The sequence below is a fragment of the Dipodomys merriami genome, unplaced genomic scaffold (genome assembly GCF_024711535.1).
Source record: "Dipodomys merriami isolate MVZ:Mamm:240054 unplaced genomic scaffold, mDipMer1.0.p SCAF_6, whole genome shotgun sequence".
Classification (NCBI taxonomy): Eukaryota; Metazoa; Chordata; class Mammalia; order Rodentia; family Heteromyidae; genus Dipodomys; species Dipodomys merriami.
This window is the reverse complement of record NW_027206179.1, coordinates 10,087,319-10,365,390: the sequence shown is the minus strand read 5'-3', so window position 1 is coordinate 10,365,390 and position 278,072 is coordinate 10,087,319. Positions and strand designations below refer to the sequence as shown.

The 278,072-nt window shown below is 48.9% G+C and overlaps 9 protein-coding genes across 21 annotated transcripts in view; 2 read left to right on the top strand and 7 right to left on the bottom strand.

Annotated features, from left to right (window-relative positions):
• Window positions 1-960: 960 nt before the first annotated feature.
• On the bottom strand, window positions 961-45,725 carry Pip5k1c (phosphatidylinositol-4-phosphate 5-kinase type 1 gamma). 6 transcript variants are annotated; one of them, XM_070002450.1, is made up of 19 exons: window positions 45,541-45,725; window positions 27,085-27,116; window positions 26,337-26,429; window positions 24,742-24,872; window positions 22,864-22,981; window positions 20,260-20,412; window positions 19,562-19,861; window positions 17,627-17,832; window positions 15,263-15,346; window positions 14,742-14,790; window positions 12,929-13,013; window positions 12,326-12,487; window positions 11,184-11,322; window positions 10,585-10,617; window positions 10,151-10,255; window positions 7,391-7,514; window positions 6,355-6,432; window positions 3,804-3,887; window positions 961-3,528 (listed from the first exon to the last, which is right to left on the bottom strand). In XM_070002450.1, the coding sequence occupies exons 1-19, from the start codon at window positions 45,638-45,640 to the stop codon at window positions 3,526-3,528; spliced, it is 2,079 nt and encodes a 692-aa protein (XP_069858551.1). In that variant the 5' UTR covers window positions 45,641-45,725; the 3' UTR covers window positions 961-3,525. The 6 variants fall into 6 exon arrangements, with proteins under 6 accessions (XP_069858551.1, XP_069858553.1, XP_069858555.1 ...); XM_070002452.1 differs by having other exon boundaries at window positions 45,547-45,725; XM_070002454.1 differs by lacking the exon at window positions 6,355-6,432.
• A 4,973-nt stretch (window positions 45,726-50,698) lies between these two features.
• On the top strand, window positions 50,699-78,934 carry Tjp3 (tight junction protein 3). Of its 2 annotated transcripts, none has more exons than XM_070002446.1 (21): window positions 50,699-50,865; window positions 62,731-62,787; window positions 62,882-62,991; window positions 63,961-64,063; window positions 64,865-65,192; window positions 67,192-67,295; window positions 69,298-69,457; window positions 69,653-69,761; window positions 71,215-71,273; window positions 71,446-71,512; window positions 71,746-71,902; window positions 72,816-72,924; window positions 73,148-73,385; window positions 74,043-74,254; window positions 75,131-75,226; window positions 76,147-76,217; window positions 76,532-76,742; window positions 76,837-76,937; window positions 77,829-78,101; window positions 78,248-78,294; window positions 78,630-78,934. In XM_070002446.1, exons 2-21 carry the CDS (start codon window positions 62,740-62,742, stop codon window positions 78,730-78,732), a joined length of 2,706 nt encoding a protein of 901 aa, XP_069858547.1. In that variant the 5' UTR covers window positions 50,699-50,865; window positions 62,731-62,739; the 3' UTR covers window positions 78,733-78,934. The 2 variants fall into 2 exon arrangements, with proteins under 2 accessions (XP_069858547.1, XP_069858546.1); XM_070002445.1 differs by lacking the exon at window positions 50,699-50,865 and adding an exon at window positions 58,676-58,839.
• A 306-nt stretch (window positions 78,935-79,240) lies between these two features.
• Apba3 (amyloid beta precursor protein binding family A member 3) lies at window positions 79,241-84,001 on the bottom strand. 3 transcript variants are annotated; one of them, XM_070002447.1, is made up of 11 exons: window positions 83,854-83,999; window positions 82,781-83,371; window positions 82,652-82,691; window positions 81,592-81,737; window positions 81,418-81,504; window positions 81,174-81,335; window positions 80,381-80,560; window positions 80,085-80,297; window positions 79,873-79,992; window positions 79,617-79,757; window positions 79,241-79,329 (listed from the first exon to the last, which is right to left on the bottom strand). In XM_070002447.1, the coding sequence occupies exons 2-11, from the start codon at window positions 83,342-83,344 to the stop codon at window positions 79,258-79,260; spliced, it is 1,725 nt and encodes a 574-aa protein (XP_069858548.1). In that variant the 5' UTR covers window positions 83,345-83,371; window positions 83,854-83,999; the 3' UTR covers window positions 79,241-79,257. The 3 variants fall into 3 exon arrangements, with proteins under 3 accessions (XP_069858548.1, XP_069858550.1, XP_069858549.1); XM_070002449.1 differs by lacking the exon at window positions 80,381-80,560 and having other exon boundaries at window positions 83,854-84,001; XM_070002448.1 differs by lacking the exon at window positions 79,873-79,992 and having other exon boundaries at window positions 83,854-84,000.
• Window positions 84,002-85,257: 1,256 nt separating this feature from the next.
• Mrpl54 (mitochondrial ribosomal protein L54) lies at window positions 85,258-87,472 on the top strand. Of its 2 annotated transcripts, none has more exons than XM_070002443.1 (3): window positions 85,258-85,408; window positions 86,098-86,263; window positions 87,153-87,472. In XM_070002443.1, exons 1-3 carry the CDS (start codon window positions 85,291-85,293, stop codon window positions 87,283-87,285), a joined length of 417 nt encoding a protein of 138 aa, XP_069858544.1. In that variant the 5' UTR covers window positions 85,258-85,290; the 3' UTR covers window positions 87,286-87,472. The 2 variants fall into 2 exon arrangements, with proteins under 2 accessions (XP_069858544.1, XP_069858545.1); XM_070002444.1 differs by having other exon boundaries at window positions 85,297-85,442.
• Window positions 87,473-94,551: 7,079 nt separating this feature from the next.
• Window positions 94,552-104,044, bottom strand: Matk (megakaryocyte-associated tyrosine kinase). Of its 4 annotated transcripts, none has more exons than XM_070002440.1 (13): window positions 104,026-104,044; window positions 102,876-102,934; window positions 102,457-102,570; window positions 102,225-102,340; window positions 101,876-102,095; window positions 101,427-101,520; window positions 99,647-99,712; window positions 96,712-96,811; window positions 96,522-96,606; window positions 95,781-95,854; window positions 95,484-95,679; window positions 95,059-95,145; window positions 94,552-94,976 (listed from the first exon to the last, which is right to left on the bottom strand). In XM_070002440.1, exons 2-13 carry the CDS (start codon window positions 102,882-102,884, stop codon window positions 94,737-94,739), a joined length of 1,401 nt encoding a protein of 466 aa, XP_069858541.1. In that variant the 5' UTR covers window positions 102,885-102,934; window positions 104,026-104,044; the 3' UTR covers window positions 94,552-94,736. The 4 variants fall into 4 exon arrangements, with proteins under 4 accessions (XP_069858541.1, XP_069858540.1, XP_069858539.1 ...); XM_070002439.1 differs by having other exon boundaries at window positions 102,876-102,932; window positions 104,022-104,040; XM_070002438.1 differs by lacking the exon at window positions 104,026-104,044 and adding an exon at window positions 103,980-103,992.
• Window positions 104,045-111,120: 7,076 nt separating this feature from the next.
• Window positions 111,121-199,093, bottom strand: Zfr2 (zinc finger RNA binding protein 2). The gene is made up of 21 exons (XM_070003298.1): window positions 199,035-199,093; window positions 155,136-155,331; window positions 154,619-154,768; window positions 151,948-151,999; window positions 148,520-148,714; window positions 132,289-132,384; window positions 131,079-131,386; window positions 128,315-128,488; window positions 126,635-126,794; window positions 124,512-124,675; window positions 123,832-123,951; window positions 122,184-122,326; window positions 121,529-121,661; window positions 120,875-121,065; window positions 118,719-118,878; window positions 116,514-116,652; window positions 115,846-115,943; window positions 115,391-115,486; window positions 114,507-114,618; window positions 113,931-114,028; window positions 111,121-112,239 (listed from the first exon to the last, which is right to left on the bottom strand). Exons 1-21 carry the CDS (start codon window positions 199,091-199,093, stop codon window positions 112,063-112,065), a joined length of 3,021 nt encoding a protein of 1,006 aa, XP_069859399.1. The 3' UTR covers window positions 111,121-112,062.
• A 4,136-nt stretch (window positions 199,094-203,229) lies between these two features.
• On the bottom strand, window positions 203,230-217,089 carry LOC138814293 (vomeronasal type-2 receptor 116-like). The gene is made up of 6 exons (XM_070003297.1): window positions 217,043-217,089; window positions 209,354-209,642; window positions 207,517-208,323; window positions 206,342-206,569; window positions 205,282-205,405; window positions 203,230-204,143 (listed from the first exon to the last, which is right to left on the bottom strand). The coding sequence occupies exons 1-6, from the start codon at window positions 217,087-217,089 to the stop codon at window positions 203,230-203,232; spliced, it is 2,409 nt and encodes an 802-aa protein (XP_069859398.1).
• Window positions 217,090-232,902: 15,813 nt separating this feature from the next.
• Window positions 232,903-237,035, bottom strand: LOC138814292 (vomeronasal type-2 receptor 116-like). The gene is made up of 4 exons (XM_070003296.1): window positions 236,649-237,035; window positions 235,733-235,960; window positions 234,719-234,842; window positions 232,903-233,819 (listed from the first exon to the last, which is right to left on the bottom strand). Exons 1-4 carry the CDS (start codon window positions 237,033-237,035, stop codon window positions 232,903-232,905), a joined length of 1,656 nt encoding a protein of 551 aa, XP_069859397.1.
• A 37,497-nt stretch (window positions 237,036-274,532) lies between these two features.
• LOC138814290 (vomeronasal type-2 receptor 116-like) overlaps window positions 274,533-278,072 on the bottom strand; it is a 4,203-nt gene continuing 663 nt past the window's right edge. The window contains exons 2-4 of the mRNA XM_070003295.1: window positions 277,433-277,660; window positions 276,370-276,493; window positions 274,533-275,446 (exon numbers count right to left, since the gene is read on the bottom strand). Coding sequence (XP_069859396.1) covers window positions 274,533-275,446; window positions 276,370-276,493; window positions 277,433-277,660 — 1,266 coding nt within the window. The remainder of the gene's footprint in view (window positions 275,447-276,369; window positions 276,494-277,432; window positions 277,661-278,072) is intronic.

Here is a 278,072-nt window from a genome sequence, read left to right as displayed (position 1 = left end):
GAACCGAAAGAAGGCGTGGTCTAAGGGGGCGTGACGGGAGGTGTGCCCTGTGACGAGTGGGCGTGGCCAAGAGCAATGCCTGCGGAGGCTGTAGGGGGCGTGGCCATGGGGGATACAGAGGGGTGGGCGGGGTCTCGAATCAAAAAGAGGAGTTTGAAAAGGCCATAGAGCTGGTCACGCCTGGCATCCTAGCTACTCAGGAGGCTGAGATCTGAGAATGGAGGTTTGTAGCCAGCCGGGGCAGGAAAGTCCACAACTCTTACCTCCAACTAACCGTAATAAAAAGAAGCCAGAAGTAGAGCTGTGGCTAAAGTGGTAGACATTAACCTTGAGCACAAAACAAAAAAAAAAAAAGAGAAAGAAATGAAGACACATTACAACTTTGAAACACTAAATACTGGATCCTGCTGGCCCCGGGCTGTGACAATGCCCCAGGCCTGTGAGACCCCAGGAAGGAAGCATGCACTTCAGGAAGGTTTGCTCCTTGGAGTCTGACTGCACCACATCACGGGCTTTGAGATGTTTTCTGAGCTGAACCAGATCCCCTGGAGGCCACAGCTCTTCTAAATGTGCTTGGGCCTTTTTCATAGCAGTACTGGAGTTTGAACTCAGGACTTGACAGGTTCTAGGCAGGTGCTCTACTACATAAGCCATATTCCTAGCAACCCCCACCCCCGCTTTCTTTTTAGCTAAGGTCTATATTGATCCTTCCACCTCTGCCTCTTTAGTAGCTGGGATTACAGACAGGCACCACTGTCCAACCTACTTGTTTCAATTCTGTGGTGTCTAGTTTTTTGAGATGGGTGTTTTACTGTGTTGTCCAGCCTGTCCCTAGCCTCCTGGGCTCAAGTGATCCTCCTGCTTTGGCCTCCCTAAGTGCCCACCTGGGACTCAGCCCATCCTCCAAACTCAGACCCCAGGAACTCTCCCTTCGCCCCCACAAGAGGCAAGCAGACAAACTGATGTTTATACCCGATTTATTAGAGATCTCTTCAACGTAAAAAGGATTGTGGCATGGGTGGGTGGGCTGCATACATGTGTCTTCTGGAGCCAGCAGTAGCTGGACTATTGGACGTGCCCATGGTTCTGGGTTGGGGGTCACGGCTTCTTTGTGGGAGCCAGGGGCAGCCGTGCCCTGGATTGTCACACACCAGACCACAGGGGCTGAGGACCAGGGGGACCCCCCCCTCCCCAGTGAGATTTAAGACACACGAGGTTTGCAGTTTTAAGAATTGGTTCGGCCATTAAAAACGAGATTGGGAGATGCAAATTTTAACCACCAGAGAAAAAAAGGTCGGTGGACATATGTCCTGGGGTGGGGGGGGACCAAGGGGCGGTGGAGACAGTACCATGGCTAGGGGTCCCCAGGGGGACGGAGTAAGTATTGCACTGAATCAGGTGTGGGGTGGATAGGGACAGAGGCCAGAGAGGACACCTGGAGATTCCACCTTGTCAATCAGAGAAAAGGAAACGTCTCTCCGATCTTACAGTACAGGATTTCGGACACTGTCCCTGACTGGAGTGGTAGCAGCCATCGGAGAAGGATGGGGATGGGTGGGTGGAAGTGGCCATGAGGGTATTTACAGATTTCCTAGGTGGAGGAAGAACAGTCCAGAACCTTCCTCCTGGGGGCTAAAGAAGGGTGAGGAGTGCCAAATGTTATAAATAGGTCTTGCCTTTCCACTCCGTGTCTCCCAAATAACAATGTGGTCCCTTGACACAAAAGGATCAAAAAACATAGGTCTCCGAAGGAGTCTCCAGGACTTGACACAAAAAAATGTCAGGACATCCACAGTGGGAACCATCCTTGCCTCGTGACCCCCCACGGCACAGGATTCACTGAGGACCAACTGGATGTGGGGACCCTGGCCCCCAGGGGTCCAGGAGTGGCCATGACACAGCCAGCCATGATTGTCACTCAGTCTTAGACAGCCCCTTTAGATCTGTCGCAGTGTTCCCCACCCCCCACCTCCTTCGGTAGAAGGGCAGTTGGACAAGAGACCAATCATGGCTGACCAGGTGCCTGTCTGGGAATCAGGGTCAAGGCCACTTCCTAGGTTGCGACAAACCCTCCCTGGGCAGGGGAGGGAGGACCCTGCTGTGTCCCCTCGGGCCCTGTGAAGCCTGGTCTCAGGAGTCCTGGGTGGACTGTGGAGTGTGGGCTTGGTCCCAGCAGCTGGGCTGGAGGGGCAGGCTAGAGGCTTTCTTGAAGTCGGGATGGAACCAGGAGGGGCTGGCCAGGCCACAGCTGTGCAGCTTGGAGCTTCCAACAGAATTTGTGTGTGCGCACACGTGCATGCGTGTGCACGCCAGTACTGGGGTTTGAACTCAGGGCCTGGGTACTATCCTAGCTTTTCTGCTCAAGGCTGGTGCTCTACCACTTGAACCACACTTGCACTTCCTCCAACAGCGGAACAAAACCTGATTCCTGGCTGACCCAAGGTTAAGCTTCTTCCCGAAGGTGTGTCTTCTCCTGCCAGGGCTTCGTGGCTAGGGGAGGAGTGCTGACGACAGTGACCCATTTCACCTCCAGGAGTCCTGTGTGGTGATGATGGCCGCAGCCTCTGCCCTCTGGACTGGTGAGGCCCGGTGGCCCTGGATGCTCATCTGCCGAGGTGTGCCGGTCACTGTACAGATGTGCCCATCCTGGCCTGGAAGGGCACTCCCAGGCTCTGGGGACAGTGGCCAAGGGTAGCCACCATGGGGTGGAGTGGCTGAAGGTCAGCCCTGGTCGTCTCCAGGACTCTGCTGTCTATACCCGTCCTGAGGCCAGGGTCTCCTGCCCAAGGTTATTTTACTTGGAGTCCTTTCTGGGCATCATGTGGCCCAGAGTCCCAAGCTGTACCAAGATGGAGTGGCACGGGCACAAGGTCCCTCCTGGTGCGGGTCTGATTGTTAACATCTTGGCCATTCTTGCCCATAGTGCACATGGGTGGTGGGGCATCCCTCCTGGCGTTAGGTGGGTGTGGGGAGGGAGGGGCAGAGGGTTGGGCAGGACCACCACCGGGGATGCCCATCCTGCACAGAAGCCCCCAAACCTGAGTCGAGGGCGGGAGGCGCTGCTTCGGGGTGTCTGCTCCCAGCCCAGGTCCCCAGGTCGGTGAGACTCGAGTGTGCAGGCTTTCCCAGGGCCACCGGGCACGGGCGCCGGGACACATGCAAATGCAGCAGAGACCCACCCGGGGTCTCCTGCGCTTTTGTGTGTGTCTTCTGTCATTTTTCGTAGGAAAGCACATGCGTGCTTCCGTCTCTGTGAAGGAAGGGCCCCAAATAAATACACGACTGCTGCTCCACAGGTCGCTGCTCCACGGGCCTGGATACTGGGGCGGACCCCGTCGTCCCTGGAACTGTCGGTGGGGACGGGCTCGCTGTCAGCATCCATCAGGGGAGGACGAGGACGAGGTCCGGCCAGGGGTGGCCCGGGCGGCCGGTCGCCGGGCACGTGGCCTCCGCCGGGCGGGCAGCGCCTCCAGGAAGCAGCCGGGGCGAGGCGGGCGCCGGGCTCGGGTGGGGACTGCATAGACATTACTGCAAAGGTGAGGGGGGCAGGTGGGGGGGGGGGTCCTGGGGGTATGTGGACCCCCCCTGCCAGGCCTCCCGTGGCCAGCCGGACCTTGCCTGAACCAAGCCGGGTGCCAGCGCCGGGCTTCCCGGGCCCCCGGACCGAAACAGGCCCGGAGATGCTTGGGGGTGGCCACCTGGGCGCAGCTGGGGCTGCCTGCGCCCGCCCTCCCAGCCTCAGTCTCCCCGTCGGTCGCGGGTCCCTGCCGGGCATGGGCCTGGGCCTGGCCCGCCGCACTTACTGTGTCGCTCTCGCCGTCGGAGGCGGGCTGCCCCTGCGCGCAATAGTGAAGCGGGGAGTACACCCAGCTCCTCTCATCCGTGGGCTGCGCGGCCGGGGGGCGGGCGTGCAGGAGGGGCGCAGCAGGGAGGAGGAGGCGAGACAGCGGAGGCAGAAGGAAGAGACAGGAGAAAATAAAAAGAGGGGACCCACGCGGGCGAGCCCTCCGGGCCGGGCACGGGCCCCGAACCCAGACCCTGGGCGCAGCGCGGCGCGGGAGCAGCGGGCGGCGGTTAGTGTGGTCCAGGCGCAGGACAGGAGGGAAGGACAGAAGGAGGGGTGCGTGGGGACGCTCTGCGGCGGGACCCAGCTCCTCCCGGCGGACCCCGCCCCCCAGCGCCTCTAACCCCGCCCACCGGGCCCCGCCCCACACAAGTGACCCCGCCCATGTGGCCACGCCCACCGACCATTCCACCCCACCTGGAAGCCCCACTCCTCTAACTCCGCCCCACTCTATCCCCGCCTACCAGAGGCCACACCCATACACGAACGCCCTATCGGGAGGCCCCACTCTAACTCCGCCCCACCTGGAGGCCCCGCCCCCAACCTAACTCCGCCCACCCCTCCAGTGCCTCTGCAGACCCCACTCCCCTAACTCCGCCCCACCCGATATGTTGCCTCTGTCCCCCCAGCTTTTTCCAACACCTGCTGACCCAGGGCCCATCTCTGTTGCTTCTCCACCTTCCAGCTGCTTCTCCACCCACTGACCCTGCCTCCTCCCTCCCTCTGCTAGCTGCTTCCCCTCCCCTGCTAGCTCCTCCTCTTGCTCTTCTTTGACCGACTTCCCCTCCTTCCAACCCTTGCCGGTCGGCCTGAGCTGGATCCTGGGTCCTTCCTGGGGTGCCTCTGATGCTCCGGAGCATAAACCACTGTTCCCGATCGCGGGGAGGCCTGTGGGGACCTGAACGCACAGCTGGCGGGCCATGCCGCCCTGGTGCCTGGAGCAGGGTCATCTGAGACAGAGCCCAAGGGAGGGGGGGCGGCAGGGTGAGGACCAGTCAGGCTCACCTGAGGCCGCGGCAGGGGGGCTGCCTCCCTGCTGAGTCTGGGCGGGCGTGTGGGGATATGTGACTCCCATCTGCTCCTGGTGGCCCGGGGTTTGTCCTCCTCTCTCATGCTCTGTGTGCCCAAGGTTTTTGTTTTCCAGGTCCCTCTGGGTACAGCCAGCTGTGGACTTCTGCCTGGGTCTGAACATGCATCTACTCTGGCTCCATCCATCTAGCACCCTTAGGCCTGGCCCTGATCTGTCCACTCCAAATAGCAGCTGAGACACCCCGCGCCCCCTCCAGCCCAGTCATTGGTTATCCCAGCGTCCCTCCCTGCTGTGATCTTCTGTGCTGTCTAAGTGGGCCAGATCCTCATCTGCTGGGTCACGCCCCCCCTTGCAGGGGCAGCTCCTCTGCCCAGGAAGTCCCACCCCAGGCCCGCAGGAGGGAGTGACAGAGGCACAAAGGTACCAACTCCCGTGAGCCGGGGGGGGGGGGGGGGGGGGGGGGCGGGGGGGGGCGGTGGAGGGTCGCCTCTCTGGCCTGAGGCCAGCCCAGGCGCCCCGCACTGCTGCTCCACACTGGAATGGTGACGGCTAGCTCTGTGAGCTTGTGCTGGGGTTCAGAAACATGGGATCAGAGGAGGCTCCCCAAGGCCCCCAGAGAGCCAGCCTGGGTGGGGGAGGAGCGGCTGGCACTGGCTCTGAAGGCCGCGTCAGAGCAGGTTCTGGGAGGAGCCTCTGTCCCTGGGCGGAAACAACTGGACACCAAGACCACATCACAGGGTGGAAGGGCCAGAGCTTCCCTGTCCTCTGGCAGGGCCACCGGGCCGCACGGTGCCCAGATGCAGGACCTCAGATCAAGGCCAGGGAACGTCGCCTGGGGCTTCGCCCTCCGGCTAGCCATTCCCCTCTCCTTCCCTGTGGTTGCCATGCTTCCGCTTCCGCTGGGCCCTGCCGAGGTTCCCTGTCCTTCCCGGCTTTCCAACCCAGACCAAGGCACTCAGTGAAGGCAAACAAAACAGACAGGTTGGCTGATGGGGCTGCTTTGAGGGGGCTTCGTCTTGAGAACAGAGAGTCTTGTGCCTCTGCTCTGATGCTGTGCAGCTCTGGGTAGGTTACTCAGCCTCTCTGGGTGCTTGTTGTTCAAATGGCAGAAAGAAGTGCCTAGACTTCATCTGTGGTGGTGCTCGGGGCTCTGCTGACCATGTGGCCTGCTCTGTGCCACAAATCTGAACGGCAGGAAGTGTCCACTCAGCACACTGGACACCGGAAGGCTGGGGTGAAGATGAAGGCCGGCGGGCAGGGGGAGGGGTCAGCTTAGACCCCGCCACGTCAGTACCTGCTTCAACCTGGGGCTCCATAGTCTCCTAGGACACAGGCATCGGCCAGCCTCAACTAGTTATTTCCCCAGCGTCCTATGAGAAGAGACGCTGGACACTGTACAGGGCCAGGGGGCCCGCAGCTCCCTGCTGGCCCGAGGTGGGCGAGGCCCCCTCTCCCCGGGTGGCCGGCTGCGGTCACTTACAGTGGCCGAGGCGCTTGGCGTCATGGCCCGCAGTCGGCGATGACGGGGAGAGAAAATCCAGTACCTCCCATCGGCGAACTGGCGGGTGCGGGCCGGCGGGAGGAAGGAAGAGAGGGTAGACAGGATGAGGGACAGGACCCAGGCAGGAAGAGGTGGAGAGACAGCGGGGCTGGCAGGCGGGGGAGAGGGAGACATGCGGGCTGAAGCACGAGAAGGGGGAGGGGGGCGTGTGCAGGGAGCAGGAGGGTCCCACAGACCTGCTAGCCGCTCTGCAGGGACACGGGCACGTCCGGAAAAGACACGGCCCCAGGCCAACCCCACACCAGGCACAGACCGGCAGCAGACCGGGCCGCTACACACCGGGCCCCCAGGTGCAGGCCGGGGACTGACCCATTTCTGCCCCATCCAGGGCCAGGCCCGGGCTCTGGGGCCCACGGCAGGACTGAGAAGGGGGGGGGGTGTTAGTCAGGAAGCAACGCTGGCCTCAGGCTCAGGGGGGAAGCCGGGCGCCCAGGCTGACCCCTGGAACCCCAGGGGACCCCGATGGCTGAGGGGGAGCTCTGGCTGTCCCCAGCTACAATGTAGCCATTTGACATCTGAGTGGGGCTGGCCCCAGGATTCTGGGTTTTTTTTGGGGGTGTCACTGGATTGACCGTGTGGGAGGTGGGGGGGGTGAGCCCCGGGTGGGGGAAGGAGGGGTGTCCACTGGCACCCAAGGCCAGGCTGACCCGGCCTCCAGCGTTGGCAGCTGTGTGGTCTCCCCCCGACCCTTGCCCACCCTTGGAGAACGTTCTCATTCCACACGGCCGAGGGTACCCAGGCCCTTGGCCTGAGCCAGGGTCTCCCCGTGAGAGTGTGAAGTGGGGTGGCGTGGCCGAGGCCAGAGAGGGGGCGTGGGGTAGGAGCCACGAGTGTGGAAGGGTGCGTGTGCAAGGGGCCACGGCGCCCGTCGGGTGCCCACGCGGCACGTGGGGGCTGTGGGGAGGGGCGTGGGGGGCACATGGACACTGCACACGCCTGGCACTGGGGAACTTACAAAGTAGATGTCGGTGGCGGGCGCGTCCTCCTCGTCGGAGGCCTGGCTGGCGGGCTCCGAAGCCTGGCTGGCCGTGTCCACGTCCACAGTGACGGCAGATGCTCCGGCCGGGGCAGCCTCCACGCTGAGGACACGGGGCAGGCACACTGGGCTCCCGGGAGGTTCCCGACAGCTCCCATCTTCCCAACCTCCTGCCCGGATCCTCCCTGTGCCCCCTCGGTCCCACTGCGACAAACCCCCAGGGGGCTGGGGACAGGCCGTGAGCTTTCTTCACCTCCCCCTGCCCCCAACTACTCCATGCAGCCGCAAGGACAGTGGGCGCCCCCCAATGCTGCTCCCTGTGGTCTGTGCCGTGGTGCACGGGTTATGACCAAGCCATGGTGGCCTTGGCACAGAACACGTGCAGCAGGAGTGAGCGACCTAGCCCTGTGCCAGAAGAGCCAGCCTTCTGGAGCCTCAGTTTCCTTGTCTACAAAGTGGGGCAATATAGGATTCCCCCAGGGGGTCAGCCTGCTTTTGCCCTTTCACGGTGTACTCAGGCCAGGGCCCGGCTCAGGCCTCTGAGCCTTCCTTTGTGGATTAGCCCTAGGGACAGAGGGGGAAACTGAGGCTCAGGAGCAGACAAAGGTGTGTTCTTAAGTAGGGCCAGTGATTAAGTGTGAATGCATACAATTTGTCTGGTGAATGGTGAGGATGGGGACTGGCTCCCCCGTTAGGCTTAGCGTTTGTGATATTTTTTTGACAAAAAACAATGACACAGCCAGATTTAAGCTGGGCGCCGGTGGCTCATGCCTGTAACACTAACAATTCAGGAGGCTGAGATCTGAGATTCAAAGCCAGCCTAGGCAGGAAAGTCCATGAGACTCTTATCTCCAATTACACCAGAAAACCGGAAGTGGTGCCGGGGCGCAAAGTGGGTAGAGCACTTGCCTTGAGTGAAAATGCTCAGGGACAGCACCCAGGCCCTGAGTTCAAGCCCCAGGATGGACAAAAAAAAAAAAAAAGCCATATTTAGTAAAAGGTAAGACATGGATAGCAGCAAACCTGCCTGTGTCAAATGCCGTGGCACTGTGGAGCAATCAATGCCAAGAGTGCTTGCTAACGTCTGTGAGACAAACTCAATCACGAGCTGGACATGGTGGCTCACGCCTGTAATCCCAGCTTCTCAGAAGGTTGAGATCTGAGGATTGAGGTCTGAAGTCAGGTCTGGCAGGAAAGTCCCTGAGACTCTTACCTCCACTTACCCACCAAAAGGCAGAAAATGGAGGTGTGGCTCCAGTGGTAGAACACTAGCTCAGGGCCTTACTTCAAGCAAAATACTGTCTGAATAAATAAGTTAGGGTTAGGGAAGTGAGGGCTGAGCTCAGTGGTTACGTTGTACACACCTGTGGACATTTCACTGAGACCCCTGTACAACCACTGGATGCTAACAAAAATCTTAAAAAAAAAAATCCCCAGGGCTGGGAAGGTGGCTCAGTGGTAGAGCGCTTGCCTTGCGTGCCTGAGGTCCTGGGTTCGATTCCTCAGCATCACATAAGCAAAAAGAAAAAAGCCAGAAGTGGTGCTGTGGCTCAAGTGGTAGAGCGTTAGCCTTGAGCTGAAGAGCTGAGGGACAGCGCCCAGGCCCAGAGTTCAGGCCCCACGACCGGACAACTCCCCCCCCCAAAAAAAACCCCAAACTCCAACACATGATCTATGTGTGGGGCTCATGCTGTCATCCCAGTATGCAGGAGGTAGAAGCAGGACTAGCCTAGACTGTATAGCAACACCATGTGTCAAAAACCCAGAGGCTGGGAGTGTGGCTCAATGGTGAGCACAAGGCCCTGGGCTCCATTTCCAGGAAAGGGTTTAAAAGGGAAAACTTTTTTTTTTTGGTTGGTCATGGGGCTTGAACTCTGGGCCTGGGCGCTCTCCATGAGCTCTTCAGCTCAAGGTGAGCGCTCTACTACTTGAGTCACAGCACACTTCTGTTTTTCTGGTAGTTTCATTGGAGATAAGAGTCTCATGGACGTTCTGTCTGGGCTGGCTTTGAACCATGATCCTCAGATCTCAGCCTCCTGAGTAGCTAGGATGGCAGGCATGAGCCACCAGCACCACGCTATGAGAAAACTTTTTTTTTTTTTTTTTTTTTTGTCGGTCGTGGGGCTTGAACTCTGGGCCTGGGAGCTGTCCCTCAGCTCTTCAGCTCAAGGCGAGCACTCTACCACTTGAGCTACAGCGCCACTTCCGGTTTTCTGGTGGTTTATTGGAGATAGGAGTCTCACGGTCTCTCCTGCCCGGGCTGGCTTTGAACCGCGATCCTCAGATCTCAGCCTCCTGAGTAGCTAGGATTACAGGCGTGAGCCACCAGCGCCCGGCTATGAGAAAACTTTTATGGGCTGTGTTCAGTGTTTAAATCCTTAAATAACCCACAGACCAGGGTCTCTTTGGCATGTCTACATGGAGTGGTAGTTCTCTGTGGAATGTTCTGGGCCCCTGGAGGGGCCTCCTCTGCTCCATGCCAGGAGTTCCTAGACAGGCCAGCCACATGTCCCCTGGCCTGACCCCGTCCAGAGTGTCCTGGAGCAGCAGAACTCAAGACGGCTGCAGACCACTGCCTGGCACCCAAGTTATATTAGAAGCGAAATCACATCTGTGGAAGCTAAGCCACTGAATACCTGTAAGCTGGGAAGAAAGGGCCATTTTGGTGCCCAGCGCTGGACACTGGTGGCTTTTCCCAGCGCCATCCCCCACCACAGCCGCGGTAGGGGCTGCACTCACCCCGCGTCCTCCTCCTTGGGGACCACGATCTCCACATTGCATGCGAGCTCCACCTGCACAGTGATCTGCTGCAGATCCTCGTCTGCACGCGGCTCCTCCTGGGGCCTGCAGGGGTGCAAGCCGAGAGCCTCAGTTCCCCCTGCCTGGTGCGGGTGCAGCTTAACACCCCCCCCTCACCCAGGCATCTGGCAGTCATGCCGGCATGAGGGCTGCCATGGGGCCAGACCCGCCCCCACCCTGGGTCCCTCTGGAGCTTCATATTTAGGGGGATGGGTGGATGGCAGCCCCACAGGCTCGGGCATCATGTATCTTGCCCTCCCTTCTGGGGTGGGCTAGAACATTCTAGAAGCTGGGCTGGGATTGCAGCAATCAAGAGCGCAGCTCTGCTGGCTAAGGCCAAGTAGTCAGGGATGAGGGGAGGGGCTGGGACTTACCGGCCATCCTGTCCTGAGGACTGTGTGCGTCGCCTGGAGATGGTAAATGGGGTGGATGTGGTTTTTGGGGTTTTTTTGGGGGGGGGTCTGGTCGTGGGGCCTGAACTCTGGGCCTGGGCGCTGTCCCTCAGCTCTTCAGCTCAAGGCTAGCGCTCTACCACTTGAGCCATAACACCACTCCCGGCTTTTTTCTTTTTGCTTATGTGGTGTTGAGGAATCGAACCCAGGGCCTCATGCATGCAAGGCAAGCGCTCTACCACTGAGCCACCTTCCCAGCCCCAAATGGGGTGGACGTAAGGCCGGTGTCCTCGTTAGAGCCAGGCGAGGACAGCTGCTGTCTGTGCAGCCAGCCCACTGGCTACAGCTCCCACAGGGCTTCGAAGCCCCGCCCACACAAGGTCCTGCCCAGGAAGACTGGATGCCCCGCCCACCCAGTGCAGGTGCCCCGCCCACTCACTGCAGCCACACCTCCCACCAGCCTTGCAGCTCTGCCCACTAGCTTCCCTGTCACCCACTGCAGCTGCCGCTCCAGCACTCCACCTGCTCTGTGCCCCCTCCCCTGCCCTCTTTCCCCACCCCCCCACCCCATCCTGGCTCACCTGTACCGCGGCTGCTCTGACGTCTCAGATGGCGACCGCTCTGGAATGGAGAGGGAGGTGGATGACAGAGTGGTGGCGATGGAGGCGGTGGTGGCTTCCTCAAAAGAAGGCGGGGTGCAGGGCAGGAGGTCTGGCCGGCCTGTGGGTGGAGTGGGCGCGTGGACACTCGGCCCATATGGTGGATCCTCCCCCTGATGCACTCCCAGCTGTCCTCCTGAACCTGCCACCCAGCACCAGCCTCTGCGCCCGGCCTTCAAAAGGCAAGTATGACTGCCCCGTGCCGGTGGCTCCCGCCTGTCATCCTAGCTACTCAGGAGGCTGAGATCTGAGGATCGAGGTTCAAAGCCAGCCCAGGCAGGAAAATCCACGAGACTTATCTCCAACAAACCACCAGAAAACCAGAAGTCGTGCTGTGGCTCAAGTGGTCGAGCACTTGCCTTGAGCTGAAGAGCTGAGGGACAGCGCCCAGGCCCAGAGTTCAAGCCCCACAACCAACAACAAAAGAAGGCAACTATGATTGAGTTTTCCTGCTTGCTTATAATCTTTTTGTGGCTTCCCACTGCTCTATCAGACCCCAAACACCTTAAGCTTCTGGGCTGCCCTTCCCCTTCCTGCTCTCATCCCCCTTTCCCCCTCCCCCCCACCCTCTCTTTCTCTCTCTCTCTCTCTCTCTCTCTTTCTGTTTTGGTCGCTTGTGGAGCTTAAACTCTGGGCCTGGCACTGTCCTTCAGTTCTTCAGCTCAAGGTGTGCACCCTACCACTTGAACCACAGTGCCACTTCTGGTTTTCTGGTGGTTATTTGGACATAAGAGTCTCACAGACTTTCCTGCCTGGGCTGGCTTTGAACTGCGATCCTCATATTTCAGCCTCCTGAGTAGCTAGGATTACAGGTGTGAGCCACCAGTGCCTGGCTCTCCCCTCCCTCATAACAGGCTGGGTCCTGCCCCAGAGCCTTTGCACAGGCTCTGTACGCTACCTGAGATGCCCCAGCCCCCCACTGCATGGAATCCTTCCAGGACAGCAGGCCTAGCCCCACGGAGTGCACCCTCCGCGACATCCTGGCACCCCTCCGGTGACCTGTTGGTTTCTGCACTTAGTCACCTCCATGGCTCCCGCAATCCCACCCTGGAGGAGCCCATCACCTTCGTCTTCCAGCGTGGGGTAGCTGCGGGCCCCTCGAAGGTCGTACTGGGCCTCCTCCCGCTCGCTGGGGATCTGGCTGGCCGAGAAGGCGGCCGTGGGCCCCAGGGGCTTCACAGCCAGCAAGGCGCCGCGCCCCTTCTTAGAAGGGGAGGACTTGAGGGCTGTGGAGGGAGGACGTGAGATCGGTGCTCAGAGGTCGTGACCCTCCTCCAGCCTCCCCAAAGCAGGGTCCTACGGGTCCCGCTCGGCCTCTGCACGCGGCTGGGCTGCATCCACGAGGGGGACCAGGGGTGGGGGTGGGCTGTGCTCCTGACTGATTTGTCCCAGACTGGGGAAGAAGGAAAGCCCAGCTCTGCCACGGGCTGCGGGGTGTGTGTGTGTGTGTGGGGGGCGCCCTGGCAGGCTCCTTTCGGGACCTGCCCCCTCGAGGCGTCTCCAGGAACTGCAGGCGCGGCTGGTGCCTGTGACTGACTGCTGACAGCCCTGCACTGTCCCAGCCCATGCTCCCTGGGGTCCACTGTCCTCCATCCATCTCAGCCCCACCCCCACTACTTTCCTCCTGCTCCTAGTCCTTCCCTCACCCCCAGGCGCTGGGGACTTACAGGAATTCTTTCGAAAGACCGTGTTACTCATGAACTTGAAAAATCGCTCAGCGTAGAAGCTGGGGCGGTGGACGGAGACCGTGTCCTGGAAGAGAGGTGGTGGGTGGGAATGGCGGGGGGTGGAGGGAGCATGTTGAGCCCAGGCTGGGGGTGTGGGAAGCCCCATTCTGTGTAAATGCTCCCTAGCTTTCAGGGGGGTCTCTGGGACCCAAGGAGTAGGGAGAGGGTTCACAGAGCCCTGTGCCCAAGAATGAAGCAGGAGGCCGATTTCCTCCTCCAGATAAAGCCATTTGCAGGGCTGGGAAGGTGGCTCAGTGGTAGAGTGCTTGCCTTGCATGCCTGAAGCCCTGGGTTCGATTCCTCAGCACCACATAAGCAAAAAGAAAAAAGCCAGAAGTGGCACTGTGGCTCAAGTGGTAGAGAGAGCGCTAGCCTTGAGCTGAAGAGCTGAGGGACAGCACCCAGGCCCAGAGTTCAGGCTCACAACTGGACCCAAAAAAAAAAAAGCCATTTGCACTTTGAACTTTTTTTTTTTTTTGGGTCCGGTTGTGGGGACTGAACTCTGGGCCTGGGCGCTGTCCCTCAGCTCTTCAGCTCAAGGCTAGCACTCTACCACTTGAGCCACAGTGCCACTTCCGGCTTTTTTCTTTTTGCTTATGTGGTGCTGAGGAATCGAACCCAGGGCCTCAGGCATGCAAGGCAAGCACTCTACCACTGAGCCACCTTCCCAGCCCCATGCACTTTTAACTTTTTGAACTGTGTGAATGGAGAGTAAACACACAGGAAACCTGAGAAAGACTCCCAAACCCAGTGGGCCAAGCTTGGTTGTCTGCTTTGTAAATAAAGTTTTATTAACACATGGCTGCACCGTTTCCTCTCTTTAGCCTCTGCTGCTTTGCCTTGGCTGAGCAGCATCCCTGGCCTCCACCCAGACCAGGAGCTCCCCAGTCCTGTGTCCCCCAACATTGTTCAGGGTGTGGAGTCTAACAGAGGCAGTCCTTAGAAGTTCAGTCATTATCAGGGAAAAACAAGGATGGTGAGGAAAGCATCTGCCTAGCAGAGACTCTACATGGCTTATGGCCTCCATCAAAACTTGAGTTGGTTGTCCAGTTCCAATCTCATTTCCAATGAACCATCCAAAAGCCAGAAGTGGAAATGTGGCTCAAGTGGTAGAGTACCAGACTTGAGTAAAACTGGGACAGTTCCTAAGCCTTTAGTTCAAGCCCCAGTACCAGCATAGAAAGAAGTAAATAAGGAGATGGGAAGGTGGCTCAGTGGTAGAGCGTTTGCCTTGCATGCATCAGGCCCTGGGTTCGATTCCTCAGTACCACATAAGCAGAAAAAACCAGAAGTGGCGCTGTGGCTCAAGTGGTAGAGTAGTGAACCTTGAGCTGAAGAGCTGAGGGACAGAGCCCAGGCCCAGAGTTCAGGCCCCATGACCAACAACAACAACAAAAAAGTAAATAAAAATTAAAAAATAGTAGTCATGTGGGCATGCTCATGGGGGTATGTGTGGCAAAGGGGGTCAGAGCTGAGAAAGACGGGGACACTGCATATTTCTGGGCAGTTCTGACGTCCTGGCTCAGCTGTCCTAAGGAATGCTCCCTACACAATGTGGGGTCCCCAGCTCCAGGAAGCCAGTGTAGCCTCACCCTGGACTGGACCCCTGTGGGGCCTCCGTGGCTTCCCGGCCCGAACAGGCAGACAGGGCTGTCACTGTTGGGCTGGGTGACCCAGGAAGGTGCCATGGAAGGGCCCAGCAATCACAACAAGTGTGGACTGATGGGCAGAACCGTGAAGGAAGGCCACTCACCCCGTCGTGGACCAGGGCCTTCCATGTGTGCTCCAGCTTCTTGATGAACCTGTGGAGAGAAGGACCTAGGCGGGTCAGCACTGGGCGCGCATGGCAACCTTGGGCTAGACCCTAGATTAGGAGGTGAGCAGGTGGTGGCTTGGAAGGCTTGGGGCCAGACCAGGGCGGGGGTGTGTCGGACTATGTCAGGGGCGGGGCCACATTGAAGTGATGCCAGGCCAGGAGGGCGGGACCAGGCCAAGAAGGTGTGGCTATGTCAGGGGGGAGCCAGACCAGGAGGGCAGGGGGGAGGGGGGCAGGGCCACGTTGGGAGGGCGGGGCCGCACCAGGGTGAGGAAGAGTGGGGGGCTACCTTGGGAAGGCGGGGCTACGCCAGGGTGGGGGAAGAGGGTGGAGCTACGCTGGGAGGGCGGGGCTACGCCAGGGTGGGGGAAGAGGGTGGAGCTACACTGGGAGGGCGGGGCTACGTCAGGGCGGGAGGGGCGGGGCTACGTCGGGAGGGCGGGCCCGGCCGGCCACACCTGTAAGACTGCAAGATGTCGATGATGCCGATGTGCAGCAGCAGCCGCTCCCCACGCCCGTTCACGGCGGGGATCCCTCCCATTCTGTGGAGAGAACAGCAGGGCGGAGTCAGCAATGGACTGGGCAGGAGGTGGGACGGGCAAAGTCGCAGCAGTCAGGGTCGAGGAGGCTCTGGGGCCAACACTCCACCTGCTCCCAAGGTGTCAGGTGGAGTGGGTTCCAGGCACCGGGAACCTAGGTCTCTGGGCCGGGCCGGGCCGGCGGGCGGGCGAGGGAGCGAGCGACTGTTTCTCAGGCTTTGCTGCGGCTCAGCTGGAGACTAGAGGAGGCTGGTGAGGGTCCTGGCTGTAAGACTTGGGGGCGCACACCTGCTCACCATGCTGTAGACGTGCATGCACCCAGAGCTACTCACGCATGTACATGCTTCCACGCCTGTACACGCATGCACACGCTTCCATGCTCGCACACATGCACACATACGGCCATGCCTGCACACACACACACTTCCATACTTGCACACACGAACACACATCTATGCCTGCACACATGCATATACCTCCGTATCTGCACATACATGCACACACCCATGCATTATTTGCACACACCTCCACAGCTATCTATATATTATATACGCACACATACTCAACACCTGGCATGTGTCAATGGATATTCATGCATACACAGCTTCCATAGCTGCACACACGGGCTTACACACCGTTGCACATACACATGTAGCTGCGCGCATGCACATCCTCATTCCCCCACACACATCCATGCCCCCACAGGCACACTTATGCATGCATACGGTTCCATGCCCACTCACACGTGCATGCACATGCACGCGCACACACACGCACACCCCTTCCTGCATGGCCAGGAAGGTGTCGTCGGGTCTCGGGGCATCTGGGGCATGAACTATGTTACTCAGTACAATGTGCGCATGCACCCCAGCCTAGCATGTTTAGTGACACTCGATGATGCAGCAGCAGTCCCAAGGCCACTTCAGTCCTGAGCCAGGGACCCGCCACACTCAGCAGGCTGGGCTCTCTACACACCAGGCTCCCTGTGCTCACCTGCACCTGGCTGGGCCCGCACAGACCTAGCACATGCCAGGACAGTCTGGGACAGGTGTGTTGCGCTGGCATCTGCACGTGCCATCCCTCACCCCGCTTGGGGACATGGCTGGCTCCTCCTCTGTCCTCTGCTGACTGGTGGCCTACAAGCCAGTATCTAGTTCTATGGGGCCGGACTGTGTTTCCAATCTCTGTACCGTCACAACTACTCCCACTTATAGTTAGAGACTTGAGGGGGTGCCACCCTCCTCCAGGGTCAGGGCACATGTTGAGTAGGGCAAGAAAGCAGGCAGAGCTGGGAAGGTGGCTCAGTGGCAGAGTGCTTGCCTTGCATGCCTGAGGTCCTGGGTTCGATTCCTCAGCACCACATAAGCAGAAAAAAACAGAAGTGGCGCTGTGGCTCAAGTGGTAGAGCGCTTGCCTTGAGCTGAAGAGCTGAGGGACAGTGCCCAGACCCAGAGTTCAGACCCCACGACCGACAGAAAAAAAAATGCTGGGCGCCACTAGCTCACGCCTGTAATCCTAGCTACTCAGGAGGCTGAGATCAGAGGATCGCAGTTCACAGCCAGCCCCGGCAAGAAACCAAGAAACTCCATGAGACTCTTATTATCAATAAACCACTCAGAAAACCAGACATGGTGCTGTGGCTCAAGTGGTAGAGTGCTCGCCTTGAGCTGAAGAGCTGAGGGACAGCACCCAGGCCCAGAGTTCTAGCACCATGACAGACAAAAAATAAATAAATAAATAAAAGAAGAAGAAATCAGGCAGAGGCTCGAGCTGGTCACTGGCCTGGCAAACTGCAAACTGACCAGGGCACTCATCCATCTGTTCCCTAGGGGATGTTCTATAGGGTCTGGGGACATGTGGCTGTCACACTGAGGGGTCTCCTGACATGGAGTGGGGGGAGGTTCAGGATTACCAAAGTGACCCCAGAAGGATATATGGATACCAAGGCAGCTGCTCCGTGTCCTGGTGGCCATGGATTTCCCAGGGCCCATTCCTCCCTGCTGCCACCCCGTGGACCCTCACAGCCCTGCCTTGGCAGGAAGGATTCCATCCACACACCCATGAACCCCCGAGACCGCACTACGTGGGCCTGAAATGGTATGGCTCATGGCAGCCGTGCCACGGCCTGGGAGGCCGATGCTCTGGGTCACGAGTGAGGACTCAGGGTGTGGAGGGGCCCTGGACCAGGCATGGCTGCCAGCTTCCTCTCCCAACTCAGGGATGAGCTGGTGCCCCGGGGGAGGGCAGGGTGGGAGGTGGGTGGCTCTCCCCCACCCCACCTACGTGTCATCCGTCTCGATGGCTTCCCCCCGCGCAGCCCCGCCCTGGATGGACTCCATGGCGGTGGAGTAGAGCGCCTTCTGGCCCACGGGCCGCTTCTCATCCGAGGTGCTCTGGGCGCCCTCCGCTTGCCGCTCTCGCTCTTGCTGGTCAATGTTGTGGACGCCAAGCAACAGGCTGTAGTCCATGATCTTGAAGCTTTCCAGCACCTGGTGGGGGAGACCCCAGATCACGATGTGCTGCGTGTCACATCTGAGGGACCCCCAGGCCCCCTCCTACCCCCTCCCCCCCACCCCCGAGCCACAGGGGTCCTGTCACCATCCCAAGGGACCAGAGGGTCCAGTTACAGCAGGCGCCAAAAACTGGGGCCAGTCCTCCACAGGCTATATTCCAGGAAGACCAGGACTGTGGCCACCCAGGCTCAGGGATGAGGAGGGCAGGTCACCCCTGGCATGGCTGGGGGTTTTCTGGGGATACCTGTCAAGTTCTGGAAAGCACAGGAGACTGCAGACACAGGTTCTGCTCCTGATTGGCTAGGGAAGAAGGTGGGGGCAATCTTATTGCTTTGGGGCTTTGCTAAGCACTCACTCGGCCCTCAGGCCCGCCCAGGCAGTGGACGCTCAGAAGCAGGACCAGGCCTGGCATCTCTGCCTCAATTTTGGGCCGGGTCTGCCTCCTTTCCTAGCTTAAACGTTGGCTCAAGAATCTTGATGAGCCAGGCGCTGGTGGCTCACACCTGTAATCCTAGCTCCTCAGGAGGCTGAGATCTGAGGATCTCAGTTCAAAGCCAGCCCGGGCAGGAGAGACCGTGAGACTCCTATCTTCAATAAACCACCAGAAAACCGGAGGTGGCACTGTAGCTCAAGTGATAGAGCACTCTCCTTGAGCTGAAGAGCTGAGGGACAGCGCCCAGGCCCAGAGTTCAAGCCCCACGACAAAAAAAAAAAAAAAAAAAAAAAAAAAGATTCTTGCTGAGCTTCACAGAGCTATGTCTCCCTTCACAAGTCATCCTCTTTGGAGTCCAGAGTACCAGGAACTACGGGTCTGATGGACAGACGTCTCTGTGCAGAGTCAACCTCCTCATCCCTGCTGACACCTTAGGGCTCAGATCGTCCAGTGAGGCAGACTTCTTGCCTTAAAGCCCAAGTCAAGATGCCTGTGCATGTACTGAAGTCTGAGTTCCATCTCACACTTGCTAGGCAGCCGCTCCACCTCTTGAGACAAGCTCTCAACTTCAGCTTTAGTTACTTGTGGTTACTTTTCAGGCGGGTCTAACGCTGCCACACTGAGACCTCTACCTACGCCTTCCAGTGTAGCTGGAATGACAGGTGCACTCCACCATGCCCAGTGTATTGGCACGGGGGGAGATGGGGTGTCTCCCTGTTTCCAGGCTGCCGCTAAGTCTCCATCCTCCCCGCACCAGCCTCTCGAGTAGCCAGGTATGAGCCACAGGGCTTGGTTCTCCCCTGCCCCCACCCCCACTTTTTTTTCAATACTGGAGCTTGAACTTGGGCCTTGTGCTGGCTAGGTGGGGGTTCTACCCCCAGAGCCGTGTCCCAGCCCGTTTTCTGTGTTGTTTGGGGATGAATGCCTACATCTGGGCTGTTGAGACTCCCTGAAGTGCAGGTCCCACCTCTAGCCTAGAGCATCATGGCTGGGGAAGAACTAGGGGTGCAGTGTGCGGGCTGGCTGAGATTGCATGGCCATCAGGAGCTGGAATATAGAATTACTCCCCTTACAAGAGAACAGGCTCTGGGAGTGGGGGCCATGGAGCACATGGGTGGTGGGCGTGGCTTGATGGGCGGAGCTTGACTGTGGGCATGATGCTGAGGGATGGCTTGGTCTGATCACGGGTGGGGCTTGGTGGGCAGGTGTGACTGGTGCTGGGCATGATCAAGGCTGGCCACGGGCAGGGCCTGGCGGTGGGCGGGGCCTCACCAGGCAGTCTCGCTGCAGGGTCTTGACCAGGGCGCTGAAGGTGTCAGCGTCCAGCAACAGCCCCTCGGGCATGTCCTGCATGAAGTCCAGGTCCTTGTAGGTAGGCATGCTCTTCTCCTTCTCCTTCTTGCTGGCCCGCCGCTTGTACGTGGAGCCCTTGAGGTCGAACTTGAGGTGCATCTTGACCACGCGTGGCAGCACGTTGTTCATGACCACCACTCGGATGTTCTTGCCGCCTGACTGCACGCAGTACAGCCCGTAGAACTTGGGCAGCAGCGTGCGTGGGTTCTGGTTCAGGTTCTGCCAGCCGGGGGAGGAGGATGGGGGAAGGGAGAGAAGGGAGAGACAGAGAGACATCAGAAGGAGGGCTGAATCCATCCTGCCCCACCCCGGCACCCCAGATTTCTTTCAGAGGGCCGGTTCTGGTCTACCAGGCTTGTCCCACAGAGCCAAAATACCACCACTGGCCATGTGCACGGGTAGCTCAGACAGACATGGCCCACAATTTCTGGGACGCTAGAGAGACGGGGGCATCAGGCAGGCCTGGCCACAGGCCACCGCCCCTTCTGGAGGTGGCTACCTAGGGCCAGGTGGGCCCTGTTTGCATGAGCCAGGCAGGCAGTCTGGGGCCAGAGCCTCACGCCTCCCCACGCCTCCCCCACAGGGACCCCTTCGGCCACCCCCGGCCCCCCACGCACCATGTAGTAGCCGGGCAGTAGCTTCTGCAGGAACTCGGCCTCCTTGTGCATGACCGTCTTGATGATGAACTCGTCGTCGCTGGTGACGTAGAACAGCGAGCCGCTGGCACCCGGATTGGACAGTTCAATCAGTGGCTCATTGCACAGAGAGTACTGGAAGGCAGGGGCGGGGTGGTGAGAGGCCCAGAAATGGAGGCTAAGTAAGGGAGGGGCAGGAACTTGACCCAGATCACATAGGGAGGACCTGGGTGCTGACCTGCTGGGTGCATTCCCCAGGGGGCCTTCTCTCTCTGCCAGTAACCGACACCTGGTGAGTTTCAGAGAGCTTTTCTGCCCTCTCTCCTTCCCATCTACTTCCCACCTGAAACCTTGACGTGACAGCTGGAGCCCCAGGAGCCATGCTGGGCCACGAGGGGACTTTCAGGATAGAGGTTATCTACCAATGACAGTGGAGAGAGGAGGGCTGATCTACCAATGACGGCGGAGAGAGGAGGGCTGATCTACCAATACAGCGGAGAGAGGAGGGCTGATCTACCAATGACGGCGGAGAGAGGAGGGCTGATCTACCAATGACGGCAGAGAGAGGAGGGCTGATCTACCAATACAGCGGAGAGAGGAGGGCTGATCTACCAATACAGCGGAGAGAGGAGGGCTGATCTACCAATGACGGCGGAGAGAGGAGGGCTGATCTACCAATACAGCGGAGAGAGGAGGGCTGATCTACCAATGACGGCGGAGAGAGGAGGGCTGATCTACCAATGACGGCAGAGAGAGGAGGGCTGATCTACCAATGACGGCGGAGAGAGGAGGGCTGATCTACCAATGACAGCAGAGAGAGGAGGGCTGATCTACCAATGACAGCGGAGAGAGGAGGGCTGATCTACCAATACAGCGGAGAGAGGAGGGCTGATCTACCAATACAGCGGAGAGAGGAGGGCTGATCTACCAATACAGCGGAGAGAGGAGGGCTGATCTACCAATGACGGCGGAGAGAGGAGGGCTGATCTACCAATGACGGCGGAGAGAGGAGGGCTGATCTACCAATGACAGCAGAGAGAGGAGGGCTGATCTACCAATGACGGCGGAGAGAGGAGGGCTGATCTACCAATGACGGCGGAGAGAGGAGGGCTGATCTACCAATGACAGCAGAGAGAGGAGGGCTGATCTACCAATGACAGCGGAGAGAGGAGGGCTGATCTACCAATACAGCGGAGAGAGGAGGGCTGATCTACCAATACAGCGGAGAGAGGAGGGCTGATCTACCAATACAGCGGAGAGAGGAGGGCTGATCTACCAATGACGGCGGAGAGAGGAGGGCTGATCTACCAATGACGGCGGAGAGAGGAGGGCTGATCTACCAATGACAGCAGAGAGAGGAGGGCTGATCTACCAATGACGGCGGAGAGAGGAGGGCTGATCTACCAATGACGGCGGAGAGAGGAGGGCTGCGTGTCTAACGTGCAGCCCCCACCTGCACAGCGTCTCCATGGACCCCAGCCCTGGCCCTCACTCCCCGCGTCTCTTCCCCGTTTTCTCTCTACTGACATGTGGGTGTCACTCTATCCTCCTCACAGCCGTGGTGGCTGAGGAGTCCAAGCTGTAGTCATTGCCAGGCCTGGCCATATGTCTGTCCTTTCTCCGCCCACAGCCACGAGCCACAAACATCCACAGGAGACAGAGGCCCATGCCCAGCTCCATCCCTCCCCTCCCAAAGCGTGGCTCATGGAAAGGAAGACCTGGGACCCATTTTTCTACTGCTCTAAGCGAGACCACGACACCTCAGCAATCACATGACTTGGCTTCTACCTCAAACCCCGGGTGCGCCTTAGCCCCTCTCACTGCCCGGCGGCCTTCGCAGGAACCCTGGGGAGACTCGAGACACTGGAATTGGGAGACAGAGGCTGGAGCAGCAGCACCCTCAGGAGGGGTAATGCACAAAAGCTCATGTGTAGAAGGCTTGGCTCCTCCCCGGGCGGCACATTTTAAGAGGCAGAGCCAGTTGGGGGCCGGTGGCTCAGACCTGCAATCCTAGCTACTCAGGAGGCTGAGATCTGAGGATCGCAGTTCAAGGCCAGCCCGGGCAGGAAAGCCCATGAGACTCTTATCTCCAATTAATCACCAGAAACCTGAAGTGGCGCTGTGGCTCAAGCAGTAGAGCACTTGCTGTGAGCTGAAGAGCTGAGGGACGGCGTCCAGGCCCAGAGTTCAAGCCCCACCACCGACAAAAAAAAAAAAAAAAGAATGAGGTCCTGAGTTCTAACCCTAGTACTGCAAAAAACAAACAAAAAAGCCAAACCAAAAACCAAATATGAACCAGGAATGAATCCGAAGTATATTCCCATGTGGAAATATCACAATGACAATGAAATCCCTCGGTGAAGCTAAGGTCATGGGGGACATACCTTTACCCAGCTTCTCTTGCAGCTAGGTTTGGTCATGTGACTGTGCTCAGCCAATGAGCTTGGAGCGGTACAGAAACTGTGTGATTTCCTGGTTGTGGCGTCCCTTCCCCTCTTTCTCTTGCTCCCTGCCTTTAAATCCCAGCCCTCCATCGAGAGTTCACACCTGGTGCTGTCCTCAGTCACTCATGGGGTGACAGCTTACCAAGTAATCATCCGGCCGGATCCCAAAGAGCTCCCGGAAGTAGCGGAAAGCGACAGGGGCATAAGTCTTGAACCGGAAGTCCTGGAAGTGGTGGGCAGGGGTGAGGTTGCTGCCTTCACTGCGGAGGAGGACGCAGGGGGGGATGTCTGTGAGGAGCAGTGGGTTTTAGGGGCACCTCTCCCATATGTCCCAATACCCAGCCACACAAAGGCCCTGTGGCCGGCCCTGGGCTGTATCCCAGTGACCACTCTGTCCTGTCTCTTATTAGCCGTGGAACCCACCACACATGGCCCAGAGTGAGATGACCGCTCCCACTGCTCTTGCAGCTAGGCATGGTCATGCAACTCCACTCAGCCAATGACATGCAGGCAGACTGGAAATGATGCATATTATTTCCTGGTTATGCCTTTCTTCCCTGTGGGAATGCAGATGTGATGGCAGGAGCTTGGGCTCCCACCAGAGACCTCTGGTTACACAAGTCTCTTATTAGAATGGAAGAACTGAGCAACAAGTTGACCTGGGAACCCCAACATCATAAAGTCAGCTGACTAGCCATGGATTTCCTAGTTATTTATCTATGCAATAGTCCCAGTCCTTGTTGTTGTTGTTGGTTGTGGGGCTTGAACTCAGGGCCTAGGCACTCCTTGTGCTAAGGCTAGCACTCTAACACTTGAGCCACAGTGCCACTTCCAGTTTTTGAGTGGCTAAGTGGAGATAAGAGTCTCACAGGAACTTTTTATTGCCCAGGCTGGCTTCAAACCACAATATTCAGATCCACACCTCCTGAATAGCTAAGATTACAGGCATGAGCCACAGGCCCCTAGACTTTTTTTTTTGGTTGTTGTTGTTGTTTTTGTCCCTGATAGGGTATTCTGCTAACTTTGCCAGGGCCCATCTTGAGACCATGATCTTTCCTCTGCTGGGACTATAGGAGTATGCTACCATACCATGCTTGCTTTTAAGTTTAAGTCTAGTTCCAACTTGGCTTAAACTAAGCTCAAATCTTTTTTTTTTTAATCATAAAGGCATTTTATTATCTCACATCCAGATTTAGAGTGGTATGAAGATTACTTATCTCAGTAGCTCAACAATGCTCTCAATAGCCTCAAATCTTGATCCTTCTACCTCTGCTCTCAAGTAGCTGGGATTACAGGTGTACACATTCACACTTGCAGTTATTTATTTAGGTGGTACTTGAGTTTGAACTCAAGGTGTCATACTACCTAGGTAGGTGCTCTACCAGTTAAGTCACACCTCCAACTCTTTCTGCTTTAGTAAAATTTTCATATAGGCTTCTCCTTTTCTTCCCCGACCAGCCCAGACAACAATTCTACTTACTCTTCTTTTGTAGCTGGCATGACAAATATGTGTTACCTTGTCTACCTTTTTACTGAGTGATATAAGATCTTGCAAACATTTTCCCCAGATCAGCCTTGAGTAGCTGTGATTGCAGGTACGTGCCTTACTGGGTCAGATTGTTCTCTCTCTCTCTCTACTGGGTCAGATTGTTCTCTCTCTCTCTCTCTCTCTGGCTTTTTACTTGAGGTGTCAAGTTTGCTCAGCTCGCTTGTTCTGCTGGTACTTTATCATTTGAACCATGCCTCCAGCTGGGCTTTTTGCTGCTCACTTGGAGATAAAGAGTCTCATAGACTTTTCTGCCTGAGCTAGCCTCAAACTGGGATCCTTTGGATCTTAGCCTCCCGAATACGCCAGGATGATAGGCGTAAGTTACTCAGCTCCAGGCTCTGGCTGATTCTTTTTATGTGAGAGGAAAAAAAAAAAGATTGCTCCCCCCCCACTCCCCGCCTGCTCAGGGGAGGCTGCAGGGTCTCCAGTGAAGAGCAAGGTGTCATGGGCCAAGGGTGGGCCCGGCCCTACCTGGGGAAGAAGATACTCTCCACCACGTAGAAGTCCTGCATGAGCACATCACGTTCAGGCTTGGAGCTCAGGTTGCCCACGGTGTAGCCGATGCCCAGCTGGATGGCACCCTTCAGGGTGGAGGAGGTTGTCTGCAGGGGGTGGGGAGGGGAGGAAGAACCAATGGCATCAATTCCCTGGGCCTGTGTGCCCCTGCTGTCACCGGGCCCCTGTTTCTGCTGAGCCCTGCCGGAAGCCGGTGACCACCCGCTATGGGCTGCAGGGAAGGGGTGTCCGCAGGGGATGGGAGGCTGTGCTCTTGGCCACACTGCAGCGCAAGGGCCTTTCTTTTTTTTGTCAGTCATGGGGCTTGAACTCGGCCTGGGCGCTGTCCCTCAGCTCTTCAGCTCAAGGCAAGTGCTCGACCACCTGAGCCACAGCCACTTCTGGTTTTCTGGTGTTTTATTGGAGATAAGAATCTCACGGACTTCCCTGCCTGGGCTGGCTTTTTACTGTGATCCTCAGATCTCAGCCTCCTGAGTAGCTGGAATGACAGGCGTGAGCGCCGGTTCCCTGGCTGGCCTGACATTTTTTTTTCTTTTAGCCCCAGAGCCTGGTTTCTGGCTACATTCTAGAAGGTTCCCACATCTTGGTTCCCACTACTTGGGCTTGCTTTATAGAGAGCCACAATTCAGAGTGACCCCTCAATTACTTTAATTTCTGTTCCCATACACTCCAGTTCCCTTTTATTTTTTGAGGGGGATGGGCAAACCCAGGTCCCTGTACTTGCTCGGAAGGAGATCTCCTACTTGAGCCACACCCCTACTGCTTGAGAAGCTTGTTTTTTTTTTTTTCTATATCTTGGTTGTGGGGCTTGAACTCAGGACCTGGGTGTTATCCCTGAGCTTTTCACTCAAGGCTAGTGCTCTACCACTTTGAGCCACAGCTCCACTTCTGGTTTTCTGGTGGTTCATTGGAGATAAAATCCTAACAGTCTTTCTTGTCTGGGCTGGCTTCAAACTGTGCTCCTCAGATCTCTGCCTCCTGAGTAGCTAGGATCAGAGGTGTGAGCCACTTGCCCCTGGCCAGTTCTTTCTCTGACAGTGTCTATCTTGAGTTGTTTGGTTCAGAGCTAGCCTCAGATCACACTTCTCCTGTTTATGCTTCCCTTAGTAGCTGAGATCACAGGTGGGTACTACCATGCCCGGCTTGTTGGCTAAAATGAGGTCTTATGAAGTTGTTTTTTTTTTTTTTTTTTTTGCGGGGTGGGGGTGGGGGGGGTGGGGGCTGGCCTCAAACCATGAATCTGCTGCCCCATCTCCGGAGTAGCTGGGTGCCGGCACGATGCCGGCCCTCCCACCGGCTCTCTACGCGATCGTCAGAGCTCGGGCACTCTAGCTCCCTGAGCACTTTCGGGGAGTCACCCTCTGTCCCCAGTGGCAGGAGCCATCCCTCCCAGGCCTGTTCCCATTCTCTCATTTCTTGGGATCATCCAGCTCTCACGGTCCCACATTTGGGAACGTGCCACGTGACCCCGATTGCTGTCCCGGGGGACTCAGCTGAGACCCTCAGGGGCCCCGCCCCACCCACATGGCGACTCAGGGCGGGCGAGGGACCTTTTTGTAGGTGGTCTCGCCGGACGCGTCCACGCCTCGGTGGCCCAGCTTCTTCCCATGGCCAGGGCCCGGCTGTCCAGTCACCGACGGGGCCTGGGGACAAGGAAGCGGGAAGCGTCAGGTCAGGGAAGGGGCGGGAGCAAGTCTGGAAGGCCCCAGGAAAGGGGCTGAGTCACTGCGCCCCGGGAGGGCGGCGTTGTGGACGTGTCCCAGCGGCCATCACCAGGCTGATGGACAGCAGAGGCTCGGGGATGGGGGCGTCCAGCCGCCCCCCACCACTGGGGCCTCAGTGCCCGGCTCAGGGCGTTCTTAGCAGCGGCCACCAGGGGGCGTGCTTGTCTCATGTAGGCCTCCTGTCCTGGCATCTTGGGGTCCCACTTCCTGCCTCCCCATCCATAGATCTGTCCTGGCCCGGCGGATGCAGTCCTCCCGGCTCTGTGGACACGGGAGGCTCGGGTAGGGCCCGGGATGGGTGGCTGTCCCCAGCAGCTTGGCCTGTCAGGGCTGTGGTCCCTGTGGGGTGCGTGTGGGGACACAGGGTGGTCCCCAGCCTCCCCCATCCCAACTCAGGCTGGCAGGACAGATGGGATGTTCACCCCACCTGACCACATTCTAAAATGTGGGCCCAGAGAGGTACAGCGAGCGGTCTGAGGACACACAGCAGCAGCCCGGGGCAGCTAGGACGCCTCTCTCCCTCGCCCAGCTTCTCCAGTCTGCGTGGGACCCCAGCCCTCCGCCCCGGGCTCACCTCAGTCAGGGCCGTCTTCTTCTGAGCCAGACCTGGGAGAGAGAAGAGAGTTTTCAGGGTGAGCCACACTGGGGGTCCATCCTCCCTCCCCTCATCCGAGGCAGGTTTGGCCCTGTTTGATCTAGAAAGTCCTCGGGTCACAGGTGCGTGGAGAGGCCCAAGTGCCACCCAGCCAGGACTGGCACGGTCCTGCCCCGGGGGCCTGGACCTCTGCCCCACCCCTCCGGCCATCACGGACCAAGGAGGGGACGGTGAGTAGCCCGGGCTTCCTGTGGGACGCTGCCCGGTCAGGGCGGGTTGCACTGCCGTGGGGAATGACGGGAGCCATGGAGGGAGGGGGAGAACCGTGTCCACTCCGGGCCTTCCCCAGGGAGAAGCCTGCAGCCACCCTGCCCTGACCCCCCCCCCCGCCCCGGCGTCTGCCACAGCACACGTCCACCCAACGGGCATGTGGAAGGGGCCGGGGGCCATGTGGGGTCCAGGCCCGAGTCACCACTGTCCGGGGTACAGAGAAACCATCCATGGCCGCCGTAGCTTCAGGGAGGACGCAGGCTGGGGATGGCGGTGGCCCAGGGTGCCGGGGAGGGCCTGCTGCGTGGACCCCAGAGCCCCAATCCCTACCCGGGGGGGGGTGTCTGTCATGGTCCCTGGGCTGTCCCAAGGCAGAAGATGGGCGCCAGCTTCCCTCCCGGGTGCTGGCATGGGGCACGGAGACGTGAAGGTGGGCATGGAGAGCCGGGCTGAGCTGGGGTCCGACCCTGTGCGTCCCCCCATGAGATGCTGCTGGACCCCAAGTGTGGAGCTCAGCCCACCTGGGTCACCCCTTCCTAGGACAGGCTGGGCTGCTCCAGGGTCCCCTGCATCACAGGGACAGCCCTGAGCTGGGGTGTGCCCTCAGGCCCCCCAGGTGGTGGAAGGTGCTGGAAGCTGAGGGCGTCTGCCCTGGCATCCTCACAAATGATTCCTGGGTGAGCCCGGGAGTGGGGCATGCGCAGTTCTGGACCTTGTTGAGGAGTCCGGGGCCACTGTCCAGCCAATGGGCACCCTGTGTCTTGGTGTCCCCAACACCAGCTGTCCCAGCCTCTGGGGGACCTGATGGGCCAGGGCAGGTCACCCGACACCTGGCAAACCTCATCGCCACCCTCACCTGCTGTTCTCTTTTCGTCAGTCATGGGGCTTGAACTCTGGGCCTGGCGCTGTCCCTGAGCTCTTCAGCTCCAGGTGATTGCTCTACCGCTTGAGCCACAGCGCCACTTCCTGTTTTCTGAGTGGCTCATTGGAGATAAGAATCTCACAGACTTTCCTGCCCGGGCTGGCTCTGAACCGTGAACCACAGATCTCAGCCTCCTGAGTAGCTGGGATGACAGGCGGGAGCCACCGGCGCCAGACTCACCTGCTTTTCTGAGCCTCAGGTTCTCTACCTGTAAAATGAACCCAGGCCAGAAGACGATTCTAGAAGACCCTGGTTGGTTCCTAGCAAAGCCGCCCCTTACCTTCCCCTGCCTGTCACCCTGCTCTCAAAATCCGCAGTCCCCCCCCCCTGCGCCCCAACAGGGGCCTGCAGCCCCCATCCCAGTTCCTTCTGGCTGGGTCCAAGCCCGTGAAGGTTTGTTGATGGATTGACATCGCTCTTCCTCTGCACCACAGACTTCAGCCAGGCCTGCCTCTCCCCACTGAATGGGGAAACTGAGGCTGGGAGCACTGAACTGGAGCCACACCCCCAGCAGGGTGGCTGCTGGAGGAGGGGGGTGGGGACTGAGAGGAAGTGGGAAGGAGCTGGAATTCAGAGGAAGCAGAAACTGCAAGCTGGGCTTTGGGGAGGCGGGAGGAGGGGTGGAGGGGGAGGTGTCACCAGCCCTGCCCCATGACACTGTGTCCCCTCTAGGACCTGGGCTGCGCCGTGGAGAGTGGGGGCTGGGTGCAGGGGGGGTGTTCTCCAGGAAGCCACCGCCCAGGTGGAGGAAGTGCTAGGGCGTGTGGGAAGTAGGGGTGGCTGGCAGGCCCAGAGGAAGGCGCAGCATTTCCATCTACCTCCTTCCAGCCCTGACCATTTGAGTAATTTCCCTTACAAGACCCCATCTCTCACCCGCCTCCAGCCCCGCTCCCTCTCCTCCAGGCCTTCTTGCTGCTCCTTCAACACTGCAGGCTCTACCTGCCACAGGACCTTTGCACAGGCTCACGGGGGTGACCATCCAGCCTTTGACCGCTGACTCCTGGGACCCCAGGTCTGGGCTGCACAGGGCCAGGCTAGATGCTGTGTTCTCACTTTTGCTCCTTTATAAAAGAGGTCCTGTTGCTGGGCGTCAGTGGTTCATGCCTGTAATCTTAGCTACTCAGGAGGCTGAGATCTGAGGATCACAGTTCAAAGCCAGACTGGGCAGAAAAGTCTGTGAGACCCTTATCTCCAATGAACCACCAGAAACTCAGAAGTGGTGCTGTGGCTCAAGTGACAGAGCGCTAGCCTTGTGTTGAGGGGCTCAGGGACAATGCTCAGGCCCATGGTTCAAGCCCCAAGACCAACAACAAAAAGAGGGGGTCCCGTGGCAGCCCCAGATGCCAGCCCCAGGCTGCACAGCCATGTAATGGCTCCAGCCCTGCCCCGCACTGGGGCAGTAAGGACAGCAAAGGCAGGAGGTCTCGGCAGGAGGAAGGTGAGCAACTGAGGCCTGGTCCCTGCCCTGCTCTGCCCCTCCAGTCCACAGCGCGGCCGTCGGGGTCTCCTGGAGGCCAGCGTTTAAGCTGAGTCAATAGTAAAAAGCCACAGGGCTCTGGACAGAAACCCGGCTTTCCTGAAAAACAAGCAGGTTCAGAGATGAAAGGCAGCCTGCCTGGCGCCCGCTGGCTGAAAACACAATGTGGCCACCAGTCCAGTCACCCGCCGGCCCCGGCCAGCGCGGCTTAATGATGCCTTTGCCTGTGGCCATTCATGAGAGATGAAGAAGCGTCAGCGCCGTTCAATGGGAAGCAGACATCCGAAAACAAGAAACAAAAACTGCCCAGAGATGGAAGTTGGGGTGTGGCTCAGGGCTCGAGTGCGGGTCTGGGGCTCGATTAATCCCAGCATTAAAAAAATAGGAGGATGCAGCTGGGTGCTGGGGGCTCACGCCTGTCATCCTAGCTACTCAGGAGACTCAGATCTGAGGATCATGGTTCAAAGCCAGCCCGGGCAGGAAAGTCTGTAAGACTCTTGTATCCCATGAACCACCAATAAACCGGAAGTAGTTCTGTGGCTCAAGTGGTACAGTGCTCACCTAGAGCTGCAGAGCTGAGGGACAGTGACAGGCCCAGCGTTCAAGCCCCATGACTAACAAAAATAAAAAAGGAGGATGGGCCAAGCACTGGCGGCTCACGCCTGTCACCCTAGCTACTCAGGAGCCTGAGATCTGAGATCTGTTTGAAGCCAGCTGGAGCAGGAAAGACTGTGAGACTCTTAATGCAATGAACCACCAGCAAACAGGAAGGGGAGCTGTGACTCAAAGTGGTAAAGCACTAGCCTTGAGCCAAAGAGCTCAGGGACGGCGCCCAGGCCCCAAGTTCAAGCCCACAACCACCTGAAATGAGGAAGGAAGGGAGGGTGGGAAGGAGGGAAGGAGGGAGGGAGGGAGGAAGGAAGGGAGGGGGGAAGGAAGGAAGGAAGGAAGGAAGGAAGGAAGGAAGGAAGGAAGGAGGGGAGGAAGGAAGGAGGGGAGGGAGGGAGGGAAGGAGGGAAGAAGGCAAGCCACAAAGAAACTAAAGAAGCAGCCCACTGTGCTAGCACAGCCTGTGTAGAGAATGAGATCCTGTCTCAAAAACCCAGGAGGAAGTCAAGCACCGGTGGCTCATGCCTGTCATCCTAGCTACTCAGAAAGGCTGAGATCAGAGGCTGGGAAGGTGGCTCAGTGGTAGAGCGCTTGCCTTGCATGCCTGAGGCCCTGGGTTCGATTCCTCAGCATCACATAAGCAAAAAGAAAAAAGCCGGAAGTGGCACTGTGGCTCAAGTGGTAGAGCGCTAGCCTTGAGCTGAAGAGCTGAGGGACAGCGCCCAGGCCAAGTTCAGGCCCCACGACCGGACCCAAAAACAAAACAAGAAAGGCTGAGATCTGAGGATCATGGTTTGAAGCCAGCTGGGGCAGGAAAAGCCTATGAGACGCTAATCTCCAATAAACCACCAGGAAACCAGAAGTGGTGCTGTGGCTCAAGTGGTAGAGCACTCGCCTTGAGCTGAAGAGCTGAGGGACAGCGCCCAGGCCCAGAGTTCAAGCCCCATGCCTGACCAAAAAAAAAAAGAGGGAGAGAGAAAGAACTTAAAAAAGGAAGAAGGCCGGGGCCTGTCTTTATGGCAATGTTCGGGCAGAAACTCCAGGAAACCCGTTCCCATTCACGGCAAGTTGACGGGGCCTGAGGACGCTCCGGCAGTGAGGTGCTGACCAGCGCAGTAAGACAAGAAAAAATAAATAAAAAGCAATAGAACTGAAGAGCTCTACACAACTTTAATGAAGGAATTTAATACGTTTTAATGAAGAAATTAAAAACTCTGGAAGAGAGCATGTGGGCCTGGGATCAACTCACTCAAGCTCACGCTGGGAGAGAGGGAGAGCCAAGCTCTCTGCACCCACCACGCGCTCTTTATGCGCCTGAACCTGGTCTGGCAGTTATTTGGGTTTGGGGGTTTTGCTCTTGATTTTTGGTCAGATTGTGGGGCTTGAACTCAGGGCCTGACCTCTGTCCTTTACCTCTTTTGCTCAAGGCTAGCACTCTACCACTTTGGGCCATGGCTCCACTTCCGGTTTTCTGGTGGTTCACTGGAGAGAAGAATCTCCCTTTTCCTGCCTGGGCTGGCTTCAAACTATGATCCTCAGTTCTCAGCCTCTTGAGGAGCTAGGATGACAGGCCTGAGCCACCAGTGCCCGGCCTAATTTTTGCCTGTGAAGTGCAAATGATTCCCACTGCTGGGTACCCTGGAGGGAACCCCCCCCCCCACACCTCCACAGGCATCAAAATTCTGGGGTTCTTACAAGCTGCTGACCCTACCTGTGTCAATCTCAAGGGTCTGCAGTATACAAAGAACTTTAGCCAGGTATGGTGGTGCATGCCTGTAATCTTGGCACTCAGGAGGTAGAGGCAGGAGGACCATGAATTCCAGGCCACCCCCCACCCTCCCACAGTGAGACCCTGGCTCCGGAGAACAAAGGACAGAAGAACTGTGTATCTTAGCCAGCTCTGGGACTTTGCCCCCAAGATTAAGACTGGAAAGGCTAGGGATTCTGCAGGGGTGGGGAGAGGGAGAAGGGGGGAGGTCACAGCTGATTACAGAAGTTAATGTTTCAAAAAGTAGCAGGGCTGGTCCAGGTAGACAGAGCCTTGTCTGGCCTGTGTGAGGCCCCCCGAGTTCATCCCCAGCGCTGCAAAAAGGAAAAGCAGGAAGCATGGGGGAGGGGTCGAGGACATGTGACATTCCAGTGTTTGGCAGGAGGTGGGTGGATGGGAAGAGACCCTCCCCTCCCCTCAGGACAGTGGCTACCACCCAATCCTTTGACATTTCAGTACTTATTAAGATTTTTCTGAAGCTGGGCGCTGGTGGCTCACGCCTGTCATCCCAGCTACTCAGGAGGCTGAGATGTGAGGATCAAAGTTCAAAGCTAACCCAAGCAGGAGAAATGCATGAGACTCTTATCTCCAACGAACCACCCCCAAATAGCCAAAAGAATGGAGCTGTGGCTCCATTCTTGAGTGGAAAAAAAACTAAGGGGGCAACGCCCAGGCCGTGAGTTCAAGTCCCGGTACCAGCATGCATGCGCGCGCACACACGCACGCACGCACGCGTGCACACACACACACACACAGATTTTTCTGACTCATCTCCCAGGTGAAAGGAGAGTTTAGGAACTTGGTGTGTGCGTGGGCTCTGCGAGGCTTTCATGGCACGCCATCCTGAGCTGAGGTCATGCAGAGTTTTACTCGTTGCACCTTTGGGCAGGAGGGTCCCGACCTCAGGGCCTTTGCACAGTCAGGCGCATTGTCTGAGACACACTATTCCCACAGCTCGTGCAGCCAGCTCCTGTCCAGCCTGTTCAGGCCTGTCACCTCCTCTGGGGCATTTCTGACTGACTCCATGTGTACAGTGTGTTCGTTGCCGGGGTCGCGTCATTTGTAATATTGCTCTTCCCCGTGAGAAGAGAGATTCAGGGCTGGTCACAGCTGTTCCCTCACAGCTCAGTGCCTGGCACACCGCAAGCTGCTAGGATGAAGAGAAGGGGCCAGGTGGGAGATGTAGGGGTGTGGGGGGTTGGGAGGGGTGGGGAAGATGGCCAGGCAAGCAGGTCCTTGGCTGTGCAGGACAGGACCAGGGGGAGGCGACAGTAGCATCTAAGCTGCTGGGTCTGGGCACCTGTGGAAGGCAGCACCTGAGGCGGGGAAGCAAGCTGGCACACAGCGTGTATCTGTGAAAGGCCAGGCTTGGCTGCCGGGACCCAGGGATGCTTGGCTGGACCTGCCCTGACCCTGGGTGGCTGCCTGACATCACTGGAAAACCTGTTCCCAGGGCTGAGAACCATCTCTGTTCTCTGAAACTGCTTTCTCACCCACAAACGCTCAATGGGTTGATGGTGCAGGTAAGAATGGAAGTCCTTTGTATAACCAAGTCCCCAGTCAGCCATCTAACCATCCCTCCACCCATCCATCTACCATGTAACTGACCATCCATCCATCCACTCATCCACCCATCCATATATACATCCATCTACTCATCTACCCATCCATCCATCCACCCACCCACCCACCCATCCATTCATCCACCCACCCATTTATCCATCCACCCATCCATCCATCCGCTCATCTACCCATCCATATATCCATCTATCCATCCATTCACTCATCCACCCATCCATATATCCATCCATCTACTCATGTACTCACCCATCCATCCATCCATCCACCTATCCATCCATCCATCCACCTATCCATCCATCCATCCATCCATCTATCCACCCATTCACCCATCTATTCATCCATCCACTCATCCACCCACCCATCCATCCATCCATCCATCCATCCACCCATCCATCCACTCATTCACCCATCTATTCATCCATCCACTCATCCACCCACCCATCCATCCATCTCTATCCATCTATCCATTCACCCACCCACACATCCATCCACTCATCTATCTACCCATCCATCCATCCATCCATCCGCTCACCCACCCATCCATCTATCCATCTATCCATCCATCTACTCATCTACCCATCCATCCACCCACCCATCCATCTACCCATCTATCCATCCATCCATTCATCCATATATCCATCTATCCATCCATTCATCCACCCATCCATATATCCATCCATCTACTCATCTACCCATCCATCCACCCACCCATCCATTTACCCATCTATCCATCCATCCATCCATCCATCCATCCATATATCCATCTATCCATCCATTCATCCACCCATCCATATATCCATCCATCTACTCATCTACCCATCCATTCACCCATCCATCCATCCATCTATCCATCCATCCACTCATCCATCCATCCATCTATCCATCTATCCATCCACTCCTCCACCCACCCACCCATCCATCCATCTACCCATCCATCCACTCATTCACCCATCTGTTCATCCATCCACTCATCCACCCACCCATCCATCCATCCATCCATCCATCCATCTCTATCCATCCACCATTCACCTACCAACCCATCCATCTATCCATCCATCCATCCATCCATCCATCCACCATCCATCCACCATCCATCTACCCATCCACCATCCATCTATCCATCCCAAACTCTGAGCATCTCCAGGATCCTAGGCCCCTCTATAAAGAGGGAAAAATGGTTCAGAGGAAAGGACTTGGCAGCTCCTCCATCAACCCAACATGGAGTTTCTAAAGGACCCATGCTGGCCACAGGCAGCGCAGCCCCTGGGCCATGGCGACCTGCACACGGCTGGTGCTACTCGACTCCCTCTAGGGCGCGCCCTACCCACAGCCAACGCCCAGCACAACACAGCACAGCCGTCCCCGGCTGGAGCACCACGCAGCCAGGACCAGGGGAAGACTGTGGCCCGTGTCTCCTTGCGCAGGGACCCTGAGATCACCACGCTCCGTGAGAGAAGCAGACAACCAAAGGACCGCAGAGATGGACATCTCCCACTGTCCACAACAGGTGGATCCACAGTTGGATAGACTAGGGGCTGTGGGGCCCGGGGACTGTGGGGCCCGGGGACTGTGGGGCCCGGGGACTGTGGGGGCCGGGGACTGTGGGGGCCCGGGGACTGTGGGGCCCAGGGACTGTGGGGGCCGGGGACTGTGGGGGCCGGGGACTGTGGAGGCCGGGGACTGTGGGGGCCGGGGACTGTGGGGGCCGGGGACTGTGGGGGCCGGGGACTGTGGGGGCCGGGGACTGTGGGGGCCGGGGACTGTGGGGGCCGGGGACTGTGGGGGCCGGGGACTGTGGGGGCCAGGGGCTGGGGAGGGGGCAGGGTGACAGACAGTCTGAGACCAGACAGACAAGGCTGCACTGTGAACTCAATGAGCCATGCACTCTGCAAAAGGCAAGCGGTGTGAATTCATCTCAATGCAGCTACAAAGTGCTTAGGGAAGGGCTTCAGTCCAGAAAAGTCTGCTGGCAGGTGGTGACCCTGGGCTCAGCAGCAGCTGTGTGCGTGCATGCGTGTGTGTGCGTGCGTGTGTGTGTAGCACTTCCTCCTGTCCAGCAGTAAGGTGTGTTCTGCCGGCACCCTGTGCTGCCTCTCCAAGCGGAGGATAGGGAGGATAGGGGCCTGAGCCAGACCCTGTGAGGGCTGGTAGGAGAGCTGGCTGTGCAGGTGGGGGACATGGGGTGTGGCCTTCCCCTGCTACACGCAATCAAATGTCCCTGCTTCCGACTCTACCACGCAGGCCCCCAGAACAGACGTGTTTCCCACCAGCTTTGGGTGTAAACAGGAAGCTGGGCCAGGCAGGGGCTGCCCCCAGCCCTGCAGGAGGAATGCACCAAGCGGGAGCCGGGCAGGATGCAGTCTGCTGTCTGACCCCCTCTAGGCCCTCTCCACCTGGGCAGAGGTCCCGGCACCCAAGGCCCTGTGTCCTCCGTTCTTGGCCTCTGTCCTCCCACAGGGGCCAGCTGGGGACAAGGCTGTCTCCCCAGCATTCCTGTCCCCCAGGGGTCCCGGAACCCAACACCGCTGAGTCCCCACAGTGGCTCTGAAGGGAATACTGTCACACGTGTAGGCCACAGGCCACTCTGGGTGCTGAGATGTTCAGCTGGTGACAGGAAACTTCAGTGCGTACAGCCGAATGGGCCCTGTAGCTTGGGGAGAGCTGAGCAGGCTTGCTCCCCGAGACCCCAGAGCCGGTCCCCAAGTGTCCCCTGCTGGAATGCTACTGTTCAGGTGCCAAAGCCTGGTCTTGGGTGGAGGGTGAGAGGTGGCAGGCCCTTTAAGAGGTGTGGCCTAGGGGATGATGGAGTCACCAGCAGCAAGCCGCATGACTCTGGGAAAGGATTAATGTCCTTCTCACCAAACTAGGTTAGCTCTCAGAGTTAAGAGTAGTTATGAAAGAGGAACCGTAACTCTGTGTCACCACAAGACCTGTCCTTCTCCTGTGTGCTCCAGGAGGCCCATCTTGGGCTTTCAGCCTCCAAGATAATAAACTAAATAACTCTCTTGCCAGCTCTAAGAGTAGTGCAACGCTGTCTGTGTCAGCTTGGGGGCCAGTGCCACAGCGTCTTTCCATAGACACAGACAGACACACATGTACACAGACCGGTGAGCAAGGCTGTGTGCTGACTGGCTGGTATGCAATCTGCAAGCTGACTGGCTGGTATACCTGCTGCAAGCTGATTGGCTGTTACAACCACCGCAACATGATTGGCTATTACACAAGCTGTGAGCTAATTGGCTGTTATACACAGTAATCCCACTGGCTGTTATATACACTGTGATCTGATTGGCTGATTTAAACACTCTCCCTCAAGGCCAGCAGGAATCTAACAGCACATCTTCTATGGGAATAAGCAAGGCCTCATATTTGCTTTTTTCTTATTCTTCTTTTTTGCCAGTCCTGGGACCTGAACTCAGGGCCTGGGTGCTGTCTCTGAGCTGCTTTTGCTCAAGGTTCGCACTCTACTACTTGAGCTGCAATGCTACTTCCGGCTTTTTCTGTGTATGTGGTACTGAGGAATTGAACCAGTGCTCACGCATGAGAGGCAAGCACTCTACCCCTGAGCCACATTGCCAGCCCTCCTATTTGTTAGTGTTTTCATCATTTTTTTTTTTTTTGGCAGTACTAGGGTTTCAACTCAGTACCTTATGCTTGCTACCATTTGAGCCAACTCTTTTTGCCTCAGTTCTTTTGCATACAGGGTCTTGCATTTATACCAGGGCTAACCTGAACTCAATCATCCTATTTAGGTTTCCAAGTAAAAACTGGGATAATTAGGCATGTGCCCCTGTATCCAGTTTTTATTGATTGAGTTGGGATCTTGTTAACAGTTTGGCTGGAGGGAGAGGCTGAAATTACAATCCTCCCAGCCTCTGCCTCCTCAGCAGCTGAGATTGCAGGCTTGTATCACCACCCCCCAGCCTGCAGTGTTCTTGGAAGCCAACTGCATTTATATATGTGGGGGGGGGTGGGTAAGGAGGTACCATCCTGCAAGTGACTCCCTAGATGACCCTACAGAACCTACCAATCAAATCTCTCTCTCAACCGTCTATAACATCCATTTGCAGAAAAGGATAATTTAACATGACAATGCCAGAATTGCTGGTGTATCCCAGTGAGGGCGCTGTATGTATGCTTGCTGTAGCATTCTTCTCGATTTTTCTATAGGCTTAAAAGTTTGCAAAGCAAGTTGGGTACTCACGCCTGTAATCCTATTGCTACTCAGGAGGCTGAGATCTGAGAATTGAGATCTGAAACCAGACCAGGCAGTCTCCATCCCTGAGACTCTAATCACCAATCAATCACCAAAAAAGCCAAAAGCAGCGCTATGGCTCAAGTGCTAGCCTTGATCTAGTACTCTAGCAGGGATAACATCCAGGCCTTGAGTTCAAGTGCTAGGATTCACACGCATGAGTGTGCGTGTGAGCACACGCACACACGCGCGCACGCACACACACACACACACACACACAAACAAGCTTGCAAAGCAAATGTTACAGAAAGGAGCAGGACATGTAGCCCAGTGGCAGGTGCATGGCTGTGTGGCAGAGCACTTGTCTAGCAGGAAGGAAGCCCTGGGTTCCATACGCCACGAGACAAAAAATAAAATGAAATAGAGAAATGCATAGTGAGTAAGGCATGCAGGGGCAGAGAAGCATCTGGAATGATAGTCATTAGCTCGGCAGAGACGTCGAGGGGGAGGTGGAATGTTCCCTGTCTCCCAGCTGCACGTTGGACTGCGCTTTTTTTTCTTTTTTTAACTGTAAACATGTTATTACTTATACCTCGAGACATGCCTGAAGTCATGGGCAGGCAGGGAAAAGGAACAGAATCAAAAGTCAGGGAACAAACCAGCCCATCTCAGGACTCAGAAAGGAATCAGACTTGAGTGTCCCATCTGGCTAGGACAGGGAGGAGACACCTGACAAAACGTCCATTGATGAAACCTCACACACCTGCACCAGGACCGTGTTCCCTCGAGCACCAGTTCCCATGGAAAAATAAAGCGAAAGTCTGCACGTGCGAGGAGAGTTTAACGAGAATCTCAGCACAGGCAAACATTTTCCATCTATAGTACCACACTGGCAAAGCTTGAAGGAAAAAGGACTAAAGTTGACCATCTAGAAGTTAAAACAGCTATGTAGCACTAACAATCACAGAGAAGACAGGAAAAGAATTCACGTTTTTCTATCAGATGCAAGAAAAGTGTCCATATGATATAAAGAGCACATGCAAATCAACGAAAGGCTGCCCAGCTGAAGGATGGGAAAGCCACTGCGGTACAGTTCTAAGACAATGTCAGCATTCTGATATTGTGCATGTAAGCTGGTGGTAGCCATGTCTCCCTCTCCCACCCCCTCTATATTATTTTATTTATTTTTGTCGGTCGTGGGGCCTGAACTCTGGGCCTGGGCGCTGTCCCTCAGCTCTTCAGCTCAAGGCTAGCCCTCTACCACTTGAGCCACAGTGCCCACTTCCGGCTGCTTCTGCTTATGTGGTGCTGAGGAATTGAACCCAGGGCCTTGCACGCAAGGCAAGCACTCTATCTTCCCAGCCCCTATAATTTTATTTTTGTTGTGGGGCTTGCACTTAGGGCCTGGGCTGTCCCTGAGCTCTTTTTGTTCAAGGTTAGTATTCTACCACTTTGAGCCACAGCACCACTTGTGTGGTCTTTTAGGTGATTCATTGGTCATTGGAGATGATAGTCTCACAGGGACTTTTCTTCCCTAGCTAGCTTCGAACCGCAATCTTCAAATCTCAGCCTCCTAGGAGAAAAGCTAGGATTACAGGCGTGATTCACCAGTGCCTGGCTATATTAAAAACACACACACACACATAAAACAGAGCTGGGGGCCTGGGAAGGTGGCTCAGTGGTAGAGCGCTTGCCTTGCATGCATGAGGCCCTGGGTTCGATTCCTCAGTACCACATAAGCAGAAAAAGCTGGAAGTGGTGCTGTGGCTCAACTGGTAGAGCACTATCCTTGAGCTGAAGAGCTGAGGGACAGCGCCCAGGCCCAGAGAGTTCAGGCCCTGTGACCGACAAAAACAAAAAAACAAAACAAAAAAAAAACAGGGCTGGGAAGGTGGTGGCTCAGTGGTAGAGCGCTTGCCTTGCATGCATGAGGCCCTGGGTTTGATTCCTCAGCACCACATAAGCAGAAAAAGCTGGAAGTGGTGCTGTGGCTCAAGTGGTAGAGTTCTCACCTTGAGCTGAAGAGCTGAGAGGGACAGTGCCCAGGCCCAGAGTTCAGGCACCATGACTGGCAAAACAAACAAACAAACAAAAAACAGCTGCGTGTCCTTGGCTCACACCTGGCATCCTAGCTACTCAGGAGGCTGAGATCTGAGGACTGTGGTTCAAAGCCAGCCTGGGCAAGAAAATTCGTGAGACTCTTATCTCCAATGAACCACCAGAAAACTGGAAGTTGCACAGTAGCTCAAGTGGTAGAGCGCTAGCCTGGAGCTGAAGAGCTGAGGGACAGCACCCAGGCCCAGAGTGCAGGCCCCACGACTGACAAAAAACCACTCAACATGCCAGACACCAGTCTTATTTTCCATTATTTTCTGATCTTTAACATTTGGGGGCCAGTGGGCCAGGGTGGGGACATTCCTGGGACAGTCAGACAATTCCTAGATGCACAAACCAAGCAGTGAGCCCATCGGCCATACGTCCATCCAACTCCCAAGCCAGGTCACCATCCACCAGTGCTGTCACCAAGGCTGCCGCCCCGCCGCCCCGCCGCCCCTCCCCCCCAGTTCAGGGCCCAGGGAAACCATGGAACACAGACCCTCACTTGCTCTCTTGGCACGCGGACCTGGCTCCCGGCCTCTCCCATGCAGACCCCAGTGCAGGATGTGGAGGGTGTACCCCACTCCCAGGCTGAGCACCCCTACGATAGGGCACCAGGTGAGACCTGAGTGGTTGTGACAAGGTGCTGGAACTGTGGGTTGTTGGTCTGAGCCACCAGGGTCTTCCTAGGCTGGCCTAGAACTTGTGATCCTCTGGCCTCAGCCTCCTGAGTATGTATGTGGCAGGTGTGGTCACCAATGCTGGGTGCTAGGACTCCAAGTCCAGCCCCGGCACAGGCTCTGGGGCGCTCAGGCTCGGGCCCAGCCTCTCCAGTGCTGGCGCGGCTGTGGTGAGGTGGGTGAGGTGGGTGTGGGGGGCTCGGCCTAATCTTGAGCTCTGTAATCCCCCAGGCGTCTGTCCAGCGCCTCAGGCCCCCGTCCAGCTGGCCTGCAGCCCGCAAATCCTCAGTGGGGTCTCAGGCTGGCTGGGTGTGGGGAAGCGATGACCTGATCTGTGCAGCCCCTCCAGGCCTCCCAAGCCTCAGTTTCCCCATTTGTAAAGGAGCAGGTCACACGGTATCCCAGGGGGCCTCACTGACCCCTTCCCCCACTCGCCCACTGAAGCTACAGCGACCCAAGTTCATTTCTGCCCCAGGGTCTTTGCACGGCCATTACCCTCTGCCTGCGACTCTCAGACTGCAGCGGCTCCTTCCCAGGCACGTTTGGCTTGATGATCACCTCCTGCCTTGGGCTATCTTGGTCAGCTGCTGTCAGCATGATGACCTGTTTCTTTCCCATCTCTGCGCTGACAGCCACCCAGTATGTCACGCAAGGGCTGGGGAGGAGGAGTCTTCTGGCGTGGGGGCCGTGGCCTCATTGCCCACCACTTGGCTCTATGGTTTACTGAGGAGGACACCAAGATTGGGGGCAGGACTGGGTGCCGATAAAACTTTATTGGCTAACACTGGCATGGACATGATTGGGAATAAGGGCAGGCCAGTCTGTCTGTACTGTGGCTGCCTTATGGGGGGGGAAGGGGGTCACAGTGGGAGGTCCCCAATGTCCACCTTAGTCCTGGGGCCATGGCTTGTGGTTAATGCACACAGCACTGTCTAAGACTAAGCAGATACCCACGTTTCCCTGCCAGGCCACCAGAAGGGGTCAGGGTCGGGCCATCCTCCAGAGGAGCGCAGAGGCTGAGCCCAGGGTCCCAGGCCCCACCTCACGGTCACCAGGAAGTGGCTGGGTGGGGCCCAACAGGAGTTTTCTGCCTCCTCATTACAAAACCTTGGCCTGGGCTTTGGGGTCATGATCCCTGAGCTTCTACACCCTGGGCTGTGGACTCGCCCTGCTCCCCCCACCCCCATCAGCCACCATCCCCCCGCTCCCCAGGGGTCTCCCCAATGTCACCTCCCAGCATGGCTCCCTGGCACCCCACTCCTCTGCACAGGCCTCCTCCTCCATGCCAGCCTTGGCCCGGCTGCCTGGGTTTGGGATGTTCTAGCTGGGGCCAGGCCTGGAGTGTCCAAGGAGCACAGAGGAGTGCGGCACAGAGAGGGAAACGGAGGCAGGGAGGTGCGGGGCGCGCTCTGACCCCGAGGGAGGTGGCTGGAGGCAGAGGAAGGAGGGACCTGAGCCAGTTTTTCCCCGGGATCCTTCTGGAAGGAGCGGAGCGGCGCAATGCCGGCTGGTGGGGCCGGACCAGGTGGCGGCAGAGGAGGGAGGCGTGGGCAGAGTGGGGTGGATTTCCAAGGCAAAGCTGACATAATGCGCCACCAGATGAGAGGTGGCGAGTGTGGGCAGTGCAGTGTCAGGGCCAGTCCACGACTCTGAGGCCTCACGAGACAGGACAGTGTGGGGGAAATGGCTCAGGAAACCCCAGACCCCAGCTTAGGACACCCCCCTTCCCCCCCCAGACCACAGCTCAGGTCAGGCCCGAATGTCCATGCAGATCCTCAGCCCCACACAGCTGGCCCCGTGGGTGTCCCCAGCCTACTCCACGAACCAGCACACCCCGCGTGGCTCCGGGCACCCCGGTCTCGGAGGGAGATCACCAGCCCAGCAGCCTTTCTGCCGGCTGGTGCCTGGGGAGCCAGGAGCCCGGACAGTAACCAGATTCTAAACGCCAGCGGAAATTCGGATTTGCTTCCTATCAGATGGGCGCACAATGCGGGCTGATACGATCAGGGCTGGCAGTGTCATCTGGGCCACCATGCCACGCCACCCCAAGAGGCAGATGGCAATTTGGTGGCTACTGGAAGGAGGGGGCAGGGGAGCATGGGGTGGTTCTTCACTCTCAATTGCCCTTGACCCTTAGTCCTGGAAACCAACCCCCTTACCCCCTGCCCCCCAGCATCTTTCTAGCAATCAGAACCCAAGGTTGGGCCTCGGGAGAGGGAGGCGTGATGACTCCTTCAAGACGGGGCTGCAGTAGGCGGTAAATAGATGCCAACTAACAGTTGTTAAGTGCCAGTGTTGACTCATTTAAGGCATTTAAGGCTCAGGCACAGGGCCGGGGGTGGAGTTCAGTGGGAAAGCACCTGCCTAGCAAGTGCCAGACTGCAAGTTCAAATGCCAGGACCACCAAAAAATGAAGAAGAGAGAGAGAGACAGAGATAGAGAGAAGAGGAAGCAAGCAAAGGCTCGGGTGTGTCAGCCCCAGGTCAAAATAGACAAGGCCCCACTTTGCAGATGGGGAAACTGAGGCTCGGGCAAGGCTGTGGCATGGAATACAAACCAGAAGGCAGGTCTCTAGGGTATCTATCCAAGTAATTAAAGTGGGATGAAACTTCCAGATGATTCTAGATGAAAAGCCAGTGAGTCACAAAATGATCACTGTAGTTGGCTGGTTCTTACCCAAGGTGATCCAGTCAGTAGGGGACCCTGGGAGAAGATCTGGGGACAAGCTGGGCACCAGTGACTCATGCTGGTTATTCTAGCTACTCAGGAGGCTGAGATCTGAGGATTGTGGTTCAAAGCCAGCCTAGATAGGAAAGTCTACGACACTTACCTCCAATTAACCACAGAAAAAAGAAGCTTAGGGACAGTGTCCAGGCCCTGAGTTCAAGCCCCAGCACCAATACACAAGAAAACCCACAAAAGCTCTGGGGATAGTCTGTGACCATTACAACCAGGGAGATTCTGGGATGCAGTAGGTGGAGGTAGGGCACCTCTTAAAGAATTTTCCAGGGGCTGGGAATATGGCTCAGTGGTAGAATGCTTGCCTAGCATGCATGAAGCCCTGGGTTCCATTCCTCAGTACCACATACACAGAAAAAGCTAGAAGTGGTGCTGTGGCTCAAGTGGTAGAATGTTAGCCCTGAGCAAAAGAAGCTCAGGGACAGTGCCAAGCCCTGAGTTCAAGGTCCAGGAGTGGCAAAAAAAAAAAGAAAAAAAGAAAGAAAAAATTTTCCAGGCCCAAATGGTGAGAGCCTGGGCCAGGCCAGGCCAATCACACACAGACCAGCACTTCCCTGAGGAGAGCAGGGCTGGGAAGACCCCAGGGTGGGGTCAGGGTTCCCTATCTCCCAGCCCCTCAATCAGCTCCCAATCAGATGACAAATGTTTGCCCTGAGGCTTTCTTGTGGCCAGAGATTCTGGGGGCTACGTAGTCTCTGAGCAGCTCAGCCAGGAGGCTAAGAGGTCTCAGGCCAGGGCTTGTTGCCCCCACTGGGGTCCATTCGGGCCCTGGACCTGGATAAAAGTGACAGCAAAGGAGGGCGGTGACTCATGGGAATAAACAGGGTCATATAGAGCACGTGGCTCAGGGTGACAGCAGTGAAGCCCAGGGGGGTTCATGTGCCCCTTGCCCTCATCCCTCTGTCTCTGGACACTTCCTCCAGCTCCCCAGCAGCCCGGCATCTCCTCACCCCACCTGCCAAGGAAGCCTGGCGATGCCGGGTGGAGATGGAGGACGGATGGATGCGGAAGGGGAGGGCCGTGGTGTCCACAGAGACATGGCCGCCCCGCCAGTGTTGGCTGCAGGGGGGGGGAGGCCAGGGTTTTGCAAATTAGGAAACTTCCTATTTGGGAGCTTGTGACCTCAAGGGAGAAGGAAGCGCTCCACTCTGGGGCTCTGCATGACACCCTTCCAGAAGCAGGCCGGGAGAGAAGCCCAAGGGGGGCACAGGCAGGGTGGCCCTCTCGCCAGGCCAGCACAGAGTCCCCGGGACAGGCTGGGCATACAAGGGCATCTCATTTCCAACCTGCTAGCCCGGGCCCACGAAGGAAGGGAGGCCGTCTCCAAACCCTAATCCTTTTCAGGTTCTGCTGGGAGGGAAACTGAGGCCCAGAAAGGCCAGGACCCATCAGCACACCACCCGTGATGTCACAGCCAAGGGGAGCTGACCCCAACCATAGACCCCCCCCACCTCCACCTACTGCGTGGGGGTGACCGCCTGCAAGATGGGGCGGGGGGGGGGGAGGAGGAGGGGCAGAAGATGACAGTCTGGACAGTCACCCGGGCGGGGAGGCTCCAAGCTGGGGATCGCATGGGGGGGGCACTGCCATCCCACCCCAGCTATGCAGCACCTGGTAAACAGCATCCCCTCGCTAGAATGGGGGTACCCCTCCTTCACCCCACACCCGCAGCCCAAAGGGGGGCTGGACGCGCTCCCCACGACGCTGGGCAGGCTGCAGATCACGGCCCCCCGCTTCTCAAACACAGGTACCCCCTTCCCCAGACACGAGCCCCCAGAGGGGACCAGCTCCTCGGACGGATTCCCAAGACGAAGCCCTGCACCCGCTCCGGCCGGCCGTGCCCCCCCTCCATCTCCGCCCCCCCCCGACTCTGCCGCGAGCCCCCCGCCCCGGGCGGGGATGGCAGCCTCCCCGGCCGGCGGGCCGCACCTCCCGGGCCCAACGTGGATCGCCCCGGCGCCCCCCGCGCGCCTCCCCGAGTGGAATGCTCCAGCCGCCCGCCGCGGGTCTGCGCGGCGCCCGGGCGGGCCCACTGCACGGCCGGGGGGGGGGGCAGCCAGGTCCATTCGGACGCGGGGGGGGGGCTCAGGGCCGTACCGTTACCTGCGGCCGCTCCGCTCTCCGCCGCCCAGGCCGCCTCCGCCGTCACGGCTCCAGCCTCGGCGCTCTCGGCCTCGTCCGGAACCTCCAGCTCCATGGCCGCGCGCACCGGCGGCGGCGGGCCCGAGGCTGCACCCGAGCTCGGCCGCCGCCGCTGAACAACAAGCGCCGCCGGCCCAGGGTGGAGGGAGAGGGGGGCGCCGGCGCGCGGGGGCGGGGCAAAGGGCGGGGCCGGGAAACGACGCGCACGGAGCAGCCAATAGGAGGCGTTGAGGGCGGGGCTAGGGTGTAGTCACGCTCGGATGCAGCGAGCGCCCCCGCGCGTCCAGTGGTGGAAGAACGGCACGGTGTTGCAGAAATTAAATCGTGCCGTTAGTAACATTGTTACCCCAAACAACCTGTATTTTATGCTACAAATCACGCCCGCTCTGGTATTTGCGTCGCAGACTATAAACACAGAGGCTGCATTACTTTTTCTTATTTTATTGTGATTATTCATATGTTTCACTGCTAACAAGAACCTGTGTTTCTATGAAAGAAATCACTTTTATTACATAACATTAATATTGCATACGTTACATGGCATTCCTATTGCATAAATTATGTATTTCTACCATATAATTCTATGATAGTTGCATGTTTATAGCTATATAAATAACGTTAATGTGATATAAACATATGGAAATGTTTATATTTTTACATTAGACACATTAATGAAAAATAATTTTATATGCATATATTTTAATTTTACATATTTAATTAAATATGAGAAATATATAGTATAAACATAATAAATAAATATGAACATAAAATAAAATATATAAACATTAATTTGTATATTATATTCACACATAATTGAATTAGGCCATATATGTAACTACCTTTATATTATTTAATGAAAACATGATATGTGAATAAGTGAATAACTAAGCCGGGCATCAGTGGCTCACGCCTGTCATCCTAGCTACTCAGAAGGCTGAGATCTGAGGATCATGGTTCAAAGCCAGCCCGAGCAGAAAGTCCATGAGACTTTCTTTTCTCTGCCAGGCTTGAACTCAGGGCCTGGGCGCTGTCCCTGAGCCTCTTTGCGCTCAAGGCTAGCGCTCTACCACCTTGAGCCACAGCGCCACTTCCAGCTTTTTTGAGTAATTTATTGGAGATAAGCGTCTCACAGACTTTCCTGCCTGGGCTGGCTTCAAACTACCATCCTCAGATCTCAACCTCCTGAGTAGCTAAGATTATAGGCATGAGCTACAGGCAGCCGGCTTTTCCATGAGACTCTTAATCTCCAATTAACCACTCAAAAACTGGAGTGGCACTGTGGCTCAAGGTAGTAGAGTATTGGCCTTGAGGAAAAGAGCTCAGGCACAGGGCCCATGCCCGGAGTGCAAGCCCCATAGCCAAAAAAAAAAATTATTATTTTTTTGGAGGTCCGGTCGTGGGGCCTGAACTCTAGGCCTGGGTGCTGTCCCTCAGCTCTTCAGCTCAAGGCTAGAGCTCTACCACTTGAGCCACAGTGCCACCTCCAGCTTTTTTCTTTTTGCTTATGTGGTGCTGAGGAATCAAACCCAGGACCTCAGGCATGCAAGGCAAGCACTCTACCACTGGAAAAAAGCTGGAAGTGGTGCTGTGGCTCAAGTGGTAGAGCGCTAGCCTTGAGCTGAAGAGCTGAGGGACAGCACCCAGGCCCAGAGCTCAGGCCCCATGACCGGACCCCCCCCCAAAAAAAAAAAATTTGCCTGTCTTCTTTTCTGTGTGACTGACAAAAAAAGTGAATAATTATGTTTATACTTGTATATTTCACATATGTAATGCAATTGTAATATTTATAGAATAGTATTTATATTTATAGTATATAATAATACAATATAACGAGAATGTGTGAATATCTACAAATACTAGCATTTCACCTTATTCATATGTAACATGTTATCTTATTTATATGTAAGGAAGAAATTTGTCACTCATATAAATATTTAAAAAATGTAATATAATGTGTCTCAGCTGCATTTTATTAAATGCAATATATAAATTATACCAGGATATAAATATCTTTAAAATTAGTGTTTTATAAGTGTTAATATGTAATGCACAAACATGACACTTGATCTTGCTTTTATTTATTTATTTACTTATTTATTTAGTCAGTTGTGGGGCTTGAACTCTGGGTCTGGGTGCTGTCCTTGTGCTCTTCAGTTCAAGGTGAGCACTCTACCGCTTGAGCCACAGCACCACTTCTGGTTTTCTAGTGGTTTATTGGAGGTAAGAGTCTCACTGCCTTTTTTCCCCAGGCTGGCTTGGAGCCTTGATCCTCAAATCTCAACCTCCTGAGTAGCTAGGATTACAGGTGTGAGCTACCGGTGCCCAGCTTTGTTTTTAATTAATTAATTTTTTGTCAGTCTTGGGGCTTGAACTCTGGGCCTGGGCGCTGTCCCTCAGCTCTTCAGTTCAAGGCAAGCATTCTACCACTTGAGCCACAGCTCCACTTCCAGCTTTTTTCTGCTTATTGAACCCAGGGCCTCATGCATGCAAGGCACCTTCCCAGCCCTGTTTTTATTTTTTATGTTGATACCAGGGCTTGAGCTCAGGTCCTTGCACTGAGTATTTTTGCTCAAGGCTGATGCTCTAACACTTGAAACACCCCTCCAGCTCTGCCTTTTGCTGGTTAATTAGTGAGCTGTCTCATAGTTTTCTGCTTGGGGTTGGTTTTGAAACACAATCTCATAGAGCTCAGCTTCTTGATTAGCTAAAATTATAGGCTACAAATGCCTAGCAATAAGGAAGCAAATTTAAAAGAAAACAAAAACCTGAAAGAAAAAAGGAAAAGGAAACCAGAAGTTGAAATTGGAAAATCAACAAGTGACCTCGAAGGTATGACTTAGAGACCTGGAAGCCCTGTTTAAATAATCAGTTAAAAGAAATTAGAGAAGGGGAGGGGAGGATCTAGGGAGAGGGAGACAGTGCTGATTATGCACTGGGAAGGTGGCTCAGTGGTAGAGTGCTTGCCTTGCATGCGTGAGACCCTGGGTTTGATTCCTCAGCACCACATAAGCAGAAAAAGCCAGAAGTGGTGCTGTGGCTCAAGTAGTAGAGGGCTCGCCTTGAGCTGAAGAGCTGAGGGACAGCGCCCAGGCCCAGAGTTCAGGCCCCATGACCGGGAGAAAAGAAGGGAAGGAAGGAAGGAAGTGCTGATTATCTTACACCTGACTCAAGTGAAATCTATGTATGCATAGATTTAAAAGAAACTGACTGGCTCATGCCTGTAATCCTAGCTACTCGGGAGGCTCAGAGCTGAGGATCAAAGTTCCAGCCTAGGCAGGAATGTCCCTTGAGGTTCTTTTTTTTTTTTTTTTTTTTTTTGGGTCGGTCGTGGGGCTTAAACTCTGGGCCTGGGCGCTGTCTCTCAGCTCTTCAGCTCAAGGCTAGTGCTCTACCACTTGAGCTACAGCGCCACTTCCGGTTTTCTGGTGGTTTATTGGAGATAGGAGTCTCAGGTCTCTCCTGCCCGGGCTGGCTTTGAACCAGGACCCTCAGATCTCAGCCTCCTGAGTAGCTAGGATGACAGGCGAGAGCCACCATCGCCCGGCTTTCCCTTGAGGTTCTTATCTCCAATAAACCACCACAAAACTGGAAGAGGAGCTGTCGCTCAAGTGGTAGAGCCCCAGCCTGTGGGACAGAGAGCCGAGGCTCTGAGTTCAAATCCCAGGACCCGCACCAAAAAATACATACATAAACATAAAAATTCAGTGGCAAAAGTGGCTGGGCGGTGTTTGCCCAGCCTGCGCGAGGACCCTGGGCTCCACTTCAACCCCACGAATGAATAATGCAATGCACAACAAACTGAAAGAACCTTACCAAGCAAGGAGTGGGATGCTGGGTGGAGAGATCAGTCAGGGAACCGGGGATGGGCACAGCGTCCGGGAGGAGTGGGCCCTCCCTCCATTTCCAAGCCACGCCCCCCTCCTTTGGAGCCTGGGAGAGTCGGCTAAAGGCTGCCTGGTTTCTGGCGCCCCCTTGTGGCTATGGCTGGTATAACAAGAAGGGCCAGATCATTGGTTTTGGTGGGTCTCTACCATCCCTCCCTCCCTCCTTCCTTCCTTCCTTCCTTCCTTCCTTCCTTCCTTCCTTCCTTCCTTCCTTCCCTCCTTCCTTCCTTCCTTCCCTCCTTCCCTCCCTCCCTCCCTCCTTCCTTCCCTCCTTCCTTCCCTCCCTCCTTCCCTCCCTCCCTCCCTCCTTCCTTCCTTCCTTCCCTCCTTCCCTCCTTCCTTCCTTCCATCGATTTTCAGCAGTGTTGGGGTTTGAATGCACGGGCTCATACTTGCTTGGCAGATGTGCTCTACCACTTGAGCCATGCCTCCCTACTTGTTTTTGCCCATCCTGGGGCTTGAACTCAAGGTCTGAGCTTCTTTTTTGCTCATCTAGTGCTCTACCACTAGAGCCACAGCACCATCCCCGGCCTTTTCTGTGTATGTGGTACTGAGGAATCGAACCCAGGGCTTCATGCATGCTAGGCAAGCACTCTACCACTGAGCCACACGCCCAGCCCCCCTATTGTATTGTTGTTGTTGTTTTGTGTTAGACATTGTGACAGATAGAATCTCTCTTTCCGCTGCTGGTGACCAAGCTCCTCCTTTCTCTGCCTCCTGTGTAGGTGGATGATGGTCACACACGGACACTGGCTTGGGGATTGAGATTGGGGGTGGGGGTGGGGGAGGGAGTCTCACTAACGTGTGCAAAGAACTAATAAAAAAAAGTCCCTGCAAATGTGCCGGATGGGAAGGGGCCGCCCGAGTTCTGACTGATCTGTTGGCTGGGTTTCCCAGTGTGCCTTGGGGGAACCACACGGCAGGTGCAAAGGCCCTGTGGCTGCAGACTCCAGGAGGACAGAGGGGGACCAGGGAGGTGGGAGGGGCCAAACTGCTCATTCCTTCACCTCTTCCCACCCCAGTGTTTCCTGAACACCTCCTCTGTGCTCCCCTTGGCTGGTCTCTGGGCATGCAGGGGTTAAGGCCAACGGTTGCCACGTGAGTTTGCCTGGCCTTGCAACACACACACACACACACACACACACACACACACACACACACACACACACAGCCTCGCCCTACCCGGCTGCCTGCCCAGGGTTCCTACTGGTTGCACCTGACACAGGCCCTACCCTCCCTGCTGTCGTTTGCCCAGGGAGGAGACGCGGGGCGCACAGGCCACCGGGCCAGAGCTGCGAGCCGGGGTCCCCTCCCCGCTGCCCGTGCCAGCCGGGCACCCGGACCGGGCACCCACGGGGGCTGCGTGGTGTCCCGGTCCATCCTGCTCACAGGAGAGGTAAGCACCCCACCCCCAAACCTGCTCTGCCCACCCCCCAGAGAACCGGCCCCGGCCTTCTAGCAGGGGGGACGCTGGGGACCCCACTTTGATCTGTGTGGGGCCCCAGTGAGCGGAAGCTGGCACCCCGCTGGGGCGTGGGCATCTGGCATAGTTTCTTGGGATTACTGGTTCTCGTTTCTGCCTTGGCCGCTTGCCCGGGACATGGGAGCCCCCCAGCCTGGAGGCCATCATTGTTGGTGCAGGTGGTGGGGGCTGGGGGTGACGGGGTGGGTCTCTGATGCCCCCCCAAAGTAGAGGGAGTGGGCCCCCACCGGAAGCTCCTACAACAGCCCCCCAGCAGGTGAGCCGGGCAGGCACACACTTGGGTCTATGGAGTGGAGTGGGGGGGGTTCCCCCAAGTTTCTGGCTGATGGCCTACCCCACCTCTTCCTTGTTGTGGATATCAGGAGGGATGGTCCCTGCCCTTGAGTTTGGGGGGGCGGTGAGCATTGCTCCCCTAAAGTGAGAAATGCAGGCTGGGCCGGCAGAGGGACACAGTGTCACGGCTTTGGGGTGACAAGATTTTCTGGGTCACTGATTGGCACAGGAGAGGAAGGAGGGGAGGCCCCCGGAGAGCGGGGTCAGGTGGCAGCTCCGGCTCTTTTGTCCAGTCCCCCGGGGCCGGCGGGCACGGAGGCCGCCTGGCACTTGGGTTACGGCGGGGGCCGGCCGGGGCAGGAGGCGCCCAGCTGCGGCCGCTGGTGCGTTTCTTGTTTAATGTCTAATTTTGTTGTTATTATCCAGGTGTAGTAAAGAGGGGTGACCACTGCGAAAGCCAGGGGATGAGGGCGTTTGTTGTTTTGGATGGTGTCATCCCTTCCTTTCCACCTGTGTGTGTTCTGATTTTCTTTTTTCCTCTTCCTTTCTTCCCTTCCTTCCTTCTTTCCTTCCTTCCTTCTTTCCTTCTTTCCTTCCTTCCTTCCTTGTCTTCCTTTCTTTCCTTCTTTCTTCCTTCTTTCCTTCTTTTTTTCTTTTTTCATGCCAGTCCTGGAATTTGAACTCAAGGCTGTCCCTGAGCTATTCTGCCCAAGACAGGTGCTCTACCATTGAGCCATGTCTCCACTTCTGGCTTTTGGCTGGATAACGTGGAGGTAAAAGTCTCTTGGACTTTCCTGTCCAGGCTGACTTTGAGCCATGATCCTCAGATCTCAGCCTCCTGAGGAGCTAGGATGTGTGTGTGTGTGTGTGTGTGTGTGTGTGTGTGTGTGTGTCCTGGGGTTTGAACTCAGTTTGGGTGCTGTCCCTTAGCTTGTGTCACTCAAGGCTAGCATTCTGTCACTGGAACCACAGGTCTACTTCCGGTTTTCTGGTGATTCATTGGAGATAAAATTCTCATGGACTTTCCTGCCCAGGCTGGCTTTGAACCACAATCCTCAGCTCTCAGCCTCCTGAGTCCCTGGGATGACAGGCGGGAGCCACCAGTGCCGGGTGGCCTGTTTCCTTTTCTGTACAAGGGGTCAGAAATGACCACATGGTAGGGCCACGCAGAACGGGGACAGCATCACAGATGTGGCGGCATGCTGGCATGGGGGGAGGGGTGAAAGGCCTGTCCTCAAATCAGAGTGAAAAATGCCAAGCAGGTCTGACTGCTCCATCTGATTCCTGACCTGGTACAGGACCAACCCCAGCTCAGAGAGGGCCAGCCACTGAACTGGAGCTGCACAGCAATGCCAGGTGGGTCAAGCCCTCAATACAGAAGCACAGAGGCCTGGACGCTGCCTTTGCCCTGCTGGACGTCTGCACGGGCCCTGGCTTGCCTGGCTCATGCTTCTGGGCCACCCTGAATTCTGGGAAAGGTCCCAGACGGGGATTTCTGGCCCAAAGGCTTCCTCCAGGCCTGGCTCAGTGCCAGGGAGCTGTGTTTGTGCAGGGTGGAGTCTGACACCCTTTGGAATGGACTGAGGTTAGTGAAGACATGGTGGCCGGGAAGGGCTAGCCAGGAAGTGAGCGAGCATTTATTTAACACTTACTGTTTAGACCTTTGTTCTGGTGAGATTTGTGTTCTGGAGGTGGTATGTGTGTGTGTGTGTGTGTGTGTGTGTGTGTGTGTGTGTGTGTGTGTATGGGGGGGGAGACAGAAAGGAAAAACCTAATCAATGCATCATTGGTATCATCACCCGTGGTGGCGAGGGTGAGAGATTTAAAAAAAAAATTCATTCTAAATATCAGCCTGTGCAAAGGTCCTGGGGCAGCCTGAGCTTGGTGAGCTGGAGGAGCCAGGAGGCCTATGTGGTTGCAGCAGGGGCCGGGAGGGGCGGGGCCATGGTGCAGGGCCTTGGTGGGGCTGCAGGGAGGACTTGGGCTTTGACCCTGAGGGAGGTGGGAGCCATGGGGGGCTGTGGGCAGAGGAGGGAGGGACTGGACCTGGGGTGAGGGAGAGGGAGAGGGAGAGGGGCCAGGGTAGGGGGCCTGAGAGGGCCAGGTGGAGCCCATCCAGGTGCACACAGAGGGTGGGGAGCAGGTTTGGGCAGACACCCAAGACAGGGGCTGAGTCTGGAGGGCAGAGGGGCCTGGGGAGGGGACAGGAAGGAAAAGTAATTGGTGGCAGCAGGTAAGGGTCACCTCAATCTTTGGGTCTAATGATGGTAGAGGATCATTTCCTTCTTTTCCTTTCCTTCCTTCCTCCTTCTTTCCTTCCTTCCTCTTGGGGCTTGAACTCAGGGCCTGGGCGCTGTCCTTAAGCTCTTTTTTGCTCAAGGCAAGTGCTCTACCACTTGAGCCACAGCGCCACTTCCGGTTTTCTAGTGGTTTATTGGAGATAGGAGTCTCACGGACTTTCCCGCCCGGGCTGGCTTTGAACCCCGATCCTCAGATCTCAGCCTCCTGAGTAGCTGGGATGACAGGTGCCCCCCAGCTCCTCCTCTCCCTCTGCTGTTTGAAAAGGGCAGAGGAGGGAGGGAGGTGGGGAGAGGAAGAGAGAAAGGGAGGAGAGACACCCATGAAGGAGAGGTTTCCAGAATCTCCTCGCTTGTCCCCACTCCTCTGTTCACCCCCCATCTTTCACCTGAATGCAACTGCTCCCCGCACCCCCGTGCTCCCCACAGCAGCCACCAGAGGGCGCGCGTGGACACAGAGTCCGGTCCCTCCCTCCCCTGCCCACAGCCCCCCATGGCCCGCACCTGGGGGGGGGGTCAAAGCCCACAGGACCCAGCACGACGCGTTTCGTCCCCTCCCTGCCTCTTCCTTCCTCTCCACCCCTTCTCAAGGCTTCTCTAAAGCGCAGGCTCCATGCGGCCCCAGGGCCTTTGCACACCCTCACCTGGGAACCCCTGAGGTTCTCAGGGCCCCTTCCTGCTCGGTGCCCGGGGCCCGGGTCCTTCCCCACCCCCACCCCTCCCCTCCAGGCCGCTCACTCCTGTTCCCGGCCCAGCCACCTCCGGGTCCCTCACCTCCCCGAAGGTTCTACCTCGGTGACTGGAGGATCGGGAGCTTGTGTCACTGCTGGCTGTGTCCCCCCCCAACCCCCGGCCCTGAATGGACAGAGAAGGGGGGTGGGGGCGGGGTGAGGGTGCAGCTTCCTCTCCAGGCCATTCTTAAGGTTCTGGTCGGACCTGTTAGACCACGGATATGACCTCAGCCTCCTGCGGGGGAGCAAAGCGGCCTCCCTACCCCCGACCTCAGCCCTGCAAGCCCTCCAGGACCCCTCCCCCACCTCAGCCCTGCAAGCCCTCCAGGACCCCTCCCCCCCCACCTCAGCCCTGCAAGCCCTCCAGGACCCCTCCCCCCCACCTCAGCCCTGCAAGCCCTCCAGGACCCCTCCCCCCCGACCTCAGCCCTGCAAGCCCTCCAGGACCCCTCCCCCCACCTCAGCCCTGCAAGCCCTCCAGGACCCCTCCCCCCCACCTCAGCCCTGCAAGCCCTCCAGGACCCCTCCCCCGACCTCAGCCCTGCAAGCCCTCCAGGACCCCCCCACCTCAGCCCTGCAAGCCCTCCAGGACCCCTCCCCCCCACCTCAGCCCTGCAAGCCCTCCAGGACCCCTCCCCCCCACCTCAGCCCTGCAAGCCCTCCAGGACCCCCCCCACCTCAGCCCTGCAAGCCCTCCAGGACCCCTCCCCCCCACCTCAGCCCTGCAAGCCCTCCAGGACCCCTCCCCCCCACCTCAGCCCTGCAAGCCCTCCAGGACCCCTCCCCCCCACCTCAGCCCTGCAAGCCCTCCAGGACCCCTCCCCCGTCCCCCTGGCACCCCTGGGCTCCCCACTGAGGACCTCCTCCCAGACGAAGCAGTGGAGCCAGCCTGGCATGGATATTTCCAGAAGGAACCCCCGCCATGCATGGGTGGTGTGGGTCCAGGGCCTCCATCCAGGCTGGGGCGGGGGGGGGGGGGGGTGGGAAGGGAAGCGCTGGATTTGAACACAGCGATCAGGATGGGTGCAAGGAATCCGGGGGTGGGGGGCTCCTCCCCTCCGGCAGCGGACCCACAAACAGGACTGCAGCCTGCTTCCTGCTTTGGGCCGGTATGAGGGTTTGAACCCGGGGCCTCGTGCTTGCTAGGTTGGCCTGCTGTGGCTCGAGCCACGCCCCTTCACGCCAGAGCCACGCCCCTGCCACTTGGACCACGCCCCCAAGCCTCTAACGTTCCAGGCCACGCCCCTGCGGTTTGAACCACTCCTTGCTGTTTGGCCACGCCCCCACGGCTTGAGCTACACGCCCACCACTTGGGCCACGCCTCCGCTGCTCGAGCCACGCCCCTTGCTGCTTGGGCCACACCCCCGTGAGTAAGGCCCGCTCCCAACACTTGGGCCTTGCCCGTAGCGTGGGCGGGTCCCTCAGTTTCAACCCCTCCTCTACCGTCTGGCCACACCCTCACTGCCGGGCTCCTGCCCCAATACTCGAGTTACACTCCCACCACTTGGGCCACGCCTCTGCTGCTTTAGCCACACCTGTGGATGAGCCACGCCCCAGTACTTAAGCCACGCCCTGCTGGGGACCCCTGCTCCGATCGCTCAAGCCACGCCCTCTCTCGCTCTGCCGCTTGGGCCACGCCTCTAATGTTTGAACCACTCCTCTAGCGTCTGGCCACGCCCCCACTGCTTGGCTCCATTTCCGCCCCCACCCCCCAAGCCTGAGCTACACTCCCATGGCTTGGGGCCCAGTTTCTGCTGCTTGAGCCACACCCCAGAGGCGGAGCCACGCCCCCATCACTTGGACACGCCCCTACGGCTTGGGCCACACCCCAGGGACTAAGCCACGCCCCATAACCTGGGCCCCGCCCCGCAGGGACCACGCCCCTATTGTTTCAGCCACGCCCCGACCGTGCCAATCACATCCTCTATCCTTTTTTTTATTTTGGTCAGTCGTGGGTCTTGAACTCAGGGCCTGGGTGCTGTCCCTCAGCTCTTCAGCTCAAGGCGAGAGCTCTCTCACTTGAGCCACAGTACCACTTCTGTTTTTTTGGTCGTTCCTTAGAGATAAGAGTCTCAGGGACTTTGTTGCCCAACTGCCTTTGAACCACGATCCTCAGATCTCAGCCTCCTGAGTAGCTAGGATGACAGGTGTGAGCCACCGGTGCACGCTTTCCTCTATCCGTTGACCTCCCCCATCCCTTTATCCCTCTGGTCTTCTTGGGGATAAAGTCCCACTTTTTGCCCAGGCCTGCCTGGACCAGGATTGGTCTATTTCTGTTTCCTGCCATAACTGGATTGACAGGTCAGCACCACCACATCCACTTACTGGCTGAGGTGGGGTTTTTGCCTGGACTGATCTCCAATCACAGGCCGCCGCCAGGGCAGGAATACTGGATTGTCCACCTACTTGTGTCACCTGCCGGCCACCTGTCTACCTGCCAGACCCAGGTAGTAACTGGTTCTGAGTAGTTCCAGCCAGGATCCCCAGGAAGGGAGGGAGTCTGGGGAGATACAGTTTTCTGTGACTCGTTATAACGAACAGAGATTTAAAAGACCTTCAGTCTTGTTCTACCTAAAATATTTTTTTTTTCTTGTGTTTTCTTCTGGCTCCTACCTGTGGGTGGACAGTAGACACCCAGCCAGTTAAAATGTTCAGTTATGGTGTTTCCTTAGCTGACCAGTTTTCGTTGAGCAATCCAGGAGAGTCGAGAGCCATCTCTGGCCCTTTCATGATTGATAAGATATGTGTGTCAGATTTACTGATAAAAATTTCCTCTGTGGCTGGACGCTGGTGGCTCACGCCTGTAATCTCAGCTACCCAGGAAGCTAGGATCTGAGGATCATAGTGGTTCAGAGTCAGCCCTGGTGGGAAAATTCATGAGACTCTTATCTCCAATTAGCCAACAAAAAAGCCAGAAGTGGAGCTGTGGCTCCAGTAGTAGAGCTCCACCTTGGAGCAATAAAGCTAAGGGACCGTGCCCAGGCCCTGAGTTCAAGTCTCAGCACTTGTACAACAAACAAACAAACAAACAAAAAGCCCCCAAAACACCAGTGTTCCCAACACTCTGAAGTCTGAGGCAGGAGGATCCTGACTTTGAGGCCAGCTTGGTCAAGTTTCTGTCTCAAAAACAACAGAAAATGCAGTGCTAAGTAGCTAGCACCTCAGGCTTGCTAAGCATGTTGATCACTTAGTTCTTGGAGGCAGATAGGATGGTCCCCATCTACAGATAAAGAAACTGAGGCACCAGCCCATTAAATGGCTTGCTAACAACTGGAGCTAGGAATCACACTACAAGTCTTATTCTAAGTACCTTTCATCCTTGGGATCACTCTGCGATGTCATTTCCTTCAATAATTGATGAAATGGGTGTGCAGAGCCGGTGACCGACTTCCCTGGGGGTCACACAACAAATAGGTGATAGAGCTGAGATCGATTCAAAGATTTACATCTGTCTGTCTCCGTCACTTGGCAAACTCTTAACCAGCTTTTAAAACCCCAGCCGAAATGCCCCTCTTCTTTTACCAGAACCCTTCCCTAAGTTCGCCAAAGTTCGCCTGGGTTTCACCACTGCCATTCCCCGTTCTGACCTTAGACCAAAGGGAGAAAGGGTGTTTATGCTCACATTTGCCTCCTCGACCTTGGGCGTGGGGTGGGGCACAGTATTTTTTATTTTTATTTTTATTTTTAGACCGCGAAGGAATGTGTGGGTGGAGCCACCGCCAGCCCCGCCCACCCAGCGCCCTCCCGAGGCCGCATTGCCCGGCTCTGGGGCCGTCCTTCCTTCCGGAGTCCAACACCAATCTCAGGCCCTAAGGGCGAGGCCTGGGGTCAGAGAAAGAGGCCTGACCTTTACCCTTTGGGACTCAAGAATTCCCTCCTCCTTCTGTGCCCCTCCAGTACCCAGCCCCATGCTGGGTGTGCCCCGGATCCCTGAGGCTGGGGAGCCCAGGACCCGTGCGTCTGGCCTCGGGGCCTCAGTTTCCCTTCTCTGAAATGCTGTGAGCGGCCAAGCCCACCCTGGGGGAGATGGGTCTGTTGGGTTTAAGGTAACCCGACGAGGGTCTGAGCTCTGCACGGGGGCCCGGTCCGCTTCCCCGCGGACGAAAACAACACAAAACACAACACAGGCCCCCGACCCGCAAAACCCCAGCTCTCCAGCCCCCGGCTCCGGCCCTCGCGCGGCCCGATCCAGTCCGGGTCTTCCTGGCAGCCTCGCCGCGCGGCTCCCCCAGTCCCGGCCATTGGCAAAGGCTCGGCTGCCTGGAAAACACGAACTGGATTTTCCCATTTCCCGGAACCCGGAGCCTAGGACGGAGGCCGCGGGCCCGGGGCGGCCGCTCCCCGCTTCCCGGGGGCGGGGCCGGGGCGGGGCGGGGCGGCGGGCGACCGGGAGGAGGAACGCGGGCAGGTGCAGCCGACAGCGGCCGGTTGGGCAGCCGAGGGGCGAGGGCGAGACCCTCCACCCCGCCACGACCCTCCTCAGCTACCTGCTCTCACGGGGGTCCGGGGCGATTGACGGTTTCCAGGCCCCCCCCCCCTCCCCGCGGGCTAGAGCCCCGGGGTGGACCATGGCGGTGAGATTCCAGGCGAGTAGGCCGAGGGGGAGGGAGGGGGTGAGGGCGAGGCGTGGATGGCGGTCCGACCCAGGACCCCCTGAAATACCCTCTTGCAAGGCGGGGAAACTGAGGCCCGGGAGGGGGGGGGGACACGAGACGACTTGGCCGGGGGGAGGGCTGCCCAGCGAGGTGTGTCCGTGTCTCCCACGTCTACCTTGGGTTTCTTCTACTCATTTCTCCAGCCCTGGGTTCAAATCCTGCTTCAGTTCAGCCCCCCGCCCCGGTTCAAATCCTGATCTTTTCTGCTCCGCAGACCTGGGTTCGAATCCTGCGTCGTCTGCGGCCGCCCGGTGGGCGGAGCTTCGTGGGAGGGTCGGGGAGGGGAAGGACGGGGCCGGGGCGGGAGGAGGAGGCCGAGGTCCTGGGCCCCCCTGGGCTCTCGCGGGACCCCCTTGATCCCTAGGCCCGCCTGCATGCACTGAGCACCTACTGTGTGCAGCACCTTTAACCTCCCCCCACACACCCGGGGGAGGGGACCTCAGGAAGGGTAAACTGAGGCTGCACCAAGGATGGGTAACCCCGAGCTCTAACCCCCCCAGATCCGATCGAGGGCCCCTCCCCCGCCCCCGCCCCGGGGCCCAGCGCCCCTTCCCCTCCCGCCTTTGTTCCCGGTTCCCGGAGGTGCGGGGCGGCTCCCGCGGGCGGGCGGCAGGTGCAGGGGGCGGGGACGCCGCCCTCCCGGCTCCCCGGCCCAGGCCCGGGCTCTGGGGAGGGGCGGGGACTCCGGACACACCTGGCCTGGCCCAGCCCGCGTGGGGGAGCGAGGATCCCACTCAGTCAGGGAATCTTTGGGACCCTTCTCCGGGGCCAAGTCCCCCGTAGGGGGGAGCAATCGTGGGGTCCCAGAGCCCCCCCCCCCAACCCCATAATAAGGGGAATGAGGGAGACCACTGGGTTCTGAGATACACATCTGGAGAGTGTGTGTGTGGGGGGGGTGAGATTGTTTGGCCTTAGGGCTGTGATGGATGAATAGGAGTTGGGTTCATCCGGGCCCAGAAGGATTCAGAATGAATGAATAAAGCAGAAAAGGACAATAGGTGCCAGGTGCTCAGCTAGATGGGAAGGGGTGGGAAAGAAGGGAGTCTCCAGAGTCCTGGATGTTGAGGGGGGGGTGTTCCCCTGGGGGGGTGCCCTTAGGCTTAGGGAGCAGCCTGGACCGAGGTTGGGAGGGCACCAAGGAGCTGAAGTCGACTAGGATCAGGCTTCAGGGCACAAGGGAGGGAGCCAAAGGCACACCAGCCACAAGCCCAGGCAGGCCCGGGCACCTGTGTCCCCGCCCCGCCCCCGCGCCACACGGGATTTCTTCAAGGAAAGCCAAGAAAAAGAAAATTCCAGAGTGGCATTTAATCATGCGAAGTATCACATCAAAGCCAGAGGGCTTGGGGGTTGAAAAAAAACAAGCTCATGCCGGGCGCTGGTGGCTCACGCCTGTAATCCTAGCTACTCAGGAGGCTGAGATCTGAGGATCGCGGTTCAAAGCCAGCCCGGGCAGGAGAGACCGTGAGACTCCTATCTCCAATAAACCACCAGAAAACCGGAAGTGGCACTGTAGCTCAAGTGGTAGAGTGCTTGCCTTGAGCTGAAGAGCTGAGGGACAGCGCCCAGGCCCAGAGTTCAAGCCCCACGGCCGACAAAAAAAAAAAAAAAAAAAAAAAAAAAGAAAAAAAACAAGCTCAGAAAAGAAATAAGAAAAGCAACAGAGAAGAAGCAGAAGCCATTGGGGCTGGTGGTTAAGAGCCAGTCTTGACGGAGATAGGAGTTCTTTCTTCTGGGCTGCTGTGTGACCTGGGGTGAATTTCTGAACCTCTTTGGGCCTCCCTGTCCTCTCCTGTGAAGTAGATATTTTTGTTGTTGTTGTTGTTTTGTCAGTTGTAGGGCTTGAACTCTGGGCTTGGGTGCTGTCCCTCAGCTCTTCAGCACGAGGAGAGCGCTCTACCGCTTGAGCCAAAGCGCCACTTCTGGTTTTCTAAGTGGTTTATTGGAGATAAGCGTCTCACAGACTTTCCTGCTTGGGCTGGCTTTGAATCTCGATCCTCAGATCTCAGCCTCCTGAGTAGCTAGGATGACAGGCGTGAGCCACTGGCGCCTGGCAGGTGAAGTAGATACTGTATCATGGTTGCTTCCTCGGTTTTTAACAGTTCCATGGATGGCTGTGCAGTGCGTTATTCCTATAGCCAGTGTGAATGGGGGGGGGGTGCGTTTACAGTAGGCAAAAGTAGATATTATGTTGTTATTCTTTTTACTTTTGGGGGGGGCAGTACCAGAGTTTGAACTCGGGGCCTCATACTTGGTTGGCCAGTGCTCTGCCATGCGAGCCAGGCCTCTAGCACAGCTGTGTGCTGATGGTTTTGGAGATGGAATCTGAGTAGTTAGGGTTCCAGTCTTCGCCACTAGTGCCTCATTGATTGCTTCTCGCAATGGTGGCCGGATCTCCTGAGGGTTGGATCTGCTTTCATAATCTGTCTGTTTCACCATGTAGCCCAGGTGGGCCTCGACCTCACAATCCTGCCAGTGCTGCGTCATGCCTTGGTTTCCTCAATTATGATATGGATACAATAGAGTGGTTCTACCATGGGGGACAGTGAGATTGGACAAAGTGCTCTGTACCAAGGAAGTGCTTTGTTTGTAAATCTATCCATCCATCTACCCATCCATCCATCCATCCATACATACATACATCCATCCACACATCCATCCACTCATCCACCCATCTATCCATTCACTCATCTACCCATCTGTCCATCCACTCATCCACCAATCTATTTATCCATCCATTCACCCATCCATCCATCCACCTATCCACTGGTCTATCCATCTGTCCATCCATCCATTCATCCAGCCATCTATTCATCCATCCACTCATCTACCCATCCATACATCCATCCATATACTCATCTACCCAGCCACCCATTTATCCATCCATCCATTCATCCATTCACTCATCCATCCAGTCTATCCACTAGTCTACCCATCTGTCTGTCCATCCATCCATCCATCCAGCCATCCATCCATCCATCCATCCATCCACCTATCCATTCCATCCACCTATCCATCTATTCATCCATCCACCCATCCATCTATCCACTCATTCATCTACCCATTCATCCATCCACTGATCCATCGATTTATCAGTCCATCCACGCACTCACCATCCATGTATCTAGCAAATATTTTTGGACCTCCTGGTCTATAAGACCCAGGTGTCATTCGAAGGACCAGGATTTATTTGTGAATGAGATAGACAGATATCTCTTCCCCAGGAGCAGATATTCACAGAGGGAATGGACACTGAATAGATTTTTTAAAAATGTAGAGAATGTTTAAGTGTCACACATTCTGTGAAGGGACATAGGGCAGGCAAAGGTGACATGTTGCCAGTGTGAATGGTGTGATTTCACCTGGAAGATAAGCAAAGACCTTGAAAGGAGGTGGAGACACAGTCTGTGCAAAGGGCCTGGGGCAGGATGGAACCTGGTGTGTTGGAGGAGCAGTGAGGAGACCAGAGGAACTGGAGCAGAGGGAGTGAGACTCAGAGATGCAGGAGGAGGAAGAGAGGAACATGGGAACACGGGGCCTTGTGCGGGAGTGGGGGTGGGGAAGGTGGGGGTGGGGGGGCTGGGGGGGAGGGGTGTCTTGGGGCTGCAGGGAGGACTGGGGCTTTGACCCTGAGGGAGGTGGGAGCCATGGAGGAAGGAGGAAAGGCCTGACCCAGCACTCACGGGCGCTCTCTAGTGGCTGCTTCAGGGAGAGGAAATGGTGGTCTACATGGTCCTAGGATGGGGTGGGGGGCAGGTAGGCCTTAGGCCGGACCCTCCCGGGAGCCCGTGTATCCTGACACCTACTTCTTTGTTCCCCCATCAGGTGGCTGACATGGAGTCACTGACCATCTGGGAGCAGCACACAGCCACGCTCTGCAAGGTGAGCCACCCCTGCTCAGGTGCTGGGGCCATGGCGGCTTTCTCCAGGCCGAGGGGAGGCAGCTGAACCTTCTTGTCTCCTCCTTGTCCCTTAGGACCCCCGCCGTGGCTTTGGCATTGCCATCTCCGGAGGCCGGGACCGGTCCAGCCAATCCGTGGTGGTGTCCGATGTGGTACCAGGAGGCCCTGCGGAGGGCAGGCTCCAGTGAGGATCATTGGAGGCCACCAGGCCACTGGGGAAGGGAGGGCTGGCATGACCCGCTCCCCAAGGCTGGGGAGCGAGCGCCTGGCGCCTGGCTGCTCCGTCAACACAGCTTTGGCAAGGACAGCTGGGCAGAGCCAGTCTGGCGGTGCCATGTCCCGAAGGCATTTCCTGGTTTTTCCTTCTATGGTCACCGTGGCCTCAGGGCCCTCCTGGAACAGAAAAATCCTGGAAACATTTTTTTTAATTGGCAGGAAGGGGAGGCCCATAGTTCTGAGCCCCTGGGGATAGGAGATTCCTGGAAATGTTGTGTTCAAATGGCTCTGGGACCCAAATGACTGACAGGTGATAGAGACTTGGTTGAACCCAGATTTGGAGATGATGTTTTCAGAAAGGGAAGAAACACACACACACACACACACACACACACACACACACACACACACACACACACACACACACACACACACACACACACACACACACACACACACACACACACACTCTCTCTCTCTCTCTCTCTCTCTCTTCCCTCTTTGTGATTAAGTTGCCCTCATTTCATAGATGGGAAAACTGAGAGCAGGACAGAGAAATGTGTTTGTGGACCTGGAGATCCCTTTGAGTTAAACCAGGATTACTTTGGAGGCTAAGATGGGAGGATCGCAGTTCAAAGCCAACCTGGGCAGGAAAAACATCTGTGAGACTCTTAGCTCCAACGAACTATCAGAAAACCAGAAGTAGAGCCATGGCTCAAAGTAGTAGAGTGCTAGTCTTGAGCAAAAGAGCTCAGAGACAGTGTCGAGGCCCTGAGTTGAAGCCCCTGGACTGATGAAAACAACCATCATCAACAATTACTACAACAGACTTTATAGACCTGGAATTTCTGAGGGCTTTTTGGGGGGAGGGTGGGAGGGGTGGCTTAGGGTGACTGGATGTGAGGGCCACCTCCCTGAGACCCGTCTCCTCCCTCAGAACTGGGGACCACATCGTCATGGTGAACGGGGTCTCCGTGGAAAATGTCACTTCTACTTTTGCCATTCAGATTCTCAAAACCTGCTCCAAATTGGCCAACATCGTAAGTCGTTGCTGGGGTGTAGGGGAGGACCCCAGGTTCACAGAGTCTCAAGACCCCCTGTCCTGTCTCTCTTGGGTGGAGCCTCTTTTTTTTTTTTTTTTTTTTTTTGTTGGTCATGGGGGCTGAACTCTGGGCCTGGACGCTGTCCCTCAGCTCTTCACTCAAGGCTAGCGCTCTACCACTTGACCCACAACACCACTTCCGCCTTTTTCTGTGTATGTGGTGCTGAGGAATTGAACCCAGGGCCTCAGGCATAAGGGGCAAGCACTCTACCACTGAGCCACTGAGCCACCTTCCCAGCCCCCCCTTCCCCCGTTTTTTTTTTCATATAGGTCCTGGGGCTTGAACTCAGGGCTTAGGTGTTATCCCTAACCTTTTTTGTTTTTCACTCAAGGCTGGTGCTATACTACTTGAACCACAGCTCTACTTTCAACTTTTTTTAGTGGGTAATTGGAGAGAAGATTCTCACAGACTTTTCCGTTGGGGTTGGCTTTGAACTATGGTCCTCAGATCTCAGCCTCCTGAGTGTCTGGGATTACAGGTGTGAGCCACCAGCGCCTGACTTGTGTGTGTGTGTGTGTGTGTGTGTGTGTGTGTGTGTGTGTGTGTTAGGGGGGAACTCAGTGCCTTAAGCATGCCAGGAAAGTGCCCACCACTGAGCCACACCCCTGAACTTGTGCACAACTTGCTGCTTACGTCCAGGCCCAGGCAAGCACTCTACTGAGCTACCTTCCCAGCGCTGGGTGCCACCCCGTGGAAGGTGTTTCTGGGTGACCCAGTCTGCCCCCTTCCCCTTCCCAGACAGTCAAGCGGCCCCGTCAGGTCCAGCTCCCTGCTACCAAGGCCAGCCTTTCTGGCCCAGGGCACCAGGAATCGGACGAGGAGGACGGGCATGCCCGGGGCTACGAGGGAGGTTCGTCCAGTGGCTCGGGGCGCTCCTGGGGCGAGCGATCGCGCCGGCCCAAGGCCGGGCGCCGGAGCCGGGCTGGCAGCCATGGGCGCCGGAGCCCAGGTGGCGGCTCGGAGGCCAACGGGCTGGCCCTGGTGTCTGGCTACAAGCGGCTCCCCAGACAGGACGTGCTCATGAAGCCCGTGACATCGGTGCTGGTGAAAAGAAGAAGCAGCGAAGGTGAGCGTGTGGGGCTCAGCGTGGCTGAGGGGTGCGGGGCTTGGCGTTCCCCCCGACCCACCAAAAAGGAAACTGCTATTGCTGACCCACCATGTCTGGCCTTTTGTTGTGTGTGTTCTACCAAAGAATGACCCCAAAGATCTCTATCGGCCTCCCCAGGACCTGCGGCTAGGTCACTTCCCAGGGCAGAGGGATTCTGTGGGTGGTATCAACTTGAGGCCCCCCTCCCCTCTGAGGGGGACCCTCCTGGGTCCCCTGGGATCTAGCAGGGCCCAGGATCACCACAGGATCCTCATTGAGAGATGCCTGATTTTGGGGAGTCTGAAGAAGCAACTCTTGTTTTTCCTTTTTTTTTGTTGGCCAGTCTTGGGACTTGAACTCAGGCCTGGACACTGTTCCTGAGCTGCTTTTGCTCAAAGCTAGCACTTTACCACTTGAGCCACAGCACCACTTCTGGCCTTCTCTGTGTATGTGGGCATTGAGGAATCAAACCCAGGGCTTCATGCATGCTAGGCAAGCACTCTACCACTGAGCCACCTTCCCAGCCATTAACTCTGTATTTAAAAAGAAAATTACTAAGTAATTAATTTTTTGTTTTCTTTTTTTTTTTGACAGTTGTAGGGTTTGAACCCAGGATCTGGGCTATGTCCTTAAGCTCTTTTGCTCAAGGCTAGAGTCCTACCACTTTGAACCACAGCACCACTTCTGGTTTTCTTTTATTTTTTTAGTTTTTCTTTTAATTTTTTTCTGTCATGGGGCCTGAACTCTGGGCCTAGGCACTGTCCCTCATCTCTTTGGCTCAAGGCTGGCACTCTACTACTTGAGCCATAACACTACTTCTGGATTTTTCTGCATATGTGGTGCTGAGGAATTGAACCCAGGGTCTCATGCATGCAAGGCAAACACTCTACTGAGCTACCTTCCCAGCACCTTTTCGGATAGTTAATTGGAGATAAGACTCTCATGAACTTTCTTGCCCAGGCTAGCTTTGAACTGCAATCCTCAGATCTCAGCCTCCTGAGTAGTTAGGATGGCTCCCAGCTGTATTTTTATTTTATTATTTTAATTTAATTTAATTTTTTGCCAGTCCTAAGGCTTGAATTCAGGGCCTACACACTGTTCCTGACCTTCTTTTGTTCAAGGCTAGCACTCTACCACTTGAGTCACAGCACCATTTCTAGTTTTTTCTGTTTATGTGGTACTGAGGAATCAAACCCATGCATGCTAGGCAAGCACTCTACTATGAAGCTATATTCCCAGCCCTATATTTGTTTAAAAATTTTTATTGTCAGTCATGGGGCTTGAACTTGGCCTGGGCGCTGTCCCTGAGCTCTTCAGATAAAGAAAAGTCCTCTACCACTTGAGCCACAGTGCCACTTCTGATTTTCTGGTGGTTAATTGGAGACAAGAGTCTCACAGACTTTCCTGCCCAGGCTGCTGGCTTTGAAGCTTGATCCTCAGATCTCAGCCTCCTGAGTAACTAGGATTACAGGCGTGAGCCACTGGCGCCCAGCCACACCATGACTTGAACTGAGGTCCTCCTGCTCAGCTTCCTTGTTCATAGCTGGTGCTCTACCACTTGAGTCATGCCTCCAGCACTGCTCTTTGCTAGTTAGAGTCTCACAGAGGTCTCTGCCCAGGCTGACTTCAAACTATGATCCTCCAGATCTCAGCCTCCAGAGTAGCTAGGACTTGAAGGCATGAGCCCCTGGTGCTGGCTTCCACGTCGTTGATTTTAGTGAGAAGGACTCACATCCTGAGAACTGTCATTGTGATGAAGTGGTGACCTCCCCTACACAGAGGCCACCAACGTCGGCCTCAGGTGACCTATGATGTCACCCATGATGTCACACCCCTTTTCTCCAGGGCTTGTCACTGTTGGGGTTGAGGTATCATAACCCCCATGATGCTATCTGTCTTCAGGTGATGGGCTGGGAGAGTCCATTTTTAACCCATGCCAATCTTGAGCCCTACCTCAGTTTCCCTCCTTATCCTACAGAGTTTGGGGTGAAGCTGGGCAGTCAGATCTACATCAAGCATATCACAGATTCAGGCCTTGCAGCGCGGAACCGTGGACTGCAGGAAGGGGACCTCATCCTGCAGGTGAGCTTGGCCTTCTTGTCCTGTAAGTGGTGAAAATGAAGCAGGGGACGGGGCAGCGCCACCTGTCACTCAGCGAGGTTGCAGAGCCAGGTTATGGGCATTTCCTTCCCTGTTCTTGGAGATGGTTAGGTACAGAATAGCCCTTCCTTCCAAATTGTTGGAATCCATGATCAAATTTTGGTTTCTAGTATCCCCAAGGTTTTCTGGGTATTTAAATTCCGTTTGTCAGTCATGGGGCTTGAACTCTGGGTTTGGACACTGTCCCTGCACTCTTCAGCTCAAGGCTAGCGCTCTACCGCTTGAGCCACAGTGCCACTTACGATTTTCTAGTGGTGTATTGGAGATAAGAGTCTTATGGACTTTCAAGACCAGGCTGGCTTTGAACCATGATCCTCAGATCTCAGCCTCTTGAGTAGCTAGGATTATAGACATGAGCTACCAGTGCCTGGCTAGGTATTCAAATTCTGTAGACAGCTCAGTACTGTGTGGATTCCTAGACCCTCCCTCTCCAGGTCTAGTGGCCCTGACTCAGAAGAACTGTCTCGCCTCACTGACTAGATTCCATCCTTAGAAGTCTTTCTTGTGATTCCCAGGGTATGCTTTGCAGCATACTTCCAATTCATTATTCCTATTGTCTCCTTGGGGTGACCCGTTTGTGGGGAACATGAGGAATTTGTCTGTTGCTGGTGCTTTGGGACACACACTAGTCCCTCCCCATCCCTAGGATTCCCCCAAGACACTCTCAAGAGAAAATGTCAGAAGTGGATCCTCGATGAACAGAGCTGGCACCAAGACCTTTCTAAAATCTCTTTGTGAGGATTTGAGTTTTCTAATCCCCCCCTTTGATGTCTATTTCAAGTTCTTCTCAGAGATATATTTCTACTAAATTCTAGGAATTGTGACCCCCCCCAACCTTCACTTCTTTCCTTTTTTTTGCCAGTCTTGGGGCTTGAACTCAGGGCCTGGGTGCTATCCCTGAGCCTCTCTGTGTTCAAGACTAGCGCTCTACCACTTGAGCCACAACGCCACTTCCAGCTTCTTCTGTTCATGTGGTACTGAGGAATTGAACCCAGGGCTTCACGCATGCTAGGCAAGCACTCTACCACTGAGCCACATTCCCAGCCCCTCCCTTTTTTTTGTTGGTTGTCGGTCGTGGGGCCTGAACTCTGGGCCTGGACGCTGTCCCTCAGCTCTTCAGCTCAAGGCTAGTGCTCTACCACTTAAACCACAGAGCCACATCCAGCTTTTTCTGCTTATATGAGGAATCGAACCCAGGGCCTCATGCATGCAAGGCAAGCACTCTACCACTGAGCCACCTTCCCAGCTCTTACTCTCCCCCTTCCTTTTCCCCTCCCCCTTTTTGTTTTCTGCTATTGAGGGTGAGCTCAGAGCCTGACTTATGCTAGGCAGGTGTGCTACCTCTTTAGCCCCGCCCCTCCCCGCAGCCCCGCCCTTCACGACAGCCACGCCCACCCACATTTAAATCCATATTAAACACGCCTCCCTCCTGTAATTTGAGCCAAGCCTTGGCACTTGAACCACGCCCCATAGTCGGAACCACGCCCCACCAGGTGACCACGCCCCGTTACGTGACTGTGCCCCATTACGTAGCCACGCCCACTACCTTCCCACACCTCCTTCACGTGAATGGAGTCCCTGTAATTTCAGCCACGCCCCCACCACTGGAGCCTGGCCTCCTGCTTCCTCCTGTGTCTGTTTCCAGGATCTTAGTGTTCACCCCCTTTCCTTCAGATACAGTGGTTTTTGTTGTCACCCTCAAGATCTCCCCTAAACAAACATCCCCTCTCAGGAGATGTTTGGAAGCTGCCAGTTTCTAGAACTTTGTGGTCCCCACAGCACAGTTCCAGTTCTCATTTTTGTCCCCAGGAAAAGTATCTGTTTCTATTCCCCCCCGCTCTTCCCACCCCAACCAAGCTATCCGTGTCTCGTATCCCCCACCTCCCACTCACCGGCTTGCTCGCTTCCTCCCCTGTCCCTGCAGATCAACGGCGTGTCCAGTGAGAACCTGTCGCTGAGTGACACGCGGCGGCTCATCGAGAAGTCGGAGGGGAAGCTGACCCTGCTGGTGCTCAGGGACCGAGGGCAGTTCTTGGTGAACATCCCCCCGGCCGTCAGCGACAGTGACAGCTCCGTTCTGGATGGTGAGGGGCGGGGATGGCCTCCCGAGCTCGGTCTTTCAGAGACTCAGAGTGACCGGGAGCGACGTGGAGTCTCTGGCTGTGTGGGTCTCTGGGGCCCCTTTTGCTGGGGGTGGGTGGGTCTGGATGTTGCCTTCCGTGAGACGGGTCCGGGCTGGCCAGCGTGGCTGTGGCCGACGCGTTGTCCCTTCTCTGCAGACATCTCAGACCTCAACTCGGAATCATCGCAGGCGCCTCCACCCCACGTCCCGCCACCGCCGGGACAGAGGCAGAGGACCGCCCAGGCCAGCCCCGCCCACTCCCCGGCGTGCGTACCCGGGAGGGGGCGTGGCGTACGCCGGGGGCGTGGCGTACGCCGGGGGGCGTGGCTTCCAGCACAGCCTCTGCTTCTCTTCCCCGCTGTCTTTCCCCCATCCATTCCCCTCCCCCCTGCCCCCTTGGAGCAGCACCAGGATTTAAACACAGGACCTTGAGAGCTTTCTTGCCTACTGCTGGTGATACTCTACCATTGGAGCTACACCCTGTTTTTGCTGGCTGATTGGGGATGAGAGATTCCTGAATGCCGAGATGACAGGCATGCATCCCCACATCAAGCCTGTATATATATATATATATATATATATATATATATATATATATATATATATATATATATATATATATATATATATATATATCTCCCTTAGCTTAAAATGTATTTCATATTCTTTTATTTATTTTTAAAATGTTTATTGTTGTTATAAAGGCAATATACAGAGGGGTTACAGTTACATAAGTCAGGTACAGAGTACTTTTTTGTTTTTCTTGCTGTCTGTCTTAGGGCTTGAACTCAGGGCCTGGGCACTGTCCCTGAGCTATTTTTTGCTCAAGGCTTGCGTTCTACCACTTTGAGCCATAGCACTACTTCTGATTTTCTGGTGGTTAATTGGAGATAAGAATCTAGCAGACTTCCCTGGCTGGCTTCGAACCCCAATCCTTAGATCTCGGCCTTCTGAGTAGCTAGGATTACAGACATCACCATCAGTGCCAGGCAAGAGTACATTTCTTTTGGACATTGTCACTCCTTCCCTTGCTCTCTGCCCATTCATCCCTTAGCTTTTTCATTAAAGGCTGGTGTTCCACCACTTGAACCACAGCTCCACTTCCAACCTTTTTCTGGTTAATTGGAGATAACAGTCTCCTAGACTTTCCTTCCCAGGCTGGTGTTGAACCTTGACCAATAGATCTTAGCTTCTTGAGGATTACAGGCATGAGCCACTAGTGCCCAGCTTTTATAGCTTTTGGTAATAAAATAATAATCTGGATGTGATGGCACACACCTATTATCCAAACCCCTGGGATGGAGAGATGGGAGGATCTAGAGTTCCAGGCTAACCTGGACTACCTAGTGAGACCCTGTCTCAAATAAAGAAAAAGAAGCTGGGTGCCAGTGGCTCACACCTGTAATCCTAGCTGCTCAGGAGGCTGACATCTGAGGATCGTGGTTCAAAGGCAGCCAGGGCAGGAAAGTCCATGAGCCTCTTTTATCTCCAGTGAACAACCAGAAAATCCGAAATGGTGCTGTGGTTTGAAGTGGTAGAGCACCAGCCTTGAGCAAAAGAGCTCAGGGACAGTGCTCGGGCCCTGAGTTCAAGTCCCATGACCGACAAAAATAAAAATAAATAAAAAGACAAGAAACAATAATGTAAGAAAACCAAACAACAACAGCAAAATGCCCATTGACATTTGCTCCTGTCTCACCCTGACCCTGTCTCCTTCAGTGAGAGCCCCCAGTTTCGGCGGGAGAGGTCAGTGGATTCCAGGACTATCTCAGAACCAGGTGAGCAGCAGGGAGGTGGGTAGTGATGCCGAGCTCGGTGCCTCTGGCTTTTCTGATGCCTGCTAGCAACGCTGTTACAAGCAGCGCTGGAGGAAGTAAGAGGAGAGGGGTAGGACCTCCTAAAGCCAAGGCAGCTTTGGGGGAAGAAACTGGATTTTCTTTTTCTTTCCAGACTCACCCAGAGAAAGCAACTATGACATTTACAGGGTGCCCAGCCGTCAGAGCTTGGAGGATCGTGGGTGTGTACTCTAGAAACTGCCTGACACGCCCCGCCCATATCCTGGGTCTGCCTTCCCCCTTTCCATAACTCTATCTTCCCAAGTGGGAGCAACCGCCATATGGACAAATTGGGAAACTGAGGCCCAAACGGTTGGCAAGGGCTCTCCAAGGCTTCTGGGCCTAGCACAACCCCTGTCCCCCCATCTCCCCATTCCCTGGCCTGACCTGTGCCCCTGTCCCCTTGTCCCCACAGGTACAGTCCTGACACACGGGTTGTCTGCTTTCCTAAGGGCATGCACATTGGGCTGCGGCTGGCTGGTGGTAATGATGTGGGCATCTTTGTGTCCGGGGTACAGGCGGGCAGCCCAGCTGACGGCCAGGGCATCCAGGAGGGAGACGAGATACTGCAGGTGACTGGGGATATGTGTGTGTGTGTGTGTGTGTGTGTGTGTGTGTGTGTGTGTGTGTGTCCTTGTGTGTGGGGGTGGGTGACAGGACCTGCTTGCGGCTACACTGAATTGTGTGTATGCCCTGTGGGTTACTCTGGAGATTCTGACCCTTAGAGAACATTTAATGGTTTATCTCCCATTTGTGTCACCATCGTGTCCTTGTCATGACCTTGTCATCCCCGTTATCCCCTTCTGTCCTGATCATGAGCCTTGCTCGTGTCCTGGTCTTGTCATGAATGTCACAGCCATGTGATCGCGTCCCGCACACAGCGCACCGGTGTCCTGACTGGCTCCATGTTCTTCCCACCACTCTGTTTTGTCCTTTTCGGAGTCACCCTGTGTCCATGTCCTTGCAGGGCCCTGACCACGGCTTCACTCTGGCCACAACTCCGACATGATCTAACCCCCTTCCTCATCTGCTCCCTCTGCCTCCGTCCTTCCCCACCCTTCTTCTAGTCTCTGCCCTAGCTGCTCTTGCTGCTACCATTCACTGGCTGTCAGAGCTGAGAATCTGAGATTTTGTGTGTGTGTGTGTGTGTGTGTGTGTGTGTGTGTGTGCACATGCATGTGCACTGGTACCAGGGCTTGAACTTGGGGCCTGAGCACTGTCCCCTAGCTTTTTCACCCAAGGCTGGAGCTCTACCCCTTAAGCCACAGCTCCACAATTCTGGCTTTTTGGTGGCTGGCTGGAGATAAGAGTCTCACAGACGTTCCTCCCCGGGGCTGAGTTTGAGCCTTCATCCTCAGATCTCAGCCTCCTGAGTAGCTAGGATGACAGGTGTGAGCCACCAGTGCCTGGCTCAGGTGTCCTTTGAGTCTGGGGTGCGGTGGGTGGCACTGGAGTGGCCCCCTCATCTGGTCCCTGTCCTGGTAGGTGAATGACACGCCCTTCCGGAACCTGACCCGAGAGGAGGCCGTGCAGTTCCTGATGGGGCTGCCTGCAGGAGAGGACATGGAACTCGTGACCCAGCGGAAGCAGGACAGTGAGTGCGAAGGGGTCCCCGTGTGTGTATGTGTGTGAGTGCGTGCGTGTGTGCATGTGTGCGTGTGTCACTGCAGGTGGCAGCCCCGGGATGAGTGCAGGGTAGGGCCTGTGGCCCAAGCTTGAGCCTGTGTATGTGTCTGTGTTAGGGCTGGGTCCCGTGGGAGGGGAGGACTGGATCCTGGGTGGGGACGGAGGGTCAACCAGGCCCCTTCTGTTCCCAGTCTTCAAAAAGATGGTGCAGTCCCGCGTGGGCGATTCCTTCTACATCCGCACGCACTTCGAGCTGGAGGCTAGCCCGCCCTCCGGCCTGGGCTTCACCCGTGGCGATGTCTTCCACGTGGTGGACACGTTGTACCCGGGCGCTGGGCAGAGCCACAGCAGAGGAGGCTACTGGCTGGCTGCACGCATGGGCCGCGACCTCCGGGAGCAGGAGAGAGGCGTCATTCCCAACCAGAGCAGGTGGGCCGACCCTGTGCAGATGCTGGGCCCTGGATGACCTCGAATGATTCTGGCCCTGAGTCCTTCAACAGCTCTCACCTGCTGTGTCCTCTTTGGCCTGGGAGGTGACCCAGAGGATTAGCATTTCCACATCTTTTTTTGGGGGGGCGGGGGGTTGAATTCAGGGTCTGGGCGCTGTCCTTGAGTTCTTCAGCTCAAGGCGAGCGCTCTACCACTTGAGCCACAGCACCACTTCCGGTTTTCTGGTGGTTTATTGGAGATAAGAGTCTCACAGACTTTCCTACCTGGGCTGGCTTTGAATCTTGATCCTTAGATCTCAGCCTCCTGAGTAGCTAGGGAGACAGGCTTGTGCCACCAGCACCCAGCTTCACATCTTTTTTTTTTCTCTTCTCTTTTTCCTTTTTTTTTTTTTTTTTTTTTTTACTGCTCCAGGACTTAACTTAGGGCCTGTGTGCTGTCTCTGAGCTTTGCCACTCTTGGCTGGTGCTTTACCACTTGAGCCACAGCCTCACTTCTGGCATTGCACTGCGATTGTCAGATGTCAGCCTCCTGAGTAGCTAGAGTGACAGCATGAGCCACAGGTGCCCGGCCCATGTGTTTATCTTTGGGGTGCTTTTGTGCCATCTGGTTGGCTATCCCTCACCCTCTTCTTCCCAGGGCTGAGCAGCTGGCCAGCCTGGAAGCCGCCCAGCGGGCTGCAGGCTTGGGGCCTGGGTCATCTTCGGGTTTGAATGCCAGAGCTGAGTTCTGGAGGCTTCGGGGACTTCGGCGGGGGGCCAAGAAGACCACCCAGCAGAGCCGTGAAGACCTGTCGGTGCTGACCAAACAGGGCCACTACCCACCCTATGAGCGTGTGGTGCTGAGAGAAGGTGGGCTGGGTGGGAGCCCGGGCTGGGCGGGAGTCCCCAACATCTCCCCCAAGCTGACATCTTCACAGCGTCCTGCCTTGAAAGGCTTGTAGTTATTGAGGGGGCCAAGAAGAGTTGTTGAACATCTGCTCTATTTCTAGAATGCAAAGCTTATTAAGTATAGATATTATTATGTCTATTAAATATTAACAGACTGTGAATGGAAAATATTCCCAGAATGACTGTGTGCCTGTGCACAACACAGAGGAAAGGTTTCCTTGTCTGTCTAAAGCTGTAGGGCCGGGCCAGGGTCTGGGAATCCTGGTGTTAGTCATCTGGTGATGACTGGATTCCAGGATGTGGGCGGGGCCTATGCATATTAGCATTTTCTTTTTGTTGTCTGTCCTGGGGCATGAACTCAGGGCCTGGACACTGTCCTAGAGCCTCTTTATGCTTAAGGCTAGCGCTCTACTACCTACGTTAAGCCACAGCTCCACTTCCAGTTTTTGAGTGGTTAACTGGAGATTTCCGTCCAGGCTGGCTTTGAACTATGATCCTCAGATCTCAGCCTCCTGAGTAGTAGCTAGGATTATAGGTGTGAGCCACTGGCACCTGGCTCCCTGAATTTCTTTGCTCAAGGCCAGCCCTCTGCTGCTTGAGCTACAGTCTCATGTGCTTTCCTGCCAGGGATGGCTTCAAACTGCGATCTTCAGATCTCAGCCTCCTGAGTAGCTTGGATGACAGGTGTGAGCCACCGGCACCCAGCAGGAGATACAGTTTTTCTCATCAGGCAGTTTAATATAGAGGATGTGGGCAGAGGAGTCAAGCACCCAAGACATTAGGAGTCTCTGCTAAATTCAGAATTCCAATTTTTGTCTTTGTTTCTCTGTTCCTCAGCCAGCTTCAAACGCCCAGTAGTGATCCTGGGACCTGTAGCGGACATTGCCATGCAGAAGTTGACAGTGGAGATGCCTGACCAGTTTGAAATTGCAGGTAAAAACCCAAAACCAACCAAACAAAGAAAAAACAGCCGGGTGCTGGTGACTCATGCCTGGAATCCTAGCTACTCAGGAGGCTGAGACCTGAGGATCACGGTTCAAAGCCAGCCCAGGCAGGAAAGTCCCCGAGAGACTCTTATCTCCAATTTACCACCAGAAAACCAGAAGTGGTGCTGTAGCTTAAGTGGTAGAGCACTCACCTTGAGCTGGAGCTGAGGGACACCCCCCCCCCCCTCAGGCCTAGAGTTCAAGCCCCATGACTGATGACAAAAAAACTAAACCAGGTCTCAAGGGGTACAGGTGCTGTTACAGAGGCTGAGGTCTGAGGATCACAGTGTGAAGCTAGCCTGGGGAGGAAATCTGTGAGACTCTTATTTCCAATGAACCAGGGGGAGAAAAAAAAAAAAGAAGTGGAGGTATAGCTCAAATGGTGGAGCCATAGCCTTGAGCAAAATGAACTCAGGGACAGTACCTAGGCCCTGAGTTCAAGCCCCAGGGCCAGCGTGCACACACACACACACACACACACACACACACACACACACACACACACACACACACACACACACACACACACACACACACACGTAGATTAAGGCGCTGGATAGCAGGGGCAGGCAGGCCTGGAGCACTCTGAACTCTCCTGCGGGGAATGGAGTGTTTCGGTGCAGGAAGCTGCCTTTTAGCTCTGTGGTTCAGAGCCTCTATCTGCCAATTGGGGCCAGTGCCAGCCCCTTTGCCCTGGACCCAATGCTGGGTTGCAGCTAGCATGAACTCTTGCTGCTGTTCCAACTTCCCTCCAGGATGACGGGAGCCATGATGGGTTCTTGAGCTGGGGGGGTGGGCGGGGGAGGTTAGGTGGGGGGAAGCCAGGTTAGAGGTGAGTGTGAGGGTGAGGCACCTTCCCTTCCACAGAGAGCGTGCTGAGGACAGACAGCCCATCCAAGATCATCAAACTGGACACAGTGCGGGTGATCGCAGAGAAAGTAAGTGCAGCCCTGCTCACGAAGGGGAAACTGAGGCCCAGGCATCCAACCACATGGTCTGTTCTCTCCCCTGCCCCCTCCTTTGTGAAGTGTGGAGGGGACCCAGGGCAGATTGGCATCTGGTGTCCCATAAGGATGGGAGCTTCTGGGGTCCACTCTGACCTCAGAATCTTCATCTTTCCATCCTCCCCCCCGCCCCACCTTTCTCTGGCTCCCCATTCTGCTGTCTGGACTGCCTTGTGTCTTGGGTGTACTTTTCTTTCTTCTTTTCTGTCTCTACTCCCCTCTCCTCCACTCACGTGGGCCCCGCCCAGGACAAGCACGCACTCCTGGATGTGACCCCGTCAGCCATCGAGCGCCTCAATTACGTGCAGTACTACCCCATCGTCATCTTCTGCAGGCCCGAGAGCCGCTCGGCCCTCAAGGCGCTGCGGGAGTGGCTGGCGCCCGCCTCCCGCCGCAGTGCCCGCCGCCTCTACGGGCAGGCGCAGAAGCTGCAGAAGCACAGCGGCCATCTCTTCACAGGTTGGTGGGAGCCAGGGCGGGGGGGGGGGGTAGCCCTGGGGTGGGGGAGTCCAGGGCGAGGCTTGGGCTGGGCTGATGTCCTCTTCCCCCACAGCCACTGTCCCCCTGCATGGCACCAGCGACGCCTGGTACCAGGAGGTCAAAGCTGTCATCAGGGAACAGCAGACGCGGCCCATCTGGACGGCTGAGGACCAGGTAGGTACTGGGCACAGGGGCCCCACAGATCTTGGGGTGCCATGGAGGGTCAGAGGAGGGCGGGGTGGGGGTGGGGGTGCGGCAAGATTACCTTGGGACTCAGGTTAAGGAATGGAGTGTTGTTTCAAGACTGGAGGTAGGGCCTGGGGTGCAGCTGAGATTGGGGCTTGTCCTTCTGTGTGTGTGTGTGGGGGGGGGGGAGGATGTGCTGGGGCTTGAACTCAGGGCCTAAGCACTGTCCCTGATCTTTTGTGCTTAAGAGCTAGCGCTCTACCACTCGAGCCAGCTCCACCTCTGGGTTTCTGGGGGTGTATTTGTTATGAGGGTCTTACAGATTTTCCTGCCCAGGCTGGCTTTGAATTATGATCCTCAGATCTCAGCCTCCTGAGTAGCTAGGATTACAGGTGTGAGCCACTGGTGCGGACTTGGGGACTTGGGGCTTGGCAGTGTCCAATCTAGGGTGATGGTCAGACAATCCCAGGACCAAAGGTTAATTAAGCACATACTCAAGGCTCAGTCTAGGGTCACATCAGGATTGCAATTTTTTGTTTTTTTTTTTTTTTTTGTTGGTCCTGGGGCTTGAACTCTGGGCCTGGGCGCTATCCCTCAGCTCTTCAGTTCAAGGCAAGCACTCTGCCACTTGAGTCACAGTGCCACTTCCAGTATTCTGGTGGTTCATTAGAGATAAGAGTCTCACAGACTTTCCTTGCTGGCTGGCTTTGAATGTGATCCTCAGATCTCCCAGCCTCCTGAGTAGCTAGGATTATAGGTGTGAGCCACTGGTGCCTGGCAGGATTACAGTTTTGAAGATGGCATCCTGGACCAGGGTTTGAGGGGGTGGCGGTTCTCAGCTCAGCCTGAGCTGACCATAGCGCCCATGCCTGCCCGCAGCTGGATGGCTCCTTGGAGGACAACCTTGACCTGCCCCGCCGCGACCTTGCGGACAGCAACGCAGACCTCAGCTGTGACAGTCGGGCCAACAGTGACTACGAAGAGACGGATGGCGAGGGCGGTGTCTACACGGACGGCGAGGGCGGACCCCACACGGACGTGGACGAAGGACCCCCAGCCCCTGCCCTGGCTCGGTCCTCAGAACCAGTGCGAGTGGAGGAGTCCCCCGGCCCAAGGGATCATAGGAGAATCCCAGCTCAGCGGGAGACCCAGGTGGGCAGGTTTCTCATTGGGGTGGGCGTGAGGGGGTGGTCTCTCCGGAAGGAGGGTCCACATGGGGCTGAACCAGGTTGTACACCTTCCTTGCACCGCCTGGGTTACTCACGGCTCTGGGACTAGCGTAAACTTTGTCCCTCCAGGTGGACAGCCGCCACCCCCAGGCCCAATGGCGCCAGGATAGCATGCGGTAAGAGCCCTCAGGTTCCCCATGGTGATGTGGGCTTGGGGGGGGGGGCCTCAACCCCTTCCCCTAGACTCAAACTCCAGCTGAGAGAGAGATCTAGAACCAGCCTATGGCTTCATGCTGTCTGACAGGGATCCTCTTTGTGGGAGAACTTGTTGAAGGAACAGACATTGAAGCTGGGCTTAGAAGGATGCATAGGAGTGTGTCCACAAGGCCCTGCCCAGGAATGCTGTTTCTCTCATCCCAGTTCACACCGACTTGCCTAGCATTAGCCCTGGGAATGGTAGGGAAGCTCACGCCCTCCACCATGGCCTCTCTAACTCCTTTTGGGTTGGCAGGACATATGAACGAGAAGCTCTGAGAAGGAAGTTCACCCGTGCCCGAGATGTGGAGTCTTCCGATGAGGAGGGCTACGACTGGGGCCCAGCCACTGACCTGTGACCCCTCCTGGGCTGTCAGCTGACACCTCCCTGGGCTGGGCCTGCTTTCCTCTGAACTTTGCCTCTGGCGGAGGATGGAGCTGGTTTCCAGCTGCTTCTGAGGGGGCTAAGGGGAGAAGAGGTCACTTCTCCTTTCAGACCTGCAGACCCCAAACTGACTGACACTTTGTCCATTCAATAAACCTTTAATTTTTTTCCCCCCAGTCATGAGGCTTGAACTCAGAGCCTGGGCGCTGTCCTGGGCTCTTTTGCTCAAGGCTGGAGCTCTGCCAGTTTGAGCCACAGCTCCACTTCCGGTTTTCTGGTGGTTCATTGGAGATAAGAGTTTCACAGACTTTCCTGCTGGGGCTGACTTTGAGCCACGATCTTCAGATCTTGAACTCCGGCGCCCAGAAAACTTGTAATTTTTTTTTTTAATATTAAAAAAAATATAGAGTCAAGAATCTTTTGGGGTCTTGGCTGGCTGAGGAGGGGCTGCGGCCAGTCACGATTAAGGCACAGTGGTGCAGGGCGGGTGGCAGGGTGGTCACAGGTACACGGGCTGCTCCTGGCCTGTGAGCAGTCGGTAGGTGGCCGCGGGCATCGTCTTGATGTGCACCTGTGGGGGAAGCCGGGGTCAGGAACGAAGATGTGTGTGTGTGTGGGGGGGGGAGGGGGTGAGATCAAGAAAGGAGAGGACGGTGGGCGTGGGGAGGTGGGTCAGGATGAGGAAGGCAGAATCAGAACAGGTGCCGATCAGGGTCAGGACAGGGAACGATGGACAGAATGCAGAGGGGGAGCCAGAGGAGAGGCCTAGAAAGGCTGGAAAAGGCTGGGTGGGGACATGGAAGAGGAAGGGTTGGGCAGGCGGGGGGCAGGGGGTGGTGGTGGTGGTGGTGGAGGGACCTCGTTGTGGGCCTCAGTGAGCAGCTGGATGATGCGCTCGTGCGGTGTGGCCACCACGCTCTGCCCGTTGATCTCGATGATGCGGTGGCCCACGCGTATGCCGCCACGCTCAGCGATGCCCCCGCGCAGGAGACTGCAGATCTGGGAGAGGGAGGAGGGCGTGGTGCTCAGAACCCGGTGGGTGCCGGGGTAGCTGCCAACCCTCAGCCTCCCGGGCGTCCCACCCGCCTGCCCGCCCGCTCGCTCGCTCGCTCACGATGCCGTCCTCCACACAGAAGCCGAGCTGCTCGCGGGAGTGTGGCCGCCGGATGATGGCCGTGGTGACGGGCGGGCAGTGCACGATGCTGAGCCGCACCGACGTGTGTGGCCTCACCTCCTAGGGACCACGGGGCTCAGTGGCCTGATTGAGGCCTCGGTTTACCCTCAGACACTGGGAATGCGGGGTCTCCAGGGGCGGGGAAAACTCACCCGCACGGCAGCCTGGCAGGCAGACAGGGGCAGCCCTACCAGGCTGGCCCCGTTGATGGCGGTGAGGCGGTCCCCGATGCTGAGGGCTCCAGAGCGCTCCGCGGGCCCCCCGTGCATCAGGTTGGCGATGACGGCTGTGGGGAGCAGAGAGCCCCAGCCGGACTCCACCAGGGCCACGCCCAGGCCCTCGCCACGGAGCTTCTCGATGCACACCTGGTGGGAACAAGCCAGGAAGCTCAGTGGCTGGTGGCGGCGGTGGGGGTGCAGGTGGGGGTGGGGGCAGGCAGGTCACTCACCTCCCTACAGTTCTCGCTGTTAGAAAAATGATCCAGGTCCCCGTTGTGCAGGTGGCCGGGCCCAGGGCTGCCCTGGCTTAGCCGGGTGCCCACTTGACTAGGGTCAATGCCGCTTTCCTTCAGGAACTGGCTGTAGGCCACCGAGAAGGCCTGGCCAATGGCCTGGGCAATAAGCTGGGCCTGTGGGAGGCGTGGCATGTCCTGGGCCATGCTACCCACACACTTCCCTTTGGCTGTCCCTGGAACTGAGCCCCCACTGGACCTGCTTGGGCTAAGATCTCCAGGAGACAAGTTTTCTGCACTGGGGATTTTGGGGGAGCTGTCTGTTCATAGTTAATTGGAGACCTAGTCAGTGGCGCTCACCTTGAGCTGAAGAATGCAGGGACAGAGCCCAAGCCCAGAGTTCAAGCCCCATGACCGACCAAAAAAAAAAAAAGGGGGCAAAAGCCAGGCTAGAGGTGTTGCTCAGCAGCAGAGCACCTTCCCAGCTAATGTGGAACCTTAAGTTCAAACCCCCAATAACCAAAATTGTGTGTGTGCTAGGCAGAGATCAGTAAGCCCAGGCATTCAAGGGTAAAGACTTGTGAACAGACTCCTACACACACTTCAAAGCCCCAACTTACACAGTCCTCCAAAGGAGGAGATACCTTGGCCCTGACTGCAGGGGACTTAAGAGTGGCTGTCAGGATCTAGCTGTGCCCAGAAGGTTTGGAAGTAGTAGGGACCAGACCATGCTCCACCCCCGGCCCCCCATTCCACCACCCTGCCCAGGCCAATAACAGAGGTTGCTCACATCTTCAGAGTGGAAGACATGGCAGATCATCTTGTACAGGCAGCAGGCACGGTCCTGGGAGCCCGGCCTCCGTGCCAGCCGCCGCCGTGCCATGAGCACCAGCACAGGGCCGATGTCAGCGATGTAGGAGATGGTCTGTAGTGCGTGGTCCATCATGGCCTCCTGGAGAGACGTGCAGTGGGCTGAGGGCCTCCCGGGACCCCGCGTCTCTCAACCCTGCTGCCCTCCCCGGGCTGCTGGGTACCTGGGAGTCAGCGGTGAGGACCTTGACCCTCTTGGTGGAGACGAAGAGGTCCACCTCTGTCATGGGCTGGCTTTCTCCATCCGGGGCCTGCCAGGAGGCATGGGAGTCGAGGCCGCAGACACCCTACCACACCCAACCCAGGGCTCCCCGCCAGCACCGCCCTTCCCCCCTCACCTTGACGCGGTCCACGGCCTCCTGTGCCTGTGCCATGCGCATGCTGGGGGTTGGGTTCCACTCCGACACCAGCTGGGTGGAGCCCAAGTATTTGGCACCAAAGATGACGCCGTCCATGAGGTCCTCGTGGTCACAGGGCCCAGGGACTGAGGGCAGTGGTGGGGAGAGAGAGGGTCAGCCTCGGAAGCCATAGTCAGTCCTGTCAATCCTGGGGTTTCTGCCCACTGTTCCAGAACCATCCATGTGGCTTGGTTCCTGGCTGTTAAGTCTTGAGCCAATCGGCCCTGTTCTCCCCAGGATTGCCCCCGCCACAGTGCCCCCTGTGGGTAAAAAGTCCACTGCGGGTCCAGATCCACATGTCAACGTCAATGTTTTCCAACCATATAAAAAAGGGCAAAAGTCAGGCTAGAGGTGTGGCTCAGTGGCAGAGCACCTTCCCAGCTAATGTGGAGCCTTAAGTTCAAACCCCAATACCATCAAAAACAAGCCACTGTTAGCTCATGAGATCTACCAGAGCAGACCAAGGCTGGTCTCAGCCAGCAGATGGTCATGTGCCAACCTTTAATCTAGAATCGAGTGCTGCCAGTGGCCATACCTGCTCTACTACTCAGTGCTCACTGTGGTTCAATATGAGTACTCAGGCTCTCCCTGGCCATCACCCATCTTCTGAAAACCACTTGAAGGGGCTTCTAGACCTCATTTATTTTTCTTTTCTTTTTTTTTTCTTTTTTGTTAGTCATGGGGCTTAAACTCATAGCCTGGGCACTGTTTCTGAGCTTCTTCCTTCAAAGCTAGTGCTCTACCACTTTAAGCCACAGTGCCGCTTCCACTGGTGGACATAATGAGTCTCACTGGATTTTCCTTCCCAGGCTGGCTTCAAACCACAATCCTCAGATCTCAACCTCCAAGAAGCTAGGATTGTAGGTGTGAGCCACTGCCACCCAGCCTAGCCCTCATAGTTATTGGCAAACTTTGTGCCAACTCTGAGAGTCTGGTTCTGGTGCCTGGGAACCCTCATGCCTTGGGATGGAGTCTGGGGTTGGAATGTGAGGACACTCACCCTCCTGGAGGGCAGGGCACGAGGCCAGGGTCTCAGGGCTCTGGAAGAAGAGAGAGAACGGCAGACCTCAGTCCCCCTGTTTAGCTCCAGACCTCCGAGGCACCTGCTGGAGAAATACCCAGATACTACCTGGGCACTGGCAGCAGGTGGTTCTTCAGGTGTGACCAGAGGCACTGTCTCCAGCCAGGGTTCTGGGGAGCTGCTTGAACTTCTGCTGTCCTCTTGTTCTGTCCACTCTGGGGGACCAGGTTCCCCATCGGGATCCCCAGGAGGCTGCAGCAGGCGAGGGGCCGGCTGGGGGGGCTCCTGGGGACCAGGCTGGGAAGAAGAGCCAGCTTCACACTGCAGGAGGTCCAGCAGGTCCTCCCGGCCAGCCTCTGCTGACAAGAGCCCGTGGGCATCCTCCTTGTCCTGGGAGGCCAAGCCATGTCCGGTGGCAATGTGCAGAGGGCAGGGGCCTCCATCAGGGGCTAGGCCCACCAGATCTCCTGGCAGATTTTCCAATTGTCCTACCAGATCCTGAACACCTGACGGGTCCAGGTCCATTTGACTCAGGCCAGGGCTTCCAGGCTGAGGGTTCCACCGGCTGTTGTCAGGGCTGCGGGTCTCAGAGGGCACGAGGGAGTCCCTGGGCTCCCCCAAATCCATGGCTGGAGGCCCTGAGGAGGGCTGCGGGGTGGTTAGGAACTCCATGGGGGAGGCCCTGGCGTCTTCATGCGGCTGGAAGAGAGGATGAAGTGTGTGTGTGTGTGTGTGTGTGTGTGTGTGTGTGTGTGTGTGTGTGTGTGTGTGTGTGTGTGTGTGTGTGTGCAGGGGCGGTTCTTTCACGTGTGTGTGTGTGTGTGTGTGTGTGTGTGTGTGTGTGTGTGTGTGTGTGTGTGTGTGTGTGTGTGTGTGTGTGTGCAGGGGCGGTTCTTTCACGTAGAACCCGGCCCCCACTCCCCGCGCCCGGCTCCCCATTTCACGGGGAGCAAACTGAGGGCGGCCGTGAGAGGCCGAGCGCGGCGGGCTCCGAACCCCTTCTCCCGAATCCTCCTTCCGCGGCGTTCGCCCAGTGCCGCCCCGCGGCCTCGGACCCTCCCAGGGGAGGGGACACAGCCCCAGCCCGCAGAACCCGCACCCCAGACTCTGACAGACCTCCCGCCGCTCAGCTCACCCCGAAACCGGCCCCAGACCCCGCCGCGCAGCACCGCGACACTCACTTCTCAGACCCAGGCCGGCTCTTCCCCGCGCGGCCCCAGGACCCCCCGCGGCCGGGCCAGGCCCCGCCAAGCTCCCGCAGCTCACTCAGAAGCCGTCGGCGCCCGCGAACCCCCGACACCCCCGCGTCCACTCAGCTCGCTCTCACAGCCTCTCCGCCTGGACCCACTGCGCATGCGTATTCGCGCGGTGCCTACTGGGAAATGTAGTCCTTGAGCCTATCTTGCCTCACCGGGTAGGGAAGGCGGCGCTAGGAGTACAGTTCTTTTGGCAACTCGGGTTCGAATCCCAGGCTTTCTTTATCGCAGGGGGAAGCTGGATTGACCTCTCTATTGCACAAAGCAAGGATATTGGGGCTAGGAAGGTGGCTCAGTGGTAGAGCACTTGCCTTTCATGCATGAAGCCCTGGGTTCGACTCCTCAACAACAACTAAGCAGAAAAAGCCAGAAGTGATGCTGTGGCTCAAGTGGTAGAGTGCTAGCCTTGAGCTGAAGAGCTGGGGGACAGCGCCCAGGCTCAGAGTTCAGGCCCCACGACTGACAAAAAAAAAAAAAAAGCAAGGCTATTCATCACTGGCTGATTCTTAGGCTGTGATGGCACATGGGAAGAAATGGGGCTGGGACACATTAAAAAGAGAGAGAAGGATAGTCTCTGGGCTTTGGGGAGCAGCAGAAGCTATGGGAGGAAGCTTGTCAAAGCTGGACTTCGGGTTTGGCTCATAGCAGCATGACAGTATGGTGTGCCCCAGCTATAGGGTGGGTCTAGGAACTTATTATGTCTCTTTGAGTCTCGATTATTTATTTATTTTTGCTGGTCCTGGGGCTTGAACTCTGGGCCTGGGGCTCTGTACCTGAGTTTCTTTTACCACTTGAGCCACAGCACCACTTCTAGCTTTTTCTGAGTAGTGTATCAGAGGTAAGCATGCCATGGACTTTCCTGTGAACTGTGATCCTCAGATCTCAGCCTCCTGAAAGCTAGGATTAGAGGCATGAGCCACCTTGCCCGGCTCAGTTCCTGGGTTATAAATGAAAGATTATAATAGTACCTAAATCCTAGTTGTAAGGATTGAATGAGGTCTAGCAGGTTAGAGTAGACTTAAGATTTAGACTATGTCTGTAATATAGTCTATCAAAGTATTTTGCTTTTCTTGTTTTTAGGCTTTAACTGCTCACGGAATAGCAATTAGAATTGCTCCATATACTTAGAAATACATATGGTGTGACATTTGAAGTAAAATATGTAACTGAAGAAAGCCAAAGAAGTTAATATTCTTTGAGTAGACTCTTACACAGAAACTGAGGTCTACAAAAGTTATATTAACAACTAAAATTAAGAAGACTACATTTCCCAGAAGTCCTTGAGGGCCTACAACTTCCAAGCACCTCCTGGGTTGCTGACGTCTCCCGGAAGCGTGCACGTGCAAGCAGCCGGCATATGTCATGGCGGCCGGACGTCTCTTCGGGGCTACGCGGACGTGGGCCGGTTGGGCGACTCGGGAGCATCTAGACCCCACAGCTCCCAGAAAACTGCTGATCCGGGAGTATGCCAAAAAACCGGGTGAGCCGCGTTACGGGGGACCGTGACGGGGATGGTGAGTTGCACGGGGAATAGGCAGTGCGCAGGCGCCGGCTGAGGAGGTGGAGCTGGGAACTACTGCGCAAGCGTAAAGCGGCAGCTGCGGCCGGCGGTATGCGCACGCGCAGCTTGAGAGGTTTAATTTGAGCGCTTGGACTCAACTTGGGCGTGATTGCACTCAGTGCGCGTGCGCAGGCGTGGGTCCGAGCAGCTGGTGATGAGGGCTGAGATGGATAAGGGTTATGTGGGTTTCGGCGTGGGGGATTCCTATCTTGTTTCTGTCTCCAATTTGCTATGTGAACGGAGGCGGTCTGGCCATCACCCCGAATTGTAAAGATAACCTTAAATATCAGATATTGTTATATCTCACCTACAGATCGCCTTGCCTGCCTTCTTTCGTGGGAAGGAGGAAGTGGCAAATGTTAGACTTTAAAGACACATCAAGCTGGTGGATTTCTTGAAAAATTAAATTAGCATTACAAAGAAATGAAAGCTGGGGGCTGGGTGGCTCATGCCTGTAATCCTAGCTGCTCGGGAGGATCAAGGATTGAGGTTTGAAGTCTCGTACTACCCCCCCTTTAAATGAAGAAGATTCCAGGTGTGGCCAAGGGACAAGTGTGTGGAGCTAGCCTGAATCGACTCCCCTGTCCCTCTCCCCCCCCTCCCCCCAGTCATGAAGGGCGCCAAAGGTGGCAAAGGTGGCATGGTCAGCCAGGTGCTGAAGGATCCAGACGTGTGTACAGACCCCGTCAAGCTCACCACACACGCCATGGGCGTCAACATCTACAAGGAGGGCCAGGATGTGGTCCTGAAGCCGGATGCTGAGTATCCTGAGTGGTGAGTGAGTCCAGCTGTGGCTTCCTGGGCCAAACAACTCCTCTGCCCCTTGAAGGTCAAGGCCACCTTCCAAATGGGCACACCAGCTATCAGCCCTGTAGACTTGATGGTCAGACTCAATCCCATACCAAGCACCTGAAATGCCTTTTGATCTTTCCTTAAGCAAACATTTATTGGGCTGACTGGTTCAGGTCCTGTCCTAAGCTCAAAAGTACATTAAAAAAAGAAAAAAAAAAGAAAAATGTCCTCTTCATGGAGCTAGCAGAGGAATGGATCAGGAGATATAGAGACTGTGTTCACTGGAAGGGCTGGAGGGGGGAGTGAGAGCAGGGTGAGGGGCTTAACTAATCAATTTAAGGGTCTTGGAGGTGAGACGTGATGGGAAGGGATTTCAAAAGTAGCCAGTGCAGCCTGTGCAAAGGCCCTGGGACAGGACTGAGCCTGGTGTATTTGGGGGAGCAGAACGGAGGAACCTGTGCCTGGAGCGGAGGGAGTGCTGGGATAGAGGGAGGAGGGAGTCAGGGAGGAGATGGGGCAGGTTGTGCAAGACCCTGTAGGCTGCTGGGAAGCTTTTGTGGCGTGCTGAGCAGTGGCAGGGCCTGGAGAGCCTGGAGAGCTGGGCAAGGGTCAAAAGGGTTGAGTGACACTGCAAACATGTTCTCTGCTGGACAGGGCTCAGGGGCAGGATGGGGCATGTGCCCACTGCAGCAGACATCACCAGGGTTGGGGGGGGCAGGCCCTGTCACTGGCCAATGAGGGAGCAGGAGGGCACCTTAAGGTCACAGCCTCCTGGTGGGACTTGTCCCCAGCCCTGGCACTTTTTTGGGCAAGGACTCAGGACACCTGAGACCAGAGGGTCACTGTACCCCTGACCCCCACCCACTGCTAGGTTGTTCCAGATGAACGTGGGCCCCCCAAAGACACTGGAAGAGCTGGACCCGGAGAGCCGGGAGTACTGGCGCCTCCTGCGTAAACAGAACATTTGGAGACACAATCGGCTGAGCAAGAACCAGAAGTTCTAGTGGGGGGGGGTAGGGGGGGAGGAGGGGAGGGAGGGGGCGGTGGCACAGGGACTGGGTCCAGGTAACCCCTGGCACTTCAAGAGAATGGACACTTTTCCACTGCAGGGGGCGGGGGGCAGCCCTGTGTGGACATAGCGAGTCTGGGCCAGTCCTGCCCAGGTTAATAAACATGTCCTGGTCAATCGGGTGCTCCTGGCTCCTCGGTACTGTCTGATAGCAGCCCAGGGGAACTGACCCCTCCCACCCAGCAGTGGGCTGGACTTTCGCAAGTCCCCTTCCTACAGTCCTCCTCTGGTCTGGGATTCCTAAGCCCTGTTCAAGAGGCCTCAACCCACACTTTCATGCAGAGGCTGCCCAGGCCAACAAGAAACCCTGTTTCCTGGTTTAAAGGGCCTCAGACCCAGCCTGAACTGTGAGCTTCAGTTGGTAACTAGCTTTAGGCATGGCATCTGTGACTCAGGCCTGTAATCCTAGCTACTCAGGAGGCTGAGATCTGAGGATCACGGTTCAAAGCCAGCCCGATCTTGAAAGTCCATGAGACTCTTATCTCCAATAAGCCACCAGAAAATCAGAAGTGGTGCTGTGGCTCAAGTGGTAAAGCGCTCGCCTTGAGCTGAAGAGCTGAGGGACAGCGCCCAGGCCCAGAGTTCAGGCCCCATGACTGGACCCCCCCCCAAAAAAAAAGAGTTAGAACTATGGCTCTGTGTAACTGGGTCCTTTTGTGCCCCCCCCCGTGGGTGGTGCAGACTGGCACCTCTATTCCACTTGGGGAAGACACAGCCACTGCCTGCCTGCTGGGATCACAGGTGGTTCTCACAGATCAGTGGAACTAGAGCTTATCACTGCTTTTCCTACTCAAGTCTGCAGCTTGTCCGCTCCAATGGAGACATGCCTAGTCTTCCTTCCACCTCCCCAGTTGCATCCTGGGCTGTGCTGACTAGAAACTTGAGCCACAGGCACCCGAGAACCCTACCCCAGCTTCCTGCATCCTCTCGCCCAGCCTGGCCATGGTGGAGGCACTTGGCTTCCACGGTGAGGGCCTGGGACAGTGCAGAGGCCTGATGGATTGTGTATTTGGGGAGGGGGAGAGCCGTGAGGTTTGGAGCAAACCTCACCCTGCAGATCCCCTGGCTGGCCTAGGGGCCAATTCTGCACATGCTCTTCTCCTGGGAAAGGAGGGCAGGGCTGCAGAGGGATCACCACACCGGTCCTCCAGCTGCCGTGGCAGGTGGAGGGTAAGCAGGGGTGACCAGGGCCCACCCACTGATGCCTCCCTTCTCTTTGGTCACTAGCTGTCTTCTGTACAGCTGTCGCCTTTGAACCAGAACACCCTGTTGTAAACTACCACACAGCCCACTCTTTTCTCCCTGGCCCATAAACCTGCTGTCATCTTCACTGTCATTTCTCTTCTGCCTGGTGCCTGATGGTTCATTGTATGAATGGGTGTGCGGGTTGATAGATGGGTAGATGGGTGAATTGGTGGGTGGATGATGGATGGATGGAGGATGGTTGGGTGAGTGGATGGATGAATGGGTAGATGGATGGTGGGTGGTTGGGTAGATGATGGATGGATGGGTGGGTTGATGGGTAGATGGGTGATTGGTGGATGATATAAATGGATGGATGGTAGATGGGTGAATGGATGGATGGGTAGATGGATGGTGGGTGGACAGGTGAATGGGTGGATGGATGGATGGGTAGTTGGATGGTAGGTGGATGGGTACATGGATGGATGGATGGATCGCGGGTAGATGGATGGAGGGTGGTTGGGTGAATGGATGGATAAATGGGTAGATGGATGGTGGGTGGATGGGTAAATGGATGAGTAGATGGATGGTGGGAGGATGAATGGATGGGTGAATGGGTGGATGGGTAGATGGATGGTGGGTAGACAGGTGAATGGGTGGATGGATGGATGGTGGGTAGATGGGAGAATGGATGGATGGATGGGTGGATGGATGGGTAGATGGTGGGTGGGGAGGTCAGAGGCTGGGTGGACAAGCTCCATGGCCACAGTGGAGATGGTATGGGAAAGTTCTTTGTGTTTGGCATGCTGTCCACATTCAGGGCAGGCACATCCATAAAGAGGGCCCTAGCACCCAGCTAGGTCTGAGGCTACAGCACCAGGAAACCCTACGCTGGGTCTGTTGAATCTAGGGGCGGGGCCTTGTCTCTGCACACAGCCATTAGCCACCCTGGTGTGAGATCAAAGAGCATATGCTGAAGGTGGCCGTGAGTGGCCGCCTGTGCCACCCACTGTTCCGTAAGTGACGCAGAATAAAACTCATCCACTGGGGACCTGAGTGTGTCTGTCATTATTCAGATTCCGAAGAAGACACTTCTTTCCTGGCTCCATTGGAAATCCATTCAAGGAGGCCCTGGGCTCAGGGGTCCCCAGATTGTGTGAGGGGCACCTGGGAATGGGCCAATGACCATTTGGGGGTGGGGACCTGGAGGCAGCAGCTGGTTGGGTGGGGGTTCAGCCACCTGCAGCTTTGTTGTTCCTCTCCAGGCTCTTGGCCCTGGCTCAGACAGGGCTCAGCCTGCCCTGCCCCCCCCCCCCCCCCGCCCCCTTGGTCACAGGTCACGCCCAGCCCCAAGCAGTCTGTTTAGAGCCCAGCCCTATTGTGGGAGGTGGCACCCACTTATGTTCTGCTGAGCCCTGGGGAGACAGGGCCCCATGGCAGCCTGGATCAGGGCAGAGGCCAGCTCTGCCCTTGGCCAGACGGTGATACACACATGGCCCAGGGTCAAAGGGCCACAAGCAACACCAGCATTGGGTGCCCTGTGGCAGACATAGACCTTGCCCAGCATGGGCCGGCCTCTGACAGTCTCCCCCTGGACCCCCCAGCCATGGCCACCTCACCCTGTCCCAGCACCCAGAATCGCCGTCTGCCTTGGACAGTGTGGCAGGAAGCCTGTCCACCCCTGCTGATTGACTCAGGAAGCCCGCTTTGGGCCTTGGCTGTGGGAGGGCCTGCTGTGGTGGGGACAGGAAGCCAGGGTGCAGGAGCGCCACGGGTCTTGTCACTGAGGACAGTGTGGCCGTGGGCGCCGGCCTGGGCCGGGCGGAGTGGCTGTGTCTGTCCACACTCGAAGTCCACATTCTGGTGACTCCTGCTGCAGGATCCACCATGGCTCGGATTAGGAGACTGAGGCTGGGGAGGATGGGCTCCCACACAGCCTGGCTGGACAGTGGCCTCTGTCACAGCGCTGTGTCAGGCCTTGGGCTCCAGCTGAGCAGGGCAGCTGGAGGGGCCCCAGGCTCACACTGGGGGCCAGGCCCTGCCCTGATCCTGCACCAGCTCCTCCAGGATGAAGCTGTCAGTGAACCTTGGCCCAAAGGCATGGGACCCCAAGAACACCTGAATCCCCCCAGGCCTGGTCCCAGGAAGCATAGGAAGCCTGGTGCCATGGGAGACCTGGGCCCAGGCACGGCGCCGGGGATAGGTGCATGGATGGAGGGTGAATAAATGGCAGAAGCCGGTGCCTCGGGGAGTCTCGAGGCTGCCACAGCTCCGGAACAAGAACCTAAACACTCCACCCAGAGAGCCTCTCCAGCCCCTCAATTCCCACAGGCACCGTGTTAAGGGGACCCCGGCCTGCAGCCCTCCATCCGCCCCACATCCAGGCCTTCCTCGCCATTCCTCCTCCCTCTTGCTGGTTTCTTTTGGCATGGAGTTGAGCCCAGTTCTCCATTCAAGGCCTTCCTCAGTTCTCTGAAGCCTCGTTCCCTGCCTCCCTTCACCCCTTCACACTCAGCTCAGAGAAAGCGCCTGCGCCCTAACCACATCTCCGCATCCCCTTTCTCCTTCCCAGCTGGCCAAACTTCTACTCTTGCATCAGGGCCTCAGCTGGCTTTTCCTGTGCGTCAGGAAGGACACTTTCTCTTCTGTTGGTTCTTGGGTGTGGGGGGAGGGCCTGCATCTTCCCCGCCATGGGAAACGGGGTGCTCTCACCTGCCCAGCGCCCATGAGTACCTCAGGCAGATGCCCCTGCCTGCCAGCTCCCTGCTGTACACGTCTGGGTGGTGGGAGAGCGCTGTAACTGGCTTGGGGCTCCTCTGTCCCAGGTACCCCCGCCCTCGATCCCCCAACTGCTCTCTCTGGCTCAGGAACATAGCCAGGCCCTCACTTGGCAGACAGCAGCAGGACAGACTGTGGTGAGCTAGTTGGAAGCACTGCCGGCTGGGGGATGGGCCCCCACCCGGGTGCCTCTGGTGTCTGCTGTGGCCTGTCTCTGCCTCCACTCCCCTCCATTCTGTCTTCGCGTCTGTGTCCTAAGGTAAGGACCTATATGTTGAGGAACCTCCAGGAGGAGGAGGCAGGATGCTGTCCCCATGGGCCACCTTCTTGGGCTTAAGTCCTCTCCGGGGATCCCTGCCCCCCTCCTTTGCCACCTGTCCTTGATGCTCACCGCCTGCAGCAGTCTGATGGCCAGCTTCCCGGGGGTAGTTTCAGTGCTGGTGATTAGTTGAGGCCTCCCCTCACCCTCTGACTGGGGGGAAAGGCTGGGGGAGGGGCTGAGGGCCACTAAGGGCCACCAGTCTGGTGCCGGCTGTGAACCGGTGACACCAGCACCTACTTGGTGCGGTCTCGGGGGTCTCAGAGTGACATGAAGAAACTAGAGTGCCACGCTGTGTTTGGCATATAGTAAGTGCTCAACGAATGTCCCCGGTTACCATTTTTATCACCTGGAGGAAGAAAAAGACTGTCTTTAAGATTTTGAGAGTGAAAGGGATCTGGGGAAGCCAGTGAACTCCTCCTACCAGCGCAAATAGTAGGGGCATGCTTTTTTCCTGTGTCTTGAACAATGAATAGGTGTTCCTCATTCATTCACTCACTAGGCATTCATTGATCGCTTAATGAAGCCCAGATAGCATTCACAGCAGTGAACAAAACAAAGTCATGGAGCCGGCCTTCTAGTGACAGGTGCTTGGTGAGGGAATTAAAATCAGGGCGTGCCATGTCACATGTCATTAACCTGCTGAGAAAACTCAGGCAGGGGAGGGCAGGGTGTGCCAGGTGGGGGTTTGCTGTTGAGGAATGGAAGATAGAGAGCAAGGGTGCAAACCCTAGCTAGGATTGGAGGTGAAGGAGAGGGTAGACGGGAGCCATGGGAGGGTCTAGAGCAAGAGACACAGTGGCATCTTGGACAAGAGTGCTCTGTGGGCAAAGTGTGGAGCCGGTGTCCATGCAAGAGGAGAGAGGCCTGGTCAGCATGGCAAGGGCAGGAGAGATGGGGAGTGCTTCCGGAGGAGAGCCTGGAGGGGTGGGGCGCCAAGACACTTCTGGTAATGCTGGGAGAAGATGTGGGGCCAGGGATGGAGACATCTCTGATGTTGGCTTTGGAGGGAGGGAGAGACACATAGAAACAGTCAGGACAGAGATAGAAACAGATATAGGACAGACAGAGACAGGACAGAGACAGAGACAGGTCAGAGACAGATACGGAGATAGGACAGAGTCAGAGACAGATAGAGATAGAGACAGGACAGAGACAGGACAGAAAACAAGACACATAGGACAGAGACACAGACAGGACAGAGACAGAGGCAGGGCAGAGAGAGAGATGGATAGGACAGAGACAAGACAGAGACAGACACAGACACTGACAGGACAGAATTAGAGACAGAGACAGATGGGCCAAGCCATGTCTAGGCACACAACACAGCACAGAGCCAGGAGACGGGCCCAGGATTGCACAAGTACAGTTCAGGGCCAAGTGACTAGAGACCAGGAGCCAGTTATGGCTCCCGTATTGCAGGTGTGTGTGTGGGGGGGTGGGGGGGTGAGGCCAGGAGGGCAGGGGGCTTAGAGACAAAGGGCAGAGCAGGGAGAGCAGCCCTATCGGATGCCCAGCTAGGTTCACTGGGCTCTGGGGCCAGGGTGCAGCCTTCTAAGGCCTGAGTCAGGCCGGCTTGTCCAGTAGGAGCCACTTGGCCTGGTCACCCAGGGACTTTCTGCTTTGAGCACCAAAGTCCCATGTGCCAGAAATAGCCTCTGACCCCAGGTCATACACGAGAGCCAGCGTGTGTCAGTGTGGAAGCAGCCACTGTGAGCAGCAGACAGGGTGGCAGCACTCAGGCCACTGAGCTGGCCCTCAGGTGCTGTCCCCAAGCGCTGGCCCGGTGCCAGGTCCCTGGATAATTGGCAGCTGTTGTCCCAGGATGGTGTCACCTGCAAGTTAACCACAGCAGGGTCTGTGGGGTTGTCCAGCATCAGAGAGCCTGGCACTGGGCATGCGTTCAGTCAGGTCTGTGGAGTAATGAGGGTGGGTGTTTGGATGGATTGACGGATGATGGATGTATGGACTGACGGATGATGGGTGTATGGATGGACTGACGGATGATGGGTGGATGGATGGACTGATGGATGATGGGTGGCACATGGTACATGGGTGGCAGGATGGTGTTCTCTCTGTCCAAATGTCTCCTGTGACACTAGGTTTGGGTCATGACACTGTCCTGATTAAGTTGACTCTGGATCTCTCTATATAGGCCAGGCTGCCTTTTGCTTTGCCACTCCCTTCCCCCAGACACCCGGGGGAAGCATCCTGCACTGTCTGGGCCACCCGGGCCTCCCCAGCCCTCACCTCCTGGGACACGGGCGGATTGGACCTGAGAGTGCTGAGTGAGGGACCCACCCCGTGTGCGAGGCACAGCTGCAGGACCAAGGTGGCGTCTCCAAGTGGAGAGAGGCCCGCAACAGAGCCCCATCTCTGAGCAGAGAAAACAGGCAGTAGCCAGACGCTGGTGGCTCATGCCTGTCATCCTAGCTACTCAGGAGGCTGAGATCTGAGGATCACAGTTCAAAGCCAGCTCAGGCAAGAACGTCTGTGAGACTCTTATCTCCAATGAACCACCAGGAAACCAGAAGTGGTGCAAGTGGCTCAAGTGGTAGAGCGCTTGCCTTGAGCTGAAGATTTGAAGGACAGCGCCCAGGCCCAGAGTTCAAGCCCCACAGGCAGTACAGGAAGAGGAGACATGGCCCCTGAGGGCCACTGGCTTTGTCTAGAACATCAGAGCCTGGGCCTCAGGGGTGAGCAGAGTTATCTCACAGGGACTCAAAGCAGATGGCCAGTGGTCCCCAGCCTGGAAGCAACCCTGGGGGTAGACCCTGTGGGGGGGGGGAGGTGGAGTGCTGAGGGTCACCGTCCAGTGGAGGCCAGATCAGGGGGTGAGGAGGTGACAGGAGAGGGGACACAGAGGCCCCCAGGTGGGGCTTTCAGGGGTCACAGAGAGACACCAACACCACAGTCCTCAGAATGGATCTTTATGGAGGCAATGGCCCCCCCACTTCCTGGTCTGTGGTGCCCAGAGATCCCCTGGCCAGGTCTGCCCTGCCTGGGGCTGGGAGGGTGGCTCTGGCCTGTGGACCCTCCTTTGGCCTGGTCCAATCCTTGTCCGGTGGTCTCCACATTCTTGGTCCCCTTGGGCCCACAGGGCGGGGTCAGGGATCCTGGCTTCGGGTGGCAGCGGAGCCGTCAGCATCCTGCCCCGTGACAGTGGCCGAGGCGCCCGTGCCCCGCAGCTCCCGGCTCAGCTTCTCCACCACTTTGCGGAAGGGCGGCCGGCGGGCAGGCTCCACCTCCCAGCAGCTGCCCATGAGGGCATGCACGGGGCCTGGGCAGCCCTCGGGGGGCTCCATGCGGTACCCCTTCTCCACAGCCTCTGACACCTCCTTGAGGGACTGTAGATGGAAAGGGGTGTGGTGTGGGTCCGGGCCTGGGTCTGGACCAGGTGACCCGGTGCATCCTCTGAACCCTGCTCACCATTTTGGGGTATGGAGCCCGTCCGTATGAGAAGACTTCCCACAACAGCACCCCGAAACTCCACACGTCTGATTTGCTGGAGAATTTCTGTGGGGCCCGAAGTTAGGGTGAGAAGGGGCCCTTTGGGGTTTCCTCCACTGTGCTTTCTCCAGGAAGCCCTCCTGGGTGGCCCTCACTCCCTGGTCTCCTAAAACTCCCTGCTAGATCCCCCTGATCCAGGAAGCTGTTAGTCTCCCCCTCCATTGGGAGCCATTGCCTGCTTCAGAGATGGGGAAACTGAGGAAGAGAGAGGGTGTCATGCTTCCTGGAGAGGTAGCGCCAGGTCCCGTGCAGATTCAGAGAGGCTGAGTGACATGACTGCACAGCTGGGACACCAAGCTTGCTTTGGGCTTCCCCAAAGTCTTGAGGGCATAGTAGGGGCTCACCCCATGTTTGAGCGCCTCGGGTGCCGTCCACTTGACCGGCAGCCGGCTCGAGTCCAGCCCTTTCCGTTCGGCCTTAGCCAGGCCGAAGTCGCTGACCTTGGCCACCAGGTCCTCGGAGACCAGGATGTTGCGGGCGGCCAGGTCCCGGTGCACCAGCTTCTTGCTCTCCAGGTACTCCATGCCCTCGGCCACGTGCCTGGGGAGGCGCACAGGGGCCGAGTGCTCTCCATCAGGCCAGCTCCGTGCCTCAGTTTCCCCTTGACCTTGGAACCCATCCCTGCTGGCAGCCCCACTCACAGAGAAAACTGCAAGAGCTGCGTGGTGTTCACAAGGGCCCGACCCCGGGTGCGCAGGAAGTTTACCAGGTTGCCCTGTGGGGGGTAAACAGTATGAGGGGCTGGTCCAATTCACGCCCTTTCTTAATTTTTTTTGTTGTCGGTCGTGGGGCCTGAACTCTGGGTTTGGGCGCTGTCCCTCAGCTCTTCAGCTCAAGGCGAGCGCTCTACCACCTGAGCCACAGCGCCACTTCCGGTTTTCTGGTGGTTTATTGGAGATAAGAGTTTCATGGACTTTCCTGCCCGGGCTGGCTTTGAACCGTGATCCTCAGATCTCAGCCTCCTGAGTAGCTAGGATTACAGGCGTGAGCCACCAGCGCCCGGCCAATTCCTGCCCTTTCAACTGACCAAATCTACACCCCCCTACCCTGCAAGCCATGCCTGCCCCGCCCAGGCCCCGCCTGCCCCGCCCAGGCCATGCCTGCCCCGCCCAGGCCCCGCCTGCCCCGCCCAGGCCATGCCAGCCCCGCCCAGGCCCCGCCTGCCCGGCCCAGGCCATGTCAGCCCCGCCTGCCCCGCCAAGGCACAGCACTTCACACAATGCCCCGCCCCTCCTATCTGACCAGGCCCACATGCTGCTCCAATCCACATGCCCTCATCTGACCACGTCCGCATGCCCCGCCCCTCCCTCCCAGACACTGCCTCGGCCGTGCCCCGCCCCGTTTGACCACGCCCACCCCAATCCTTGCCCCGCCCCACGCACCTTGCTCACGTGTTCCATAACGATGTAGAGCCCCTGGTGCAGGATCACACCCAGAAGCCGCACCAGGTTCCGGTGCTGCAGCTTCCTGGGGGAGGGTGTGCAAGTGGCGTGTGTGGGGGGGGACTTTGAGGATGTATCTGGAACCCCATCCCAGGGCCCTCAACCCCCACCTCTAGCTCTGGGCACTCACGTCATCACCGCCGTCTCGTCCAGGAAGGCCTGGGCCGTCACGTCACACTTGATGTTCTTCACCGCCACCTTCTGCCCCAAGTACTCGCCCTGCAGGACGGCTAGGATGCAGGCACAGACATCAGTACACGCGCCAGCCAGGACAGGTGGACACCCTCGCTCATACCTCTGCCTGAGTGCACCAGCATGGCTGCGGGCCCCCGAGTCCTTGAAACAGCCCCCAGGAGCCTGGCAGCTGCAGGTCACAGAGAACCATTGCAGCCTGGGGTCTGCTGACCACCTGCAGCCCTGGAGATCTGGAGGGTCTGTGTGCTTTCAATTGGCTCAAAAAAGCCAGAGGGGGGCTGGGGTGTGTGGCTCAGAGGTGAGGCTTGACTGATGTGCCAGGAAAAGAAATAAAAAATAAAACAAAAAACAAATAACACTAGCCTAGGAGATAAAGACTAGATAATGTTACTGATCATTATTTGGAATTCAAATTCCTGTGCCATTTTATATATATAAAAAAGCTTTAAGGATCCAGAGTGGGTGTGGAAATGCAAGCTTATAATCTTAGCACTATAGCTGGAGGAGAATGGAGACTATGCAGTGAGACCCTGTCTCAACATGATTCACCCCCCAAACAAAACAAACCCAGGGGAGGTGGCACATTTCTTTTTTTTTTTTTTTTTTTTTTTGGTCCGGTTGTGGGGCCTGAACTCTGGGCCTGAGCGCTGTCCCTCAGCTCTTCAGCTCAAGGCTAGCACTCTACCACTTGAGCCACAGCGCCACTTCTGGCTTTTTTTTTCTTTTTGCTTATATGGTGCTGAGGAATCGAACCCAGGGCCTCAGGCATGCAAGGCAAGCGCTCTACCACTGAGCCAACTTCCCAGACCAAGGTGGCACATTTCTGTAATCCCATCTACATGGGAGGCAGATTGGGAAGATTGTTTTGTTTTTAGGTCCGGTCGTGGGGCCTGAACTCTGGGCCTGGGCGCTGTCCCTCAGCTCTTCAGCTCAAAGCTAGCTAGTGCTCTACCACTTGAGCCACAGCGCCACTTCTGGCTTTTTTCTTTTTTCTTATGTGGTGCTGAGGAATCGAACCCAGGGCCTCAGGCATGCAAGGCAAGTGCTCTACCACTGAGCCACCTTCCCAGCCCCGGAAGATTGTTTTTTTAATCTTTGTTTTTGTTTTGCCGGTCCTGGGGCCTGAATTCAGCCTGGGCGCTGTCCCTCAGCTCTTCAGCTCAAGGCCAGTGCTTTACCACTTGAGCCACAGCACCACTTCTGGCTTTTTCTCCTTATGTGGTGCTGAGGAATCGAACCCAAGGCCTCATGCATGCAAGGCAAGAACGCTACCACTAAGCCACCTTCCCAGCTCTGGAAGACTGTGATTGGAAGCCAGCCTCTACAACCAATATAAAGTAGAACATGTTGACGTATGCCTGTCACCCAACTGTTACATGGAAGCATATGTGGGAGGATTGTGGCCCAAAGTAGCAAGAGAATAAATTCAATTCAAGAGAACAGCTAAATTAGTGGTAGAGTCTGCCTAGCAAACAGGAGTCCCTGTGTTCAGAATTCAGTGTTGAGTTCAGTGCGAGTGGCTCATGCCTGTAATCCTAGCCACTCAGGAGGCTGAGATCTGAGAATCCTGGTTCAAAGTCAGCCCAGATAGGGAAATCTCTTATTAATCAGAAAAAGTCAGAAGTGGAGCTATGGCTCAAGTGGTAGAGCACCAGCCTTAAGGGAAAAAGCTAAGGGACAGTGTCCAGACCCTGAGTTCAAGTCCTAGTACCAGCACACAATTAAAAGAAAAAAAAAAGAGTCCCTGACTTTAAACTCTAGTTTGTTCCCCCCTAAAACTTCTCTTGAGGCTTGAACCTAGGGTCTGGGCACTATCCCAGAGCTTTTTTTCGCTCAAGGCTAGCACTCTACCAACTTTGAGCCACAGTGCCACTTCCAGTTTTATGGTAGATAACGAGGTAAGAGTCTCACAGACTTTCCTACCCTGGTTGGCTTTGAACCTTGATCCTCAGATGTCAGCCTCGTGAGTAGCTAGGGTTTCATATGCGAACCATTGTCATCTGGCTTCCATAAAGCTTTTTTTTTTCTTTTTTTTTTTGTCGGTCGTGGCGCTTGAACTGTGGGGTTGGGCGCTGTCCCTGCATTCTTCAGCTCAAGGCGAGCACTCTACCGCTTGAGCCACAGCGCCACTTCCAGTTTTCTAGTGGGTTATTGGAGATACGAGTCTCACGGACTTTCCTTGCCCAGGCTGGCTTTGAACCGTGATCCTCAGATCTCAGCCTCCTGAGTAGCTAGTATTACAGACATGAGCCACTGGCACCCAGCTCCACAAAGCTTTTCTTTCTTTTTTTTTTTTGTCAGTCATGGGGCCTGAACTCTGGGCCTGGGCGCTGTCCCTCAGCTCTTCAGCTCAAGGCTAGCGCTCTACCACTTGAGCCACAGCACCACTTCCGGCTTTTTTTATTTTTGTTTATGTGGTGCTGAGGAATTGAACCCAGGGCCTCATGCATGCAAGGCAAGCGCTCTACCACTGAGCCACCTTCCCAGCCCTCCACAAAGCTTTTTTATGTCCCAAACCAAACCAAACCAAAAGGCACAAAGCAAAACAAACCTCTCAATCTTCGAGGGCCACATCTATATTGTCTGTAGTTGTAACAGGGACCACATGGCCCACAAAGACAAAAATATTTCCACTCTGCATGTTGACAGAGCCAGCTGACCTCTGACCTTAACCCTGAGCTTTCCAGAATAACTAATTTCAGGTACCAGCTCTCCAAGCAGAGGGATCCAAAATGTGCAGGAGAGGCCCACCTGGGCTCCTGAGGCTCAGAGAAGGCACATGCGGTCCTCCCTCCCACACCTGGGAGGGAGCTCTGACATGGGCATGCCTCCCTTCCCCCCTCCCCTCCCCCCTCCAGGCCCCACCTCACCTCCAAACTCCCCTTCTCCAATCTGAGCTCCCAGCGTGAGGTGCTGCAGGTCCAGTAGCCAGCCAGCTGTGGGGGGATCCCAGTGAGGGGGACAGGTACCCCAGGCCCTCCCATTAGGGTTGCACCAGGTGAGTGATCAGGTGACTACCCCAAAGTCCTCACCATGCCCCTCTGCACCCCCGAACCAGGACACACTCCCAAAAGAGCACGACAGGATTGGGAGTGCCAGAGTGCCCTGATTTGGGCAGACCCTAACCCTGGCCCCCAGCCCAGGCTCGGAAACCATGCAAGCATCAGGGATGTCCAGGCCTTCCCTGCCCCTCCCAACACCCTGACATGTCACCCGCACCATCCATGGCCTCTGACCACCCAGGAGCACACAACAAATGTGCAATGGAATAAGCCGGGCGCAGTGGTTCACCCCTGTCATCCTAGTACCTTGGAGGCTGAGATCTGAGGATCATGGTTTGAAACCAGCCCGGGCAGGAAGGCCCAGAGACTGTTTTTTTTTTTTTTTGGGTCCGGTCGTGGGGCCTGAACTCTGGGCTTGGGTGCTGTCCCTCAGCTCTTCAGCTCAAGGCTAGCGCTCTACCACTGAGCCACCTTCGCAGCCCCAAGCACAGAGACTTTTATCTCTAATTAGCCAGCAAAAATGTGAGAAGTGGAGCTGTGGTTCAAGTGATAGAGTACCAGCCTTGAGCAAAAATGCTAAGGGATGATCCTCAGTACTGGCACACACATACACAACTATGCAATAGAGAGGGGGGAAAAAACCCACAACAAAGACGCCTAAAGCTTCTAGAAGCTTCCAGGAAAGATTTCAGAATTTCCCAGGGCTCTGGCCTCCCTGACTTCTTTTCCCAATGAGTCCTGCATGCTTCTCTTTGCGTTCTGAAGTTGCCTCTGCAGGTCCACTCCTCTCCTCCAACCCCCCCCCCCAGCCCCCTCACATCCCCACCTCTGAAGGTACAATTAGGATGGACAACTGGGTCCACCCCGACATTGGAGTCCCCTGGGGCTCCACAGGCACTTCCAGGGAGACAGACCAACCGGGTGGCCTGGGTGTGAAGGGGAGGCCTTTGTTCTTTGCTCTTGCACAGGGAGGGTTTTGCTGCCTGAGGGCTGGAATAGCATTATAGGTGAAGGGAACAGAATGCACGATGGCACAGAGGCTGGAGATGATTGAGGAGTACACAGGCTTGACTTAGGAAGGGGTGTGTGGGGGAAAGGTTCTGCGGACCAGCCTAGAATGTGGTTCCGGCCATGTGGGGAGGCTCTGGAAGGTTCGGGGCTTGTCTCCATTCGTACCCAAGAGGGTGGACGATGGGATGAAGTGTGGGTTTGTACAATAGAAAGGCATTTTGGGACTCCATGAAGGGGCTGGGCTGGACGGGCGTGGGCCTGAGAAGGGAAGGAATTCTGGAACTTCTATGTGGCATTGGGAGCCTAGCCTTGCAAGGAAAGTGAGAGAAGGAGGTGGGCCGAAGTTCCCAGCCATATTTTCTGGCTCTGGTGTTTATGGGGGTGGGTGATGGACGAGCAGGGTGGGATCCTGGACCCAAGGCTATTCTGGACTTCCTGTGTGTCTCCCAAGGATCCAGGCAAAGGGCCAAGCGGGGCTCCGCCCAGGAATGGGCGGGGCCTGCTCATCGGTGAGGCGTGGCTGGCCTGGGGGCGTGGCCAGGCAAGGGGCGAGGCCAGGGAGTGGCGTGGCTGGGGAAGTGGGTGGGTCGGGGGCGTGGCCGTGGACTGGGCGGGGCCGGGGCCGAGGGCGGCCTACCCTTGGCCAGCTCCTCCTCCGCGGACTTGGTGCCTTGCTTCCTCTTGGGCTTCACGAGCTTGGTGCAGATGGGTCCCTTGTCCTTGCTGTAATGCTGTAGCACAGGCGGGGGTCCCGATCCAAGCTCAAGGACCCCCCTTGTCCCCCTCAACCCCTCTCCCTTCCTGATGACCTCTGGGTAGGGAGCGAGGGGGTCTGGAGGAGATGGGTTGGATCCCTTGCCCAGGTGGGCTGGTTTCTATAGCAACAGGAAAGGATGCAGGATGCTGTTGGCAGGACTGGCTGGACTTGGGATTGCTTGGTGGTCCCCAGAGGAGTCACCCCAGTTCTGGGTGTAACATCGGGATGGCTCAGGCCACCGGTCACAGAAGACGCCACGCTGGGGACCCACCCAGGGGCTCCAACCTCCTCACCCCCCCCCCCCCCGCCCCGTGTCCCCGCCAGGCCACCTCCACCATGTCCATGAGGTTGCAGAAGCACACGGCCTCGTCGATGGTGAGGTGGCCGTCGCGGTGCAGCACGCGGTAGTGGATGACGTCGCGGCCGAAGCTCACGCACAGCACGTAGTCCCCGGGATGGCGCGCCGATTCCCGCACCAGGAACAGCCCGTCCTCGGGCGGCTGCAGCTGCTGCACGGCCTCCTGGCCGGAGATCTTCCCGTGGAACCACCTGCCGGGGCGTGTGTGTGTGTGTGTGTGTGTGTGTGTGTGTGTGTGTGTAGGAACACAAGGGGCTGCGTGGGCCTGGATATAGGGGATGGGGACACGACCCCCCCACGGGGGGCCAGCCATCACTCACGGCATGAGGCTGAGCTTGGGGTCCGCGGAGAGGGCCTCGCGCTCCCGCAGCGCCCCGGCCGCCAGCAGCCCCTCCTGCCCGCTGGCGTGGTGCTTAGCTCGGTACCAGCTCTTGTTCTGTCCGGGAAGGGCACAGGTGGGCAGGGTCGAGGCTGCTGCTGGCCCTGGCGGCGCGCCCCGTAGCTCCCCTCCCCTCCCTGCACCCCCAAAGGCGCCCTCTCAGCCTGGCTCACCTCGCAGGCCTCCAGGATGGTGACCATGTCGCCCTTGTGGAAGGCCAGCTCCCCGGGCTTGGGGCGCGTGTGCTCACACTTGGTGATGCATTGGGTGCCGGGGGCCCAGCGCCTCTGGGGGGGGGGACATCAGGGGAGAAGTGGGGAGAGCAGAGGGGAGGGGACAAGAGAAGGCTGGAAATGGTCCTTGGATGGACGGGGGGGGGGAGGGGTTGGGGACAGCACAGAAGCCAGGGGTGGCCCAGGGGCACAGGAGGGGCTGCGTTAGGTCAGTGACCAGCGGAGCTGCCCGGGGCCCTGGGAGCTCACAGACCTCGAGCATCCATCAGATTGGGGGGGCGTGGAGGAGGGGGGTGGTCTGTGGGGACCGAGTTGAGGCAGGGCTTAGGGTGAGCGGCGCCCACGCTGGGGCTACTCACCGTTGGCATCCTGGCTGCGGTGGGCAGGGGTGCCAGGCTGGTCGGAAATGAGGGCTCACCTGGAGACGTGCCAGAGTTAGCCTAGATTCCGGCTAGGGTGGGGTGCACCACCCTGGTCGTGTCATCCCAGGCTCTCAGCAGGGGGCAGCGTCCTCCTCCCCCTCCCCCCGCCCCCCAAGTCATCCCAGGGGAGCCCAGGTGCTAGCTTCCCGCAGCTCCTATGGAGGAAGAGCCTTAGCTGAGGATCAGCTGTTAAAATGCCAGCCACGGAGTGGCCCGCCACTCCCCATCCCCGCCCCGCCATTACCCCGAAGGGAAGTTGAGGCACAGGAAAGCCCTCGGGGTGACTGAGGCCCCACAGCCTGGCCAGCGTGTGTGAGAGTGACGCGTCACTCCACCCGGCCGGCTTCTTCCTCTTTTTCCGTTCCCAGGGCAGGGACAGGGGCAGGACGCGCAGGAGTCAGACATTCCCAGGAACCTGTCCCCGGGGTGGACGGGGGAGGCCATGCGGCCCTGCCACCTCCGGGGTCACCCCGAGTCCGTTCCCCACCCCCATTACCCAACCAGGGACAGGGACAGACACCCCGAGTCCTTCATTGCTGCCGGGGGTTGGGGGTGGGCGCCCTGGCTTCTCGCCGGTCCCCAGCGCTGGTGTCTGGGCGTTGGAGATTGGGGGTGCTCCCCCCCACCATACGGGTAACGTACACACAGCACCCGCAGGAAACCGTCTCCACGACCACCTGGGGACAGGTGTGCGGCGTCCACACGTGTGTGTGTGCGTGTGTGCGCGCGCGCTCGGCGCCCCCGTCACGCACACGGACCGACACTTGCACACCTGGGCGCAGACGCGGGGTGTGGGGTGTGCTGGGGAGACTCTCCCCCCTCCCCGGGCGCGCGCCCCGCCACCGCAGGCCGCGCCCGCGCAGCCCCGAGCCCGCGCACTCCCGGGGCTCCCAGCCCGGCGCGCCGCACCCAGAAAAACGTATCCACCCCCACGTCCCCGGCCCGCCGCCCCGGCCCGCGCGCGCCCCCCTCCAGCTCACGTCCTGGGGTTCACCTCCCCCCCTCCCAGAGTCCTGGGGCGGAGGAGCGGGGGCTCCATACCCGCTTTGGGGGTTTCTCCATCCCATCCCGGCGGACGCGCGCTCACCTGGTCCGGGCGCGCCCCCGGGCTGCGCCCCGCGCCCGCCCCCAGGAGGGCCCCCCGCGAGCCGGCTGCGCACCCCGAGGCGGCCTGGGCGGCGCAACTCGGAGCAAGTTGATCCGTTTCCTCATTTTGGGGGTGGAGGGGGGCTGGCCGGGAAGGGGGAGCGGCAGGCGCGGCCGCCCCGGGAACCCACCCCGCCCCCCACCCGGGTCCTAGCGCCGGCCGCACTGCGGTCGGCTCCGTGCGCGCTCCCGCCCCGTGCGCGCTCCCGCAGCCAGCCGGCCTCGTCCCCCGCGGTGCCGGCGCCTCCCGCAGCCCCGGGGGGATCCTGGGCGCTCCCCCGTCCTCCCTCCCGCCATGGGGTCCACCTGGATGGTGATTTGGGGTGCCGTTTGTCTCCCCAGGCTGGGAAATGGGGTTGTTAGAGCGTGGGGCCGGGTGGTGCGGGCATGGCGCGTGCGCGTGCGGGGAGGGGGGTCAGGGTGGGAGAGAGCTGCCCGTCGGGGGAGGTAAACAAGAAGCTGAGACCGGACGACGAGCCCCAGCTGGCTCTGGGGTTCCAGTTCCAGGCTCCGCGCAGCCCAAGTTCTGAGACCTGATGGTCGCGGTTCAAAGCCAGCCCAGGGGGGAACGCCCGGGAGACTCTGATCTCCAATGAACCACCAAAACCCGGAAGTGGCGCTGTGGCCCAAGTGGTAGAGCGCCAGCCTTGGGCCAAAAGCTCAGGGACAGCGCCCAGGTGGCTTGAACACACACACACACACACACACACACACACTCCATGATCACCATCCTCATCCACCCTGTGAGGGGAAAGCTTGCGGAGAGCTTGGGGCTAGAAGCCCCCTCCCCGCTTCCTTGAGGGGATGGGAAGAGCGGCGTCAGCTCCACCGCTCTCCGCAGGCGCGCGTGGGGCCACGTTCCTTCTCAGCAACAATTACCTTGCTCCCATTCGGTGGCCTTGCCCACCATCAATCCACCGGATTGGTGATGGAGAATTGTCAGGGGGCACAGAGGAAGGTGACGGGGGACCAGGCACCCCCCCCCCCCATTGCTTGGCTTTTGGACACAGAGGCCAGTTAGGGAACCGCACAACATTCCTGTGATGGAACACGGAATACTATGCAGCCATGCCTAAGGAACTGTATGGCCGGTTCCCAACCCAGCAGTTCATCCCCTGGTCTCATGGCTGCCATTACACAACCAAGAGATGCAGTGGGACTGCAGCTCCCCCTCCCCGCACTCTAGATCCTTCTGTCGCCTCCCCTTGTGTCCCCCCCCCCAGGGCCTGTGGGGTGGAGTGTGACAGGCTCAGGGAGGGGGGGGGCTCTTCAGTGTGGCCTCTGTTTCCTGCTCCCACCAAACATTCAGAGTTTTTGTTGTTGTTGTTGGTTGTGGGGCCTGAACTCAGGGCCTGGGCACTGTCCCTCAACAATTCAGCTCAAGGCTAGTGCTCTACTGCTTGGAGCCACAGCGCCACTTCTGGCTTTTTCTGCTTATGTAGTGCTGAGGAATTGAACCCAGGGCCTCGTGCATGAAAGGCAAGCGCTCTACCACTGAGCCACCTTCCCAGCCCCAAACATCCCAAGTTCTTGCCATGTCTAATTTGGGAAAAACAGTTTTTTTTTGTTTTGTTTTTTGTTTTTTTAATCCTTTTCAGGCCTGAATTTCCAGCTTTGGGGATCAAAAGCCTCCCCCCCCCCCCCCGCCCTGGCACACCCCAGCCTCCCCCCCCCAGTAATATTTTTGGTGCCAGGCAAAAGAGTGAGATCTGACTTGGAAAACAAACAAACTGAAAGCGAGTCTTGAGTGTGAGACCCAGTCTCACAAGTGTGAGGCCCCGAGTTCAAATCAACGTACACCAGGAAAAAAACCAAAACCCACAGAGAACACCCACCACCAGGATTGCCCCAGACTCAGCCAGGAGGACCAGGGCTCCAGTGTCTCCGGTTCCCAGTGGAAAGTCTATTTTGTTTGCTGAGTCAGGTGGCTCCACAGATCTGCCTTGGACCCCGACAGTGGGTTGCCCTGGTGACCCACTGCTCCCTACACGCCTCGTGTGAGACCAGCTCCGGCGGCTTCCAAGGACCATCCTCAGATCTCAGCTTCTTGAATAGCTGGGATTACAGGCGTGAGCCACCTGGGCTGGCAGAGGAAGCTTTCTGAACCTGGAGGGCGGGGCGGGGTGGCCACAGCCGGTGGAGTGGTTTGATGAAAGCCGAGCCTTCGCTCCAGCTCCTCTGGATCTGTGTGCCCCAGTTAGCACGCCTTTAAATTTAGCTGCTCTTCCCAGGCCAGGGGACTCCCCGATCCAGGAAGCGGCTCTGGCTCTTTCCAGGAAAATGCAGCCTTGTTTGTTTGCAACCCAGCTATGGTCTGAGTTTTTTTTTTTTTTTTTTTTTAAGATGGGGATCTGAGGGTCGTGGTTCAAAAGTAGCCCAGGCAAGAGCTGTCTGCTATGGCTGTACTTCTGATCTCAATGATTTCTAGCTTAGGCCCCGGCTAGCTCTGGACTGGGGCTCATTATGTACCCCACTCACCCCCAGTTCCTCCTGCTCCTGGCTACCTCCACTTCCCACCTCCCTTTGCTCCTGCCTCACAAGCTTCCATCTTGTTTTCCCCTCAAATGCTCCAGGTAGGGCCCAGCCCCAGGGCCTTTGCACATGCCGTGCCTTCCTCCTATGTGTACTTGCCCCCCCTCTTCTCAAAGCCAGCACCTTCATCATAGTCTTAGCTTGTTTAAGAGATCTTTCCTGACCACTTTCCTGTGGTCACTACTCACCATCACCGGAGCCATGGCCTGTCACCTATCTTTCTATTTTTATTTTGTCGGTTCTAGGGTCTTGAACTCAGGGCCTGGGCACTGTCCCTGAGCTTCTTTTGTATTCTACCAGTGCCACTTTCAGCTTTTACTGTTAGGTGGAACTGAGGAATCGAACCTGGGGCTTCATGCATGCTAAGCAACCATTCTACCACTGAGCCACCTTCCCAGCCCGCATTGGTTACTTTTGAGGTAGGGCTTTATGCTTGGGCCAGCCTGGGCTTCAGTCTTCTATTTGTGTTCCCTGTGCTGCTGGGGATGGCAGGTGGGGCACACCAGCCAATGTCTGAGATGGAGTCTGGCAAACTTTACTGCCTCGGCTGGCTTTGAACTGGAACTTTCCATCTCTCCCTCCCAAGTAGCTAGGAGGCTTGCATTACCTTGCCTACTTTTTTTTTTTTTTTTTTGTCACTTGGGGGGCTTGAACTCTGGGCCTGGGCGCTGTCCCTGAGCATCTCAGCTCAAGGCGAGTGCTCTACCACTTAAGCCACAGCACCACTACCGATCTTCTGGTGGTTTATTGGAGATCAGAGTCTCATGGACTTTCTTGCCCAGGCTGGTTTTGAACCATGATCCTTAGATCGCAGCCTCCTGAGTAGCTAGGATTACAGGCGTGAGCCACAGGTACCTGTCTCCTTTTTCTTTTTTCCCATGTTTAATACATTGATTGTTATTCTCCCTCATTATTAAAGCTATAAGAAGTATTTCTGTGCCTTGAAATTGTGTGTGTGTGAATTACAAAGCAGCAAGAGAGAAATATAGTGTTATTCGGGCTCCTTTTTCTGGTTTTTAACTTTCCCTGTTGGTGCAGGGCCTGGCACACCGGGGCAGGGGCTCCCGCACTGTGCCACCCAGCTCTGCCTTCCGTGCTGCTGGCCCGCCCTGCTCCTGCCTGAACGCCAGACCCACCTTTCTGAGCGGGGAGTATTTGGAAGCGCACCTTGTTGCTGAAGTCTCCCCTCCCCACCCCACAAGGTCAGGGAACTGGCTTCACCCCAAGTTTGAAGAAGTTTAGAGTCAGAGGGGAAGGGAATTTGCCCACACACCCACTGCTAATATGTTCAAGGGCCAGGCTACAGACTAAGTGTGTGGCTGTGTGAAGCGACAGCTTCTGGCTTGTCTTCCTCCTCCTCCTCCTCCCCTCCTCTCCCCCCCCCCTTTCTTCTGATGTTGGTTCTAGGGCTTGATCTTAGGGCCTAGATGTTTGTTTCTGGGCTCTTTCTTTCCTTCTTTCTATTCCTTCCTTTTTTCCCTTTCTTCCTTCCTTCCCTTTCTTTCTTTCTTTCTTTTTTTCTTTCTTTCTTTCTTTCCTTCTTTCTATTCCTTCCTTCCCTTTCTTTCTTTCTTTCTTTCTTTCTTTCTTTCTTTCTTTCTTTCTTTCTTTCTTTCTTTCTTTCTTTCTTTCTCTTCTCAAGGCTAGAGCCCTTGCGGGTTTTTCTTTTTTGTGGTTAATTGAAGTCTCATAGTCTCTTTCCTGCCTGAGCCAGCTTCGAACCTCGATGCTTTGATCCTCAGATCTCAGCTTCCTGAATGGTTAGCATTACACGGCATGAGCCACTGGTGCCCTGCTTTTTTTTTTTTTTGGGTGTGTGTGTGTGAGATAATGGACACAAAACTGACCACTCCCGGCTCCAGCCATGTTTCAGTGCACAATTCAGTAATATTGAGCCCACTCACTTGGTCATGCCGTGGCCACTCCCTCGACTTTTCCTTGTCCCACACTGAAGTTCATTCCCCCATCAACGCCAACCCACCAGCTCTCTCATGCCCCTGCTCCCCTGTCCTGCTTCCTGTCTTTGTAGCTGGGAGCTCCTGTGGGTGGAGTCCTTCAGTGCATGTCCTGTACCCGCTATCGAAGCACCGTGTCCTCAAGGTCCCTCCATGCTGCAGCTGGTGTCATTATCCCTTTTTCATGGCTGCCTAATATTCCACTGTATGGACAGGCCATGGTATTTGTCTCTGTTCACCCACCCACAGAGGACACTTGGGCTGTTTCCACTTTTTGGCTGCTGTGAACATGGATGTGCAAGAGTCTGTTTCCAACTTTGCTCATTAAAAAAAAAAAAAAAAAGCGTGGCAGATGCTGGTATCCAGGATTTCAACTCCCAGCACTGTCTTTTCTATTTTTTCATGGGAGACTCTAGTAGTGTGAGCAAACCACTAGGCTTTACTGAAAAATCGGATGGGCCTTACAATCCCAAACCCCAGAGGGCAACCGGAGAATGGATGCAGTTATGGTGGGGGGGAGGCAGGCACGATTGCTGGGAGGTTTTCCTGAATGCCCGCCTGGGACTTATTTCTGCCCACACTTGGGGGGGGGGACAGACTGCAGTGATTGGTCCCAGTGACTTCCTGTGCTGTGTGGATGACCTTGGAGACAGGAGCCCCAGACCTGTCCTTCCTCTATTCCCATCCTTAGCCCTGCCCACACACGCATCACCCCCCTCCCTCCCCTTACTCACCGTCTCCTAGCAACAGGCCGCCTGGATCCGCAGCCTGGTCCAGGCTCTGCCTCCTCCAGGATGCTTCTATGCTGCCCTCCCCGCCCCCCCCCCCCCGGGCTGGCTTCTAGTCCTTCCTGCTCTGGGGTCCCCTGCCCCATGTGATGAGGACTGACTGGGGGGGCAGGCAGGGGGATGGGAGGGGGGAAGGTCAGACGTGATGGTGCTTTAGGCCTTCAGTGAGCCCTATGGCCTGACAAAGTGCCGTCTGGACCCAAGCCTTTCGCTAAGCCACTGTGGAGAGTTTAGGCGTCTGGAGCCGCTAGGCGGGCCGTTAACTCTTTGTCACTGGGCGGGGGGGGGGGTTGCTGTGTGTGTGGGGAGGTTGAGGCCGTTTGTGGTCAGGCAGCCGGGCTCTCTGCTCTTCAAGCCTGCCGTCCAGTCGCCACTGTGACCCCGCCCTCCCTCCCCGCCTCAAAGAGAGAGGTTCACATGATTGCTGAGGGCGTGTGTGTGTGTGTGTGTGTGGGGGGGGGGTCACATCTCTGGCTGTTTAAGCCCCGACTGGAGAGTTATTCATCTGTTCCAGGTCTGCTTTAGACCCTGGGCCTACATGGGTCAGACAGGCAGAAGCGTTTCCCGCCACAGTGTCCTTCCGTTCATGTCTGCTGTGAAGACAGCCCACAGGGTCACATGAAGGGTGGGGGTGTGGGGGGGCTTTCTGAGCAGGTGACACTGGAGTGAGGATGGGCGGGAACGGCAGTGTGTGTGTGGTGGGGGAGAGGGGAGAAGCTGACCACTGCAAGGGATCAGCAGGTGCCAAGGCCCTGGGGCCTGGCCTGGCTCATCCAAGATGGGTAAAGAGCTGTGGTCCAACTGCTGGAGAGATGTGAAGCACAGGGAGGCTCCAGTGGGAGCCTTGTTTGGATTGGGGGGGGTCTCATCCTGAGTGCAGTGGGTCCCTCAAGGGGGTTGACTAGGATGAAGACAAAGGAACCCTGGAGGGTTTCCTGGCCTGTGAGTTATGATGGTGAAGGAATCCAGGGGGGTCTGGGCGTGGGGGTGGGGATTCAGCTGGGCGGCAGGTGGTGACCTGTGACCCCCGTGGGCTGGAGGGGAGGTTGGGCTCTGTGCTCAGGATGCCTGCCCACTGTGCCCTCTCTGCCCTCCCCCCCACAGCCTGAGGGAGCCCCAAGGCTCAGGGGCGTCCTGAACGTGGCCGCTGTGACCTCTCTGCACTACTCTGACGTTTCTGGTCAGGATCCAGGGCCTGAAGGAAGCCTCTGCGGACCCGGGTCCTTCATTATGCTATGGCTGTGTCCCCCACCCCCATGGCAGCTCCCCAAGCCTGAATGCTCCTGTGTGTGTGATGGTCAGATGACGTTGTCATCGTCGTCTCCTCCTCTTCTTCCTCCCTCCCTCCCTCCCTTCCTTCCTTCCTTCCTTCCTTCCTCTTTCTCTCTCTCTTTTTTTCTTCCCTGGGGCTTGAACGGAGCCTAGGCACTGTCCCTGAGCTTCTTTTGCTCAAGGTTAGCACTCTACCACTTGAGCCACAGCGCTGCTTCCGGCTTTTTCTGTTTCCGTGGTACTGTGGAATCGAACCCAGGGCTTCATGCATGCTAGGCAAGCACTCTACCGCTGAGCCACATTCCCAGCCCCTGATGATTGCTTCTGGAGTGTTCACCGGGGTCCCCTGAGGGAGCCCAGGCTGTGTGTGTGTGTGTGAGGGGGTGGGAATCAGCCACTGGGCAGCTTGGGGCCTTGGGGTGCCCAGCCTGCTCCCCCCCACCAGGGCTCCAGGGCGGTGGTGAAAAAGACCACACGGGCCACACAGCACACAAGCGCCTCTCCTTTATTCCCCGTGTTTCCTTCATGTCTGGTGGCTTTACACAGATGACCAGATGCAACACCACACGCAAAGCCAGCCTGTGTCCAGAGCAATGGAGTCAGCAGCGTCAATGCTCATGGGGGCTGGAGGCCCAAGCCTCTTCTCTCCCATGTCATTGTGAAGGAAGAGGAGGGGTGGGGGCGGGTGGGGTGGGGGCCAGGCCCTGCTTCTGCGGGGGGAACGCGGGGCGCACTTGCCCCAGCCCGGCACGGCTCACCACCACCGAGTGGCCCTCTCTGCGGAAGGCACTCAGGTGTGTGGGGGAAGGGGGGAGGGGGTCTCGGGCTGGGGTTCCACTGTGGGGGATCACAGCACTGGGGGTGGGGAGGAACAGCCAGCATTACTTTTGGGGGGTAGTGGCTGAGGGTGAGGGGTGTCCTGCCCGGGGTGCTCTCGTGCCGGCCCTGTGCACACGGAGGAGGTGTGCGGGGTGCCTCCTCCGCGCTGGCGTCCCCACGCGCCGCTGGCCTGGGGGACCTCTCCCCAGGCCCCTTCTCTGATCTCCAGGGCCGGCGTCCACGCCCCTGGGCTCAGGACAGGCTTGGGGGTCTCGTCTGAGGGGCAGGCAGAACTGGGGGGACGGGGGAAGCCACACACTGCACAGAACACCACGGGGCAGGTTGAAAGCCAGCGGAAGTAGCAGGTTGGGGGCTGCCTGGCGGGGTGGGGGGACAGGGCCAAGGGGGGTTCCTTGTACTGGGGGGGCGAGGGGGCCGTGACTTCTCTAGCAAGTGAAGCACAATGTGTGACAAGAATCTACAGAACACGACTGGAAGGACAATGCCACCACTTGATGCCGGGGTGGGGGGGGCGGAGGCAGGTGGCGGGCACACCCGTGTGCCCGGCTGCCTGGGTGGAGACGCGCCAAAGCCGCCGAGGGCGGGCGGGGCTCACACAGGCCCCTCGCCCCCCTTCCGGCCCCGCTTCCTCTCACCGGAGACGCCCGGGGCCTGCACCGCCTCTCTTGGCCTCTTCCGCCCGCGGGCCCCCAGCCGGCTTCGGGCTGGCAGGCGGTCCATGCCCAGCACCTTGTGGATCTGCCGGAATGCCACCATGCGCAGGGCGTGCTGCGGGCCACGACACGGGGCGTTAGACACAAGCGGGGAGCCTGTCATCCTAGCTCCTCAAGAGGCCGAGATGGGAGGATCGCGGTTCAAAGCCAGCCCAGGCAGGAAAGTCCTCATGAGACTCATCTCCAATAAACTACTCAAAGAAAGCCAGAGGTGGCGCTGTGGCTCGCGTGGTAGAGCGCTGACCTTGAGCAAAAGCAGTTCAGGGACAGCGCCCAGGGCCGGAGTTCAAGGCCCAGCATCGGCAAAAATCAATCCATCAATCAATCGGTCGTGTACTTTTCTTTTTTGGTGGTAGCAGGGTTTGAACTCGGAGCACTTGCTAGGCAGGCACTCTTCTACTTGAGCCACACCCCCAGCCTTTTACGTTTTTAGTTAGTTTTTGGAGTCATCTCAAGTTTTTGCCTGAGCTAGACTGGGACTGCCATGTTCCTGTGTATACTTCCTGCACAGCTGGAATCACAGACACATGCCAACATGCCCAGCGTATTGGTTCAGATGGACTCTTTTATCAACTTTTTCACTTCAAACCCAATCCTCCTGATCTGTCTCACAGGTAGAAAGCAGCTGCCTGCCCTCTCTCTGAGTGCTTCTTAAGTGATCATGGGTAACACATGCCTAGAAGGATTGAGGCCTGTGGGGGATTTCCTCTGTACCGTGCAGATCACTGCCCCCTGGGCTGGTCCTGGGGAGGAGCTGAAGCTGTAAGAACCCTAAAGCTCAACGACAATGTGTGCTGGAGCCAGGTGGCGGTGGCTCACACCTGTAATCCTGGCTACTCGTAGGAGGCTGAGATCTGGAGGATGGAGGTTTGAAGCCAGCCCAGGCGGGAAAGTCTATGAGACTCATCTCCAATTAACCATCAAAAAGCTGGAAGTGAAGGTGTGGTTCAAGCAGTAGCATGCCAGTTTTGGCCAAAAAAAAAGCTCAGGGACAGTGCTCAAGGGACAAGCCATGAGTTTAAGTCTCAGTATGTGCTCATGTGCATGTGCGCACGCACACACACACACACACACACACACACACACACACACACACACACACACACACACACACACACACACACCCATCTGTGTTGGGTGGCCATCATTGGGGACCCTTCTTTCTGCGGTCACCCAGTTACCTGTGAAGCCCCTTTTTGTTCTATTACTTCGTTCTCACTGTGTTTCATGTATTGCCTGAAATCTCACTCCAGACCAAGATGGGCTGGCTGTGCCCACATTCTGTGATGCCCAGCTCTTCCCCAGGGACTCACTGGCATGGGGGCGTGGCTTGGCACTGGCTGGCAGCGGGGCTGCCATGGAGTCCCTCAGAGCCCAGATTTGAACCCTGCACTGGAGCAGTTTGCATCCTACGAGAAAGGGGTGTGTGTGTGGGGGGGAGTGTTGTGTGTGTGTGGCTGGAAGAGGGTCTCGCTGTGTAGCCTAGGCTGGCCTGGAACTCACGGTCCTCCGGCCAGGGCCTCCAGACTGCTGGGATTACAGGCGTGCTGCCCACCGAGGGGGCAGTGTTTTGGGTCTGGTGGGTAGTCAGTCAACTGGAATGGTCACACTAGCAGAACCCCAGGGTCTGGGACTCATCCCTGCCACGGCCAGCTGTGGCCCTGAGCGGCCGGCCCAGCCCAGAGCTGGGAGCAGACCCTGGAGGGCTGCTGCGAGGCTCATCCTGCCCGGGCCTGGTGCTCGTACCTGGGCACTGGCCGTCACGTCTTCCCGCTGCTGGGGAGTCATGGACTCCAGGGCGTCCGTCTGGTCTTTCTCACAGGGGTCCTGGATCCCCGGCCCACCTGTGGGAGGGAAGAGTGGGCTCAGAGCGGGTCGAGGACGCCTTGTGGGGGTGCCCAGTGGTGGGACGGGGCGAGGCTGCTCTTCCCCACCAGGGGAGCTCCGGTCCAGGGGGGAGGAAGAGTCTGTGCTGTGCCCAGGGCACCTGTGACCCATCACCCCTTTCCTCGCCTGTCTCCCCTCCTCCTCCTTCCCCAATCCACTGGACCTAACCTATGTCTGACTTCGGCTTATTTCCCTGGGAAAAAAATAGCCTATTTATTCAAATAAATTTGAATCGGGCCACTAGCTGGCCGCTGTCCAAAAAGACAGGTGCTCAGTGCTGAGGGCAGGGGGGCAGGGGAGGGGGGGCACAGGGCAGAGTCCCAGTCCAGCCGCTTGCAGTCCCGCCCCACCAGTGGGTGTGTCCACAGCGAGCCCCACCCCATCCCCATGAGGTCCCGCCCCAGCCCTCCCCTCTAGTCCCCCGTGGGCACTGACCTGGCAGGAGCGTGCCTGTGGCCACACATTCCAGGACCCGCCGCACAGCGTCCCCAGGGCTCAGGGGCTTGGCGGCGCTGCTCAGGGCCTTCTCCACCAGCAGTTCCATGGCCTGGCAGGGGGTGGAGGACACGGGGGAGGGGGAGATGCTTGGAGGCAGGGGGTGGGGGGGAGTCCAGGGGTCTTGGGGCACGAGGCCCCTTTGGGCTTCTCTCCTCCCTCCTGCCACCATCAGAGGCTCCCCCCCGCTGGGGTGGGGATGGGTGTGGAGGTGCCCTGGGGGACCCAAGTGTGTGTGTGTGGGGGTGGACCCTGGTGACAGCACGTGACATGGCCACTGTGCCCTCCACAGGGTGGACTAGGCGTTTTCCCCGGCCCTGGACAGTCTCTCAGACCCTGGCCTAGCAGCCGGGCTTTGGGCAGGAGGTGGATGCCAGCGAGGGGTGGATGGAGTAGGGGGTGTTAGGGCTGCAGGACCCCCTTTGTGGCTGTGGCCCAGCGCCCCGACGCCTGCTTGTCACCTCCCTGCTCACCTGTGCTTATTTTTTTATTTTTATTGTGAACATACTGTACAGAGGGGTTACAATTACATGGGCAAGATAATGAGTTCACCTGTGTTTATTTACATGGCGGCCCAGGCTCATCACAAGCTTGGGGTTTGGGACAATGACGGTCAGACGAGGCTTGGGGGGGCCCAAGGCTCTGTCCTCCCCCCCGCCCCCCCCCCGTCCCAGGGTCACCCTCAGTCACCTTCCCTGCTACAGCTCATGCCGGCCCCACAGGAACAGATGGACAGGGAGTTCAGCTCGGGAGTCAGTCCCTTGTGTGTGTGGGTCCTCTTTTCTTTGGGGGGAAGGGGTTCTGAGCCTCCCCAGCTGCCTTACCCAGGCTGGCAGGGCTGCCCAGGTGGGCAGGCGTCGGCACAGGTCCCGCAGGACACGGATGACGATGACGCAGGGCTGCAGGCCGCTGGCTCTGGCCTGCAGGGGGAGAGGAAGCTCAGGGTTAGCTGCTGGGGACGGAGTCAGGGCTCCCTCCCTCCAGGGGGGCAGCTGGCCCTGATCTGAGGGTGAAGCCTGGGGGGGAGAGGACAAGAGGGGAGAAGGCCACCGGCCCGGTGAGCCTCAGGTTGCTGGCCAGCGGTGGCCCCCACCGCTTCGTGTGTGATGCAGTCCAACAAGGACCAAAGTCACAATGTCAGGTGACTGCTCTCAGCAACCACTTCCGGCCGAATGAGCAGACAGCGGTGCTCAGGGTCCAGGCCAAGGCAGGGGCTGCCTGGAGTGTGGTTTTACTTTTTTGGGGGGGGGCAGTCTCCCCTTCATCCTATACCTCTCACCTGGAACCACTTGGCGTGGCGGAGGGCAGCCAGAGACTCCAGGCATCTCTCCTGACTCAGGATGTCGTCCGGCTCATCCTGAGGATCCTCCACTCCTTCTAGAAGTGGAAGGGAGTAGGCAGGGAGGCCCGCAGTGCTGGGGAGGGGGGAGGGCGCCCAACCTTCTCCGTTCCAGCCTGGGGGAGGGCAGCTCTGGGATCTGGGGACATTTGATCTTGATCTGTCACCGTGAACCCTCATGGTAGAGCCAGAGCTCCTGATGTGTGTGTGTGTGCGTGTGTGCATGTGGGGGCGGGGGGGGGGGAGTGCAGGGAACGTGGAAGTGTGAAACTCTGGATGTGGCTTGACTTCTAGAAAGTTCCAAGAGCATCATGGAACTGGATGGAGGATGTGGGTGACCGCAATGCGTTGCTGTCCTTGTGGATGGTGCCCCCAGGCTCTGGGGGAACTGTGGCCCCGTCCCCCTGCCTCTCCCGTTATTGGGTGCAGGGATGCATGCCGTTCGTCTCAGCACTGGGGGAGACTGAGGCAGGAGGTGTGGGGGAGGCCCCGGGACACAGAGGTCCTGGAAGGCTGCTGTGGTGACATCCTTCCAGGAAGGAGGCAGAAGTGGTTCCAGGCCCTTGTACTGGGGCAGAGGGGGATGGGGAGGTGTGCGTGGGGTGCACCTTGGTTGGCAGAGGGGTCTTCACGCATCAGGGTCGAAGTGATGGACACGGTGACTTGTATCCTGGGCTCCTCGCAGGAGGAGATGACCACATTGTCTTCTGGGTCAGAGGAAATCTCGTACTTGTCCTCGGCCAAAATCTAGGTGTCAACGCAACACCAGGCAGTGTTACTTCAGCTCAGGGTCCCCATGCAGGCGGATGAGGCCGAAGCTGGGGTGTGCATGGTCATCTGCCCCCCCTCCACTTGCTGCTAAGTGCTGGGCCCCGCTTCCCAGCACCTGGCACTCCTGTGTGACTCAGACACAGTCCCAGGGGTGCACGTTAGGAGCCTCCCTGTGTAAAGAGTGCCAGCAACTCAACAAGATAAGCAATCAAATGATAAATATATAGGCAAATGAACTGAGATAGTTGGTAAAAAAAAAAAAAGACACAAAAATGACCTGTGCAACCTTTCACAAGGCAAAAATGAATGCCATGGCCAGAGAGAAGCAAATCAAATCGACAGTGAGGTGCCACTGTCACTTATGTAATGAGTCGGGCTGTGGCCGTCCGGCCTCTGGTTCCCTGTCCCCGCCTTCCATGCTGCCTGCGTCCACTCCTGAGCCAGGCCTCCCTCAGTTACATCTTCCTCCCGGTTCCTGAGCCCCTCCTGTTCAAGGCCTTCTGCAGAAAGGCCGCCCACTAAGGGCACCATTCGCACACAGGGCAGAGGGGAGAGGCACTGCTAGCTTTGTGAGGCCCTCGAGCTACGAGTTCCCGGCAAGCCAGGCCTGTACCTGTTCTTTGCAATATCCATTTTTTGCCGGGGGAGGGGAGAGGTCGGTCGTGGGTCTTGAACTCTGGGCCTGGGCGCTGTCCCTGAGCTCTTCAGCTCAAGGCAAACGCTCTACCACTTGAGCACCACTTCCAGTTTTCTGGTGGTGAATTGGAGATAAGAGTCTTTGAACCGTGATCCTCAGATCTCAGCCTCCTGAGTAGCTAGGATGAGAGGCGTGAGCCACTGGGCACCCGGCGCAATGTCCATTTTATTGTGTGGTAGGCTCAGGGACTGTGTGATGAAGTCACTGACGTCGGACCATGTCACAGCCCTGCTTCAAACCCCCGACAGTTCCCACTTCCCTGAGAATGCCGTCCTGTCCCTTTGCACGGCCTTCAGGCCTGGCTTGATCCAGGGCTCATCCCTTGCACTCACCTCTCCTGTTCTGCCTACAGCCTGGGCAGGTGCTGGTCCTTCTGTGTGGAATACCGACCTCCCTCAGACTTCAGGTCATCCTGTCCTCTGCCAGGGAGGGACCCTGTCCCCAGGGCCTCCCCGCTCTCCCCATCTGTGATCTAGCTGGTGTTAAGTTCTTCACAGAAGGTCAAGGGAAGGTTGGGGTGCCAGTGTAGTAACTATCTACCCTGAGGTCTGTCTAGCTCCCATGAGTAACCCCTGGAGAGGAGGGGTGTTTCCAGGCCCTGAGGTTAGACAGAACTGGAAGAAGACACAGCTCTGAGCTTGGGTTGTTTTCTCTGGGGATTGAATTCACTTGTTCGGCTGGAATTCTATCCCTCAGCTGCGTCTCTCACCCTTTTTGCCTGAGTTTACTATTATTACTATGATTATTATTATCATTGTTGTTGTTGTTGTGTCACTTCTGTGCTTAAACTCAGGTCCTGGACACTGTCCCTGAGCTTTTTTTGCCCAGGGCTAGTATACTCCCATTTGAGCCACAGCACCACTTCTGGCTATTTGGTGGTTAAATTGGAGAGAAGAGTCTCATGGATGCTGCTGTCCAGGCTGGCTTTGAACTGTCATCCTCAGATCTCAGGCTTCTAAGAAACTGGGATTACAGGTGTGAGCCACCAGTGCCTCTGTTACTATTACTATTATTATTTTTTGTGTGACAGTTTGGGGATTGATCTCAGGGCCCGGGCTCTATCCTTGAGCTCTTTTGCTCAAGGTGAGTGCTCTACCATTTGAGCCACAGCACCACTTCTGGTTTTCTATTAGTTTATTGGAGATAAGAGTCTCATGGACTTTCCTGCCTGGGCTGGCTTTGAACCATAATCCTCAGATCTCAGCCTCCTGAGTAGCTAGGATGACAGGTGTGAGCCACCAGTGCCTGGCTTTAAAAAAAAAAAAATACGATGCTGCATTCACACCTGGCAGGACGTGAGGGAAAGGATCATGGAAGAAGGGCACAGCAGTATGGCCACCCTTACCAGGAGCTGCTCAGGCAGCCTCTCTGCGATCTCCTGCACCAGGGCACGCGTGGGCTTCTGGGAGCAGAGAAGGGCCAGCTTCACGCTCCGGTCCCCCCGAAGGACGAGGCCTTTTGCCAGGATGCCGACACGCATGACGCCTTTCAGGGCCCGAGGGCCGCTGTGGAGACAGAGCCACAGATGCACCATTAGGGCAGGGGAGCCTCGGTTTCCTCATCTGTCAAGTGAGACTCTGGCCCTTCTGACAGGGCGTTCCCCTCCCCTCCTGTCAGGAGGGAGTGAAAGTTATGCCAGGTCATTGTGTGCACACAGGTCACAACAGTGATGTTGGAATCCACACATTTCTCCCCCGCATCCCCCAGCATGCTCTGTGGCCCGTATGACATCTGTGGGTGACTTGAGCCACAGCTCCATTTCTGGCTTTTTCTTGGGGGGGGTAATTTATTGGAGATAAAGAGTCTTACGGACTTTCCTGCCTGGGCTGGCTTTGAACCACTGATCCTCAGACCTCAGCCTCCTGAGTAGCTAGGATTATAGGTGTGAGCCACCGGTGTCTGGCTCAAGGATTCATTTTATGCTTGGTTAACTTGGGTGGAGGACACTCGGGCGCCCATGAAGACACGAGGGTGGGGGTGGGGAGGACGCTTGTGGTGACCTGAGGCCTGGACACCCCAATGGCTCCTGCCAGGCCCCTCTGTGTGTGGGTCCATGTGTGTGAATTGTTCCCATAGGCACATCTACAGGATGGAGAGTACATCTGTGGGTCTGTTAAACTAACAGGGAGCAAGGGTTCAATGGGGCTCAACTTTTGGTGTGGGAAGATGAGTAAGTTCTGGAGATGGATTGGGGGGGGTGGCTGCACAGCCACGTGACCGTGACAAATGACACCCAGTGATATACACTTGAATGAGTCTGGCACCAGTGGCTCATGCCTGTAATCCTACCTATTCAGGAGGCTGAGAGGGGAGGATCGCAGGTGGAGACCAGTTGGGAAAGAAAAGTCCACGGGGCTCTTATCTCTATTTAACCACCAAAGTGGAGCTATGGCTCAAGTGGTAGAGCGCTGGCCTTGAGTGAAAAAACTCAGGGATGGCTCCCAGGCCCAAGTTCAAGCCCCAGTATATACTTTCTCTCTCTTTCTCTGTCTCTGTCTCTCTGTCTCTGTCTCTCTGTCTCTCTGTCTCTCTCTCTCTCTTTCTCTCTCTCTCTCACACACACACACAGAGTTAAAAAGAGCTGGGGCATGGCTCAGGTGGTAGGAGAGTATCTCAAGTGGGATGGCTAGTGGTAGAGTGATTGCCTAGAAAGTACCAGGCTCTGAGTTCAAATTCCAATGAAACCAAAAAGAAAAGTTAAGACGAGAACTTTTATGTGGTGTACATTTTACCGCTAAAGAAAGGAAATGAAGTTGACGCTGCTACCCAGGGAGGAAGGGCTTGGGAGAGCTGAGCTCCCCAGGCCATGGAGTCGTGTGGTAGGTATGACCTGAGGACTCTGCCTGCGTCCTTAGGGCTGTGGCTCATGTGGATGCGGGTGGATTGTGGCTGGCTCTGTGACTGCTCGCCAGGTGGGAGTCGGGGTACCGTCTCCCCGGCTTCCCTCTGCTCACGAAAAACAGGTTCTGCAAAATGTCAGCTTTCTCTGTCCTTCCTTCTTCCTTTCTTTCCTTCCTCCCTCCTCTTCCTTCTTCCTTCCCCCTCCCTCCTCTTCCACTTCCCCTTTCTTTCTCCTTCCTTCCTTCCCACCTTTCTTTCTTTCCTCTTTCTCTCCCTCCCTCCCTCACACTCTTTCCTTCCTTCCTTCCTCTCTCTCTCTCTCTCTCTCTCTCTCTCTCTCTCTCTCTCTCTCTCTTTCTTTCTTTCTTTCTTGTCCGTACTGGGGCGTGAACTCAGGGCCCGGTGCTTTCCCTTGGCTTTAATGCCCAAGGCTGGTGCTCTTAGGCCTGAGCCACAGCTCCCTCCAATGCATCTGTGTTTTTGGGGGTGGGGTCTCCATGTGCTGTCCAGGCTGGTCCCAAACTCCTTGCTCATGCCATCCCCCATCTCAGTCTTCCAAGTGGCGGACTGCAGTCACTGTGTGTCTCTGGGGACCCTGGCTCACGGAGCAATGAGGACTGGAACCTGGCTTTGCTCTGGGGTGGGGGGGGGTGGCATTACCTGTGTTCGTAGCCCTCCTCCTCTGCCCTCTCCTGCTCCTCCTCAGCGAGCATGTCGGACACCATGCGGAGGGCCCGTTCCACGTGGGACACGGTCTTCTGGATGGCTTCCAGTTCCTCCTCCGTGGGGTAGATAGTGGCGTGCTTGCCCATGACGTGGCGGTCATCACTGGACTCGGGCCGGCGCTTGGGCTGTGGGGGAGGGGAGCCTCTGTCAGTGGGTCTCATACGACGGGCATGGGGGATGGGGGGATGGGACAAAAGGGCCAGGCTGTGTCCTAGTGGTGGACAGCAATCAGAAGACACAGAAGGGGCCCTGGGGCCAGGCTGGAATGAAGGAGCCACACCAGGTGGACAGCAGTGATTGGAGGTGGGGTGTCCAGAGGTGTCCAGCTCATGGGGGGGGTGCAGAGGGTGGGGTGGTGGAGCAGAGGGCTGAGCCTTGCTGACTCAGGGGCCTTGGGTCTGAGTGTGTGTGGGGGGTCTGGTGCTTCCCCTTTGGTCCACACCAGAGGTAGGGTGCAAATCGAGTCTCCCTCACATCCAGCCCAGGGTCCAAGCCACAGATGCCACCTCTCCCTACACCTCGAAACCCAGGAGGAGATGGGGTCTCTCAAGAACTGGGAGACATTTCACACGGGCCCCCGGCACCCACCTGACGTGGGGCTGAGGGCGTGGCCTGGCTGCTGGTGCTGGGCCCCGGGGCCCAGGACGGCGCGGCGGCGGGCAGCTCCTGCGCCGGGGGCTGCGGCTCCTCCTCCGCCCGCTTGCAGCGCTCTTCATGATCCCTGCGGGGACCAGAGGGAACCGAGGGCTGGGACGCTGCCCTGGGGCCCTCATGGGGTGGGCCGTGCCTGGCACTGAGGGTGCTTTGCATGCTGCCTGCTTATGGGCACAGGGAGACTGAGGCAGGAAGGCCAGGAGGTTGGCGGCAGCCACGCCCTGGGGGCATAGAAGAGGCCTTGGGCTGGACCACTGTGCCATGGGACCATTCCGTGGCCTGCCCTGCTTGGGTTTGCTGAGGCCGGGTGCTGGGAAGGCAGACATTGTGCAGGAAAACACTGGGGGCTCTTGAAGGGTGGCAAAGTGTGTGGCAGTCAGGGAGCATCAGAGATGCTGGAGGGAGGGAGACAAGGGCCCCAGGCTCCTGTCCATGACTGTCCCCCACCCCCACTGTCCACTGTCCAGATGCCTGGATGGACTTGGGTCTGAGCTACGATGGGGGAGGGGAGCGGCCCCACACGTGTGCTGGGTGCTGTGGCCAGGCGTGTGTGTGTGCGTGTGTGTGTGTGTGGGGGGACTGTGGGTACCTCAGGTCCATGCGCCAGCGCTGTCGCATGTCCTCCAGCTTCTTCTGGGTCACCTGCCTCTGCCGGTGCAGCTGCTCGGCCAGCGCCTTCTGCAGGCGGACGTTGGGCCCCGAGGCGATGGGAAGGCTGGGGTCCACTTTCCTCTGCAAAGGCAAGGAGGCGGGGTTACCCAGGGAAGCCCCTGGCTGCTGCCCTCCGGCTGCTCTGCACCCTAAAGGGAACGGGGGTCAGTGGGTACTCAGGGGAGCAAGCGTTAGGATGACGCAGTTCACAGCAGTGGCACGTGAGTGGTCTGAGTTTCTGACTAGGGGCTGGGCCAGGATGGTCACAGGCCTCGGAACAACAAATGCACATCCGGATCAACATGGCCTTAGTGACTCATGGTGCTGAGGTGAATCGTGTGCGCAGCCCGTGGCAGCCACTGTGCCACGGGTGCTGTGTGGGGCTGTGTCGGTGAAGAGCGCGGTGGTTGTGGAAGGGAGCTTGCTGACGATCCAATAACACGGCTGCCCCCAAAATCACACAGCAAGGGATGAAATCCAGCTACTGGGACCATCCAAGGGTTTCTTATGGTGTTGGCCGCCCTCCCACCTTGATTTATAAATCTGCTTCTAAGTCTTCTGTGTGGCCAGATTAGAAGATATTTTCCAAAATAGATACCAGCTGGGCGCTGGTGGCTCACGCCTGTCATCCTAGCTACTCAGGAGGCTGAGATCTGAGGACTGTGGTTCAAAGTCAGCCCAGGTAGGAAAGTCCCTGTGAGATTCTTATCTCCAATGAACCACCAGAAAACTAGAAGTGGTGCCGTGGCTCAAAGTGGTAGCACCCAGGCCCTGAGTTTGAACCCCACAAACAACAACAACGATATAAAACAGATACCATTGATTCACATACAACCCACCCATCTACCTGCTCATCTATCCATTTGTCCATCTGTCTGTCCATCCACTTACACACTCTATTCACCCTCACCCTTCCTCCTTTCCTTCCTTCCTCTTCCCTTTCTTCCTTACCTTTTTCCCTCCCTCTCTTCCTTCCGCCCATCTATGTATCCAACCATCCATCCATCCCTCCCTCCCACCCTCCCTCCCTCTATCCACTGATCTGTTCCTCCATCTATTGGTCCCTTGGTTCCGGATTCCTGTGTAGGCAGTAGATGAGGGGCTGACCCAGGACATGGCTGGGGATTAGGTGTGTGTGTGTGTGTGTGTGTGTGTGTGTGTGTGTGTGTGGTAACCACTGCTTCTGAGGAGGAGCAGGAGGGGCTGAGAGGCAGCATCCACAGCTAAAGGAGCCAGGGTTGATGGCGCCCACCAAGCTATGGTGCTAAACTGCTCCTCAGTGCAGCACTTTGGAGAAGAACAGGCAGGTCTAGGGCGCCCTCCGCAGAGCTGGAGCAGAGGCTGGGGCGCAGTGGCCCATGGGGCCTGCGGGCATCTCCCAGCGCTCTGCTCACACGAAGATGCTCCTGGAGATGTTGCATGGGGACACCATGATGAAGAACACTCCCCCCCCACCTCACCCAGAGCCCTAAGGGTCATCAGACCACATGGTCTGATGTGGAAGAGACTCAGCCGCAGAGGTGGGTGTCTGTTCCAGCTCCCCGCTAGGCCCCTGGGATGGTGCTTTGCACCCCCAATGGACACACCCTGTACTGCAGCCGGTGGCGACGCCCGGTCACATGCATGTCCTTGGCATTGAGATCGTTGAAGTTGCATTCGCACAGCTTGCAGCGGAAGCGAATCAACTTCCCTTCATCATTGCACACCTAGGACACGAAACATGGTGGAGACATTGGTCAGGTGGCATTATGCCCCAGCTCACTGCTGCTCCTGTGTGTTTCCCCCACTGATCTACCTGGAGGGAATGGCCACTGTCCCGGGAGGCTGTCCTGGGGCCCAGCCTCCGCCCACCATTCGCCCTCCGTGGTCTCTACCCTTTCTCTGTATCTGATCATAACTCAGCCACACACTCTACCTCCCCCCTCTTCTCCCCTGGTTGCCCAGTCTTAACTGTTGTAACTGGACAAAATGCCGGATGTAGCCAGGCACCAGTGGCTCACACCTATAATCCTAGCTACTCAGAAGGCTGAGATCTGGGGATCATGGTTCTAATTCAGCACACTCATGTGCATATGGGTGCGGGGACATACACGTTGCCAGCCTGGGGCTGCACTGAGTATTCTAGCATTGGCAATGCTTATAGAGCTACACAAGGGGACCAGGTCTGGAAATCTCCCCTCGGGGTGGGGTTCGGGAAGCTCTCAGAACCTGACCTGAGCAGGTCCTGGCTGGCACTGGGGCTCTGCTGCCCATGGCCTCTGCCTACCTCCTCCACGAAGTCGGTGCCCACTGGCTCTGCCTCCCAGCAGTCCCTCGGGGCAGGCTCGGCGGGGCCCCCTCGACCTGCATTGGCTCTCTCCGCATTGGGTCTCTCTCCATTGGGTCTCTCCGCGTTAGGTCTCCCCGCCTGGGAGTGCGATTCAGAAGATCCTGGAAGGGGACAGCTGTGTGACCCTGGCTAGAAACAACCCGGGGCCTCCTCCATCCCTCCCTCCCACCCCCTGCAGCTGGGCTTGCCCTGGGCCAGCTGATAAGATTCCAAATGGAGTCAGCCGTGTCAAAGCACAATGAATGGGGTGAGGGAGGCCTACAGAGGCCAGGCTCTGTAATGGGAGTTGCAGAATGATCACGAGGACTCGGGCTGCTGGCCTCAGCAAGTGGCCAGGGGTCTGTTCTTCACACAGGAGCCTGTGATACTCACCTTGAGGGTCCGTCACCTCTGTCAGCTCTGAAAGCACCTGTGAGCTTTATTATTATTATTACTATTATTATTTTATGCCGGTCCTGGGGCTTGAACTCAGGGCCTGGGTGCTACCCTGGAGCTTCTGTGCTCAAGGCCAACGTTCTACCACTTGGAGCCACAGCTCCACTTTTTGTTTTCTGGTGGCAATTGGAGATAAGACTCTCAACAACACTTCCTGTCTGGGGTGGCTTTGAACTGTGATCCTCAACTCTCAGCCTCCTGAGTAGCTAGGGTTATGGGTGTGAGCCACCAGTGCCAGGCTTCAAAACAGGTTTCATGGGGTTCTGGTTCAGAGGAAAGCCCCAATTTTTCCTTTGTTCCCAGACACCCTGGCACCAGACCTTGTGCACGGAGATCGGACAGGTCCATCTTATCCATCATTTATCCCCAAATTCAAGTTGATTTGTTGCACAGTCTTTTGTTTATTGGTGTTGATTGGTTGGCTTGGTTATTGTAGGTGTTTTGATTTGTTTTGAGACAAACAGCCTAGGCTGCCTGAAACTCATGATCCTCTGCCTGAGTCTCTCATGTGCTGGGGTTACAGGTGTGTACCACCATGTCTAGTCTTATATCTGTTTTTGCGTAGCTTGGACATACTTTCATGACAGCTAAGGCCAATTTGAGTCCATGATGTGGAGCCCTGGGTTTAGCTAGCTGGCTTGGAGAAGCCACCAGGATATAAGGTCCCTCTAGTCTTGAGTTAATCCGCCAGGAGACAGTGGGTAGACCAAAGGTCATACCGTCCCTGAAGGCAAATTTAGGTGGCCTCTGGAGAGAGAAATTTCTTTATCAAAGCTCCTTGCTGGGTGTGGTGGCCATACCTGTAATCCTAGCCCTAGACAAGGGCCGGAGGATGGAAGGTTTGAGGTAAGCCTGGGCTCCACTGCCATAGCCTGTCCTCAAACCAATCAACCAAGAGCTGGGGGGATATTCAGTGGTGAGTGCTTGCTTAGCACGTGCAAGGCCCTGGGTTCTGTCTCTAGCACCTCCCCCACCCCTCCCCTGCAAACCCCCCCACAACAACACCCAACCAGACAAACAAAAATAATCCATGCTGCTATTCATTTAGGAAACCGATTGCTGAGGGCAAACATAAAACGTGCGCTTGGGTTCCCCACCCACGTGGGAATTCCGTCTCCACAGCCAGCTGAGGAGCTTGGGCCAGGGATGTGGGCACAAGCACACCATCCACTATGGGGAGGAGCTGGGAGGCACAATGGGGCAATGGACCAGGAGCTGTCGGCTGGGTGAGCGCACCTCAAAACTCCACTGGGGAGCCGGTGGCTCCTGCCTGTCAGTCCAGCTACTGAGGAGGCTGAGAGCTGAGGATTGAAGCTAGGCCGGACAGAAGAGTCCATGAAATTCTTGTCTCCAATGAACCAGCAAAAAGCCATAAATAGACACACACACACACACACACACACACACACACACACACACACACACACACACACACACACACACACACACACACACACACTTCTAGCCTCCTATCCAATCTGGATCTCAAATTCCTGCCCGAGATCACGTGGTCCCTGGAACACGTGTACAAATCTAGGCAATGCCATTGGAGGACGGCGCGGGCATGAGGGGCATGAGGCTGGACATGCACGTGCATGCACCGGGAGTATTGTGGCGATTCCTACCGTTGTGCCGGGGTGCCTGGCCCCTGGCTGGCCTGCTGGGATTGAGCCCGCTGGAGTGGGCTTCACCAGGGGCGCCCAGGTCACGGGTGGAGGTGGAGTTCCTTGGCACGGGCTCAATGGTGGGAATCGGCTTCCCCAGCCTGGTGTGCAACTTGTAGACCTGTTAACACATGCCACGCCTGTCAAGAGCCACCTTCAGTACCAGGCAGGGCAGCCTGAGGGTGCGCAGGGGAGAGGTGAGGAGTGCAGTGGCTTTGTCCTGGAGCCGGGGTGCAGGGGAGGAGGAGGGGGAGGGGGGAGGGCTCACTCTGAATTTCCTCCCCACCCTCTGCAGAAGAGCCCTTGCAAAGATTTTCTTAATTCCAGTAACACCCTTCCTCCGACTTCATGGTGTTGACAAGCCTCGGCCTCTGACGTCTCTGCCTCTTGGTGTCCAGGCCCAGAGAGGCCTCAGCAAGTGTGTGTGGACTGACATGGGGTTAGGGGTTGCCAGCTAAGATGGATGCATGCACAGGATCCTGGGAGATGGTAAGTCTGGGTAAGAAGTGCACATAGCTGGGCATGGTGGTGAACACCTGTAATCCCAACCCTCGGGAGGTGGAGGCAAGAGGCTTACAGCTTTGAGGCTAGCCTGGCCTATATATACCAGTCCCCAAGTGAACTTGGGATACATCATGAGACCCTGTCCCAACCACCTTATCTCTCCCTGTCCCCCCCAAAAAAGGCCCAGGTACTAGTGGCTCACGCCTGTAATCCTAGCTATTCAGGAGGACTGAGACTTGAGGATCACTGTTTGAAGCCAGTCTGGGTAGAAAAGTCTGTGAGACTTATCTCCAGTGAACAAGCAAAAGGCTAGAAATGGAGCTGTGGCTCAAGTGGTAGAGCACCAGCCATCAGTGAGAAAGCTAAAGGACAGTACCTAGGCCCTGAGTTCAAGCCCTGGTACTGGCACACACACACTCTCCTATACAACAGACAAATAATGTGCACAAGTCTGGGTATGAGCTGGCCATGACCCTCATGCGCTTCCGGCCCCGTCCTGGCCTCTGCCGTCCATGCCAACTACCATGTCAGACGTGACTGCCAGCTCTGAGTCTTTGACTCTCATACCTCAGATCTGTCCTCAACCCCATGTAACAGAGACCATGTCACCCCCAAATTATTTCCAGAACAAGTCCCAACCTGGGGCTGTTCCTACCGCCGCCCCCCCCCCCCCCCCCCCCCGCCCACCCAACCACGTTCGTTCCACTTGCTGCCGGGGCTCCTGGTTTCCAATCTCTCCCATTCTCTGTGCCACCTAGCTTAATTTTTCAGGGGTTCACCCTGGTACTAGGGATTCTGCCCTGAGTTGGGCCAGAGACTGAGGCCCGGGGTGAACCTAGGAGTGAATGGGGGAGAAGCTAGGGACAGATTGGAAGTGGAGCCCCTATGCAAAGGCCCAGGGGCAGGAGGATGTGAGGTAGATGGGCCTCCAACATCTGCATGTTTGTTGTTGGGGAGTGGGACAGGGCCTGCTCAGTGAGCAGCTGTACCTAGGCAGATGTCCCAAGTGTGTGTGTGTGTGTGTGTGGTTCTTTCCTCCACTGCACAGGTGAGCCCTCCACACCCACCCTTCAACAGTGCTGCCACTTGGGGGCGCTGTGCCACTGCCATTTCCAAGGGGCCCGGGCTCCTTCCTACCTTCTTGTGCTTAGCTCCCCGGATGTGGGCGGCGTAGGCGTCCGCCCCGGTGCAGGACACAGAGCACAGGTCACAGTGCAGCTGGCCCTGCACAGCGCCGCTGGACTGGGCGCCCGCCCTCTGGGCCGCCTCCTTCTTCCGGTGCCTCTGTCCTTCCAGGTGGTCCCGGTAGGTCTGCGGTAGAGGGGGAAGGAGGCGTCAGTGAGGGGTCACACACATCTGGCAGGAGCCCAGGAGAGACAGGAGGATAGCACCCCCCCCCCCCCCAGCCACCTGCTGGTGCTGGAGAAGTGTAACTGTCACTTTTTATTTTTCCTTTGGTGTCAGTCCTGGGGCTTGAACTCAGGCCTGGGTGCCCTCCATTCACTTTTTTTTTGGGGTCCAGTCATGGGCCTGAACTCTGGGCCTGGGCGCTGTCCCTCAGCTCTTCAGCTCAAGGCTAGCGCTCTACCACTTGAGCCACAGCACCACTTCTGGCTTTTTTCTTTTTGCTTATGTGGTGCTGAGGAATCGAACCCAGGGCCTCAGGCATGCAAGGCAAGCGCTCTACCACTGAGCCACCTTCCCAGCCCTTTTTTTTTTTTTTAAGTTTTTAATTTTTTTGTTTTTGTTTTTGTCGGTCGTGGGGCTTGAACTCTGGGCCTGGGTGCTGTCCCTCAGCTCTTCAGCTCAAGGCGAGCGCTCTACCACTTGAGCTACAGCGCCACTTCCCGTTTTCTGGTGGTTTATTGGAGACAGGAGTCTCACAGTCTCTCCTGCCCGGGCTGGCTTTGAACCGCGATCCTCAGATCTCAGCCTCCTGAGTAGCTAGGATTACAGGTGTGAGCCACCAGCGCCCAGCTAAGTTTTTAATTTTTATCCTCCAGGTTGGTGCTCTAACACTGGAGCCACAGCTCCACGTCTGGCTTTTTCCTGGCTAACTGGAGATCAGAGTCTCACAGACTTTTCCTTCCCTGGGCTGGCTTTGCGTCACTATCCTCAGATCTCAGCCTCGTGAGCTGCTAAGACGATAGGCTGTGACTGTCACTTTTATTAGACTCAGAAGCTGAGGTTGAAAGGCATAAATCAGGTTTCCTCCTTTCTAACAATAGAAAGCATCCTTGTCTCGCCACACTTTTAGCTTAGCAACAGGAGGTGGTGATGAAAGAATGCCTGACTTTCTCTTACAGGACCTCAGATCCCAGCTGCCTACAGACATGGCAACTGCCCTGTGCTTTCTAGGCACCTGCCAATACACTGAGGGACTCCACGTGAGAGCCACAGGTGGCCGCAGCCCACACAGCCCCCATCTGCTGGCCTGAAAATATCTGCTGGGCTCAAAATATCTACTGGCCCAGCTCTGGTGGAATCCCGGCTCCCGGATCTATTCTTTACAATCCTGGAGAAAGAGGGATGGCAGCCCCCCCACACCTCATACCAGGCCCCATCGCAACATGCTCTGACCATGTCCGGGGTGGACACTGGAGAGAATCTTATTCCAGGCACACATGGGAGATCTGTGCCAATAGTAGGTTTTGGAGGCAGAGATTAGAGCAGGGAGTGGGGGCAGAAGGCAAACATTTAATTAAGTAATGCATTTTTGTTAGTTGTGGGGCTTGAACTCAGGGCCTGGGCGCTGTCCCTGAGCTCTTTTTGTCTCAAGGCTAGCACTCATACCACTTGAGCCACAGCACCGCTTCTGGTTTTCTGGTGCTTCATTAGAGATATGAGTCTCACGGACTTTCCTGCCCAGGTTGGCTTTGAACTATGACCCTCAGATCTCAGCCTCCTGAGTAAGTAGGATGACAGGCGTGAGCTACTAGCACCTAGCTTATTTTAACAAATAAAATAAGGAGGTTCAATTCAGCTTTGTGATTGCTAGGCAGGTGCTCTGCCACTTGAGCAATAGCTTCAGCCCATTTTGCTTTACTTTTTTTTTGGGGGGGGGTAGGGTGCGGTGGGGTGATAAGGTCTTGTTTTCTGGTTTGCTTGGGATTAAGATTCTCCTATCTAGGCCTCCTGAATAGTTGGGGATGACAGGCATTTACCACCAACTCTTCATTATTATTTCTTTTCTTAGTACCAGTCCTGGGGTTTGAACTGAGGGCCTGGATGCTCTTCTTGAGCTTTTCTGCTCAGGCTAGTACCCTACCACTTGAGCCATAGTTACACTTCTGGCTTTTTGCTGGTTAACTGGAGATAAGCGTCTCAAGGATTTTCCTGCCCAGGCTGACTTCGAACCTTGATCCTCGGATCTCAGCTTCCTGAGTAGCTAAGAGGACAGGCGTGAGCCACTGGGCTCACACACCCAGCTTGGTGTGTACTTTTCTATCAGGCAAGATTCCCATGATGAAAGATAAAAACCACACACAGAAATGAGGACAGGAGCAGGTGGGGCTGACTGGGTGGGGGTGGCAGGGGGTCTGACCCAGGGCTCTGCAGTCACCAGCAGGCCCCAGGCCCAGGCTGAAACTTCCAGTGCCTTCCACAGGTTCGGGCCAGGGAGATGTCTGGGAACACCATGACGGGCCATTTGCTGGAAGCCCAGTCAGCCTCGAGGCTCACACTGCGTCTCACCTGCCCCACCAGACTGCAAAGAGATGCCACAGGGCCATGCCTGTGCTCAGGTGACCTTCCTTCCCTGGGAGCCATTTCCGTGCCATCACAAACTTGATGGCAGGTCCCTCATCCTTCTTTCACAGGTGCCAACCCCCCTGCCCCTCCCTCAGGCCTGACCTGCTCAGCCCCAGGGGTCCCGGATGTCGCTTGGTGGTGCGTGACTGACCTGGAGCCCCCCGCAGCTGATCTTGCAGACTTCGCAGTAGTGCAGCGGTGCAGGCCTGGGGCCCGTGCTGGCCTTCGGTCCCCTGTTTGGGAAGGGCGGCTTCTCGTTGAAGCTGCGGTTGGCATTGTCCCGGGCACCTCCGTTTCTCGAGCCGTTCCATGGGGCTGAGCCGGGACGTGCTGGTGGAGGAGGCGGCCGCCGAGAGGGTCCTGGGGGTGATGGGGGCTGCGTCTTAGGGCGCGCCAGCGGAGACTGGTGGGAGCTAGTTGACGGGTACATGGGTGCCTCGTGGCTCCGATGGCTGGGCCCTGTGGGAGAGAGAACGGGATGAGGGAGAGCTGGCACTGATTTCCAGCAAGTTCCTCATGTGAGCGGATGCAGGGCGGCTGGCTCTAATGGAGCCCTTGGGGGAAATGGCGTCTCACTTGGTTTGGGATGGGGTGCAAGGGAAGTTGTGGTGAGGGGTGGCTGCCACAGGCTGGGCTTTTGGGGTCAGAAGGATGGTGTGGACTGAGTCCCAGGTGCTGGCTCAAACCTGGGGCACCAGTCATTTGCTTGTAGCCCCTGCTCTGTCTTTTTTTTTTTTTTTTTTTTTTTTCCTGTCAGTTGTGGGCCTGAACTCTGGTCCTGGGCACCGTTCCTCAGCTCTTCAGCTCAAGGAGAGCACTCTACCACTTGAGCCATAGCGCCACTTCCGGTTCTCTGAGTGGTTTATTGGAGGTAAAGAGTCTCACAGACTTTTTTGTCCCAGATGGCTTTGAACTGCAATCCTCAGATCTCAGCCTCCTGAGTAGCTAGGATTACAGGCGTGAGCCACCAGCACCGGGCTGCCCTGTCTTCTTTTGAAGAAAGGAAGGGCTCCCTGCTCAGCCAGTGCCTTTAAGACCTGTGGCCAGACTGGGGCTCAGGTGTCTGGAACTCACCAGACATTTAAGCCTGGGCCTGGTGACCCGCTGAGACCTTGTGTCCCCTTGCCTTTCTACCTCCTGCTTCTTTCTCTGGAGCACGGGGGACAAAGGGCCACCACACAGGTCCCCAGTCAGCTCCTGTGTGTCTCCTCCTGACCCCAGGTCCCCCATAAGTGTCTCAAGAGAATCCCACTGAGTCAAGCGTTGAGCCCTGAGTCAAGAGTCACATTCCTCAACTCCCCTAGGTCCGCCGTCTGCACTGCTGCTCCCGTGACCATGTCCCTGCAGATACCCACACGCACCTGGCTGGCAGTACGGGTCTCCACGGACACCAGGCTGGTCGTCCGGTCTGTCCTTGTACTTCCGGCTGGACATGGCTGTCCCAAGCTGTAATCGTCCTGTAGCAAGGGATTGGAGAAAGAGAGCAGGAAGCAGATGAGGGTCTGGGTGAGCGCAGCCCACCCATTCTCTGTGGACATGCGTGTTTCCCACTGTGACGTCCCACGCCAGCCCTGAGCTTGGGCCTGGATGGGGACCAGACTTGGGGACCCAGTGAAGAGCCGGGTAGACGCAGGAGGTGCCAGGCAGGCTCAGGCAGCCATCTGGGTGAGTCTGATGGCACTTGCAGCGGGCTGCTGGGTGGCGTCGGTAGAGGGAAGACCAGGTGAGGGCCAGGTGGTTACAGGAGCTGCAGGGGGAACTAGTCACGGTTCACATAGGCCACCTTGCCAACTCCAGGTTGGACAGCCATCAGGGGACACAGCCCAGTGTTTGTCACTGTCACAGAAGTCCTGCTGGGTGTCCCAGTGGGGCCTGAATGCCCTGGGAATGCCACTCTAAGTTACCTGATTCCCCCACCTTGGGGACACAAGGCTCAGAGGAAAGTTCACAGAGCAGAGGCAGTGAAGGGACTCATGCGGGAAACCGGGGGAGTCTCCTCCACTCAGTTCTACTATGTGTATGTGTGCGCTGGTCCTGAGGCTTGAACTCAGGGCCCGGGCACTGTTCCTGAGCTCTTTTTACTCAAGGCTGGTGCTCTATCACTTGAGCCACAGCTCCATTTCTGGCTTTTTGATGGTTCATTGGAGATGATGGGTCTTAGGAACTTTCCTGCCTGGGCTGGGAATCTCCGTCTTCAGTCTCCTTGTTAGGATTGTGAGCCCCAGTGCCCAGATTCCTCCACGCAATTCTAGCACATTCCCCTCCTCTCTGGGGCTGGGATGCCTGGGGGGAGGACCTCGGGGTCCAAGGGCTGTAACCTCAGTCCTGGCTAGAATGAGGTTAGAAGCCACCATACTCCACTGGACAGTAAGGACAGACACGGATCTCACGGGGGGCCACCCAAGAAGCAGCCTGGAGCAAGGCCGAGGGCCGCTGGTTGCTGAAGCCATGGATAAACACAGAAGCCCTAGCCAGATCTGAATGTGCCAGCAACCCTGGACTCCAGCCAACCCTTCCACTAGCCACTGACACTCAGGGTAGCTTTCCGGGAGATCAGGTGCAGCTTCAAGCACTTTCTGTCAGCGAATGCACCCTCACAACAGCCCGGTGATGTGTGGCTACGGCCAAACCTGGGTTACAGATAGTGCAACTGAGGCACCATGGGTATGAACCGGCCAGTCACTCAGATAATCTGCTTGTGCACCAAATCTTTCCTTCCAACACCTGGATTCTTCCAAGAAGTCTGAAGTTTATGGATATAGCTGATTTTTCTGATGTATCAGGAGGTATGCTCAATAAACCCATTTTGTAAGTTAAAGTACTCTAAAGCACTTTAAAGTAGCCAGGTGTTAATTCTCATCACCCAGGCCCTAAGTTCAAGTCCCAGGACTGGCACCAAAAGAAAAGAAAATTAAAAAAAATTCACTAATTCCACTTAATTGGCTGAATATTCTAGAGTGGCTGGACATGCCTGAACAAAGCTCTGAGCACATATTATTCCTGAAGGAGGCAAATTCTCCACAAAGCCACTTTTAATAACCAAGTATAGAACAGAGTCTCACAGGATGTATTGGGTTTGCTGTACATGAACACGAAAACCAGAATAGGTGTGTGGAGCATAAATAATAATAAAAAAACTTCAGCTGGAATTGTCTCAATTCAGGGATTATCAGTTGGTTTGTCTGTTTTTGAGACAAGGCCTCACTATGTACTGCAGTCTGGTTTAGAACTCTCCATTCTCCTGCCTCCATCTCCTGAGTCTCTGGGTGACAGGCATGGCCACAATGTCCAGTTGGATTTTTTTTCCCCCTCCAGTATCTGGGTTTAAACTTGGAGACACATGCGTGTTCAGCTACCTGGCTGGCAATCTACCACGTGAGCCACACCACACACACACCTCTCACACAGCTGGCATTTTTTTTTGGGGTGGAGGCAGTTGTGGGACTTGAACTCGGGGCTTGGGCACTGTCCCTGAGCATTTTGCTCAAGGCTAGCACTCCATCACTTTGAGCCACAGGGCCATTTCTGGTTTTCTGGTGGTTAGAGAGGAGTCTCACAAACTTTCCTGCCTGGGCTGGCTTTGAACTATGATCCTGAGATCTCAGCCTCCCGAGTAGCTAGGAATGCAGGCGTGAGCCACCAGCATCTGACTTTCTTTTTTTCTAGTCAAAGAAAAAAATTGGTCCAGCCGACTGTTCTTATTTTCGGATCAGCTGGCTCTGCACCGAGGGTGGTTTGTCTACTACTGGAGCTGTAGCTCCACCTGTCCAGTACAGTCAAAGACCTTTGTCCCTATCACCTTGGTCATCCTGAGAGAAGGTGCTGGGCTCCCCGCCCTGCTGCCCACACACACGTGGCCCTTCCAGGAAGAATCAGAGATGCAAGTCCCATGGAGGGGCCGATTTGGACCTGGATCTTTATCTTCAGTATCACTTGCTGCTGGCCACCGAATGCTAGGACTGAACAGGCCACTTGCCAAGGAAAGCATGAGAAAAGACAATGATTACCAATTGGGATCATGGGGGATGGTGTGCCCCGTCCCATGGGGGAGGGGTGAGACACCATGTCAGTGCAATTGGGAGGCAAACAGATCTGGATGCAAAGGGACTACAGGTGTGGTTCTGCGACTCTCACGGGCACTCTGGTCCCTTCCCTAACATGGCCTGGTAAGAGTCTGAAATCTCTAGACCACTAGAACAATTGACAAAAAGAAACTGTGCACTCAGCACATGTAGCTTTTATTTTTTGGTGGTCCTACAGTTTGAACTCAGGGCCTCAGGCTTGCTAGGCAGGCACTCTACCACTTGAGCCATGTCCCCTTGCCCTATCCTGTTTTTATTTTGGTTGGTGGTGGGGCTTGAACTCTGGGCCTGGGCACTGTCCCTCAGCTCTTCAGCTCAAGGCGAGTGCTCTACCACTTGAGCCATGGCGCCACTTCTAGTTTACTGGTGGTTTATTGGAGATAAGAGTCTCATGGACTTTTCTGCCCGGGCTGGCTTTGAACTGTGATCCTCAGATCTTGAGCCTCCTGAGTAGCTAGGATTATAGGCATGAGCCACTGGCACCTGGCCCTACTTTGCTTTTGTTGCCCCCATAGCAGGGGGAGTCTCTCAAGACTGGGAATGAGATTCTTCTACTTACACCTCATGTGTAGCTGAGATTACAGGTGGGAGCCACCATGCTCCACTTGGAAGGGGTATTTTGGTCTATGGTTGGTTGAATCTACTGGTGGGAACCTGGGGCGGTGGAGGTTAATTACAGAGGCCGGGCCTGGACATTCACCTGCTTGTCATCAGCATACTTGAGACAGCTGGGAGCTTCAGTGACCACAGTGCTTTTGTTCTACCCCAGGGGGGAAAGATCTGGAAAATGGCAGGCCACATGGCAAGGGTCATGCTGAGCAGGGATAGCTGTGGAAGGCTCTACCAAGGAGCTGGGGTAGAGCCACGTGTGGAGAATGGAACATTCTCTCACCTTGGCCAGGTGCTGAGCCGGCCCCCACTCTCCACACTGGCATCTCTGAATCCTTCTGGCAGCCGGAGGAAGTCCTCCGGAAGCCTGAGCCTTCCTGTCTCATCCTCCTGATCATAGTCCTCCCACGGCTCCGCCAGGGGGAACCACAGTCCTTGCTCCTTTTCCCAGTGACCTCAGCTCTCACGGGTCACCGGCTGGGCCACGCCTTGGGCAGGGCACAGGGTTTGTGGGTAGGTGTGTAGGTGCACCTGCTGTGTGGGCCCAGGTAGCTCCTTAGGCAGCTCTCAGAGCCAGCAGCTTGCAGGGGAAGGCGGGGGGCATGTGGACATGCACCCAGGAGGCCACCCTTTGGTACCAAAATGGCTTATTCTTACCTAGGGAAAATAGGAGTCTGGCTCGCTGCAAAGGAAGCAATCCTCCAGCCAGCCATCACTGAGATTTATACTTTGTTCCTTAAGAGTCTCAAGTGACTGCTGACAGACTGAAAGTAGGGTATGGTTGTGTGCACACTTGTTATCCTCAAGAAGCAGAGGGATGGTGAGTTCCAGACACCAGCCTGGGCTACATAGAGCTATCTCAATAAATTAAAAGCAAATACAAAGGAAATGGTAAGGGGCTGAGGTGTTTGCTAGCACGTGGATGTCTTCAGTTCCATTCCCCGGCACTGGGGAAAAAGAAAACACAGCCAGTACATTTGGAACAAAGTTTAATTTTGATTGCCACCTGTGGCTTGCCATGGCTGTTGCGCCAGCACAGAGGTGGGGACACAAAGTATTTTATTTGTTTCGTTGGTGGGGCTGCAGTTTGAACTCTAGGCCTCATGCTTCCTAGCTTGGCACTCTGCCACCCAAGCCACACTCCCAGTTCTTTTTGGATTACATTCATTTAAAAAAACCTATTATTAATATGTCTTGGGTTGCATTGTGACAATTCCACACTTGCAGACAATGTTCTGGGTCAAACTCGCCCCTCCCTCTCCCTCACCTTCTCTACTTTCTAAAATACAGTTTCAACAGGTTTCTTGTTCTCATCGATGCAAATCCATGAATTGGATATTCATCCTCATTCACCCTGTTTATTCCTCTCCCCCTCCCTCAAAGAAAAGAGTCTGTTCTATTTTCCTCCCTGTGCACTTCCCCCCCACAGTCACGGGACCTGAACTCGGGGCCAGGGCACTGTCCCTGAGCTCTTTTTGCTCAAGGTTAGTGCTCTACCACTTGAGCCACAGAACCACTTTTTTTCCCCTTTCTGGTGGTTAAGGGAGATAAGGCATGGATTTTACTGCCTGGCTGGCTTAGAACTGATCCTGAGATCTGTTTCCTGAGTAGCTAGGATTATAGGCATGAGCCACCAGTACCTGCCTTATTATTTTTGGTCGGTCATGGGACTTGAACTCTCTGGGTCTGGGTGCTGTCCCTCAGCTCTTCAGCTCAAGGCAAGCACTCTACCACTTGAGCCACAGTGCTTCTGTTTTTCTGGTGGTTTACTGGAGATAAGAGTCTCATGGACTTTTCTGCCCGGGCTGGCTTTGAACTGCGACTCTCAGATCTCAGCCTCCTGAGTAGCTAGGATTACAGGTGTGAGCCACTGGTGCCTGGCTATTTTTGTTATTTTCAAGGTAGCATGTAGCCTTGTTCAGGCCAGTGTGGAGTCTGATCCTCCTACTTGTGCTTCTCCTGTAGCTGGGATGAAACATGCAGACATCAAAGCCGAGCCACTGGTTAAGATAGCCTCTCACAAACTTTTCTGCCCAGGGTAGCTTTGAACTTTGATCCTTCATCTTTGCCTCCCATGTAGTCAGGACTACTGGTTTTGTGGTGGCTTGACCTCAGGGCCTCTTATTCTCGCTTTTTGTTCTGCTCATGGCTAGTGCTCTACCACTTGAGCTGTGCTTCCAATTCCAGTCTTTTGGTGATTAACTAAAGAATCTCACAGACCTTCCTGCCAATGCTGGCATGGAACCTTGATCCCAGATCTGTGTCTTGAGTACCAGGATTACAAGTGTGAGCCACCAGTGCCTGGCTTCAGAGAACTTTTTATTTTATTGGTCAGTTGTGGAGCTTGAACTCAGGGCCTGGGTGCTGTCCCTGGGCTTTATGCTCAAGGTTAGCACTCTACCACTTTGAGCCACAGCACCACTTCTGGTTTCCTGGCGATTAATCTCTGGTTCTGGGTTAAGAGGCAAAAGTGAGTGTGGAAATTCCTGGGGAGTTTGTGGGTCACCCTGTTCCCGTTCATCTTGGGGTTGGCTGCAGGGGTAGATGCCTCAAAACACAATAAGGAACACAGTGACTAAGTCATGGCGACTTGGGGGAGACCAGCTGCACCCTAAGTTCTTCTTCCTGCAGAGAATAGGAAATGGCTCCTAGTGCTCTCCCACTTGTGCACCTCACAGGCCAGGCATGAAGCTGATGAATTCTTTGTTTTCAGTGCTGGGAATGGAATATGGAGCAAGTGCTCACCACTGAGCAGCCTCCAGTCCCACAAAAATTCATCATCTTCCTTTTCTATTTTGCCGTCCTGGGGATTGAACTCAGGGCCTGGGCGCTGTCCCTGAGCTGTTTTGCTCAAGGCAAGCACTCTACCACTTTGAGCCACAGCTCTACTTCTGGCGTTTTGGTGGTTCATTGGAGATAGTCTCTGGGACTTCTTTGCCTGGGCTGGCTTTGAACTAGGATTCCCAGGTCTCAGTCTCTTGAGGGGCTAGGAGTATAGGTGTCAACCACTGGTGCCTGGCCTCTTTTTTCTTCTGGTGGAAAAAGCAGGTTAACGCTTGTTAGGCAGGCACTGCACTTGAGCTGGGGCTCCAGCCTTATTCTGTTGTGTTTATTGTTGCTGATCCTGGGGCTTGGTGTGAACTCTGGGCCTGGGCGCTGTCCCTGAGCTTCCCTTGCTCATGAGCCACAGCACCACTTCAGCTTTTTTGAGTTTATTGGAGATGGTGTCATGGACTTTCCTGCCCCGGCTGGCTTCAAACTGTGATCCTCAGATGGGAGCCTCCTGAAGAGCTAGGATTACAGGCATGAGCCACCAGCACCTGGCTTGGTGTACTTTATTTTTACTTTTTTTTGTTGGTCATGGAGCTTGAACTCTGGGCCTGGGTGCTGTCCCTCAGCTCTTCAGCTCAAGGCTAGCACTCTACCACTTGAGCCACAGTGATACTTGCGGCTTTTTTCTTCTGCTTATGTGGTGCTAAGGAATTGAACCCAGGGCCTCATGCCTGCAAGGCAAGCATTCTACCACTGAGCCACCTTCCCAGCCCTACTTATTATCTTTGTTGGTCATGGGGCTTGAACTCTGGGCTTGGGCACTGTCCCTCAGCTCTTCAGCTCAAGGCAAGCGCTCTACCACTTGAGCCACAAGCCACTTCCGGTTTTCTTGTGGTTTATTGGAGATAGGAGTCTCACGGTCTTTCCTGCCCAGCTGGGTTTGAACCACGATCCTCAGATCTCAGCCTCCTGAGTAGCTAGGATTACAGGCATGAACCACCAGCGCCTGGCTCCTACTTATTTTTGAGATGGGTTGTTCTCCCTCCCTCACAAACTGGGTGTGCTCCTGGAACATCATCCTATTTATACTTTATCTTAGAGTTGGGATGACAGGTATGCATCACTATGCCCAGTTATTGGCTGAGATGGTGTCCTCTGTCCCCTAGCTGGCTTCATACCACGACCCACCCAATCCCAATTTCTCATGTATCTAGGATTATAAACATGAGCCATCATTTCCTAGGCACAAGCAAGTTTCATGGAAAAATGCAGTTTTAAATTATTTCAATTGAAAAATTTGATATGCATAATTGTGATTTTTATATTGCCTAAAAGGTTAATTTTTTTTGCCAATCCTGGGGCTTGAACACTGTCCCTGAGCTTTTTTGCTCAAGGCTAGTGCTCTACTGCTTGAGCCACAGCTCCATTTTGGCTTTTTGGTGGTTATTTGGAGATAAGTCTCATGGACTTTCCTGCGAGGGCTGATGTCAAGGCATGATCCTCAGATCTCAGCCTCCTCAGTAGCTAGGATTACAATTGTGAGTCCCCCATGCCCAGCTGTTTATTTACTTTGTCATGGGGTTTGAACTCTGGGCCTGGGCGCTGTCCCTCAACTTTTCAGCTCAAGGCTAGCGCTCTGCCACTTGAGCCACAGAGCCACTTCTGGTTTTCTGTGGTTTACTGGAGAGTCTCAGACTTTTCTACCTGGGCTGGTTTTGAACCTTGATCCTCAGATCTCAGCTTCCTGAGTATCTAAGATTACAGGTGTGAGTCACTCATGTCCAGCTGTTTTTTTGTTGGTTGTGGGGCTTGAACTCTGGGCCTGGGTGCTGTCCCTCAGCTATTCAGCTCAAGGCGAGCACTCTACCACTTGAGCCACAGCGCCACTTCTGGTTTTCTGGTGGTTCGGTGGGGGGATAAGAATCTGATGGATATTCCTGCCTGGGCTGGCTTTGAATCACGATCCTAAGATCTCAGCCTTCTGAATAGCTAGGATGACAGGCGTGAGCCATTGGGCCCCAGCTTGAGCTCTGTTTATTTTTGAGACGGGGTCTCCCTACACAGCTCAGGCTGTCCTTGAACTTGCCCTCTTCCTGCTTCTGCCTGGAGTGCTGGGATCACAGGTATGTACACCAAGTCTGGTCACTAACATCTTTATTGAGAGCTAATTTACACCCCATCAATTCAACGACTTAAGGTACAACATGGAGTCTAATACATATGCAGAGTTGTATAATCACAACCACAATAATTTTGGAGCATTCATCACCTCAGAAAGAAACCCCGGCGATGTAAAATGGTCCAGCAGCCGTGGCTCCATCTGGCAGTTCCTCAAAAGCTCAGTGGTGAACAAGTCACCCAGGTTTCTACAGAGTGACACTGACAACCGGGGTGTGGCGGCCCGCGCATGCCACATGCCACGTCACAGCAGCACGATTCACACCAGCCAAAAGGCCGAAGGAAGCAACTCGCCCGAGCACTCACGTGGATCACTGACGGCCGAGCCTGTGGACAGTGTGGCTCAGGTCTGGTTTTTTTTTTTTCCTCCAGTAAGTGATGGGAACCATGGGGGTGACTGGGAGATCTAGTACCTTTTAGGGTGCTGTATGGATTGAGTTATGTCCCTCATATTGGTACTCTAACCCCAAAGTGAGTATATTTGGAGATGAAATTTTATTTTTGGGTACCAATCCTGGGGCTTAAACTCAGGGTCTGGGTGCTGCCCTTGAGCATTTTTTTTTGCTCAAGACTAGAGCTCCACCACTGAGCCACAGCTTCACTTTTTTCTTTTTTTGTGTGTGCTTTATTGAAGATAGGAACCCTATGGACTTTACTGACCCAGATGGCTTCGAACCTTGATGTTGGCCTTCTGAGTAGCTAGGATGACAGGTGTGAGCCACACCAGCTTTATTTGAGGCAGGTTTCACTGTGGTACCCAGGCTGGTCTGGAGCTCTTGGTCCCTTTGCCTCTGCCTCCTGAGTGCTGGGATGTGTGAAGGTCATTATGCCTAGCTAGGCAGGGGTCTTTAAAGAGGGGATGGAGAGGCAATGAGCTCATAGGCTGGGGGCTGACCCCATATGACTGGAGTCTCTCAAGAACAGGTACCATCACTCATGGCAGGAAGGCCTGCTTTCGAATGTTCCCCAAAGGCTCGTATGTTAAAGGCTAGAGTCCAGTGGGAGGTCTTTAGCAGAGCTGGGCCTCTCAGCTCTTCCCTGTGGCTTGTTATGTCAATGGTTTTGCTCTGTCTTGTGCTCCCAGTGTGACCTCACCACATGCCTAAAATCTTTTGGGTCTGGTTGTGGGGCCTGAACTCTGGGCCTGGGCGCTGTCCCTCAGCTCTTCAGCTCAAGGCTAGCACTCTACCACTTGAGCCACAGCGCCACTTCCGGCTTTTTTTTTGCTTATGTGGTGCTGAGGAATGGAACCCAGGGCCTCATGCATGCAAGGCAAGCGCTCTACCACTGAGCCACCTTCCCAGTCCATGCCTAAAATCTTGAGCCCAAATAAACCTTGGGTCTTTAGAAGTTAATCTCAGGTGTTTTATTATAGCAATGGGAATACAGTAACCACCTGCAAATCCCAGAGAGCAGCCGGCTCTGCACACTCTGACCTTGGGCCTCAGCTTTTGCAGCTGTCAGGAAATAAATGTCTGTTCTTGAAATTGCCCCCTCCCCTGCCTGAAAATCTGGGGCACTGTGCAATAGATTTTTTCTTTTTGGCCAGTCCTGGGGCTTGAACTCAGGGCCCAGTACTGTCCCAGAGCTTATTTTGCTCAAGGTTAGCACACTTGAGCCACAGTGCCACTTCCAGCTTTTTCTGTGTATGTGGTTCTGAGGAATCCAACCTAGGGCTTCATACATTCTTGGCAAGCACTCTACCACCAAGCCACCAGCCCAGCCCCACTATAGCTGTTTTAAGGGCTCACATGGGACAAGGTGTGGCTACAGCTGGTGGAGGACCCTGAGGGCTGGGAATTCACTGCTGGATCGACTGTTGGGATACCATGTTTTCTTTTGGTTGGTTGTAAGGCTTGAACTCAGGGCCTGGGTGCTGTCCCTGAACCTCTTTTGCTCAAGGCTAGCGCTCTGCCACTTGAGCCACAGCCCCACTTTGGATTTGGGTGGTTAACTGGAGATAAGAGTCTCATGGGAACTTTTCTGCCCATGCTGGCTTTGAACCATGATACTCAGGACTCAGCCTCCTGAGTAGCTGGGATTACAGGCATAAGCCACCAGTGCCTGGCTTGGGATGCCATTTGATGGTGCTATTAGGAGGTGTGGGCCCAGTTGGATGGAGGCCACTTGGGATGTGATGCTGAGGGGTCTATCTAGTCTCTGGACCGCTGTCTCTCTGCTGGTTTCTATGAGACAAACAGCTCTGCTCCACTGTGCCCTCTACTATGGTACCCTGCTTGCCTTGGGCCAGCTGAGGTCTCTGAAACTGTGAGAGAAAGTCAGCCTTCCCCACCCCCACCCCTTCCACCCCGAATCCTTCTTTTGGGCATTTGTCTCTTTCCCCTGGGAACTAAAACTCCATTACCTGTCTGTGGATGAACTTTTTCTGGGTTTCCTCTCTATAACGTCACAGAACACCTTGCCTTCTGTGTCTGGTGTGTAGATGGTGTCTCTGAAAGTGTGGAGATTAGAGGTAGTCCCAGGGAGGGCAGACTGCGAGGGGCAACAGGAAGAACCAAGAAGACAATTGTTCTGGACCTTTGATCTCTGAAGCTGAGAGGTGCGGAGTGGGTGTGGGTTCTAAACATGGAGAACGTGGCAGGACTCACCCTGAGGGGGCATAAAAGGCCAAGGAGAGGAAGGAATGAGGGAAGGTCACAGGGTGGAGGCAGCTGTCCTCCAGGGCAAGTGTTTCAGGTACTGTGGGCTGCACTGGCACTTTCTAGATGGCCGAGGGCCACACAAACTGGGCAATGGGAGCACGGGTCTGAGGTTGGCTGTGAGTCAGGGGCAAGGATCCTTGGATCTGGAAGGTCAGCTGCACCAACCCTGAGGGCAATAATGGATCCAGGCAGAGGAGTCCCCCTGCTCCCTAGTAGTCTTCAAGGACAAAAAGGGGTAGGCTAAGGGCCTGGAGCTGGGAGTCAGATGTCCTGGGCATGGAGAATGACCGTGGGTTGCTGTACAAGCTACACACTTTAACATCTACCCTTTATAGTGTGTGGGTCATTGACAATGATGTTACCATCATCTGCGTCTAGTTCTAGAACATTCCATCACCCCAAAAGGAGACTCCACATCCCTCACTGTGGGGTGCAGGAGCCTGGGGAGGGGCACAGGGAGAGCCAGGGTTCTCTGTATAATTGTATTTTATGTGTAATAATTGTTTTTGGCTGGCTGGGAGGGGCCCTCTTCCAAGGCCAGGCACCTCTGAGACAGCAAAGGGCTGGAGGGATGCAGCTCTCCTCTGCAAACCTCTCCTCAACCAATGAGCACACAGCTGTGGCAGATAATCACCTGTTGCTAGGGAGCAGGCAACATTGCACTACGTCAATGCGGCTGCTGTCTCCATGGAGACAAGAGCCAGGCTGGAGCCCAGATGGGAGGGAGGGAGCTCAAGCCTGAAGCTGGGGACATGCGATTACTATTGGCTGAGGAGAGCAGCACTCAGCATACCCCGCCCCCCCCACCCCACACACATGCGCACTCACTTGTCCTACCTGTGTCCTTGGCCTTGGGCCCAGTTCTGGAAGGTTCTGGATGGATTTTTGGTCAGAATGTTTGGGAGGGAGTCAGGCTTTCCTGGGCACATCTTCTAGGTTAGATCGTAGGATGTAAAGGCAGCAGGACATCAGGTTCACATAGTCCCCCAACTCCTGGGAACTTGGGAGGCCCAGGGAAGAAAGACTCCTTTAGGAAGGGGTGCCCCGGCGGGGGCAGTGGTATAGGGGGAGGAGGGAGGCCTGTTTTCTCTGGGACATGCCGTCACTTGTCCCAGGGGACCTGTCACACCTGGACTGTGGACCAGGCTTGGAAAGATCCAAGTGTGGGGTCACAGGGGCAGGCGGGCAGTGAGATGGCTTATGGAAGGCCAGGAAGAAAGACAGGCACCCATTTGCATATAACAATGATTGCTTTCTTCTCTTTGGTTTTACACACCTGGATTATAACTGATTTCAATTAGACATCGCCTTAAAAATGACTCAATAGGAACACACACACACTCACACAAACATTGAGTCCAAGAAAAGAACTGAGGTAAAAACGAGATCTCCCCCCCACCCCCCCGTAATCTCAGGAATGAGAGGAATCTCACACAGCTCTTTTTTAAGCCAACAAATCCTTACTTCTGGAACTTCACTGTTCAGCTACTTATCTACCCACCACCCCTTCCACCAGAGGGAGACCAGATCAGAATGTCAGTCAGCTGGAACCCCAAGTATCCAAAGACTACCTGTCCTTCAGCACCGAGAGAAGCCCCTGTTCCCACACGCTGACTGTGGCAGGGTGGGTGAATGAGTGAGTGAGCGTGTGTGTGTGTGTGTGTGTGTGTGTGTGTGTGTGTGTGTACTGGCTTTCAGGGTTCAGGAGGAGTCCATCAATGTCTAGATAAACAGTCCACTAAGTGCAACAGCAAATACTGACATACATGCCATTACAAACACTGAGGACGGACATTCCAAGAGTGCTTTATCACAGCCCTAGGATCATAGTTCAGGTCCTTTCTGTGTTCATAGCAACACATGCACATAGCCAGGGCTATTGTAGTGGGCAATACTGATCACAAGGATTTCCAGTCAAAACACATCACGGCTGGGTGCTGGTGGCGCATGCCTGTAATCCTAGCTAGTGAAGAAGCTAAGATCCAGGGGATCATGGTTCAAAGCCAGTCACTGTAGAAAAGTCTGCAAGAATATCTCCAAAATAAGCAGCAAAAAGCAGGGCTGAAGGGGTGGCTCAAGTGGAAGAGTTCCAAGTCAAGCAAGTGTGAGGCCCAGAGTGAATAAACCAGTATCTTCCTCCTCTTGATTTTCTAACTCCGCAATGGTTAGCTTCCCTCAGCCCTGTCCATCCAGGCACCCCAAAATGTTCATCTACTTTCTATCCTTATTCCAAATCCCAACCAAGGTCCCCTGACCTTCTTTCTGTATGGCAGGTTTCCCTCCTCTGTGTCCCCATTAGCCATTAGCTCCTCTGCACCTTTACTGCTCACTGGCACAGCTACCCTGGGGTGCTCCCTCAGGTGTGGAAGGAGACCCTTTGGTGCAGTACCCCCTCCCCCCAGGCTGTGGTTCAGAGTCCACCTCAGTGGGAGGTTTGTCCTCTCATTCCTCTGGGTACAGCTTTCCTAGGGATTGGGCAGGCAGAGGGCTGGACCTTTACCTGGGCAGCTGGTCAGTGCCCTGGATGAGGCTGGGAACCCCTGGCCACCATGGGTGCATCCTCATGCTGTGACATAATGGGGCCCCCAAATGTGAGCCCTACCCTGTGCCCAGGCCCTGACTTCCTTTAACTCTGCTCCACCCCCCTGTGGAGTTGCACCTTACCTTTAGCCACTGACACATAGAATTTTTTGCTCAAGCTCCACCTCCTTCCATTAACCTGCCCCTTTGTAGGGGTCTGTCTTTCTTTAGTCATTGAGATATGGTGTCTGGTCAAGCCCCGCCCTTTGCTCAAAGCATGACTCTGATGTCAAATTTGCCTTTTTTGACTATGAAATATGACACAGGCATGAGGTACAATGTACCTTTGCCTCCTCACATGAAGCTTACACAATCTAGATAATTCTGGGACAGGTGAAGTGGGACATCCTGTGCCAAGGGGAGCCCACTAATGACTGGTGCGTGGTCTACTCCCATTTGTGTCTAGTGGCTGCTTGGAATGGCCTGGCAGCCTAGCTACTGGGCAATCCCACGTGCCTCTTTCCAGGCTTGCAGTTCCAGTTGGATTAGGGAAGCTGCCTTTATTGTCTAGTTGTACAGTATCTGCCCTCCTACTATTTATCACGAGCATCGTGCTAGGTGATTTCTATGCCCAATCTTGTTCTCATAAAAGACCTGGGAAGAGGACACAGTTGGTTTGTACTGGTTTCGCTGGCCAAGAACCCTGAATCGGTGAACTGACCATTGTTCCCTGGGGACACAGCTAGGTCTCCATCCACCTCAGGTCATGACATCTTTATTAACACACAACCTTGTTCATACTTTCCTGCTTAAAGATGCCTTATTTCCCATGATTCATGAACACTGAATTCAAAGCTAAACAATGTAACTCCTGCCTCCAATGTGTTACTTTCTGTGGAAACACACTCAGCCTTCTTGAACATAGACAACACCACTTCACTACAGGCTGGGTCATTAAAAAAAAAAATCACCTCTCCAGCAAAACCACAAATGCAAAAAAAAAAAAAAAAAAAAAAAAAAAAGCAACAATTTAATAGATATCCTTTTCTCCCCAGACCCTGGTTTGTCACGAGAGGCAAGGCATCACCTTATTCATCCTCAGCCCAGAACATATGCATTCTCCCCTGCTCTACAAAGCCATTTGCTATATACATATATCACTCAGCCATGACAAGAAAGAACATTTTGACATCTGCTGCAATGTGAGGGACTTGAGAATGGGATACAGAAGGACACACACTGCAGGATCCACACACAGGTGCTTCCTAGGTGGTCAGATCCAGGGACTGGAAATAGGATTGCGTGGGGTAGGGGAGAGAGGGTGACAGAGACTGAGGGAGAAGGGGACTTGGTGTTGAATGGGAGCAGAGCTTCAGTGTGGGAGCTGGGTGGTAGTGTCAGGGGTAGCCATGTGACTGCTTAATGCCTGCCGTTGAGCTGTGTTACATGTGGGTTTTATGTTGGGTGTTCACTACCAAATTAAAAACAAAAACTGACCAGGTGCCTAGCTTGAGTAGAATGTGGTGCTGGATGGGGGAGTGTCATCACCCAGGATAGCTCCTGGGGCATTATGGGTAGGAGCAGCTGATGCTCTGCCGATCATCTGACAAAACTGTTTGTCCACAACGCCTTTCTCCCTTTTCCTTCGTCCATCCAATTCCTACTCACTTCTTGGAGCTCAAATCTCATTGCTCTTGCCCTACCCCTGGGAAACTTCCCAAGGGCCCTGCTTACTACCTGGCTTTAAAGATGTCTCTAAGAAAAAGTGCAGACTCATGCAGCCACCTGGATGCAGTGTCTTCTGAGTTCCACAATGAAAAAAGAAAAAGCACATTATACTAAATGAAAAATCTGTGAGAAATAGGAAAGCGTGGTGGGCGGGGCCAGGGCAGGGGGTAATCAGCCTGTCTGAGATCACTTCTGAACTGACACATGATTCATATGTACACAAGGACACGCGCATATCTGACAGGGTAAAACATCACAGGGACAGGCCCTGTGGAAGAAATGAATTTGATGTATTCGTGGAGCAGTCAGGAAACCAGCGCAATGACTCGGAGGAATTAGGAGAGCACAACAGGACTCGATTCCTATTTGGGGTCACCACAAAGCCACGAAGTACCACAAACTAAGGGCTTCGGACAAGAGACGTGTTCTCTCTCTCACACTCTTGGAGGCAGCAGGGCCGCTCATCTGAAGCCTGAGGAGGATCTAGTCTAGTCTGCAGGAAATCCTTGCCGTGCGCGGGGCTTGTAGACACACGTCATTCCGTCTCTGCCCCCACAGCCCACGCGGCCCCGCCTCCTGAGCCTCCCCCCCTCCCTCTCGGTATGCCAATCATCCGATCCAGTGCCCGCCCTAATCCAAGATGGTGTCTTCACTGCATCCGCAACCCGATTTCATCTGCAAAGACCCTTTGCCCAAACAAGGTCACACGCACAAGTTCTCGGGGATGGAAAATGGCCGTGGGGCCATTCAACCCTCTACAGTAGAGTCTCAGACGAACAAAAATAACAAAAAAAAATCTCTGCAACGTAAAAAACATGAACAGTGCTCCCTGCAACACAAGAAACATTAACAGTGCTCCCCCCACCCGTCTCTCCTCCCGGCTCTCCAGGTATTCCATTAATTCCCAAAATGCAGGTGCCATAATCGAGGCCTGGCTGCACCACGACTCCTCCCATCCCCCCGCCCCCCGGGGCTCTGGGCCTCCGTCCAAGCTCCCGTTGGGTCTGAAAAGGCTGCGTTCTTGGCCCTACACCGCCTACCAGCTTCTGGGGCTCCTCCGGACGACTGCAGGGGGCGCCGTTCCCGCGGCCCAGAGAACTGTCTGGGAGGCGACTGCAGCCGCAGCGCCTCCGCCGCGTGTGGGGCTCTGCGCCCCAACCTCCGCCAGGGCCGGAATGACGCACCCCTGAATCCCGGGGACGCCAATTCCCTGCCCGCAAAGACCCCCCTGCTGCCTTTGAAAGGAGAAATGGTAATTAGACCCCCCCCCGACCCCCACCCATTCTCTCAAGGAACCCCGCCACCCCGCCACTTACTTATTTGCCCCTGGTTTGTTTTTGCATCTGCAATGCGCCACCAGAAAATCTGCACCCGCCCCAGCGCGGCTGTGGGTGGTGCCTTCCCTCCGGCCGCTGGCACCACTGGGCGCCGTCCGGAGGCGCGGCTCCTGCAGCAGGACTGGCCACGCCCCTTGCACAAAAAACTAGCCAATCAGAGCCCGCGAAGGCTCTGCCAGCGGCGGGCGGAGGAGGGGGCCGGGGGCGAGCAGCGATGACGGGGACTGGGGGCCCTCCCCTCCCGCCTCGCCCCCGCGCCCCCCCAACCCGCACTGGGCAGAATCACGCATGCGCGGGCCGCATTGCCGTGGTGACCGTCCTCGCATTTCGAGTGTACCCGCAAGCCTCCTGTCAAGGCTCTCGCTGAGGCCTGGGCACTGAGTGGGAGGTCAGGCTGTACCCTCTGCGAGACTGAGGGGCTTATTGCCTTCTGCCCGCCCTGCCCCGGGCAACTTTATCTCGAAGCACTGTGGCTTTCAAGCCCGGATCCTGCGATAGGCAGGTGGGCATGGAGAATGGTGCTCTGGGCGCCTGGGATGCAAGGCATGCCCCTCCCCCCGCGCGCCCCCGCTCCCACTCCTGGTACCTCTCCCCCCTCCCTCCTACGCCTCCGCTCCCAGCGCATTTCCTCCCTTCCGCTGCGCCTCCCTCCTTTCCCCGGCCTGCGCTTCCGCTCCCCTTGCGCACCTCTTCCTTCCGCGCCTCGCCGGGAACGCGCCTCCCCGGGAGCGCGCCTCCTCTCTGCGCGCGCCTCCCCGGGAGCGCGCCTCCTCTCTGCGCGCGCCTCCCCTGCGCGCCTCCTTCCGCTCTCGCCTCCCTTGCGCGCGCCTCCTTCCGCTCTTGCCTCCCCTGCGGGTGCCTCCTTCCGCTGTCACCTCCCCTGCACGCGCCTCCTTCCGCTGTCACCTCCCCTGCACGCGCCTCCTTGCGCGCGCCTCCCGCGGGTCTCCGCGTCTACCTGCAAGTCATGGTTCCCACAGTTTTGAGGCCCGATGGGAACTCGGGCGGGTCAAGGCCCCTGGTTTCAGCCCGTGCTCCGTCCCTGTTTACCACGCCCGCAGGGCTCCGGGGCAGCGGCGGTGCGGGGAGGCCCGGGTTGATTCCCTGTGTGGACCGAGGCTTTGCCTACCGGGTGGGGAGGAGGGCAGCGGGCCCGGGGCGAGCGCGGGGACTCCTCTTCTGCTCCCGAACTCGCTGCGAGGTGCTAAGGCCGCAGCGCAGCCGAGCCGGGCCCCGCGCGGTCGCTCGCGGTGCCCAGGTGGTGCAGCCGGGCTCTCAGCGCGGGCGCGCGCGCGGCTCAGTGCGGCTCACCGGGGACCACCGCACCCCACATCTGGAGGATGTGGTTCCGCCTCTGGCTGGGGGGGCCCCCCGACCCCCCCCCCCCGAGCTGGAGTCAGGCCCCGCGCAGGGGGGAGGAAGACCCCGTCCTCCAGGTGGAGGAAGGACGTGAACTTGAACCCGCGGCCGCGGCCGGCAGGGCTCCTGCGCGGAGCGCCTGGAAGGGATTATTTTTTCTGCGGCTCCGCGCCTTCCCGTCCCTCCTCCATGAATGAATGACGAAATCCAGCCGCACGGAGAGGACGGCGCGGGGAGCCCCCTCCGCGCCCCTGCGCCTCCGCTCAGGCCGCCCCGGCCACAGGTGGTTGCGGGCTGGGGCGGCACGGGGCGGGGGGCCTGCCGCGCCCAGCCTCAGTGTCAGATGCCGGCCCAGCGCTCGCCCCCCCCCCCCCCCCCCGCAGGGCTGAGGGTTAACGCGAGGCTTCGGACCCGGGGAAGCGCGGATGGGGACGCACGCACGTGTCCATCCCAGAGCCGGGCACCGAGGGAGGGCCGTGGGGACCACGCTCCGTGGTGGCCGCTGAACGTGGTCCTGAAGTCTTGTCACCAACGTGCACACAGGACAGGAAGACGTGTTTCCTGGAAGACCGGTTTTCCCCCAGTCCCTGTGGCACCTGGCACCGGGGCCCTGTTCTGGGCAGGCCTGGTGCTCACCAGGGCGGGCTTCCTCCCGCCAGTCATGACAACTGGAAATGCCCCTGTACCAAAGGGGACATGCAGCCATGTCCCTTGGGGGGGTTGGGAGGCAGAAGGGTCTTTTCTGGCTAATCCTGAGGGGGCCGGGGCTGTGTGTCCATCACAGGCAAATTCCTGTCCATGGGCAAGTCATCTGTCAATCAACTCATTTATAGACAGGGAAACTGAGGAGGAGGGCCTGAGAGTCTCCCTCTGCCTGGGTAGTGCTGATTCTGTCCGCAGACCGTCTGGCTTCTCCACTGCCCCCCAGCACCCGAGAACAAAAACAAAACTGCCTTTTGTGGCCATAAAGATTAAGATCTGACTTCCCATGTGTGCCCCCTGGGGCTTCTGGACCCCTTCTAGGAGCATGGGGCTGAACAGTGACACCCTGACTTGCTCCCAAGAAGGGGGAGCTTGTTTGTACCATCTTCACAGGGGTTCTAAGTGAGGGTCACAGGCTTAGGGTGCCTGAGCACAGGGCCTGGGTTCCTTCCCAGAGGGATTCTGGGGCCCAGGCAAGAGGGAGACCTGGGCAGCCTGTGGGGGTGTCCTGCCCACAGGATAGTCAAATACTCCCTGGTTTGAGGACAGGAGCCTGGCTTCCCCAGGTTCAGAAATTCTCCCTGCCTCGTGGCCAGCACCTGCCCTGGGTCTCGGCCCCTTCCTGGCCCCCGGCTGTCCGTGAAGGAGTCTGTGAGAGGAAGCTGCCGGGTTGCTGTCAGCCATCTCTGTTGGGAGGTGGGTGTCTAGGCATGCGGCTACGTGTGCTGAGCACATAAAGCATGTGACAAGGAGCCATGTGACAAGGATCCCATGTCTGCGACTGAGCCCACAGAAATAGTGGGAAGGACGGCTGGGACCTGTTTCTGATGTAATTATCAGCACTGCAACAAGAGCTGATGACAAATCAGGTTATCAGCAATCTTACTCAGGTGGCTGGGGTGAAATGGCGGTGATGGAGGTGATGGCTCAGAGAAGTGACGGGGGCATGAAAGGCACCTCAGTGCAGAGCAGTGCAGTTCCCACCATGGCTGCCCTGCGGCCAGGCACTGTGCTGGGGTGGTTGGTGGTTGGTGGCAGGGGACAGGCTGACCACTGACGCCTTCACCTACCCCATGGGGACCGCCGTGACATCTGACCCAGAAGGAGACTGAAACCTGACAACTAAAAACAGACAGAGGGTCAGTTAGGAGAGAAGCTCCAACTGACCAGGGGAGGTGTAGTGCCAGCTACTTGAGGGTATGGGGGGTGAGGTTGGAGGGGGAATGCAGGATGAGCACCCCACCCTTGAGAACAAGGAGACTGGGTTGAGCCTCCTTAGAGATGCAATGGCTGCTAGGAGAGGTCGGAAGTTACTGCAGGGAGGACCCTCCCATCGCAGCCCTCAGCTCTTGTCCCAGGCCAAATCAGATCTTCTTGCTCTCTTACAGACTTCCAGAATGTTCCCTGCATTTCTTTCTTTCTTTCTTTTTTTTTTAAATGCCAGACCTGGGGCTTGAACTCAGGGCCTTGGCACTGTCCTTGAGCTTCTTTTGCTCAAGGCTAGCACTCTACCACTTGAACCACATCGCCACTTCCAGCGTTTTCTGTTTATGTGGTGCTGAGGAATCCAACTCGGGGCTTCATGCATGCTAGGCAAATACTCTACCACTGAGCCACATTCCCAGTCCTGATGTATTTCCTTTTAATTTTTTCTTTTTGTCAGTGTGTGTCTGGGAGCCTTGAACTCAGGGCTTGTGCACTGTCCCTGATCTCTTTTTGTTCAAGGCTAGTGCTCTATAACTCTGAGCCACAGCGCCACTTCCTGCATTTCTTTTTAAAACTTTATATGGCTGGGCACTGGTGGCTCACGCCTGTATCCTAGCTACTCAGGAGGCTGAGATCTGAGGATTGCAGTTCAAAGCCAGCCAGGGCAGGAAAGTCAGTGAGACTCTTTTTTATTTTGCCGGTCATGGGGCCTGAACTCTGGTCCTGGGCACTCTCCCTCAGCTCTTCAGTTGAAGGCTAGCGCTCTACCACCTAAGCTGCAGCACCACGTCTAGCTTTTTCTGCTTATGTGGTACCGAGGAATTGAATCCAGGGCCTCATGCATGCAAGGCAAACGCTCTACCACTGAGCCACCTTCCCAGCCCCTCAGTGAGACTCTTATCTCCAACAAACCACCAGGAAACCAGAAATGGCGCTGTGGCTCAAATGGTAGAGCATTTGCTTTGAGCTGAAGAGCTGAGGGACAGTGCCCAGGCCCAGAGTTCAAGCCCCATGACCGACAAAAAAAAAAAAAGTCTTTTATTAAAGTAGCTGTATAAAGGGGTTCAATTCCATGATCAGATTATATGTCCAATGTACCTTGATCAATGCCACAACTCTGGAGGTTCAATTCATGATCACATTATATGTCCAATGTACCTTGATCAATGCCAAAACTCCTATCATTCTCCCTGTCCTTCATTTCTAAATGGCTGGGACAAACCAAACAATTACCTTGCAGCAAGTGATCAGAGTATGACACACACATGCAGTGTCCATGAATACAGTTTCACTGGCACACATAGCAATGGAGGCCCTTTCACTACTGAGGACATTCCCTCAGACACTTTGGAGGACCTTCTTGACAACCCTGGGCAAAGCAAGAGACCCAGGTACGCAAGACAAAGTGGAGGGCAGCTAGTAGACTCCAAGTTCACACAGTTACTAATTAGGATTGCACTTGTCTGGGATCAAGGCCCAGACCTGCTCATCAAGATCAGCTGCAGCCGCAGCCACAGGACCTGCCAACAGAATGCTGGGTGCACGCGCTGCTGCATTCCAGGGAAGCTCAGGGACTCACAATCATGCACACTCACACATGCATGCACATCTATGCATACAAAAACATGCACACAGGGCTGAGAATGTAGCTTAGTGGTAGAGTGCTTGCTTAGCATGCATGAAGGGTTTGATTCCTCAGTACCCCATTAACAAAAAAAGCCAGAAGTGGCGCTGTGGCTCAAGTGGTAGAGTGCTAGCCTTGAGCAAAAGAAGCTCAAGGACGGTGCCTAGGCCCTGAGTTCAAGCCACAGGACTGGCAAATAAAAACCAAAAACCGCAAAAATACACACACAAAAACATGCACACAGGGCTGGGAAGGTGGCTCAGTGGTAGAGCGCTTGCCTTGCATGCCTGAGGCCCTGGGTTTGATTCCTCAGCACCACATAAGCAAAAAGAAAAAAAGCCGGAAGTGGCGCTGTGGCTCAAGTGATACAGCGCTAGCCTTGAGCTGAAAAGCTGAGGGACAGTGCCCAGGCCCAGAGTTCAGGCCCCACGACTGCCCCCCCCCCAAAATACACATAGTCAGCACATACACACACATGCTGGGAAAGACGGAAGAAACCTATAATAGCATGGGTTAGAGAGACGACTGGGCAGGAGTTCCACTCACTTTGTCACTGTCCCCATGCCACTGTCCTTTAATTGGGAAATAATTAGGTGAAAACTCTGGCCCCAGCATGGACTTCTCCAAAGGCCGGTGAGCCCCCTCATCCCTGGGGTGGGAGACAGCACAGGCCAAGGATGCTGTGAGCTTCATGCAGCAGAGTCTGGGTCTCTGCCCAGCCTGCCAGTGCCCTGGGGGGGCTGGGGTCCTCATCACCCATCAACATCCCTAGCACCCACGATACACACTGCTGGTCACATGGCAAGCACGACCACAGATGAGGTGATGCGGTCCCTCTGGGTTAGTGAGCAAATGGAACTCCTCAGAGAAGACAGGGAGACACGAAGGGCTGCCCCGGTCTCATCACCTACCTTGGCCAGGACCACCTGGTAGGCTCCCCGTGATTCTATATATGCCATGTATTTGTTGAAGTCCTTAAGAATTCCTCCATGGTTGGGCAGAACGGCATGATTCTGGGCCCCGTGGTCCTCACCCATGGTGGTAGCGTGTGGCCGTCGCACCTGTGTGGGAAAGGAGAGAGGGTGAGCTAGTCTGTACCATACTGGCCACCCACCACCGTGTCTTCTCCTGCGGAGGACAAAGGCCACAGGCCCTGGCAGAAAACTATGACTGGCCCTATGGCTTGTGGGTATCAAGGCTGGGGGTGTGTGTGTCCTGGTTTCCAAGGTCAAGGTGACCCTAAGCACATGCACCTATGGTCACCCTGAGCCCTGGGAATCAAAGCTGCCCCCCTCAGGGGCATTGGCCACAAGTCAGTGTGCACCTGTTGAACTTGGTGCCCAGGAGAGCAGCAGCTGGGCTTTGGGGGTGACACAGTTCTTCCTGTCAGGCAGGGCCCCGCTGTGAGTGCCCGGTCACTGCTGTCACCTGCTGCCCAGGCTCAAAGCGGGTGTCCTGGGCCAGGATAGCTGGCAGTGTGGCCAGAAGGGCACACTGGCTATCACCAGGACTGCTGGGGAATGGCTGCTGCACCCATGGGGGTTCTGTGGGGAGGCTTCTAGGTTGTAGCCAGCTGCAGTACTGGAGACTGGCTGGCTGCAGCAGCCCCCTCCCGTCCAGGTTGCTGAGGAGATGGGAGAGGGGAGCTGGGAGCAGGGCTGGCAGCCCACCCCAACATGGAAGGAAAGGGCTCTGCTCCGTCCAACCCCAGGTGAGCTCTGCTTGGAGCCTCTCCTTTCTTGCCTGATTTCTCCCAGTGCCAGCTGAAAGCCTGGAGCCCCTTCCCCTGAAAACACAGGTGCACACATACAGGGAAAGATTTGCTTAGGAGTGAGAGAAAGGCAGGAAACCAGTCCTGTCACCTTTAACCAAGCTGTGGCTCTCCAGCAACCAAGTGCTCCCTAGAATGGACACTAGGGGGCACCACACGCCCACGAATGGATGGAATCTGGAAGCTCAGGCCGGCTCCCACCCCCTCACTGCCTGGACTACATCCTCACTGCCTGCTCTCAGCCCTGGGCCACCCCATCCCGCCTCACACAGCTGACAGTAGCTAAGACCTGGTGCTGTGGTCCCACTGCTGGCTGGACTCAAGGGGCTGCCCCCGTCCAGAGCCTGGCCAGGACTCTGCTCTGTACATGGATAGATTCATTTCCGCTTCTTCCAGGCTGGCCACAAGGCCAAGTCTGCCATGGGGCCATGAGGGCTCTGTGGTCAGCTGAGGATGGTGCTTTGGGCAAGACACACAAAGGTCTACAAAGGATGGGCGCTGGCACTAACTGCTCTCCAGAACAGTAGGCATTGTGTTCCTAGCAGTTCACACCATCCTTGTTTTCTGCCAAGTCCAGTACCCAATTCCCTTCCCGTCCTGTAAAGCCCCCCCCCTCCACCAGATAGCAGACCCATCAGCAAACCCCTCCCACTCTCATATGCTCTCTAGGCTGCACCTGTTTGAGGGTGGGGTGAGGGGCAGGGGCACTTCCAAGTGTATCCTTTGAGCTGGGTGGAGAAACCACAGCACCTGCTTGGAGAAGGCAGATGGATGGGGTATGAACACAACCCTGGTCTCAGTCTCTCATAAAAGGTCTCAGGCTGGTTCCTCAGGAAGCCTTTACAACAGATTCAGTGGGTAGGACAGAAGATACCACATCATCCCTATCCATCTTCCATGGGTCCTATGAGCCCTCAGAACACAGGCCCTGCTCCATGGCTAACTGCAGAAGTTGGGAAGTAGGGAGTTCAGGCCTCTAGGGAGGTAGTCCACAGAGCCAGAGTCCACGCCCAACTGTGATTACCTGAGTCTCCTACTCATAGAGGAATGGATATCAGGCCTCGCTGATCCTTACCAGGTCCTATCCTCTGCCTGTCTCCTGCTCAGCCTCCTTCTCCTGGGCAGTGGGACTCCCAAGATCCCACAGGAAGAATCTGCCTCTATCTTACCCTCCAGCCTAGCCCCCATACTGGGGCACAGGATAGTTGTCTTGTTTCCTGCCCAGGCCAGTATGTGAAGGGCAGGTGGGGCCCTAGAGTTCAAGTTCATCTCCTCTAGCACTCTTCTCATTCTTCCTTGCCTCCTCTGAGAGAACCTCCATACTGGTTGCTATAGGGGCTGCAATCATTTACATTCCCACCATCATTAGGATGATGTTGGCTGTAGGCTTATTATATGTAACCTTTTTGATGTTGAGTTGTATTCCTTCTATTCCTAGTTTCTTCAGGTTTTTATTTTTTCTTTGCTGGTTGTGGGGCCTGAACTCTGGGCCTGGGCACTGTCCATCAGCTCTTCAACTCAAGGCTAATGCTCTACCACTTGAGCCACAGTGCCACTTCTGGCTTTTTCTGCTTATGTGGTGCTGAGGAATGGAACCCAGGACCTCAGGCATGCAAGGCAAGCACTCTATCACTGAGCCACCTTCCCAGCCCCAGGGCTTTTTTTTTTTTTTTTTTTTTATCCTGAGGGATGTAGAATTTTGCCACACATGGGGAAAGAGGGATCTATAAAACCTTTCACCTTCCCAAGTGGACCGGCAGACCCCTGTGCTGCTTGATGTTATTGTGTGTTCACTTGAGTATGCAGACCCCCAAGACAAGCACACTGCAGAATGGATATAGCCCGAGATGCCATACAGAGGCCAATAGTAGCAACAGTATAATCCATCTTTATAAGAAGGTCCCATGAGACCATATGGACACTGTCACCTATTTCACTTCCTAGCAAGTAGGGACATTAAAAAAAATCAAGATGGTTTGCTTATTAAGGTGGTGGTTGGGTTCTGGTACTAGATGGGGAGAGTTTGGAAGCGATGATTACACAGTAGGTAGACCTGGGGAGGGGCTGGGTGTAGTGTTGGGCAATGGCAGGCAGGGTAGCAATGGGTGTCCACGCTGGGGGCTTCTTTGAAGCCTCTTCTGTGCCCAAAGGGCAAGTACTCTAGACAGGCTACCAAGGGCCTGAGACCCTTTTGTTTTTCTTTATCTTTTTAACAATGATGATCGTTAAATTATTTGAAGTCAAAATACCATAAAAAATTATGATCATTGCCAGGTACCGGTGACTCACGCCTGTAATCCTAACTACTCAGGGAGGCTGAGATGTGAGGATTTAGGTTCAAAGCCAGACTAGGCAGGAATGCCTGTGAGACTCTTACCTCCAATTAATTACAGAAAAATCTGGAGGCCGTGCTGTGGCTCAAGCGGTAGAGTGCTAGCCTTGAGCAACTTAAGGGGCTCAGAGACAGCGCCCAGGCCCAGAGTTCTAGGCCCAGGACCAGCCAAAAAGAAAAACAAAAAAGTTATGACCGTTTTGAGTAATAAAGAGAAGGTCTGGGTCAGACAACCCACGTTGGAGACTGCACGGCTATTTAGGCCTCTCCCACCCCTACTGGGCCTGCTCTGCCCTGCCCCTCCCCTTCTCCTGGCACCAACTGTTGGTTTTGCCAAAAAAGTCGCTGAGTAGGCAGAGTAGGCAGAGCAGGCCTTGCCCCCGGCCTGAGCCTTGAGTTCCGGGTGCATTCACAGCACCAAACTGCGGGTCTCCCGGGGTGGGGCGGGGTGGAGTCTTCCCCTCACCTCACCTGAAGCCTTGTCTGGATTCGTCACATTCCCAGATTTCCCCTGGGCGAGTCCCGCACAGTTGGTGCCGGCTTACTAGTAGCTCCCGGGGTGGGGCTTAGGAGGCCATACGCTAGCTTCCTCTAGGTTGTCATTGGTTACTGAGCTGACAATCATTCGTATGGGGAATGTGAGTGGGTCTGACAGGCAGGGAGACAGCCAATGAGAAGACGAAGGCGGTACTTACGCACACACATATATACGTAGCCCCAGGGTATTGTTCAACCCCGACGTGGACGAGGACAAGTGACGTCAGAGCTTTGAGGCCACGTGGTCCACGCGCCGAGGCCAGCTTCTGCCTGTCAGCGTGACCTCTTGGGCCGGCCTGAGGTGTCGTGTGCACCCCAGTCTGGAGCATTGGCACCTTCAACCCACCATTTCTCCCTCTGAGCTTTGGGTGAGTGCTGAGCTCTTCACTGGCGGCCAGGGGTGGGGTTTGTGTGGGGATTAGGCCCATTGGCGTCACTTGTGGCTGCTTTGGCCACCTGGTTGAAGTCCACACAACCAGCCAATTAGTTGCAGCTGAGAGGGCTTGTGTAATAACCAGTGGGGCCCCGGTAATGAGCGTGGCCCCGTGGCCTGGCCCGCTGGCGGGGGCGGGGCATCAGAGGATGACGTCACTGCCCCATGGGGCGTGGCCCGGAAGGGGGTGGGGCATCGAGCCCCACATGCTGAGCTGCCTATGGGGATTGGACAGGAGGCAGCTTGGGGGAGGAGCATGGGTGGGGAGGGGCCCAGCCCATCTGAGGATGTGTAGGCTGCGTGTTACAAGGCAGGAGGGAATAGGGGAAAAGACCGATAGTCCTAAGGGGAGGAGGGTAGAGAACAGGAGGAGAAGGGTAGACTAGAGCAGGGGAAGTGAAGTGGAGAGTAGTTCTGCTGGAGTGGGGGAGTAGAGAGACAGAGGAGAGAGGGACAGTAGGAGGGGAAAGCCAGCCAGAGCAGAGTAGGGCAGGCCTCCTCTGCAGGTCATTTGGGGTCTTCCTCTGGAGAGGCCTGTGGAGAGGCTCCTCCCGGAGCAGAGCAGGGCAGAGCAGGGCAGGGCAGGGCAGGGCTGTGGAGAGTGGAGAGGCCTGCAGAGAAGGAGGAAGGGAAGAAAAGGAAAAGCCTTCCCCTTTGGAGGTTTGGAGCTTTGGATGTCTGGGGTTGGAGGTTTGCAGACCGACTAATTGGTGGCTTGCAGACCAACTAATAAAGGTTGGGGCTGCCCATTGGAGGCTTGGAGGTTTGGTGGTTGAGGCTGCTCCTGGTTCTGGGTATCTAGCCCAGGACAGGGTAGTTGCAGGACCCCTTTCTGGTGTAAATAGTGTAAATACATTTGTTATATTTAACCGTGCCTCGATGGATTGTCTCGCTCTTTGGAGGGCATAAGTTTGCCATTTCTACTTTGTCAATCAACACCTGTAGGGGTTCTGCTGACAGTGTGATTAGGGGAGCTGGTGCCAGCTCTGCCACCTCATTGGTTGGGGTGGGGACAACTCCTGCCTACTCACATACTGTATTGTAAGTTTTGTATGCTTAGCTGTTTTTTTCATAAACAATCCTTTATATTGAGACATTTGTGCATCTTTTTTTCTTTCTTGAGGGTACAGTACCATAATTTGATACGTGAATGTTTTGTGTAATGATCAAATTACTTCCATCTCTTCAATTTCTCTGAAATAGAAATAGAGTTGTGGCTCAAATGGTAGTGTGCCAGCCTTGAGTGAAAAACTCAGGGACAGTGTCCAGGCTCTGAGTGCAAGCACACACACAAAAAAAGAATTGACTCCTTTGCCTCATTTTTCAGTACAGAAGAAATGCTTCCCTCCTTTTAATATGATGTTGATGTTAGGTTTATCAGATATACTCTTAATTGAGGTATGCTCCTTCTATTCTCAGTTTATCATGAAAAGATGTTGGATTTTGTCAAAGGTTTTCTCTGCATGATTTTTTTTTTTGGCGGTTGTGGGGCTTGAACTCTGGGCCTAGGTGCTGTCCCTCAGCTCTTCAGCTCAAGGCCAGCGCTCTACCAGTTGAGCTACAGTGCCACTTCCAGTTTTCTAGTGGTTTATTGGAGATAGGAGTCTCACGGTCTCTCCTGCCCGGGCTGGCTTTGACCCGCTATCCTCAGATCTCAGCCTCCTGAGGTGCTAGGATTACAGGCGTGAGCCACCAGCGCCCGGCTCTCTGCATGATTTTTGTCTTTGACTTTGTTTATATACTGGATTACAGTTATCGATTTATATATGCTAAATCGTCCTTACAGCCCTGGGATGGAACCAGCTTGACCAGGTTGTATGAATTTTAAATGTGTTGTTGAATTCATTTTGAAGCTGTTTTATTAGGAAATTTTGTGTTTATGTTTAACATAGATATTGGTCTATAGTTCTCTTTTTGAAATTATGTCTTTGTCCTACTTTGGAACGAGTGTAAAAGCTGATTCCATAAAATATGCTCCTCCCTTCCCATTTCACGGAAAACCTGGAGAGGAGTATCAGTGGTGTTCTTTAAAGGTTTTATAAATTTCATCAGTGAATTCAGTGAATCCTGAGCTTGTCATTGTTGGGACTGTTATTGCTGCAGTCTTATTGCTTGTTATGCATCTATTTAAGTAGCTTACATTTTAACATTTTTGGTGGTAGTGTGGTTTGAACTCAGAGCTCCAACTTCTTTGGCTTTCTTGCTCGTGGTTAGTGCTGTACCACTTGAGCCATGTCTCAAGCCCAGTTTTATGATTATTTTGGAGATGGAATCTCTTGGACTATTTTTTGCCTGAGCTTTTTTTTTTTTTTTTTTTTTTTGGGTCCGGTCATGGGGCCTGAACTCTGGGCCTGGGCGCTGTCCCTCAGCTCTTCAGCTCAAGGCTAGCGCTCTACCACTTGAGCCACAGCGTCACTTCTGGCTTTTTTTTTTTTTTTGCTTATGTGGTGCTGAGGAATCGAACCCAGGGCCTCAGGCATGCAAGGCAAGCGCTCTACCACTGAGCCACCTTCCCATACCACTTGAGCCACAGCGTCACTTCCGGCTTTTTTTTTTTTTTTGCTTATGTGGTGCTGAGGAATCGAACCCAGGGCCTCAGGCATGCAAGGCAAGCGCTCTACCACTGAGCCACCTTCCCAGCCCATGCCTGAGCTGGTTTTAAATCATGATCCTCCAGATTTCAACCTCTGAGTAGCTAGGATTACAGGTTTGTATCATCAGTGTCTAGCTGTTTATATCCTCTTGATTCCATTTTGGTCAAATGCATCTAGAAACTTACCTATCTGATATAGATTTTCCAGATTATTTGAATATAGATTTTCTAAGTATTCCCTCATGACCCTCTGGATTTCATTTCCATTTGTTGTGATATCCTCCTTCAGTAAGTTTGATTAGATTTGATGTTTTCTCTTTTTGGTAACATAGAGGTGTTTGTCATTTTTATCTTTTCAAGAAATAAGTACTTTAAAAAAATCAATTCTTTATATGGATTTTTGATCTCCATTACTTTCTTCCCTATTTTTTTTAAATTTAAGTTTATTGTCAAGGTGAGATACAGAGGGTTTTCAGTTACATATGTAGTTAGTATATTTCTTGTCAAACATTGTTCCCCCTCTCGTTTTTCTCCTACTTTCCCTCTCCCCCAGTGCCCTCCCCCTAAAGTTGTAAAGTTCATTTCCAACATGTTGTCTTGTGAGTATCACTATAGCACTGGTTCATCCTTTGTCCTTTGTCTCACCATTTTGTTGTTCCTCTTCCCTTCCCTAATTCAGATAAATATATATACAATACAGAGGGTACCAGAATCAAATACAGTGACAAGGGATAAACCACATTGTCACTTTTTTAAAAATTGTCATGTTGAGTACTTCTGCATCTGTATTGATCAGTGTATGTAGTATTCAAGCTGTGTGTGTAGTTTTCAATTATTCTGTTGTGTAGCAGGGTAGTGCTAGACTTGGAAGAATTCCTTCCTCTTCTGTTTTGTATATATTTCTCAGGAAATGTGTTCATTGTTCTTTAAATAATAAGTAGAAGCCAGGCGCCAGTTGCTCACACCTGTAATCCTACCTACTCAAGAAGCTGAGATCTGAGGATTGTGGTGCAAAGCCAGCAGGGCTGGAAAGTCTGTGAGACTCTTATCTCTAATTAACCACCAGAAAATAGAAGTGGCATTGTGGCTCAAGTGGTAGAGTGCTCACCTTGAGCTAAAGAGCTCAAGGACAGCACCCAGGCCCAGAGTCCAAGACCCATGGCAGACCTAAATAAATAAATAAATAAATAGTAGAATTCAGCAGTGAAGCCACTATTCCATTGGTTTTTTAATGAGGCTTCTTATTGAAGATTCAGTCTAACTGCTACTGATCTGCTCAAGTTCTATGCCTTCCTGATTTAGATTTGGAAGACATCATTTGTGTTTGCATCAGCAGCAATAACAAGGAGACAGTGAATGCTTCTTAAAATCTTAAACTGGTAGTAGGGAGTCCTTTCCCATGTCTAAAATGTATCTTAATATTTTGATCCCAGCTACTTGATTGAAAGATACCAGTAAAAGCTGGTCACTGAGCTCAGTGATTTAGCAATCTCTCTCCTACCGAACAAGTTCTACGTGGCTGTCCTTCAAAGCAGGTGTGATTTGTGGATGGCAGCGGGACAGTGAACTGCACTGTGAATGAACGGCCAGATATTTTCTTCAGTTTGATTTTAAGACTTTGTCTCATGGTGACATGAGGACTGGCCTCAGACTTCAATAATTCTACATGTACTTTTGGTATAGCTGGGATTAACCAAAATGTACCAGGATTGCCATCCAGGGTGTTGATCATTTTCTGTGAAGTTGTACAAATAACCTTGCTTGTAAGTTTTCTTTCATGGTAACCAAATGCTATTAAGGGTTTATAAAATTTATTTTATTAGGGTACATTTTGGATTTGCTTATCTTCCCTCTTATTGTCTTTAATTGTCTTTCTGTCATATTAGTTCACTACTCTATTTGTGTTTAGTTTGCTATTACCTTGCTTTAACATGTAGATTATCAAGCATTTTTCTTTCATATACACATGTAATACAATATTGTAAATATAGAATTTTATATTACTAAGAAGAGTTTTAGTTCCAGCTTGTTAAGTTCTATTCACAATATTTTCAATTTCTAATAATTTACAACCTGGTTTTAATCTCTTCTTTATCTTGTGGGTTGTGGAAAGGTGTGTGTGTGTGTGTGTGTGTGTGTGTGTGTGTGTGTGTGTGTGTGTGTGTGTGTGTGTGTGTGTGTGTGTGTGTGTGTGTGTGTGTGTGTGTGTGTGTGTGTGTGTGTGTGTATTGGTACTGGGTCAGGGCCTATTCTCCAGGGACAAGCTCTGCTTTAGAATTTTTGGTGGTTAATTGGAGATAAGAGTCTCATGGATTTTCCTGCTGAGCTGGCTTCAAACTGCAGTCCTCGGAAGTGAACCTCCTAAGTAGCTAGGATTATAGGTCCATGCCTGGCTGAAGGGCTAAAAATATCATCATCATCATCATCATCATCATCATCATTATTATTATTTGCTAGTCCTGGGGCTTGCATGCATAGCCTAGGCACTGTCCCTAAGCTTTTTTTTTGCTCAAGGCTAGAGGTCTACCACTGGAGCCACAGTGCCACTTCTGGCTTTTTCTGAGTAGTTTATTGGAGATAATAGTCTGGCAGGGACTTTTTAGTCCAGGCTGACTTTGAATTGTGGTCCTCAGATCTCAGTCTCCAAAGAAGCTAGGATTTCAGGCATGAGCCACCAGAACCCAGCTGAAAGGCATATTTCTTAAAAACTAAATGTTAAGCTATTTCAAGTTGCTTTGTACAATGTTCTTTGTATGGACACACTGGAATTCCCATAAGCCCCTTGTATGTGGAGCATTTACACAAATGAACTGTGTTCTGCACTACATTGTCAAGTCTCAAACATAGTTGAGCAAGTATGCTTTAAATTCAGCTAATTAAAAAAAAAATAAATTCAGCTAATTGTGAATCATAAAGGAAATGTGATAATCTGAATATAGAAATTATTCTAGCCTGTCAATGTTTGATATCATAAATCTGAATATTGTCAACATAATATACGATTATGACTTCCACTATTGGTTGGTGTCTCTCTTTTGTCTACATCATAACACCTCGATATTCTTTGTGTTTCAGTCAGATTGAACCATTTTTTAAAGTATCTAATTCTTACATGAATAATAATTTGTAATTTCTGTTTATCATAATAAGATTTATCTACCATTCATGCATGATAGAGTAGCATGCAGGCCGCTGCACAGAGCTAAATGGCACTCTTCTCCAATTGTGGACAGAATAGCTTAGCTGAGACCTATGTCTCTGTGTGGTTCATTGTAGGCCAAAAACTTTTTTTTGTCTTTTAATTTTTGGTACTGGAGATTGAACTCAGAATGTTGTACTTGCTAGGAAAGTGCTATGCCACTGAACTACATCCCTGCCCCAGGCCTTTGAACTTATATTATGTGTTGTCTCTCCAGTGTACCTGGGAAATAGTGAAAGACAGAGACTAAGGCCGCTCCCTGAGCCTTTAAAGCACTGCCATTCAGCACAGACATGAGCTGCAGTGATCCACGCCTACACTGTGATCTAAATGTGGTTTCAAAGAAGACAGTCTCCTTAATAGTACATATCTTTCTTTTTTTCCCTTAGTAGTACTTCCTGTGGAAGTTTAGTATAGAGATGAAATGGTGTTACTGAATGGTTGGAAGAGTTTTCTTGAAACAGAACTGCATGCAGTGACCTACAGCAATGAATCAGAATGTAATTCCAGGCCCGCAGTTGTGTTATTTGAAAGAGCAATATGAGCCATGATGGTAATTACATGTAGGAATGTCAGAAGATGTTTGTCTCTTCAGTCCGCTTATAGAATCGTTTTCATTTTCCAGGACATATTGGTCAATAACAAGAAGAGTTGAGGAGTTTCTTCACAATTTATACACATACCTGTGTCATTAGCAATCTCATTCTGCAGGGAGGGGCTGCTCTCAAAGCAATAGGCAGCCTTTCCCTCCTGAGGAGACTTCTGGAATCCAGGACTGCAACTCTCACTGCAGAAAGGAGGAGTCTGAGGAAAATTAAATATATGTTGGTGATTGATCAGACTTTAATATTCCAATAATTCCAGAGTTTTAGAGAATTGGATCAATAAGCACTATTTTTTCTGTACATAGATCCAATTAATTGAGTAGCTGTTGCTATGCTTTTCATGTGTCATGGTGCCCAAAGCCCATGTGTTAAAGGTTTGGTGCCTTGGTCATGGTGCTTTTGTGAAGCATGGAACATTCAAGAGTTTGGGCCTGGGGCTGGGAATGTGGCTTAGTGATAGAGTGCTTGCCTTGCATGCATGAATCACATACACAGAAAAAGCTGGAAGTGGCACCGTGGCTCAAGAGTTTGTGTGCCAACTTAAAGCAAAAGAGCTCAGGGACATATTAAAATTCTTGTGAAATGCATTTTTTGGGGGAGGGAGAACAGTTAACCGCTTGAGTTGTAGGCATGGTGCTTATGCCTTGGTACCCAGGTGAAAGAAATGTAAAGACGAACACTCCAGTGCTTACAGTGAAGAGTAACATCCCATTTTGTTTTGCTTTCTTGTGTACATAGTGTATATAAAGGACAAAGGAGTCCTAACTTACATCGAGTCTTTCTAGATGTTAGAGAGGTTGCCAGTGTATGATAAAAATATTATTAGTAGACTTTGTATGTTTTGTATTAAAATCCCTAGAAAAGGTCTGAAAATCTGAGCATTCTAGCCCACTGGGTAGCTGGACAAATGTTCTGGAATGCTCATAAATTTTGAAGACACTTCTCAGATTATAATTAGTTACAAGTGTGCAGACAGTGAAGACTGCCGTGTATATAGTGGACAAACTGAGTCCTTACGTGAAAACATGTAGTCTCTCTAGATGTTTAGAAGTGCCCAATGTATGTTAAACGTAGAGAGAGTAAAATATCACCTTTTAGATATCTTTTTGCTGACATTCACATGAGACACTGTCTTTAGAAGATGGAATGGGGAAACCATGTCTGTGAGCAGAATGGCAGGTACTGCCTGTACTCATTTATTGGTTTGGAGGAGGTGGAAGCGAGCAACTGCAAAAAGTAATAATGCTAGTGTATTCAGACCTGGACATCCTCAGATGCCATTTTTCTGTATTGTGCATTTTGTTTTGCTCTGTATATACTGTATATATAATGGACAAAAAAGCCCAACTTTTGCAACATCTAGTCTCTAGATGTTAGAGGTTGCCAGTGTATGACAAAGTAGTAAAATTAGCACATTTTGTATATTTTGTGTTTTAAAGAAAAGCTCACGGACAGCATCCAGGCCCTGAGTTCAAGCCCTAGGACTGGCATACACAAAAAAGAGTTTGGGCCTAGTGGGAAGACAGTAGGCCATTGGAAACACATATATGTGGGGGGTATTGGCACCCCATGCCCATAATGCTCCTCTGTTTGCTTCCTGGTTGCCAAGAGGTGAGTGGCTTCCTTTGAAATATGCTCCAACCATAATATTCTCCCTTGCTATGGACCCACAAACCACAAGCCAACTGACTAGAGTAGACTTCCAAAGCAAAATGAAATTTTTCCTTTAGAAGTTGATTCTCACAGGAAAAGCTGGGCAACATAGATATCATGTATATTTTATAATAGACGATATATGAATATTGAGAAACATGTTAGTAGAGAAATACATTCTTAGCTGAGTGCAGGTGGCTCACACCTGTAATCCTAGCTGCTCAGTAGGCTGACATCTGAGGATTGCAGTTCAAAGCAAGCCAGGGCAGAAAAGTCCCTGTGATGTGTGGCTCAAATGGTAGAATGCTAGCCTTGAGCAAAAGGGCTCAGGGACAGAGCTAGGCCCTCAGTTCAAGCCCCATGACTGACAGAAAAAAATAAAAAAGAGAAAAAATCTATTCTTGGCTGGGTGCTGGTGGCTTATGCCTACAATCCTACTTATCCAGAAGGTTGAGATCTGAGGATTGTGGTTCGAAGCTAGCCCTGGTAGGAAAGCCTATGAGACTCTTACCTCCAATTAGCTACCAGAAAGTGGAGCTGTGGCTCAAGTAGTAGAGTGCTAGCTTTATTAAAAAAAAAAAGCTCAGGAACAGCACTTGGGCCCTGAGTTCATGCCCCAGGACTGACACAGAAAAAAAAGTACTCTTTTCTACCAAAGAATCAATTAACATAAAATCCATGAAGTTCAGAGTTTAAAAATCTATAGTGCTGGGTCATGAGTGAATACTAGGCATATAAAATCCCCAACAAAATTTTGTTTATTGCTATGTAGTTCAAAATATTATGATTATATTCAATGTATCTCTATGATGCCTGTCCCCCACTGGATAAAGACAGTTGTTGATGACGTGGTCCATATGGGGAAAACTTTCCTATATTCACCTTGAGTCCAAGACCTTCTGGAAAGTTCCAAAAGTTGAAAATACCATATTCGGCCTCCAGTTTCTTTGTTTTATCCAAAATTAGTTCTTCTCCAGCAGGATTGTTAGATTGGATGTTCTTCAGGAAGGCATGCAGCAAAAAGAGGCGTATCATCCCACATTGACCTAGGTTCTAGAGATAAGTCAGAAAGGCAAATTAAAGAGAACCTCACTTCCTAAATACTGCTTCATACTGAAAGTCCTATGCACCTATGCGGTAAAGAGGAACAAATGAATGCATACAGCAAACTATGATATGGATACAAAGATCCAGTTTCAAGAAGTGCTATCTAAGTATAACTAACTCAATAATTAGTGAATGAGGAAGTCAGACACAGTCTGCACCCTGGCGAGAGCTAGCCACAGCCTTTTATTTTGTGAATGTGTTCAGGTAGGTAGGATGTAACATGGCACCATTCAGAGCTAAAGTTGAATCACATGAATTCACTTATGTAAAGTATCCACTATGGAACTGGGCAGAACTTAAAGAGCCTGTTTTACATTTCTTGTAATTTAAGATATGCCTCAGGAAAACTCTAGATTTCCATATTGGAAACATTAACTGTTCAGGTGCTGAGATCATCTCTTTTTTGTTGGTTATGGGATCTGGGTGCTGTACTTCAGCTCTTCAGCTCAAGGCTAGCGCTCTACCATTTGAGCCATAGTACCACTTCTGGCTTTTTCTGTTTATGTGATACTGAGGAATTGAACCCAGGGCTTCGTGAATGAAAGGCAAGCACTCTAACACTGAGCCACCTTCCCAGCCCCCGAGATCATCCCTTAACAGAAAACTTTTAGGTGCATGTTAAAATATGCTTAATTCAGCCAGGTGCTGGTGGCTTATACCTGTTATCCTACCTATTCAGGAGGCTGAGATCTGAGGATTGTGGTTCAAAAGCCAGCCCAGGCAGGAAAGTCCGTGAGACTCTTATTCCAATTAACCTCAAGAAAAACAGTAGTGGAGCTGCGGCTCAAGTGGTATAGCATTAGCTTTGAACAGAAGAGCTCAGGGACAATGCCTAGTCCCCGAGTTCAGGCCTCATGACTGACAAAAAAAAGTTTAATCAGTATACCTCTCTCCCCTCTCCCCTGTACTGGGGTTTTTACTCAGGGCTCCAAAGTCACTCAGCTTGTTTGCTTGGCTGCCACTTTACCATTTGAGCCATACATTCAGTCTAACTTTTTGCTGATCATTTTGGTAATGAGGTTGAGTGGGTCTTTCCACCTGGGCTGGCTTTAGACCATTATCCTCTGGATCTCAGACTCCTGAGGAGTTAGAATTAAAGACAAGAGCCACTTGTGCTGTGTTGTCTGTTGCTTGTGTGAGCAGAGAGAGTGAGAGGCTTTTATGTCGCATGTTCTTTAGGCATTCCACTGTGTGCTTTACATGAACAACATGGCAACAGTGGAGTTTTTACAGATTTTTTGTTTGTATTGCCTTGCTGAAAGAACAACATACCTCCTGAAGCCTCTCAGAATATATCTGCACCTGGGCGCCATCTAGTGATGAAGTAGTGGAAATGGCTTAGACAAAAAAAGCACATTCCTGGAAACAGGTCAGAAAAGGAAGACTGGGATAAGCCCCAGATGACAGCACCTGCCACAAGCGTCGGGAGCTCTCAGAAATGTAGTGAGCATGTTTTTTGACCAAGCCATTATAAGGCTAGCACTCAACAAGAGAAACGTGGGAAATTTCATGTAAATAGCTTGCTTTAGAATGGTCAATGGCTCAAGAAAAACAAAGTTAAGAAGAAATGTTTCTTTTCCTTCCTTCCTTCCTTCCTTCCTTCCTTCCTTCCTTCCTTCCTTCCTTCCTTCCTTCCTTCCTTCCTTCCTTCCTCCCTCCATCTCCCCTCCCTACCTATCCCCTCCCTCCCTCCCTCCCTCCCTCCCTCCCTCCCTCCCTCCCTCCCTCCCTCCCTCCCTTCCTTCCTTTCTTTCTTTCTTTCTTTCTTTCTTTCTTTCTTTCTTTCTTTCTTTCTTTCTTTCTTTCTTTCGTTCTTTCTTTCGTTCTTTCTTTCGTTCTTTCTTTCGTTCTTTCTTTCGTTCTTTCTTTCGTTCTTTCTTTCTTCTTCTTTTTTTTTTTATTGGTCATGGGGTTTGAACTCTGGGCCTGGGTGCTGCCTCTGTGCTCTTCAGCTCAAGGCAAGCACTCTACAGCTTGAGCCACAGTGCCACTTTCGGTTTTCTAGTGGTTTATTGGAGATCAGAGTCTCACGGACTTTTCTGCCCAGGCATGGGAAGTGCTACCAATGCCCACTTCACCCCCATACTCAAAATATTCAAGGAAGTCCTAGTTGGAAAAGGGAAAAGAGGAGAAAATTCCAGATTGTTGCTGTGTGCAGATGACATGCCATGATATATATTAAACCCCAAGGATTTGATAAAAGTCTGTGAAAACTGAAAATAATTCAGCAAACTTAGAGTATGAAACCAGTGTACAAAATCAGTTGTTTTTATGTTATCAGTGACTAATATGAAACAAGGAAACAAGAACAAAATAGCTTCAAAATAAATAAAAAGCCTAGAAATAAATTCAGACAAGTGAAATATGTTTATAATGAAAATTATAAAACACCAATTACTGAAGACAACATAGAAAAAAGTAGAATGATATGTTCATGTGTTCTTGGATTCAAATAATGCACATTGTTGAAACACCTCTATTACACAATGAAGTTTACAGAGTCAGTTCAGTCTCTGTCAAAATAACCAATGACATTTTATGCAGAAATTTAAATTCATTATGAAAGTACACTCTTCCCCCAAACCAAAGGTTCGTATATGTATGTGTATATATATATATATATATATATATATATATATATATATATGTATCTACATTAACCTCCCTACCCATTTTTTGTTTTTGTTGGTCCTAGGGCTTGAACTTAGGGCCTGGGTGCCGTCCCTGAGCTTTAGTGCTACGACTTTGAACCACAGCTCCACTCCAGTTTTTTAATTGGAGATGAGTCTCATGGCCTTTCCTGCCTGGGATGGCTTTGAACCCTGATCCTCAGATTGCAGCCTCCTGAGGATTACAAATGTGAGGCACCAGTGCCCAGCTTACAAACTGATTTTTGATAAGGAATTAAGAACACATAAAAGATAAAAGACAGTTGTTCTTCAGTCAGTGACAGGAAGACTGCACATAATCAGGTCAATAAATGTATCTCTTGTTATGATGATCAAATAACAATGACTTAGGGATGGAATTTGAGCCCTGTATCTATGAAACTACTTGAGGAGAGAGAGGGGACTGTGGCAGCAAACTGGAGTGGGTAGAGATGTTCGGACAAGAAGACAAAGGCACTGGAAGTGAAAACAGAAGACAGCTAAGAAAGCAACAGTGTAAAACTGCCCAAACAATGGAGGGAAATATTTACAATGTATATACTTTGATAAAGGGTTGATAACCTAGAATTGATTATAAACCTGAAAATATCAGTAGCAAATAAGTGAATTTAAGAAGTGATAGATGGTTCTCAAAAAAGAAGTTTAAATGTCAAACAGATACATGAAAAGATATAATTAAAAGGGCTCCCCAGGTTCATGGCTGCAGGAAGAAATGGTTATGAACTAAGATGAGGTATAGCAGGTAACAAGAGGCCAGATAGTATCAGCAAATACTGCGCTGTAAAACAATGATCCTAACATCAGTTGCTAGGCAACAGTTGAGGGAAAACTACTCTTTTTTTTTTTATTGTGAAAATACCGTACAGAAGGGTTATAATTACATAGGCAAGGTAATGAGTACATTTCTTATCAAGCATTGTTGCCTCCTCCTTTGTTTCCCCTTCCTATCCCTTCCCACCGCCCCCTCTCCTCCCTGCCCACCCCCCCACAGTTGTAAAGTTTGTTTTTCAACATAACGTCAAGCACTTAGGGAAAGAAAGCCTCCGTGCACAATCTCCTCTGTGCACAAGTACACTTTAAGACAGGAAGTGTGACTCACACAGCTTCAGATACTCTTTGTCCCTTTGCTAGCTCACTGATGATGTGGTGGCAAGCCATATTGGAGACTTGCTGTCAAAGATTTCAGCTCAGTGCAGTGCCAGTCCACTGTTGTGTGAGTGACTACCCCAACAATCACTAGGAAACTGACAGTGACTTCGACACAGGTTAGCCTGCACTGCAGAGGGGAGCAGAGGGCACTGAGACACAACACAGACATCTACCACACAGAAGAGCCTTCAGTCTCTAACCCTGCCACACTGTCTTCAGTGTGGAGTGACACCTGACACACAGCAAGAGATCCCTGCTTCCAGTGACATTTTCTCTTTGAATAGAAGTACAAATAGACTATTGGAATTCTCTCAAATTCTTCCTTAAACAATTAGTAATTTTCCTTCCTAACATTGCCGATTTCCACCATCCCAGGCTGAATATGTCCAGGTGAAGCAGAGTTGGACTGAGGGATAAAAACCTCACAGGGCCGGCTAACTTTTCCTAGCCTGGATTGGAAGCTTCAGGACACCTGGAACACCCCAGCATGCAATGGAATGATCTGAAACAGTAACTGGAGTTCTCCAGTGTGAAGTCTTTGCATGCAGGTGGATATAACAGGAAGTATCAATGTCAAACAGATAAATGAAAAAATAGAATTAAAAGGGCTCCCCAGGCCCAAGGGCTCTTTGTCACCATGTTCTGAATATATATATATATATATATATATATATATATATATATATATATATATATATGTATATATATATATACACACACACATATATATATATATATATATATATTTTTTTTTTTTGGGTCCGGTCGTGGGGCCTGAACTCTGGGCCTGGGCACTGTCCCTCAGGTTTCAGCTCAAGGCTAGTGTTCTACCACTTGAGCCACAGTGCCACTTCCGGCTTTTTTCTTTTTGCTTATGTTGTGCTGAGGAATCGAGCCCAGGGCCTCAGGCTTGCAAGGCAAGCGCTCTACCACTGAGCCACCTTCCCAGCCCCCTGAATTATATTTTTGATTAACCAAAAATTACCTGACCCAAATCTCTCAGGAAGGAAATTTTGCTGTGGTCTCTTAGACCAGAGCTGGCATTACAGAGCTTGTGGTTGGGTTGTGTTTGTAAGTGACATCAGCTAATCAATCTTGCATACTGACAGCTGGGGTGGCACAAATGACAGTGATGGAGCAGAGTGGAGAGTTTCAGCCATGAATAGGGGACATTCCCAGAAGGAAAACAATGATACCTTTCCCTTTGAAGGAATACACAAAGTAGTTTTTGCAGTTTTTTTTTTTCCTTGTTACTTATGGGGCTTGAACTCTGGGCCTGGGCGCTGCCCCTTAGCTCTTCAGCTCAAGGTGAGCGCTCTACCACTTGAGCCACAGTGCCACTTCCAGTTTTCTGGTGGTAATTGGAGATAAGAGTCTCACCGACTTTCCTGCCTGGTCTGGTTTTGAACTGCCATCCTCAGATCTCAGCTTCCGGAACAGCTAGGATTAGAGGTGTGAACCATCAGTGCCCAGTGGAATACACAAAGTAAACTAGGCATGTTTCTGAGAGGTAGAGGAGGCAAGAGGAAGAGCAGGCATACAGAGAGCATTGGTGTCTGCACGCACAGATCCCCGCGTTCTTCATCTGGATAACCAAGTCACTTACTGTGTGTAAAACTCATTCTTGCTAGGATCATGGTGTGTCTTCTGCAGATTGAGTGTGGGAATGGGGAAAAACCCAGCATTCAGCACATCTCCATCCTTGTAGACACTAGATTTCATTTGGGAAAACCACTTAACAGGGAGGGAAAGCTGGAGAAGGGAAATCAAAAGCAAAGGGAGCATCATAGCTGGAACTCTGGGAGGAGTTTGAGCTTGCAGCGTGAGGAGGATATTTGCACACATCCTGCTTGTGTGTATGGGAGCCTTTGTTGACTGTCATGCTTCTCTAATTCCACGACTCTGTTCAGCCCAGTGTCTCAAATCCCTTCAATTAATCAGGAACGTTTGGCCCTGGGGCTCTGCATCTGAGGTCCTCCTTCTAAGTGCAAAACACAAGTTGGAAAATAATCTTGAGGCTCCTCCTTTTCACCTGCAGATGCTATGATTTCATCCAAGATGGGGGAGAATGAGGTCTCAGGGATGTGCTTACCTTTGTCCAATCTGATCCTAAGTCCATGTCAAGAATGTCAAGGTGGACCCATTACAACAATGAGGTGTACAAGACGTTATGTAAAAAAATGAACTTTACAACTTAGGCAGGTGTGGGGGTGGAGTGGGGGGGGTGGAAGAGGTTGAGGGAGGGTGGAGAGGGGAAGAGATGGGAAGGAGAAACAAAGGAGGAGGCAACAAAGCTTGATAAATATACTCACTATCTTGCCCATGTAATTGTAACCCCTCTGGTATTTTCATACACACACAAAAGAATGTCACATGCAAAAACATTACATTAGAGGTTGCCTGTCAGGCGCAGGGTGAACTGAACACAAGGAGCCCATGCCAGTCAGGGTTTAACCAAAGCTACTGTGGTATTGCATCCAGAATTATGATTTCATCCAAGACCACAGATAGTGATGCTCTAGAGATGGCATTATCTTGGATAATTTTTTTGCTCAATGTCTGTGTCAAGAAACTATTTTCAGCTGGGTGCTGGTGGCTCACGCCTGTAATCCTAGCTACTCAGGAGGCTGAGATCTGAGGATCGCAGTTCAAAGCCAGCCCAGGCAGGAGAGACCGTGAGACTCCTATCTCCAATAAATCACCAGAAAAACCAGAAGTGGCGCTGTAGCTCAAGTGGTAGAGCGCTTGCCTTGAGCTGAAGAGCTGAAGGACAGCGCCCAGGCCCAGAGTTCAAGCCCCACGACCGACAAAAAAAAAAAAAACAAAACTATTTTCATGAAAGGCTTTGGGGCGATGCATCCGGATTGCTTCAGAGGATGCCTTGTCCTGTGCATGATGAAATGTCCACCAAAAATCTGTGGTTCTGACATGTCAACTAAAGTTGTGAGTGCATCATATACAGAGGGTCGATTCACACACACACAATGTCTGTAACAGCTACAGAACATTTGTGGTTGATACTGACGGGCAAGTTTCAGTAAGAATTCCTTGTCAGAGGACTGGAGAAATACAGCCATTTACTGTTGCCTGAGGACACAATGTTGTTGCTGTAACTAGCAATTACATGTCAATAACTCAAGGTCAGTGCTGGAATTGAGTTCTCCTTTTGCATTTTGAACTTTTACATTCAAACAATTATTACTTAAGTTGCTAACATAGATGAAGACATTTTCATGATGCACTGCATTGAAAACATGTGGTTAATAAATTCTTCTGTATCACAAAACTAAATGAATATCAAAAGCAGTTCTATGTTTTCAAGTTGTCAACATGAGTTAGACCCAAATTCCATGCAGACTTCAGTGGCCCAGGAGAACAGAGCTACTTCAGGGCATTGGACATACTTGACATAAGGCAGTAGTGTATTATGGTACACTTGTTCACAATCATGCCCTGGGTAGCAGAAAATACCTATCACATATGCAATTTAAGAATGCAGGAGGAATAGGAATTTTTTAAAATTTTTATTTATTTTTTATTGTGAAAATACTGTACAGAGGGGTTACAATTACATGGGCAAGATAATGAGTACATTTCTTATCAAGCATTGTAGCCTCCTCCTTTGTTTCCCCTCCCATCCCTTCCCAGCCTCCCCCCGCCCCCCACCCAATTTTTACAAAGTTGTAAAGTTTGTTTTCGACATGACAACTTGTACTTCTCATTGTTGCAACAGGTCCACCTGTATCCTTATTTAAATGACTTGTTTTTCCCCTTCCCCTCCACAAATTATACCGACATCAAATACAGTGAAAGCAGGGGTTATACTGTGGGGGAGAGACATACAAAGCAACAAAGAAATAATCTTATAAATGCGTTAGGAACAAATGCATGAAAGACAAAAAACATTTGAATACATATCTTAGGGTTCATTTTCCTAACATCACCTTATCTGACCTTTTCTGCTTGACTCATACATATACTAGATATTGCAAGTAAGGGAAACCATGGGACCTATGTTTCTTTGGGCTTGGCTTACTTCACTTAATATAATTTTTTCCAAGTCTTAGGAAATTTTTTTCTAATGAGATTGCTACTGGCCTTTTACAGTTTTATATTTATTACATTATAAAGAATTATATCAGCGGGCGCTGGTGGCTCACGCCTGTAATCCTAGCTACTCAGGAGGCTGAGATCTGAGGATCATGGTTCAAAGCCAGCCCAGGCAGGAGAGACCATGAGACTCCTATCTCCAATAAACCACCAGAAAACCGGAAGTGGCGCTGTAGCTCAGGTGGTAGAGCGCTTGCCTTGAGCTGAAGAGCTGAGGGACAGTGCCCAGGCCCAGAGTTCAAGCCCCACGACCAACAAAAAAAAAAAAAAAAAATTATATCACCTATTTTTAAAATTCTTAGGAGCATGTGTTATCTGGACAGAAGATTTATTTAGACATATATATGTATGCATACAATGGGACTCAGCCTTACAAGCTGGTGGCACTGGTTTGAGTCATAAATTACAGTTTCTTGAGGAACTTACGTAGTGATTATCATAGTGGTTGCATGAAATTACAGTCCCATGAATAGTGTGTAAGTGTCCCTTTTCCCTCCATTCTTACCAACATTCCTTATTTGTATTCTTGATGATAGCTATTGTGCCCTGGAGTGAGATGAAACTGTTGTTTGGCTTTGCATTTCCTTTATTAATCATTTATACTTCTGGTTTTGAGAAGTGTCTTTAAGTTTGTTTGTGAATTTGTTTGCTGGCATGTTGATGCTTTAGGAGTTTAGTTTTCTGAGGTTCCTGCATATTCTGCTTATGAGTCACTCCAGATATTTAGTTGACAAATTCTGTAGGCCATCTATTCAGTGTAGTGACTGTTTGCTTTGTTTTGCCAAAGGCTTTTAGTTTGATGTAATCCCAACTGTAAATTCTTATTTACTGAGCTATTTGAAGCTTTAATTAGGAAGTGTTTGCCTATACAAAATGTTTCATTGTTTTTGTTATTGGCACTGTAGTGCTTTTTCTCAAGTTTTAGCTCCTGAATTTCTGGGGGCTAGGAAAACAAGGATCATTCACATATTAAGGATTCCTGAATTACCTGGCCACAGTGTTAAGGAGAAGATGGCTTCAAGTTGGCATAGAGGTAAAAGGTCTACTAGTGGAACCATTTCATGAGCCCCTCTACTGTGTTTGTGTGTACACATACTGGATTTTGCAACCATAGGCAACCTGCCTAGATCATAGACTAGAAGTCTCCCTGCAGTCAGAAGTTGATTCCAGGATGCTGAGAAAGGCATCTTCTACAGTGAATCACTTACTCATTTAGTATTTTTAAGAATAACACTGTGTTAAATATGACACTGTGTTTCCAAATTTACAGGTACTCTTTTAGGAAACTTGGTGCAATTCTGTTCATAACAAAAAATACATGGAAGACTTCAACTTTTGCTTACTTAGGTAACAAGTAGAGAGTCTCTACCTCTCTAGAATCATTGTGTGTATTTTGTCATTCCCGATGCTATCTGTGTGTAAAACATTGACATTGTGACGTGGGCTCAGGTGAGCCTTTTACAAGGTGTTGTAGAAATAAACTTCACTTGTCAGAGTTTCTAAATTGTTCAAAATGTTCCACCCAGCATTTAATAATGTTTCACAGAAGTCAGGTTGGGGAATCCCCACATAAAGAAGCAGGGGAAGTGGTCGTTTCCTGGTCAGAACTGCAGAAGGACCACGTGTGTCTCCTTCCCAAAGGAACCACAATGTCTGAGGCCATTTAACTCACAGGGTCAGGAATTTGAAAAGGGTGGGGAAGTCTGTAAATCTACAAACTTCTCAGATGATTTAGGAAGAAAAAAATGTGTGGGTTCAATAGTAGAGCAAGAAGACCTCAGAACTCGAGAAACATTGGATTTAATACCTGCATAGATCAACTACACTTAACAGACATCTACTGAATACATCACCTAGCAGCATCAGAATAACATTCTTCTCAGTGGCACATGGAACATTTTCCAAAATAGACCACATTCTAGGTTACAAAGCAAATTTGTGCAAATTCAGAAACATTGAAGTTATACCCTGCATTCTCTCGGACCACAAGGAAATAAAATTAGAAGTCAACACCAAAAGCCACCAAAAGAAATCCTGTAACACATGGAGTCTGAACAACACACTGTTGAACCAGAAGTGGGTCATGGAAGAGATTAGAAAGGAAATTCAAATGTTCATGATATTTAACAAAAATGAACACACAAATTACCAGCTCTTCTGAGAAACAGCAAAGGCAGTACTCAGACATAAGTTTATAGCTGAGTTCCTACAACAACAAATTAGAGAGATCTGAAACCAACAATTTAACGAGGCATCTGAAGCTCTTTGAAAAAGAGCAACAAGCTAAACCCCAATCCAGTAGACAGAAACAAATAATTAAAATTAAATCACATGAAATGAATTAGAGTCCAAAAAACCATAGAAAGAATAAACAAAACAAAGAGTTGATTCTTTGAAGAAATTAACAAAATTGACAGACCCTTGGCAGATCTTATCAGAAAAGAAGAGAACACACCCAAATAAACTCAGAAGAAAATGGAAACATTACCACAGAAACACCCAAGATTCAGAACATTATAAAGGAATACTTCTCAAACCTTTATGCTAATAAGTTTCAGAATCTTTAAGAATTTGATGAGTTTCTAGCAAATATCAACATGCCAAAACTAAGCAAAGATAATTTAAGCCAAGTTAACAGACCCATATCAAGCATTGAAATAGAAAGAGCAATAAGAGACCTCCCACTCAAGGAAGGCCCACGTCTGGATAGATTTACAGCAGAATTCTACCAGGCCTTCAAAGCAGAACACACACCAATACTCCAACTCTTCAATGAAATTGGAAGTGAAAGTTCACTACCAAACTCTTTCTGTGAAGCCATCATAACCCTCATCCCAAAATCAGGCAGGGACTCATCAAAGAAAGAGTACTATAGATCCATTTATTTAATGAACATCGATGCAATACTTCTCAACAAAATTTTGCCCAATTTACTTGAACAGCTCATCAAAAAAATCATACATCACGATCAAACAAGATTCATTTCAGGGATGCAAAGCTGGTTCAATATATGTAAATCAATTAATGTAATTCATCACATCTACAAGAGCAAGGATAAGAATCACATGATTATCTCAATAGATGCAGAAGAAGCATTTGATAAGATCCAACAGCCCTTTATAATAAAAGCTCTAAAAAAACTAGGAATCCATGGAACATTCCAAAATATACTAAAGGCTGTGTATGACAAACCTACAGCCAACATTATAGTTAATGGTGAAAAGCTAAAGCAGTTTCCTCTAAACTCAGGAATGAGACAAGGATGTGTACTTTCTCCACTCCTCTTCAATATATATTTGAATGCCTAGGTAGGGCAATATGACAAGATGCAAACATAAAGGGGATCTCAATATAGAAAGATGAAGTAAAACTCTCCTGCTTTGCAGATGACATGATCTTGTATTTAAAGAACCCCATGGATTCCACTCCCAATTTACTCGAGCTGATACAAAATTTTGGCAAGTAGCAGGGTATAAAATTAACCCTCAAAAATCAATGGCTTTTCTGTATGCCAACATGAGAAGAGTGCAGTTGAAATCGAAATCAGGAAAGCAACCCCTTTTGTAATAGCCCCACAAAAAATAAAATACCTAAGAATTAACTGAAGAAGTAAAGGACCTCTATGTTGAAAACTTGAAAAGCCTGAGAAAGGAAATTAAAGCAGAACTAAGGAAATGGGAAAGCCTCCCATGCTCCTGGATTGGGAGGATTAACATCCTGAAAATGGCAATACTGCCAAAGGCTATCTACAAATTCAATGTGATACTTATCAATATTCCAATCTTATTTTTCAAAGAAATAGAAGAAGCAACTCAAAAATTCTTATGGAACAATAAAAGACCCCGAATAGCAAAAATGATCCTTAGCAGAAAGAACAGTGCTGGACAAATATCAATACCAAATTTCAAACTCTACTCCAAAGCCATAATAATCAAAAACAGCTTGGTACCGGCACAAGAACAGACTTGAGGACCAATGGAATAGAAGTGAAAACCCAGAAATGAACCCACAGACCTATAGCCACCTAATCTTCAATATGGGAGCTAAAGAAATAGAATGGAAGAAAGTGGTCCTGGCAAAATTGGTTAAACATCTGTAGAAAACTAGGGTTAGATCCTTATATATCACCCTGCATCAGAATCAACTCCAAATGGATCAAAGACCTTGAAGTCAAAGCAGATACCCTGAAAACATTACAGGAAGGAATAGGAGATACTCTAGGGCTCCTTGGCACAGGCTGAAATGTTCTTAATAAAAACCCAGAAACACAACAAATGAAAGGTTGGACAAATGGGCTTGCATGAAACTGGAGAGCTTTTGCATGGCAAAGGACATAGCTAGTAAGATCAATAGAAAGCCCACCGACTACGAGAAAATCTTTACTAGCCATACAATTGACAAGGGTCTCATATTTAAAATATACTTAGAACTCAGAAAAATCTCCCAACAACAAATCTTCAAAGAAACAACTGCCTGATTAATAAGTGGGCTAAAGACTTAAAGAGAAACTTTTCTCAAGAGGAAATAAGATTGGCCAATAGACACATGAAGAAATGCTCAACTTATGTAGCCATAAAAGAAATGCAAATCAAAACAACATTGAGATTGCATTTCACCCCAGTTAGAATGGCTATAATCAAGAAATCTAATAGCAACAGATGCTGAAGGAGATGTGGCCAAAAGGGAACCCTACCGCATTGTTGGTGGGAATGAAAACGTATTCAACTAATTTGGAAAGCAATATGGAAGTTCCTCAAAAGACTCCAAATAGAGCTCCCCTATGACCCAACAATCCCACTTTTGTGCATTTACCCAAATAATCACAAATAAGGTTATACTAAAGCTACCAGCACAACTATGTTTATCGCAGAATTATTCACCATAGCTAAGATGTGGAACCAACCCAGATGCCCTCTCAGTTAATGAATGGATCAAGAAAATGTGGAATTTTATGCCTCCATCAGAAAGAATGACACTGCCTCAAATGAGGAGTGACTTGGAAAGACTTGGAATAATCATAATAAATGAAGTAAGCCAGGCCCAAAGAAACATAGGTCCCCTGGTTTCCCTTATTTGCAATAACTAGTCTATGTCTAGGACAAGCAGAAAAGCACAAAAGTTGTCTTCATATGACCACGTATGATTCTAAGCAAAATGAACCCTAAGATAGGACACAAGTGGTTTTATCTTTCATGCTGTTGTCTCTAATGTACCATGTGATTTTTTGTTTCTTTAGTATGTTCTTCCCCCATGATATAACCCCAGTTTTTACTGTATTTGATTCCAGTGCCCTGAATCTTGTATATACATTTTTTTTTTTTAATTTGGGGAGAGAAGGGAAATAAATTGCTGAAGTAAGCATATAGATTGACCCATTGTAACAATGAGATATACAAGACACTATATTGGAAATGAACTTTACAACTTCAGGGGTGGGGGATGGAGTTGTGGATGTGGGGAGGGAAGGGGAAAAACAAAGGAGGAGGTAACAATGCTCGATAGGAAATGTACTCATTACCTTAATCATATAACTTTAGCCCCTGTGTACAGTATTTTTTTGTTTTTTTTTTGGGGGGGGTCCAGTCATGGGGTCTGAACTCTGGGCCTTGGCGCTGTCCCTCAGCTCTTTAGCTCAAGGATAGCGCTCTACCACTTGAGCCACAGCACCACTTCCACCTTTTTTTTTTCTTTTTGCTTATGTGGTGCTGAGGAATCCATGCAAGGCAAGCGCTCTACCACTGAGCTACCTTCCCAGCCTTCTGTACAGTATTTTTTTTTTTAATTTTTTTATTGTAGAGATACTATACAGAGGGTTACAGTTACATGAGTGAGGTAATGAGTACACTTCCACTTCCTCTTGAACATTGTTACCCCCTCCATTGTTTTCCCCCTACCATCCCCTCCCTCCCTCCCTTCCCCAAGGTTCTTTTTTTTTTTTTTTTTTTTGATCGTGATTAAGTGATTACTTAATTTCCGGAAATTCACAGTATTGTGGAATAATGATGCTCATTTAAAGTCACAAGTTCATTCTAACTTTCCTGGAGCAAATTGTCTATCACAGTCTGTAATATATAACGGTGCTCATATGTTATATACCATATATGTGATCAGCAGCATGGGGATATTTAGTAGTGGTTCAACCAGATGAGTGGGAGTTCTTTGTTTCTTAAGTCCTGTTAGTTTTGTCATATCACCTAACATTTTGGATTCATCATCCACTTATCAGGGAGACCATGTACTGTTTGTCTCTTCATTCTTGGCTTACCTCGCTCAACATGATTCCTTCTAGCTCCATCCATTTCCCTGCAAATGCCATTATTTTGTCATTTCTAATGGCTGCATAATATTCCATTGTGTATAGATACCACAATTTTTGGATCCATTCATCTGTGGTGGGGCATCTAGGTTGTTTCCATATCCTAGCTATTGCGAACAGTGCTGCAATAAACATGGAGGTGCACGTGTCCTTGTATATTGGTTCCTGTTGTTCAGGGTAGATGCCTAGAAGTGGTATGACTGGGTCGTAAGGGAGGTCAATCTTTAGCTTTCTAAGGACCCTCCAGACTGCTTTCCAAAGTGGTTGTATGAGTGTACATTCCCACCAGCAGTGTAATAGCGTTCCTCGTTCTCCACATCCCCTCCAGCATTTGTCGTTGGCTGATTTGTGGATGTGGGACATTCTGACTGGGGTAAGGTGGTATCTCAGGGTTGTCTTTATTTGCATTTCCTTCACCACCAGGGATGATGAACATTTCCTCATGTGTTTCTTTGCCATTTTTATTTCTTCATTTGAGAAGTCCCTCTTTAGTTCCCTTGCCCATTTAGTAATTGGTGTGTTGGGTTTGGGAGGGATTAGTTTCTTGAGTTCCCTGTATATACAGGATGTTAACCCCTTGTCTGATATATTGCTGGTAAATATTTTTTCCCAATTAGTTGGTTGTCTTTCTAGCTTGGTTGCGATAGCTTTATCTGTGCAGAAGCTTTTTATTTTAAGGTAGTCCCATTTGTCGAGTCTCTCTCCAATTTGTTGTGACCCTGGGACTCTGTTCAGGAAGTTCCTTCCTGTGCCTATTAGTTCAAGTGTCTCTCCTACTCTGTCCTGCAGTAGTTTCAGAGATTCAGGTTTAATGTTAAGGTCTTTAATCCATTTTGAGTTGATGTTGGTGCATGGTGATAGGCTGGGGTCCACTTTTAGTTTTCTGCATGTGGCTGCCCAGTTTTCCCAGCACCAGCGGTTGAAGAGGCTGTGTTTCTTCCATTGTATGTCTTTGGCTCCTTTGTCGAATATCAGCTGGCTGTAGGCCTGTGGATTTATTTCTGGATCTTCTATTCTGTTCCATTGGTCTTCGGGTCTGTTTTTGTGCCAGTACCATGCTGTCTTTGTTATTATAGCTCTGTAGTAGAGTTTGAAGTTCGGCATGGATAGCCCTCCCATATTGTCTTTATCCCCTAGAATTGTTTTGGCTATTCTAGGTCTTTTGTTGTTCCATATGAATTTTTGGACTGTTTTCTGTATTTCAGTGATGTACATCATTGGGATTTTAATAGGAATTGCGTTGAATTTGTATATTAGTTTTGGAAGTATTACCATCTTTACTATATTAAGTCGGCCTATCCAGGAGCATGGGAGGTCTTTCCATTTCCTAGTGTCTTCTGCAATTTCTTTCTTTAACTTTTTATAGTTCTCATTAAATAGTTCTTTTACATCTTTGGTCAGGTTAATTCCTAAATATTTTATTTTTCGGGAGGTTATTGTGAATGGGGTTGCTCCCTTTATTTCCCTCTCTTCCTGTACATTATCAGTGTATAGGAAGGCAACTGATTTTTGTGGGTTTATTTTGTATCCTGCTATTTTGCCAAAGTGATTTATGATTTCTAAGAGTTTGGGGATGGAGTTTTTGGGATCGTGGAGGTATAGTATCATGTCGTCTGCAAAAAGGGATAGTTTAACTTCTTCTTTTCCTATGAGGATCCCTTTAATGTCTTTTTCTTGCCTTATTGCCCTGGCTAAGGGTTCTAGGACTATATTGAAGAGGAGTGGAGACAGTGGGCATCCTTGCCTTGTTCCTGATTTTAGGAGAATTGGTTGTAGCTTTTCCCCATTAAGTATAATATTGGCTATTGGTCTGTCATAAATGGCTTTTATTGTTTTTAGAAATGTTCCTTCTATTCCTATTTTCTCCAGAGCTTTTAGCATGAATGAATGTTGAATTTTGTCAAAGGCCTTTTCTGCATCTGTAGCGATAATCATGTGATTCTTGACCTTGGCTCTGTTGATATGTTGGATTACATTTATTGACTTACGTATGTTAAACCATCCCTGTGTCTCAGGGATGAAGCCTACCTGGTCATAGTGAATTATTTTTTTTATGTGTTTCTGGATTCTGTTAGCTAGAATCTTGTTAAGGATCTTTGCATCTGTGTTCATCAAGGAGATTGGCCTGTAATTCTCCTTTTTGGTTGGGTCTTTGCCTGGTTTGGGGATGAGTGTGATATTGGCTTCGTAGAATGAGTTTGGGATAGTTCCTTCCTTCTCTGTTTCTCTGAAGAGCTTGAGGAGTATGGGTATTAGTTCTTGTTTAAAGGTCTTATAGAATTCTGCTGTGAATCCATCTGGTCCTGGGCTTTTTTTTGTTGGAAGACTTTTGATAGCTTCCTGTATCTCATTATAGGATATTGGCTTATTTAATTGGTTAACTTCTTCTTTGCTCAGTTTGGGCAACTTGTATTTCTCTAAAAATGCATCCATTTCTGCCCGATTTTCTTCCTTTAGAGAGTATAGCTTTTGAAAGTAGTCTGTTAGAATTGTTTGGATATCTTGGGTACGTGTGGTGATGTTTCCCGTGGCATCCCTAATCCTATTAATATGGGTTTCCTCTCTTCTTTTTTAAATTAATCTAGCCAATGGGCCATCAATTTTGTTTATTTTTTCAAAGAACCAGCTTTTTGTTTGGTTTATTTTGGTTATGGTTTTCTGATTTTCTAATTGGTTAATCTCTGCTTTTAATTTGGTTATCTGGCTTCTTCTAGTAGCTTTAGGTTCCATTTTTTCCTGTTTTTCTAGCTGTTTTAATTGCAACATGAGATTATTTACTTGGTCTGTCTCCATTCTCTTGATGTGGGCACTGAGGGCAATAAATTTGCCCCTCAGGACTGCTTTTGCTGTGTCCCACAAGTTTCTTTGTGAGGTGTTTTCATTTTCATTGAGTTGTAGGAAATGCTTTATTTCTTCTCTGATCTCTTCTGTTATCCAGGCATTGTTAAGGAGTGTGCTGTTCAATTTCCATGTATTGGACAAATTTCTGCGGTATGCTTTGTTATTGAGAGCTAGCTTGATTCCACTGTGGTCAGATAGGATACAGGGGATTATGTCGATCCCTTTGTATTTGCTTAAGTTCCTTGCATGAACTATGATATGGTCTATTTTGGAGAAAGTTCCATGAGCTCCTGAGAAGAATGTGTACTGTGTTGTTTTAGGGTGAAATACTCGGTAGATGTCAGTTAATTCCGCTTGCAGTATGGCCTCTCTTAATTCGGTAGCTTCTTTGCCAATCCTCTGGTTGGTAGACCTGTCCTTTGGTGAGAGTGGTGTGTTAAAGTCTCCTAGTATTATCGTATTGGGATCTATTTTATTCTGTAAGTTTGAGAGCATTTGTTTGACATATCTGGGTGCACCAATATTTGGGGCATATAAGTTGATGATGGTTATATCCTCCTCTTGGATTGTTCCCTTTATTAATATGTAGTGTCCGTCCTTGTCTTTCTGTACTGATTTTAATGAAAAGTTTATTTTGTCAGATATCAGGATAGCTACACCTGCTTTCTTACTGGGGGCGTTTGATTGGTAGATCCTTTTCCACCCCTTCACTCTGAGTTTGTTTGTATGTTTGGCTGAGAGGTGGGTCTCCTGAAGGCAACAGATGGATGGGTCTTGTTTTCTTATCCAGTCCTCAGTTCGTTTTCTTTTAATTGGCGAATTCAGCCCATTTATATTAAGAGAAAGTATAGAGAGATGCATTGTTGTCCCTGCCATTCCGTTTTCCTAAGTTTTTCTTTTTTCCTTTCCTCCTGTGCTTGCTCAGTTAGACTTTGAGTAATGCCTGTTTGGGGCAGGCCCCAGTTCCTGGCTGCTTTCTTCAGGTTGTGTCCCCCCTCTTAGAATTCTTTGTAATGCTGGCTTAATGTTTATGAATTCATTTAGTTTTTCTTTGCTATTAAAAGTTTTCAGTTCTCCATCAAATGTGAATGCTAGCTTTGCCGGGTAGATCAGTCTGGGTTGGCAGTTATTGGCTCTCAGGGCTCGTATGGTGCTTTCCCAGGCTTTTCTTGCATTCATTGTTTGTGTGGAGAGATCTGCAGTAATTCTTATTTTTTTCCCATTGTAGTGTAGCTCCTTCTTCATTTTTGCTGCATGCAGGATTGTTTCCTTATTATTCAGATCTATCATTTTTACTATAATGTGTCTAGAAGTGTTTCTCCTGGGGTCTTGCTTGTTGGGTGTTCGATAAGCTTTTGTGATGTAGTTAAGATGGTCGTTTTTGAGGTGGGGAAAATTTTCATTGATTATCTTGTTAAATAGGTGTTGCATTCCCTTGCTCTGGAATTCCTCACCTTCGTCCACTCCAATTATGCGAAGGTTAAATTTTTTAGCATTATCTGCTTGCTCTTGAATATCCCTTTGGTTTAATTTGAGTAATTTTTCCATATCTGTCACTTTTTGGTCCAGTTGGTGTATTCTGTCTTCTGTATCTGACAGTCGACCTTCCATTTCATTCACTCTGTTGACAGTGGCTTCTATTGTGGTTTGCATGGAGGAAATGGATCCCTTTATGGATTCAATGTTGGTTCTCAGAGTACTGATCTCACCTCTCAATGAGGTATGCATTACCTCTAATTTGGCGTTTATCTCACTTCTTATTGAGGTTTGTGCAGCTTCTATTTTTGCATGCATCTCTTGTTTGATACCCTGTATCTCTTTGGATAGTTCATCCTTGTGCTCTTTCAATTTCTGATAAATTTCTCGCTTTATTTCTTGAGTCATTGCCTCCAGCAACCCTTGGAAGTAGCCTTTGTCTTCCATTCCTGCTTTGCTCCCACTGGGGCTCTCCCCTGTGTGGCTGCTGGCTTTTGAGGTGAGCTTGCTGTCCTGGGTGGTAGTAAACCTTGTGATTTTTCTCTGTGATTTTCGCATGGAGGTTCAGGAGACTGCTCTTCAATTTTGTTTTGGTGTGTCTGTCTTTGCTTGGTTGCTGATTCTGTATTGGTAGAGAGAGTCTGTGCCTGATCTGGGTTCTGTTGGGAGCCTATTTCCAGCTGCTATTCTGACTTACTTAGGATTCTCAGCTCTCTGCTGTAGATTGCTGACAGTTCCCGCCTTTGGAAGGGTTGAGCAGCCTAGACTGCTTGTGTTTGCTCCTGCGGGTGCTCTTGTGAAGAACAGATGCTCTGGATGCACTCTCCCAAATGCTGGAGTCTGCTATGGGCTCCTGATGTGTTTTTGTTTATTTGTTTTGGGCTGGTTGTGGGCTTGAACTCTAGGTTTGGGTGCTGTCCCTCAGCTTTTTCAGCTCAAGGCTGGCACCCTACCGTTTGAGCCACAGCACCACTTCTGACCCTTTTTGCTTTTGTGATGCTGAGGAATCAGATGCAGGGCCTCATACATCCAAGACTATCACTCTATTGCTGAGCCGCCTTAACAGTCTGAGCTCCTGCTTACTATCAGGTGCTGGCAGCCTGTGTTGCCCAATTCCCAGTCTAGGGTATATGGGTGGAGTTTTGGTGGGGTTTGGGCTTCTCTTGTCCTGGGCCTCCAGGTCTTTTGTTGTCACAGGCGTGCTTCCCGGGGGAGTGTTGTTTCCTGGTTTTCTCCCCTCTGTTGAGGCGTATGCTCAGCTTTTTACTTCAATTGGGAGGAGTTGGTTGTGTTGTTCGGGCGCCGGATCCCCGGGCTTGGTTCCGGCCCCAGCCTGGAGCGCGCTTGTTAGGCCTGTGCTGATGTGTATACCCCCTAGGTTATACAGCCTGGGGGACACAGTTCAAATTTCTTCTACTGTTGGTAGTCTTGACCCAGGGGCGCTGTTCCTGGCTTGGGCATTTAAGCTCCCTTCCAGGGGTGCTCTTGCTCTAGCCTGGCCAGCTGAGTGTGCTCCACGGGCTGGTGGAGCTCTCAAACAGTTCCCAGTTTTAGTGGGTCCTGTGGTCCGGGTGCTGGGGTAGGGAGTCTAGGTCAGGGTCTGGGGATTCCCTCCAGCTCTGGTCTCCCTTGAGGGATACACTTCCCCTGTGGGGTACTCACCCTGGAGCTGGTTGTTTCTTTTTTTTTTTTTTTTTTGTCGGTCGTGGGGCTTGAACTCTGGGCCTGGGCGTTGTCCCTTAGCTCTTCAGCTCAAGGCGAGCGCTCTACCACTTGAGCTACAGCGCCACTTCCAGGAGCTGGTTGTTTCTGTGTGGTGTAGGTCGTCAGTTGTTGTTGCAATCCGGGCTGGGTTGGGCGGTGGTGGCTCTGTGTGATTCTTTTCTGTCTCTGCCTCTGTCGAAGCTGTTGGGTCAAGAGTGTCCACGCTCAGGCAGCTTCTTCTCGGTACCTCTGGGGCCCAAGTGACCCCGCCGGGTTGTTGCGATCGTGATCGGGCGGGCGGGTGGTCTGCAGACAGGACCCTTTGTCGCGCCGAGCCGCTTTGGCGGGATGGAACCTCTCTGCTCGGGTGGAGAGTGCTGGATCGTTGCGATCGCGATCAGGCGGGCCGGGTGGTCTGCCGCAGGTCCTTTTGTCACTCTGCTGATGCCGAGCGGCTTTGGCGGGATGGAGCCTCTCTGCTCGGGTGGAGAGTGAGGGGTGGGGGTGGGATCCTCGTGGAGACTCCCGGCTGGTAGGTTTCTCTGTTCCTGGCGATCTGCTGTTCTACAAACCAGTACCTGATGTTCTGAAAGTGGCCCCCTGTGTCTCTGCTGTTTCTCTGGGGCTCCCACAGCCCCCGCCGGGCCGGCTGGCCGGCGGCTTGGCGCGCTGCCGCGCGGCCAGTAAAGGTTGGGGGAGGGGTCTTCGCTTTTCTCTGTTTTGAAATTCTTTTCCTCTTTCTTTTTTGTTATTCTCCGCCTCTGGTTTTTCTCTGAGTGTTCGTCTTTTTGTTGTTGTCGGTCTCTTGGGGAGATTAAGCGTTGGAACTCGAACTCTCTTTTTGGTTGGAGAGAGCTGTGGCGTTTCCCTACTGCCCCGTCGCCATCTTGGTCCCCCCCTGTACAGTATTTTTACAATGAAAATGTATACAAAAAAAGAAGACCTCTGAAAGGCAAGAATACCACAGCTTTTGAAAATATTGGGAATGGCTTGTATCTCTTGAGACAAGTATATGTGAGTTGTGTTCAGTAATGTGAAGATGTGGGTAATGAGACATATTGAATAATATACGTGAACTTTACTGATAATTGACATGTACGAGGGGTTACATAAGTAAGGTAATAAGTATATTTCTTGTCAAACTTGTTACCCCTTCCCTAATTTTTCTTCTACTTTCCTTCCCTCCAATTCCCCCTCCCCCCACAAGTTGTACAGATCATTTACAACACACCTTCTGGTGTATGTCACTGTTGCATTGGTTCCCTCCTTTTCTTTTGTCTCACCATTGTGTTTTTGTTCCCCTTTGCTTGCCTTATTCAAATAAATGTATACAATACCAGGGAAATAAAATCAAATACAGTGACAACAGGGAATATACCATGGGGAAGAACATACAGAAGAAATGAAAAATCACATAGTACATTAAAAACAACAACAATGATAAAACCTCCTGTGTCCATGTCTTGGAGTTCATTTCAGTTAGCATCTTTATGGTCATCTGTACATAGCTATTGAGCTATTCAGCTCATCTGATAAGTTTTTTTTTTTGTTATTGACAATGTCTGAGCCTGCATCACTACCTGAATTATGACATCAGGGTGCACAAAGGCTTCCTTGTTCCTTTATGCACTCTGTATGTGCATCTGCTTTATTTTTTTTAAATTTAATTAAGTTTTTTTTATTGTGAAAGTACTGTACAAAGGGGTTACAGTTACATGAGCAAGGTAAAGAGTACATTTCCTATTGAGCATTGTTGCCCCCTCCTTTGTTTTTCCCCTACCATCCCTTCCCTCCCACTTCCTCAGCTACATCACCCTTTCCCTCCCCCAACCTCCCACCCACGACTAAATTGTAAAGTTCACTTTTGGACATAGTGTCTTGTACATCTCATTGTTGCAATGGGTCAACCTGTATCCCTATTTAAACTATTTTTTTCCTTCCGCTTCCCAAATACAGTGAAATACAGAGGTTATATCATGGGGGAGGGACATACAAAGCAACAGAAAAAATCACGTGGTACCTTATAAATACATTAGAAACAATACCAAGCAAGAAAAAACCACTTGCGTCCTTGTATTTCGCTTAACATCATCTTATCTGACCTTTTCTGCTTGTCTCAGACATATACTAGTTATTGCAAATAAGGGAAACCATGGGACCTATGCTTCTTTTGTGCATCTATCTGATTTAGATGTGGGGGACCAGTGACAGAGTTTCAGCGATTCATCCTGATACTTTTGGGAACAGTGGTCAAGGCTGGATGCTTGGAATTCCTTCTCCTTGCTAGGCACAGCCTTGTTTGTGAATCACCATGTTTGTGAATGAGCAGAGAGGATGTAGGTGGAGAAGGAGCTATTGACAGTGAAACCCCTCACAAAGGGTGTTTGTTTGTCCTGAAATCTCTTTCTAGTAAAGAGACAAGTTTCACCTTTTTGCCTAAATCTTACAGTGCATACAAAGTATTTCAGGAAATTGACCCCCAGTGTCTCTAAAACTGGGAATGGTAGGAAAAGTGTGTTCCAGAAACATTCATATTCTTTACATTTATTCCAGTTATTCCAAACTCGAATTATCTGTAAGGCTGGAAAGCTTTGATTACTTTTATTTTCTTAGAGTAAGTCTGGTAAGAGGAAGTCAATTAAATATTTGTTGTAGTGACTGAGACTAAAGGGCATGGCAAATGTAGAAAATTGAGATGAATGAGAAAGTTCAAATTTGAAATAAGGAAGAATTTATTTCAATCTTTGGGTTCTGGTGCTAGATTGAGGGGAGGCGTAAGGAGAGCTCTTTGTCCTCCAGTAGGTTTGAGCTAATGAAAAGCAAAGAGAAATGATTATTTTACAACTCTACCTTAACCTACTTTAAATTTTCATTTTATATTGTCTTAGATTTTTTAGTATATATTTGTAAAAATGGGATTCGTTATAATATTTTATACATGTTGGTAATTTCTTATAAAATTCACCTCATCCCCCTTTCTTGTTCCACCCACAACTTTTCAAACCAGTTTTAATGAACTCCATTATTGTTTTTTTCATACATAAGAAGTACTTAATGTGTGTTAGAAATCACAGAAACCTTTTGCAAAAAAGTTTTCCTTTTTCCCTTCCTTTCCTTGCCTACGTCCTTTATCCATTTCCCCATGAACTTCTGTCAATACCATTAATCTTTTCCTGCTTCCCATCCATCTATGCATCCTTCAGTATTTCCATTCATCCATGCCTACACTTGAGAATGTAAATATTGTGTAAGTTCAGTTAAAACTGCAAAGGCAAAACTAGAAAGGAATATTATTATATTATAGAAGAGCTGGTGGCCAGTGGCTCATGCCTGTAATCCTCAGGTGGCTGAGATGAGGATCATGGTCCAAAGTCAGTCTGTGTAGGAAAATCCATGATACACTCATGTCCAGTTAACCACTAAAAATGTGGAAGTGGACTGTGGCTCATATGGTAGAGCACTAGCCTTGAGCTCAAAGGAACAGTGCCCTGGCCCCGTGTTCAAGCCGCTGGACTTACCAAAAGAATTATATGAAAGCCTAAAGTGAAATATTCTCCCAGTAGCCTCATAAAGTACATCACAAAAATGAAGATTCAGTGATTTACACAGTAATATGTATTCATCTGCATGAATAAAATTTCTAAAATGAAGACAGTGTGGAAAACAAGTTCATTAGAAACAAATACTTTAAACATAATGATAAATATATTGAGGATGTTACACATATAAGATTATATTTTCATGTGCTAAATAATACCACCTCAAAGGGGAACATTACACATTTTTTTTGCCAAAAATTGTTATATTCCCACATGAGTAAAAGTAATAGAAACTCATAATTGAATATTTAATCAATCATAGTAGTAGCAATATGAAATAAAAAAACAGAAAATGATGAATAGAAGAAATGAGAGAATTTCCAGTATGTGACCATGTGTGATAATTATGATTCTATAAACTAGAACCCAATAAATTTGTTTGAAATAATATTTTCCTGAATAAGTTATTTGAATTGTTTGAGATAAATATATTCAGACTATTAGCATATCCTAAAAATATTAATTGATAATATAACAAGGAATTGCTATTTGTGTATAGCTAATGAATGTAATATTTATAATAAAATGAAGGGTAATTTAGAAAGTATAAATTGAAAAATATTAACAATCATAGTTCAGCGAATAAATATTAGTCTGCCTCCATAACTTTCATTGAATATTAATCTATAAATTCAATTGTGAGAATAAATTTAGAATTTTTGTAGAATGGCCTCATTGCTGGAATACTATTTTTAAAATTTAATCTTCATTGTAAATGTGATGTACAGAGGGGTTATAGTTACATAAGTAAGGTAATTAACACATTTCTTTTTTAACAGTGCTACCCCATTTGCTGTTTCTCTCACTATCCCCTGACCCCCAAATGTCCTAGTTGTAAAGTTCATTTCTAAGATAGTGTCTAGTAAGTATCACTGTAGAATTAGTTCAGTCTTTGTCCCACTGTGATTCCCCTTTACTTCCCTAAATAAGATAAACTTATATACAAGATAAAGGGTATAGAAATGAAAAAAGGTGACAACAGTGAATAAACCACAAAAGAAAGAAAAAAGAAACATCTGCAAAAGTATAATAAAACCCCTCTTTTTTCCATTTCTTGGAGTTCATTCCAATAAATATTTTATATAGCTGTACACACACATACCATGACGCATACCATGAGGCATTTTGATCCTCTGTTAAGAATATACTAGAAATATTGTAGTTTTTACAAATGAGGGAAACCATTCAGCCTATGTTTCCTTGGATCTGGCTTATTTAGCTTAATACAATTTTTTCCCCAAAACCTTTCCATTTCCTTATAAAGGGGGCAATGTGTTTTTATAAATATAGCTTCGTAATAGAGTTTGAAGCTTGGTATTGATATTCTTCCAGCTCTTCCTGCTAAGGATTGTTTTTGCTATTTGGAATCTTCTGTTATTCCATGTGGATTTTGGGATTGTTTTCTCTATTTCATTGAGGAGTGTTGTTGGGATTTTGATGGATATTGCATGGAATTTGTAGAGAGGTTTGGGCAGTATTGTCATTTCATGGTATTAATCTTCTTAAGCCAGGAGCATGGGTGGTTTTTCCATTTCTTCAAATCTTCTTAGGTTTCTTTTTTTCACATTTTTAAACTTTTCACCATAGAAGTACTTCACATCTTTGGTTAATTCCTGTCTTTTTGAGGCTACTGCAAAAAGAGTTGCTTTCCTGATTTCAGCTTTGCTCTTTTCATTGTTGGCACATAGAAAGCTCCTGAAGGTTGCATAGTTTCCCTAGTTTGTACTAACTAGAATATGTCTATGATATTCTTAAAGGGAATCTCAGTAGCCCAATTACTGCACATAGGACCATTCATAAAGAAGTATATCAATATGAACTTCAAGAATTGGAAAACAAGAAGTTCTTATGCCATGTAGATAGTTATTTCTTTTTTCCTGTTTTAGTTTTCTGTGCCCTTTGTGTATGAGTTTATCTGATCTGTGGAAAGGAAAAGGAATCACCAAAAAAAGCCGGGCAAAAGATGATGTAATGCAACAAAGATACTCACTTGACACTATATTGGAAATGAATTATACAGTGATGGGAAGGTAGCTCAGTGGTAGAGCGCTTGCCTTGCATGCATGAGGCCCTAGGTTCGATTCCACAGCACCACATAAGCAGAAAAAAAAGATGGAAGTGGCGCTGTGGCTCAAGTGGTAGAGAGCCTTGAGCTGAAGAGCTGAGGGACAGTGCCCAGGCCCAGAGTTCAGGACCCATGACCAGACCCTCCCCCCCAAAAAAAGTGAAAATGATTTATACAACCTAGGTGGAAGGTGGTATGGAGGGTAAGCAGGAAAAATGAGACAGGAAGGCAGTAACAGAGTGAAGAGAGTGGACATCCTTGTCTCCTTCCTGAGTTAAGAGGAAATGGCTTTAGGTTTGTCTGTAGGTTTGTCATATGCAGCCTTTATTGTATTGAGGAATGTTCCCTGGATTCCTAATTTTTTCAGAAAAATTAGGATCTTGTCAAATGCTTTTTCTGCATCTATTGAGATAACTATGTGGTTCTTATCTTTGCTCCTGTTGATGTGATGAATTATATTAATTGATTTGCATATATTGAACCAGCTTTGCATCCCTGAAATGAATCCTGTTTGATCGTGGTGTATGATTTTTTGGATGAATTGTTGAAGTCGATTGGCCAAAATTTTGTTGAGAAGTTTTGCATCAATGTTCATCAAATAAATGGGTCTATATTTCTCTTTCTTTGTTGAGTCCCTGCCTGGTTTTGGAATGAGGGTTATGATGGCTTCATAGAATGAGTTCAGTAGTGAACCTTCTCTTTCTATTTCCTTGAAGAGTTGGAGGAGTATTGGGGTGAGTTCTGCTTTGAATGCCTTGTAGAATTCTGCTGTAAAACCATCTGGTGCTGGGCTTTTCTTAGATGGGAGGTCTCATTGCTGTTTCTATTTCAGTGCTTGATATGGACCTGTTAATATGGTTTAACTCATCTTGGTTTAGTTTTGGCATGTCAATATTTACTAGGAAAAGGTCCATTTCTGCCAAGTTCTCAAAGTTATTAGCATAAAGTTTTGAGAAGTATTCCCTTAAAATGTTCTGAATCTTGGTTGTTTCTGTGATGATGTTTCCATTCTCATCTCTGAGTTTATTTATTTGGTGTGTACTCTTATTTTTCTGATAAGATTTGCTAAGAGTCTGTCAATTTTATTAATTTTTTTGAAGAGCCAACTCTTTGTTTTGTTGATTCTTTCTATGGTTTCTTTGGATTCTAGCTCATTTAATTCTGATTTAATTTTAATTATTTCTTTCAATCTACTGGATTGGAGTTTATCTTGCTTCTCTTTTTCAAGGAGGTTCAGATGCCTCATGAAATTGTTGGTTTCAGATCTCTCCAATTTGTTGATGTAGGAACTCAGAGCTATAAACTTGCCTCTGAGTACTGCCTTTGCTATGTCCCAGAGGAGCTGGTAATTTGTGTGTTCATTTGTGTTGAATATCATGAACATTTGAATTTCCTTTCTAATCTCTTCCATGTGGTTTTTGGTGTTGAGTTCTAATTTTATTCTCTTTTTGTCTGAGAGAATGCACGGTATAAGTTCAATGTTTTTGAATTTGGTCAAGTTTTCTTTGTGACCTAAAATGTGGTCTATTTTGGAAAATGTTCCCTGTGCTGCTGAGAAAAATGTGTATTCTGATGCTGCTGGGTGAAATATTCGGTAGATGTCTGTTAAATCTAGTTGATTTATGCAGTTGTTTAGATCTGTGGTTTCTCTGTTGAGTTTTTGCCGAGTTGTTCTAACTAGTGGGGGTAGTGGTGTGTTAAAGTCCCCAGTGGTTAATGTCTTTGGATCTATGTGAGATTTGAGGGAAAGTAGTGTTGCTTGGATAAATTTGGGTGCTCCGTTGTTTTGCAAATATAGATTTAGAATTGTAATATCCTACTGAAGGAGAGATCCCTTAATTAGTATGTAGCGACCTTCTTTATCTCTTCTCACTAATTTTAATTTGAAGTCTTTTTAATCTGATATTAGGATTACAACTCCCGCCTGTTTATGGGGGCTGTTTGCTTGGTGGATTTTGTTCCAGCCTCTCATTTTCAGAATTTGTTTGTTTTTATGGGCAAAGTTTGAGTTCTGAAGGCAGCAGATAGAAGGATCTTGCTTTTTAATCCAACTAGACAGTCTGTGTCGCTTAATTGGAGAGTTAAGTCCATTAATGTTGAGAGATAGGACTGAGAGGTATTTGGGAGTTCCTGCCATTTTATCCACCACCTTGGGGACTGTGGCAACTGGGTTCTTCCTATGGTTCTTGGATTCTCAGTTTGGGTGCTGTTTCTTGGCCTTTATTGTGGTCTTGTTGGTTTTCTATGTGTATGACATCTTTAAGAATCTTTTGTAGGGCTGGTTTGGTGGAGACATATTGTTTCAGTTTTTCTTTGCTATGGAAGCTTTTTATTTGACCTTCAGTTTTGAAGGAGAGTTTAACTGGGTACAGTATTCTTGGTTGATAGTTGTTTGTCTTTAGGGGATGGCATACATCATTCCAGGCTCTTCTTGCTTTGATTGTCTCTGCTGAGAAATGTGAGGTGATTCTAATTGTTTTCCCTATATAGGTGATTGATCTTTTCTCCTTGACAGCTTTAAGGATCTTTTCCTTGGTCTGAATTGATCCTGGGCAGATTATAATGTGATGGTTTGATGTCCTGTTCTGGTTTGGTCTATTTGGGGTTCTAAAAGCTTCTTGTATCTGAATAGGCCTATCTTTTTGCATGTTTGGGAAGTTGTCTTCTAGGATCCTGTTAAATAAACTTCCAAGACCTTCAACTTCTGTCTATGTGCTCCTCTACATCCATTATCCTCAGGTTAGGCCTTCTGATGCTGTCTTCCAAATGTTGAATAGATCTATCATATTTCTTGGATTTGTCTTGTATAGTTGTCTGTTCTTTCTCTATAATATGTCTGTTCTTTCTCTATAATATCTAGGCTGTCTTCAATCCCCGAGTTTTGATCTTCTGCCTGGTCTAACCTACTGTCAAGTCTTTCTACTTTTTTTGTTTTTCTTTTCTTTCTAATTGGTTGTCTTTGTTGGAACTTTGTTTTAGATCTTATATGAACTTCTTCCTTAATTTGGTGTTCAGTGTTTTTTCTCAGATCACTTAGTTGATTGGTTATGGTTTCCTTGGACTTCCATTCCTTCTGTTGGGCTCCATTCATTATTCCTTTTGTGGTCTCCCTGAATTCTTTCAGCTGTCTGTTTATGGATTCCATGGGTTCCTGTATTAATCTTTGTTTATTCTCATCCAGCTCTCACAATTCCTGTAATTCTCTTTGACTGTTCTCAGCCTGCTCATGCAATTCCTGTTTTTCCCTTTGAGTAGCTTCCTCATGCTCATAAGATTCCTGTATTAATCTTTGGTTTGCCTCCTCTCTCTCCCTATTATGCTCACACTGAGTTCTTTGCAGGTTTTCAATCTTTTCATTTACCATGGTTACCAGTAGTGTTTGGAGAGCTTTTTGGGAACTCTCTTCTGGTTTATTCATTAACTGATCAGTCACCTGATTATTATGAGTGGGAGATGAGATAACTGGACTTGCCTGCTTTCTTGCATTTTTCTGGCTTGTTCTGCCCATTTGGTATGAAAGGAACACCAATTTTTGCTAGAACACTTTTAAGGCAAGTATCAACCAGAATCCTGTAGTTGCACAGTAAAAATGCCTGCCGGTACAGTGTAACTGTGGATTTCTTTCTCTCTTTTTGTCAGTTATGAGACTTGAACTCTGGGCCTGAGTGCTGTCCCTCAGTGCTTCAGCTCAAGGCCATTGCTCTACCACTTGAGCTATAGTGCCGCTTCCTGTTTTATGGTGGTTTATTGGAGATAAGAGTTTCACAGACTTTGCTGCCCGAGCTGGCTTTGAACCAGGATTCTCAGATCTCAGCCTCCTGAGTAGCTAGGATTACAGGCATGAGCCCCTGGTGCCTGTCTACAACTATGGATTAATGGGATAAGAACAGCAAAGAAGGATTTGGCAAACTAGAAATGATTAGGTTTAGGGAGAAATGTGGGGTAAAATAGGATTAGAGGAATGTGGAGAGGTAAAAGGAGAGTGAATTTAACCAAGTCCTAATTTCAGAGAGCAAAATGGATTGGAGAGAGATTTAAAAACACAAGAAAAAGTGGAAAAACAAAAATTTAAATTTTAAAATTGAAACTCTTAAAAATTATGTAAGTTTAAAGAAATGATATTTAGAGAAGATATGGATAGGATGAGAGAAAGGGAGGGATAGAAAGGAAACATGAAAAACTAATATATAAAAATACTTAAAATTAGTTATTTGAAAATTACATAGGTATAAAGAGATAATACTGCTATTAAAGAAATTAAGCCTAACAGGTTGTGAATTGACTAATAAATTTCTGGATTAAGTATGTATACAATCGTGGATAAGGCCTAATAATTGACAACCAGTATATATCTGGGGATGAATAGAACAGTAATTAAGTCACACAAAAAAGAAAGAGAGAAAAAAAGAAAAGAATAAAAAAAGGACTAAAAGATCAAAAGAGATTTAAAAGAAAAGCACACATACGCATATAAAACTAAAATAAAAATTATGAGGGAAAACGATTAATAGAAAACAGTATTAAAAATAAAAATTAAAAAATGTACAAAAAAGTTGATTTTTTTTTTGCGGGGGCGGGGGAGGGTTAGGGAGGGAGGGAATGGGAAGATCCTGTATCTCATTTGTGTCCATAACCAGTCTCTTGGTGGAGTCTCTGGTGTACTTGTGGTGTTTGGTTTTCCTGTGGCTTGATTGTTTTCTTAAGTCAGTTTGTTTGAGCAGGCAGAAAAATGCTCTGTGTTACCCAGGATTTACCCAGGATCCTCCTCCCAGGCTAGTTCAGTGGTAGGGAGATCTGCTTTGAGTATCACAAAAGAGGGAGATGGCTGTTTCCTCTACTTTGGAGATGCTGTGATGAGGCTAGGTTCTGGGTAGGGTTGAGGCCTTTCAGCAAACAGTAGCTTTCCCCTGAAGGGCTAGCTTCTGAGACACTCACAGAGCTCAGCCTGGAGCCATTCTCAGGGTTTATGTTTACTGAATTTCAATTGATTGTCTAGGCTGCTGTAGGGAGGGGCAGCCTCTGGCTCTGTTTACCTAGTGAGGAAAGCCACTCCTCTGGTGGTGGAGCTTCTTCTGCCTGGGCTGGGAGACTTTCCCCTGGGTGGAGTTGAGCCTGGCAGGTCAGGTCAGGTTCCTATGACCTGCTAAATGACTCTTTTGTTTTCTTACAGGGTCTGAGTTGGAACTAGCTGCTCAGCCAGGCCTTTGTCAGTATCAAAGATGGCCATCTCCGGTTTTGGTGGTGGGGGAGGGTCAGCCTTCCCTCCTCTGCTCCCTGAGAAGGAGTGAGGATGTCAGGATTGTACTTATGCTGGAGTGTTGGTTCCTGGGTCATTTCTGGGCTGCTGTCTGCAGGATGAAGATATCTGTTCCTTGTCAGTTCTTGCTGGTGTTGAATTGAATCCGCTCACCCGTTGTGTCTGGTGCCTTTGTCCTGGACTTTCTCTGTAGGTATTGTGGCTACAGCCTCTGATGCTGCTGCAGTTGCTGTGGCTACTGGCATGTGCTCAGCTCTATCACCTTGCCTGGATTTTCCCTCTCTGGCCAAACTCTCTGTACTGTGATGGCACACTTGGTGTGATTCTCTAGCCTAGGACTGTCCACTGGAACACTAAAACTGCTTTCTATCTGAGAGTTTGTTTACCCTCCAGCTTCTCCTCTGCCTTCTTCCTCGGAATATCCGTGATAATTTTATATGTGCACACAAATTCTTTTGATCTGATGTGCCTTTATCCATTACTTTTATTTCCTCTGAAAATTTAAATTATTCTATCACCATGTAGTAATTCATTTCATTCATGCATGTAAATTTCCTCATGTTTTTATAGAATATATGTAAACCTTTTGAAATAAAAAGTCAGATAAAAACTTTGATATAGCATTTAATTTATAATTACTCTCCCCTCCAGCCACACAGTCGCTCTCTCTCTCTTTCCCTTTCTCTTTCTCTTCTCTCTCTCTCTCTCTCTCTCTCTCTCTCTCTCTCTCTCTCTCTCTCTCTCTCACACACACACACACACACACACACACACATACACACACATATACACACACAACCAAGATAGGCAAATCTTGACTCAGGGCCCATATCCAGCTTGCTTTTTATTTATAAAGTTTGTTTGGAGCACAAAAGAAAACTAATTTTATGTGAATATGTTTTCCATTCTTCTTTCTGTCCTATTTATCTTTCAGGTTCTCTTTTATGTGCAATTAGCTTTCTCCATAACTGCCATGCATACACACTTGCTTCAACACATCCATCCATGCATGTATGCATTCTCTTCATTCTTTCAAGAGAAAAGAGGGTTATGTAAATTTATAGAAGTTTCAACTAAGAAGAAATTAACAAGGATTAGCAAGTATCATGCAAAATCACTGAAATCAAATATTTTCCCATTCACTTCATTACACAATGAGGCTTCAGTATTTTATACTATAATATAAACTCAAGTCCAATAATGAAATTGTAAAATAAGTAAGAAAGCTAGGCAAAACTATATAGAAACTAATAAGTACTTAGATAATATCTTGCAAGGCATGCACTCTACCGCTGAGCCACCTTCCCAGCCCTTCATATCTTGATTAGTATATTGAGGAAGTTGGAAATACAGTATACTTAGTTTCATTTGTTAAACATCTTGCTCTCAAAAAAAATGAACACATACATTATTTTGTCAGTGTTTTGTTTTCAAGAAGTTTTCATTAGCATAAATTAATAGCTACATAGTCTTTTATTAGAAATATAAATCTGAGAAAAAGATCAAAGTCGTTCTGAGCAGGAAAATCCATGAGACTCTTAGTTCCAATTAAATGTGAAAGAACTAGAAATGAAGCTGTGATTCAAACTGTAATGCAGACTTGAATGAATATATTAAGCGAATATATTAATGAATATATTAAGTGTAGGCACTGAGATAAACAATGTATGCATAAATTTAAGTACATTCAGAAGAAATGTGTGCTAAGGATTGGTACAGACAAGAAACAAGTACAATTATGTCTAAATGTCTTAAATATGTGATTCTGCAGAAATAGTATAGGAGCCACTAAGCCAACCTATTTGAAATAATAAGTAATGCTTTCCTGACCAAATGAAGAATTTTGAAATATGACAGACAAACATGTTCATGTGTCAATAGCCTCTAAGTGATTCCATTACAAGAATTAATCTTATGTATATTGAGTTCAGAAATTTCCATGTACCAAATTAATGAAAAGTAGATAAACAATAAATTGAAAGTTATTCTGTACCATAGGAGCAAACTATGATGAATTACTTACCTTTTAATACAGGCATTTAACTTAAGACTAAAATCTTAAGATAAAACTCACAAAGTCTTCTACATTGCAATCTTGAATTGAGTAGTTCTGTAGCATATACAAGTTATTCCTAAAGCCTTATGAGGAAAGCAGAATGAGAGGGAGATAGACAGAGAAGGAGAACGAGAAAGAGGGAGAGAGGCAGAAAAATAGGGTCAGGTCCCACAAAAGAGACTCAGGATTATAAAAGGCAAACATGTGGATAGAAATATATAAGTATTGAACAAAGCAATCTGTAAGGATCATGTTAAAAGGTGAAGTTTTGTGAAGCAGAATATAATAGTAAAATGTATTAGAAGACTATGCAACATGGTAGTGTGTAGACACAAAGCTAGTATGCTTGAAAATTTAGAAAAATGATTGAGAAAGACAACAGTGAAAAGAAACTGAGAAGAAGGGGTAATACGATTAAGTGCAAGACAGGTTGGGTCATAGGAGAGCTCTATGTGGAGTCTTTTGAGGAAACTCCATACTACTTTCCAAAGTGGTTGCACAAGTTTACACTCCCACCAATAATGCAGTAAGGTTTCCTTCTGTCCACATGCCCTCCAGTATTTGTTGTTATTAGAGTTCTTGATTATAGCCATTCTAACTGGGATGAGTTGGTATCTCAATGATGTTTTGATTTGCATTTCTTGTATGGCTAGGGAGGTTGAGCATTTCTTCATGTGTCTATTGTCCCTCCTTCTTTCCTCTTCAGAGAAGTTTCTCTTTAAGTATTTATAGCCCACTTATTTATTGGGCAGTTGTTTGTTTGAGGATTTGTTGTTGGAGGTGGGCATTTACCCAAATGATCACAAAGAAGACCACACTAAAGTTACCAGCACAACTGTGTTTATTGCAGCATCATTTACCATAGCTAAGATATGGAACCAACCCAGATGCCCCTCAGTAGATGAATGGATCAAGAAAATGTGGTATATATACACAATGGAATTCTGTACCTCCATCAGAAAGAATGACATTGCCCCATTTGTTAGGAAATGGAAAGACTTGGAAAAAATTATATTAAGTGAAGTAAGCCAAGCCCAAAGAAATATAGGTCCCATGGTTTCCCTTATTTGCAATAACCAGTATATGTCTGAGACAAACAGAAACTGTCAGACAAGTTGATGTTAGGCGAAATGAACCCCAAGATAAGGATTCAAATATTTTTTTCTTTCTTGCAATTGTTTCCAACCTATAAGATGATTTCTTTGTTGCTTTGTATGTACCTCCCCCAGGGTACAAGTCCTGCATTCACTGTATTTGATATTGTTATAATTTGTGTAGGGGAAGGGAAAAAACAAACCGTTTAAATAGGGTTACAGGTGGACCCATTAGAACAATGAGATGTACAAGTCGTTATGTCCAAAAATGTACTTTAGAAGTTTGGCGGGGTGGTGAGTGGGGGGGGGGAGTGGTGGTCGTTGGTAGTGTGGGAGTCGGGGAGTGGAGAGGGGAAGGGATGGTATGGGGAAATAAAGGAGGAGGCAACAATGCTTGATAAGAAATGTACTCACTATCTTGCCCATGTAATTGTTACCCCTCTGCATGGTATTTTCACAATAATAAACAAAACTGAAAACAACAACAACAAAAAACCGACAGGCACCCTTACCTCACTTCTGTAAACCTGTTTACTCAGGAGGATGAGATCTGTGGATGGTGGTTGAAAGGTGTGTTTGAAAACTAGTCGAAACAAGAACGCCCATGAGGCTCTTATCTCCAATAAAGCACCACTAAACTGGAAGTGACACTGTGGCTGAAGTAGTAGAGCACTAGCTTTGAGCTGAAGAGCTCAGGGACAGCATGTAAACCTAGAGTTCAAGCCCCATAACTGACCAAAAGAAAAAAAATATTAAGTGCCGATTAAATAGGAGGCCCCAAATCTATACAAGAAAAATTCAAATTCAAATGGCTATCAACACCACTTGTGACTGCCAATACTAGAAAATGAGCAAAAGACACTTATTATGGAAGTAAAAATGCTACAATAGAAAGTGATAAAAACAATGGAAAATTACTGTAGATGTAGATCACATCTTCTGTATTCTAATCAACCCTAGGAGCTTAATTGTTTTCTTTTATCCCTAAAAGCATGCAAAGAATTTCTATTGGGCATTAACAAGATGATGTAGCACTTTGGGGCAAAGATGCAGCCTAGGAGCCCTGCACCAGAGGCCAAGATGGAGAAGACCTCCACAGCCACCATGACCTTCCCCTTGGCACTGTGGCAGACAGGCAGGAAGGTGAGCCACACACTGCAGAACACCAGCATGCTGAAGGTGAGGAACTTGGCTTCATTGAAGGTGTCAGGCAGGTTCCTGGCCAGGAAAGCCACAGTGAAGCTGGCCAGGGCCAGGGAGCCCAGGTATCCCAGGACACAGTAGAAAATGGTGAGGGAGCCCTTGTTGCACAGGATGATGATGTGGCCATGTTCAGAGAGTGTGTGTGTGTCCACAAAGGGAGGAGAGGTTCCCAGCCAGACTCCACAGAGCACCACCTGGATGAGGGTGCAGATGGGGATGATGAAGTTAGGAGCCCCTGATACCAGCAGCCACCTCATCCTTCTCCCTGGAGAAGTGGCCTTGAAGGCCAGAACCACAGTCACTGTTTTGGCCAAGACAGTGGAAACAGCCACAGTGAAGACAAGTCCAAATGTGATCTGCTGCAGGATGCAGGTGACTGTGTTGGGATGGCCAATGAAGAGCAAGGAACAGAGGAAACAGAAGATAAGGGAGATGAGCAAGATGTAGCTGAGAGTGCGGTTATTGGCCTTGACAATGGGGTTGTCATGGTATTTGACAAACATTCCAAGAACAGCAGCAGTTAGCATAGAGAAACAGAGAGCCAGGCAAGCCAGAGCCATGCCCAAGGGATCTCCAAAAGCCAGGAAACTTGCAGTTCTCAGGAGGCACTGGTTTCTCTGTGTGTTGGCATACTGATGATTCGCACATTTCACACACTGGTCCATATCTGGTAAGAAGTGTAATCTACCATTAGCTCTTGTGAATGTCTGTTTCTTCAAAGGAATTAGGAAATGGTTCACTTCTATGTATTCCTAATATGTCAGCATTTAGGATAATAAAACTATTTTTTGTTGCTTTTCCAAACCATAACCCTATCTCATATCCTGTTTATTTAAAATTTTTTTCCTTTAGTGATTACCACAATTGTTAATAATATGCCAGTTGGGGTATTCTAATATCCTAACAACAACTCTCTATACCTTTTCTTTTACTTTAACAGAATTATGCCAAGTTCTGTAATCCTATTGAAAGTGATAAATTATACAACTTACACTTCCTTACTTCCCTACATGTCCTCTGTACAATATCAAATTTTTTTTTTTTGTCCGTTGGGGGGCTTGAACTCTGGGCCTGGGCACTGTCCCGTAGCTCTTCAGCTCAAGGCGAGCGCTCTACCACTTGAGCTACAGCACCACTTCCGGTTTTCTGGTGGTTTACTGGAGATAGGAGTCTCACGGTCTTTCTTGCCCGGGCTGGCTTTGAACCGCCATCCTCAGATCTCAGCCTCCTGAGTAGCTAGGATTATAGGCGTGAGCCACCATCGCCCAGCTACAATATCAATTTTATCCCTATCTTATACCTCATTATATACGTCTCTCTTATTGCTCTGGGAAGCAGTAGGAATAGGGAAACCACTCTTGGACATTCTACAGTTATGCTCTCTTGCTAATCAGAATGCACATTTCTGACTACTTGCTCTGTTACATGAACTGTTCTGAGCACTGACAACTAAAGATATGCCAGATACTTGTTTTCTATGTGGACAAATGGTTAGTTTTAAGATCAACACTGTCATAAATACTTGTATTTAACTTTATGTTAGAGTTTATATGATTATTGATAAGAGGTATTCCTGGAGATAACTTTGCCTAGAAAACATTTTGATTAGAAAATATTACTCAAATATGTAATTCAAAGCCATGACTTATCCTATTTGAATAGCAATACCAGTACTTTTCACAACTAAATTATTAACCGAGATAAGGAACATGGGGTCTGTAATCCTAATGTACAACTTCTGAATTGATTCATTTAGGTTGAGGAAAACTAGAGAGAGGTGAAGAATTTCTTCATAATAGACTTACCTGTCTCATTAGCAATCTCATTCTCTGGGCAAGAGCTACAATCAAAGCAACAGGCAGCTTTTCCCTCTTGAGGAGATTTCCTAAATCCAGGACCACAACTCTCACTGCAGACAGAGCGAGGAGTCTGAGGAAAATCAGGTATTTTAGTAAGTGTTCAGACTTTCACACCTAACACTCCATTGTTTTAAAACAAATTCATCATTTTCAAGGCTTAGATTAAGTATAATGTTTCTATGCAGTTAAGTGCAGTGAATTAATTGAATTGTGTTATAGAATTTTATATCCCATAAAACTCAATGGCTTATGTGCTAGTACGTTGATTTCAACCCTGCAGAAATATTGCAAAATAAGATGGAAACTAATCTTGAGGAAGTAAGTCCTAGTGTACAGCCCTGTGGAACTTGAATTCATGTCATTGTTTTACCTTGTCCCGTACTCATCTGTCACATGGGAAAGAGCAAGGAGGAAGACCTCCATTTTATAGGATTATGTGAACCCAAGTCCCATCATAACTTCCTCTTCATTTTCCAGTGGCCATGAGATGAGAATCTTCTCACAGGTGCCTTCAATGATTCCTCTCACCAAAGGTGCTTAATTAGCAGTTCAACTGAGCATTTAGTGAAACATCCACAGAAGCGAACAAAACATACCTTTTAAAGTGATGCATAAAGTGATTCCTCAGATACTTTGTCATAGTGTTAGAAACCTACTAGAAAGATAATATTCTAAATCAACACTGAGAAACACATTTAATTTTTTTGGTGCTGATTCTGTGGCTTGAATTCAAGGTCTGAGCACTGACCTTGAGTGTGTTTTGCTCAAGGTTAGCCCTCTACTACTTGAGTCAAATCTCTACTTCTAGATTTGTGGTGGTTTATTGGCCATAAGAGTCATAAACTTCCCTGCTTGGGTGACTTTAAACCATGATCTTGAACTCTCAGCTACCTGAGCAGCTAGGAATATAGGAGAAAGTTGCTGGCACTCAGGCAGGTATAAATTTATAGGGAAACTATTGCTTACTTATATGTTGTTAAAATGAGTATGATTAGATCCAACCCACCTCAGTAGCTCCTGTGGCCCACTCTACCATATCTTCAGATACAGACAGTTGATTACCATGGAGAGCATATGGAGAAAACATTCCTACTTTCACCTGAAGTTCAAGACCTTCTGGAAAATTCCAAATGTTCAGAATGTCATACTGTGGCTCCAGTTTCCTATTATCATCCAAAATCACTTGATCTCCTGAGGGATTGTAAAATTGGATGTTCCTTAGGAAAGTGTGAAGCTAAAACAGAAACAACAACTTATAGTGAAATATATCCCAGAATTAAGAGAGAAAACCTGATTTAAGCAAAGCTCCCAATGGCCCTTAATCTCTCATTCCAAAGTCAAGATTAGCTCAGAAATGTAATGAAGTATCCTAGACAAAAACCTTTGGAGGAATAAAGATAATCTTCCTGAATCCCTGTCATTCAGAAAAAGACTACAAGGCCTTTATTCAAGAGAAACCAGTATCACATAAATAGCCATGAATGAGACAGTTGTCATTTGTCTAGCTGCAGCTTGTCACAACCACTATTTTTTATGAGCATCTATAGTTTAAACTTGCTAAATTTTTAATACCAAAGTTGAATGAAACTAGATCACTAAAGAATAATATGGACAATTCTGCTCAGCAGGTGATCCTTTGCTGTTACTGAAGAAACATCTGGGAGAAAGCTGTATTTACAGTTTTCAAAACATTAGCTATGATTATGTTGAGGTTATATATAACTAAACAAATTCACCAACTGGGTACTGGTGGCTGAGTCTTGTAATCCTAGCTATTCAGGAGCTGAAATCTGAAGATTGCAGTTTGAAGCCAGCCCAGCAGAATCATCCTTGAGACTCTTATCTACAATTGACTACTCCAAAAAGCCAGAAGTAGTGCTATGGTTCAAATTGTAGAGCACTAACCTTGAGCACAAAGACTCAGAGACAACACCTGGGAACTGACTTCACACCCCTGGACCAGCCAAAAAATAGGGAAATATGGATTGTATTTTATCTTTGTTGCTGGTCATATTTTCTTGAGAGGAGATAAACACATATCTACAGTAACTCACAGATATTTAAACAAAAATAATTTCCTGGGTTTGCCAAAGCACCTGAAATAATTAATTTCATGAAGTAAGAAATCCTCTAGGATGTACCTTTGTTCATGGTGTGAGTCATGAGCAGAGAAGACATTACCTGTGCAGGGGAAGGCACAGTCCCTTTTCCATTTCCCATTGTTTGAACTTCTGTTTGATGAATCAGAATCTTATGGAGAACCTGGGCCAAAGCATACACTGCATTGTATATATTGTAACTGTCTCCAGACATAGTCATGTCAAAAACCTGCCCAGGCAACCAATCCAAAGATGCATCATGAGAACAGCTCTCCCACATTACACATTCAGACTCTGAATCTGAGCAGTTAAAAAAGAGAAACCACAGCCTAGCAAGAAAAAAGTCTTCTGGGTATTTGGCAGGCTTAACTGCCTTGATAAAATCTTTAAATCCAGAAACATCTGCATGATGGTGTGAAAAAATGAGAGGTACGTGCAATGAGCCTAGCATGAAATACTTCTTTTTCATGGTTGAATCCCACTGTGAGTTCATGATACAGACTTTACCTTTGATTAAAAGTTGCTCAATACATATAACTAAATCTAGTAGTGATTCATTATCACCATAAATGATGAGGACATTTGTTGAAGATTTATTTATCTGGTTATAAACTCTCATTAATTTGAATATATGTGACAGTCCTTTGCTTGAGATTAGTAGCTCATAGTCTACACAAACTCTGTTCTTGGCCATCTCTTCTTTCAATTCAGCAAGAACCCACAAACCATTCTCATCTTGTGAGGTCAACAGTCCAACCCAGCTCCAGCTGAAGTAAAGCAGTAAGGAGACCATGGCAGTGGCTATTGATGTGTCCTTTGGTGCCATCTGATAGAGAGCAGGAAACTTGTTATGGTCACTCAGGACATGATCAAAAGGCCCAAAGGTAAGCTAAAGGGAAAGAATATTGGACGTTCCATGAGTGAGAAGATGGCCATGCATCACAGTCTCAGTCTTGAAGTATATTAAGAACCATTTGAAGTAAGTGGAAGATAATGTTTTGTTTTAGTTTTTGAAAAAATTTGAATTGATTTTTAATAGTTGTACAACATACCAATTTAGTTGTAAAATGCCTCTGGATCTTTGTCAGTATTGCTATCAACTCCTCCCATCTATATCAACCCCACTCATTCCCTGATTTTCCTTATTCCATTTTCACACATGTACGAATTATGTGTTTTTTTTTTGCCGGGCCTCCATTCTCTGTTCCTCTGCATTTCCACTTATCATCTACCCTTCTCACACAAGATAAGCCTCAGCTTTGTGGTGGTCATTTTTTTATACTGTCAGTAGATCTGTAAGGGTACACCAGGGTTTCACCCCTGTGTATTCCATACTTTGTTCTGATTGATTATATATGTAAATGAGTATGTGTTACATATTTAGCTCATATTACTCCTTCTCATTCTGTACCTGACTTACTTAATTCATCACAATATCTTGCATTTGTGTGTGTTTGTGCACACATGCATGCACATTCATGCCAGTACAGGTGCACAAGTGCAGGGCTTCATGCACTTATGTGCTTGGCTTTTTCCTTCAAGGCTAGTGTTCTGCCACTTGAGCCACACATTCACTTCCTTTATTTGCTGGAGATGTTTCCCGAGTAGCTAGGATTACAGGTGTGACCCACTAGTACCCTGGTCAACATATCTGCACATTTCAAAGTAATTTTCCATTCCCTAATTTGTTGGAAGAAAATTATTGATAGGGTTTGAAACAATAAATAATCCATTTGCCTGTATAATCCTTCCATCTCCTCTTCCAAACCCTGGCAATATACATACCTCACAAGTTTTGAGTAGTTGTTGATACCACATAATTTGATAGGTTCATAGCTCCAGTCTCTTCCTATCATTCTGACCCCTAAAATGACACTAAAATAGATATTTTTATAAATGTGTATCCCTCCTATCATCACCTGTGGAAATCTGTAGAGGTCTAGCAGTGTCCCAATCTGGGCTGATGTTATTCCTAATGGTCCTGTAAGTACTGCTACAGATGTGGTGTCTCTTATACAAGAGTAGTTTGGAATCTTGTACTTTCCAAAGAGCCAAATGAAGGGATTCTTGAATATTCTCTGAGCTCCAATGTAAACATCATAGATATCAAATCCCAGAGTCAAGTTATGTAAAAGTTCAGGGTTTTTGTTGATCTCCTCAATAGCAAAAACTAAGGCCAAAATAAGCTGATAGTTCTTGAAGATAGACCTGCATAATGAGCATAGAAATTGAGGAGGAATGTTTAAAAACTCAAACGTAAGACTTTGATGGATTGAATGCTTGCTTCTTTGCCAATGAATATTAAAACATTATTCTGAATTGAGATGGATTGTGAATGTAGTTTTATGCTTAGATACAGGTTTAGGTACTTAGGTACAGACATGAGGGGAATATGTCATGAAGGAGAGTCAGAAACTTATTTAAGCTGAGACATAGCTAGTTTGTCCCCCATTACCACATGCACCACAGCAAAAAGCTGTTATCCATTAAATATGGATTAAGCTTTCAGAAGATATCAGGCAGTCTCTTTCTTTATCTTAGGATATTTAGCTTCACCTGTGGAAAATAAATCTTGTGCTTTGAATCACTGAGGTTATGTTATATGTTTGTTTATTTTGCCAGCACATATGGATATGAATTTGCCTCTGAGTACTGCCTTTTTTGTATCCCAAAGGAGTTGGCACTTGTGTCTTCATTTAAATTAAATCCCAGAAATAATTGAAGTTTCTTTTCTCCTGAATGACCCACTGATTACTCAGCAACGAGTATTTTCCATGAATTTGAGTATTTTCTGTGATAGTTTGTACTGTTGAACTCTACTATAATTGTGTTGTGATCTGACAGGATACAGAGCATGTATTGTTGAAAATTTTTCTTGTTCATTAATGTTTTTGTCTTTTGGATTGAAAAATTTTACTTCAGCACATCTTGTAGGAAAGGTCTTTTAGATATCAATCAATCAATCAGTCAATCTATCTATCTTCTGTTAACTGTGCTTGTCTATGAATATCTCTATCCTTCTTTCACTTCTAAAGCAATCTTTGCTAAATACAACAGTCTTGTTGGATACGTTGCATATTTTTCAATCTTCAGTACTTCATACAATGCCCTCCTGGCATGGATCTACTGAGGAGTCAGCTGTTAGGGAAATAGGGGCACATTTATATGTTCTGGGTCCCATTTCTCTTCTAGTCTAGGGAATATTCTCAGTACATATATTTCACTTATGAGAGCTTGATCAAATTTGATTTACCTTTCATCTTTATGTATCTTGCATTGTATCTTTGTGGACATTAGGAATTTTACATTCTCACTATTTATTAGAAAAAGCATTATAACATTTTGGGCATTCTCAATCATTTACTGAACCTGAAATACACTAATTTTTGTTCCTTTGAAATACTGCTGTCAAATTTCGATAAGCCTCTTTTTCACACGTCACACTTGCTTCCAGTTACTCATGTATAATTGTATGTTCAGAAAGCATTTCTTCAATGTCACTATTTTTTCCTGTTTGAAGACACCACTAACGTGATAGGTTTCCACTGTGATAATTTCACACACATCTGTTGATCAAGTTGATATTTTCATTTTCATCTCCATCTTGCCTCCATTGTTTCATTTTTTAAACAATGTGAGTTGATTTCATAATGCTAAGTTTTTATAATGTACACATACACCCTTGTATAGACAAATGTAACAAAAAGAAGGAAGGAAGGAGGGAAGGAAGGAAGGAAGAAAGAAAGAAAGAAAGAAAGAAAGAAAGAAAGAAAGAAATGCAGGCAGGCAGGCAGTACTCAGAGGCAAATTCATATCCATGAGTACTTGCCTCAACAGATTAGAAAATTCTCAAATCAACACCTTAATGATGCACCTCAAGCTTCTAGAAAAAGAGGAACAAGACAAACCAAAACCCAGTAGTCTGAAGGAAATTGTTAAAAGTGTAGCAAAATTATATGAATTAGAGAGTAAAAAACTATACAGAGAATCTACAAAATCAAAAGTTAGTTCTTTGAAAAAGTAAAATTGAAGCTGAAATATGGGGAATTTGGATCTGGGTGGTGCCATCTTAGCCTCCTGGTGGATGGTTGGTTCTGGCATCTTGTCTTCATGGTGGGGGAAAGTGAAGTCCCCTGCCTCCCAGGTGATTGGCATGTGAATCCCTGGAGGCATGGGCAGGCACTTGTCTGATAGGTTATTAATCCTTTCACTCCACTGGCAGGGACTGAGAGTTTCCTGTAACCTTGCTCCCTGACCTAACCCTGTTTAGGCTCACACTAGCTCATGTGCCACTAAGCCCTGCCATTTGCTTCCATGTTCTTGTCCTATTTCTTGTCTCCTGTCTTCTGTCTCTTATCTGGCCCTATGGCATCTTATTTGAATTCTCTTTTGGAACTGAAATTTTTTTTTGGTCGGTCATGGAGTTTGAACTCTGGGTCTGGGCGCTGTCCTTCAGCTTTTCAGATCAAGGTGACTGCTCTACCGCTTGAGCCACAGCACCGAATGGCTCTCTGGTGGTTTATTGGAGCTAAGAGTCTAATGGACTTTCCTGCCTGGGCTGGCATTGAACCACCATCCTCAGATCTCAGGCTTCTCAGTAGCTAGGATTATAGGTGTGAGCCAATGGTGCCCGGCATCTGAATTGGTTTGTTGGTAATATTATTTTCTTTGTTTCCTCTCTGGCCTGCATGGCTCAGTTTCCTAACAGTGTTAAGTGTATTTATTGGCTGCCACCACCATGTGGTTGCTGGACTTTTAATAAAGACTTTGATTCAGCCTTTGAACATGTGACTTTCTGTTGTCTCACCTGACAACAGAGCCACCCAAATAAAAAATTAGATATGAAAAGGGAAACATCACCATAGACTCAAGAAAAATTCAAGAATATTAAAAAAGAGCACTTTATAAGCTTCTGTAGAAGAACTATATCTCAGAAATGATAGATTTTTGGGCAAAATAAATATACCCAAACTGAATCAGGAAGACATGAATCAGCTAAACAGACTTACCACAAGCAATGAGATTGAATTGGCAGTAACAGACATCCTTCCCAAGAAAAACACAGATCCTGATGGTTTCATAGCTGAACTCTTTATGACCTTTAAAGTAGAATTATCACCAATACTCCTCAAATTCTTCAATGAAATAGAAAGAGATGGAACACTACCAAACTCATTCTATAAAGCCAGTATACACTTATCCCAAACCAGATAAGGACACGTTGAGAAAAGAGAACTTTGGAACTAACTCCTTGATGAACATTGATGTGTAACTTCTCAACAAAATGCTGGCAAATGGAATCCAACATTTGATGGAGAAATCATACACTATGATCAAATGGAATTCATTAGAGGGGATGCAAATTGGCTTAACATATGTAAGTCAATTTATTATAGCATATCAACAGAAGTAAGGACAGAACCACATGATCTCTCAATAGAGTCAGAAAAAGCCTTTGGCAAGAGTCTGTACTCCTTTTTGATTAATGCTCTGGAGAAGCTAGGAATCTCTGGAACATTCCCCAGTATAATGAAGACTGTATATGAGAAACCTACAACCAGCATTATGCTTAATGGTGAAAAACTAAAGTCCTTTCCCCTAAAAGCAGGAACATGACAAAGTTATCCACTCTCCATTGTCTTCAGCATAGTATTGGAGTCTAGCAAGAGCAATAGACAAAAGAAAAACACTTAGAGTATCCAATAGGAAAGTAACACCTAAAACTATCTCTTTTTACAGGTGACATGGCCCTGTACTTAAAGGACCCCAAAATATCCTCCTGCAAGGTACTAGAGTAGATCCATGAATTTAATTCAGTGATTAGTACATGATAAAATGAATTGTTTTTCAAGGCAAATTTCAAGGGATAAATTGGTCTTTGGCATAAATAAAAATAAAGAGAATGTCAGAATCCATAGACACAGAAAAAGAAGTAATAAAATGGAGCTTTTTGCTTAAATCTGGAGTCCAGATAATGTACTTAAGAACCTACACTGTATCTGAAGAAACCAGAAAACAAACCCCAAATTACTAGGAAGAATGAAATAACCAAGTGGTAGAAAAAGGATTAGCGACTCAATAAAATAATGATGAGGTTCTACAAAAACAACAGGGTGATAAGAATGAAGTTAAATCATGAAGAAGCAAAGGGGAAAGCAACAACATTGCACATATCAACATATACCCTTTGTTATTTTCGATGTCAGAATTAGTATGGTGAAAGTAGCCATATTACTGAAAAGCCATCTACAAATTCTGTGCAGTCTCCATCAAAATTCCTATCACTTCCTTCACAGAAATAGAAAAGGCAAGACTAAATTTTATGAAAAATGAAATCCTTCCTTAGTCAAAGCTATCCTCAGACACAAGAACAATACTGAAGTATCCCTGTATCTGCTTTTTTCTTCTTGTTTCCAGCCATAACAGCAGATTAAATACTGACAAAAAGAGACACAGGGATCAAAGAAATATAAGACCAAGAATTACTTGCAAACAACCAGAGATATTTGATTCTTGGAGAGGTTGCCAAATAATCCATGGCCTAAAGATGGCACCCTTACTAAGGGGGGTGGGCACTGTGAAACTGGATATCCATGTGTCAAACAGTAAAACTAGACCTTATGTTTCAACCTGTGTTGTGTTACAAACTCAACATTGACCAGACCTTAATAGAGATTGGAACTTGATGAGCAATAGAGAAAATGAGGAGAAACATACATACACAGGTAACTGAAATAGAACTCAAATAGTTCATAAAATGACATCAAGAATTGAGCTCTGGATGTTACTAAGCAATAGAATTCTTTCACATTTCCAGTGCTGGGGAGGGAGGTGGAATGTAGGGCTTTCTGAATGGGCCCTACATTCTATCCCCCTCCCCAGCACTAGAAATGTAAAGTATCTGTGCTCGTATCCAATTTAAAAGCTTCAGCACAAAGAAAGAAATGGTGGGGGCTGCGAAGGTGGCTCAGTGGTAGAGCGCTTGCCTTGCATGCCAGAGGCCCTGGGTTCGATTCCTCAGCACCACATAAACAAAAAGAAAAAAGCCGGAAGTGGCGCTGTGGCTCAAGTGGTAGAGTGGTAGTCTTGAGCTGAAGAGCTGAGGAACAGTACCCAAGCCCAGAGTTCAGGCCACAAGAAAGGAATGATGGACAGACGAATAGTTAAAAAGACTGGTATCTATACATCTCACAGAATTAATCACATAATGTAAAACAACCCTAACTCTTAAATAGCAGTAGGAAAATATCAAATCAAGGAACAGATATTTTAAAAATTAAAAAGTGCAGATAGAATATTAGTACAGAAAAATGTTCAACCATTTGAGCACTCAGGGAAATACAAATCAAGGCTACAGTAAAGTTACCTATCAACTCAGACAAAAATTGCAATTTTGGTGATGGTCTATAAATATTAGGATTGGAGAATCCTCAAGAAATTAAAGCTATTTGTACTGGTGACTCATGCCTGTAACCCTAGCTGAACCTGAGGTTGTGAGCCTAAGATCTAGAAACAAAGCCAGCTGGGGCAGAAAAGTCCATGACCCACTTTATCACCAGTTAACCAAGAAAAACCTAGCAGTAGAGGTGTAATTCAAATGGTAGAATATCAGTCTTGAGAGGAAAGGCCAAATAAAGTAAGTGAAATCACCAGTACCTTGTGTCTGTGACCCTAGCTACTTCAGAAAGATGAGAATGAGAAGAAAAGTAGAGATTTGGAGAGAAAATAGGATGTGGGACAACAGACAAAACATGATCATAAATAGAGTGGTTGACTATAATCAAAATATGTGACATTCTGTGGAACTATCATGTGAACTATAATGGACCATATTTTATAAAAACTGCATGTAGAGTTGAGTCAAATCTGTCACCCAGTGATGTCCAGTTGGAGGAAAGGTGGTGAATAAAATTGCTATCTGTAGTCAATTCCAAGGATAACATTTTACTAACCCAGACCAGACTTTAAAACGTTGTATCTGTGGGTAGACAAGAAACATCCATCAGCTGAACCATAATACTCAGTGTGTCTTTTTTGGCATACTAACAAAAGTACTCAAATGTATTTTGGGAAATGAAGAGAATGAAAATCAGCTAAACATGGATAGTCTGGAATAAAAAAAATAAGCTTAGCCAGACAGTGGTGCCTATGCCTATAGTTTTATCTCCACAGGATGCTGAGATGTGAGGATCATGTTTTGAAGCCAGATTGGGCAGGGATGTCTATGAGACTCTTATCTCCATTTAACCACCAAACCATGCAGAAAGGGGAGCTATGGCTGAATTGTTTGAGCACTAACCTTGAGCAAAAATATTCAGGGACAGTGCACAGGCCGAGTTCCCAGGACCAGCACCAAAGAAAGATCAACAAAATACCAGTGACATATAAGATAAGGACATTTATCTTCTGTAGCACAGAAGAGAGTAATTGCTGCACTGGGATCTCTGCTCTGGACTGTGGGCATCTACCTCAGGCTAACTTGTCACACCAGCACTTGGAAAGGAGTGCAAGTGATAGACAAAAAGACATTTTCTCTTGTGATAGCATGAGATAGTTTGCTAGAATTTCTTGAAGTTCTGTAGAGTCTGTTTTTCTTTCTTTCTTTTTTTTGTATAGCTATTAACAAAACTCACTGTTAATAGACCAAAAGCTAAGAATATGCTTATGTGCAAATAAAGCAGAACTCACCTTGGGCAGATAAAATTCTGCAATAAGGGATCTTTGCGAATGCTGACCTGCCTGGTAAAGCCTGGGTTATGAAGCATCTGATATGTAATAAAGACACAAGACTTAGTTTGACACAGTAACTGCTTGTCTATAGTAAGTATGTGTGTATGTGTGTGTGTCTGTCTGTGTCTGTGTATGTGTCTCTGTGTCTGCATGTGTGCCTGTCCTAGGGCTTGAAATCAGTCATTGGACACTGTCCTTGAGATTTTTTTTTTTTTTTTTTTTTTATTGTGACACTACTGTACAGAGGGGTTACAATCACATGAGCAAGGTAATGAGTACATTTCTGCCTTCTCCTCTGTTTTTCCCCTACCATCCCTTCCCTATTGCTCAAGGCCAGCACTCTATCAATTGAGCACAGCTCCACTCCCAGCTTTTGACTGGGTAATTGAAGATAAAATTCTCAGATTTTCCTGCGTGAGCTGGCTTCAGACTTTGATCCTCCACTATCATCCTCATGATTAGTTAGGATTATATAGGCATGAGCTACCAGCCTACAATAAGCAATTTTATCAGTGTCCTCAAAGTACACATCTTACTAAGGAAAAATTCTCACAGGTTGATTGTAATAACATCACTTCATCTTCTGCAATGACTGCTGTGTTATAGCAGATACAAGCATGCTGGAATAAAGTGAAGTTACCTACCTGGACAGAAGCAGCTACTTGGAAAGAAATAGAATCCTCTCCTACTACCAGGCAGAAAATCACTCAACAATAGATGTAAGACAAAATAATAAAACTGAGCTGCTTCTGGTGCTGTAGGGATGGAGGTCAGTGTAGAGGGACAGAGAACAATGATGGGTGCACCCAGAGTTTCCTCAGCCATCGACCATCCTCAGAAAAAAACAGTAAATGGGAATAAAGTGATAAGTTTCTTACGGTTTGTTCTCTTCTTGGCTGGAAGCATGGCTGTTACTGTCATCCATTCCCAAAGTGTAGAGAGGGAAAAACCCAGTGATCATCACATCTCCACCCATGTGTGCTCGGTGCTTCATAGTAGAGAAGCAGCTAGTGCCAGCCAAGGACCTGACAAGGAGGGGAAGCTGGAGAAGGAGTGTTAAAGTCAAAAGGTACATCCTTGAAGCATCTGCCATGTTGAAATTTTGGCTAGAAATGAGGACATGTCAGTTATGTATATTAGTATATCTTTGTATATGAGCATATGTGTCTTTTTATTGATAAGAGATCAACACTATATCTCACCTTTCATGAAAGCCTCTTGTGAGTCCCCAGAAGTTGTGTGTAAAGTATTCCCTGGAGCTGTTCATCAATGACCTTCATCCAGGAGAAAAACATGAGTTGGAAAACATGTTTGTAGATTTGAGTTCTTTACCCCAGGAGTTATGATTTCATCCAAGACTGAAGATAGTGAGGCTCCAGAGATGGCATTATTTTGAATAATATTTTTGCCCAACATCTGTGTCAAGAAACTATTCTCATGAAAGCCATCTGGGATGATGCAGCCAGATTGCTTCAGAAGATTCTATATGTCCTGTGCATGGTGAGATGTCCACAGAAAGTCTGTGCCTCTCACATGTCAACTGAAGTTATGAGTACATCATTCTCAGAGGATCAGTTCACACACACATACAATGTCCTGTAACAGAACATTGGTGGTTGATACCAGCTGGTTTCAGTAAAAATCCTTGTGCAGAGGACTCCAGAACTACAGCCACTTACTGTTGCCTGAGGAAACAATGTTGTTGCTGAAACTAGCAATTACATGTCAGTAACTCATTGTCAATGCTGTACTTGAGTTCTACTTTTGCATTTTGAACTTTTACTTTCAAACAGGCAATTATTAAGTTGCTAACATAGATGAAGACATTTTCATGATGCACTGCATTGAAACCATGTTGTAGTAGAGGAAATGCTTCTGTATCACAAACGTAAATGAATCTCAAAAGCAACTCTATGTTTTCAGGTTGTTAACATATGCTAGGCCCAAATTCCATGCAGAGACTTCAGTGGCCATGGAGAACAGAGCTACTTCAGGGCAATGAACATACTCTACACAAGGCTGTAGTGTTGGATTCATATTATGGTATACTTGTTCACAATCATGCACTGAGTATCAGAAAATATACATCACATATGCATTTTAAGAATGCATGAGGAATAGGAAAATTTTTCCAATGAGATTGCCAGTGGTCTGTTACATGTATATATTCATTACACTATAATGGATCTTATCACTTATTTTGAAAATTCTTAGGAGCATGTGTTATCTGAACAGAGGATTTATTTAGACATAATGGGCCTCAGTCTCACAAGGTGTTGGTAATGGTTTGAATCATAAATCTATAGTTACTTTTTTGCTTTGTATATGTTTTTTTATTGTAAAAATAATGTACAGAGGGGTTACAGTTACATGAGTAGGGTAATGAGTACATTTTGTATGGAGCATATCTTTTCATCCTTAGAGCAAGTTTAGTAAGAGAAAGTAAATTAAACCCCTCTGTACAGTATTTTTACAATAAAACAAACACACATATAAAGAGAAAGTAAATTATATATTCAATGTAGTGACTGAGATAGACCAAAGGCCATGACAAATGTAGAAAATGGAAATGAATGAGAAAGTTCAAGTTTGAAATAAGGACTAAATTATTTCAACCATTGGGTTCTGGTGTTAGATGAGAGCTCTGTGTCCTTCAGAAAGTTCTGGGTAAATCAAAGCAAAGAGAAATTGTTTTATAACTCTACAGTAACTGATCTTAAATTTTCATTTTTATATTCTTAGATTTTATTAGTATATATTGTAAAAATTGGATTCCTTATGATATTTTATATGTTTGTGATTTCTTATAAAATTCACCTCATCCCTCTTGCTTGTACCACCACAACTTTTCAAATCAACTTTCATGACCTCCATTATTGTTTTTATTCATAGATGAGAAGTTTTTAGTGTTAGAAATCACAGAAACCTTTTGATAAAAATCAGTAAAAAGTTTTGCTCCATTTTCCTTTTTCCCTTCCTTCCCTTGTCTATATCCTTCATCCATTTCCCCATGAACTTCAGTCACTACCACTAATCTTTTTCTGCCTCCTATCCATCCATCCTTCAATACATCCATTCATCCATGCCTACCTTGTCTTCATCCAGAATGTACATATTGTGTAAGTTCACTTAAAACTGCCAAGATGAAAGTAGAAGCTGGTGGCTGGTGACTCATGCCTGTAATCCTAGCTAGTCATGTGGCTGAGATCATGGTCCAAATTCAGTCTGTGCAGGAAAAGTCTATGATACACTCATATCCAATTAACCACTAAAATGTGGACTGTGGCTCAAATGGGCGAGCACTAGCTTGAGGGTAAAGGATCAGGGATAGTGCTCAGGCCCAGTGTTCAAGCTGCTGGACTGACCAAGAAAATTATACAAGGGTCTAAAACCAAATACTCTTCCAGTAGCATCATAAAATACATCACAAAATGAGGATTCAATGTTTTACTCAGTAATGCATATTCAACTGCATGAACAAATATCTGAAATCAAGAAGGAATGTGAAAAATAAGTTCATTAGAAACAATTATGTTTTAAATGGTTTTATTGTGAAAATACTTTACAGAGGGGTTACAGTTACATGAGCAAGGTAATGAGTACATTTCCTATTGAACATTGTTACCTTCTCCTTTGTTTTCCCCTACCATCCCTTCCCTCCATAGCTCCTAACTCCTCCCTCCCCCCGCCCCCCCCAAGTTGTAAAGTTTATTTTCAACGTAGTGTCTTGTACATCTCATTGTTATAATGGGTCAACCTGTATCCTTATTTCAGCATTTTGTTATTTCCCTTCCCCTCCCAAAGTAAAAAAAATTATAGACAAGATGAAGGGCACCAACATCAAATACAGTGAAAACAGGGTTTATACCACGGGGCAAGTATACACAAAAGAAACAAAAAAAAATCACAGCACATTATAAATACATTAAAAACAACAGCAGGAAAAATAAAACCACTTTGTGTCCCTATCTTGGGGTTCATTTTGCTTAGCATCATCTTATATGGTCATATGTACATAGCTTTTGACCTTTTCTGCTTGTCCTAGACATATACTAGTTATTGCAAATAAGGGAAACCATGGGACCTATTTATTTTTGGGCCTGACTTACTTTACTTAATATAATTTTTTTCCATGTCTTTCCATTTCCTAACAAATGGGGCGGTATAATTCTTTCTGATGGAGGCATAGAATTATAGAGTTCATGTGTGTGTGTGTGTGTGTGTGTGTATCACATTTTCTTTGTTTTTTTGTTTTTTTGGGTCTGGTCATGGGGCCTGAACTCTGGGCCTGAGCACTGTCCCTCAGCTCTTCAGCTCAAGGCTAGTGCTCTACCACTTGAGCCACAGTGCCACTTCTGGCTTTTTTCTTTTTGCTTATGTGGTGCTGAGGAATCAAACCCAGGGCCTCTGGCATGCAAGGCATGTGCTCTACCACTGAGCCACCTTCCCAGCCCCGTTTATTTGTTTTTTGTATATCACATTTTCTTGATCCATTCATCTGCTGAGGGGCTTCTGGGTTGGTTCCACATCTTAGCTATGGCAAATAATGCTGCAGTAAACATAGTTGTGCTGGTAGCTTTAGTATGGTCTTGTTTGGGATCATTCAGGTAAATGCCCAAAAGTAGGATTGCTGGGTCATAGGGGAGCTCTATGTGGACTCTTTTGAGGAACCTCCATACACTCTCACCAACAATGCAGTAAGGTTCCCTTCTGTCCACATCCCTTCCAGCATCTGTTGTTATTAGAGTTCTTGATTATAGCCATTCTAACGGGAGTGAGATGGTATCTCAATGTTGTTTTGATTTGCATTTCTTTTATGGCTAGGGAGGTTGAACATTTCTTCATGTGTCTATTGGCCATCCTTCTTTCCTCTTCAGAGAAGTTTCTCTAAGTCTTTAGCCCACTTATTTATTGGGCAGTTGTTTCTTTGAGGATTTGTTGTTGGGGGATTTAAATTTTTGAGTTCCAAGTATATTTTAGATATGAGACCCTTGTCCATTGTGTGGCTAGTGAAGATCTTCTCCCAATCCATAGGGTTTCTATTGATCTTGCTAGCTATGTCCTTTGCCATGCAAAAGCTCTGCAATTTCACACAATCCCATTTGTCCAACCTTTCTTTGATTTGTTGTGTTTCTGGGTCTCTATTAAGAAAATTTCGGCCTGCTCCAAGGAGACCTAGGGTTTCTCCTATTCCATCCTGTAATGTTTTCAGAGTGTGTGCTTTGACTCCAAGGTCTTTGATCTGAAATTTTTTTAATAGAGACCCAGAAACACAACAAATCAAAGAAATGGTGGACAAATTGGATTGCATGAAGTTGCAGAGCTTCTGTATGGCAACGGACATAGCTAGCAACATCAATAGAAAGCCCACGGATTGGGAGAAGATCTTCACTAGCCATACAATGGACGAGGGTCTCATATCTAAAATATACCTTTAACTCAAAATATTAAATCCCCCAACAACAAATCCTCAAAGAAACTACTGCCCAATAAATAAGTGGGCTAAAGACTTAAAGAGAAACTTCTCTGAAGAAGAAAGAAGGATGGCCAATAGACACATGAAGAAATGCTCAACCTCCTTAGCCATAAAAGAAATGCAAATCAAAACAATATTGAGATACCACCTCACCCCAGTTAGAATGGCAAAAATCAAGAACTCTAATAACAACGTGTATAGTTAATTCTGTCAACACCATTTGTTGAAGATCTTGTCTCTTTTCCATCCTGTGTTATTTGCTCCCTTATCACAGTTTAGGTGGGCGTAGTTCTTTGTATTCATTTCTTGGTCCTTTATTCTATTCATTGGTCCTCAGGGTTGTTTATGTGCCAGTACCAATGTATTTTTTAAAATAAATATAACTTCCTAATAGAGTTTGAAGTTCAGTATTGATACTCTTCCAGCATTGTTTTTCCTGGTAAGGATTGTTTTTGCTATTTGGGGTCTTTTGTTATTCCACGTGGATTTTGGGATTGTGTTCTCTATTTCATTGAGGAATGTTGTTGGGATTTTGATTGATATTGCATTGAATTTGTAGAGAGCTTTGGGCAGTATTGAAATTTCATGGTATTAATCTTCCCAATCCAGGAGCATGGAGATTTTTCTACTTTTTGTTTCCTGGTCGTGGGGCCCGAAGTCTGGGTGTGGGTGTTCTTCCTGAGCTCTTCAGCTTAAGGCTAGCACTCTACCACTTGAGCCACAGCAACACTTCTTGCTTTTTCTGCTTATGTGGTACTGAAGAATCGAACCAGGGCCTCATGCATGCAAGCAAGCACTCTACCACTGAGCCACCTTCCTAGCCCGTTTTTTCCACTTTTTAAAATCTTAGATTTCTTTTTTTCCCCCAGTTTGTAGAGCTTTCTCCATAGAAGTACTTCACATCCTTGGTTAAGTCAATTGCTAGTTTTTATTTGAGGCTACTGCCTAAGGAGTTGCTTTCCTATTTCAACATTGCTCTTCTCATTGTCGGCATACAGAAAAGTTACTGAAGGTTGCATGGTTTCCCTAGTTTGTACTAACTAGAATATGTCTACGATATTCTTAAGAGGAATCTCAATCGCTCAATTGCTAAGTACATTGGACCATATATAAGAAGCATATCAACATGAACTCCAAGAATTGGAAATAAGTGGTTTTTCTTATGTCCTGTGCACAGTTATTTCTTTTTTTTCTGTTTTAGTTTTCTGTACCCTTTATCTTATATATGAGTTTATCTGATCCATGGAGAGGAAAGGGAATCATGGAAAAAGCAGAAGAAAGGATGATCTAATGCAACAATGGTGCTCACTTGACTATATGTTGGAAATGAACTATGCAACTTGGGTGGAAGGTAGTATGGAGGAGTAAGCAGGAGAAAATGGGGAGGGGGTGACAGTGTTGAAAAAGAAATGTATTTATTACCTTATGTATCTGTAACCCCCATGTTCATCATTTTATAATAAAGATATTAAAAAAGAAGAAAAGTTGCTGAATTTTTTACAATTAGTTGAATTTTTTTAATGAAAATACCATACATAGAGGTTATAATTACATGAGCAAGGTAATGAGTACATTTCTTATCAAGCATTGTTGCCTTTTCCTTTGTTTCCCCTTAAAATCACTTTCAATCTATCCCCTCCCCACTGCCTCCCCCCTCCCCCCTCTGCCTCCTTCCCTGGCCCCCCAGAGATGTAAAACTCATTTTTTTTTTAAATTGTGAAAATACCATACAGAGGGGTTACAATTACATGGGCAAGATAGGGAGTACATTGTTGCTTCCTCTTTGATTCCCCTTCCCATCCCTTCCCCTTTCCATTCCCCTCCCCCACCCCCTACTCTCCCACCCCACCCCCTGCCAAAGTTGTAAAGTTCATTTTTCTTTTCTTTTTTATTGTGAAAATATCATACAGAGGGGTTACAATTACATGGGCAAGATAATGAGTACATTTCTTATCAAGCATTGTTGCCTCCTCCTTTGTTACCCTTTCCCATCCCTTCCCATCTCCCTCACCCCCCGTCCCCTCCCCCATGCCCCCTCCTCCCCGCCAAAGTTGTAAAGTTTGTTTTTCGCAATAAGATCTTGTACTTCTCATTGTTGCAATGGGTCCACCTGTAACCCTATTTAAATGATTTGTTTTTTTCTCTTCCCCTCCACAAATTATACCAACATCAAATACAGTGAAAGCAGGGCTTATGCCATGGAGGAGGTATACAAAGCAACAAAGAAATCATCAATATGTTGGAAACAATCATAAGAAAGCAAAAAAAATTTGAATCCTTATCTTGGGGTTCATTTCACCTAACATCAACTTGTCTGACAGTTTCTGTTTGTCTCAAACATATACTAGTTATTGCAAATAAGGGAAACCATGGGACTATGTTTCCTTTGGCCTGGCTTACTTCACCTAATATAATTTTTTCCAAGCCTTTCCATTTCCTAACAAATGGGGCAATGCCATTCTTTCTGACAGAGGCATAGATTTCCATTGTGTATATATACCACATTTTCTTGATCCATTCATCTACTGAGGGGCATCTGGGTTGGTTCTTAGCTATAGTAAATAATGCTGCAATAAACATAGTTGTGCTGGTAGCTTTAGTGTGGTCTTGTTGTAAACATTTGGGTAAATGCCCAAAAGTGGGATTGCTCGGTCATAGGGGAGCTCTATGTTGAGTCTTTTGAGGAACCTCCATACTACTTTCCAAAGTGGTTGAACAAGTTTACACTCCCACCAACAATGCAGTAAGGTTCCCTTCTGTCCACATTCCCTCCAGCATCTGTTCTTATTAGAGTTCTTGAGTTTAGCCATTCTAACTGGGGTGAGGTGGAATCTCAATATTGTTTTGGTTTGCATTTCTTTTATGGCTAGGGTATTTGAACATTTCTTTCTGTGTCTATTGGCCATCCTTCTTTCCTCTTTGAAGTCTATTTTATCTGATACTAGGATTGCAACTCCTGCTTGTTTATGGGGGCCTTTGCTTGGTAGATTTTGTTCCAGCATCTTAAATTCAAAATGTGTTTGTTTTTATGGGCAAGATGTGAATCCTGAAGGCAGTAGATAGAAGGATTTTGCTTTTTAATCCAACTTGACAGAGTATGTTGCTTAATTGGAGAGTTACATCTGTTAATGTTAAGGTCTGAGAGGCATTTGGGAGTTCCTGCCACTTTATCCACCACCTTGGGGGCTGTGGCAACTGGGTTCTTCCTATGGTTCTTGGATTCTCAGTTTGGGTGTGATATCTTGGCCTTTATTGTGGTATTGTTGGTTTTCTATGTGTAGGACATCTTTAAGAATCTTTTGTAGGGCTGGTTTGGTGGAGATATATTATTTCAGTTTTTCTTTGCTATGGCAGGTTTTTATGTGGCTTTTGGTTATGGAGAGTTTAGCTGGGTATAGTATTCTTGGTTGATAGTTGTTTGTCTTTAGGGTATGGCATATATCATTCCAGGTTCTTCTTGCTTCAATTATCTCTGCTGAGAAATCTGAGCCTATTTTGATTGGTTTCCCTTTATAGGTGATTGATCTTTTCTCCTTGACAGCTTTAAGGATGTTTTCCTTGGTTTGAATTGATCCTGTGTGGATTATAATGTGATGGTGGGATGTCCTGTTTTGGTCTGGTCTATTTGGAGTTCTAAAAGCTTCTTGTATCCGAATAGGCCTATCTTTTTGCATGTTTGTTAAATTATCTCCTAGGATCCTGTGAAATAAATTTCCTAGACCATTAACTTCTGTCTCTAGGTGCTCCTCTACATCCATTACCCTCAGATTAGGCCTTCTGATGGTGTCTTCCAAATGTTGAATAGATCTATCATATTTCTTGGATTTGTCTTGGATGGTTATATGTTCTTTCTCTATAATATCTAGGCTTTCTTCAATCCCTGAGATTCGATCTTCTGCATGGTCTAACCTGCTGTCAAGACTTTCTACTTTGTTTTTTATTTATTTTCCTTCTAATTGGCTGGCTCTGAAGGCTTCAAATTCTTTTTGGAGCTTCGTTTTAGATCTTGTATAAACTTCTTTACTTCCTTAATTTGGTGTTCAGTGTTTATTCTCAAAATACTTATTTGATTGTTTATGGTTTCCTTAGACTCCCATTCCTTCTTTTTTTTTTTTTTTGGGTCTGGTCATGGGGCATGACCTCTGGTTCCACAGCTCTTCAGCTCAAGGCTAGTGCTCTACCACTTGAGCCACAGCACCACTTCTGGCTTTTTTCTTTTTTCTTATGTGGTGCTGAGGAATCGAACTCAGGGCCTCTGTCATACAAGGCAAGCGCTCTACCCCTGAGCTACCTTCCCAGCCCCTGACTTCCATTCCTTCTGTTGTACTCTATTCAGCATTCCCTTTGTGGTCTCCCTGACTTCTTTCATCTCTCTGTTTATGGATTCCATGAATGCTCTATTGATCTTTGTCTATTGTCATCTCGCTCTCTCAATTCCTGTATTATTCTTTAATTAGCTTCCTTCTGTTCACACAATTCCTGTATTTCTCTTTGAGTGTTCTCATGCAGTTCCTGACTTTCTCTTTGTTTGTTTTTGGCCAGTTCCCGAAATTCCTGTCTATCTTTTTGACTGATCTCAGCCTGCTCGCACAATTCCTTTATTTCTCTTTGAGTGTTCTCAAACTGCTCATGCAATTCTGTGTCAATCTTTGAGTAGCTTCCTCACGCTTATGAGATTCCTGTAATGATCTTTGGTTTGCCTCCCCTCTCTCTCTATCATTCTCACATTGAGTTCTTTGAAGGTTTTCACTCTTTTCATTTACCATGTTTACCAGTAATCTTTGTAGAGCTTTTTTGGGAACTCTCCTCTGGATTATTCATTATCTGTTCTGTCCCCTGATTATCATGAGTGGGAGTTGAGATACCCGGGCTTTCTATTTTTCTTGTGTTTTTCCAGCTTGTTCTGCCCATTTGGGATGAAAATAATAACAGTTTTGTGTTAGAACACTAATTTAAGGCAAGCATCAACCAAAGTCCATAGTTGCACAGTCAAAAATCTGTAGATTCAGTGTAAACAGATACTAACTATTCAACATCAAACAACTATGTCTTAGTTGCCTAAGAACAGCAAAGAAGAATTTGGCCAACCAGAAATTAGGAGAAATGTGGGTAAAAATAGAATTAGCAGGATGTGGAAATGTAAAGGGAGAATGAAATCAACCTAGTCCTCATCTCAAAGAGGGAAATGGATTGGACAGAATGATAGCAGAGAGAGAGAAAAAAAACGAAGAAAAAGAAAAAAGAGACAAGAAAAAATGGAAAAACAAAAATAAAAAATTAAAAAGTGAAACACTGAAAAACTACATGTTTATAGAAGTAGTATTCAGAGAAGAACGGGGATGGGATGATAGGAGGGGAGTGATAGAAAGGAGACATGAAAACTAAAAAATAAAAATGTTTAAAATATTATATGGGTATAAAGACATAATACTGTTATTAAGGAATTTAAGCCACAGCTTAAATTGGTTTTGCATTGAGTAATAAATTTCTGGATTAAGTGTGTACACAATGGGGGATAAAGTCTAATAATCGACAACGGGTTTATTTGAGGATGACTAGAACAGCAATTAAGTCATGCAAAAAAGATCAAAAGAGAGGAAAAACTGAAAAGAATGAGAAAGAAAAAAAGAATCATAAGATCAGCAGAGATAAAAAGCACACACCCATATACACCTAAAATAAAAAATATAAGAGGAAGAAAAAAATAATAGAAAACATTTTTTTAAAAAAATTAAAAATTAAAAATAAAATAAAAAAAGGTACAAAAAAAAGTTCTTTGAATTTTTTGGGGAAGATCCTGTATCTCCCTTGTGTCTGGAACCAGTCTCTTGGTGGAGTCTCTGGTCTGCTTTTGCTGTTTGGTTTTCCTGTGGCTTGATTGGTTACTTAAGTCAGTTTGTTTGGGCAGGCAGAAAAGTCCTCTGCTTGACCCAGGATTTTGTGATCCTCCTCCCAGGCTAGTTCAGTGGAAGGGAGATCTGCTTTGAGTATCACAAAAGAGGGAGATGGGTGTTTCCTCTTGTTTCCAGATGCTGTGATGAGGCTAGGTTCTGGGTAGGGTTGAGGCCTTTCAGCAAACAGTAGCTTTTCCCTGAGGTGCTAGCTTCTGAGACCCTCAGACCCCAGCCTGGAGCTATTCTCAGGGTTTATGTTTACTGAATTTCAATTGATTGTCTAGGCTGCTGTAGGGAGGGCAGCTCTGGCTCTGTTTACCTAGTGAAGAAAGCCACTTCTCTGGGGGTGGAGTTTTCTCTGCCTGGGCTGGGTGACTTCTCCGTGGGTGCAGCTGAGCCTGGCAGGTCAGGTTAGGTTCCTGTGACCTGCTAGATGACTCTTGTTTTCTTCCAAGGCCTGAGTTGGAGCTAGCTGCTCAGCCAGGCCTTCATCAGTATCAAAGATGGAGATCTCCGGTAGTGGGGGGGGGGGAGGGATGGCCTTCCCTCCTCTGTTCCCTGAGGAGTGAGGATGTCAGGGTTGTACTCATGCTGGAGTGTTGGTTCCTGGGTAGTCTCTGGTCTGCGATCTGCAGGATGAAGAAATCTGCTCCTTGTCAGTTCTTGCTGGTGTTGAATAAAATCCGCTCGCCGCTCCATCTGGTGCCTTTGTCCCAAATTCTGTGTTGTAGGTATGGCGGCTATGGCCGCTGCCACGGCCACCGCTGCAGCTGTGGCTGTTGGCAAGTGCTCAGATCTGTCTCCTTGCCTGGATTTTCCCTCACTGGGCTAACTCTCTGTACTGTGATGGCACACTTGGTGAAATGCTCTGGCCTAGGACTGTTCAGTGGAACACTAAAACTGCTTTCTATGCAAGAGCTTGTTCAGCCTCCCTCTTCTCCGCCATCTTCCTGGAACTCCTCTGTCTTTCACTTCTTTATTTAATTCCTAGGTATTTTATATTTTGTGGGACTATTACAAAAGGAGTTGCTTTCTTGATTTCAGCCATGCCCTTCTCATTGTTGGCATATAGAAAAGCCATTGATTTTTTTTGTCGGTTGTGGGGCTTGAACTTTGTGCTTGGGCACTGTCCCTGCATTCTTCAATTCAATGGGAGCACTCTACTACTTGAGCCACAGCACCACTACCGGTTTTCTAGTGGTTTATTGGAGATAGAAGTCTCACGGACTTTCCTGCCCAGGCTTGCTTTGGAGCACAATCCTCAGATCTTATCCTCCTCAGTATCTAGGATTACAGGGTGAGCCACTGGTGCCTGGCTAAGCCATTAATCTTTTTAGGGTTAATTTTTGTTCTCTGCTTCTTTTCCAAAGTTTTTTATTTTTTTAATTGTGAAAATACCATACAGACGGGTTACATTTACATGTGCAATGGGCAAGATAGTGAGTACATTTCTTATCAAGCATTGTTGCCTGCTCCTTTGTTCCCCTTCCCATCTCTTCCCATCTCCCCCCCCCCCCATACTGCCGCTCCCTCCTCTGCACGCCACCCCCTGCCTAATTTGTAAAGTTCGTTTTTCGATATAACGTCTTGTACATCTCATTGTTGTAATGGGTCCACCTGTAACCCTATTTAAACAGTTTGTTTTTTCCCTTCCCCTCCATAAATTATATCAGCATCAAATACAGTGAAAGCCTCCATCAGAAAGAATGACATTGCCCCATTTGTTAGGAAATGGAAAGACTTGGAAAAAATTATATTAAGTGAGGTAAGCCAGGCCCAAAGAAACATAGGTCCCATGGTTTCCCGTATTTGCAATTACTAGTATATGTCTGAGACAAGCAGAAAGTGTCAGACAAGTGGATGTTAGGCGAAATGAACCCCAACATAAAGATTCAAATGTTTTTTCTTTCTTGCGATTTTTTCTAACATATTTATAAGATGATTTCTTTGTTGCTTTGTATATACCTCCATCATGGTATAAGCCCTGCTTTCACTGTATTTGATGCTGATATAATTTGCCAAAGTTTTGAATCAGCTCGAGTAATTTGCAAGTGGAGTCTGTGGTGAATCCTAGGTGTTTTTTAAAGCCAGTATTTGAAGGTATATATGAAATCAGTTGTGCTTTTGAGTTTAGTTTCTTTTATCTTAATGTATTAAAAATTTAGTTTGTGCCAAATAGATAAAAGAGAATTTATTTTTCCAATTCCAAATAGATTGACTTTTAAATTTAATTTCTGTATTATTTTAAAATTTTTTAGGGCATATGATAATAATGGATTTCATTGTAAAAAAAAATTTTTTTTTGGGTCCGGTCGTGGGGCCTGAACTCTGGGCCTGGGTGCTGTCCCTCAGCTCTTCAGCTCAAGGCTAGCACTCTACCACTTGAGCCACAGCGCCACTTCTGGCTTTTTTCTTTTTGCTTATGTGGTGCAGAGGAAGCGAACCCAGGGCCTCATGCATGCAAGGCAAGCGCTCCACCACTGAGCCACCTTCCCAGCCCCTGTAAAAATTTTATATGGGCCTATAAATTCTTTTGATCTGATGTGCCTTTATCCATTAATTTTTATTTCATTTGAAAAGTTAAATTATTCTAATGGCCTGCAGTATTTTATTTCCTTCATGCATGTAAAATCCCTCCTGTTTTTATAAAGCATATCTAAACCTTCTGAAAGCAACACAAAATCAGATAAACATTTTCATACAGCATTTGTCTCCCAATTCCCACCTTCCCCCCCAAACCAAAAAAGGCAAATCATGTCTCATTGGCCAAATCTAGCCTGCTTTTTATGAGTAAAGTTTTCTTGAAACACAAAAGAAATCTAATTTTATGTAGATATGTTTTCCTCATTCCGTTCTTATTTCTGTCCTATTTATCTTTGAACTTCTCTTTTCTGTGCCATTGACTTTCTCCCTGCCTGCCATCCATACACACTTGCTTCAACACATCAAACCATTCATGTATGCATTGTCTTCATTCCTTCATTTAAGAGAAAAGAGGGTTGTGTGAATTTAGTAAAATCTCAACTATGAAGAAATTAGCAAGAATTACAAAGTGCTATGCCAAAGCACTAAAATCAAATATCACATGAGGATTCAGTATTTTACACAGTAATATAAAATCAAGTCTAATAATGAAATTGTAAAATAAGAAAGCTAGACAAAACTCTAGAAACTGACAAGGTATTTTGATCATATCTGGATTACCGTATTGAGGAAGTTGGAAATACAGTATACTTACATTTTCATTTGTTAAACAGCATGCCCTCAACCCCCCTCACAATATTTGTCAATACATTGTTTTATTTTTAACAAAAATTTAATTAATACGAATTAATGGTCAGTTACATAATCATTTGTTTGAAATGTAAATGGGAAAAGAGGTTCAAACACTTTGGGAAGCAGTATAGAGGTTCCTGAAGACTCCACATAGAGCTCCCCTATGACCCAACAATCCCACTTGTGGGCATTTACCCAAGTGATCACAAAAACGACTATACTAAAGCTACCAGCACAACTATGTTTATCACAGCATTATTTACCATAGCTAAGATATGAAACCAACCCAGATGCCCCTCAGTAGATGAATGGATCAAGAAAATGTGGTATATATACACAATGGAATTCTATGCCTCCATCAGAAAGAATGACATTGCCCCATTTGTTAGGAAATGGAAGGCTTGGAAAAAATTATATTAAGTGAAGTAAGCTAATGTCGAAGATACATAGTCCCATGGTTTCCCTTATTTGCAATAACTAGTATATGTCTAGGAGAAGCAGAAATGGTCAAAAGCTCTGTATGTATTACCATATAAGATGATGTTAAGTGAAATGAATCCCAAGAGAGGGACACAAGTGCTTTTTTCTTTCTTACTATTGTTTTTAATATATTTATAATATATTATGTGATTTTTTGTTTCTTTTGTATGCTCTTCCTCCATGGTTTAAAACCTGTTTTCACTGCATTTGATTCCTGTACCTTGAATTTTGTATATACATTTTTTTTAGTTTGGGGAGGGGAAGGAAAATAACAAAATGCTGAAATAAGGATGCAAGTTGATCCACTGTATAAATGAAATGTTGTAAACGAACTTTACAACTTTGGTGAGGGAGGAGGGAGAAGTGTGTAGGGAAGGGATAGTAGGGGAAATACAAAGGAAGGGGTAACAATGCTGGATAGGAAATGTACTCGTTACCTTACTCATGTAATGGTAACCACTCTGTACAGTATCTTTATAATAAAATATGTATTAAATATGTATAAATAAATTTAATTAGCTTCAGAAGAAACATGTAATGAGTACTGGAACAGACAAGAAACAAGTGCAAATATGTCTCTATGTCTTAAATATGTGATTTTTTAGACATAGTATTGAAGCCACTAAATCAACCTATTTGAAATAATAAGTAATGCTTTCCTGACCAAATTAAGAGTTTTGAAAGATGACAGATACAAAATGTTCAAATATCAATAGATTCTCATACGTGATATAATTACAAGAAATAATCTTTTTTTTATTGTGAAAATACTGTATAGAAGGGTTACAATTACATGGGCAAGATAAGAAATAATCTTATGTATATTTAATGCAGAAATTTTTATGTACCAAATAATAAAAAGTGGATAAACAACAACAAATTGAGAGTTATGCCATGCCATGCCAGAGCCAACTATGATGCACTATGTATCTTTTTATTATAGGCGTTTATCCTTAAGACTAAAATCTTAAGAGAAAACTCACAATCTTCTACATTGTGACCTTCAATTGAAGAGTAATTTTGTAGCATATACAAGTCATTCTTAAAGCCCTATGAAGAAAGCAGAATGAGAGGGAAGTCGAAGAGACAAGGAGATGGAGAATCAGAAAGGGAAAAAGAGACAGAGAAATAGGAAAACTCCCAGAAAAGAGACTCAGGATTATTGCAAAAGACAAAGGTGTGAATAGAAATATACAAGTATTGAACAAATCAATCTCTAAGGATCATGTTAAAAGATGAAACTTTTTGAAGAGGAAGATACTAATGAAATGTATTAGAAGACTATGCAACATGGTAGTGTGTGGACAGGAAGATAGTATACTTGAAAACTCAGAAAAATGAATGAGAAAGACAACAGTGAAAAGAAACTGAGAAGAAGGGTAAGAAGATTAAGTACAGATAAAATAGGAGAACCAAAACTATACAAAAAAATCAAATTTAAGTGGTTATCACCACCACTTATGACTACCAGTACTAGAAAAATGAGCAAAACACCGTTATTCATTGGAGTAAAAATTCCACATTACAATGTAATAAAACAATGGAAAATGACTCTAGATTTAGATCACACCTTCGTATTCAAATTAAATATAGGAGTTTATTCATAAGAAAGCTAATTTCTCCTACTATGTTGTCTTTTATCCCTAAAGCCATGCAGAGAATTTCTATTGGGCATTAACAATATATTGTAACATTTGGGGACAAAAATGCAGCCTAGGAGCCCTATGGCAGAGGCTAAGATGGAGAAGACCTCCACAGCCACCATGACCTTCCCCTTGGCACTGTGGTAGACAGGCAGGAAGGTGAGCCACACACTGCAGAACACCAGCATGCTGAAGGTGAGGAACTTGGCTTCATTGAAGGTGTCAGGCAGGTTCCTGGCCAGAAAAGCCATAGTGAAGCTGGCCAGGGCCAGGGAGCTCAGGTATCCCAGGAAACAGTAGAAGGCGGTGATGGAGCCCTTGTTGCACAGGATGATGATGTGGCCATGTTCAGAGTGTACATCTGTGTCCAAGCAGGGAGGAGCAGTCCACAGCCAGAATCCACAGAGGGTCACCTGGATGAGAGTACAGATGGGGATGATGAAGTTAGGAGCCCCTGATACCAGCAACCCCCTCATTGTTCTCCCTGGAGAAATGGACTTGAAGGCCAGGACCACAATCACTGTTTTGGCCAACACTGTGGAAACAGCCACAGTGAAGACAAGTCCAAATGTGATCTGCTGCAGGATGCAGGTGACTGTGTTGGGACGGCCAATGAAGAGCAAGGAACAGAGGAAACAGAAGATGAGGGAGATGAGCAAGATGTAGCTGAGAGTCCGGTTATTGGCCTTGACAATGGCAGTGTCTTGGTGTTTCACAAATATTCCCAAAACAGCAGCAGTTAGCATAGAGAAGCAGAGAGCCATGCAGGCCAGAGCCATGCCCAAAGGATCTCCAAAAGCCAGGAAACTTTCATCTCTCAGGAGGCACTGATTTCTCTGTGTGTTGGCATACTGATGATGTGCACATTTCACACAGTGGTCCATCTCTGGTAAAGAGTGTAAGCTATCATTAGTTCTTATTTTGAACTTCTTTTACTTCAAAAATTAGGAAATTATTCCCTTAGATGTAATGATAACACGTCATTAGTAAATATTAATGCACTTTATATCTTTTCTAAATCATAACTTCCTCCCATTTTCATCTTCTTTATTCAGACTTTTTAATTCAACTCCTTTTTCCTTCAGTCATTAACAGATGTATTGATAATGTGCACTTTGGGGCATTCTCCTCTCCTAACAACAATTTCCTACACTTCTGAACATTTATTAACTGAACTGTGCCCTTTTGTGCAATCCATTTGAAAATTGTAAATAATGTAGGTTACACTTAGTTACACGTCTTTATAAAACATTAATTTTATCCCAGTTGCTCATTCTTGAATTCATCTCAACCTATTTTTCTCTCCAAGTCATCTGTAAAGTAGTATGAACAGAGAAACCCCTCTTGGGCACTTTATAGTCATGCTCACTTCTTAAAGTGAATCTACCTTTCTGAATACTTCTCTGTTCCATGAACAGTTCTGGGCAGAGAGAAATAAAGATGTGCAAGATCTATGTTTCCTGTGTGAATAAAATTAAAAATTTAAGGTGAGCACTGTCCTGATAAGACATGTTTAGTTTCATATTAGTGTTTGCACTTTGTCTTACCCTAGTAATAAGAGGAATTTCTGGAGCTAAGTTTGCCTGCTGTAGAGAAGAAAATATTACTGAAATATGCAATTCAAGCCCATGATCTATCATATTTCATCTAACAGTCCACAACTTGTCAAAATTAAAATATTAACAGAGAAAAGCAGAAAGTGCTCTGAAATCTTAATGCCCAAGTTTTGCATTGACTTGAGCCTGAGGAGAGATGAAAAAATTTCTTCTGAAGTCTCAGACTTACCTGTGTCATTAGCAATCTCATTTTGTGGGCAAGGGGTACAATCAAAGCAACAGGCAGCCTTTCCCTCCAGAGGGGATTTCCTGAATCCTGGACCACATGTCTCACTGCAGACAGAGTGAGGAGTCTGAGGAAAATCAGGTATGTGTCTGTAACTCTTCAAACTTTCATAGCCAAAACTCCAAAAATCCATGATTTGTAAAGAATTGGTTATTAAGAATAATGTTTCTAGGTAGGAAAGTGCAATTAATTGAATTGTTACAGATTCCATATCCCATGATTCCCAAAGACTTACGTGCTACAAGTCGATTCCTAGCCTGTTGAACTATTCAGCAGTAAGCGATCTTGAAAGGATTGTACCATATGGCAAGGAAGTTCATTTGATTGTACAGTCCTATGGAACTTGGTGAATTCATGTCATTATATTTTGTCTGCCTCTCATCTGGGACAAGGGGGAAAGCCTGGAGGAAGACCTTACTTTTATAAGCTCAATATATTTTCCTCTTAGTTTTGCAGTGGCCATGAAGCATGAATCTTGATAGAGGTGCCTTCAGTGACTCCTTTCACCAAAGATGCCTAAATTACAGATGAACTAACCATTCTACAGAAGAAACACAATAAAGATCTCCACCATATGAAGTGATTCATCAGATAGGTTATCACAGAGTAGGAATCCCACTAGAAAACTACTATTTTTGGATTAATGACAATGTTCTGAATGAAGAAGTAGGAACACATTTAATTTTTTTAGTTCTGATCCTGGGGCTTGAGGTCAAATCTAGGCACTGACCTTGAGCACATTTTGCTCAAAATTATCATTCCACTACTTGAGTCACAGCTCTACTTCCAGATTTTTGGTGGTTCATTGGAGATACCAGTCTCACAGGCTTTCCTTGTTGGGCTGACCTTAAACAAGGATATTGAAGTCTCAGCTATCTGAGTAGCTAGGTATAAATTTAAAGGATGACTTTGCTTATTTGTGTGTCCTTAAAATTACTAGGATTAGATCCAACTCACCCGTATAGTACCAATGGACCATTGTACCATTTCTTCAGATAAAGACAGTTGATTACCGCGTAGAGCATATGGAGAAAACTTTCCTACTTTCACCTCAAGTTCAAGACCTTCTGGAAAATTCCAAATGTTCAGAATGTCATATTCTGGGTCTAATTTCCTATTATCATCCAAAATCACTTGCTGTCCAACAGAATTGTGAAACTGGATGTTCCTCAGATAATGGACCAGCTGAAGAGAGACATCATATTATGAAGTACATCCAGGGTTCAGTCAGAAAATCTGAACTAAGAAAAGCTCCTGATTGCCTTTCATCTCTGACTCTGAATTTTAGACTAGTACAGACCCCTAATGAAGTAAGTGTCTGCGAAAAAAAGTCTGTGGAGGAATAAAAATAATCTTTCTGAATCCTGGTCTCTAAGAAAAGGAATACATGTCTTTGTTCAAGAGAAACCAACACAATATAGTCACGAATGAGACAATTCTCAGTTGCATAGTTAGAGTTTATCACAAACTCTATTTTTATTAATGTCTATAGTTTGAGATTGCTCAATTTTTATTATGAAAGTTGAATGAAATTAGATCACATATGATAAATATGGAAAACTCTGTCCAGCAGGTCATCCTTTGCTATTCCTCAAGAAATATATAGGTAAAATCTAGTTTAAAAAACATTAGCTGTGGGCATGTTGTGGTTATTTATAAGTAAATAAATTTATAAGCCAAGTACTGGTTACTCACACCTGTAATCCCAGTTACTCAGCAGGCTGAGATATGAGTATCACCATTTGAAGTCAGACTGGGCTGAAAAGTTTGTGAGACTTGCAAAACCACCGGAAACCTTCAATTTCATAGAATAACACACCTTCTAGGAAGTGCCTCTACTCATAGTGTGTGCTATACACATAGATGTAATTACCTGTGCAGGGGAAGGCAGTGTCCCTTTTCCATTTCCCACTGTTTGAACTTCTGTTTGTTGAAGAAGAATCTCATGGAGAGCCTGGGCCACAGCATACACAGCATTGTATATATTGTAACTGTGTCCAGACATAGTCATGTCAAAAACACGCCCAGGCAACGAATCCAAAGAGGCATCATGGGGACAGTTGTCCCATGTTACACAGTCAGACTGAGGATTTGAGCAATTAAAAGACAGAAGCCATATCCTAGCAAGAAAAATGTCTTCTGGGTATTTGGAAGGATTAACTGCCTTGACAAAATCTGTGAATCCAGAAATATCTACATGATGTTGTGAGAAAATAAGGGGTACATGCAATGAGCCTAGCATGAAATATCTCCTTTTCATGGTGAAATCCCACTGTGAGTTCATGATACAAACTTTGCCTTTTATTAAAAGTTGCTCAATGCACACGATTAAAGGTATTAGTGAATCATTTTCACCATGTATTATGAGGACATTTGCTGAAGATTTATTTATATCATTATAAACTGCCATGGATTTGAGTACATGTGATATTGATTGGCTTGAGATCACTAGCTCATAGGCTACACAAACTCTGTTCTTGGCCATCTCTTCATTCAGTTCAGCCAGAACCCACAAACCATTCTCATCTTGTAAGTTCAACAGTCCCACCCAGTTCCACCCAAAGTGAAGCAGTAAGGAGACCATGGCATTGGCTATTGATGTGTCCTTTGGAGCCATCTGATAGAGAGCAGGAAACTTGTGATGGTTGTTCAGGGCATGAGAAAAAGGCCCAAAGGTAATCTAAAGGGAAAGGAAATTGGGTGCTTTATGAATTAGAGGATTGCCATTCCATCAAAATTTGAGTTCTGATGTATGTGAAGAAGCAGTTGAAGTAGGTGGAAGGTCGATTTCATTTTAGTTTTTGAAAAAATAATTTGTTTTTGAGTAGTTGTATAACATATAAATTGTAAAATATCTCTGGATATTTTCCACTAATTCCATAAACTCCTTCCATCTATATCAACCCCACCCACTCCCTGGCTTTCCTAATTTCATTTTCACATATATAGGTTGCATATTCTGTGTTTACCCACCCATCTATTACCTATTCCTCTCATGTTTTTTGTCAGCACCTACCCTTCTCAGATATCCTTCAGTTTTCTCATGTTTATTTTTGTACTGTCAGTAGATAAGAAAAGTCACAGCATGGAGTTCTACCTGTATGTATACCATGCTTTAGTGAAGTATATATATGAGACTATGTGTGTGTTCCATATTTTTTCATATTACATGTTCATATTTTAGATCTAGTTCTCACATATGAGAGAACACATTACATCTTTCTCAATCTGAGCCTGACTTCATTCAAGATAATATCTTTGTGTGTGTGTGTGTGTGTGTGTGTGTGTGTGTGTGTGTATGAGTGTGCAAATATATGCCAGTAGAGGGGCACAAACTCATGTCCTTATGCACTTTGATTTTTCTCTCAAGACTGGTCTACCACTTGGACCAACTTGTTGGTCTACCAGCTTGTTGCTGGTTAATTGCATGTAGAAGTTTCCTGAATAGCTAGAATTACTGGTGTGGGCCATTAGTACTCTTCTCAACATCTTCACACTGGCAAGTCATTTTCCATTTACTCATTCTTTTAAAGGAGATTATTGATAAGGTTTGCAACAATAAGTTATTTGTCTGCTCTAACTCTTCCATATCCTTTCCCAAAGATAGTGGGTTATGTATCTATATCTCTATCTTTGAGTACTTATTCTTTGATATCACAAAATTTGGTAGGATTATAAATCTAGTCTCTCCCTATAATTCTCTTCTAACACCTGAAATTACACCAAACTAGACATTTTTAATAACTTTTGACACCATCATACTCACCTGTGGAATTCTGTAGAGTCCCAGCAATGTTCCAATATAGTCAGATGTTAATCCTAATGGTCCGGTAAGTACTGCTGTAGACCTGCTGTCTCTCCTACAGGAGTAGTTTGGGATCTTGTACTTCCCAAAGAGCCAAATGAAGGGATTCTTAAACATTGTCCAAGTTCTGAATTGAACATCATAGACGTCAAATCCCAGAGTCCAGTTACTTAAAATATCAGGGTTTTTGTTGATCTCCTCAATAGCAAAAGCCAAAGCCAACACAAACTGATAATTCTTGAAGACAGACCTGCATAATTAGCATAGACATATAGGATGATTATTTAAAAACTTATGACTTTGGTATAGTAAATACTTGCTTCCTTGCCAATGAATTGTTTAAAATATTACCCCAATTGGAATGGAATATGAATGTAGTGTGTTATGGTTGTATAGAGAATTAGATGAAGACATGAAGGGCATTTGTCATGAATAACATTCTGAAACTCAGTTAAGCAGAGAGAGAGCTTGTTTCCCCTCCACCCTGCATCACAGCCAAAATTTTTTGGAGTAGATTTTTATGAGATAGGAAATATTTTGTTGCCTTTATCTTAGCGCAACTTGCTACACCTGTGTGAAAAATAAATCTTTTGTTTTCAGTCACCCAGTTTTTGTTATGTGTTTATATGGCAGATCAGGCTAACTAATGAATGTTCAATTTAAGAGCAACTTTCAGAAGCAAAGTGTTAGTTGTGAAATATTCTATAGCAAGCTCTGCTCATAGACCCAACATATTGAACAGCTCTTCCTGCAAAAACCAGCAGAACAAGAGCTCTAATATCAGGCAAGGGAATTTTATTTTTATTTATGTAACAAAACAAAAGGGATGCATCCAATTCCAAGGAATTCATTATGAAGAGAGGAACCCACAACATGAGGGTTGAGGAGACAATTGTGAACAGGCTTTACATTCAAATCCCAGTTCCAAGGCCACCATGGTAAAATGCAGTGATCACTACTCTCTTCCCAGTTTGCTTAGAGTGAAAAAATGAAAAGGAGCCAATAGATAAAGAGGATCAAAGTAACTTTCATTTTTTTCTGTGGGTCTTTTCTGTGTGTCTGTGTGTGTGTGCAGGTGTTCATGTGCCTCGATGCACTTGCATGTATCCTAAAGAAATTAGTGAAATTAACTATCATTATTTAAATGTAAACAATAAAGGCACATTTGAAATATTAATGAAAGGAATATGTTGGTCAACATGACTGTAGGTATGAAGTGGTCATAAAGAAAGCCTATAATATTTATGAAGTATTCTAAACAGAAAAGTATAGTGAGTTTGAGGAAAATCTAATTAAACACATATATTTATGAATAAACTGAAAGCAAGAATGAAGATGTGTGAAAAATATTTCTTAAAATTTGACAACAGTATTTTGAAATAAACAAATTTAGATGAGAATATAATGTAATAGACATAAACATGAAATTATAATCAGAGTTTTGACCACAACATCTATAGCAAGGTGTCTTATGATGAAGTACTCACACTTGAATTGTACATACAGGAAAGATATAATAGAAATGGGACCCATATCATATAGGTGTGCCCCCATTTTCCTACGAGCTTACTCTTCAGCATAATCTATATGTCAGGAGAACATGGCAGGAGATCGTTATAATACTGAAGAAAAAAATTATTCCTGGAAAGGTGGCTCAGTGATAGAATGCTTACCTTGCATGCATGAGGCACTGAGTTCAATTTCTCAACACCACATAAGCAGAAAAAAGCCAGAAGTGGTGCTGTGGCCCAAATGGTATAGTGCTATCCTTAGCTGAAGAGCTGAGGAACATCACCCAGGCCCAGAATTCAGGACTCATGACTGGAAAAAAAATTATCCACTAAGATTATTGTATCTAGCAAAGATACCCGTTAGAAATGTAGGAAGTATAAAGATGTTCCCTGAGAAGCACAGGTAAGGGATTGTATCTCCACTAGACCTTTATCACAAGAAATACTAAAGTAAGTCATCCCAAAACAAAAAAATATATAAGAATGTATACCCTGTATCTTCTGAATGCAATAAAATTTGAGTGGAACAGCAACACAAATTACAGAAAATACTCGCTCAGGAAAGTAAACAATTCATTGCATAGTCTTCAGTGGGTTTTGAAGTGATAAGAAATTTAATTGTTTTTGGGACTCAATGCAAAAGAATACATAAAATATCAACTATGGCACACAACAAGGCAGTTCTCAGAGAACAGTTCATGTCTGTAAGTGCTTATATCAACAAATTAGAAAAATCTCAAGTCAATACCCTAATGATTGCACTTTAAAGACAGACCTGACAATTCCAGGAAGATGGTGGCATCATCACAAGTCAACTCCCTATGTGTCTCTGACAAAACAGACACTTAGGGTACCAGCATACACTTCACCTCAAGAGATGCACACCAATCAAACTTTATAGAGACTCATTCTTTTTTTTTTTTTTGTCAGTCTTGGGACTTGAACTCTTGGCCTTGGCGTTGTCCCTCAGCTCTTCAGCTCAAGGCTAGTGCTCTACCACTTGAGCCACTTCTGGCTTTTTCTGCTTATGTGGTGCTGAGGAATTGAATCCAGGGCCTCATGTATGCAAGGCAAGTACTCTACCACTGAGCCACCTTCCCAGCCTGGAGACTCATTGTAATAAAGAAGTAATCTCCTGTCAGAAATACAAAAGCAGAAAACATAAAGACAGCAGACAGACTTCTGCTGAGCAGCTGCAGTCTAGGCCCTTCACCTCCCCATGCAGCCTAGAGAGAACCAGAAGGACATGCCTGAAGTGCCACCAATAAAAGTTTAAACAGAAGACCAGTGTAATGCTGAAGAAATCACACCACACTGCAGTAAGCCTAGGAACACTAGGAGGGAAAACAGATCAGATCTGAAATCAGATTGAGGACCCCTACTGAGAGTCTGCTCCAGCTGACACAACACAGAGGAGGAGAGAGAAACCACAGGATAGGGTGTGTGTATGTGTGTGTGTGTGTGTGTGTGTGTGTGTGTGTGTGTGTGTGTAAACCAGAAGAGGAGACTGAGACTACCACATCCAGACACCGAGGCCCCTCACCAAGACTCTTCTGCCAGCTCAAAACTGGCTCCAGAATCGGTGAATTCTCATCCGGGACCCTTCCCTGGAGGACCAGCTCCTTGTGGTTATTCAAACTGCCCTGACTGAATCCCCTGCCCTAAGGAGGAGGGAGCATATTTGAAGAGGGCAAAGATCCAAACTCTTTTCCCATACTGTTTGTCATTCACTACTATGGGAGTCCCCTGGGACACAGCCCTGCCTCTCTGCCAGGAAACTACAACGCCAAAGTTTTCCCCAAATACCTGCCATGGACTAGCAATGCTACACATAGGCAAGGAATCAAATGGGAAAACAACTCCACAACTGCACCTGTGCCAACAAACTACAACTCCCAAACTGATGAAAATTCCCGCCAGCAGACAGGAACACACAAGGGAAACACATGCAGCCATAGAGGTACCTGGAAACACCAGGACTCACCTCTACACAGGAAAGAAGGCTGAAAACTATTACATCCTCTATTACGTTTCCAACCCACATCTCTGATGGGAGCAGCTGCATATAGCTCCTGTATCAAGTAGAGTCAAATTACTATTTGGAAATAAGGCTCTTGCTCTAAAGGAGTCCTAGTGGGCAATTCCCATAGAAACTGCAATACAGAATAGCCCTGATCTCTGACACACTGAACAGAGAACCTTAATTTTTCTTCTTTTTGCTTCATCAGTCTTTAGAAAACATGAATTTTGAAGTTGAATGTTCTGGGTCAAAAACAAGATGATTTGAAATATTTATTTACACAATTTATAAGGTATTATTTGTATTGAGCACCTGTAATATTCTACTCATCCTCATATCACTTTTCTCTCATCAGAAGTAGTGCTGAACTCTGACATTAGACAACAATTATCTTACCTCTATTATAGAAGGTAGCATTAGGATTCAGAGAGCTTAACCCATTTTTCTTTACCTGATTCTGGGCAGGGTTGAGGCCTCTCAGCAAACAGTAGCTTTTCCCTGAGAGGCTAGCTCCTGCAACACTCAGAGCTCAGCCTGGAGCCATTCTCAGAGTTTATGTTTGTTGAGTTTCAATTGTTTGTTTTTACTGCTGTAGGGAGGGGCAGCCTCTGGCTCTATTTACCCAGTGAAGAAAGTCAAAGCATTCTCAAATGGAAAGTTTGGAATAAAATCTTTCAAGCAAATGGCCCCAATGAATAAGCCCGAGTACCAATCTTAATATCTCAAAATAGAGTTCAAATTAAAATCAGTAAAGAAAGAAAGAAGAGCATTACATACTAATAAAGGGAACTATACTATTATATTATGAAATATATATATGAGTTTTATAGTATATACTACATATGCTAATTATATAGTATTTACTATACTGATTATACTACATGAACTAAACAAACAACAAACTATACAAAAAGATATGACAATTCTAAATATCTTCAAAGGCTGGAACACCCAACAAACACATACTGGTTGATTTAAAAATACACATAAATCAAAACACATTGATAGTTGGCGACTTCAACATATCATTGTCATCTCTGGGTAGGTTAGGTAAGCAAAAGTCACCAAAGCAACCTCAGAACTATAAACTAAATCGACCAAGTAGATTGAACACACATCTACAGACTCTCACTCAACAGCATCAGAATATACATTCTTTTCAGCAGCCCATGACAATCCCTCAAAATAGGCCACATGTTAGGTCACAAAGCAAACCTGTGTATATTAAAAAAGAATTTGATGTTATTCCTCTGAATCTTACCAGACCACACTGGATGAAAATTTGAGCTCAACCCCAAAAGCTGTCAGAGAAAAATCTAACTTATAGAGACAAAACAACATATTATTGAATGATCAATGGATACTCTAGGAGATTAGAAGGGAAATTCAAATCTTTACACAATGTAAGAACAATGACTACAAAGAAACCCCAGCTCCGTTGGGACATACTAAAGACAGAACACAGGAAAGTTTATAGTTCTGAGCATTTATGTCAAGAAATTGGAGAAAACACAAATGAACACTTTAATGATGCAACTCAATGTCTGAGGAAAAACAGGAACAAGCCAAATCCCAAATTAATATACAAAAGTGGATAACAAAAAATCAGAAATAATTGAATTAGAGAGTGAAAAAATCATATAAAGGATGAACACAAAAAGCTGGTCCTTTGACAAAAGTAAAAATTGATAGCCCCTTAGAAATTTTGACGAAAGAAAGAATGCCAAAATTAATAAAATTAGACTTGAAAATGGGAATATTACAACAGAAATATGCAAGATTCATAATGTTATTAGGGAATAATTCAGAAACCTTCATGCCAGTCAATTCAAGAATCTGGGAAAAATGGAAGTATCTCTGGAGAACATAGATATCCCCAAACTGAACCAAGAAGATTATCTCAAGTAAATGAACCCATAACAAATAATACAATTGAAATGGCAACAAAGAACCTCCTTTTCAAGAAAAGCCCAGGACCAGATGGATTCACAGCAGAAATCTATATGGTCTTCAAAGGGAACTAAGTCTCATACTCCTCAAACTCTTCAATGAAATACAAAGGGAAAGTTCACTATGAAACTCGTTCCATGAAGCCAACATAACACTAATCCCAAAAGCAGACAAGAACCTATGAAAGAAAGAGAACTATAGACACATCAATTTGATGTATATTGATAGATAACTTCTCAACAAAATTCTGGCTAAAGGCATTCAACAAGTAACCAAAAAAATTCACACACTATGATCCAATGGGATTCATTCCAGGATTGCAAACCTGGTTCAATATAAGCAAGTCAATTAATGTAATTCAACACATCAGTAGAAGCAAACGTATGAACCACATGATCATCTCAATAGTTGCAAAGAAACGTTCGACATGAGTTAACACCTCTTTATGATAAAAGCTCTGGGGAAGCTAAGAATCCATGGAAGATTCTTCAATATAATAAAGTCTGTATATGACAAAACCAGGCCCAGCATTATACTTAATGGGGAAAAATTGAAACCATTTCCTCTGAAATCAGGAAGAAGACAAGGATGTCCACTGTCTCCATTTCTCTTCAACATAGTGCTAGAATTCCTACCAAGAGAAAAAAGGGAAGAGGAACACATAAGGGATCCAAATAGAAGAAGAAGCAAAGGTATCCCTCTTTGCAGACACTATAGATTCCTCAAGCTACTTGAGTTGATTTAAACTTTGAATGGAAGAAAGACAGCTTCTTCAGTAAATGGTGGTGGCAACATTGGTTAATTACTTGTAGAAAACTAAAGCTAGATCCCTATCTATCTATCTATCTATCTATCTATCTATCTATCTATCTATCTATCTATCTATCTATCTATAACTATATCTATATCTATATATCCTGCACCAGAATCAACTCCAAATGGATCAAAGGCTTTGGAGTCAAAGCAGACACCCTGAAAACATTACAGGACGGAATAGGAGAAACCCTAAGTCTCCTTGGAACAAGCTGAAATTTTCTCAATAGAGACCCAGAAACACAACATATCAAAGAAAGGTTGGACAAATGGGATTGCATGAAATTGCAGAGCTTCTACATGGCAAAGGACATAGCTAGCAAGATCAACAGAAAGCCCACAGATTGGGAGAAGATCTTCACTAGCCATACAACGGACAAGGGTCTCATATCTAAAATATACCTGGAACTCAAAAAATTAAATCCGCCAACAACAAATCCTCAAAGAAACAACAGCCCAATAAATACGTAGGCTAAAGTCTTAAAGAGAACCTTCTCTGAATAGAAAAATGAACTTTACAACTTTGACTGGGTGAGGGCAGGGAAGTGAGATGGGAAGGGATGGTAAGGGGAAACAAAGGAGGAGGCAACAATGCTTGATAAGAAATGTACTCATTACCTTGCTCATGTAATTTTAACGCCTCTGTACGGTACTCTCACAATAAAAAATGGCAATTTTATAGGGTGGCAAAAAAAGAAATGTACTCAGTACCTTCCTCATGTGCCACGCCGACTCCAGTGGAGTCTGCTTAGCATGGGAAACCATCTATCAGAACAAGATAGGGGCTTCAGAGACCTATCTCTGAGTTTTGGGACTTCACCGAAGTCTACCTCAGAGAATGGGGCTTTACAGAAACCTATCTCCAAGTTTGGGGACTTCACCGAAGTCTACCTCGGAGAATAGGGCTTCTAAGAGGCCTACTCCTGGAAAAAGGCTGGCAAGCCCCTGGGAAAGATGTGTTTCTGCCTTTCTTTTCCTCACTGTGTAAGAGTGCCTATTAATCTTTTACTGTTTCTACTGCTCTTTGTACTTACTCATTGTCAACGTTCCCTTATTCAAAGCTCTTTCTTAAGAGTGTTAACGACTCCAATATCTGATGAGTGTCTTAAAAATATGACTAACTCACCAGAGTTAAGTGCTACCCTGAAACCCCTCTTATGGAGGCTAGTAGACAAGCCATAAGCAAATATAAAAGTATTGGGGGTTTCACGAAGTCATTTCAGCAGAAGGAATTGTTTGTAACAGAGTTGCAAGAAGCTCTAGGCGCGGCTAGAACAGAAAGAATGTATGGCAATTGAGGAGATAACTACTTAGGAGAAAGAACTTCCTGTTACTCTCTTTCATTTACTAAGAGACTTGCTAGATCTAGGCCTCCGTGACCTTACTATTAAAGAAGGAACAGGAAAGATCTTATGGGACAATTAAGGCCTCTATAGAAATAAGGTAATGGTTAGATGGTGACAAACGTGGAAACCCATTATATTTCTTAGAGATAAGTCGGAAACAAGTGCCTTTCAGGCGACCAGCTGGTGACCACCCAAGAATGAAGCCCTGCAGCAAGATTGTGTAAACTTTTGCCCTTTCAGGCGACCAGCTGGTGACCATCCAAGAATGAAGCCCTGTAGCAAGATTGTGTAACCTTTTGCCTTTTCTTATGGAGACTTTTTGCTATAAAAGTTTGTTATCCTCTGCATTAAATCGCACTCAGCATCCACTCCTAATGTGTGTGAGTTGTCTGCCATCTCCCCATCCTATTCCAGGTTCCTCCCTTAGGTGTCCTCCGTCGTCCCGACAGAACCCGGTCCGCGGCACTCATGTAATTGTAACCTCTCTGTACAGTATTTTCACAATTAAAAAAAAACTTATTAAGAGGAAAAAAAAAACTTTGGCAAAGTAGTGGGGTATAAAATCAATCCACAAAAATCAGTTGCCTTCTTGTGTCCCAACAATACTGAAATCAGAAAAACAACATTATTTGTAATAGCCTCAGAAAAAAGAAAATACTTTGGAATTAACCAAAGATGGGAATCATCTATATTTCAAAGCCATAGTAAGAAAAATAGTTTGGTACTGGCACAAGAATAGGTCACCTGAGGAAAAATACAATGGAATAGGAGACACAGAAACAATCCCCCAAACATAGAGACACTTATGTTTTATAAGGGAGCCCAAAACACAGCTTGGAAGAAAGATATTCTCTTATTGCAGAAAACTGAAGTTAGATTCTTATATATCAACTAGCACCAGAATCAAGTGTAAGTGAACTAAAGACCAGATAGTATACATATATTACAGGAAGAGGTAAGGGAAATCCTAAGCATTCTTAAAATGGGGTAAGAGTTTCTAAACAAAGATCCAGAGTCATAACAAATTAAAGAATGACTGCATAAGTGGGATTGTACTGAAATGATGAGTTTCTGCACAGCATGGGATATAGATAACAAGATAAATAACCCACAGTATGAGAAAAAATCTTCATACATGAGACAAACACCTCATATCTAAAATATACATAGGGCTAAAAAAATTAACCTTCTAAGAAACCTCCCAAAATTCAAAAACCCATAAAGATTTAAAAAGAGAGACTTCTTCGAGGAAATAAAAAGAATGGCCAATAGACACATGAAAGAACATGTGTTCAACATCTCTGGCCATATGACAAGTGCAAATGAAAATAACATTGAGATTCCACCTCTTCTCCAATTAGAACGGACTTTATCAGGAAAACTAACAATACCAGATCTTGGCAGGAATGTATTCTAAAAGGAATCCTATGAAATTGTTGGTGGGAATATAAATTCATTCTACCAATCTGGAAAGCAGTACGGATTTCCCTTAGAAGACTAAGCAATTCTACTCCGGAGCATTTATCCAATGGACCATACACTAGACCACACTAAAGCCCCAAGCTTTAAACAACCATGTTTATTGCAGCCTTGTTTACAATAACCAAGGTATGAAGTAAACGCAGTGGACAAATAGAACAAGAAAATGTGATATATATACACCATGGAATTCTACTCATCTGTCAGAAAAAATGATGATTTACCATTCACGAGGCAATGGTAAGACTTCAAAAAAATTATATTAAGCAATGTAAGCCAGAGCCAAAGAAACACAGTTGGCATGCTTCCCCTCATTATCTGTAACTAGAATATATCTAGAAATATACAAGAAAACACATGAAGTGACATAAATAAATAAATTAATATATGTGCAAACACACTGGGAGATGATAACTTATATAGGACCCTAGACATTAACATACACAGGCCAAGAGAGGACATGCATAGGAATGGTGGATGGTAACTCGTAGCTATATAATAGATGGCCATATAAAATAATAAACTATGAAATGAACTCTAAGAAGAAGAAACAAAAGATATTTTTGTTTCACATCAAGGCTGTTTTTTGTCTCTTCTTTTCTTTGTTTGTATTTGGAAGGGTGAGAGGGGGCACATAATAGTTGGAACAAGGAGGAACAAATGATACTCACTGGACACTATGTGGAAGATGAACTGGCCATCTTGTGAGTATGCACAGTAAGGGAAGACTGGGAGAAAGAGATGGAAGAGGAGACATGGTTCAAAAAGAATTGTCTTCAATATTGATTACCTAACTCACGTAACTGTAAGCCTTCTGCATATCAACTCTATAATAACAATGAAAAATAAAACCAAATTATAAAATAAAATAAAAAAACTGACGCATTAGAAACAATGTGATTGAACTGGCAATAGCAGATCTCACTTCCAAGAAGAGCCCAGGACTTGATGCCTTTCAGCCAAATACTAAAAGACTTTTAAGGAGAATTATCAATTATCAAACCCTTCAATGAAATAGAAAGTGAGGTAACATTATTCATTCTATGAAGCAGGCATTCCACTATCCACAAACCAGATAAGGGCACATTGAGGAAAGGGAACTTCAGGTCTATCTCCTTGATGAACATTGATGAGACATTCTCAGCAAAATACTGGTACATAGAATCCAAACACTAATGAAAGAACTCATATAGTATGATCAAACTGGATTTGCCCCAGGGATGCAAATTTGGTTGTACCTATGTAATTCAGTTAGCATATTACAACACATCAACAGAAACAAGGATAAGAACCACATGATCATCTTGACCAATGCAAAAATATGCAACACCCCTTTGTGATAAAACCCTGGAGAACCTAGAATCCTTGGAATGTTCCTCAATATTATAAATGTTGTATATGACAAACCTACAGCCAGCATTATGCTCAATGGTGAACAAGTGAAACCATTTCCCTAAAATCAGGAACAAGACAAGGACATCCATTCTCTCCATTCCTCTTCAACATAGCATTGGAATTCCCAGCAAGTGTAGTAAATAAGAGAAAGACATTTAGGGGAACCAAATAAGGAAAAAAGAACTAAAACTATTCCTTTTGACAGATATTATACTGTACTAAAGGGACTCCAAAATCTCTCCCAAGCTACTAGAGTTGATACAGAACTTTGGCAAAAATAGCCAGGTATGAAATCAACCCCCCAAATCAATTGCCTTTCTTTATGCTGTTAAACAAAACAAGTCAGATATTAAAGGTATTGAAAATGTGTTTATTAAGCACATGTGCCCATCACACTGTAGTGAGGCCAGAAATCCACAAGGAACACTAAAAATGTGCACATAACATGGAAATGCAATGAATTATTCATCAATCATAAATGAATAAATTATTGTAATTAAAAATATTCAATTTAATTAACTGATTAATACTTGCTTAAATGTGGTGTTTTTCAAGGAAAATTCTTTTTAAAAAAATGTTGTACCTGAGTAATAAGTACATTTCTTATCAAACATTGTTACTTACTCCTTTGTTTTTCTCCCACTATCCCTTCCCTCCTTCACTCCTCCTTGCCTCCCCCAAAGTTGTAAAATTCATTTCCTACATAGTGTCTTGTGAGTATCATTGTTGCATGGTTCATCCTTTGTCCTTGTTTCAGCATTTTGTTATTGCCCTTCCCTTTCCCAGATCAGATAAATGTATACACAAAAACTTATAATATCAGAAACAAAGACAGTGATTGCCAGAGATAAACCAATGGAAAAATAAAAATAAAATAAAATAAGAAGTAAGAACTAGATACCGTGTATTGGCAACAGCAAGGTCAAAAACCAAAAAAAAAAAAAAAAAAAAAAAGACCTGTTGTTCCATGTCTGGGAGTTTATTTCAATTAGTATCATTTTGTATGGCCATGTGTACATAGATAATGAGCTATTATCATTCTCTGTCAGGACTATCCGAGGCATATACTAATTATTACAAATGAGGGAAACTATAGAGCCTCTGTTTCTTTGGATCTGGCTTACTTCACCTAATATGATTTTTTCCAAGTCTTTCCATTTCCTTATGAAAGAGGTAAGGCCATTCTTTCTGACAGAGCATAAAATTCCATTTTGTATATATACCATATTTTCTTGCTCTATTGAGGGGCATCAATGTTGGTTCCATAACTAAGCTATGGTAAATAATGCTACAATGCACATAGTTGTGCTGGTAGCTTTAGTGTGGCCTTGCTTGTGACCATTTGTATAAATGCTCAGGAGTGGGATTGCTGGATCTTCTTGGTTTCTCCTTGGTAGAGAGCTATGTCTTAAGGAAAATTTGTAGAAATTATGTGATCATTGGAACAAATAAAAATGAAAACAGAATATGAGAATCTATAGATATAGGAAAAAGAGCAATAAAATGAAACTTTAACAACCCTTGCTTAAATGAGGAGTACAGATATTATACCAAAGAACCTATGCTACATCTCAAGAAACTAGAAAATCAAACCCAATGTTAGCAGAGAGAATGAAATAATCAAGTAGAAAAAAAAGAATTATAGGGCTGGGAAGGTGGCTCAGTGGTACAGCGCTTGCCTTGCATGCATGAGGCCCTGGGTTCGATTCCTCAGCACCACATAAGCAAAAAGAAAAAAGCCGGAAGTGGCGCTGTGGCTCAAGTGGTAGAGCGTTAGCCTTGAGCCGAAGAGCTGAGGGACAGCGCCCAGGCCCAGAGTTCAGGCCCCACGACTGGACCTAAAAAAAAAAAAAAAGAAAAAAAAAGAAAAAAAAGAATTATAAAATAAAAACACAATAGCAGTAGTCAATATAGCGAAGAAGAGGTTCTAGAAAAACAAAAGCCTGATAAGAATGATGTAAAAATCATGAACCATCAAAGGGGAAAGCAACAAAATTACACACACCAGTACATACCTCCCATCATTCTGGATGCCAGAATCAGTATGGAGAAAAAGGCCATGTTACTGAAAAATGATCTACAGATTCAGTTCAGTCTACATCAAAATTCCTCTCATTTCTTTCACAGAAATAGAAAAGGCAAAATGAAATGTTATGGAAAAGGAATTCATCAATTAGCCAGAGCTATGTTCAAACAGAAAACTAATTCTGAAGTATCACTATACCTGTTTTTCTCTTACATTGCAGTGCCATAATAGCAGAAAAAAATACTGGTAAAAATGGACACATAGATCAAAGAAATATAAGACCAAATAGTAACTGAAAACAACTACAGATATCTGATTCTTAGAGAAGTTATCAAATAATACAAAGCCTAAACCTGACACTGTTAGCCAAGTGTGGCAGTGTAGAAGTGTCAAACACTCAAACTAGACCCTGTATATTTTAAAACTCAAAATGAATTAGTTCTTAATAGAGACTAGAACTTTGCAAATAATAGAGAAAATCATGAAGGAAAACACACATACAAAATAACTTACATGAGATGTATAAGACACTATGTTGAAAACGAAATTTACAACTTCTGGGGGCAGAGAGGGAGGAGTTGGAGTGGTGGGGAGGGAAGAGATAGTAGGGGAAAATAAAAGGAGGGGATAACAATGCTTGATAGTTACTCATGTAACTGTAACCCATCTCTACAGTATCTTTACAATAACAAAAGTAACTTTAGTAGAACTCAGATAGCTCCTAAAATAAGAGTAAGAATTAAGGGCTGCTTTTGCCTAAGCGGTAGAATCCTTTGTCTCATTTTCAAGTCCCCAAATTCTACTCCCAGCACTGGAAATGTAAAGGAACTGTGCTTGTGTCCAATTGACAAGCTTCAGCATAATGAAAGAAACTGAAACAAACAAATGAATAGTTAAAAACCTTGTCAACTATTCTTCTTACAGAGGATTCATAGTGTAGTGTAAAACAATTCTAAAACTTAAATAGCAGTAGAGAAAAATCCAATCAAACAGGTGCTTTAAACATTTAAAAGTAGAGCTGGGGGTTGGTGACTTATGCCTGTAATCCTAGCTGCTCAGGACACTGATATCTGAGTATCACAGTTCAAAGCCAGCCTGGGCAGCAAAGTTCCTGAAATTCTTTATATCCAATAAACTAAAAAAAACTAGAAGTGGCGCTGTGGCTCAAGTGGTAGAGTGTTTGCCTTGAGCTGAAGTGCTCAGGGACAGCACCCAGGCCCAGAGTTTAAGTTCCACATCTGACAAAAAATTAAAAAGTACAAAAAGAAATTAGTATCCCCCAAAAGTTCAATGATTTGTGCAATCAGGTGAGCCATTGGATACGCATCAACCCAGACAGAAATTGCAGTTTTGATGATAGTCTATAAAAATGAAAGATGAGAGATTCTTCAAGCAAATAAACTACCTCTACTGGTGGCTCATGCCTGGAATCCTAGCTAAACGGGCTGCTGAGAGCTAAGGGTCCTGAGTCAAAGAATTGTAGCCAAAAAGCTAGAAATGAACATGAAGCTCAAGTGGTAGAGTGTCATCTTTGAGAGAAAAAGCCAACCAAGAATGCAAAGCAAGCCAATCACCAATGGCTCAATGATAGCTACCTCAGAAAGGTGAAAATGAGCAGAGGAAATGAGAGTTATTGGAGAGAAAAAAGGATGTGTGACAAGATATAAAATGTGGTCATAAAAGAGTGTTTGAATATAACCAAAGTATACAACCTGCAGTGTGGAACTACAATATGAGCCAGGAACTTGGCACAAGTAAACATCACTGTCACATCAGTGGGAGTAAACTGGAGTCAAATTTCTCAGCTACTTATGCAGAATTGCAGTGTTGTATTTATCGGCAAGGACAGTTTGGTGGATAAATATTGCTATCTGTAGTCAATAGCATACATGAAATGTTACTAACCCAGACCAGACTTTACACTACATCTGTGAAAAGCTATGAAACATCCATCAGCTGAAACCATAGTATTCAATGTGTCTATAGTAGCACAGTAACCAAAGTACTCAAATATATTTTGGGGAATTAAGACAATGAAAACATGGGTACATAGTGCCTGAGCCAGGTACTAGTGATTCACACTTGCAGTCTTAAGTACCTAGGAGGTTGAAATCTTCAGATCTTTTAAATTTTTTAATTATTGTCTTTAAGTAGATATACAAAGAGGTTTCCATTCTACAAAACAGTATATATGAATACAAGGTGTCAGACAACATGTCACCCATGGCTCCTAACCCATCCCTTCTCTCACTTTTTTTAAAAAAAATTGAGATTAGGTGATTACGTAAATTTCACATATTTCACAATATTGTGGAATAGTGATAGTTAAAGTCACAAACACATTTTAACCTTTACAAGGCACACTGTCATTATCATGGTCTATACAGTTTGTGAATTGTATGAACTTTGACAATACAAATTATTTTTTTCCACATCAGGTGATGTTTACAGTTCTATCCTTTTGCTTAGGGGAAAGCCACTTTTAAACTCTGAGTAGAGTTGAAAAGATCAATAACAGAAAGCACTGGTTGTATGGTCAATATCAGAGAGAATGCCTTCTTCACAGGTTGGTTACAAGGAATAAGGGATAACAGACTGAGAAGTTTTGCTTTACAAACCAGCTTCTCCACTTGTAACACTACAGTGTTACAAATAGGTCATGGGAAGCCATCCAGCCCAGCCCTAGGCTTGCTGGATCCTATGTTCTAGCCTGCCCTCATCTGAGCTGTTTCTGTTCCTCACTCACCAGACAGTTTAGGTAGTCACCACCCTGTGTTTGCCCAGGTGACCTGGTAACTAGTCAATGAACCTCCAGTTTTGGAGAGCCAGGCCTATTGGCACAGACTTGGACATCAGAGCTCAGGGTTCTGATGGATGGATGCCAGTCATCCTAAAAATAAAGATGTCTTGTCTTCAGGTCTGTGTTTGGTTGCCTAGGCACTGTTCTTCTCAGGGGAACCACCCTTTCCTCTGCTCTCCCTGCAGGCCCTGGGGTTGGGGCGGGGGAGGTTGGTCCCTAGTGACACCCTCAGCCTTGTGTCTTCACTTTCTCCAGGTTTGCATCATATTTTGAAGCCAGCTTCGGCAGGGATGTTAGTGAGACTCTTTTCTCCATTTAACCACCAAAAATTCCATAGGTGTATCTGTGGCTCTAGTCCTAGAGCACTGGCCTTAAAAATTTTTTTTCAGGGCTGGGAAGGTGGCTCAGTGGTAGAGCGCTTGCCTTGCATGCCTGAGACCCTGGGTTCAATTCCTCAGCACCACATAAGCAGAACAAAAGCCAGAAGTGGTGCTGTGGCTCAAGTGGTAGAGCGCTAGCCTTGAGCTGAAGAGCTGAGGGACAGTGCCCAGGCCCAGAGTTCAGGCCCCATGGCCAGACCCCCCCGCAAAAAAAATAAAAAGAAAAAATTTTCAGCATTAATACTGAGTTCCAAGGACCAGAACTAAGGAAGAAAGATAAACATACCAACGACATATAAGATAAGACCATATATCTTTCATAGCTCAGAAGAGAGTAATTTCTATCCTGGTATCACTGCTCTCAATTGTGGGCAGCTACCTCAGGGTCTACTTGTCACACCAGCCCTTGTAAACAAGTGAAAATGATAGACATTTTCTCTTGCAGTAGGAATCACATAGTTTGCTAGAATTTCTTGATATTCTACAAGTCATTTTTCTTTTTATTTGTATAGCCTTTTATTAGTGAGGCTCTCTGTTCAAGACCAAAAACAAGAAACATGCATGAGCACAAGTAAAACAGAACTCACCTTGGGCAGATAAAATTTTCCTGTAAGCAATCTTTATAATGCTAACCTGCCTGGTAAGGCATGTGTTGTGTAGCATATCTGACACAAGCCTTAGTTTGAAACAGTAACTACTTCTCTCCAATGAGAGAAAGAGAGAGAGAGAGAAAAAGAGAGAGAGATAGAGACAGAGAGACAGAGACAGAGACAAAGGGAGAGACAGAGAGACAGAGAGATAGAGACAGTCAGAGACAGAGACAGAGACAGAGAGACAGAGACAGCAAGAGAGGAGAGAGAGAAGCAAAAACAGGGAGAGTGTTTGTGAGATAGTCCTAGGGCATGAAATCAGTGCCTGGACACTGTCCTTGAGCTTTTTTGCTCCAGGCTAATACTCTGTCATTTGAGCCACAGCTTCACTTCCAGGTTTTGCTAGGTTAATTGGAGATAAAATCTCACAGATGTTCTTGCCTGGGTGGCTTCAAATACTGATCCTCAGATAACAGCACCAAGAGTAAAGTTAACAAGCATGAGCCAGCAGCTGACAATAAGAAATTTTCTCCATGTTCTCAAAATACAGGTGTTCCTAAAGCAAAGTTCTCACACTACTGACCTAGGAGAAAGGAAATGTGGGTGCAGAGTTTTAGTACAGATCTCATACCAGTGACTCAGGGTGATTGTAATAACATCACTTTATCTTCAAAATGACAGTTGAAATGGAGGAGATACAGGCATGCTGGAGTAAAGTGAAGAATTTACCAGCCTGGAAAAAAGAAGCTATATGGAAGGAAACAGAATCCTGTCCTACTAGCAGGCAGAAAATTGTTTAACAGTAGAAATAAGAGAAAAGTTTGAAATTGAGCTGCTCCTGGTGCAATAGAGATGGAGTTCAGCATAGAGAAGACAGAGAACATTGATGTGTGCACCCAAACTTTCCTTAGTTTTTCCCCATCCTCAGATGAAACAGTAGATGGCAATAGAATGATGAATTACTTACGGTGTGTGCTCTTCTTGACTAGAAGCATGGCTGTTACTGTGATGTATTCCAAAAGTGTTCAGAAGGAAAAACCCAGTGACCATCATGTCACCATCCATGTGTGCTCGGTGCTTCATAGTAGAGAAGCAGCTATTGCCAGCCAAGGACTTGACGAGGAGGGGAAGCTGGAGAAAAAGCAGTGTGAAATCCTGAAACCTCTGCCAATCTAAAAGCCTGTCTGGATGTGAAGCCCACATGTTAGTTATGTATATTCACATATATATTTATATATGCATGTGTGCCTTTTTATTGATAGAGATTTACACTATAGCTCTCCTTTCATGAAAGCCTCTTGTGAGTCCCCAGAAGTTGGTGTAAAAGTATTCCCCGCAGGTCTACATCTGTGGCCTTCATCCAGGAGAAAAACATGAGTTGGAAAACATGTTTGTTGATTTGTGTTCTTCACCCAGAACTTATGATTTCATCCATGACCACAGGTAGTGAGGCCCCAGAGACAGAGTTATCCAGGATGTAGTTTGTCCAACATATGTGTCAAGAAACTGTTTGCATAAAAGCCATTTGGGATGGTGCAACTGAGTTCCCTCAAAGTCTGTGCCTGGGAGATGTCAGCTAACATTTTGAGAACATCACACACAGAGGGTCAATTCACACACACACAATGTAAATAATAGCCATTGAATCTTAGTGGTTGATACCAGCATCTTTCAATAGGAATTCCATGTGAAGAGGCCTCCAGAAATACAACCATTTACTATTGCCTGAGGAAGCAGTGTTGTTGATGATATGTCAATCACTCACAGCCAATGCCAAAATTGAGTTCTACTTTTAAAAAAAGTTTTTTTATTATGAAAATACCGTACAGAGGAGTTACAATTACATGGACAAGAAAATGAGCCCATTTCTTATCAAGTATTGTTGCTTCCTCCTTTGTTTCCCCTTCCTATCCCTTCCCATATCCAGCCCCGGCGCACCCATATCCCCGCTTTCCCCCCTGCCCCTCCCCCTCCAATGTTGTAAAGTTCATTTTTCCACATAATGACTTGTACACCTAATTGTTGCAATGGGTCCACCTGTATCCCTATTTAAATGATTTTTTTTCCCTTCCCCTCCACAAATTATACCAACATCAAATACAGTGAAAGCTTAGGGGTTATACCGTGGGGGAGGGACATACTAAGCAACAAAGAAATCATCTTATACATATGTTAGAAACAATTGCATGAAAGTAAAAAAAACATTTGAATCCTTATCTTGGGGTTCATTTCACCTAACATCAACCTTTTCCGCTTGTCTCACACATATACTAGTTATTGCAAATAATGGAAATTATGGGGCTTATGTTTCCTTGGGCCTGGCTTACTTCACTTAGTATAATTTTTTCCAAGTCTTTCCATTTCCTAACAAATGGGGCAATGTCATTCTTTCTGATGGAGGCATAGAATTCCATTGTGTATATATACCACATTTTCTTGATCCATTCATCTACTGAGAGGCATCTGGGTTGGTTCCATATCTTAGCTATGGTAAGTAATGCTGCTGATAGCTTTAGTGTGGTCTTGTTTGTGATCATTTGGGTAAATGCCCAAAAGTGGGATTACTGGGTCATAGGGAAGCTCTATGTGGAGTCTTTTGAGGAATTTACATACTATTTTCCAAAGTGGTTAAACAAATTTATGCTCCCACCAAAAATGCAGTAATGTTCCCTTCTGTCCACATCCCCTCCAGCATCTATTGCTAATAGAGTTCTTGATTTTAGCCATTCTAACTGAGGTGAGGTGGTATCTCAAGGTTGTTTTGATTTGCATTTCTTGTATGCCTAGAGAGGTTGAGCATTTCTTCATGTGTCTACTGGCCACCTTTCTTTCCTCTTCAGAGAAGTTTCTCTTTAAGTCTTTAGCCCACTTATTTATTGGGCAGTTTTGTCTTTGAGGATTTGTTGTTGGGGGATTTAATTTTTTTTAAATTTTATTTTATTTTATTTGTGAACATACTGTACAGAGGGGTTACAATTACATGGGCAGGGTAATGCGTACATTTCTTACCAAGCATTGCAGCCTCCTCCTTTGGTTTACCCTTCACATCCCTTCCCAGCCACCCCCCATTCCCCCAATCCCAATCCTTCCCCCCCTTCTCCCCCCCCCCACCGCACCGACGTTGTAAAGCTCGTTTTTGACATGACAACTTGTACTTCTCATTGTTGCAACAGGTCCACCTGTATCCTTAAACAACTGGTTTTTCCCCATCTCCTCCACAAGTTATACTGACATCAAATATAGTGAAAGCAGGTGTTATACTGTGGGGGAGGGACATACAAAGCAACAAAGAGATAATCTTATAAATGCATTAGAAACACATGCATGAGAGAAAAAAACATTAAAATACATATCTAAGGGTTCATTTTCCTGACATCACATTATCTGACCTTTTCCGCTTGACTCATACATATACTAGATATTGCAAATAAGGGAAACCATGGGACCTATGTTTCTTTGGGCCTGGCTTACTTCACTTAATATAATTTTTTCCAAGTTTTTCCATTTCCTAACCAATGGGCCAATGTCATTCTTTCTGATGGAGGCATAGAATTCCATTTTGTATATATACCACATTTTCTTGATCCATTCATCTACTGAGGGGTATCTGGGTTGGTTCCAGATCGTAGCTGTGGTAAATAATGCTGCAATAAACATTGTTGTGCTGTTAGCTTTAGTGTGGTCTTGTTTGTAAACTTTGGGTAAATGCCCCAAAGTGGGATTGCTGGGTCATAGGGGAGTTCTATGTGAAGTCTTTTGAGGAACCTCCATACTGCTTTCCAAAGTGGTTGAACAAGTTTACATTCCCACCAACAATGAAGTAAGGTTCCTTTCTGTCCACATCCCTTCCAGCATCTGTTGTTGTTAGAGTTCTTGATTTTTGCTGTTCTAACTGGGGTGAGGTGATATCTCAATGTTGTTTTGATTTGCATTTCTTTTATGGCTAGGGATGTTGAACATTTCTTCATGTGTCTATTGGCCATCCTTCTTTCTTCTTCAGAGAAGTTTCTCTTTAAGTCTTTAGCCCACTTATTTGTTGGGCAGTTGTTTCTTTGAGGATTTGTTTTTGGGGGGTTTAATTTTTTGAGTTCCAAGTATATTTTAGATATGAGACCCTTGTCCGTTGTATGGCTAGTAAAGATATTCTCCCAATCTGTGGGCTTTTTATTGATCTTGCTAGCTATGTCATTTGCTCTGCAACTTTATGCAATCCCATTTGTCCAACCTTTCTTTGATTTGTTGTGTTTCTGGGTCTCTATTAAAAAAATATCGGCCTGAGCCAAGGAGACCTAGGGTTTCTCCTATTCCATCCTGTAATGTTTTCAGAGTGTCTGCTTTGACTTCAAGGTCTTTGATCCATTTGGAGTTGATTCTGGTGCAGGGTGATATATAAGGATCTAGCTTTAGTTTTCTACAAGTAGTTAACCAATTTTGCCAGCACCATTTACTGAAGAGGCTGTCTTTCTTCCATTCTATTGTTTTAGCTCCCTTATCGAAGATTAGATGGCTATAGGTCTGTAGGTTCATTTCTGGGTTTTCAATTCTATTCCATTGGTCCTGAGGTCTGTTCTTATGCCAATACCAAGCTGTTTTGATTACTATGGCTTTATAGTAGAGTTTGAAATTTGGTATTGATATTCCTCCAGCAGTGTCCTTTCCGTTGAGGATTGTTTTTGCTATTCGGGGTCTTTTATTGTTCCATATAAATTTTTGGATTGCCTCTTCTATTTCCTTGAAGAATGAGGTTGGAATTTTGATAGGTATTGCGTTGAATTTGTAGATAGCCTTGGGAAGTATTGCCATTTTCACGATGTTAATCTTTCCAATCCAGGAGCATGGGAGGCTTTGCCAGTTTTTTAGTTCTGTGTTGATTTCCTTTTCAAGATTTTAAAGTTTTCATCATAGAGGTCCTTCACTTCTTTAGTTAAGTTAATTCCTAGGTATTTTATTTTTTGTGGGGCTATTACAAATGGAGTTGCTTTCCTAATTTCAGCCACACTTTTCTCATTGTTGGCATACAGAAAAGCCATTGATTTTTGATGGTTAATTTTATAACCTGCTACTTTGCCAAAGTTTTGAATCAGTTTGAGTAATTTGGGAGTGGAGTCTATGGGATTCCTTAAATACAAGATCATGTCATCTGCAAAGAGGGAGAGTTTTATTTCTTCTTTCCCTATTTGGATCCCCTTTATGTCTGCATCTTGTCTTATTGCTGTAGCTAGGCATTCTAATACTAGATTGAAGATAAGTGGAGGAAGTGGACATCCTTGTCTTGTTCCTGAGTTAAGAGGAAATGGCTTTAGTTTTTCACCATTGAGTATAATGCTGGCTGTAGGTTTGTCATATACAGCCTTTATTGTATTGAGGAATGTTCCATGGATTCCTAATTTTTACAAAACCTTCATCATGAAGGGGTGTTGGATCTTGTCGAATGCTTTTTCTGCATCTATTGAGATAACCATGTGGTTCTTTTTCTTGCTCCTGTTGATGTGATGAATAATATTAATTGATTTGCATATATTGAACCAGCTTTGCATCCCTGAAATGAATCCTGTTTGATCGTGGTGTATGATTTTTTGGATGAATTGTTGAAGTCGATTGGCCAAAATTTTGTTGAGAAGTTTTGCATCAATATTCATCAAAGAAATGGGTCTATAGTTCTCTTTCTTTGATGAGTCCCTGCCTGGTTTTGGGATGAGGGTTATGATGGCTTCATAGAATGTGTTCGGTAGTGAGCTTTCTCTTTCAATTTCATTGAAGAGTTGGAGGAGTATTGGTGTGAGCTCTGCTTTGAAGGCCTTGTAAAATTCCGCTGTAAAACCTTCTGGTCCTGGAATTTTCTTAGCTGGGAGGTCTCTTATTGCTGTTTCTATTTCAGTGCTTGATATGGGCCTGTTAAGATAGTTTAACTCATCTTGGTTTAGTTTTGGCATGTCAGTATTTGCTAGGAAAAGGTCCATTTCTGTCAAGTTCTCAAACTTATTAGCATAAAGTTTTGAGAAGTATTCCCTTATAATGTTCTGAATCTTGGTTGTTTCCGTGGTGATGTTTCCATTCTCATCTCTGAGTTTATTAATTTCGGTGTGTCCTCTTCTTTTTCTGATAAGATTTGCTAAGGTTCTGTCAATTTTGTTAAGTTTTTTGAAGAACCAACTCTTTGTTTTGTTGATTCTTTCTATAGTTTTTTTGGATTCTAATTCATTTAATTCTGATTTAATTTTGATTATTTCTTTCCGTCTACTGATTGGGGTTTATCTTGCTGCTCTTTTCAAGGAGGTTTAGATGTGTCATTAAATTGTTAGTTTCAGATCTCTCTAATTTGTTGGTGTAGGAGCTCAGAGGTATAAACTTGCCTCTGAGTACTGCCTTTGCTGTGTCCCAGAGGAGCTTGTAATTTGTGTGTTCATTTTTGTTGAATATCATGAAGATTTTAATTTCCTTTCTAATCTCTTCCATGACCCACTCATGATTCAGCAGTGTGTTGTTCAGCCTCCATGTGATGCCGGACTTTCTTTGGTGGCTTTTGGTGTTGAGTTCTAATTTTATTCCCTTGTGGTCAGAGAGGATGCAAGGTATAACTTCAATGTTTCTGAATTTAGACAAGCTTGCTTTGTGGCCTAAAATGTGGTCTATTTTAGAAAACGTTCCATGTGCTGCTGAGAAAAACGTGTATTCTGATGCTGCTGGGTGAAATGTTCGGTAGATGTCTGTTAAGTCTAGTTGATCTATGCAGCTGTTTAGATCTGCAGTTTCTCTGTTGAGTTTTTGCCGAGTTGATCTATCTAGTGTGGAGAGTGGTGTGTTAAAATCCCCAACAATTAATGTCTTTGGATCTATATGGGATTTGAGGGAAAGTAGTGTTTCTTGGATAAATTTGGGTGCTCCATTGTTTGGCGAATAGATATTTAGAATTGTAATATCCTCCTGAAGGAGAGATCCTTTAATTAGTATGTAGCGACCTTCTTTATCTCTTCTCACGAATTTTAATTTGAAGTCTATTTTATCTGCTATTAGGATTGCAACTCCCGCCTGTTTATGGGGGCCGTTTGCTTGGTAGATTTTGTTCCAGCCTTTAACATTGAAAATGTGTTTGTTTTTATGGGCAAGATGTGACTCCTGCAGGCAGCAGATAGAAGGGTCTTGTTTTTTAATCCAACTAGACAGTCTATGTCGCTTAATTGGAGAGGTCAGTCCGTTAATGTTAAGAGATAGGACTGAGAGGTATTTGGGAGTTCCTACCATGTTATCCACCTTCTTGGGGGTTGCAAAAACTGGGTTCTTCTATGGTTCTTGGATTCTCAGTTTGGGTGTAGTTTCTTGGCCTTTATTGCGGTCTTGTTGGTTTTCTATGTGTAGGACATCTTTAAGAATCTTTTGTAGGGCTGGTTTGGTGGAGATGTATTGTTTCAATTTCTCTTTGCTATGGAAGGTTTTTATTTGGCCTTCAGTTATGAAGGAGAGTTTAGCTGTGTACAGTATTCTTGGTTGATAGTTGTTTTTTTTTAGGGCATGGCATACATCATTCCAGGCTCTTCTTGCTTTGATTGTCTCTGCTGAGAAATCTGAGGTGATTCTGATTGGTTTCCCTTTATAGGTGATTGATCTTTTCTCCTTGACAGCTTTAAGGATCTTTTCCTTGGTCTGGGTTGATCCTGTGTGGATTATAATGTGATGGTGGGATGTCCTATTCTGGTCTGGTCTATTTGGGGTTCTAAAAGCTTCTTGTATCTGAATAGGCCTGTCTTTTTGTATGTTTGGGAAGTTCTCTGCTAGGATCCTGTTAAACAAATTTCCTAGACCATTAACTTCTGTTTCTAGGTGCTCCTCTACACCCATTATCCTTAGATTGGGCCTTCTGATGGTGTCTTCCAGGTGTTGGATAGACCTAGCATATTTCTTGGACTTGTCTTGGATGGTTGTATGTTCTTTCTCTGTAATATCTAGGCTGTCTTCAATCCCTGAGATTCGATCTTCTGCATGGTCTAACCTGCTGTCAAGACTCTCTACTTTGTTTTTTATCTCTTTTCCTTCTAATTGGTCAGCTTTGATGGCTTCAAGTTCTTTGTTGAAGCTCTGTTTTAGGTCTTGTATGAATTTCTTTACTTCCTTAATTTGGTGTTCAGTGTTTGTTCTCAAATCACTTAGTTGATTGGTTATGGTTTCTTTGGACTCCCATTCCTTCTGTTGGGTTCCATTCAGCATTCCCTTTGTGGTCTCCCTGACTTCCTTCAGCTCTTTGTTAATGGATTCCATGAATGCCTTTAGTGATCTTTGTGTATTCTCTACCTGGTTTCTCAATTCCTGAATTACTCTTTGATTAGCTTCCTCCCGTTCGTGTGATTCCTGTAGTTCTCTTTCTTGCCGTTTGTGGGATTCCTGCAGTTCTCTTTGAATATTCTCAGCTTGCTCACGCCATTCCTCCCTTTCTCTTTGAGTATTCTCAAGTTGTTCATGCAAATCCTGTATCAGTTTTTGAGTAGCTTCCTCACGCTTATGATATTCCTGTATAAGCTTTTGGGATGCCTCCTCTCTCTCCCTATCACACTCATACAGAGTCCTTTGTAGGTTGTCAAACTTCTCATTTATCATGTTTGCCACCAGTGTTTGTAGAGCTATTTGGGAACTCTCCTCTGGATTATTCATTATCTGTTCTGACCCCTGATTATCAAGATTGGGAATTGAGATATCCAGATTTGCCATTTTTCTTGTGTTTTTCCAGCTTACTCTGCCCATTTGAGATGAAAATAGCACCAGTTTTGTGCTAGAACACTATCTTAAGGCAACCATTAATCAAAGTTTGCATTTGTGCAGTCAATAGTCTACAGATACAATCTAGTTCAACAGATACATCTATTCAACATCAAACAACTATATGTTAATGGGCTTCGAACCGCAGAGAAGAATTTGGAAACCAGAAATTATTAGGGTTAGGGAGAGATGTGGGTAAAAAATAGGAATAGATTGGTGTGGGGAGGCACCCGGAGAGTTAACTATGTCCTAATCCCAATGCAGGAAATAGGTTGGGTAGGATGCAAGTAGAGAGAGAGAGAAAAAGAAGAAAGGGAAAGGGAAATGAAAAGAGACCAGAAAAAATAGAAACGTAAAAATTAATATTATTATGGAAATTAAAAGACCATCTATTTAGAGAGGAATGTGAGTATATTAAGAGAAGGGAAGGGACATAGAGGAGAAGTCAAAAACTTAAAAAAATACTTAAAATATTATATAGGTATAAAGAGGTAGTACTGCTATTAAAGAATTTAAGTCTCAGAGGTTTTGAATTAAGTAATAAATTTGTGGATTAAGTGTGTACACAATGGGGGATAGGGTCTACTAGTTAACTGCGGGTTTATCTGAGGATGTGCAGGACAAGAGTTAAGTCACATAAAGATCAAAAGAGAGGAAAAGGTGGAAAGGATAAGAAAGGGAGAAAAAAAGATCAGAAGTTCAGTAGAGCTAGACAAAAACAAAAAGATAGTTAAGAAAGAAAGAAAAAGAGAAAGAAGACAAGAAAAGAAAGGAAAATGCACATTCCCGTATTCCTAAAATAAAAATTATAAGAGGAAAAAAAAGTTACTGGAAAACAATTATTTTTTCAAAAAAGGCAAAAATTAAAGATTAATAAAATTTTTAGAAAAGGAAAAAATTTTTTTTATATATATAAGGTACCAAAAAAAAAAAGAAAAAAAAAAAAAGAAAAGAAGAAGAAGAAGGAAAAAAAAAAGTTCTTTGATTTTTTTTTGGGAGGGGTGGGAAGAATCCTGTCTGTAACCAGCCTCTTGTTGGAGTCTCTGGTCAGCTTGAGTTCCTGTGGCTTGATTGGTTTCTTAAGTCAGTTTGTTGGAACAGGCAGAAAAATGCTCTGCTTTACCCAAGATTTTGAGATCCCCTCCCAGATAAGTTTAATGGGAGGGTAATCTGCTTTGAGAATCACAAAAGAGGGGGATGCACTGGTGAGGCTAGGTTCTGGGTAGAGTTGAGGCCTTTCAACAATCAGTAGCTTTTCCCTGGGGCTATTTTGTGAAAAAACTCACAGAGCCCAGCCTGGAGCCATTCTCAGGGTTTCTGTTTTTCAATTGATTGTTGAGGCTGCTAGAGGGAGAGGCAGCCTCTGGCTCTGGTTACCCAGTGAGGAAAGCCACTCCAATGGCTGGCGCCTGAGCTGGGTGACTTTTCCCTGGATGGAGGTGAGTCTGGCAGGTCACTTCGCCAGTAAGTTCTTGTGACCTGCTAAATGACTCGTTTTATTCCAAGGCCTGAGTTGGAGCTGGCAGCTCCTCCGAGCTTTGTCGGTGTCCAAGATGGAGATCACTGGTGCTGGGGGGGAGGGGTGGCCTTCCCTCCTCTGCTCCCTGAGAAGGAGTGAGGACGTCGGGCTTCTACTCACGCCGAGTATTGGATCCTGGGTCGTCTCTGGTCTGCAAACTGCAGGATGAAGATGTCCGCTCCTTGTCGGTTCTTGCTGGTGTTGAATAGAATCTGCTCGCCCGCTGCCTCTGGCTCCTTCGTCCCGGACTCTCTGTGTGAGCGCTCAGGTATGGCCCCAGCTGCGGTCTCCGCCGCGACCCTGCCGCCGCTGCCGCGGCGGCTGCTGGCAAGCGTTCAGATGTGTCTTCTTGCCTTGGCTTTCTCTCTCTTGTCTAACTCTCTGTCCTGTGATGGCACACTTGGTGTGATTCTCTGGCTTAGGACTGTTCACTGGAACTCTAAAACTGCTTTCTATGCGAGAGCTTGTTCAGATTCCAGCTTCTCCTCCGCCATCTTCCCGGAACCGGGATTTAATTTTTTGAGTTCCAGGTATATTTTAGATATAAGACCCTTGTCTGTTTTATGGCTAGTGAAGTTTTCCAAATCTGTGGGCTTTCTATTGATCTTGCTAGCCATGTCCTTTGCCATGCAGAAGCTCTGCAATTTCATGCCATCCTATTTGTCCAACTGTCTTTGATTTGTTGTGCTTCTGGGTCTTTATTAAGAAAATTTTGGCCTGTTCCAAGGAGACCTAGGGTTTCTCCTATTCTATCTTGTAATGTGTTCAGAGTGTCTGTTTTAACTCTGAGGTCTTTGATCCATTTGGAGTTGATTCTGGTGCAGGGTGATATATAAGGATCTAGCTTTAGTTTTCTACAAGTAGTTAACCAATTTTGCCAGCACCATTTACTGAAGAGGCTGTCTTTCTTCCATTCTATTGTTTTAGCTCCCTTCTTGAAGATTAGATGGCTATAGGTCTGTGGGTTCATTTCTGGGTTTTCAATTCTATTCCATTGGTCCTGAATTCTGTTCTTGTGCCAGTACCAAGCTGTTTTGATTACTATGGCTTTGTATTAGAGTTTGAAATTTGGTATTGATATTCCTCCAGCAGTGTCCTTTCCGTTGAGGATTGTTTTTGCTATTCGGGGTCTTTTATTGTTCCATATGAATTTTTGGATTGCCTCTTCTATTTCCTTGAAGAATGAGGTTGGAATATTGATTGGTATCACATTGAATTTGTAGATAGCTTTGGGAAGTATTGCCATTTTCACGGTGTTGATCCTTCTAATCCAGGAGTATGAGCGGTTTCCACTTTCTAAGTTCTGGTTTGATTTCCTTTTTTAGGTTTTCAAAGTTTTCACCATCGAGGTCCTTCACTTCTTTGGTTAAGTTAATTCCTAAGTATTTTATTTTTTGTGGGGTATTATAAATGGAGTTGCTTTCCTAATTTCAGTCATTGTTTTTCTTCTCATTGTTGGCATACAGAAAAGCCATTGATTTTTGAGGGTTAATTTTATACCCTGCTACTTTGCCAAAGTTTTGAAATACAAGGTCATGTCATCTGCAAAGAGGGAGAGTTATACTTCATCTTTCCCTCTTGGGATCACCTTTATGTTTGTATCTTGTCTTATTGCTGTAGGTAGGCATTCTAATACTTGATTGAAGAGAAGTGGAGAAAGTGGACATCCTTGTCTCATTCCGGAGTTAAGAGGAAATGGCTTTAGTTTTTCTCAAAGAAATATAATGGTGGCTGTTGGTTCGTCAAATACAGCCTTTATTGTATTGAGGAATGTTCCCTGGATTCCTAATTTTTCCAGAACTTTCATCATAAAGACGTGTTGGATCTTGTCTTTTTCTGCATGTATTGAGATAACCATGTGGTTCTTATCCTTGCTCTTGTTGATGTGATGAATTATGGTAATTGATTTGTGTATATTGAACCAGCTTTGCATCCCTGAAATGAATCCTGTTTGATCATGGTGTATGATTTTTTTATGAACTGTTGAAGTCGATTGGCCCAAATTTTCTTGAGAAGTTTTGCATCGACCTCCATCAAACAAATGGGATTAAGGTTATGATGGCTTCATAGAATGAGTTTGGTAGTGAACTTTCTCTTCAATTTCATTGAAGAGTTGGAGGAGTATTGGTTTGAGCTCTGCTTTGAATGCCTTGTATACTTCCATTGTAAAACCATCTGGTGCTGGGCTTTTCTTAGATGGGAGGTCTCTTATTACTGTTTCTATTTCAATGCTTGATATGGGCGTGTTAAGATGTTTTAACTCATCTTGATTTAGTTTCAGCGCGTCGATATTTGCTAGAAAAATGTCCATTTCTGCTACGCTCTCAAACTTATTAGCGTAAAGTTTTTTTTTTTTTATTTTAGTGTAAAGTTTTGAAAAATATTTCCTTATAGTGTTCTAAATCTTGGTTGCTTCTGCAGCGATGTTTCCCTTCTCATCTCTGAGATTATTTATTTGGGTGTGTTCTCTTCTTTTTCTGATAAGATTTGCTAAGGGTCTGTCAATTTTGTTAATTTTTTCGAAGAACCATCTCTTTGGTTTGTTGTTTCTTTCTATTTTTTTTATTTTAATTCGTTTTATTGTGATTTAAGTTTAATGATTCCTTTCTGTCTACTGGATTGGGAGTTATCTTTCAGCTTTTTCAAGGAAGCTGAGATGTGTCATTAAATTGTTGGTTTCAGTTCTCTCCAATTTGTGGATGCAGGAACTCAGAGCTATCAACTTGCCGCTGAGTAATGCCTTTGCTGTGTCCCAGAGGAGCTGGTAATTTGTGTGTTCATTTTTGTTGAATATCATGAACATTTGAATTTCGTTTCTAATCTCTTCCATGACCCACTGGTGGTTCAGCAGTATGTTGTTCAGTCTCCATGTGTTAGAGGACTTTCTTTGGTGGCTTTTCGAGTTGAGTTCTAATTTTATTCCCCTGTAGTCTGAGAGACTGCAAGGCATAACTTCAATGTTTCTGAATTTGGAAAAGTTTGCTTTGTGACCTACAATGTGGTCTGTTTTGGAAAATGTTCCATGTGCTGCTGAGAAAAACGTGTATTCTGATGCTGCTGGGTGAAATATTCGGTAGATGTCTGTTAAATCTAGTTGATCTATGCAGTTGTTTAGATCTGCGGTTTCTCTGGTGAGTTTTTGCCAACTTGATCTATCTAGTGGGGATAGTGGTGTGTTAAAGTCCCCAACAGTTAATGTCTTTGGATCCATGTGAGATTTGAGGGAAAGTAGTGTTTCTTGGATAAATTTGGGTGCTCCATTGTTTGGCAAATAGAGATTTAGAAGGAGAAGGAGAGATTCCTTAATTCGTATGTAGTGACCTTCTTTATCTCTTCTCACTAATTTTAGTTTGAAGTCTGTTTTATCTGATATTAGGATTGCAACTCCTGCCTGTTTATTTGGGCTGGTTGCTTGATGGATTTTGTTCCAGCCTTTCACTTTCCATATGTGTTTATTTTTATAGGCATGGTATGACTTCTGAAGGCAGCAGATAGAATGATGTTGCTTTTTAATCCATCTATAGAGTTTATGTCACTTAAATGGAGAGTTAAGTTCGTTAATGTTTTATTTTTTTTTTTTTGGGTCCGGTCATAGGGCTTGAACTCTGGGCCTGGGCACTGTCCCTCATCTCTTCAGCTCAAGTCTAGTGCTCTACCACATGAGCCATAGTGCCACTTCCAGCTTTTTTCTTTTTTGCTTATGTGGTGCTGAGGAATCGAACCCAGGGCCTCAGGCATGAAAGTCAAGCGCTCTACCACTGAGCCACCTTCCCAGCCCTAAGTTCGTTAATGTTGAGAGATGGGAATGAGAGGTATTTGGGAGTTCCTGCCATGTTATCCACCTTCTTGGGGGCTGTGACAACTGGGTTCTTCCTATGGTTCTTGGATTCTCAGTTTGGATGTGGTTTCTTTGCCCTTATTGTGTTTTTGTTTGTTTTCGATGTGTAGGACATCTTTTAGTATCTTTTTTAGGGCTTGTTTGGTGGAGGTATGTTGTTTCAGTTTTTTTTGTTTTTTGTTTTTTTTGCTATGGAAGTATTTTATTTGACCTTTGGTTATGGAGGAGAGTTTAGCTGGGTACAGTATTCTTGGTTGATAGTTGTTTGTCTTTAGAGCATGGCATACATCATTCCAGGCTCTTCTTGCTTTAATTGTCTCTGCTGAGAAATCTGAGGTGATTCTAATTGGTTTCCCTTTTTAGGGAATTGAGCTTTTCTACTTGATAGCTCTACGGATCTTTTCCTTGTTCTGAATTGATCCTGTGCGGATTATCATGTGATGGTGGGATGTCCTATTCTGCTCTGGTCTATTTGGGGTTCTAAATGCTTCTTGTATCTGAATAGACCTACCTTTTTGCATGTTTGGGAAGTTCTCTGCTAGGATCCTGTTAAACAAATTTCCTAGACCATTAACTTCTGTCTCGAGGTGCTTCTGTACACCTATTATCCTCATCTTAGGCCTTCTGATGGTGTCTTCCAAGTGTTGAATAAATGTATCATATTTCTTGGATTTATCTTGGATAGTTGTCTGTTCTTTCTCTATAATATCTAGGCTGTCTTCCATGCCCGAGATTTGATCTTCTGCATGGTCTAACCTGCTGTGAAAACTTTCTGCTTTGCTTTTTATTTCTTTTTTTTTTTTTTTTGGTTCCGGTCGTGGGGCCTGAACTCTGAGCCTGGGTCCTGTCCCTTAGCTCTTCAGCTCAAGCCTAGCGCTCTACCACTTGAGCCACAGCGCCACTTCCAGCTTTTTTCTTTTTGCTTATGTGGTGCTGAGGAATCGAACCCAGGGCCTCAGGCATGCAAGGCAAGCGCTCTACCACTGAGTCATCTTCCCAGCCCCGCTTTTTATTTCTTTTCCTTCTAATTGGTCGGCTTTGATGGCTTCAAATTGTTGGATTTTTGCTTTAGATCTTGTATGAACTTCTTTACTTCCTTAATTTGGTGTTCAGTGTTTATTCTCAAATCACTTAGTTGATTCGTTATGGTTTCCTTGGACTCCCATTCCTTCTGTCGGGCTCCATTCATTATTCCCTTTGTGGTCTCCCTGAATTCTTTCTGCTTTCTGCTTATGGATTCCATAAATATCACTATTGATCTTTGTCTATTCTTGTATCCCTCTTGCAATTGTTGTATTACTCTTTGATTAGCATCCTCATGTTCACACAATTCCTGTAGTTCTCTTTGACTGTTCTCAACCTGTTCACGCAATTCCTTCATTCCTCTTTGAGTGGTCTCAAGCTGCTCACAAAATCCCTTTATCCATCTTTGAGTAGCTTCCTCATGCTCATGAGATTCCTGTATTGATCTTTTGTTTGCCTCCTCTCTCTCCCCTGTCTCACTCACACTGAGTCCTTTGCTGGTTTTCAATCTTTTCATTTTCCATGTTTACCAGTAGTGTTTGTAGAGCTTTTTGGGAACTCTCCTCTGGATTATTCATTATCTGTTCTGTCACCTGATTCTCATGAGTGGGCGTTGAGATATATGGACTTGCCATTTTTCTTCTGTTTTACCGACTTGTTCTGCCCATTTGGCATGAAAGCAACAATTTTGTGTTAGAACTCTATTTTAAGGCATCAACCAGAGTCCTGTAGTTACACAGTTAAAAGGCTGCAAATACAATTTAGTTCAACAGATACAGTCTTTTTAACATCAAACAGCTATGGATTAATGGGCTAAGAACAGCAAAGAAGGATTTGGCAAACCAGAAATTATGAGGGCTAGGGAGAAATGTGGGGAAAAATATGATTAGAGGGATGTGGAAAGGTAAAAGGTGAGTGAAATTAACCAAGTCCTAATCTCAGAGGGGGAAATGGATTGTACAGAATGATGGGAGAGGAAGAAAAAGAGAAGAAAAAATGGAAAAAGAAAAATTTAAATTTAAAAAGTGAAACTTAGGGCTGGGAAGGTGGCTCAGTGGTAGAGTGCTTGCATTGCAAGCCAGAGGCCCTGGGTTCGATTCCTCAGCACCACATAAGCAAAAAGCAAAAAGCCGGAAGTGGCACTGTGGCTCAGTGGTAGAGCGCTAGCCTTGAGCTGAAGAGCTGAGCGACAATGCCCAGGCCCAGAGTTCAGGCCTCATGACTGGACCCAAAAAAAAAAAAAAAAAAAAAAAAAAAAGAAAAGAAAAGAAAGATAAAAAGTGAAACTTAAAAATTATTTAATTTTAAAGGTGAAATTGATTGAAGAATGGGGATAGGATGTGACGAGGGGAGGGATAGAAAGGAGACTGAAAAACTAAAAAACTAAAAATTCTTAAAAATTATATAGGTATAAAGAGATAATGCTGCTATTAAGGAATTTAAGCCTAAGAGATTTTGAATTGAGTAATAAATTTGTGGATTAAGTGTGTACACAATGCGGGATAAGGTCTAACATTTGGTGCCAGCTATATCTGAGGATGAGCAGAACAGCAATTAAATCACTGAAAAAAGAACGAAAGGGAATGAAAAATGAAAAGAATGAGAAAAAAGAAAAAAAAGGACCAAAAAAGTTAGTAGAGTTTTAAAAAAGGCACATACATATACACCTAAAAAATTTTAAGAGGAAAAAAAGATTACAGAAAACAATATTTTTAAAAAAATTATAAATGAAAAATAAGGTACAAAAATGAGTTCTTTGATTTTTTTTGGGGGGTCGGGGTGGATGGGAAGATCCTCTATCTCCCTTGTGTCATGTTCGTAACCAGTCTCTTGGTGGAGTCTCTGTTCTGCTTGTGGTGTTTTGTTTTCCTGTGGCTTGATTAGTTTCTGAAGTCAGTTTGTTTGAGCAGGCAGAAAAATGCTCAGATTTACCAAGGATTTTATGATCCTCCTCCCAGGCTAGTTCAGTGGGAGATAGATCTGCTTTGAGTATCACAAGAGGGAGATGGCTGTTTCCTCTAGTTTGGAGATGCTGTGATGAGGCTAGGTTCTGGGAAGAGTTAAGGCTTTTGAGCAAACAGTAGCTTTTCCCTGAGAGTCTAGCTTCTGAGACACTCACAGAGCCCAGCCTAGAGCCATTCTCTGCGTTTCTGTTTACTGAAATTTCAATTGATTTTCTAGGCTTTTGTAGGGAGGGGCAGCCTCTGGCTCTGTTTAGCCACTGAAGAAAGTCACTCCTCCGTGTGGGGATGTTCCTCTACCTGGGCTGGGTGTCTTTCCCCTGGGTGGAACTGAGCCTGGCAGTTCAGGTTAGGTTCCTGTGACCTGCTAAATGACTCTTTTGTTTTCTTCCAAGGCCTGCTCAGCCAGGTCTTTGTTAGTATCAAAGATGGAGATCTCTGGTAGTGTATTGGGGTGGCCTTCCCTCATTTGCTCCCTGAGAAGGAGTGAGGATGTCAGGGTTCTACTCATGCTGGAGTCTTGGTTCCTGGGTCTTCCTTGATTTGTGATCTGCAGAATGAAGATATCTGCTCCTTGTTAGTTCTTGCTGGTATCGAGTAGAATTCGCTCACCTGCTGCATCTGGCACTATTGTCCTGGACTTTCTGTGTCGTAGGTATGGCGGCTATGGCTGCCACTGCTGCCACTGCTGCAGCAGATATGGCTACCAGAAAGTGCTCAGATCTGTTTCCTTGTCTGGATTTTCTTTCTCTGGCCAAACTCTCTGTACTGTGATGGTACACTTGGTGTGATTCTCTGGCCTAGGACTCTTCACTGGAACACTAAAACTGCTTTCTATGCGAGAGCTTGTTTACCCTCCAGCTTCTTCTCTGCCATCTTCCCAGAACCTCCTATGTTTTCTTATCATTGACAATGTATGAGCCTGGGTCTCTACCTGAATTATGACCTCAGGGTACAGGAGAGCTTCCTTGTTCCTTAGTGTACCCTGCATGTGCATCTGGTTCAGATTTGGGGGAGCAATGACAGTAAGTTTCATTGATTCACACTGGTATGTCTAGGAACAATGGTCATAGCTGCATACTGGGGATTCCTTCTCCTTGCTAAGCTTAGTCAAGTTATTACTTGCCATGGTTGTGAGTGAGCAGTAAGGATGTAGGTGGAGAAGGAGCTTATGACTGTGAAACTCATAATGAAGGGGGATTGTTTGTCCTGAAATAGAATCCCTTTTCAGTAAATAGACATATTTACAATGCATGTAAGATATTTTAAGAGATTGAGCCCCAAAGTCCCTAGAAAGTAGCATGGTAAAAAAGCTTGTTCCAATAACATTCAAATTTTGTACATTAATGTCAATTATTCCAAAGTCTGTTGAATTATCTACAAGAGTGAAAAGTTTTTACCTTTTCTTCCTAAAGCAAGTTTGGTAAGAGAAAGTCAGATATTCAATGTAGTGTCTGAGATAGAATAAAAGGCATGACAAATGTGGAAAATGAAGATGAGTGAGAAAGTTCCAGTTGTAAGTAAAGAAGCATTTATTTCAGTCATTAGGTCCTGGTGCTAGATGTCCTCAGCACATTTGGGCCAAAGCAAAGCAAAGGGAAATTATTGTTTTACAAGTCTACATTAACTGACCTTAAATCGTCATTTTTATATTGTCTTAGACTTATTAGTATATATATGTGAAGATGGGAATAATTATGATATTTTTATACATATTTGTGATTTCTTATAAAATTCACCTCATCCCTCTTTCTTTTTTCACCCACAACTTTTCATTATTGTGTTTATTCATACATAAGAAATATATAATATTTTGTGAGAATTCACAGGAAACTTTTGAACAAAAATCAGTAAAATTTTTATATTTTGCTACACTTCCCTTTGTCCCTTCTTTTTTGCCTATGTCCTTCATCCATTTCACCATGAACTTCACTCACTGCCATTAATCTTTTCCCTGCCTCCCATCCATCCATCAATTCATCCATGTCTACCTTCTCTTCATCCCTACATTTCAAAGTGTAATTATGTGTAATTTCATTTAAAACCACAAAGAAGAAACTAGAAAGGAATACTACTGAGTGCATCATTAAAACATTTACAAGAGCTGATGGCCAGTGGCTAATGTCTGTAATCCTTGATACTCAGGTGTCTGGTATCTGAGGTTCATGGTTCAAAGACAGCATGAGCAGGAAAGTCTGTGATACTCCCATTTCCAATTAACCACTAAAATGTTGGAAGTGGAGCTGTGGCTCAAATAGTAAAGCACCAGCTTTGAGCACTATTGAGAAAGGCAACAGTGAAAAGAAACTGAGAAAGGGGATAATAAGTTTAAGTGCAGATTAAATAGGAAGAAGCAAAAGTAGACAAGAAAAATTCAAATTTAAGTGGCTATCACCACCACTTGTGACTTACACTAGTAGAAAAATGAGTAATAGACCATTATTGATTGAAGTAAAAAATTCCACTATGAAAACTAATAAAACAATGAAAAATTTAGATTTAAATCAGATATTATGTATACTAAGCAAGCATAGAAGTTTATTCAAAAGAAAGCTAATTCCTCCTAGTACGTTTTTTATCCCTGAAGTCATGAAGAGAATTTCTATTTGACATTAACAAAATGTTGTAACACTTTGGGGCAAAAATGCAGCCTAGGAGCCCTGCACCAGAGGCCAAGATGGAGAAGACCTCCACAACCACCATGACCTTCCCCTTGGCACTGTGGTAGACAGGCAAGAAGGTGAGCCACACACTGCAGAACACCAGCATGCTGAAGGTCAGGAACTTGGCTTCATTGAAGGTGTCAGGCAGATTCCTGGCCAGAAAAGCAACAGTGAAGCTGGCCAGGGCCAGGGAGCCCAGGTATCCCAGGACACAGTAGAAGGCAGTGAAGGAGCCCTTGTTGCACAGGATGATGATGTGGCCATGTTCAGAGTATGTATCTGTGTCAACGAAGGGAGGAGAGGTCCCCAGCCAGAATCCACAGAGAGTAACCTGGATGAGGGTACAGATAGGGATGATGAAGTTAGGAGCCCCTGATACCAGCAGCCACCTAATCCTTCTCCCTGGAGAAGTGGCTTTGAAGGCCAGGACCACAGTCACCGTTTTGGCCAACACTGTGGAAACAGCCACAGTGAAGACAATCCCAAATGTGATGTGCTGCAGTCTGCAGGTTACTGTGTTGGGGCGACCAATAAAGAGCAAGGAACAGAGGAAACAGAAGATAAGGGAGATGAGCAAGATGTAGCTGAGAGTCCGGTTATTGGCCTTGACGATAGCAGTGTCTTGATGTTTTGCAAATATCCCAAGAACAGCAGCAGTTAGCATAGAGAAGCAGAGAGCCATGCAGGCCAGAGCCATGCCCAAGGGATTTCCAAAAGCCAGGAAACTTGCAGTTCTCATGAGGCACTTATTTCTCTGTGTGTTGGCATACTGGTGATCTGCACACTTCACACACTGGTCCATATCTAGAAAGCAGTGCAAGCTACCATTAGTTCTTGATAGGAACTTGTTTTCTTACAAGAAATTAGGAAATTGTTCCCTTAGATGTAATCCTAGCATGTTATTATTAAGTGAAACAAACACACTTTATTTCTTTTCAAAACCAAAACTCACTCTCCTATTTCCATCTTCTTTATTCAGGCTGTTTTATTGAACTATTTTTCTTTAAGTGATTATTATATGTGTTGATAATGTGCCAATTGTGGCATTGTAATCTCTTTTCAACTATTTCCAATACCTTTTCCTAACACTTATGAACAGTTTCAAGTGTGCCCTATTCTGCAGTCTGGTGAAGATTGTAAATCATGCAGCTTACACTTTCCTACATGTCTTTGTAAAACATTTATTTTATCCATGTTACACATCCTTGAATTCTTCTCATTCTGTTTTTTCTCTCCAACTTATCTGTGAAGCAGTAGGAACAGAGAAACCACTCTTGGACAGTTTATAGTCATGCTCACTTCTTAAAGTGAATCCACCCTTCTGAATACTTGCTCTATGCCCTGAACAGTTCTAGGCAGAGAGAAATAAACGTGCAAGATCTGTGTTTCCTGTGTGAACAAAATGTATTTTTAAGGTAAGCACTAGCCTAATAAGACTCACATTTACTTTCATTTTAGGGTTTACACTTGTCTTAACCCTTAGTGATAAGAGGGATTTCTAGAGCTAAGTTTGCCTGCAATAGAGTAGAAAAGTTTACTAAAATATATAATTCAAGCCCATGATCTATCACATTTCACCTAACAATACTACCACATGTCAAAATTAAATTACTAACAGAGAGATGAATAAAAGACTCTGCAATCATAATGCACAAGTTTTGCATTGAATGTTTGGTTGAAGAAAACTGAGGATAGATGGAAAATTTCTTCTGAAGTCACAGAATTACCTGTGCCGTTAGCAATTGCATTCTGTGGACAAGGTGTACAGTCAAAGCAACAGGTAGCCTTTTCCTCCTGAGGAGATTTCCTGAATCCTGGACCACAAGTCTCACTGCAGACAGAGTGAGGAGTCTGAGGAAAATCAGGTATGTGTCTGTAACTCTTCAAACTTTCATAGCTAAAACTCCAAACAGGCATTGTTTTAAAGAACTGGTTAAGCACAATGTTTTCTGGCAGCTAAGTGCTGTCAATTAATTGAATTGTTACAGATTCCATATCCCATGATTCCTAAAGACTTAATGTGCTAAAACCTTGATTTCTAGCCTATTGAACTATTAAACAGTGTGGGATCTTGAAAAGATTGTATCATATGGCATGGAAATACATTTGAATGTACAGTCCTATGGAACTTGTTTAATTCATGTCATTATTTTATGTCTCCTACTCATCTTTAACAAGGGATAAATCCTGGAGGAAACCTGCCTTTTATAGGCTCATTATATTTTCCTCTTAGGTTTGCAGTGGCCATGAAGTGTGAATCTTGATTCTGGTGCTTTCAGTGACTCCTTTAGCCAAAGATGCCTAAATAGTCAACTAACCATTGTATGAAACTTCTACAGAAGAAATACAACTAACGATTGAATGAAACTTCTACAGAAGAAATACAATAAATGTCTCCACCATATGAAGTGATTCATCGGATACTTTATCACAGAGTAGGAATCCTACTAGAAAACTACTACTATTTTTGAATTTATGACAATGTTCTGAATCAAGAAGTAGGAACACATTTAATGTTTTTAGTTCTGATCCTGGGGCTTGAAGTCAAGAACTAGGCCCTGGCCTTGAGCACATTTTGTTCAAAGTTATCATTCCACTACTTGTGTGAAAGCTCCACTTCCAGATTTTTGATGGTTCATTGGAGATACCAGTCTCACAGGCTTTCCTTGTTGGGCTGACCTTAAACAAGGATATTAAAGTCTCAGCTATCTGAGTAACTAGGTATAAATTTAAAGGATGACTTTGCTTATTTGTGTGTCCTTAAAATTACTAGGATTAGATCCAACTCACCCGTATAGTACCAATGGACCATTGTACCATTTCTTCAGATAAAGACAGTTGATTACCGCGTAGAGCATATGGAGAAAACTTTCCTACTTTCACCTCAAGTTCAAGACCTTCTGGAAAATTCCAGATGTTCAGAATGTCATACTCTGGCTCCAATTTCCTTTTCTCATCCAAAATCACTTGCTGCCCAACAGAATTGTGAAACTGGATGTTCTTCAGAAAATGGAGCAACTGAAGAGAGACATCATATTATGGTGAAGTACATCCCAAAAGTAAGACAAAAAATCTGAATTAAGAAACACTCCTCATTGCCTTTAATCCCTGATTCTGAATTCAACATAGCACCAAGAATGATTGAAATATCAGTCTAAACAATCTATGGAAGAATAAAAATAAATTTCTGAATCCTGGTCACTCAGAAAAGAAGTACAAGCCTTTGTTCAAGAGAAATCTATACTATATAGCCACGAATGAGACAATTCTCAGTTGCATAGCTAGAGTTTATCAGAAACTCTATTTTTATTAATGTCTATAGTTTGAGATTTTTCAATTGTTATTACCAAAGTTGAGTGAAACTAGATCACGTATGGAAAATAGGGAACATTTTCTTCAGTATGTCATCCTTTGGTATTCCTGAAGAAAT

Bases quoted from the DNA above. Each gene is read 5' to 3' on its own strand.
- Pip5k1c (XM_070002450.1), bottom strand. From the start codon at position 45,640: ATGGAGCTGGAGGTTCCGGACGAGGCCGAGAGCGCCGAGGCTGGAGCC. The intron at 15,347-17,626 runs GTAGGTGGGGTG...TTCTCTCCACAG, and splicing joins GCCATCGAGACGGATGACAC to AATGGGAGGGATCCCCGCCG. The intron at 13,014-14,741 runs GTGAGTGGCCTT...CCTCTCTTCCAG, and splicing joins AGGCCCTGGTCCACGACGGG to GACACGGTCTCCGTCCACCG.
- Tjp3 (XM_070002445.1), top strand. The intron at 72,925-73,147 runs GTGAGTGCGAAG...TTCTGTTCCCAG, and splicing joins GACCCAGCGGAAGCAGGACA to TCTTCAAAAAGATGGTGCAG. The intron at 74,255-75,130 runs GTGGGCTGGGTG...TCTGTTCCTCAG, and splicing joins GCGTGTGGTGCTGAGAGAAG to CCAGCTTCAAACGCCCAGTA.
- Apba3 (XM_070002447.1), bottom strand. From the start codon at position 83,344: ATGGAGTTCCTAACCACCCCGCAGCCCTCCTCAGGGCCTCCAGCCATG. The intron at 81,738-82,651 runs GTGAGTGTCCTC...CACTGCCCTCAG, and splicing joins GTGCCCTGCCCTCCAGGAGG to TCCCTGGGCCCTGTGACCAC. The intron at 79,330-79,616 runs GTCCCTCCACCA...CTTCCCCCACAG, and splicing joins TCACTGAGGCCCACAACGAG to GTGCACATCAAGACGATGCC.
- Mrpl54 (XM_070002443.1), top strand. From the start codon at position 85,291: ATGGCGGCCGGACGTCTCTTCGGGGCTACGCGGACGTGGGCCGGTTGG. The intron at 85,409-86,097 runs GTGAGCCGCGTT...CCCTCCCCCCAG, and splicing joins GGAGTATGCCAAAAAACCGG to TCATGAAGGGCGCCAAAGGT. The intron at 86,264-87,152 runs GTGAGTGAGTCC...ACCCACTGCTAG, and splicing joins GATGCTGAGTATCCTGAGTG to GTTGTTCCAGATGAACGTGG.
- Matk (XM_070002440.1), bottom strand. The intron at 99,713-101,426 runs GTAGGCCGCCCT...ATCCCCCCACAG, and splicing joins GGAGGAGGAGCTGGCCAAGG to CTGGCTGGCTACTGGACCTG. The intron at 95,680-95,780 runs GTGAGTGGGGCT...GCGCCTCCCCAG, and splicing joins CAGCTCTTGCAGTTTTCTCT to GCACGTGGCCGAGGGCATGG.
- Zfr2 (XM_070003298.1), bottom strand. From the start codon at position 199,093: ATGGCCATCTTTGATACTGACAAAGGCCTGGCTGAGCAGCTAGTTCCA. The intron at 121,066-121,528 runs GTGGGTGCCGGG...CCTCCCCCACAG, and splicing joins CGCCCTCAGCCCCACGTCAG to CCCAAGCGCCGGCCCGAGTC. The intron at 118,879-120,874 runs GTAATGCCACCC...CTGTCTCCACAG, and splicing joins GAGGAGGGCTACGAACACAG to CGGCCCTCGGGCCCTGAAAG.
- LOC138814293 (XM_070003297.1), bottom strand. From the start codon at position 217,089: ATGGATGACAGTAACAGCCATGCTTCCAGCCAAGAAGAGAACAAACC. The intron at 209,643-217,042 runs GTAAGAAACTTA...CTCATTATGCAG, and splicing joins AGCCAAGAAGAGAACAAACC to GTCTATCTTCAAGAACTATC. The intron at 205,406-206,341 runs GTGGGTTGGATC...GATTTTCCTCAG, and splicing joins GGGCCACAGGAGCTACTGAG to ACTCCTCGCTCTGTCTGCAG.
- LOC138814292 (XM_070003296.1), bottom strand. From the start codon at position 237,035: ATGAAAAGGAGATATTTCATGCTAGGCTCATTGCATGTACCCCTTATT. The intron at 235,961-236,648 runs GTAATTACATCT...GTCTCTCTTCAG, and splicing joins CACTGCCTTCCCCTGCACAG to CTGGTCCATTATCTGAGGAA. The intron at 233,820-234,718 runs GTAAGTCTGAGA...ACTCTTTACCAG, and splicing joins TGAGATTGCTAATGACACAG to AGATGGACCACTGTGTGAAA.